At 45.4% G+C, this 288358-nt stretch overlaps 1 protein-coding gene and 1 non-coding gene across 2 annotated transcripts; both read left to right on the forward strand.

The window, feature by feature from the left end:
* Positions 1-9514: 9514 nt before the first annotated feature.
* Positions 9515-9596, forward strand: TRNAS-AGA (transfer RNA serine (anticodon AGA)). The gene has a single exon. It is a non-coding gene; the product is annotated as a tRNA-Ser (tRNA).
* Positions 9597-10181: 585 nt separating this feature from the next.
* On the forward strand, positions 10182-183567 carry CFAP418 (cilia and flagella associated protein 418). Its single transcript, XM_085605224.1, has 6 exons — positions 10182-10347; positions 92939-93035; positions 146325-146383; positions 153976-154041; positions 174409-174504; positions 182183-183567. The coding sequence occupies exons 1-6, from the start codon at positions 10217-10219 to the stop codon at positions 182340-182342; spliced, it is 609 nt and encodes a 202-aa protein (XP_085461350.1). The 5' UTR covers positions 10182-10216; the 3' UTR covers positions 182343-183567.
* Positions 183568-288358: the final 104791 nt, after the last annotated feature.

Consider the following 288358-nt stretch of genomic DNA (forward strand, 5'->3'; position numbering starts at 1 on the left):
CCCTGCTCCCTATTTTTAATCTAACCAATCATCATCTTTCGATATCCGAACAAGCAATACTAAGTAAAGGCTTGTCTTTTGTACCCACTGTTCGCCCCAATTTTCTTGACATTCAAACGGAAATCCTTCGGTTTTTCCGCAAAGTACGATTGAATAGCTACTTTCTCTTGAACCCTACACCCACTATTAACACCAATACCCCACTTAGGCCGCCATCCACTTTTTCACCATCAGCCAATATGGTCCCAGGAGAAATTTTAACGTTTGAAAAATTGGTTCTCAAAGATGTCACTGAAATTGAAAATGGCAGGACTTTCATACCCTATAACATCGCGTTAAATGAGAAAAATGCACTAGCTGCCCTTAAGACAAACACCTCACTTGTCATTAAACCTGCAGACAAGGGGGGTGGGTTTGTTCTGCAAGAAACTGAAAAATAAAAAAATGAAATTCTAAGACAATTGATTAACACCGATCATTATTGTAGACTACCGACTAACCCCACCAAAGAAATACAGAAATTGATCATCCAGGTCACGAATGAAGGCCTTGAAGCTGGCTTTCTCAGTAAAAAAGAACACTTGTTCTTAAATATCAAGTCACCTAGGACACCAGTGATGTATACCTTGCCCAAAATCCACAAAAATTCAGAAACTCCTCCGGGCCGCCTGATAGTCTCAGGTTGTGGATCAATCCTGGAACCATTGGGCCAGTACGTTGATTACTTTATTAAAGACTTCATACCCAATACTGATTGCTACATACGCGATAGTATGGCGATGATAAATTTAATAGAAGAACACCCGTTTGACCCCATATCCGACACGCTTTGCACGTTGGATGTGGAGTCACTCTACACTAACATCCCTCAAGTTGACTCGATGTTGGTCATTGAGAAAGTACTGAACACACGCCCACGGCCACATGCTGTCCCCACTCTTTTCATTTTACAACTTTTAGAGATCTGCCTAACAAAAAACTTCTTTCTCTTTAATGAACAATACTACGGACAAGTGAGAGGTACTTCCATGGGAGCAGTTTTTGCTCCCAATCTAGCCATTCTATACATGGATGACCTTGAAACTGGCCGCATTCTCACTCCTACCAACCCCTTCCACAGTGGCATTGCCCTGTGGAAGCGGTATATAGATTACATATTCATGATCTGGCGTGGATGCCATGAATCCATGATACAATTCCTCCACTGGCTCAATAATAACTGTAGTGGCCTTTCATTCACTCTTTCAAATGATAAAGAAACCATAGCCTTTCTTGACCTTAAAAATACAGCATGACGAGGGTAGATTAATACCTAGCTTGTATCGCAAACCTACCGAACGAAATACACTACTCAGCTATGACAGTCATCACCCCCGCGCCCTCCGGGATTCACTCCCTTACTCTCAATTTCTCCGTATAAGGCGAAATTGTTATCGCAAAGAAGACTACGTCACTGAAGCCAAAATTTTAAGTAACAAACTTTGCAATCGAGGTTACCCTCGCAAACTTGTTAAAAATTCCCTAAAAAGGGCTTGGTACTGCCCTAGAGACACACTTTTGGAACCTAAGCCCAAAAAAACGCAGAACCGGCTGGTCTGTGTTACTACTTTCTCACCAGTCTCACATGCCATAAGAAAGAGTATTATAAAACATTGGCAAGTGATTAATGCAGGGGAATTAAGACTTGAACGACCCCTCTTTGCTTTCAAGAAAGCTAAAAATGTGAAAGATCATCTGGTACGGGCAGCCCTACCAACCACTGAAACCAGAAACACCATCAATGAACTGTGGGGGCTACCACCTCTTACGGGCCATGCAAAATGTGGAGACTATATTACATGTGAAACTACCATTGAAGGAAAATAATTTCTGTACAACCAAGTTAAGTTTGAGAGAAAATATTTTACCAACTGCAATACTTGTAACATTGTGTACGCTATCTTCTGTCCCTGCAATAAAATATATGTTGGACAGACCACGCAGAAAGCCCGCATTAGGATTTGCCAGCACCGCAGCAGGATACGGTGCAGAACCCCTAATGCACCGCTTGTTGACCACTTTATCAAGAACGGACACTCTGAAATGGATTTAAAATGGACAATCATTGCTATGATCAAATTACCATCAAGAGGAGATGACATTCACCAATTGTTGAACAAGCAAGAACTCAGATGGATACTGAAAACTAATAGTATCCACGATGGGTTGAACAGACTTGAGGATTGGACCTCCTTACTGTAATGTAATTATTAATTGTTGCTCTTTGATGAAACATCCTCTGTTAACTATGGGAGGTTTTTGCACTTAAATCTCCGGAACACTTCGCCAATATGTTAATATGTATATATGCTGCTATCCTTGATGTCTCTTAAACTACTCTGTTTATTTCTTTCACACTAAGAAGGCCGCCGTTTTTAACAATTCTATTCTTTATGTCTCTTAAACTACTTTCTCACTCTGTTGACTCCTTTCACACTAAGATGGCCGCCGTTTTCATCCATTTTCTACTTCTCTACACTAAGATGGCCTCCGCTTTCCCTTTATCGACTCGCGGTAGTACTGCCCTTCCCAATATGGCCGCGCACCTCCCTTCCTGTCACATGATACTTATCACAAGCCCTCTTGCCGTAACTATAATTGCATTCACATTTTAGACATGCCAGACCACGAGTACAGTCTCAGGTCCCCGGCGCCGGGTCATCGAACCTTGGACGCTATTCAAAGTAAGTTGTACTGCAACCGCGCTCCTAACGCTACTCCCGCCACGATATCGCTTGGCTCTTATTTTCGTCCCTCCCTTTCAGATAATTTTCGCATTGGCTTCCGCTGGCACGATTAACGATTAATCCAACCGGGTAAGTCATCTCCAAACCTACTAACACCGCCCCCACCAGACTCCCTCCCCTATCTGGTCCCAGTTCTCACTCTAGTATACCTTACTCCCCAGATATCCTTGAGCAGGATCTTCCCTCATTCCGGCGCCCGCCCCGGCCCCCTTGATCCTTTCGGTAAGCCTGAACTCCTCTTCCCTACCTTCAGCGATTTTTCACCTGGCACCGAATTAAAACTGCACTCCCTCTACTTTTAGTTAATCCAGAGCGGCCAGCATCCTTTTTTCATCAATCTGAACCACAGATCATCGAACGGTTGTGCTTACACAGTGACTGATTATTGTAAGCATTTTGCTCTGTTCTTCCGTAAACACAGTCGCCACTTTTGCCATTTCTTGCGACGTGGCCCGTCCTGTCCTCACAACGTAACGGTTTCCTTATACGGAACCATCGTTTAAATCTGTGCACATTTACTTATGATTGTATACATTGCTTTTCACGTTAATGAAGATCTTTTAATTGAATGCTCACCCTTCCTAAAACGGTCCTTCCATCTGCGCACATTGACTGTTTGTTGCAATCCACTCTGTATAAATGTTTTCTTTGTAAGCACAGCCACGTTAGTGGCTTCTTAATATAGTTTATGTCTCTCCCTTGTCCTCCACTGACCCTTTAACTACTCTGTCAATTCCCTGATCATACTATGGTTGACTGTTCTAATTTATCTTTCTATTTTCGATGTTTTAAACATTTTCTCTGGAGAATAATGCCTTCTTTACCATATAATTTCACAGTGTGTGTGGTCTACCCGTTGCCCATAGTAAATGTTTAGTTTTTTTCCTTTTCTCTCCCTTTTATCTCCCCTAATTCCATGGTTTTCGCAATAGGTTCTGAATACACTGTAAATACTCTGGCTAACACTATTTAGTAATTAGCCAACTGTATACAGGCATGTATAAATACTAAGTCCTGATGATGGTCCCGTTACTTTTCTGTTAGGGATCGAAACGCCGTCGACTTTTTTACATTGTATGCATACTAATATACTGTGAAATTTAAAATGTGCAATGTTGTTTACGTTACTTGAATCTGCTACAATTTATATTAAGCAGATGCGTTCCTTTTTGCCTGAACTCTCTTTTTATTTTTGTTCTTTTGATTCTGTTTTTGTATATTAGTTGGACGCCGGATGTGTCCCACTTGTATTTTGTGTATTCTATGTTATATAAATATCCTGAGATTAAAAATCCTGTCCGGCTGGAAAAAGAATATAGCTGCTATTTAGCCTGTATTTATTATTTCCTCATACAATTCTAGACTGTTTAGGGACCCCTGTCTTCTTTTAAAATGGACAGAGGGAGTCATAACAATTTCTCCACCTGAGACTCCAGTTTCACAACCGCTGTTCCGTAATTAAGGCGCAAAATCTGGTCCGGGTCTAAGTGTACATGGATACCCAAATATTTGACAGATTCCGAGCACCATTGCAATGGGAACTCACATTCCCAAGAGGTCGTACTAATAGTTAAAGGAAAAATAATCAATTTGTGCCAATTAATACCTAACCTCAAGTGGCGCCCAAAGCGAAGGATTTCTCGAATAAGGGGGGCAAGGTTCAGTTGTGGTTCTCTGACATAAAGAATAGTATCGTCAGCGTATAATGAGACCAAGAGGGGGCCCGTTTTAAATTGTAATTCGCTATGGAGATGACGTTCCTGAATTGCCGTATCAAAGGGTCCATGGCAAGAATGAACAGAAGTGACGACAGAGGGCATCCCTGTCGTGTACCACGGGTTAGGGTGAAAGGAACAGAAAGAGTGCCGTTTATGCGAAGCCTCACCGTAAGACGACTATACAGTAAGCCTATAGTAGATATAAAACCCGCTGGCATACCCATATGACGCATTATGGATAAAAAGAAGGGCCAATCGAGTGTGTCAAAGGCTTTTTCGGTGTCCAGCAGAATAGCCACAGCCGGAGTTTCGGGATTTATTCTATGCAATACTGTGAACAAGTTCCTCAAATTTAATGAGGTCGAGCGATGGGGGACGAAGCCTGATTGTGCTGGGGAGATAATGAACTCCATTAACTGCGACAGCCTGTTGGCTACAATTTTAGCTAATATTTTATAGTCTATATTTAATAGCGAGAGGGGCCTGTACGATCCCCAAAGGGAGGGGTCTTTACCGGGCTTCGGAAGAAGAAGAATATCTGCTTCGTTTAACGTAGGGGGCAGGATTTGCTTTTCCTGGGCCTCGGCATACACTTCGATCAATTTTGGTGCTAGAAGGTCAGAAAAGGCCTTATAGAACTCCCCAGTAAATCCATCAAGACCTGGGGCGGAGGAGCCCCGCAGTACTTTGATCACCCCGCACACCTCAGTCACCGTGATTGGTTCTGCCATGAATTCCTGCATGTTCTTTTCTAGGTAGACTAAGGCAATTTCCGAGAGATATTCCTCTTGCGCGGACGTGTCATTGCTGTGCCTGGATGTGTATAACGCAGTGTAATGTGATAGGAATTTGTCTTTGATATCTGTGGGAGTCGTGAGTAGTGTCCCGTTGTTGTCACGGATCTCTGTGATGTATGATTTGCTGTAGGGTGGTGTAAGGGTCTGAGCCAGTGTGCGACCTGGGTGATTGCCCTCACCGTATCTACGCGCTGTTTGATATTTACCTAAATAAAGGATCACACGATCCGCTGTTTCTCTGTATTCTGAAAGGAGGGATAGTCTCCTACCTCACAAAGTATCCGGAGCAGCGAGTCATGCCTCGTTGTCCAGCTCTGCCAGGTCACTCTCAAGTCTTGCTAGTGTTGTGCATAGTGCCTTGAGTAACCCCTGTGTGCTTAGAGATGCATACCCCGCGAATGTAGGCTTTGAAACCCTCCCATTGCACGGCCCAGGAGTCCACCGACCCAGTGTTAATAGTGGAATAATCCTCAATCGTTTCTCTGACCTCATGACAGAACAAGTCGTCTAGGAGAGCGCAACCGGGAAAGCGCCATTGCCTTTCAAACCCCTCGGGACGTGGGACACTGAGACAAAGTTGGACCGGAGAGTGATCTGAATACGTTCTAGGAAGCATGTGCAACGCATGAAACCAGTGGGAAACACCCGGGGAAGTCAACCAGAAATCAATCCTGGTAGATGTGTTGTGTTGCACTGAATAATCTGTGTAAATATTAGCGGTAGGATTGCGCCTGCGCCAAATATCCATCAATGAAAACTGGTCACAGAGATCTCTAACTGCGTGCCGCGCTCAAGGTTTTGAATCTGAAGCGGTGGAGGTACTATCCAGGTCCGCATTCATAATGAGATTGAAATCCCCCCAATCATAATCAGAGTTGGTTCTAGTTTAGAAAGTTGGGTGTGCACTGCATGAAAGAATTCCGAGGAGTCAGTATTGGGGGCGTAGACACACATCAAAGTGGCCCCATGTCCCATCAATGACACCACCACAATAATATATCGACCCTCCTTATCGTTGACGACCTGCTGGCAACTAAAGGGGACTCTCTTATGTATCAGAACTGCAGTACCCCTCGCATAATTACTAAAATTAGCGAAATACCAGTGAGCACCCCAACTAGAGGCGAAACGTGCCGCATCTGAAACTGGTAAGTGTGTTTCTTGTAAGAAAGCGACGTCTATATTATGTCTATCCAGGTAATGCACTACCTGCCGTCGCTTACGCTGATTATTAAGCCCTCTGACATTACACAAAAACAGGGACAAATTAAAGGGACCTGTAATTAAACCTGGCTGTTCCATCTGTGATCTTAAAAAAGTATGATGTGTGCGCGTGTCAGCTGGATAACAGCAAACCAGTACCAAAGACAATCAATACGAAAACCAACAAAAAGAAATCTGACCACGCCCTAACCCCCCACCAACCATCCAGCCTTACCACGGAAATGGCAAGGCCTACCCCATCCTGTAAGCAAAAAACTGAGTACCAATTAACTTTACAGTGAAGGAGCTCTACATTGAATAGATACATCAATATCAACCAACACAAACCCATGGTATCCACCCAGGGGGCTGGCAATGCTACGTCAGCCGACCAACCATGCCAAATATTTTAACTCAAAGCTGAATGTGTCCCCTTGTAGTTTAAGAATCAAAAAGGAGGCAGATACACAACAATGTCACCCAGTACCGGAGCCAGAAAATAGTTACAAACTTGCAACGGAGCCACTGTGTGGGGGAGACGGTCCGTCTCTATCATCCTGTGACTGGTCATTGTTATTTTTATATGTGCAACAGAATTCTTGAACCTCATTAGGATTGTCAAAAAAAACGTACCCGGCCCCCGGCTTCAACCCTAAGCCATGTCAGGGTCTCCTCCTTCACTCCGCAAGCAGACGCCGTCTCGGGCCGATTCATGTGCCCCACACCGCTATGATGCTTCATGTTTTACTCCGTGCTGGTTCAGGGGTCCACCGGTGTACTCGCCTCCCTCATAACCGCACTGGATACGGGGAAAAACGCCGTCATCGTCGGTCGGCTGGTGGAGCTTCAACGCCGCGCGGCCATTTCAGTCTGCGGCTTGGCCACGCTCCCATCCTCTAGTTTATACTTAACTTGTTTCTGGAATCATCTCTGAATTTCAGTCTGATCTACAAGGGTAAAGGGGGCGGGAAAAGTGTGTGCCCAACATAATGTATAAGGGAAAATTTGCCAATCCAGTGAGATATTAGTATCGGATGGTGACACGAAACAACAACAAGGCGACAGACAGAAGTTCCTTCCTAAGTAATAGTAGTATTATTGAAGACTGTGAGATATTAATAGTGAATGGCGCAAACATCAAACTAGAATTCGTTAGAAAAAGCAAATGTTGCATTTCCGCATCTTTATTTAGTCCTTTCTTAACTGTATCCATACGGAGGATGTGTTCACTCTCCCTCTGTCTCATGTGCAATTCCCGATTTCCACCTCTCGGTAGTGGTTTCACATGATCTAGTTCGAAAAACGTAAAGTTTTTTTGGTGGGGATGGTATTCCTGGAAATGCTCCATCAGAGGGGGTCCTTTTGTTAATTTTCTGGTAATGTTCCAAAATCCTAATCTTAAAATGTCTAACGGTGCTTCCCACATAAAATGTATTGCATAGACAAACGATGACGTAGATTGCGTACGTTGAGTTGCAGTTAATCCAGTCCTTGATTTTGATGGTATTCTGCAAATTGGGAGAAAATCGAAGTTGTTTGTTCAGTCCCAGTTGAAATTGCAATCATGGCAGGTGTAGAATCGATTGGGTTTGGTCAGGAAGTCGGATTTCTGTTCTTTCTGTTTGTCAATATATTCTGACCTACATAAGATTTTCTTTAGATTTTTTGCTCTCCTAAAACCCATTTGAGGAGTTTTGCCAATTTGATCAGTTAGTGACACATTGCTGGTTAGTGGATACCAATGTTTTTTTAGGATTTTCCGAATGTAGTAGTGTCCATTTTGGAAGTCAGTCACAAATCTGGTAGTGTTTGTTTTTTCTGACTTAGTTGGGTCTTTTGGTTGTAGTAGGGTAGTGCGTGGTATTTTCTCACATTCCTCTGCTGTTTTCCCAAAATGTGATGTGGAATAGCCATGTTGTGCTAGTCTGTTGGTCAGGCTTTCTGCTTTTACTTTGTAAATGATTATATCACTGCAGTTCCTGCGCATTCTTTTGAACTCTCCTTTGGGGATGTTTTGTATTGTTTTGGGAGGATGATAGCTGTCTGCCCTGAGAATTGAGTTTGCAGATGTGAGTTTACGGAAAACCTTGGTCTGTAATTTGCCTTCTTGTACGTAAATGGTAATGTCTAGAAAGTCAAATTCTAACGTAGATGTATTGGACGTTGTTTGGATATTCCATCTGTTCACGTTGATCCCTCATAGGAAATCATTGAGGGTTTCTTGTGGACCCTGCCAGATGCACAGAATGTCGCCAATATAGCGTCCCCTGTATAGTACGTGAGGGGTGTATTCTGAAAAGGTTTCATCCCATAGCCAATATTTTTCTACCTCCCCCATAAGGATACATGCATAGGGTGGCACAAATTTTCCTCCCATAGCACTCCCTTGTAGTTGCAGATACTATTTAGTATTGAAAGAAAACAAATTGTTGGTAAGGCAAAAGAGTTACATTTCAAGAATCATCTGGTTGGATTCCAAAAAGTGTACTGGTATGGTAGCCAGTTTCTTACAGACAGCTTCCATGCCATCTTCGTGCCGGATCGAGGTGTGACTAGGTGTTTGCCTTTCTATTTCACTTAAAAAGTATACAATTAATTATGTTTGTCAGAGTTTGCGGCTCACAGATCATGGGCAGTTTGTATAGGGTCATTCTAAAGTCTCCAAAGCTGTCCCTGTTTCCCCCCTCAAACTTCCCCCCATGAGGGCGGGCACACACACACACGCACTTCGAAATGTAGTGTCTCCTAAAGCCCTTGGAGCCAATGGTATACTTAAATTTAGAGAGCAAATGAAGTGATATTAGACAGCTGAAAATAATCAATAGCGCTCAAAAAAATAATTAAGTGGTAATTAATTGCAAACATTGCATATATGATTAAACAACACTACCCTTGCTATCTCTTATATTTGTAAGCTTTAGCAAAAAGTACTATTTTCTCCAATAGATAACACTGATAGATTAGTGGCTCATTCGTTCTACTACTAGTATCTAGCTCTCTAGAATCAGTTGTAGTCGTGGCCGAGTGGTTAAGGCGATGGACTAGAAATCCATTGGGGTCTCCCCGCGCAGGTTCAAATCCTGCCGACTACGAAAAGTTTTCTTAAAACACTTCGTAAATAAATAGTTATATGTTGAATGTTAGCAAAGTTAAGTTCCTGAGAAATCAGTTATAGTTTCCTCTTCACGCGACAGAGAAGTAATTACTACTGCACATTGAAGAGTATGGCCATTTGTAATATGAACGCAACATTGTCTTATTACCTAACCATGCGAACGGCGTTAGAGGGCTGTAGTACTTTTGCAGGAAATGCACACAAGAAGACGGCCATCTTAGAAGACTACATTAGTATTAACCATTGAAGAAACGGGAACGGAATCAAGATAATTTTTTAGTAAAGGCATTCTTATTACAGCTAAACAATAACTGGGAGCACGTACCGGGTATGACGTGTGTGCACATGTAGCAATTATTCATCTCTAGTATTAATTGACAGCGTTGAAAATATAGAATGAAAACTACTCCGAAATGGTACTGTGCCTAGGAGCCTGTCGCTACAGCACTTACTTCTCGTTAATGCGTCCAATAGGGCTAAAACGGGCCCAAGGTGCTCGTAGTCCTCTGATCTGTATAAGCCTAGGGCCATCTGTACAACCTCGAACGCGGTTTCCAGGCAACACTCGAGTCGTCACTTTTTAGCCCCGCCCATTCCATGTCTCCCTTCCTGCTCAGTATGGCAGACGATCTGGACGAGCTCCTGGACGAAGTAGAGTCTCGGTTCTGCAGCTCTACTAACGATGCTGATACCAGACGAGTGGCGAAGACCAGATCCCAGACCAACAGGTTGTCACTGTGCACCAGTCTTTTTTGGGGTCCTATTAGTATATATTAGGGTAATCGCCCAGTGTAACGTTTCTAGCGCTTCTGTCATGTAATTCGTTTGGGTTCACGGTCTGCCCGCTTTGGGCGTGGGGAATTTGGTTTTAGGACCTAAACTTTGCTTAGACAAATTCGTTTTATTTGTCCTCACCTAACATGGCCGCCACTGGGAGCTTAACTCATTTATATTTAACATCACTTTTGCTAAGGTTGCTATGACTTCTTGGAATAAACTCATATGGCTCAATTTAACGCCATAACGGATTCTGGGTTTCGTAGTGTTGGGGCGCTTAAGTTGTTCCTGTTTCTCAAATTCACCTGAAATTGGCGGCTTGGGAGTTGTAAAAAAAAAGCTTAGAACTGGGGCACTGGCTACTCTGTGACATGAAGCCACCTGGTAACGTGACATGAAGCCATCTGGTAACGTGGCGTTGATTGAATTAAGAATGTCTGATTACAGTGTCGTGTAGTAGTAAGTGACGAGGATGCAGGACCTTTTCCTGTTGTCTCAAAGTTCGCTACATGGACCTACTTCATGGAGCCTTTCTTGGTGCAGCATTACATCCTTGTTGTCCACTCTTCCGTGCCACTGTCTGTATAATTAAAGTTTAACCCTTGCGTACAGGTGTCTAACATTGAATACTAACAGAAAACACTACACTACACCTAATGGATCCCATTATCAAGAGAGACTTTTTAGTGCAACACAGAAATACATAGGGGCAGATTTATGAGGCCCTTGCGCCTCATTTACGCCGCCGTTGCGTCACTTTTGTGAAGCAGCGGCGTTGCAAATCCTGCGCCATGCTGCGGGGTATTAACAACGTGACGCATCTGGGAGATGCGTCACGTTGTAAAGCCCTGCGCCTGCAGTAGGCGTACCTGTGCAGGGGGGGGCGTTCCGTCGCAGGAACGCCTCCTAAAAGTGGCTGAGTGAAATCTACAAGATTTCACTCAGTCACTTTTGAGCCCATGCTGCGTCAAAACCCTGCGCCTGCTTGAAGCAGGCGTAAGGATTGACGCAGCATTGTGAAGATAGGGCCCCCCAGAGCATTGCTGGAGCTGTGTCGCGCTTGCGACGCAACTCCAGCAATGCGCCACTTTTACGGCACAGATGGGTCACGCATCTGTGCCGTTTTTGCCCCATGGTGCGCCGTATTGTAAATGCGGCGCATCCATGGTGGCGGAGCTGTGGCGCACAATAACTGGCGCATCCCTGCTGATATGCAGGGATGCACCAGTTATTATAAATCTGCCCCAAAGGGGCAGATTTATGAGGCCCTTGTGCCTCATTTACGCCGCCGTTGCGTCACCTTTGTGACGCAGCGGCGGCGCAAATCCTGCGCCATGCTGCGGGGTATTTACAACGTGACTCATCTGGGAGATGCGTCACGTTGTAAAGCCCTGCGCCAGCAGTAGTCTTACCTGTGCAGGGGGGGCGTTCCGTCGCAGGAACGTCTCCTAAAAGTGGCTGAGTGAAATCTACAAGATTTCACTCAGTCACTTTTGAGCCCATGCTGCGTCAAAACCCTGCGCCTGCTTGAAGCAGGCGTAAGGATTGACGCAGCATTGTGAAGATAGGGCCCCCCAGAGCATTGCTGGAGCTGCGTCGCGCTTGCGACGCAACTCCAGCAATGGGCCACTTTTACGGCACAGATGCGTGACGCATCTGTGCCGTTTTTGCCCCATGGTGCGCCGCATTGTAAATGCGGCGCATCAATGGTGGCGGAGCTGTGGCGCACAATAACTGGCGCATCCCTGCTGATATGCAGGGATGCGCCAGTTATTATAAATCTGCCCCTAAGTCTGACACGTAGGGCGCGAGTCAAGAAAGATTGAACCTTTGTTTGAGCCGAATGTTTGGCTCTAGCTCGGTCCTTGCCCATAAGAACTTGCTCGTTCAAAGAGATAGGCAGGCATCCCAGCCATTACGTTTTTCCATTCTTTTCAGTGGCGGCTGGTGGAATTTGAAACTGGTGAGGCGTAATCACACTGGTTGTCTCGGTAACCATAAAAATACCCGCACATACAAAACTTTGCAATGCGAGAACTTATGATTCCTATCCGAGATTGCAGTTCATCATAGAGCATAACATCCAGCATAGCAAAACAGCAGTGTGCAGTGCATGCCCACATATCCATCAATACTATATTATAACATAGCCTGACATAATTCAATATACTGTAACATAGCAACACTACATGGCCAAATCTGTGCAGCATAACTGCGTCCACGCACACAGAAACCCCCTCATGGTGTAACTTAATATAAATGCGTGCAATTTTGCAGAACGAATGTCAGCATAACACAACAGGAAAAGGCATAGTTACAAGAGCGCAGCTTAACACGATAGGCGACTGTTCCTTATATTCACACTTACCTACATCTATAACACAGCTAACTAACATAACCTACCTAGCATAGAGTAACATGGCAGCACAAATAGTAGCATTAGATAAGAGTTCACAATAGCGGTACTAGTGGATGCTGCAGCATTGCATAAACGCATAGGGCAACAACAAAGCGCACAGAGGATTAGTAATTTTTAGTCGTGAAAGCAAACTACCAAAAAAGTAACATACGCAACTGAATTATATTTTAGGCGCGTACTGCTCAAGACGAGATTGGGCCCCCCTGCGTCCCAGCTAACTTCTTCTCTACCTCTCTCCTCTCGTCATCTCTCTGCCCTGCACCTCATATTCATCGGCTTCTGTTTGCCTTGCTTCCTCTCCGTGTCCTTCTGTGTCTTTCATCGGCTTCTGTTTGCCTTGCTTCCTCTCCGTGTCCTTCTGTGTCTTTCATCGGCTTCTGTTTGCCTTGCTTCCTCTCCGTGTCCTTCTGTGTCTTTCTAGCAGTGGGGTACCAGAGTGTCACGAGCCCTAATTCAAACAAGGAAAACAAATGTGCTCCCTATCTCCTGGCACGGCAGTAAAAGACAGCCACATTTGGGGTGCAATGTGCCCTTCACACCTCTTGCCCCGGTGCCAGTTTACCTGCTATAAGAATTGTACGTACGTCCCAGCGTTCTACTTCCCCACATCTAGTTGTTTTTATCAACCTAGTTACCTCGTTTTTTCTCTAGCTCACTACCTTTCTCCTTCACTATCTTTTTACTCATTGGCTCTCCCTCACCGTTCTCTGCCTAGCTGCTTCGCTACCTTATTACATGACTCTGGGTCAATAATGCATGCCACAGGCACCTCTGCAGTGCTGGGGTCAGCCCCAGCTCAGGAGATGGCATCGAGAGGAGGCCAGCCTTCGTGAAATGTCATGGACCCCTCGTCAAACCATGCAGCGCAGGCCCACCATTTTGTGACACATGCTGATCTCACTTCCTGTCCAACCCTCAAGCTATTTTATTTACTCCACTGCTTCTTTAACTCGAACAGCTTTCACCTCATCGACCAAGGCCCCTCTGCTCTAAGGCACAGAATACTGTGCAGGTCGCTCTCTTTCTCTCTCAACACAATAAAGTTCCTGGCGCTCGATAAACAATGCAACTGTCGCATGCAGCAGTCTGAAATAATTGGATTAGCTCAAACATATCATCTAAACTGCGACGGCCCCAGGTCAGACATTCACCCACCTGCGAACGAGACCCTTTTGGTGAGTTCTCACCAGCCACTGCACCATGTATTTTCATAATTCCCACAACACATGCTGCCGTATATGGTAGCTAATACATGCCGTGTATGGAAGTTGAGTACCTGTTGACGATAATATAAGCTGCCTGCCAATCAAAGCAAAATCTGTCCTCATACTTATCTTTATGTTTATAAAAGGTATCATTCACGCACTAAATGGTACTCATTTTATCAATTTTAGAAGGATGAAAGTTGGGAGTCACCCTGGCCGATATTGAAACTACAATGTGAAAGGGGCACATATCCCGGCTGCAGTGGGTGTTCAACCAGTATACATTGGGTCGAGGTTTTGTTGGCTGAACTGCCGCATTCACCCTCCTGGCTCTCGGAAATAAATTGTTGGTTGGCTATACAAAACAGGCTCCTCTTTGCAAAGAAAAGACTCAGAGGGAAGATAACTCGTCCGCACACTGGGTGAGCCGCGAGCAGCTTCAACGCCGGGTCTCGTGAAGTTGGAAGGCCTCAAAAATACTGGAGGGAGGACTCACTGGACGCATTTTTATGCAGATCCCTGAGTAATAGCGCCGGACAACCCATCTGAGGCCGTCCCTGCACTCTGGTTTCCAAGAGTGAGGAAACGTGTGTGTGCGATACCTTTGTCAACTAGGCTTGTCCGGACAAAAGGGCCTTGTTACATAGCTAAGTCGCGGGGGGGGGGGGGGGGGTGTTAGAAATAAAGTTAAAAAAAAAACCTTGAAAATTTACCTGACCGCCGGGTCGGTCCGCGCCGCCTCTGCTGTGTGTTCCAGGCCGGTGTCCGCATTAGCGCCTTCGTGAGTGGCTGGTTGGTGGCAACCCCTCTCAGCCAATCCAGATGCTGCTCCAGCAGCGCCAGGATTGGATTGAGCAGGGACTGTCCCCGCTCATTGGAGACCGGGGGCTGCGGTCACTGGCAACCCTCGCCTGCTTTCCTAATGCAGGGACTGCAGTTCGCATGTTCAGGCTGGTCAGAAAAATGATCAGCCCAAACCTGAAGATGCGCACTGGGCCTGCCCTGCTGCTGCTGGCTGCTGTCAGTCAACAACACAAACCCAACCCTGCAGTGCTGCCCCACCCTCTTTCTTCAGCGACGCATCCTGACTGACTCCGGCCGCGGGACGCTGTCATGCTGGTGAAGTTAATCTTCCTCGTTAAGTTAACAAGGAAGAGATTTGTGGCCATGATGATTAGTGGGGCAACGCCGCAAAGCCCCCAATAGACGCACCGCCACTGCCTTTAATGCAGCTTTTAAAATCGGTTTGGGAGGGAGGGGACAAGCCAACACCGAGACCTGTTTTTATGTGTGAAAAAGGCCGCTTTCTAAAAACAGGTGCATATCACAATGTCCAACCTAGGCCATTGCCTTATAAACTTAAACCTCACTAAACATAAAATAACTGATCCTCCATTCCCCCCCCCCCCCTACGATCCCCTCATCAAATCCCCCACCCTGCCGAAAACATAACATTCCATAGAAATCCCATTACCCAGTATTGCAGTTCCAAACTCCTGCCTTCTAATAGAAACCTACACCCCTACGTGTCTTTCTGCAACTGTAACTACCTAACCTCTAGTCTAAAGTTAGCCTACCTGCCTAACCTTATCCTGGCCCTGCCCACAAAACTTCCAACATTTAACTAAAAACTTCTGCCAATCTGGCCAACTTTTTAACAACCCCGCAGCACCTGCTTTAAGTGACAGCATGTACAAGCTTCACCACCCATGCCCTTTCCCCAACAAAGATGGCCAAACCCTAATTGATACCTCTTCAAGCCAATGCCTCCCAAAAAAACCCTAATTAAAGGGTGGGAGGGAGGGACAAAAAACTGCTGCCTGCTACCCTCCCAGCCACCATGTCACCAAACCTAAAATGGTGGCTGTGAGAGGGAGGGCTAACCCCCTTTTGCTTTGGGCTATAAAATGAGTTGGGCTACGTTTGGGCTATTTCCCACGCAGCCCAAACCTTTACAAAAGTGGCTGCTGTGTCTTCCCCTCCACCTCCCAAACTGCCCGGGGGGCAGACCTCACAGGGCTCGGCTGCCACCCAAACCCCCTTGGGAGGGAGGTGACAAGCCAACACAGAGCCCCATTTTTGTGTGTGAAAAATGCTGCTTTATTGAAAACAGGTGCATATCATAATGTCCAACGTAGGCCATTGCCTTACAAACTAAAACCTCACTATACATAAAATAACTGATCCTCCATTCCCCCCCACCCCTACGATCTCCACATAAAATCCCCTACCCTGCCGATAACATTCCATAACAATCCCATTACCCAGTATTGCAGTTCCAAACTCCTGCCCTCTAATAAAAACCTACACCCCTACGTGTCTTTCTGCAACTGTAACTACCTAACCTCTAGTCTAAAGTTAGCCTACCTGCCTAACCTTTCCCTGGCCCTGCCCACAAAACTTCCGACATTTAACTAAAAACTTCTGCCAATCTGGCCAACTTTTTATCAACCCCGCAACCCAGGAAAAAGCGGGAGCCTAGGCGGTGACGCCGCCTCCCCTTTTCTCTGCCTCCCTGCCCTAATAGGAATGTTCCCCTAACGCCTCTGGACATTCAACATCCTAGCCAGCACTTCCCTAAATTCCATAAGATACAAGTCCATACCCAAACGGGACAAACGGACTCCATCTCTTCTAAAAAAAACTCCACTGTGTCAAACTTAATCTCTCTATGCGCAATCCTGGAAAAACCCAACTATCTGCAGTAACACACCATCTCTGTATTCAGTTTTCTCCTGGCCCTGTCCACCGCTCCAGGGTTGAGACCACCTCTCCAAACCTTACGTGGAATAAACTCCGTCCAAATGACAGAGCACCCAGACCACTGGCGCTTCAACAGGGCCAGGTCCCGCTTCATGCTTCTCATAAGGACCAAACACTTCTCCCTGACAATGTCATTTTCCCCCAGGTGAGTCAACAAAATGTCGGGGCACCTACCAGCCACCCAACATACCATTCAATAAACGCAGAAGTTCCTTCCACAGCATGCCCCCGCCCTTTCCACAAAACCTTGAATAAATCTTTATTAAAACCGAAATTTTCTCCGAAATAACTGGCCCGCGCCTGGACCTGGGCTCACTACACAAATTAATGTCCCACTATCCATATGGTCATCTCCCTGGCGAGGGGGTCCGCAACTGAACCCCAACCTCATATTGCCCCCCTTCCCCCGCCCCCTGTTCCTGGCTTCAGACACCGCTCCAATCCTAAAAGATTGTGTCCCAAAGCCCTTGCTGTCCCAAATACCAACCCCTCAACAGCTTCACTACCTGCTCGTCCCAAGCGGACTGCCGATTGATCATCTCCACCACTGCCCTATTGTCAACCCTGAAAGTCACTCTCTTGTGGGCCAGTTGTGCCCCCCACCGGCAATCGATCATGGTGATGTAGAGGTCTCTGTCCTGTCAGCGCCTTACCCAGTCGTCTACAAAAAGTCCTCCCTACTCTTCCTCTCTGCAAGCAAAGTTAGGTGTCCCCACAACACCTGCCTTTCATGAAATGTGACTTCGTCTCTGGCCATCATTGACCCTCGCATCTGCTGCTGTTTATCCACCAGTAAACAAGCCTCCCTCAAGTGGGAATCCTACTCCATGCCCAAAAAAGGAAACTGGGCCCCATTGTTTTTTTCCAGCACCAAAGGCACTCTAAGTTCCCTCATGATCTCTTTGAAGCTGTCCAGTGCTGCTTGGCATTCCGTGGAGTCTGAGGTGCCGAAAAAGAAAAAGTCATCCAGATATTGCGTTACCAACTGGTGACCCGTGTGCCTGGGAAAACAACCACTGGAGAAACGTACTGAAAGAGTAATTCACAAGACATAGAGCAGCCCATCGGTAATGCTTTGTCCACATACCATTCACCGTTGAAACGGATGCCCAGGAGGTCCCAATCCTCCGGGTGGACTGGAAGCAATCTGAAAGCTGACCATATGTCGCATTTTGCCCTGTCCGCTGTTGCGCCCGTGGTTACTTACCAGTGACATGGCCACGTCAACCGACTAATAAGACACAGTGTCCTCTGTGTCATCGATAAAATCATGAACCGAATTGCCTTCTGGCTATAACAAATGCCTGATTAACCTTAATTGCCCCTGTTCCTTCCTGGGAACCACACCAACTGGAAAGCCAATCATATTCTCCCACGGCCACACTGCAAATGGGCCCGCCATGCGAGCCTCACACACTTCTTTGTCCAATTTGTCTTGCACCACCTCCAGGTGTTCCCTTGCTGATTGTAAATTGTCCACCCATCGCCCCACCCTGGGGCCCCTGTAACCTAAACGAAAACAGTCTGTAAACCCGTCCTGTAGCGTTTTTGCAGCCTTCTGGTGGTTCTAACCCTGTAAGGCTGCCCCTAATTTGTCCACCCTAACTGGAGTACAAGCCCTTTGGCCCAGCCCCTCTAGCCCCCGACCCCCCCCACCCCGAAAGGCTGCTGCCCCCTGCTTGTGACCCCCCTTGGTGCCACTGCTGGCCCCCTGACTGCGGCCCCACCCCCCCAAAGAAATTAACCAAGGCGTGTCTGACTCCGCATTTCGAGCAGTCATGCCTGAATCTACAAAATTCCCAGGTGCACGTTCCCATACTGAAATCCCAGCAGGCCTCTCCAGAGCCAGTCTGCCCCCTGCCTGTACCACCCACCCCTCCCAAGGTGGGCTGCCCCTGAAAGGGCCGATAAACGAGTGGTAGCCCGCTGGCTGTTAATACCGTCGTCCCCGCCCTGGAGGACCCCATCGTGTGCTGCCACAGGTCCGTATCCAGCTCCCCCACCTTTAGCTTCAGTGTCCCATGCCGTACGAGCCCTATACTCTTCGTCGTATTGGCCCCAAGCGTATCCCTCCCCCGTGATCTGTGCCTTCCTAATGACGTCCATATACTTAGAGGGCCACACACCGCTCTGGGTATTTTTCGCAATATATGCTGGCATATAGTAGAAAAGCTGCCGTCCAGTTTTCGATACTGAGGGGCACCTTTGGCCGCTTTGCCAATTCGTATTCCTCCTCTTTTGGCCCTTCTTTAACGCGCACTTCCCTGTGCAGCAGCTTGAGCATTTCCACATACTCCCTTTTCCATATGCGCTCTTTAGTGGCCAACATCAGATGCGCACCCAATGGCTTTGTTACCCCTTATAGGGCAGCTTCTTGATTTTCAATTCCTTGCTCTCTAACTTAATGTCCGACTCTGCTGTCCCTGCTGCCCCTGTGTCACCTGCCTCCTTTGACTTCGCGTCATCCCCTACACTTACTGCTGTTTTGCCTGTGTCTTCCGTGCCCACTCCCACATCCAACACATATTTACCTCTGCTTAACCTCCTCCTCCTCCTCCTCCCCCACCCCTTCCCCCCCCCCCCTCAAATCCCCACCGAAACCATCACAGGTTTCACCCTTCCATCCTGCGTTTTACCTGGCTCCAAGGAGGGTGCCCAAACTCGCTGCAGTTCACCTCGCCACAGGAGCAGTTGCTTCCACCCACCCAGCTGTCCGACCCGTGGGCTCCGCCTTGCGTCGTGACATCTGCAAGGTACGAGAAAAAACATTACTCTGGCCCCCCCCCCCGCACCCTCTCCTCGCTCTCCCTCAATTCACCCTCCTCAAGACTATACTCCTCATAGTCTAATTCTTCGGGCTCCAGCTTCCCCCAATTCCTGTCTACAGGACGCGCCAACTGCACTCTCCTCTGACCTCCCAATATGAAAGCCATGCATGGTCCTGCATCCTCAATGTCCCGTCTCAAAACCGAGTAAGTTTGTCACAATAGTCACTTTACAAAATACTCTCCCTTCACAGTTGGAGAAAGAAAAGTAAATACCAATCTCCATGTTAAAAGAATTGGTAGCAATTTTTCAGAAGTCATAACCTGACCTTTGTTCTCTGTAGCACAGCAGTTGTGACAAGATGAAAGCAAAATGTAAATACACCTTTATTGTTCATTCACCTTCTGAATGGTTATTTTGGGTATGCTGCAGCACCCCTGCACTCCTACTTCCAGCCTCTCAGCTTCCAAGTGTCTTATGAAGACTTGTAGTAAGTAGGGGAAAAAACAGTGAGATCTCCAGCACCTATGTGTTTTGTTAAAGTGTGACTGCCTACTGAGCTGCTCTCACTCCTGAAGTTATTCTCTTTATTAAATGAGTGGTACCAAGAGATAATAGCATATTATCAGTCTTGATTTTATCTTTGTACTTCTTTTTAATGATGTGCTGTGTCATTTTGATGAAACATGTGATAGCTGTATTTAATACAGTGTACTATTTTGCTTCTGATAGAATTGAACAACAAACACCGTCCTTTGGTGTTAACCCCTTCAGTGCCACGCCCTTTCCCCCTCCTGTGCCGGGCGTTGCATTAGTGGGTGGGGTTCATGACGAGATAGTCTCGTCATGGGCACAGCGCGACCGTGCTCCATGACGAGACTATCTCGTCATGGGCACAGAAGAGGTTAAACAGCATAGAACAGTAGAATGTCAATCAAGGTGCTGAATTTCTCAATATGTAACCTCGAAATGTGGGTTCAAATCTCGCCTTTCCTGCCTGACCAAATTGTGTGATCATAGATCACTTTATTTCACTGTCTTATTTTCTTTAATCATCACTTTTGAGAACAACTTCAAGTTACTTAGTTCATGATGTGTCCTATACAAAATCATCTCCTGTATATTAACAAGCTAAGATGTTCCATCTCTAACAACAATATTGGCCATATGTAGGGTGCGTGTGGCAACTGACTTGTCTCATTCCTACATTGTTGTCCATTAGGCGGTTGTGAGGAGAGTGCTTTGATTGTTTCAAAAGTTCATGTTTAGAAAAATTCCTACAGCACTGTGAGGTAAGCTAATGTATACAACTGAAAACTTCCCGGTGTTAAATCGAAACATTTCAAGTCTTAAACACACTTAAAAAAAAAAAAAAAGAAATTGTCTTTAAAAAAAATATATTTTTAGTTTTAACTAGCATTATCCTGATCCACCAGGGCAGCAGATAACTTTATATAAACAGCGACTGGCAATAGAAAGTCTCATAATGTGAATAAAGTAGAATACAAGGTATCAGTGATTGATACATCTATCTGTAAGGTATGGTAGAGTTTAGTGCTAATAGGGGATACTGATAATGGAGAAATTATTACGATGGCTCTGAGTCCCCTCGCATAAAATCTAATATAGCAACTCTCTGAGCTCATAAATGTAAGTCCTGGAACAAACAACTAGGATTTATTTGCAACTCCCAGCAATACTTCATTTTTTGACTGATGAGCATTAGATAATATCTGGAAATGCCATTGGAAAAGCAGTTGTTTCTTTAAAGCGACATGAGGGCGTTGTTCTTAATGCTGCAGGGAGAAAGTTCCAAACTTTGTGGGCACCCCTTGAAACTGATTTTTTTTTTCCTGGACGGATAGTATTTAAAGACTTAGAGAATTGCCATTTCAAAGCACACATGTTTTAGTCCCCTTGAGATAATAAGCTTCAGTGCTAGATAGTATGCTGCCACTCCATGCAGGGCATTGTGCAATATACAGACCAACTGAAATACACTCTGGCCTCTATGGAAAGAGCAATCAGAATTGGTGTGATGTGATCAAATCTTTTTTGAGCCAGATACCAGCCGAGTCACAGCTTTGAAGATCGCCTAACTTCAAAGGGCCATAGGGATTCTGTGTATGCTGGGTAGGCAAGGTTTCTGTAGCGGAGTCATGAGAGACCTTGCGAGTTCACTGTTGTTTTGAACTCTGCATTTGGGATAAGGGGCATTATGCACTTGAGTTGGTGTTGGGCACTCCTTGCTAAAGCGTGGAGGTGAGCGTGAAGGTAAGTGTGAAGGTTCAGTCTCTTATCCAGAGTGAAGCCCAGTGCATTTGTGGTTTGAAGAATGGCTAATCTGCAGTCTAGTATGTGTATTACATTAAGCCAGGCTTGTCAAGCCTGCTACTGTCTTGAGGGTATCCTAATAGGAATTCAGTTTCAGGGGTTCAGTTGGTGACGATGAAGTCAAATCATGACTTTTGTTATATGTTTAAACAATCTTTGCTGCATAATTTGCATATCAAATATTTTGATGAATTGACTCGTGCTGTGGCTCTTAAGGCCAAACCAGATCCCTAGCTCAGCTGTCTCTTAATTTGCTGGCTTGTCTACCGCGAATCTGATATTGCAGATAGTGTTTTTGCTATTAATGATGGTCTTCTCTCTTATTGTTTTTTCAACTGCAGATCAGTTTGTTCAAGTTTTTGATTGATGTGATTGCCTGCCCCTGAAATTTGAGTTCCCAGATGAGGAATGGTTCCCCAGGCTGATGGAGAACTCAGCCACATGCCTTTTCCTCCTCTGTGTTCCCCTGCCTATACACTGTGGGTTTACTTGGACACATGTTCTGCTACCTTCAGCTTGCACCTGGCCTGGTTTAAGATGTTACTCAAAGGAACTACATCTCACCAGAGGGTTGGTTCAGAAGCAGGTGATGAAGGTCGACTAATTAGAGTCCATGATTTTATGTAACTGGTAGAGAAAGCGCAAGTCTTTAGCTCTTTAATTTTGGGATTCTGCTGTATTTTACACTTTGGTTTCTTTCTGCACTGTGTACATGACACCTCAAAGCCTGCTTTTTCATGCACAATATGAATGGTGATCGTGATTGTGACATGTGCAGCCGCTTCCATTTTATTATCTGCAATGTTAATGAACTCTTTAATAAATTTGAATGAAGCAGGTCCACAAAACTACTAAGCGGTACATTGCTGACAACCATCTGCACATGATGGATAAAAAAGGCCCCTTTCTGGCTAGATATTTGGTTAAATGTATTCTATGCTAAAGTCTTTCCTGCAGTCTTTGCTAGGAGTTCACATGGAGACATAGTAACCCTCGCGGATGACTACTAGCTATTGTAGGGGTTATATATAGTAGACCCTTTTCTATAATTAATGCCTACCCCTGTTTGCTCCCCTCCCTATTCCATTGGTTGATTTTGCAACTCCCAGCTGGCAAACTGATCATTGGTGTGGTTTTCAGTGGAAAAGCAGATTGGGCGATTGATAAATCGGGGGTCAGAGAAAGAACACCAAAGGGGCTTACATCTCCGGTGAAATTTCAGGCTCTACTGGGCCTGTGCAACACCTGGCTCCAATTCTATCTACACCCTGGTGGATATACCTTGTACTCTGGCTCTTGTGGCACATATTCAAAGGTGAGATGACCTTCTAGTTACGGAGTCAGAAATGAGCGAGGTCATGCAGGTGTAATGTAAGGTGCATTTGTAGAGTGCTGCCTGTCACCCGTTAGGGTATCCAGACCACTCGACTGTAAAATCAACAAGAAGGGATGTGGAGAGTAGCTTCAGGAGTGAGTGGTGCCTATGCATCTGGTAGCTGATGGATTCAAAGTTTAAATTATATGTAGAAGAAGAAACAAAGGGTTACTTCGGACAAAACATTGGCTCTACTGAGTCCAAAATAATTTTGGGGAAAACTCTAAAGCACACATAAGGGGCAGCAGCATTAGCTATAAGGCTGTGCATAACAAAAGACGTTTAAAAGATGTTGCAGCTAGAATCCGCCCCACTATAGTTAATGCATGTTATATGGGTTCGCCAGATCCTCAACTCATCCATAACATAGCACACCACGTAGTGAGACTCAAACAAATCTAGATGGTTCAAGCGTGAGTGGATTGGTTAGCAACCTATAGTAGAATCTGCTCAGGGGGAATAATGTTTCTAAAATATTATATAGGCATTGAGTAAATGGGGACACCATCAGACATATCCGTTCAATAGTTTCACCAGATGCTGTTTCTTGGGGTATAAGGTCAACTACCATAAATCCATATTATACAGCCCAAAACAAGACATGGACTGGCCACCGTTACCCGGAGAGCTGCATATTGCCACGGAGGGCTTCCAATATCTCAGGATCTTTCTTACCCCTAACCCAATGATTTGTCGCACACACAACATAAAGAGGGTACTATCTAACTTCAAACAGGACGCGGACAGATGGAGAGACCTACCACTCACTGTAATGGGGTGGGCAGCCATGTTCAAAATGATTTCCTTGCCCCAATTCCTCTATGCACTACAAAATACATATCCCCTCCCCAGATCGATATTCATGGACATCGAATCTGAACTTCACGGGCTACTCTGGCTGAAAGGACACCCAAGAATTGCCCTAAAATCACTACAACATAATCCTTATAACGTGGGACTAGCGATCCTGGACATTGAGGCATATTATTGGGCAGCCCACCTTGTACCCATCAACGACTGGATACATGCACTAGGGGATCATCCCACCTCTAGACTGGAAAGGGAGGCACTAACACCAAAGACATTTATGCACTACCTATATGGAGGGAAAGGGATTCAAAGGCTGCTCCCTGCAACGAGAGTCCCCATAGAGGTCTGGGACAGAACCACTAGGGTGTTGGGATGGTCCCACAAAATAACCAGAACAACCAATCTGTGGAAGGGAACATGGTTCAGTGAACTGAACAGGCTCCGGGGATTTGAAACATGATACCTGCTCGGGATTTCCACTGTGGGGGATATTACTGCCAGAGGTAAACTTAAACCCTTACCCGCTCTCCAAGCGAAATTCCATCTCCACACTTCCCAATTTCTTAAGTATGCCCAATTGCGACATGCATGGGGTGCAGAAGGTATAGAGGACACTGAATTCCCAGAATATGCACCGCTTGAAGGGAGAAAACTCCAGGAAGAGCTAACGGCCAAGGCAGTTTCTGTCACCTACAGAACAATAAATAACAATATGTCCGATACTTTGGGAAAATTAAGGGGGACATGGAAGGGAGACCTAGGGAAAATGGAAGACATCGACTGGGAGGCTGCCCTGATGCACCCTATAGAGGTCGCGATCAAGGACAGGCTCCACCTTATTCAATTCAAAATCCTTCACGGGGTCTACTACGATCGAGCGAAACTGCATAAAATGCGTTGTGCTGAGTCTACCCAATGCATGCGCTGCCAGGCTGCCTTAGACAAATTCCTTCACATGGTTTGGGCTAGTCCACACATTGGGGCATACTGGCGGGTGATAATTGATGAACTGAATGCAATCCTACCACTTGACTCCAAATTTATCCTCTTGGGGATCCCATGCGACATTGACGTCTTCCGACCCCCAACTACTCCTCATTGCACTGGGCTTGGTTGTGGCCAAAAGGGATATCACACTACACTGGGGCGCGCAGGAAATTCCCACATTACAAGAATGGAAGCGGGGTATGGGTCTCTATATGGCAGCCGAAAGGGTGACATATATAAAAGCAGAGGGTGCCCAAAAAAATTCACAAATATCTGGGGCAGCTGGATGAGATACTATGGCCTAACCTGGAGCGAGGGGGATTCACAAACTGATGCAACAGAGCCATTGGACTAAAAGGTACTGATTGAATCTAGGAGGTATAGGGGGGGGGGGTAGGAGCAAGCTGGGCATCACTGTCCAATTGATCCCTCCCTTCCAATCGCTTTGTACACCACCCTTAATACTGTAAAGCGCTCTGATACCCTCATGGGTCTGGTTCGCTCTCTATAAAACTATAAAAATAAATAAATAATAAATCTTAAAACTACAATAATCAGTACTCGAAGACTACACTTGCAAGTAACCAACAAACAAAGAGGCATACAGGAAACCCACATTATATACTATGGCTAATAATTCGCATTGTATTTAACTCCTAGACTTCCTGATTTTTAAAGCTCCACACATAAAACTTATAGTGGCAAAATAGCACAGTTCAGATTCAAGGCGTAAAAAATGAGACCGACAAATACTATAAGAACTAACACCAAATGAGCGCAAAATGGGCTGTAAATAAAGGATTCTGGGTTGAATATAAAACCTACTAAAACCATAAAATGAACAAGCGTTTGTTTGGCAGCACCATCACAGGGACAGGGTGGTAACCTGTGAAACCATGAACCCTGCTCAGGGTGGGCTACCAGGAAATGGACCGTACCTAATCTAATGCGAGTTAGATAAAATCTGTGTTCAGGTTTAGTGACCCAAAGGAGGTATCGTTCAACCCCCTCTTCTTGTTTAAAGTCTAAATAGTGAGCTACTGTAACTGAGGAACGTTGATTAGAAAATCTCCTCTGAGATCTAAATTGGAAAAAATGCAGTTTGTAACTCCTTTTTAGCGCTGCCATTAATTTCATTTCGAGAAAGAAAAAAGTGGGCAAATCCCAGGTCACCTAAAGTCTTTTTAGCGTAAGTCAACCAAGGGATATGAGATGCATGTTCTAATTGAGCACAGTCTTCCAAAATCTCTTGAGAATGTGGTAAACGGGGAACTCCATACTCTTTACTACAAGAGCAAAGATGCAACCAAGACTAAAACCTCTTGCCCCATATATCCCCTGGGTTACACATTTTGATCTATATAATGCAATTCGCTCTTTTGTAGGATTTGGCCTAATTTCTTGAAAAATCGAAAAATTGGCTCCATTGCACCCTCCACCTTATCGACTCTTTGGGTCAAAAGTTCATTCCATTTTAAATCAGATGACAAAAATATCCCAAGGTAATTAATATTCTTGAACTTTTGTAATAGAAAACCTTGATACATTATGAGGACGAGAGAGCCTTTTTAGGCCCGCAGATCAAGCTGTTGGACTTAGTATGGTTAATGTAAAGATTTAGCTCCCTCAAAAAATCAACATCTTTTAATATCACCTAGTGGCCTTTCGCCATGCGGGCCCAAATGACTGCGTTGTCTGCGTAAAGAAGAGCGGGGACTGCGCAGTTACCGATCCGTGGAAGATCTTTACCCCTGGTCACCAGTTCTCTCTCTAATGCATTAATAGAACAAGCATTTGCAGTGCAATAGGTCTCGCATTTACACAAGTTTGAGCTATTGGCATTGTAAATGAAGTGCCTTTTTATTAATGTTTTGGTTTTTAGAACATAAATGAAAGGCATTGTCATTTACATTGCCAATAGCTTAGGCTTGCGTAAATGTGAAACCTATTGCATTGCAAATGCTTGTTTGGGGGGCGGGGGGCACGGACTAGTCTGCCACACAGGGCGAACTCAGCGAGGGGTCATTTTATGGCACACATGAAGTGCTCGAGTTCCCCATGAGCTGTGTACCAAGGGCAGGGGTGGGGTGCAGGCACCTTTGTGCCTTTCTGCTGGCCGGAGCCCCTCTGGGAGCAGACAATAAGCATTGTGGGCACGGAATGCGCAGCCTGCAACAGCAGCACTCCCCCCGCCTCAAAGGGGACCACTAATTAAAGGCCGAGGGAAGGCGCCCGGGACATCTTCACTTCTCTCTGGGCGTCAATGGGGCAGGAATGTGAAGACACTGGGCGGGGAAGCCGATCACTGAGAGGGGGAACAGTAGGGTGAATGGTAGGGGCGGGATACTGCAGCTGAGGGACATTGTTCCAGCCCAGAAATGCACAGAGTATTTAGTGAGGTGAGCACAGACTTCCACATGTTATTGCCCATTTACTGAGTGACAACTCTCAATAGGAGGTATTTACCGCTTGTGGTAAATACCTCACACTGCATTGCCTGTGTTTCTAGGTGTGGTAAAAGCCTCAACCGGGACACATAGCATCGGGCCATTGCTGACTCCGGCTAGTACATTCCTTGGAGGTCCCTACAAGGGCAGTACTAAAGCACGGTTGAAAAGACAGAGCATGAAATGACAGCAATTACAATATGATAACACGGTGCAAACATTCAAGATTGAGAGGCTACCTCCTTTGATGATTCCTTACCGCTGTTTTCATTTCTGATTGAGGTAACATTTTTTAATTTGGAAACAAAGCCAACAAAAATCTACAGTACAACAACAAAAAACAACGCCACTGTAAAATGTTTTTGTTTCCATTGTATTCAAAGCGCTTAGAAGTATAACAAGTCAATTTTGGGAAGAGGCAAGTTCATAAGTGCGCTCAGAATGCATTGGTTTCGATCGTTGTGTCAACACTGCGGGCCACTTCACCGACCTCCGTCCAGCACAGACAGCAAAGTGCCGGCATTCTGCTCAAACCAGTTGCATGAGAATGTCCGTTCTTGACAATTTATAAACATCTATTGAAATCACTGGCTTTGCGATCGTTAACCCACCCGTTAGGAAAATTATGCAACGTTTTACAGGATGGCAATAAGACACAGGAATCAGAAACATATGGTGGAGTACATTTAAGGGGCGGCAAAATAATGAAATGAACAAGCGTGGTTAGGAAAATTATGCAACGTTTTACAGGGCGGCAGTAAGACACATTAATCAGAAACATATGATATGTTACTTTTAAGGGGCAGAAAAATAATCAAATAAAGAAGCGTGGCCGCTAAAGCTGCAAATAGAAATAAAAAAAATAGTGCTTACCGACTTATTGATGGAGACCGTGTAACGCCACAAGTAAAAGATCCAGTCCTCATGGGAGGTAACCAATAGCGACGGGCGGAAACAAGGAGGGACTAACAAGCCTCATTATCAATCGGAAACCAACATTTACCAAGGACAATGACACCATCCAATAAATCGTATGGGCGGAGAGTAGGCGAGGCTTACACACCATACTCTACTATTGCATGCCTCACAGAGCGAGCAGCGCATGCACACTGCAACGCTAGGCCCGATCTAAAAAGGAATAGAAAAATAACTAAAATACAGCCCTGTCTAACTTCTTTATTTGAAAAGAAAAAAGGGGTTCAATCTCTGACAATATCAAAACGCAACCGTGTCTTTGTCTCCTGATGTAATCTTATTAAATGGTCAATCAAAGCTGGATTAACCCTATCTTTCCTCATCATGGTCCAGAGTTTTTCCTTGTCAACCAAGTCAAAAGTACTGGACTAATCCATAATTACCATATAGATTACCCCGCCCTTAACTTGGACATACTTGCCTGAGAGCATGAGGGGATTCAGTGATTGTGCCGCGGTTCCGACTCCTGGGTGGGACCTGAATTGGACGTCTGACTAAAACTTTGTGTCACTGGCCCATTAATCAAGAAGATGTAGGATTATCCTCCCTAGAATTTTTACCGGTGAATCCAGGAGGGATATGGTTCTATAACGGGCAAGCACATTTCTATTTCCTTTCCTTAAAACTGGAACTATGAATCCTACCAAGTGGTAGGGAAATGACCTAGATCAACACTGCAAAAAGCATTTGTTAAAAGGGGTGCCTAAAAAAGAAATTTTGTTCAAACAAACCCATCTGGCCCTGGAGCTTTACCTGAAGAAAATTTATGAATGGCCGTTTTTGCAGTTGGCCCTGTTTGGCTAAAGTTCCCTTAGCTGCGTGCATGCGCTGCTCTCGCCATGCGAGGGCTTCTTGGAATCAATACGATTTCAGAAGCTCGCTTTCTGCTCCGCCTATATTTTCCATTGGTGTGCGTCATTTTGCGTCACCAATTATGCATAACCGGGTGTCATGATTGTCCCGGAGGCTTTTTAATGCCTCCTGGTTACCACCCTGTCCACTTTTTTCCCCGCCCAGGTGGACTGGATCTTTTACTGGCGGCATGACACTCTCTCCTTCATTTGTCGTTGTAGGCACTTTTTTTTTTTCCATTAAGGAGAAAGCCTTTCCGCAATGGTGACAGCTTGTTGATTTTTGCATCGCGCTTTCACTTACAGTGAAAGCGCGATGCAATTGTAAACAAGCGGTTGCCTTTGCGCAATGTTGACAGCTTGTTTAATTTAACTTGCACTGAATGAGTCAGTGGTTGGATGTATGGATCTACAAGTCCCGTGATGCGTGGGGCCTTAATGTATGTATGCCTACACGCACCACGGACTCGAGACCTATTGGCTTGACCGGTGCTTATTGTTGTATTGTTTTTATACGTCATCGCATAACTCGTGTGCCACTCAATTATTTTGTAGCTTTGTATAATGCTTTGGTGAAAGTGCTTTAAAAGTTAGTGATATTAATGTCCCTTTTGAGTGGCGTCCAGCACGGGACTCGCGTTTAAAGTTCTCCGCACAAAGCGTTGTTGAGCAGCGGCCAAGCTCCCTGCAGACACCGTCCCCTCACCGAGCAGGACTCGGCACTTTGTGTGTGCACAACTGATCCCCCTCGGCACTTCGAGCACTCAGTAAGGGCGGTCACTGAGAGCCCGGGGGCCACCGGCTCTCTGGCAGCCTCTGAACCCTGGCGCGTGGACCGGAACTGACTCTCGCCGCTTCCGGAAATGCCATAGACCTTAACGTTTCAGACTTGTTTAAAATATCTTTCCTACCTTGCCTCGAGCAATCCTTAATACCAATGTAGGCTTTTGTGCAAACTCTAATTTCCTTCTCCGGTGTCAACATTTCAAGATGTATTACTTAGGCAATTGTCGAGTCTACCCGAGGATGGCTGCGTTTCACTCAAGGTTAACACACGTGTTTAATAAGAGATTAAACTACTGAAAATATACTTTAGGAAAATAATATTGTTCTTATTGGAGAAAATGGCAATTACGTACAGCATACCGATTTCTGGGTTTGTTCCAAGCAAAAATAACAGGTTTGGTAATGTTACTACTGCGGCGGAGAGCTTGTTAGAAGATCCGTCCCTCCTCCCCCGTCCACCCCCGCCCAAGTATGCATACAGGAAACTGAAAACAAGAATGCGCATTATATATTAACAAGTCTCCCATGGAACATTTACTTCTTGATAACAACCTTGATTTCTAGCCCAACTCCCGCTGATCCATTGACTTCGACTCGGTTCTCATGCTCTTAACGTCCTGTTAATTGTGAACTGCTGTGGTATTGGACTTTCGTACACTCGTTTTTTGGTAGGCACGGAGAGATTAAGTGATTTGACCAAAATCACAGGATGCTAAGCCGACACCGAGGCTCGAACCTGGCAACGCCCTCCGAGGGCTCCACGGACTCACCCAGCCTCAGTGCTGCTTTGCAACCCTTTATCAGTCGTCCCGATCTCCCCTGCTATTTTTGTGGTCCATTGACCCCATTTCAACCTCAGCTCTTCTCTTAGCCCCTCTGCAGCATTTGGTCTTCTCGGAGCCCCTCTGCTGGCCTCCTGCAGGCAACCCAAGCCCTCCATTAGCTTCTGTGCTCCGTTGTCTCTCCCGCCCCTAGGGCCCATCTACAGCCCGTTTAACACCCGCCACCCCCGCACGTCCTACAGCTACCCTGAGACCCCTACAGAACCAGGGGCATCAAGTTCTTTATACAGCACTTAGTTGCCATCTGGGAAATATTCTATTTTGATCAGGTGCCGCATGTCAACTCTATTTGACATCTCTTTACGCTGCTCCCTGCGATTTTATTTTGTGTTGGGCTGATACTTCTGAATTGCTTTAAGAGTGCACTGGGGCGCTGCCTCTGTGTTACTCTGCACATGCTGCTCCCTATTACTTTTACTGTTTATCCGTGTGTGCTATACCTCTGAATAGAATTACCGTGGACCCTGCTTGCTACCTTACATTGTTATAATCTTCATAATGGTGCAGCAAGAGAATTGTTTGCATGGTACCTGGTCTTCATCTTGCTGCTATCAAGGAATTGTTTTGAATTTGCATTTACTGCGTTACATGTTTCTCACTCTGACTAATATGGATCGCTACAACTAGTGATACTCTTCCTCTGTGAGTTGTGCATTCCGCAGAACAAACTCATGTCCACTCCCAGGATGTACAATGATATTACCCTTCCCACATATAGTCAACTCAGTTGGGGACATCTTTGTCACTTAGGAATGGTCCCTACACATTCATCCAGGTCCCAGCACTACACCTGCAGGCTCTTCTGCTGCCAGCTCCTCAAAGAAATTATTGCTACTGTCTTGAACCTCTATCCAAAGCCCTTTGTTTTACACTGCTTTGCAACCATTCTACATGTTAGACAGTGTCAAATCTTTTAGCATCCTGACTAGCACCTTTATATGTCTTGCCTGAGACAGGTCTCGCTTTTGATTAAGTTAAAGCCATTTGCTTTGCTAATGGTATTGTATTCTAGCTTTGCAATATTTAGTGTATATTTGTGATATGTTGAAGTTGTATGTAGTTAGAATTGTTTTGTTAGCTTTTTAGTAGTTTAAAGCATAGCGTTAGTAGTAAAAGAGAAGTGTTTCAGATTTGGGAGGTGAATGAATAGAAGAATAGTATGTGTTTTAATTTCGTATAGTGAAGATTACAATAGAATGAGGCAAACAAAAGGGGCGAGGGGAGAGCAAATATATGCAAATATATACACATATCACAAATATACACTAAATTATGCAAAGCTTGAATACAATACCATTAGCAAAGCAAATTGCTTTAACTTAATCAAAGGTGAGACCTATTGCATTTTCATTGCTTGTTCCGACATGGTGTTGTCAACTTAGATGCTTTGGGCACTTTGCCACTGCTGATCAGTGTCAAAGTGCAAGTGCTAACTGTATAAAGTGTAATGGTAATTGGTTGTCCATTATTTGGTATGTTTTCCTTACTAGTAAAGTCCCTAGTTAAGTGCACTATATGTGCCAGGGATGGTAATGCAAATGCTACTAGTGGGCCTGCAGCACGAATTGTGCCACCCACACAAGTAGTCCTAAAATAACTCAGGCCTGCCACTTCAGTGCCTGTGCGCAGTTTGTTAAACTGCCTTGTCTGTCCTGACAAGTCCACCCACTTGCCAGGCCTTACCCATCCCTTTTTATGCACATCAGACACCCCTATGGTAGGTCCAGGGTTCCCCCCTGGGCAGGGTGCAGTGTATGTGAAAGGTACGTAAATTACAGATTAAGACAGCCCTACACGGGACTATAATGACAGAATATCTGAGAGCTAACATCGCCCCCAATGGCCTGCTGATTACTCTGGCCCCAAGGATATTTTTGGAAGATCTGACATTCCGCCGTGAATGGTCGAGAATATCCTGGAAATGTACCCGTGATTGGTTGATACTGATAATAAATACAGCTAAACGATTATCAGATAAACTACTTATTCAAATCAATCTGTCTGAGAATAGACTGAAGACTGGGATCTCTATCACAGCATTCAAGTCTAAGCTCTCAGAAATCAATCTTGAAATGAATGAACATAAGGAATATCTGACAAAACAAAAGATTAACCAGCTGCAAAAAGACGTCAAACGGTTCGACAAGGAGAAGATTTATCCTTATACTAAGGACGATTATGTGTTCTCCAACACAGACACCACGTCTGATGATGCTAGCAGCCGCAGCTCAGGAAGGTCAGATTCGACTGGGAGTGAATCCAACTACGACACCAGACAATCAAGACCAAGAGGAGGATATAGACATCAACCTCCCCCACCACCTCTGTTCCACGGGTTCCCTTCCCACCCTTTCCAAACACCCATGTACCAAGGACCATGGATGGGGCCCCAACCTATATGGAATGGTCCTATGGGACAGAATCCTATACCAAACTATCACCAGTATCAGACCCCACCTTTTCTCAACAGAGGGAGGGGCAGAGGAAGAGGCAAAAGAAGAGGAACAACCAAGACCGTCCACTGGCAGGACCCAGAACCAATGACCCTACGCAGCAAAACGACAAGACCTTAGTGGTTAATCTGTCTTCCAGGCCCCTTACTGAAGGTGAAAACAGCATTTTGGAAAAAGGTTTAGGATTTGTGCCGACACCCAAGGAGGATAACTTTATCCTGAACCAAGAACTCCATCAATTTTTTCGCAAAGTCCGCCTAAAAGCCTTCTTCCGAGACAAACATCAGCCTACACCTAAAGGATCAGGCCTTAAGAATAAATCCAAATTCACTCCAACCTCAGCCATGACCTCGATTGAGGTTCTAACATTTGAACAAGCAGTCTTGAAGGAAGTGAATAACATCACTACTGACCGCCCGTTTGACAATCTCTCCAAGGAAGAAAGGTCACTCCTCAAACACCTAACAGAGGACGAAACCATCATCCTGAAACCTGCGGACAAGGGAGGAGCCATTGTCATCCAAGATAAGAACATCTATGATGGTGAATGTGCACGACAATTATCCAACATCAGGTATTACGAACCCATAGAGGAAGACCCCACCGCGCGCCTCTCCACCGTGATACAACACCTCATAACGGAAGCAGAAGCAGAGGAATGGATCTCAAAGGAGGAGGCCCAGTTCCTTCTGAACAAAAATCCACGCACACCATACTTCTACTGCCTCCCGAAAATTCATAAGGGAATTACCCCCCCACCAGGCAAACCCATTGTGTCCGGGATCGATTCCCTGTTAGAACCCTTGAGCAAATTTTGTGATGTGTTCCTACGCCCCCTAGTGATGAAAACTCCGACATATCTGAGAGACACCACAGAGGTACTGAACCTCATTGAACGATTTGAGACACCAGAATCTATCACTCTTTTAGTCACGCTAGACGTGGAATCATTGTACACCAACATTCCCCAAGATGCTACTCTGACGGTCCTGGACAAGGCCCTGCGCAACAGCGACCCATGGCCATCGACTACCCCCATCACTTTCATTTGTGACTGTGCGACGATAGCCTTAAAAGAAAACTACTTTGCCTTTGAGAACAATCTGTATCACCAAATACAGGGCACGAGCATGGGGAGCACCTTTGCGCCGAGCCTGGCATGCCTATACATGGCCAACTTTGAAGAAGAGCACATCCTAACAGATACCAACCCATATACCAACAACATCTTGATATGGCGTAGGTACATAGATGACATCATCATCTTCTGGCAAGGGGATGAAGAAACGTGCCGGACGTTCTTCAGTTGGATAAATACTCTTAATCCATACTTACAATTTGTGGGCACACTGTCATCTGAATCAATCCCATTCCTTGACCTGTTGATATCCTTAAAAGAAGGGTGCCTGATGACCACCAACTATAAGAAGCCCACGGATAGGAACAGCCTCCTCCTATTCCAAAGTCACCATCCGAAATCTTTGAGAAACAATTTACCGGTGGGACAATTCCTCCGTTTATGCCGTAATTGCAATACCATCAAAGAATTTGAGACGGAGGCGGACTCCTTAACAGAAAATCTGATAAGGAGAGAATATCCAAAGAGAATTGTGAAGCAGGCACGCAAAAGAGCAAGAAATAATCGCAGAGGGGCTCTACTGGAAATTAAAGAGAAAAGCACCACAGACATATTAACATGTGTAACATCCTTCACCCCCAACTAGAACAAAGTCCAGAGGATAATCAAGAAACATTGGAAGATCCTCGAGATGGGGGATTTCCAACCAGGACCAAAACCTCTCTTCGCTTTTAAGAGAACACAAAATCTGAGGGACATTTTAGTGCACACGCGTCCCAAGAACATCACAAAAACGCAACCAACATTATGGAACCTTCCCCCGGTTTTGGGTCATTATCCATGCGGGTCCTGCATAGCTTGCCCACTGACAAGCAGTACCAAGGAACTTGATTTAGGGTTATCTAGACCATGGAAACAGTTACGCCACACCAACTGCAACACAAAAAATTGTGTGTATATGATCACCTGCCCCTGCGGTTCTCGATACATTGGGATGACCACAAGAACAATTAAAACACGAATTGGGGAACATAAAAGTACAATCCGGTGCAAGCGCACAGCGACAAGACTACAAAGCCATTTCTTGGAAATGAATCACTCCCCCGATAGCTTACGATGGACCATAATTGAATCCAATCCACATTGGTCACCATCCACACTGTTTAGACAGGAACAACGATGGGTGTTCAAACTGCAAAGCAATAAAAGGGGCCTCAATGAAGATATTCCCTGGATTGAACTTGCCAGATAATTACACACCATGAGGTGGCTTTATGGTAGAATTCACTATCGTGAGCAGAGAGTTTTGTACCCAGAACACAAGTTACAACAACTGCTCAGACCTCCACATGTGTGTCAGAGATACCAGTCATCTACTATATGTCCAATCCTGTATATACATTTAACAATCTATTGAAAGGAAGTCGAGGTTGCTAAGGATCCCTAGTTATACTAACTATGAATTTCTTACAGCCTCTGCGCTATCTCCTAGATGGACTACCTCACCCTTATCCCTGCCTATATCATGTAAATCGGATGTATCAAATAACCATCTTTCCAACCCTTGGGCAGGTGACATGATCACATTTTTGTTTATCCTGTTTTAAATGTTGTGACCTGAGCTCCGATTAGACGGCATAAAACAGCAATGTTGACCACATTGACACATAGACATCACGTCACTTGAGATGCACACCCTACGCCACAGTAGATAGATCCCCTGTGAGGATTTCTTTGCATTTTTAGACATTGGCACAGTATCCGTCCGTCCACCGCGGACCTATCCTTATGTGCCATGTTGTTCCTTTTGTATAAAACTATGTACTGTATAAATACACAACGACCATGATACTATCGATAATGAAGATATTCATTTTCGTAGCATCCTTATTGACTATTAACTCAGTCCCCTGCCCGTGATCACTCTCCCTCTCCCCCCTCCTTCGTGGCCACGGGCACACCACCCTTATTACTCCGATAGACCTTCGGTCCGTTCTCGTTCCCTTCACTCCACTCTAAGATGGCCGCGTGAGCAACACATCAACCGGGCTACTACCGCCCGAGACTTCCGGTCGCATCGACGTCACGTCATCACACAGGGCCCGCTGCATCACCGTTTACGCTACTTAACGAGTCCGCAGCCGCACCAACCGTGTAACCGGCAGTGCAACAGCACGGGTAGGTTTCCCCGAGGCGTAAGGAGCACAGATATGTAAGTACCTCCTTCTTCTCGCCTTTTTCTCGCTTTTTTCTCCCCTTTGACTGAGGACCCTTCAGCAACTCCCCCTTCACCTGTGACTTTAAGCGCTGAGCTATCTCGCATTTGTTTTTCAGCCTTACTCCGCGGCATTGCTGACGGAGCCCATCCCCAAGGAGGAGAGGGTAGGCTGGCGATCCACATATGTAGCTTTGTTCACGATATTTTATCATGCTACAGACTGTTTTTATATCGAGATATGCGTACGGGGTTATCCACGAGTCACCGCATCACCACGGTTTTCTCGAGGTTTGATCACTATAACACTCCGTTCCACCCCGTCTTATTTAGTCACTCACCCCTTCATTTTTCTTGTCAGCACGAGGCATGACTAGCACAGCATCCTCACAATCTATACTGCATAAGGAAGCTCATTCAAGCCACTTCCCAGAGCAGTCACTATCGAGGTAACAACGACCTGTCTCACACCCTGTATACCACCTACACCTGGACTCTGGACAGTTTGGGGCCCATGATCATCACCATGTTAACCCTACCTCGATGGGCACCATCCCAGTTACTTGATGGATCATCTTTACATGATCCCTTTAGACACAACACCGGTTGACGTCCTCTTCATGCATGAGGCATCACAGCACATAGTGTGCACCAGTGTCTCCGTATATGTGAGATATATAGAATATATATCTTTATTAAGTTATTACCCCCCCCCTTTTTTCTCCCCCTTCCCCCTTCTTTTTTTGTCTCCTCCCCCCCCCTTTTTTGTCTCCCTTTTAGGCTGTGAACAGGATTGAAGTATAATAACTGATTCTGGACACTAACTGTAAAGCATACCAGACCTAGGTAATGAGTGGGATTATGGGCAGTCTTTACCCGAAACCCACTTTCTAACACACTTTCCCGGTCCTGACGAAGCGCTTTGGGATCCATTAGGGACCAATTTATAGCGCGAAACATGTTGACCTTTTCATTAAATCACCTTTGTTAACACACCAATCGGGTCGAGAGAAGTGGGACTTTTATTTGGTCTAGATCCCCCTCTCTGAACAGCACTACAGTGCATCTCCATCCCCGAGTATTTTTAGTTTGGACCAGGGGACTCATGATTAAAATATTTTAGTTCCCTGTTTCATTTTTAATTCTACACTCACTAGCACTTTTCTACCCACATACCCTCACTCACAAATGCGGCAACTCCTTAAAAAAACTCCACCAGAGAGCCCCTAACCAAGGGCCCGTGAGGGACTGCAGCACCACCCCCACGAGGAGCAACCGTGCCCAATGATTATGCTATACATCCGCAAGGGTGTGTGAGGGCACACAGTACTACTACTAGGAGTATTCTCTCCTCACTCTGCACACTCACCCTACCTTTGGAGACATTCCCCTCTATCCACAGCTTATCTGCAGGCTGTCACTTCTCTCTTATCATAGGAACTGTAACCATCCATTGGATAAATGTATAACTTTTAGGAGCTATGGTTCAGGACCTTTTTCAATTGCTCCTAGTCCCTCCTCCTTGTTGATATTGTATGTGAAAGGTAGGACATGTACAGAGGTGTTTACCATGTCCTGACAGTGAAATAATCTCCATTTCGTTTTTCACTGTTGCAAAACTATCTTGCCCATAGGACAGAATGGGGAAGGCTGTGTAATATGTTTCCAGCCTATCCCCCATAGGCTTAAGATGGAGAGGTGAAGTTTAGTGTGCCTGAACTCACAATTTAATAACACATCTTTTTGTGACGGGTTTTTGAATTGTGTGTTTAGAAACTACGCTTTTATAAGTGGTTGTTTTTTTTGTTCTAACAATTCTGTGTGTCTCTGCCTGGTTGTGGATTGACTGTCTGGATTTGAATGTGATAGGATCTGGGGAATGTCTTGACCCAGGGGAGTAGGTGAGACCGCAACAGGCTGACCTGCATCTGGAGTGTAGGGGGGAGGAGTAGCCCCTCGAGGGGAAGAGGCCTGGGCTGCTGCCATAAAATATTGGCTCCATCTCCTGCTGAGTGATTGAGGATCTAGACCCCCACTATCAAAGGAAGAAGGTGTCTGGCAGGGAGACACCCAGAACTGGTTTGGACACAAAGACTTCAAAGACATTTAGGGGTATAACTATGAGAGCTGAACCCCCTGAACGTTGGACTGATCAAGACTGTAAAGGATTGAAACTACTTCGTGGTCAAGAGGAACCTCTGCCAAGGAAGAAACAGCTGAAGAGACTGAAGGAAGGGACTGACCCTTGCTGTATGTTCTGGGGCTGGCCTGCAGTTTGCTGATTTAACCAAGGAGAGGCTAAGGGACTGTGCTGTGTTCCCCCTGCTTGAAAGGGCTTTGCTGTGTCTGTGTCCTGAAGTAACTTGTCCCCAATGGCCTGGGGAGAGCTGGCTCCCTGTTGTGGAAACTCTGGTACATAAAAGTTTCCAAGTGTGTCTCAGCGACGCTGCGTGCGTGTGCTTCTTACAGCCTGAGACCTTCGTAAGAACTGCCCTGTGATCGTGTGCACCCGGAGTCCAAGTGAGTCTCAGCGACACTGTGTGCGCGTGCTTCACGCAGCCTGAGACCTTCGTGAGGATTGCCCTGTGATCGTGCACACCCGGAACTCAAGTGAGTCTCAGGGACGCTGTGTGCCCTGTTGCAGCCTGAGACCTTCGGGGGAAATTGCCCAGTGACTGTGTGTCCCGGAGCAGTCTTGTTCTCTGCTTCGATCGACAGCGTGACCAGAAGCGCTGTGATCATCATTTCCATCGGCCCGGACCGGCATCCCCATAGGAGCTGTGAGAATTCACCGCCGTCGGCCCGAGCCTACCTTGCCAAGGAGAGACCTCGAGCCATCACCGTCGGAGTCCGAGTTCCACTGCCCAAGGTCAACGAAGTCGCATCGGTAGCCCAAGCCGCGAGCAGAGGAGAGTGAGATTGCACTCCCCAGATAACGCTCAGCGAGCGTCCGTGTGTCACCGCCTGGGGCAGGGTGCGAGCTCCGAGAGAAACGCTCTCGGCCTTTCCCATCTTTGCAGCACGAGCCTCCGCTCAAGCTCGTATCGTGGCCCGTACTTGCCGAGGAGTGGCAGTACCGGGGCCAGAGTGTGGAACTGCACTTTGTTTTCCATCATACCCGTGTTGGGGCCATATTTCGGCGGTAGCTGACAGCGAGTCAGTAAGAACCTACAAGGGCTTGCTGGCCTAATAACCAGCAAGGTGAAATATTACAAATACGCATATGTTGGATTGTTATCGTGTTGTCTCATCGTATATCTTGTTTTTATAAACATATAATTGCTTTTTTCTGAAACTCGTGTGGAGTCCATTTATGGTGTTATCTCTGGGTTACTGAGCGCGTGGTGGCAAATACTTTGCACATTTGCCTTGGAGATAAGCCTGGCTGCTCGTGCCAAGCTACCGAGGGGGTGAGCAGGGGCTATCTGAGAAGGTGTCCTTCCTTTCCCTGACTTAGAAGCAAGGGTCCCTATTTGGGCTAAGGTACCTACCTCAGCCAACTAGAGACCCCCAGTTCTAACAGTCGTCATTACCATAGCCATGGTAATGGTGTTCCTTAAGGCTAGGACTTCATCTCGGGTTGCACAAACCCCTTGAGTATCTTGAGAAGGGTAAATGTTACCAAAGATTCCTGTTACCAAAGATTCCTGAAAAGTGGTCAATATGTATAAAGCTAAATATTCTGGAGCAATGCGTCAAGATCAAGATCTCAGTGCTGAAAGGTAACCTAGAGTTATGGGGAACTTTTTTAGCCCCTGTATTTTCCTTTCATTTTAAAATGTGCCAAATTCCCAATTCCTATGCTCGGAGTATCGTCTTGCCACTCAAAAAAAGGTAGTTCTTTAATCCTGAGTAAATCTAGAAAAAATTGCTTTGCTTGATACCACTGAAAAGATCTTGGCTATGAACTTCTTGGATCACTTACAAGACTGGGCATTTGAGAATGGTATAATTCCCAGGGAACAATCTGGTTTTAGACCTAGATGCTCTGTTATAGACCACATTGCCCCCCTATAGTTTTCATTGCTAAATATATTGTTTTTTAAAACGCAGATGTGCTATACCATTTGTATCAATTTTTCCACAGCATTCTCCTGTGTTTACAGACCAACGCTATGAAGAAAGCTGTTCGAATTGGGCATTTCTCAAAAGTTTTAAAATTGATAATTGCCCGGTATTAATCAACTTGGTGCAGCGTATTGTTGGTAGGATCTAAAAGATTAGCATCCAAGTTGCATGCTGTAAAGGTTTTAAAACAGGGTTGTCTGTTGGCTCCCTTGCTGTTTTCTTCGTTTCTTTATGATCTTCCACCCCAATGTCCTAAAATTAAATATTTTCCTCTGAAGTTGGGCTCCTATTCCTTACACCTGTTGATGCATGTAGATTACATTTTTTATTTTTGATTTAACTCCAGTTTCTCTGCTGCGAAATTTGTCTGCATTACACAAATATGCTGAAAAACATTTTCTTAAAATAATTATTTATTATTATTTAAGCGATTTGTAGAGCGCCCAAATACCCTTGGGTGTCTCGGCGCTGCAGACTCTGTGGAAGAATGAGCCGGAAGCAGATGGTTATTGATTGAAAAGCAAAGTCTGTACTAGTTTCCTGAAGGCGAGCAAAGTGGGGCAGGATTTAATGTGATGGGGAAGTGTGTTCCACAACTTGGCTGAGCCACTGTGAATCTTCTGTCGCCCCAGGAGACTTTTTTTGTTCGATGGACGTTAAGGAGGTTGGCTCCTGTTGATCGCAGGGGTCTGTTGGGCCTGTAGACACACAGAGCCCTCTTAAGAAACTCAGGTCCAGTGTTATGAATGGCTTTGAGTGCGATGCAGAGTGCTTTAAATTTAATTTGGCTTCTTATCGTAGCCAGTGTAGTTTTCGGATCCCGTTTGAGATTGATTGATTGATATTTAGGGGTGCTGGTTAGCATTCTGGCGGCGGAGTTCTGCACCATCTGTAATCTATTTATGACCTTCTTCTGGGCATTGAGGAGGAGGCCATTACAATAGTCTATTTTTGACATTACCAGGGTGCTGATAAGGGTTTTTCCGGCACTGGGTGGAACGAATGGTAGAAGTTTTTTAATCATCCTAAGGGTATAGAAAGAAATGGAGACCACTGCATTGGCATGAGATGAAAAGGATAACTTGTCGAATAAGACACCTAGATTTCTGACTTTCGAGACAGGAGGGGGTGGAGGTCCCAGATTGGCTGGCCACCAAGTAGGGGACCATGCAGGGGAAAGTTTACCAAAAATCAATACCTCAGTTTTATCGGAGTTCAACTTTAGGCAGTTGTTGGCCATCCAAGTACTAATAGCCAACATTCCGTCTTGGAGGCTGGCTGCAATTGCTCCTCCATTGTTATGGATTGCGAGCACCAATTGTGTCATCTGCGTAAGATGTCACACCCATCCCATGGGCTTTGATGACCCTAGCCAAGTCCGACACGTAGATATTAAATAAGGTCGGACTCAAGGATGATCCTTGTGACACACCGCACGGGAGGGTAAATGGGGAGGACACAAAGTCACCAAGACTTACTAATTGTGTGCAGTTAGAGAGAAACGAGGCTAATAGATCTTTAGCCTTGTGTTTAATGCCAATGGTTGAGACACGGTCAATCAGTGTAGCATGATCGACCGTGTTGAAGGCTGCCGATAGGTCCAACTGCACCAGAACAGCAGCACCACCTTGGTCTAGTACTGTCCTGATTTCGTCTGAGGCTTTAATGAGAGCAGTTTCTGTACCATGGCCTCTTCTGAAGCCGAATTGCATATGGTCCAGAAGGTTGTTATCCTCCATGTATTGGGCCAGCTGTGAGTTCATTAATTCCTCAAAGATTTTTGTTGGAAATGGAAGGTTTGCGATAGGCTGATAGTTTTTTGTTTCTGCTGGGTCAAGGTTCTGCTTCTTCATCAGCGGCTTGATGATAGCCTTTTTCCAAATAGGGGGGTAGATGCCTGTTTGAAACATGGTATTACAGATATCTGTAAGGTTGGGTGCTATATGTTCCGGGATCAGTTTTAGAACTGAAGGCGGGCAGGGGTCAGTGGGGGAGCCTGATTTGATGGTAGCGATTAAATCAGAATTCTGTTTTGGTGAGACTTGATTGAATTTTGGAAAAGAAGGGGAACTTTCTTCATTGTTGAGGGCATCCGTCAAAGGGTTGGCTTTGTGTAGTGCGGTGAATTTGTCGTATATATTGCTGACCTTCGCTTGAAAGAAACTGGCCAGTGAATAGCAAAGATCTTGGGTGGGTGCTATTGGGGAGTTCAACGTGGATCCCGATAGTTTTGTGACTACCTGAAACAGCTGCTTCGTGGAGTCTTGGGCGTATTCTATCTGACTAAGATAGTATTTGCTTTTCTCCCTGATGATAAGCTGTTTGTACTTGGATAGAGCTTCCTTGTAAATAGTTTTTTCAGTGATATTATAGTCTTTGCGCCAGCGTCTCTCTAGGTTCCTGCATTGTTGTTTTTCAAGTCTAAGTGACTCAGAGAACCAAAGTGCCGAATGAACAGCTCTATTTTTAGAAGCATTTTTAAATGGTGCTAGAGTGTTGAAGGTGTTTTGCAGCCATTCGGAGTAGTTTGATGACGCAAGTGTAGGGTCTAATGTAGAGTCATATTTAGTAGATGACAGGTGTGTTGTAAGGAGATGCTGGTCAAAGCAACTCCATGTTTTAAACTGTGATGGTAAGATTGGGCTAATATGCACAGGGTTGGGTTTTTTTTGTCTGAAGGTCAAAGAGGACAGCCCAATGGTCAGTCCAGACTAGAGGCATGATGTTATGCAAAGAGATTTGCTTATTGCTGGTGAAGAGCCCGTCCAGCGTGTGACCGGCTGAGTGTGTGGGGCTGGTCACCAATTGAAAAAGATCTACCGCCTCTAGTTCGGCAATGATGGATGAGGTGTCATTGTCATCAACGCTCTCCAAGTGAAAATTGTAGTCCCCTAGCATAGTGAAGTCCGATTCTACCGCACAGGAGTTCTAGCAAGCTGCCTAAGGTAGAGAGAAATTCCGCCCTAGAGCCTGGTGGACGATAAAGGAGGATTCCTTTGAAGGTCTGTGAGTGACTAAGTGTTATCGAGAAGGTCACAGCTTCACAGACCGTGGAGGGAATTATCTTAGTCCTGATTAAGTATTTGTCACGGTGTATGATTGCCAGTCCTCCTCCTTTTTTTGTAGTTCTGTTGTGTCTAATTACACAATACCCGTCAGGGGTTGCGGTACAGAAATCTGGTCTGGCAGATAGGTCACCCCAGGTTTCTGTAATAAATAGTATGTCTAAATTTTGGTCCTTTACAAAATCCCGTATTTCATAGGAGTGTTTGGGAAGAGAGCAAGAGTTTATAAGAGCTAAGTGAGTATATTCATGATTTATTTGCGAAGGAAACATCTGTGATAGTACAGGTTTATTATAAGTATCGAGATTAAAGAAACCGTTGGGGCTGCTCCAAAAGGAGTTAGTATCTAAAGAGCAAGTGTATAGATAAGGACAGGAGTGAAATTTGGTCACCCGGCGCATCTCTTCCAGCTGGTTTCTAGAGTATTTTATCCTGTTATCAGGTACCGCTGATATGTAAGAGCCTGGGTTCCTGGCCCTGGGCCCGGTCCAGGCGCGGATGGGCGCAGACGGACTTGCCTTAGTCAGTCATGTGATTTTTAAAGGGCAGGTATCGGCTGCTAAACTGCTGACGTGCGGAAGTGACGGATAAATCCTCACTGCCTGTGGTTGCGATGCCTTCCCTTCACACAAACTGAACTTTCAGTGGTGGACCGGGGAATACGCAAATACGCAGTGTGAGAGATGAGCAAGTTTAAAAATAGCAATGTCAAAGTACAATTTCAAAGTGCAGCAAGGATAAAAACAGTGCTTTTAAAAAGGCAGGCAAGACTCGCAAATTAAGATTTCTAAACCAAAGGTGATTGCTTTTCAAGTAATAAAACACTGTAAACCTTTTAGTTGGTGTTAAACTTGAGATGACTTGGTCTTATACCTATCTTAGAAGAACATTTTCACAGGATTTAAAAATTGCACATCATCTTAAACAAATGAGCATTAAGGCCTTGGGTCATGTCGGGGCATTGATTAAGCCATACAGCTCTTTGGGCAAGAGGCACTTTTGCATTTACTCAAAATTCATAAAGTAAACATATTTCTCCAACATTAAGCTACAGTCTTGAATTCATTCAAGTACAGAAATAGTCTCACTTGATTATCCAAGCGGGTAAGATTCTGCATAATTTTAGTACAGACAACTCATCAATTCCCGTCCAGTGTTTTCACCTGTAGTTTGGCTTAGTGAGTTCATATGCAGAAGTAGTTGCAAAAATAATACACTGGGCTCATTGTATATTGCAAGTTTCATAGTGCTCTTTAAGGAAATTGTTGAACTAGGAGATCTTTGAAGTTGCAGAGATAAATGAGACCTTTTTTGTTAATCTCCATTTTGTTTTAGAAAACCTTGAGTGCAAAATTGATCTTCAGGTTTGATCTTGCGAGTATTTACGTAAATGTTTGAAAAATGCTATTCCTAGATTGAGGGGCCAATATAACTTTCGGCGGGAGGCCTGTTTCTCATCCAGAACCTCTGATAAATTGCTCTGTCTCCCTGATGGAGATGCCCCCGCCGAATTTAGAAATGACTGAATCCCTTTGGTCATTTTCAACGCATTGTATGGAACCCCCGTCACAGCGGTTCCGGTCAATGGTTTTCACAGTTCGGAGTAGGGCTCCATCAACATGAGGAGTCTTGCACCAATATGGTTTCTTTTTTATTTTCAAAAAGAAAATCCCGAAGCTGGACTTTCTTTTTGTAAATAAAAAAACATAACTTCTCCGTTGCCATGGAAGTCATCTCCCATGGCGAGAGAGACATTGTTTTTTACTGTCCCTTACTGCCGGGGTTTGCCTGGCGGTGGCAGACAGTAAAAAAAAACTGCTATATGCCCGAACATCCTAAATGGGTGGACGAACATATAGCCAATGCTCAGACGGAACTTTACTCTGTTGGGCCGCCAGAGAAGTTTGACTACGTCGGTGACGGAGTAGTCACTTTTGTAGCCAAATCTATGGTCCGCCTATATATAAATGGCAGGGAGGGAACTCCGTCACTTCTGCAACTGAGTTGCCTCTCTTCCAACAATCAAATCAGCCCTTCAGTTTTAATCTTGATAGTAAAAATTGCTGTAACCATGTAATGTACAAATCTTTTATAAATTTCATTTAAAGCTGTCTCAACAGTACTTGTCCACTATTAACCGGTTTTTCGTTATTGTTAAGATTTGACCGTTTTCCACTGAAAGCATATGTAGAAAAAGGGCACTTCAGACTAATGATCCATTTTTATGTCACTTTTGTCATGGAGGTATTCGAAATTTGAATCATGTACTGTGTATTTGCCCAGCTCTTACACAACCTAGGAAGCGATTTTTAAACCCTTTATATGGTAAATTTGATATAACAAGAAGAGATATTTTATGAAATTTATTTTATCTCCTCTAAATGAATGTTTGCTATAATCTATTTAATTTTTTTAAGCTTGTTCTAAAAATTTTTAGAGGTTCCTTATATTGAAGTATTATTGACTTCTACTCTGTTTTTTGGTTGATTTTATTTTATTGTTGACCTCTGCGAAAGTCTAAATCAATTTGCTTTGCATTAAACTTGCCGTGCATTAAACTTGAAATTTAACACATAGCAATGTACCCATGCGTCTGCTTGACTGTAGAGAAAAAAAACTTCCTGGATGACAGGATAAATGAGTAAGAATTATCGTAGGCACTTAACAATCCACAGGGTGGGGGGGGGTACGGGGGAATGGCTAACTCCTGGCCCTCATTAACTCCAGTCAGTGTTTTTTTGGACACAAGGCCAACATTTCTACTGCAGCTATCAAGGCTATGCTGGATGCAGCCTTGGAAATAGGTGAATTTCCATCTGATTTGTGGATGGCAGAAATAACAATGGTACTGAATCATGACCTGCACTGGATTGGTGTGCTTCATATCTACCGGAGTGGTTAACACAGAGGCCAAAATTCATGCAAAGTTGCCAGCAACATGGTTAGTCGCTGTGATAAATCACTAATCCACTCTGTCCAATGCAGTTATATGCCCCTTAAAACCAACCGGCACAAATGTATGTAAGCTCCACAATACTCTAGCACTTGTAGATCAACCACAGGGCCCTTTGGTGCTCTGATGTTGGAACTCACAAAAGCCTTTACGCAGGCTCTGACAGAAGACTCTCTAGGACTTGAGGTGACCTAAGAAATTGACTAAATGAACCCTATTGTGGGTGGAAAAATATTGTGTGAAACCGCTGCTCTCCAGGGTTTTCAAGGGTGGAACATGATTGGGATTTCTAAATTGGGCAAAGTCATTTTAAGTATCCTTGTGAGTTAATTTACTGACCCCCAATTCTGTTATGATGCACACAAATGCCAGTTCTTTAAACATCTTCAACTCCAGCATGCCCTACACATAAATCTGAAAGACCTAATCGACCTCCCTGACTTGTGATCCAAAAGGCAGTTGTTTTTTGCTATCTGCATTTGGTGTCCAGAGGAAAAAAATATATATATATTTTTTTTAATGAATTAAAATAACTTATTCACCTTATTAATCAGCGTTCGTGGCATGTCTTTGCATTTGTATACGGTTTTTTTCCCCCGGCAACAAGCGCATGTAATTTATCTCTAGATTGTAACTTTACGTTTTGCCTTGTCACCGCCTTTCCTACTATGCACAACAAGCTTTCCCTTCTCCATCTCATCATTTTTAGGTCTCGCCTGGCGTTGCAGCGCAAAGCGCTGCTCGCTGGGCGAGAGATTTTGTAGGAGAGTCGATTTGAGAAGGGGACTTGAAGCCACGCCCCTCATTTTCATTAACTGGCGTCACCGATTATGCTAAACTGTGGCCTGCCATTGGAAATGAGGGTTTTTTGTAGACGCCCTTACGCCTCCGATCCGGACTGGGTCGCCTGGCTTTGCTGCTGTCGCAAAGCACTTTCTTATCTTCATGGGGCCATGTGTTTCTAATTAGAAACACATGGCCCCATAAAGGCAAGAGATCGTTGCTTGTTCACCATGTGGATGGGACTGTCTGTTTGCCGAGCACTATCCGGGGCACTCTACACCCCCCCCCCCTCCCCCCCCCCCATCAAAACGACACAAAGCACTGGAGTATCCGGTGTGCGCCCATGGTGGGGGTTTCACACTAGTATGAACGAAGCCGGAGAGGAGCCTAATCTCTGCAGAGGGCAGCCGGGCGACCTGATCTGACATCCCATTAGACGCCGTGACCGCCCTCCCCCTCCATTATGTGTACATAAATGAGCTGTAAACATGCCCCGCCAGACAGCTGACCGCCACCTCCCAACATGCTGGTCACGGGCACTCTCCTCTCCTCCGCCTTCCTGCCCGGCTCTGCCCTGGCGCTTCCGGTGAGTTTTGGGGTCACGTCCCTCGAGACTGCTCATGCGACACCCCTCTTTCTCCCCTGCTGTTCTAAGCCTGTCACTTCTTTGTTTCGCCGGGGGACTCCTCCATCCCTGGCACTGTGAGTCGCTCCTTTCTTCCCCACGAGGACCCCTCCGGCCCTGGACTGCCCGTTACTACTTTCTTCCCCTCGAGGACACCTCTGTCCTGGCACTGTCCGTCACTTCTTTCTTCCCCGGGGATTGCAGCATCCATGGCACTGCTCGTCACTCCTTTCTTCCCCCAGAGGACATCTCCGTTCCTGGCACTGTCCGTCCATGGCACTGCCTGTCACTCCTTTCGGGCCCCTCGAGGATATCTCCGTTCCTGGTACTGTCTGTCTCAGGCACTGCCTGTCACTCCTTTCGTCCCCTTGAAGACACCCTATCCCTGACACTGTTTGTCATTCTTTTCTTCCCCTCGAGGATACCCCGTCCCTGGCACTATCCGTCACTCCCTTCTTCCTCCTCAAGGACTTCCTGGCACTGTGCATCACTCCTTTCTTCCTCCTCGAGGACACTCCGTCCCTGGCACTGTCCGTCACTTCTTTCTTTACCCAGAGATAATTCCACACCTGCTAGTCTAACACACTCGCTCCTGTCGGTTCCTTTTGCAGATTCCTGCCGGGGGTCTCTCATACACCACAGAGGCTGACAGCCCTGCCGGTAAGTGTATGATCTGGGGGGAAAGGGAGAGAGAGACGGGAGTGAAATAGAAAGAAACTGGGAGCAAGCGAGTGAAAGAACGAGGGGAGGGACAGAGAGGGGGAGAGACGGAGGGTGAAGACGACGTTGGAGGTTCGAGAGTGCTACTGCACAGGGATCTCAGTGAGTGAGTGTTCTCGGCTGAGCAGTGCTGCTGTGAGGGAGCTGCAGGAAGACCTCATGTGCTCACCCACCCCCTGCTCGAAGTGAGGGGACACCTCTCGGTGCTCCCAGGGGCAGAGCGCCTTCCAGCTGGTTGATGCCCGGACAGACACAAGTGATGGAGCTAAACTGGGCAGCCTTCTGAGACCCTCCAGCACCTGGACTCTCCTGTTGTAGCAGCTGCGTGCTTTATAAATTCTGGTCATTCATTTATTCAGAGAGGCGCTGTGGAGGGATGTGCGTCAAGCCGTGAACGGCGGCAGCGGGGATGGTGGGGGCATTCTTCACCTTCTTATTATAAATGTTTCCGTCCCAACACCTGCCTGTCATACTCACCCTCTTGCACACTGCGGCTTACCCTCACACAGGGACGTAGCTATCAGCAGCCAGTGGTGCCGTGGCATTGCCCCCAAGGGTGTGTCGGGCCCACTTGACATCAGTTAACTTATGTTTTTACGACTACCTAACCAGGGGGTGGAGGTCCAGTTTACTTGCTTGAGTAGGACCCATGGTGCCCTAGAAAGGCCACTGCCCACACACCACCGAAGACCGGCTCAGTGCTAAGGGCGGGGTTCAGTGCTCCGGGAGGGGGTGTGGGGGACGGCAGTGCCAGAGATGTGCAAACTTCGGTGTGGTCATCACAAGGTGTTACTTTCCCCTTCAGGAATATGCCTTGAACTGGAGCCGGATGATGACATCCTAGAGGCCAATAAAGTTAAGGGATGGGACAGGGCCGGCGGGGGCTCACCAGACGTGTCTAGAAAGGTTCTGGAATTGTCAGATGTTAGCCTCCATTAACTCCAAATGCTGACAGCAGGCAATTATTGAAGAGTAGTAGGGTGACCAACTGGCATGGGTGCAAATTCAGGACAGGAGGTGTAAAAATTCAGGGCAAAGAGTCAAAATTCAGGACAAAAAATCAGGACAAAACTTCAGGACAAAAGGTAAGATTTACAGACACAACAGAGGAAGTTGTGCGATAGTATAAAAGTAACTAAATAGACAACCACTTAAGTACAAGTCAAAATAAGTTTATATTAGGTTGAGACAATTATGCGCTTCGCGGTTTTTTGGGTATGCGTGCAGCTTTGAGCAACTGTGCAGGTCTTTTTGTGGTATTTCATATGATAATAATCTATTTATATGGCTACTGCACTCGGTTGACCAGTCTGATATTTTGTTTACAACTCCTGGTCCTAAAAAGGCATGTTTGGTGAGAGAAGTGGTCAGAAAGATCTGCTCGGATAGACTTTGTTACTAGCATCTCATATCTGAGTGCAATTGTGAGATGGAAGGCGGCACGCATAGGTGCACTAAAGGGAGGATTGCTGTGATGAGCCCATTATAGGGAACGCATTATGGGAGTTTCAGCAAGAGGAACTTAGATTATGGACTCTGACTTTGCTAATGGGGGCTTCGCAGATAGTTGCACAAACTGATGGAAGTCAGAAAGGTGCTTTTCCCTGCAGCTTTCTTAAAGAAGGCACTGTCAAAACACTATTACATCATTTATTTTTGACGTCTTGCCTATTGCTATAAACACAATATACATCTCAAGCACAGCTCATAGCACTATGAGGCTCTCCCTAAGGCTTTAAACCTAAAACAAAACATGCAAACCTTTCCAATTACTAGTGTAACATTCAATTAGCAGTTGGGTGTCTCTCAAAATGTCATATGCATGATGTTTAGATCCCACACATAAGCACATAGCAAATACAGAATAGTAACACACAGGCAAGGGAGTAGCCAGAAAACTTTAATACCTCCCTCTTTAAACTAAAGCTCCTATGCAACCAAGAAATCAAAGTAAGTCATCACAACCCTCCCCAGAAGAGCACGCTTGTCCAAGGATCCAGCTATTCATCCTTCCATCAAGCCCCTGATATCCACCATTTCAAATTTACATACTTTCATCTAATAATTCTTTCATCCATCATTCAGTCTTTCACCATTCATTCTGTCCTTCCATCTATGTGCCCATCCATATTCAAACCATTTCAACCATTCCAAACATATCCATCATCTATCCTTCCATCCATCGTTTCACTTATCCATCCCTCCATCCACCCTATCACTCATCCATCCATTATCCTTCCACCCTTTCACTCATCCATCCACCATCCTTCCACCCTTTCACCCAATTCATCCTTTCACTCATCCATCCACTCTTCCACCCATTCACTCTACCATCCAACCATTTAGCCTTCTGCCCAAGTCATCCTTTCACTCATCTGTCCACTCTTCCACCCATTCACTCATCGATCCAACCATTTACCCTTTCACCAATCCAGCAATCGTTTCACTTATCAATCCATCCACCCAGTAACTCATCCATCCACCTATTCAACTTTTTACTCATCCATCCTTTCTTCCCCCTCTCCACCCTCCCTTTCACTCATCTATGCATTATTTCACTCATCCATTTTACTTTCTTCTTTTCACTCATCCAGGCACCCATTCGCCCATCCATTCTGCCAATCATTCATCCATGCTTTCACTCATCCATCCATCCATACTCCCTTTCTCTCTCCATTTCACTTTCACTTAGCCACCCATCCTTCCATCCACCATTCACCCATCCAACCACTCATCCATTTACTCATCCACTCATGAATCCATCGACTCGATCACTCATTCATCCTTTCTCTCATCCATCCACCCTTTCACTCATCTATCCATCCTTTTGTCCATCTACCCTCCCTTTCACTCACTCGTCCATCCTTACATCCACCCTTTCAGTCATCCATCCATTCACCCATTAGCTTATAAATTCATCAGTCCATCCATCATTTCTCTCATCCATCCACCTATTCACTCGCCCATCATCCACCCTTTGACTCATCTATCCCTTTACTGATCCATCTACCCTTCCACCCATACATCCATCTATTTACCCTCATCTATTCTTCCACTCACGCATCCATCCATCCATCCCCTCATTATCCATCCACTCACCCTTATTCTCATCCATTCACTAATCCATCTAGCCATTTACCCATGTCTTCACTTATTCACTCACCCACATGTTCACATTAATTATGAGCTGAGCCTTTGTCTACTGAGTTGCAGACAGAAGAGGCCCATGAAGAACTTCACCCTCGACGTAGTTCCTAAAGCAAGGGGTGGGGTGGGGGAGGGTTCACTATGCCCCTGCACATACGCAATCTGAAAACTTGGAGGTCATGAGTCATGCACAGTGCCAGGACGTGAGGTGACTGTGACATGGTGATGTTTCCAGGGCTTTACGTGGGATGAAAAAACTGGGGGTCTCTCCAAGGGGCATGTCTGATGCAACTAAGAGGCGTGGTTTAAAACACCTGAGCTAAAAATATGTGCTGAGCATAATGTGCAGCCCAACTGGTATTTTGCTGTTTGTCAGTGCATCCAGTAACATTAGACCTACAACAAGCCATGACTATTGGCATTGTCAATGGATGTTAGTTGCATAAAATAAATAAAAAAGCAGCAACTATGGATTTGTTGTATATACTATTAAAAATGCTTCGGCTCTGGAATGATGAGACTGTGTAAGAACTATACCCTCTTCTTTTCATGAACTGGCACATAGCTGCATGGGCGTTTTTTGGGCATCTGTTTTGTACATTTATTCCATCGAACCCTAACAGAATGCCATGCCCTAGTCCCTGGCAGGAGGATGCCACCACATGCTGTACCAGACCAGACTGGCTCATTGTCATTCTGTAAGTGGCTATCAGCCGCATACAGAATGACAATGGGCGGGATGGGGCTGCTCTTGAGCACAGATGAGTGCGAGGCGGCCCCATCAGGGAGCTGAGAGGACTCTTGCAGGGGAACAGCTCTGTTCCCTAAATGGGCTAGCATTACAGACAAAAGGCGTCCATAAAAGGGATCCTTATGGACAACAGACATGAGGTCCAAATTGCGGACGGTCCGTGAAATTTACGGACGGTTCGTCACCCTAGAGAACTGTTGTGGAATCACGTGATGACATATTCATACCTCAGGTGGGCCTCCAATAATGAGCAGGTATTGGGACATTATCCCACACAGGGAATCTGCCCTTAATCACATCTGTGTGTGTTCAGGGAAAGACCCAAGATCTGGTGCATGTGTGAATCACGCTTCCTCACACCCAGGGCCCGCCCTATATCCGTTTGACCGAGACAGTGCCCTGGGCGGAAAAAACTTTTGGTGGAGACTTTGAGATGATTCGTCACTGTACACTTTTAATAAGAATCTTAGTATAGCTCTCTGTCTCATTGCATAGTAGCACTTTTAAAATCTAGGACACCAGCACATTTGAAGCATTTTTTTAAAGAATCTGACACCAAGCATAAGCTTCGATCTTGAAGTAGAACATTTTTGCCAATTAAAACATTATGCACAATATGTGACAAGCATTTTCAATGCAACGGTCTCGGCATTGTTAAAGTTAGAGCTATTGGCATTGCTCATGACAATGCCGTTTCTTTAAATGTTTTAAAAACAAAAACATAAACAACAAGCATTGGCATAGCCAATAGTTCTCGCCTTTGGGACCTTAAAAGTGTTTAGCCATGCAATAGTTGCATAACTAAATACTTATAAGGTCCCAAAAGCGAGACCTATTGGCTATGCCAAGCGGCCGCGAAAGTAAAAGTGATCGCGATCAAACATCAAAGTGGCCGTGCGGCCGCTAAAGTGAAAGTAATCGCAGTAAAGCGCTGCGCGCGCGCCCGTGCACATGCACTGTAGCTCTAGGCTGGCCTGGTAGCACTTTTTGGAGCCCTCTCAATAAGTCTCGCCAGACCAGCGCATGCGCTGGGTCAGGCGAGACCTAAAAATAATGTCATGAGCAATGCCAATAGCTCTAACTTTACCAATGCCGAGACCATTGCATTGTAAATGCTTGTTTTCATTAACGTTTGGTTTGGTTCACGTGATGCTGTCGCCATTTGTGGTGGTTGAAATTTTTGTTGCATCCGACACCATTTCCTTTCTTCTGCATTCCGTGCTAGGGGCGCTTGTTACATGCTGTATTATTAGGTGTATGTATCTTTAAGTCAGGTTCTGTGTCGCATGCCACAGCATGCGACATGTGATGTTTTCAGTAGGGTTCCACATTCTAGTCAGAGAGCTGGGTTGGGAGAATAACTGTTGGAGCAGATCTGTTGGTTATCTGTTGCTGCTGGATGTATTTTGAATGTGCTGCCAATAAACTACAATTATTAATCATACTACTTTTGAAGGATTATCATTTCAACATTGGCGACGACGGGAAACCACTGAGCAGCACAGGGTAATTCAGTGGTTGGACCAATTTTCGGCGATTTACAGCGTTTTTAAGAAGATTTTACAGTTTCAAGGCAAAGACAATGGGAGAAGTGTGACATCTACGTTAATACCGGCAAATTTGGATGTACTACGTGTGTTTATCTATCCTTTCTTGGGATTTGGAGGATTTTGATGCAGATCTCGAACATTCAGCGTGTTTCGTTTAAAGAAAGAAGCGTACTGTACATGTGAAGGCTTTGAGCGTACAACGTTTTGCAGCCGTGATCGTTGGAGTGAAGGAGCAGTTGTGCCGCTTAGCCTGACATTACAATTGAAGTTATTTGAGTGTAGTCAGCAAAGAATATTTTCATCGTTGTTTTCGTTCAAAGGAAAAGAAAAGAAAAGAACCTTACTTCGTCATAGCGTCTCCCTCAAACTTCCATTCCTGCCAGGATCGTCACGCACGTAGCGAGGAATGCGCGTTGGTGAGGTCACACGCACAAGTTAGTTGCTAACCAACGCTCACAACAAGGATCGTCACGAACGTAGTGATGAATGCGCGTTGGTGATGTCACACGCATCGAGTTCGGTTGCTAAGCAACGCCCACAACAACCAACGCGTTAATGCGCGGAGGATTAAACGAACGCTTTTAAGCCAGATATCGTGGTGAAAGTAACGCGCGTGTTGGGGGAAGTAAGTACTGTATTTTTTTTTCTGTTCAGGATATTTCTTTTATTGTATATTTATCGTGCTACAAGTAAGGAAGCAATAGCAATAATTAAAATGCAATTTGACCCGCCTGCAAAATTTCTACAAGTTAAAGGAGATCCACCCATGCCATGGCCAAGGTGGAAAGAAGAGTTTTTAAACTACATGAAAGCCATTGATGGTGAAAGGATGGGTTCAGAAAGGAAAAAAAGCATTTTGTTACATTGTTTGGGCTCAGAAGGGCAAGTTATTTTTAGGTCACTCCCGCAGATTAATATTCCAAATGCAAGTGGTGATTCAATGAATGTCTACACAGAAGCGTTGGCACGATTAGAGAAAAGATTCAAACCAACAATTAGCATAGCTCTAAACCGATTTAAATTTTACACCAGGAAACAGAAAGAGGAGGAATCGTTTGATGATTTTCTTACTTCATTAAGGTCATTGAGCATGCATTGTAATTTTGGAAACATGTCAGATGAGATGATACGTGACCAAATAATAGTTCATGTCAAGTGTAAGAAAACTCAAGACAAGTTATGGGTAATGGGTGATCCAAATTTGAATGAAACTATTGCTACAGCTAAAGCGCAAGAACAATCGGATTTATGGATGGACACCATTAAAAAATGCTCTGATAAAAAGACGACAGAAGAGGAAATATGTGCAGTCCGTTATAAAGCTACAAAACAAAACACAACACAAAATTGGGGAAAGCCAAATTTTATTAAAGCCAAGCAATATGTTCCAAGACAATTTGAAGGAGCTGTCAACCAAGGAATGTGTTTCAGATGTGGGAATAAAAACCATTTTGCTTCTTATCCTGGTTGTCCAGCATTGAAGAGAGAGTGTAAAATCTGCAATAGGATTGGACATTTTAGCAATATGTGTAGAGACAGACGTGCACAATTCCAAAAGCAGGTTTCAGTGTCAACAATTTCAGAAGAAGATGACACCTGTATTAACACAGTTCAAGAGCATGGTTTTGTTGTATCTATAATGGGTGTTGTTCCAAAGCACATAAGTCCCCCTAAATGTACTTTTCAGGTTTGCGAGGTAGACATTTTGCTCATGGTAGATTCAGGTTCCCCTTGGACCATCATATCTCATGAGTATTACATGTCATTATTGGTAAATGTTTTGCCGTTAGACACATTGGAAGAGCCAGACATTGTTGCTGAGAGTTTTTGTGGTACAAGGATTGACATGATTGGTTTTTTTTCTGTTTCCTTACATTTCAAACACAGAGTGGCAAATGTCAAATTATATATTTCAAAAAAAGGGGTAAATGTGTTGGGATGGTTGGATCAATGGAAATTTGGTATCATACTGAATGCGAGATCTATAGAACCAGTTTCCTTATGCGAGGATCATCTCATGAATTCTGTGTCAGCAGTCGAGAAAAGTAGAGTAGAAGAAACAAATGTTGTTGTTAAGGATCAAGAAAGCAAACTTATCAGTTGTTTTGGGAAGGTTTTTATGGATAAGTTGGGAAAGCTTAAGAATTTCTCACACAGAATTGTACTTAAAAGTAACCATATTCCTGTTGTGCAAAAACTTAGAAATGTACCAATTAATATCAGGGATGAGCTAAAGGAAATGTTAGATGAATTACTTAGAGAGGGCATCATTGAACCCATAGAGTCATCCGAGTGGGTTTCTCCCATAGTTTTGGTGCGGAAACCCGATAAAAAGCTGAGAGTATGTGTGGACTTGAGAGCGTTAAATGCTAATATTATTGTGGACTGCCACCCTTTGCCAAACATTAATGAGCTTGTATCATTTTTGCATGGTGCTAAAATATTTTCTACCCTCGATCTCAGATCAGCATATCACCAAATCGAACTTTCTGAAGATTCTAGGAAATACACTGCGTTCATTACTCCACAAGGTTTATTTCAGTACACTCGCATGCCTTTTGGTTTGGCGTCCGCAGCTTCCGTATTTCAAAGAATCATGTTCCAAATTTTCAGGGATATTGATTCCTATGTCAAGTGTTTTCAAGACGATATTTTGGTCTTTTCTAAAAGTACACAGGAGCATCAAACTCATTTGCAAGAAGTGTGTAAAAGACTGGAACAAAATGGATTGACTCTTAAAGCACATAAATGCAAGTTATTCAAAGAATCTGTAGAATATTTGGGACATACGCTTTCAGGGGAGGGTGTGGTGCCAAAGAAATCTAATGTTGAAGCCATATCCAAAGCCCCGTCCCCAGAGAATAGAGATCAATTACTCTCTTTCGCAGGAATGTGTGAGTACTACAGTAAGTTTGTTGTTAATTTTGCCACTAAGATGGAACCTTTGAGGAGACTTTTGAGGCAAGGTGTGAAGTATGAGTGGGGTGAGTCTGAACAACGATCATTTGAAGAGATCAAACATGATATTGTCAATGCACCCACACTCAAACCCTTTCGCATCAAATCTGAATGTGTCATCACGGTTGATGCAAGTCTTTATGGTTTAGGGGCAGTGTTGTCACAGAGAGAGAGTAAGGAGGAATGGAATGTGGCATTTGCGTCAAGGACTCTTAATGAGTGTGAACGTAAATATTCTGTTATTGAGAGGGAGTTGTTGGCTGGTGTTTGGGCTATTGAGCATTTCAGGTTATATGTATGGGGTTCTAAGTTTGTTTTAAGAACGGATCATAAGCCACTAGTAAACATCTTATCGGTTGGTGGAGGGTGGAACTCCACGGCCAGAATTGCCAGGCTCATGTCAAAGTTGCAAGAGTACAATTTTAGTACGGTATATGTTCCGGGCAAGAAGAATGTTACTGCTGATTGTTTGTCACGCTTACCGTGTAAACAGAGTGAAATCAATTCTGTATGTGAGTTTGATGTGGTTATGACTATTGGTGATGTACTTCAAGGAGATTTTCAAGATATTTCTGAAATCTGTTGGAAGGATTGTGAGCAGAAGGATGCTAAATGGTCATTGCTTAAGGACTACATCAAACATGGTTGGCCAAGAAAGGATAGAATTAGTCCAGAGCTCATACCATTTTTTAGAGTCATGGAGGAATTGGAATTGGATGGTGATTTTATCTTTAAATCAGGGAAGTGTATTCCACCAGAAGGTATGTATGAAGTGATTTTGGCAATTGCTCATAAGACACACCCGGGCATTTCGTCAATGAAGCGTTTAATTAGATTGTTTTTCTGGTGGCCAGGCATTGACAGATTTATTGATAAGACAGTCAGGGAATGTTCTGAATGTGTATCTAGTGAAAGGTCACTTAAGGTTTATACTCCACCGCTTAAAGTTGTAAAATGGCCGTCTGTACCATGGAAGAAAATAGCTTTTGATATTTCAGGCCCTTTCCACATTCTTCCAGAAGGTGCACGTTATGCTTTAGTGATAGTCGATTATCACTCAAAGTGGCCTGAAGTGAAATTTGTCCCGAAGGCTACCACTAGTGCTGTCATTGGATTTTTCAAAGATGTTTTTGCCAGAGAGGGGTGTCCTTCATGTTTAATTACTGATAATGGAGTTCAGTTAACTTCGGGAGAAATGGGTGAGTTTTTAAAAAAGTGCTATATCACTCATAGATTTACTTCTTTATATGAACCACATGAGAATGGACAGGTAGAACGTTTTAATAGAGTTCTGAAGGGATTTGTCACGGAAGCGGTTACGTTTGGAACAGATTGGATTAGTGCTTTGAGGGAACGTTTATGGACTTATAGAATTACACCACATTCCACTACTGAAGTTAGTCCATTTAAACTTTTTAAAGGAAGAGATCCGGCTTCATTTGTTTTACCTTGGTGGTTAAAAGAAAAGTCTCATTATTTTGACTCTGATAAGGAGAACTTGGAAGTGGTTGCTAGACGTGTGGAAGCTAAACAGAGTGTGACAAAAAGGCGGTATGATGAGAAGTGGAAAGCAAGGCCTCATGAATTTCATGAGGGAGATTGGGTGAGGATATTAAAGCAGGGTTTAATTTGTAAAGGTGACAATAAGTTTGGTGATCCTATTCAAATTAAAAAAGTTTTTGAGAACAGTGTTATGACACAGGATGGTAAAATCTGGAATGTGGGAAAGTTGGCGAAATGCATTAAATCTAGTGTTTCAAAAGATTGTTCATTCAACAAGAGTGATAATCACAACAAGGATGATTCTGTGGCTCACAGAGTCAAAGACTGTAAACGAGTAATTAGATTACCCAGAAGATTTGCAAACTATGTGTAATTATTGTTGTTGTATTATCATGTGTTGTTATGCTGTTTTCATTCTTTTGTTTAATAAGGGAGATATGTTACATGCTGTATTATTAGGTGTATGTATCTTTAAGTCAGGTTCTGTGTCGCATGCCACAGCATGCGACATGTGATGTTTTCAGTAGGGTTCCACATTCTAGTCAGAGAGCTGGGTTGGGAGAATAACTGTTGGAGCAGATCTGTTGGTTATCTGTTGCTGCTGGATGTATTTTGAATGTGCTGCCAATAAACTACAATTATTAATCATACTACTTTTGAAGGATTATCATTTCAACAGCGCTCCTCCTACTGTCCCTCCTGGGGCCTCTTAATTCTGGCATCCCTAATGTGTTGTGTTCTTGGCGCCTGGGAGCAGCGCCTTTCAGGGAGATCTGACAAGAGACAAAAGCTCGGTAATGTGACTCTAAATAGGGATTGCTGAGTAATCACAGGGGCGGATGTCGCCTCCCCTCCGCCCCCCTATCACTCCCCACCCGGTCCCCTCTCACCCCCCCCCACCCCTCCTCTCGTGAAAAGCGCGGGTTTTACTGCAGGTGATGGTTCCAAAATACGCCGTCTCCACTAGTACAGCGCTATCAACTACCGGATTTTGCTTCCGCTCCTGGAAACTCGGACAACATGTGCCCCCCGTCAATCACAAATACCGCAGCCCGTTAAGACCGACTTGTCTCTGGGATTTTGCAGTTGGATAGGGCATTACGATTCCCATGACTAATGAGCCTGCCTCCCTGCGTTTGCACCCCAGGATCAGTACTTAAGCGAGCTTGGTGCGTGTGGTCAAATATGCATGTTGATAGATAATTCACCAATGTACGACCACAGGCAGTGAGTGAATGGCTTTTTGAATTTGACGGTTAGCTTAGTGTTGTAGAACAGTCGCTTGTGCGTTTTCCCTGTTTGGCTCACGCCTGGCCAGGTGTACTCGGTCAGTACTGTCTGTGGGTTGTACGTGTTTGAAGCCTTTTGCCTCACTTGATTTCGACCTTCTCACCCTCCTGGTTAATCCGGTTTGTTATTTTGTAGCCAGGGCGACGAAGTTCTTTTAAAACCTACACAACTCTGAGGAGCCTAAGGTAGGACTTCGTTCTTAAGATTGTTGAACAGATTTAAGAGAGATCCTTTACAGTCACTTTATCAGTAACTGTCTCTGGAATGAGCCTTTGAGAGGAGAGAAGAAAGGAGGGAATGGAAGAAAACGTGTAAAGGGGAGAGAGGGGAGAGCAAGCAGGGCACCACCGCCTTTCTCCGACGCGAAGCAGAAATGCCTCGGAGAAATGCAGTGGCGGTTTTGAATTCGGGGGCGTGTTTTCCTTTACTCTCCTCTTGCCATTGGCTGGAGGAGATAATTAGACTTCTTGAAAAAAACACGCCCCCGAATCCGAAAAGGACGAGGCCTGTTCAGAGTGACTGACCTCTTCTCCAATGGCTGGCCAGCATTCAAGAGGCCAGCCAATGGAGAACAGGGGAGAAGAGGGGCGGGTTCAAGCCCCTCTTCTCCAAGTCATTAAATCTCGGATCGAGACTGCGCAAGCGCAGCCTTCGAGCCGAGACCTAAAAGCATAGAATATGAATCCCCCGAGCGATGCATACACTTTTTACTAGAACACTGGGTCCGGTGCTGTATCCTTTTATTGCGGTTATGAATCTTCCCATTAAAAGTATATACATCCAAATGGAATAATCCAGAAAACACAACAGGAATCTGTGATTTGTGCAATGGAGGAGTGTAAGATCTACCTCATGTATTGTTACTCTGTCCCAATGCGATCCTGGTAGAGGCCTGGCTTCGGTATTTAAAGCCCATTTGTTTTCAATATAATGTCTCTTCTGCACAAGGTCTAATTATGTTATGCAAATCGTCACTTGATGAATTTGTCACAATTTGTACAAAATTTGAGAGAGTTTTTAACGGTGTTTTAAAGCTGTATTATGATAACTGTTTTAAACTTACGTGTTTTGTATTTGTTGACCTCAGTAGAGGTCTAAATAGAATAAAATAAAAAACCTTGAAAGAACATTTGGGGTTTGTTGTGGGGGCGTGGCCGTTCTGGTGAGACGGCAGGGGTGTGAAGAGGATGGAAGGAGGGCAGGGGGTTATGGTGCTAACAATTATGCTGAGGTATATTATTAAGATCTTTATTAACTGAAAATTAAAATCGTTAAGATTAGAGATTTGAAACAATATGCACATTCATTCATACAAATAATTCAAAGAAGGAAGGATATGTAAAATGCCATGAAAATTCCATAAAACTCATAGCCGTTTTGCTACAAATGTTATGATGCTCGGAGGGTGAACATGCCATACTGGGAACATTGTATATACACATCAAAGTAAAGTCTTAAATCAAATTCTATATGATAGCATGCCAATTAGTGCAGTGGTATCGCATGTTCACATCTTTACAATGCAATTTATAGATCTAATAATACATTTAAAAGTCTAATTATAATACACATATTAATGTTCTTAAAATTGCTTCAGATCAAATGATACTTTACAGCACTCTTGCTCAATCTGATGTGAAGTGGGTCCTGAGCTGTAAAGTGCCTACATTATCTATGTGGTACATGCATAAATAAAGTGCCTATATGCGAGTCGTGCTATGGGGGTTCTGAGCCCTGTCTCAGCATGCTATCTATTATGTGAAAAAACGTAACAAATTGGGTGGTTCCGTGAGCTGACTGACTAGAAAGATAACATATTATGGCTTGACAGCAGGTTCTCACCCCCTCGTTAATAAAAGCAGGTTTCAACAGGACTTGCCGCAATTTACAAGAATTGGATTTGTCACTGCGGGACAGGGACAAGGCACCATGACACAATTTCACTAAACATAATTTCACTTAACACCACAGTTCCAGGCCACACAATCCAACTAGAACACATTTCAAATACATACCACATAATTACACACCAAACAACATATTTCAACTCCACAATCCACAACGTACCTCCAATCCACACCATATAGTGTCACCACCTGAGCACCAAACATCATTCACCACCACCATTTTGCATCAGCGCACCACCAAAGCATCACGTCAGTCTGCGCTTGGAATCTGGCATCTGTTGATTCTCCCCTAGTGTCCGTCCGCTGCGTGTGTTCTAATTTAATTACTGTTTTCCAACCTCCACTCTCCTGTTATTTATGTCCCGCCACCCCATAACAAAAAAAATTATAACAAACAAGCATGAGAACAGAATAAGCATTATGATTGGTTGTGTGCTTTTTTGTATATAGATTATAGGGGTAGTTGAATCCCCAAAATCAATTTTTCAACGTCATATGAGCTGAGAAAATAAGCACTCGTCTATGGTATTCAAATAGAATAAAAGAAGTCATGTGCAGAGACAGAAACAGAAGGACAGCCGACACGCGTTTCGCCAGAGGGCTGATATGCCAGGGCTTTCTCAATGCAGGGAAATCATGTCCGGTAAGTGTCGAATATAGAATCCAAGGCGATGTGCGGGAGCAAAGTGCAGACGTGTAATCTCAATGCGGTCTGAATGAACTGAGAATGAGCATGAGAACAGGCAGGAAGAAGTTGCCAGCAGTGCAAGTACAAAAAAACTAGAAGACATTTTTTATGTTAACATCTTTTTTTAATCTGGTTTTTCAGTTCTATATAATGTAGTCTTCGTTTGTATAAAGGTTACAAAAATGCTTAAGACTTTTTATTATAACTTTTCAACAGAATCACAGCAGCCACAATGCTCTACAACATAGCCAAAAGTTCTGGCTAAACACATAAGGTCCCAAAGGTGAGACCTATTGGCTATGCCAATGCTTGTTTTTCTCTTGCGGCCTGCAGTGGGTCTGCTGCGCTCTGAAGCCAGTGTTGAGTACATACCTGTAGGGCCTCTGGAGTACATAGGTCAGGTGGGCTGGTGAACCTTGTCTGCTGCAGGAATGGCACTCTTTGCCTAGCATGCACACATGAACAGAACCACTTCTAGGTGCTCCAGTAGATGGACGACACAAGTCGCCGAAACATGAAGTCCCACTTAAGTAATGATAATTCAAACACACGCACAGGTCCTGGATTAAAAAAATATAATTTATCTATAGAACCCCGCCTGCTCTAATTTTATATATTTGCACCTCGAGACTCGAACACTTATTGCAACAAGCTATTAACTGTTCGTTTCCCTCAGCTGAGTTAGCTGGGGTGGAAGACGCAGTCTGTTCCTAGTACTACCTACAGGGCTAATGTAACAGAACAAGGCTGGTTATTTCTGCTTTCAGGCCTGTTTTGGGGGGAATGCTTTCACTGTGTGTGAATGTAAGAACATGTCGATACTTTCAAGCTCCCTGAAATGTTACAGCAACCTACACTGCATTTGGCCCAAAGGCGTGAAATTACCTTTCTGTTCACATGGATTATATCTTTAGGCATGTGATGAACGAATGAGTGTACGGTTAACGTTTGCTGTCAAGCTGCTCTGCTGTCCCTCTTTTGTGCCTAAAGGCGGCTCAGTCAGCAGTGGGCCCTTTTATAAAATAAATAAAGCACACTCAATTTGTGGCTTCGACACCGCAGTGTCAATCACCAGAGAAGTGGGAAGTGGGCAGGCTTCAGAGGCACAGCGGAGCAGAACTCTCAAAAATCTTAGATCTGTAATTGTCTTTTTCTCGAGGCTTTACTAATTATTGTGTAGACTACAATGCGGTACAACGAACTCTAAAGTTACTGATGGAGGCTGCCACTTCGTGTCTGCAAGCTTCCCTCAGCTGCTCCTACACCACTTCAATCTACCCAACACTGCTCCAAAAGCCTGAGCTTCCACACATTCCCCCACTTCTGCAAGCTTCTCTCGGCTGCCTCTGCACCATTTCAAGCTTCCTGACACTGCCCCAAATGCCCGAGCTTCCACACGTTCCCCACTTCTGCAAGCTTCCCTCAGCTGCTCCTACACCACTTCAAGCTACCTGACACTGCTCCAAATGCCCGAGCTTCCACACGTTCCCCACTTCTCCAAGCTTCTCTCGGCTGCCTCTACACCATTTTAAGCTTCCCGACACTGCTTCAAATGCCCGAGCTTCCATATGTTCCCCACTTCTGCAAGCTTCTCTCGGCTGCAACTACACCATTTCAAACTTCCTGACACTGCCCCAAATGCCTCAGCTTCCACACGTTCCCCACTTCTGCAAGCTTCCCTCAGCTGCTCCTACACCACTTCAAGCTACACAACACTGCTCCAAAAGCCCGAGCTTCCACACATTCCCCACTTCTGCAAGCTTCTCTCGGCTGCCTCTACACCATTCCAAGCTTCCTGACACTTCTCCAAATGCCTGAGCTTCCACATGTTCCCCACTTCTGCAAGCTTCCCTCAGCTGCTCCTACACCACTTCAAGCTACCCAACACTGCTCCAAAAGCCCGAGCCTCCACACGTTCCCCACTTCTGCAAGCTTCTCTCAGCTGCCTCTACACCATTCCAACTTCCTGACACTGCTCCAAATGCCTGAGCTTCCACACGTTCCCCACTTCTGCCAGCTTCTCTCGGCTGCCTCTACCCCATTCCAAGCTTCCTGACACTGCTCCAAATGCTCGAGCTTCCACACGTTCCCCACTTCTCCAAGCTTCTCTTGGCTGCCTCTACACCATTCCAACTTCCTGACACTGCTCCAAATGCCCGAGCTTCCACACGTTCCCCACTTCTGCAAGCTTCTCTCGGCTGCCTCTACACCATTCCAAGCTTCCTAACACTGCTCCAAATGCCCGAGCTTCCACACGTTCCCCACTTCTCCAAGCTTCTCTCGGCTGCCACTACACCATTTCAAGCTTCCTGAGGCTGCTCCCAATGCAGCAAGTCCCTCTGCACTTCCCTGGATAGTGCAAGCATTCCCACACTGCCCCAAACCACACATTTCTCCTCTCTGGCCACCTATACTGGAGGCTTCTCTATGATGTCTGCCTCACAATGCTCCAACCATCTTTGCATTTCCATTCAGTAAGGTGCGCTGGAAGCAGAGGTGCCTAGAAGAAAGGGGGGACAGCAGTGCACTTTTTTTTGAAGATGCCATGCATCATCAGCAAAATGCATTGGCAAACCTAGTAAGTAATCAAGCCAAGACCTATTTGCTTTGCCAATGCTTATTATTCCTTCTAGTATAAATATAGGGTGAACCCAATATACCCTTGGAGGCTTGGGCGAATCAAATAGTAATAGGTAGAAAATGCCTACAAGGGGTTTTATTTAAAGAAAATTAGTAATTAGTTGTTCCGAAATTATTTAACGAGTGAGTCTAGTTAGATCATGCACCCAGTTGTCATCTGACTGCACCAATTGATGGACATAAAAAACACAAAAACACGGGAATATCTTTTGATGAAAATGCAAAGTTATTTATATAGATGAATCAAGTTAAAAGAGGGGGGTACAAATGAACAATAAATTCAGCAATAGATCATGAAAGAGGTACAAACAAAATTAATCCTTCAATTCATGAAAATAACATCTATTCCAATGGAATCAGAAATGACATCTGCTTATGAGAATGATAATCACTTGACTACAAAAATTGTTTCGGAAATAGATGGAGGAGTCGACGTTTCGGTCTTTTAAGGCGTCAGTCCATCAGACCATCTTCAGGACAATGGATATTGCAAGTAAGGAAGGACCCTTTTTATAGTCGGACTCAACACGATTGATCCTAGTCGTGGAGATTAAATCTGTGCCGCTTATATAGATGGCGGGGCTATCACTGATCAATAGATCAAGTTTAGGCCGACTTAATGGCAATAATTTCCAAGACCGTCAAAATCAATGGCGTCAATGTAAGGGGGTGGTCATTCATCCAATGCCAAATTTGTCAATAATATTTCCTTAGGGTGAGGCGTTAACAGAAAGCCTGCGTCAATCCTTGAAAGCACACGACGAACGTTGACTCCTCCATCTATTTCCGAAACAATTTTTGTAGTCCAGTGATTCTCATTAGGAGATGTGTCATTTCTGATTCCATTGGAATAGATGTTATTTTCATGAATTGAAGGATTAATTTGGTTTGTACCTCTTTCATGATCTATTGCTGAATCTATTGTTCATTTAACTTGATTCATCTATATAAATAACTTTGCATTTTCATCAAAAGATATTCCCGTGTTTTTGTGCTTTTTTGTGCTTTTTATGTCCATCAATTGGTGCAGTCAGATGTTATTCCTTCTGTCACAACAAACATGTTATCATAATGGCTGACTGACTGGGAGACAGTTTTGTTAATCAAATATAATTAATGACTGGAATGCAAATATATTGTTTTGGAGATGTTCCATTAAACATGCGCACTCTTATCAATAATTACCCCTACTCTCCCTCCCATTCACCACCCCCACCCACCCTCCTGTTTTCCACCCCCACCAGATTGCCAAAGCCAAATGCTCACCCATAGGCGAGACCAATTGGCTTTGCCAAAGCTTGTTTATTTAAATTCTTAGACCCATCCCACTTACTGATCACAGTTCTCATGGACATTCTGATTATTTTGTCTTGGATGAGTAAAATTGTAGTTCTGTATTGGAGTTGATAAAAAAAGCAGCTGCAGCTTGCCCTTGATGTGGCTACTGATGGGCTTAAGAAGGGGTCTACTTTAATGGCGGTGGCTTTTGATGAGTCCATATTCAGTATTGGTGGAGGTCCTGGAAGAGTAAGGCTTTTCAGAAGTCTTAATTAGCAAGCTTCCCTTTCTTGGTTCGAAATCAAGTGCTCAAAGACGAGGGAGATGGTGAAACAGGCTGCAGAGGACGCCAAGCTCATAATGTCCTCCCCTTCCAGCATCGTTGTGCATGCTAACACAGTTTTCATACTGCTCCACAAGGTTTACTCCTAGGAACTGATTGTCTTATGGCATCAAAGAGTTGTAACGGACCCTACCAGATTTCGATTAGTTGAATCCAGCACAGAGTTTGCTTCCTATAGTGGGAGTCTGTATTCATTCAAATTGGAAGGAACTTGCTTCAGATGCCTCTCTGAATGTCTCTCTGAAATCGGTGACTCCTGATGCTTCGTAAAATCTTCTCTACAGAAAGGGGTCTTGGCTTGTCTACCCAAGAAGACTTTCCTTCTTGTTCTGCGGGTGGGAATGGAGATCCGGTGTTGTAAGAAAATGCCTGTTTTTGTTTGATCAACATCATTGTTGTGGACTGATGCTGTTAGTGATTGGACTCTTTACACTGGGGCTATCCAGGCCACAGTTCATATGCACACACCCCTAAAACCTTGTTGGATTTATTAAAATCTCTGATTGGCACACTGATCTATAAGTCCAGAGTATATCGTACCCCACATGCTGATGGCCTGTAAGTTAAATGTCACTAGTGGACTATTGTGCCACTGCTAATGTGACCATGTAAAACATGACTGTTTGCCTACCACAGCATTATAGCTGGACAGTTTTAAAACTGCTATTTCAATCAGTCAAAATTGGCCTTTTGCCAGGTCTAAACCTTCCTTTTAAATAGTAGTAAGTCTTCCCTCAAGTAGCCCTTACCAACTCTAAGGCAGGATGCATAATATTTAAAGGTAGGATATATGTATTTAATGTTTTTAAATGTCATTGCCATGTTAAAAAAAGGCCCCAAACCAGTTTTTCAGAGCAGTAAGGCTGGCTGTGCTATAGAGACAATAAGGGGCCGATTAAGATGGCGGTCGGATCGCACCCCATGGTCAGACCGACTCACTACAATACATGCGGTCAGAGGCAGCAGGCGAAGGGACCGTCTGACACTTTTGGTGCGTCGAAAACCCTTCATAATCCCTTAATGATGGCGGCTCCACTATTGGGATTATGATCTCGATTTCTGACAGCCATTCGATGTCTGCCTTTCCAACATGGAAAGGCTGTTGGAAAGTGAAATTGGGGGCCCCTAGTAGGGCCCCCTTCCCTCCTAGCCCTCCGCTCTGCGGCCTGGGAAACACCTATGATGCTTCCCTAAACATCCCTACACCTTGAGGTGCCAGCCACACAGTGCAGGGATGTTTGAAAACATCAATTTTTCAATGGAAGCTTGTGCTGTGGCCGTTTCCGCCCGCCGCACAAGCTTCCATTGAAAAATGAATGTTTTCGACTGCCCTGGATGGGTGTGTGAGTGGCTATGTGGGTCTGTGATTGTGTGTGTGTTTGGCAGTGTGGGTCTGTGAGTGTATGTAAGAGTGGCTGAATGAGTGCCAGTGAGTGTGTGTGTTGGTGTAGGTGTGTACACTGAAATAATGGAAATGTCACACATAGCAATCTGAAACCTTGGCAGCTATGTACTTTTTTTTCACTTTGAAGAGACACGGACGTGCAGCATGAGCGTGAGGTTGGCAACACTGCATTACTGATATTAGTGAAAAATTTTGAATTTTCGTGATATAGAGTGAAGTTTACATTTAAAAACATCAAATATCTGTACGGAGACAGTAAGAAACGACTTTCGCTCATTTTTTGATAATACACAGGGATTGATCTGCACTACTAGTAGAGATTGGTCGGATGTAATATATTTTACTTACTACAGAAACAGCACGTTGGCAAGCCCTGAAGAAGTCCCAAGAGGGATGAAAAGCGTTGGCGGCAGAGCAATTGTAGGATGTTTTAAGAAAGCAACTGTTATATAATAAAGGACGAACGATAAACAAACTACAATCAAGTCTCTCATCATTAATGGACATTTGTACTATGGGAAGCTGAATTTATGTGATATTTTGTTCTGTTCTAATCACAATAAGTGACATTACGTTATCTACAGAATAGAATTACATTTCTCGGGTGCAGGGTCACTTTTCAGCAGCTATGTACATTGGGTAGCTTTTATAGGTGCATTGGCACCGGAGTCAGCGGGCCTTAGGGGTCCACTGAACCCTGATTATTGCTTTATTTTATAATAGCCAGCAGGAGTTGGAGGGGGCACTTTTTTCCTTGCACCAGGGCCTATGGCACCCTGGCTACGCTGCTGAACACCTACAACCACACACTTCTCTGTAACTGAAGGTCCTTGGCCTCTAGTTGTGCCCATGTTATTGGTCAGTGTGTATCCAGTGAGGATCCTGGTGTGCCATGACCGGCCTGCATGTCCTGTACTGGAGTCCTTGAACTCATAAAGGGCCTTGCAGTGCTGCCCCTTGTTCCCCTGAACGCTATTCTGTTTTTCACAGAGGAAGGGAATGGCACATGACCCCAAACCCTGAATACCAGAAAGCGCCTCACCGGGAAGTACATTCAGCGCAATGCCTGGAGGTGGAACACCAGTATCTCTTGCACCATGAAGACACACGTCCACCATATTCTTGCACAGCAGGAAGTACATTTGCTTCTTGGAGCTAATTGCACTGAATGTACTGTCCACAGAACATATTTTCGCCAAAAAGGGTGGAGGGCTGACAAGCCAGCAGAGGACTTCATTCGCTGAAGACTGGCTGGAAGTGTCACAGGCGGCTTGTTCTAAAGCTCCCTCTAATCTTTTGTCTTCAGTCCAATTATGATATTCATAGCTGCTTCTTTGCTGCCTCAGGGTGCTTAAAATACATGTTGTTTTGATATGTAACTTGCAGCTGCTTCATGGTGCTTTGCACCAGAAGGATGCTGAATAACGCAGTCTTCATGCTAGGTGAAAGGTGATTTTTTTTTTATTATGACATTATGAAAATGTCTTAGACCTTGGCAACTATGGCCCAAAACAGCCTGCCAAAACTTAATGGGGGGCAGAGGGGGGTTAGGGGGGTGGGGCTGTGCTCTCAGACCAGACCAAAATGTTATTGGGGAAAGAGGACCGAGCAGGGCCCCTTCCCTGGGCTGATTCCGGCCCCAGGAAGGGCCCAGCCATGTCTCCCTGGGTGCCCTGGCCCCACCCAGGTCACCCAGTGTGTATGTTGGAGACCACGGAGGGAGCCTCAAGGCCCCCCGTGGTCCTTCCTGTGGGAGCTGGCATTGCTCCCGCATGCAGGGAGCTGCTACAAATTCAGCTCCTTACGTGCAAGTGCAATGTTTTCATCTTTTTCCCTACCTGCATATCTGCGGAGGCGGTGGTACCTAGGCGTCCATGCTCCCCTCCCCCCTCCCACCCACCCATATGTATATGTAGCCCCGGGGAGGTGGTGGTCCACGGGGCATAAAAATGCCCTTGGAGGGGACCCTATGTGCTCCCCTGCATATTTTTAATTCACGACGAGATTTGCAATAATTGTTGTGAATTAAAAAAAAGAAAAAATGCTTTTTTGCTCTGCCAGGGTTCCAGGGGGAACCCAAGAACAAGGCTAGGGGTTTAGGGTATTCGTACCCTGCACCCTTTTTTCTTTTTGGGGGGGGGGAGGGTGGGGGGGCACACTCGGTTGAAGCTGAGTGCCAGAATGGCTGGCAACACTTCCTGGATGAAGTATTGCCAGCCAATCGGAGCTCTGCAGATCTCTGCTCGAAGTCGTCCTTATTTGTGAATGCTTTGCAACCCTAATTATACTCATTTAGATTTCCTTTAATATCTCAAACTACTCAACAGATTTACACCAAATAACAAAAAGCATGGTTTCTGGACCAAAGCTACCTTTTTGCCAAATTAAGTGTAATTTCGACCTGCGGGTCGAGCTGTAGGCGTGTCTAAAATCTCTATCACCCCAAAACATTCCATGCACAACAAGACCCAACTTGACCCTTTTTTGGAGAATTTCATGCAGATTTGTCAAACTGCGCCAAAGATATAGCCAACTCCAAACATGCTTTTTCTATAATCCTATCTATCTAATCTATCTAATCTATCTAATCTATCTATCTATCTATCTATCTATCTATCGAGTGATGATGGACAGACTAGGGGAGAAATGCCAAAATATTAAAAATGTGTGCTCAACTTGGGCAGACCTATAATCAAACATGTGGAGTTCTACCTACAGGTCTGAACTGGCCTACAATGCAGTCATGTTATTTACCACTAGTGTGGATTGGCCAATGTTAATGCCTGTATTGCCATACATGAAAATGGAGGCCTAAGGGATTAACTCCGGTCTGAAATGGCCTACAACATGACATGGGTGGTGTATGTGCCAACCAATCTATACTAGCCTTTTAGGTAATAGTAATAATTCATCAAAAGGCCTGTACTGCTGTGCTTGGATGTGGGTCTAACATGTATGTCTGAAACTTGCCCGCTCTGCAACAGAATATTGGTAGATTTGCCCATAAACATGGACTGATGTAGAATGTCTGAATGACAGGTAAAATCTAATGTACTTTTTCCAAGCTTGGAAAAAGAATCATATAAAACATTTCACGTGTCCTGGTTGAACAAAATTATTAAGCATTGTTTTATGTGAGCATTACAGGAAACTGCATTTACAAATGTGGAGGAGAATAGCGATTTTCCAATTAACATACAAAGAGACTCTTGATTTAATTAAAGACAACGGAGGCTAACATTATGCAATATCCTTTTATTGCTGCCCCAACATGAAGCCCTTTAAAGAACATCAATACATCATCAAGCATAAAATGTACAAAGAGTATATTCATTCAGTGCACATAGTCTTCATCCACTTAAGGCTGCGACAAAGTGAAAGAACACGAAAGAGCTTGATATCCTTTGAGGAAAACAGGATGTTTCATATCTTCAGTAAACAAATAATCCCTCTTCCTCAGGATAAATTCACAAGTTATTCTCTGAAAAGTAAAATTACCAATTACTTATGCCATCAATATACAATTGTTTAACTTGACATTATAAAGAGACTTATAGCTCTATCTTTAACGCAGTGTCTGAAGTATACTTTACCTTAGCACTTATTTATTACTTATCAATCAATCAATCAATCAATGAAACTTTATTCGGATCATTGAGAATCCATAAAAGTACAAAAGAAACAAATATAAAATCATACAATAAGATACAATACTATTTACACATGGGGAATAGTCCATCTAAACTTTAAGACATTGTAGACCGGGCACGAACCGCAGTTTTTAAAAAGAGCTCACACGAAAGACAAGTTCATCATCGTCCAGGGACAAAATCATTGAAAATGCAAGTTCCAGGCTAATTGGTTTTGATTTTTTAAAATACGGAGTTAAAAACCATTTAATATACTTCATATAAAATTTACAAAAGAATAAAAAATGTAGAGTTGTTTGCCTACTCTGGGAGTCCAGGGGCATGGTTCAACACATTGGTCATTAAAATTCCATAATGGGAAGCTAAGTGCATGTTTAATGGTGCCTGCCCTAAGGCGAAATATAAGGCCTCGCTCCCAATGACTCAACGGAAGAGTTAAATATCTGGGTGTGGGATATATAATAAAATTACAGGCTAAGTAACCAGAAACACTAGATTTCAAGGACTCCCTTGCTACCCTTTCGACATCAAATAACGTATAAAGTGCTTTTTTAAGTTCACATTTAGTGGGGTGCTTAGTAGTGGAAGGTTTTAGGAAAATGTCTTCAAAGTTCACGCTGCGAAAAATGTTATGCACCCCGGATAGCCAGGGAATGATCATGCCCCTGCCGCAGCGGAGACAATCCTCAATGATGTCCCTAGTCAGTTTGGCGGCGGGATTTTTCCAGATCGACAGCCAAAAAAGGGCTGGACGGGCACGAATAAAATCCCCTATAAAATGCAAACCCAATTCCCTATGGCATATAAAATGTGGGGAAGTAATGGGAACACAGAGAAGTTTCCTACAAAATCTATGTCCCTCGGTAGTTATGTCTGAGCAACTGGCAGTACCCCAAACCTCAGCGCCATAAGTAGCGACCGGGACGCATTGAGTTTTGTATATTTTTAGGATAGCAGGCAATGCCCCGGTCAGTTTTGGACGGGGGAGGCTCAAAATTGAATTGATGGACTTTGAGAACTTAGTCCTGGCGTGGGCAATATGCCCACTCCAGGAGTTGTTCGCAGCAAAGACCACTCCCAAATACGGGAAACTGCCAGTTGACCCCAGTCTTTCTGCCCCCACAACTATGCTACCAATATGATGCCTCTTCGGGCCGCAAGACATTACAAAAGACTTTTTAAAATTGGTCTTCAGATCTAGGGAATCCATATGTGCAACAAAGCCATTCACCAATATGCGTAGTGCGTTTGGGGTGCGTCCCATAAGGACCGCGTCGTCTGCATATAGCAGTGCGGGGAGAAGGTTATCTTTTTTGGACGGGACATCACCGGTTAGAGAGACCAAATGTTTGTGTAGGCCGTTAATGTATATTATAAATAAAAGGGGGGCTAGGACACATCCCTGTCTGACCCCTCTATTAACGGTAACAGGCTCGGAAACCTCACCCCCAGTGCCAATCCTGACACAGGCCTTCAAATCCCTATGCAAATAGGCCAGGAAGTGTACCAGCGATTCATCCAGGCCGTAATCCAATAAGGCCTTCCAGAGTAATGACCTATTGACAAGGTCAAAGGCGGTGGATAAATCCATGAAGGCCAGATAAATTGGGCAGTTACGTGCTACGGTGTATTTGCCCAAAATAAGGTTCAGATTAAGGCATTGCTCCGCAGTTCCCACTTTATTGCGGAAACCCAACTGACAACTCTCTAGAATTTGGTTGTTCTCGGCCCATAACAGGATTTTATTATACAGTACTCTCCCTAAAATCTTTAGAGTATTGTCAATAAGGGAGATGGGCCTATAGCATGATGGTTGGGAACGGTCACCCTTCTTGAAAATAGGCACTATGATACTAGATGACCAGGTTGGAGGTGGTAAAGAGGTAAAATTTAAATTCTTAAAAACATTCAATAAGAGTGGGGCCCATAAATCAGGGTGGCCATCTGGGCCAGGGGCTTTATTCCCCGCGCTCTGTGCGATGGCCTCCATTACCTCAGATAGTGATATGTCGGCCCGTGGGGGGCTGTTAAATATTGGGATGGCCGCCGCAGAAGGTGGAACCGCGTAGATCTTAGAAAAGTGGTCCACCCATGCAGCTCCAGGGATGGTACAATCTATTGGGGTCGCGACCTGGCCCGCGCAGCGCAGGTCTTTGACCGCGGCCCAAAAAATATCTCCCCTACCCCGGGCAGCAGTTTGTGCTAGCACTTCCCAGCGCTCCTCAAGAATCTCCTCCTTCCTTCTCCTAATGGCCAATTTATATCGTGACCTAGCGTTTTTTACATCAGTCAGATTCCTCGGGCTAACAGATAAGACTAATCGCAATTCGCGGTTGGCCAGAGAACACTCATGATCAAACCATCCCTGGTCATCCGTCATGGCGCGCAAAGGAATCATGAGCTGTGCACGAAGGGCTGAGCAGATCTTGACAAAATCGTCTACTACCCCAAGGTTAGGACTTAAATCGGACAAACATGAGAGGAAAAGAGGAAAGTTGTCTCTGACCAAGGTCTGTACAGTCGTCATCACATTAATACCCCTCCATTTTAATCTGAGATTGTTTGAGCTTAAGGAAAGGTTCCTAGCGCCGCATTCCTTATTGTAGACCGGTCGATGGATAATCTTTAAACTGATCTTGATAGGATTATGGTCCCCTTGGGACATTGGAATTACCTTGGCCTCACTAATGCGGTCTGTCAGGCCAGGGGATATAAAAATGTAATCAATTATTGAAGAACAATCTCTTCCTCTGAATGTTGGCACTAGGGGGACAGTGGGAAAGCGGTCCATAACATTCTCCAAATTATGTGTACTCAAAAGAATAGTTAATTCCACACCCCTTTGGCACCCCAAACCCGAGTTGCAATCCTTAAAAGTTGGGCAATCTCCATTTAATTTAGCATTAAAATCACCACCCAATACAAGGCCGGAGGTATCATTAAAATCTGCCCTAGCCTCCAGAGTGGTGATAAAATTAAAAAGGTTCCTAATTTATTACTTATTTATTTCTATTATAATCCTCTTTTTTTGTGAGCTAAGGATGAGGAGGGTGGGATAATGTTAGCCTCCATTGCTTTAATGAAATCAAGATTCTCTTAGCATGTTAATTGGAGAATCGCCATTTCATTACAAGAGCGGAGGCTACCATTATACATGTCTTCTCCACATTGATTATGAAGCCCAGGCCCTCTAGTGTTACTACAGTCACTGTTAAGTGCTCTAAGGCAGAGGTCTTCAAACTTTCTGATGCCGAGACCCCCTTGTCAAAATCTTTTAGGCGTAAGGACCCCCTCCTGACACAAATTTCTAGCATTTGAGCCTCCTCATTATTGCTAACTATCAACAACCATAAACGCCTCCAATTCCCACAGCAAATCATTTATACATTGGGGAAATAAATTAAACTGTGTTTAGCAAATCAAAGGTCAGTGGTTGGGGGCGTGGTCAAAGGTGTGGCTAAAAACAAAGGGCCTCATTTATGAGGCACTGGCGTAGGGCAGCGCCGCAAGTCTTCTTGCAGCGCTGTCCTACGCCAATGTGAAAGGCCAGGAATGCAATGCACCTTATTTATGAAATTTCCCCCTATGTTGGCACACAAATTGCTGCCTAGCGCCAACATAAGCCGGATGGTTTTTGTGCAGTAAGGGGCACCTTCCTCCACAAAAACAATCCTGAGAGAGGTTTTCCTCTTTCCATGTGTGCTACAGAATGCAGCACACATGGAAAGAGGAAAAAACGAGGAGAAATGAAAACATTTCCCCTTGTTACGCCTACTGTGGAGAGGCGAAGGTTTGGCACTGTCCCAGGTTCACATGGTTTTGGAAATTCGGGGGCAGCGTCAAAATCCATGGGCATTGTGTGGGAACACCCACCGCAATGCCTATGGAATGCCTACTTGACATAGAGTAAGGCAACGCAGCGACTTGCGCTGTTTTGTCTTACTCCATATCAATGAGGCCATGCAAAGCCACGCAGGGTGACTTTACCTCACCTCATAGATATGATTGAGATGCTTGTGCCGCCGAAGCTCAAAAAATTGCACTTCAGTTGCGCAAGTCTCTCATAAATCAGCCCTAAAATATTTTGTTAATTTTTTGGTATTTCACCATCAGGTAGCTACATATAAAATAATGGGTAGCTTAAATGAAAAATAAATTTAAAAAGTTGTTACTCGGTGGGAAATGCCCTATACAGTACATTATATAACCTCTATTATTTAATGCACTGCATAGGTCTGTGTGTAACCAGAGAGCCACAGAATTAAAATTGGTTGGTGCAGTGGAAAATAGTGACTTGTGTATTTTTAGTGCTTTGAGGTGACAGAAGGCACTGTGAATGTAAGTCATTTTTTTATACTTGCTTCCAAAATGTAGATTAGTGTAATATCAGACTGTAAGTAATGCATTTTTTGTTGTTGTTGCATAACTGTCCCTTCAGCACCTTTTCAGGGGTTCTAATCGCTGTGTAAATACAGTTATCGTTAAAAGCACACACTTCACAGCCTAGTTGCTAACCACCACACAAAAAACACATCTTTGCCATCACAATGCTTGAAGTGATTCGAGCAATTAAAGCCAGAACCACTCCCAAGCATCCTTTACAATTGAAGATTAACTCCTAGGGTACATGTGCACTTCATTCAGGCAGGCAGGAACCCTGGCATGAAGGCTTTGTTTAAGGATTGTTTTACCTGTCTGCTGGGCCGCTTAGTTTTGCAGCACATAACACTCAATTCATGTCATTTTAACGAGCGCGGTTGTGTTTGTCCAAAAGGAAGAGCGCGTTTTGAATTCCAGGCAGCAGTTAGGCCTGGAAAAGCACGACCCCCATCCTAGGACTCCAGGCTCCCACCCTGGGGGTCGCGCCACACAGATTGAAGACCTCTGCTCTAAGGGCTCTATTCTGTCCTCGGACATGAGTACAATGTTGTCCAAATATATTATTGAATGGACGTCTCTTTCCCTTAGGAAGGGTAGTACAGGACATACATAGCACCTTGGTGAAACACAAAAGTGCTGAAGATAGTCCAAAAGAGAGACATAGAAATTGATAGAGGGTACCCCTCCAGGTGAAGCGGAGGAATTTCTGTCTGTGTTCTTAGGGGTTTTGGAATATATGTCTTTGAGGTCTAATTTTACTAACCAATCCTTTGATCAAAGAATGTCCCTTAAGAGATGGACTCCCTCCATCTTGAATTGTCTGTAGACTAAATAGAAATTCAAGTCCCTTAAATTCATTACTGGACGCCATCCCTTGTCCTTTTTCTTCACTAAGAAAACAGAGCTCACAAAACCTCCTGTTCTTGCCAACTGTTGGAGACGGGTCAAAGCTCCTTTTTCGAGTAGCTGTGCTATCTCTATAAGGTTCATTTTTTCTGTATCTAGATTTAGTTCCTTTGGTTGTCTCACCTGTATAGGCTCTTCTACAAATTCTATCTTGAAACGGGTAACAGTTTGTAAACCCCAAGGGTCTTTAGTTATTTTCCTCCAGTTGTGTACAAAGTGTTTTAAAACCTTCCCTCAACCTTTAGTGGGAAAGAACCAAGACAACTCACCTTGGGGGCCTGAGGCCTTGATCTTGATCTCCCTACAAGGCCTTCATGTTCTCGCTCTTTGGGTGTAGATATTTAGGCTGGAGCAATAGCCCCTTCCATACCCTTTACCATATGTATTACGGTAATAGTGCTGAGTCTAAATAAAGCTCGACTGGCAGCCGGTCCCCCCCTGCCAGCCCATCCAAAAATGGCTGTTGAGACAAATACTCTGCACATGTTGTTCTGAGCCTTAATAAAGGCAGTGAAGGTTGAGACATATTTGCCTCGATATTTGACAAAGCTTTCACCAAATAAAAGGCCCTTTGGGTCTCCCACGTCTTCTCTTGTTGCCAAATCTGCCAACTTCAGATTCATCCTTAGCAGTACTGCTTTGCATCTCTCAGTAATATGGTTAGCGTTTGCTTTTCCTACTAAGCAGATGGCCCGTTGTGCCCATCCCCTCAATAGTTCCAAATTTACTCTTCCATCCTTAGATTTGGCTTCTTCAGCCATATTCAAGATCCGGGTGAGGCGACTAAAGACATCAAGCAGCATTTTTCTATTCTCTTCCTTGGATCCTTTCCGGATTTGAAGAAGGTAATTATATCTGGATCTAGGTTTGGAGTGTTGCAGGCCTTATTCTCTGTAGATGGTCTTGGGCATTCCGCCCATAGTAAATTGCGGGTATCTTTGTCTAAGGGTTTCCTCACTTAAAATTTTAGAGGCTCTAAGATGTGGTCCATAAGCCACCATTCCCCGCTACGTGGGTGTTTGAGTGCTGTTGGATTGAACATTGTGGTAAATAATTGTACAGCTTGAAGACCTCTCCAGGTAAGTTTCTGATGCAGTTAATTCGGATATCAACCAAACGAATACCTCACTGGCTGACCAGACCAGTAACTGACAAATCATGGAATGGTCAGATGCACATGCTAGAATAAACGCAGGTATTCTAGAAGGGAAACAAACAGGGAAACCTAAAGGAAAGCTTAACCTGTAAGAAAAACAGAGCTGAGGAATTAAACATGTACAACACATCTTCCTCCTTTACGCAAACAAAATAAAGGAATGAGTGTCAACCTGAAAATGAAAACCATGATAAGAAAAAGTACTCAACAACAATAATCACTTAAATAAGCAGAGGTTTGCGACATCTTATACTTCTGGAACCCAATGCATTGTGGGTGTTCGAAAGATTTTCACCCAAGTCACGAGCATCACCACCACCCACTTCCCTTCGGTTGGCAATAAAGGGATGAGGAACAAAATCATCCACATCAGACAACATGTAACCATTTGAAGTCTGTACAGCTTGACACAAAGTGTCACCAATGTCAGAAGAAAGTGAGAATTTTTTCTTTTGATATAAAGAGACCCTGCGAAAGTTCCACTTTTTACCATTAGTCACAACCACATAGTGGGAAAAAACATTCTTGACAGTAAAAGGCCCTCTGAATTTGGAAAGGCCCTTAGAAACTCTTCCTGGTTTAACCCTAACCAAATCGCCTATAGCAATCTTACGTTTTTCGTCTTCAGGATTAGTGAGATGAGAAGGACCACCTTTGGCAACCCACTCTTTGATCCATGAAGGCGTTAGTTTGGTTCCAGGAAGCCTGCCATGCATGAGCTCAAACTGAGACTTTTCACACTGATTGTGTATGGTGGTACGATATGCCCAAACCATATCTTGGACCATATTGTGAACAAGTTTTCCACTCACACACGCCATCTGGATGATCCCCTTATCAACCCGATTGGCTCTCTCACATAAACCATTTCCTTGCGGGTTGTACAAAGAAGTGCGGTGATGTACCACACCGCACTCTGCAAGGAAAGCTCACCTGTTATGAGAGACGACTTAGTACCGTTGTCGGTAATTAACACTGGAGGAAAGCCTTCCTCATGAAACAATTTTTTTAAAACAACAATGGTGCTGGCAGTGGTGATGTCTCTAACAAAATCTACACTCAACCATTTTGAAAAAACATTGATAACAACAATGGCGAAACGCTGGTTGAGGGGTCAGTAGGTCCTATCAAATCTAGACAAATGCTATGCCAAGCACTACCTGGGTTTGTGATATGACTGGTAGACGATTTAGCACCCACCTTGAGCCTTTTCTCCCCTTCCTTGCTCGCAGAGCATTTCTCAACCCAAGAGGAAACTTGCTCATCCATGCCTGGCCACCACATGTCAGTTTTCAACCTCCGTTGAGTCAAAGTTTGACCTAAATGTCCTTCATGAGCTAAACTGATAAGTTTGGATCTTACTCCAAAATGGGGAACAAATCTATCACCCCTCATCAGAACAGTTGAGCCTCAATCAGACAATTTGTCCAAATTTTTAAGAAAAGGGCGTACAGAGACAAGCACACTGCTTTCGTGTCTAGAACCAAGCTTAACCAGATCCATAACAGCTTAAGAAAATGATCAGCATCCATGGCCCTGCACCATTCATCCACCGAAAAAGTTCCACCACCTACCACGAGCACATCTATAACGGAAGCAACAGCGCCATCATCATCATCATCATCATCATCACCAGCACCAGTAACAAAAGACGGACAGTCTAAACTTTCCCACTTAATAGAAAGTCTGGACAGACAATCTGCTTGGAGATTCTTCCAACCCTGGATGTGAGAAATCTCATATTGATATTCTTGCAATTTTGCAGCTAGCCTGGCCAAACTCATAGAACCTTTACCTGCACCACCAGGGGACAACATTTTCACTAAGGCTTTGTGATCAGTCTTAAGTATGAATTTGGTACCCCAAAGGTAAGTTCGGAAGTAATGAACACCCCACGCTGCCGCCGGTGCTTCCCTCTCAATAACTGAGTAATTTTGTTCCGAGGATGTGAGCGTTCTAGAAGCAAAGGCTATTGTTTTCTCGCAACCAGGATGTTTTTGCTACTGAACTACTCCTAGACCAGTAGCACTTGCAGCAGCCATGAGAATGGATGCACGTTTGATATCAAAATGTTCTAGAACATTAGCGTCCCAAATTTCTCTTTTTATAGAATTAAAACACATTTCTTGTTGTTCGCTCCAAACAAACTTCACCCCTTTCTTAAGTAGCTGTCTTAAAGTATTCTATAAGTCCCATGAAAGACCTTAATTGGTCTTTATCAACTGAACACGGGGCTTACTGAATAGCTGCTAGTAAGTTTTTCTTACGTTTTATACCAGAAGAAGAGATTTCATAACCAAGATATTCTATTGTGTTCCACCAGAAAACAACACTTTTCTTTACGTAGAGTGACGCCTACATCAGCAATTCTTTGAAGAACTGACTTAAGGACTTGGTTGTGGTCACTAACAGAATCTCCAAAAACAAATATATTGCTTTGTCAATACCTTTGAAGATTTAATTGACCATGCGTTGGAATACACTAGCTGCTGATGATAAACCAAAAGTCAGCCGTGTAAATTGGAGAGTACCCTCTGTTGTAATAAAAGCCGCAAGGTGTTTAGAACTATCATGTAACCTTATCTGGTGGTATGCGCTTTTAAGATTGAGTTTTGAAAAACAAATTGCATCTTTTAATGTAGAAACCAACTCTCCTATATTTGGTAATGGGAAAGTATCTGCTACAACGCATTTATTCAAGTCCACACAGAACCTTGTCTTGCCATCAGCTTTTTTGGTAATAACAACTGGGGACACCCAACTAGACGTCTCAACGGGTTCAATAACACCTCCTTGTAACATTTTATCTATAAGAGATTTAACGTCCTCTCTAATTATTAATGGGACTCTTCTGAGTTTGTGCTGTACTGGTAAAGCATTTTTTTAAACAAGATCTTATGAAAATAGGCTTTAAGCTCACCTAACTCATTTCTAAAAACAGTGCTAGCCTCTCGCAGTATTTCCTCAAGGCTCACATCGTCAACCGACATTGTTTGAAGAAAGCCGTTGCACACCTGTTTTTTCTCGATGTACTCCTTTTGTTTGACTATTATTTTGCATAAATATTCCTTGATATGCGTGCGTCTGGGATCGTGCCTTGCCTTGTATCACGTACAATAATCAACAACATGCAGCATAACGATGCTGTATACCCATTCGCACAGCTTCGGAAAATTGCGTCACACACTTTTAAACTTGTTCACAAATTTTATTCAGAAATGTTCAAATGTAATCCAGCTTGACTTGATTAATACACGAAAAAGCTGTTCCAAATATCCCAATGCTTCACGTAAAATAGTTGTGCCCATCCAGGCCTCTTACTACTTCATGTCAGGACATTTGTTTCATAAAATACAGCAACATCATACTCCCAATGCATTTCGGGCATCCTTTCTTGCCCTTCGTCAGGGGAAGCTGTTTAAAAACAATAAAACCTGTGTTACTTCTCCACATCTCTACTCCATGATCTCATAACAAACTTCCTCACTATAATCCCAAATGCAACATAAAATTCCCTTTCAAACTACTCACGTAATCACCCACCCTCGGAACCATGCTAGCTGTGTGCAGTGTTTATTACAACGCAGTTACCTCCCCTACTCCATCCTCGCTGTTAAACCTGCCAGTGTTATACCACGTTGTAAACTAAACACTCGAACCAACCCTGTGTGTTAAATAAAAACCTCTAGATTCACTAGACCCTATTCCCAACTCCAAAACGAAAATTCAATATCTAATGTCTGTTCCTGTGCCCTTACATACAAAGACACATCGTCAACCACCATGACTTGCGAAGGAGCTCTAGGATTTACAGTAATGTGAAGATCGTATTAAAGGATCCACCCTTAGATAGGAGGTCCATCAACAGCAACGTACATTTTTCCTTTTGTTGACCAATTTGAGAACATAATGTCTGCTTCGAAGAAACCTAATAAATCTATAGACTGTCCTTGGTAGCCTGCAGGTGAAATCTCACTATGTAGGAGAGGCTTCACCCCCACCCCCCAACTCTTTCTCAAACAGATTGGGACTTATAGTGTATCTAGAGCCTGTATCAACCATAAGCGAAACCTGCTGCCCATCAAAAAGAAATGACACTTTAGGTCTGTTTTCTCGCTTTTGGTTGACAGGACTGACATCGCTATCAGCAACAACCAGGAGTCTAGCTTTCTCTTTTTTTGTCCTCTGTAGAAACTTCCTGAACTACTGCAACTTTAGATCGAATTTTCGTTTTACACATCTTAGAAAAATGACCAAGGCGACCACATTTCAAACACTCTTTGTTGGAAGCAAAACAGAATTTTGAATCAGATGTGTGTCCATTTCTACCACATCTTGAGCAAAACTTGTTTGGCCCCTTTGTGAAAACATTTTTTTTTTGTTAAACAATCTATCCTTATTCCTTAATAAGGCTACAGAATCTTCATCGCATTGTTCATTTGCTTCTGTCATTTTTAACAGAAACCTCTAATATTTTGTGGTTAACATTGCTTTTCTGTAACTCTTTCATGCAAGACTCGGATTGTTCTATCACTTTGGCTAAATCAATGGGCACTTTCAATGTGGGATTCTTTGCTGCCCACAATTTTTCTTGAATTTTCCTGTTATTACATTGTACTATTAGATGCTCTCTAATCAATTTGTCTGCCATAACTCCAAAATTGCATTTGACCAACAGTTATCTCAGTCTATAGACTCTTCAGTACGTTGTCGATGAGTATAGAATTTGTACAAATTCATCACTAAATTTTCTTCTTTTGCGTGGCTTGCTTCTAGTCTACATATTACTTCCTTGTATTCGTCAGGTAATGGTTGACCATTCGCTTGTAAGGCTTGAGGTAAAAATCTAAACACATGTTGGCCCTCTTTCCCCAAAGAATTTAGAAGTAAGGCTTTTTTCCACTTTGCAGAAAAATCTTGTCCATCTAAAGCATCCAGGTAATTATCAAATATCACAATCCAAACTTCCCAAGGTATCGAAGGAGTGCCAGGATCGCTTAAAAATTGGGGCGGCAAAGCAACATTAATCTGTTGACTTGACATGACAAAGATTACACAATACAAGGTTTAGCTATATGAAATACTCTGTGCACTTGGCTGTGAAAAATGTTTTAGAAAGAAAGGTCTAAAATAACTTAGATGTGCATAAAAATACTCACTGACTGTTAAGTTGCGCAGTGTGACCGTTGAAAGCAAGAACATGAAAATTTCGTACTCGTGCTGAAGGCTAATATTAGTAAGTGCACATGACCAAAACAGCACTACTGAAAATGTGTAATTGGCGCCAACCAGTTAGGTGGACACGTTAGAGGTGTGCGTGTCACCGAGGCACACTGCGTGAAGTAATCCGTGTAGAATACGATCCTCGCTGTGGTTGCTTATGAACTAAAAAGCACACCGTTCATAAGAAGAACGAAACTTGTAATGACAGTCAAACGTCCCGAGATTAGGCAGAAATGTTCAACGCTGAACGCGTCCCACACTTTTAGGTCTCGCCTTGCTATCGCGTAAGCGATTGCAAAGCGAGACTATTGTAAGGGGGTTTTAAAAGTGCTCCCAAAAAGCGGATTGCATGGCTAGCACGCGCACAATCGCACGCATCGTGCCGCCATGCAATCCGTTTGGCATCGCACTTCAAAGGGTCTGCTCCCCCGCCTGGAATGCGCTCCACCGCCCCCAAGCGCGCGCGCCACGCTCCGCCGGCCTTGTCTTGTTTTTAAATGGCCGACTTGCGTTGCGTGGTGATAGAGCCCTGAAGACTGCAACGCTGGCTTTAAAGTCGACTTCTGGAAAATATACTCCTCAAAATGGCTGAACACGTTGAGGTGAAGACAACACAGCTGGCTCAATGGCTGTGTGCGTGCTGTGATGACGTGCACATTTGTAAAATGGAAAAGTGCTAATGAAATTCACGGTTGGACGAGATGACGTCACATCAAGGAAACTCTTCTGTACTTTCCTGGAAATTTTGCCGATACTGCAAATACAATTCTAGCGTGTATCTTTATTGTGGACCACCCACAAAGAGATTATCCGAAGTGTTCGTTGTTGGGCTGCGTGTCTGAGAAGAAGAAATTGATAGATGGAAAGAAATCCGCTTGCCATCAGAGCGTCTGGTCAGCACCAACACCGAAGATAGTCGTCAAAATTGTGTTAAATAATTGGACAGCTTGAAGACTTCTCCAAGTAAGTTTCTGATGGAGTTTATTCGGATATCAACCAAACGAACACCTCACTGGCTGACCAGACCAGTAACTGACAAATCATGGAATGGTCAGATGCACATGCTAGAATACAAGCAGGTATTCTAGAAGGGAAAGAAACGGGGAAACGTAAAGGAAAGCTTAACCTGTAGGAAAAACAGAGCTGAGGAATTAAACCTGTACAACAAACATCTCACAACCTTGTGGGTCTCTTATTCCGGTTGATATGGAGGCCTGATCGATGTCATCTAGACCGTACGTGTCATAATTTTCTTGGGGGTCAAAGATCTATTCTTCCCAAGTGATATCGTCATCATCCATGTTCTCTTGTCTAGAAATAAGATCTTCCCGCTTATCTGTTGGGCCATGAAGGTCACTCTTTCTTTAAATGCCGCTAAGGACAACTCTTCCTTCTGCCCCGTAAAGGTGGCATTTCCTTTCGTGCTGCTAAGAGCACCACACTGAATTGTAGCGCTCAGGCTACCAGCGCTGCAGGCGAGGTCTTGCGCCTTTTCCAAGCGTTTCCTTTTCTGGGAAACCTTTCCCCTCTTTTGGGGTTTGAGGTAGAAGGAGAGTCCCCCTCAGATAATGAGAAATAGTTTATCTGAGTGGGTGTCTCTCTTCCTCTTTGTTAATGCACTGCCCTTTAATTGAGAATCTAAGTTCCTCCTCCACAAATATTTTAAGGATTCCCCAACTCACCCATGCTTTCATTGGGTTCATTTACTCCTTCCATTGCTGAAAGTTTAAGCCAATTATAAGTTCAATCTCTTGTTTTTTCCTTAGTTGTGCCAGTGAGTTCTCTCTCAAACAATGCTTGAATTATATACAAATATATCAGTCTGTTAACAAAATCTTGAAATGGAGATTTCCTTCCGTAGAATGATCATTATCAGCAAGTAACTGCGAGTGCAGGCTGGTTGCTAAGCAACGTGCTGTGAGATCCCCGCGTCACACTTAGCAAAAACGCAGTAATCAATGCAGTTGTGGGTTTTTTTTTGTGTGTATGCAAATGTGATAGATAAAATTTAAATTGACCGCAATCACAAAAGTGGTTTTGCAAGACTGTGGGGGTGGGGGGAAAGAGTCACTCCACCTACCTGTATCTCCTCCTTAACTCTACGGGGCAGCCTGCTTGAGGCGGAGCATTAGCTCGTCCGCCTGGCTGCCGCAATGTTGGTAGGTGTGCCTTGTTTGTACTACAACGCGCTCAGGTGGGCACTCCAAGCTGCGACGGAGGACAAGCGAAACTTGCAAACAAGTGCTAGCCAGTCCGACTGCTTCAAGCCCTCAAACCGCTCACAGAGAGACCGATGGTAAGAATCTATAAAGAGCATAATTTGGAAGCCCTTAAACCCTCGTTATGGACCTAAGACAATAAAGATGGGGTCAACAAGACTACAATAAACAGTCAATAAGACTGAAAATATTCAACCATCCGCAATCTAGTCTAAATCCTGATAAAAGGGTAAAGACACATTCATAAATTGGAAAGGTCCAAATAAGCCTACAACCTGTAGCATTTAAGCGCCAGAAGTCCAATGTAAAAAAATAAATATATATATATATATATATATATATATATATATATATATATATGATCATATATGCAGGAGCGGTTAGTGACATTTGAAAGTGGTGGGGCGAATCAAGTGCAGCAGGTCTCGGGGCTCACGGATAGCTAACAGGGATAACTTAATAATAGCTGTCGCCACTTTCAAATGCCACTAGCCGCGCCTGGCTTGAGGCTTTCAGTGCATGTATTTTTGATGCCTGGTTTTTGGGTATGTATTTGGTGCGTGGTATGCGTGCAGGGTATTTGTGTGGCTGCGGTGTGTAGTATTTGCGAAGGAGGTTGCTGTGATTTATAATACATTGTTTTTTTAACTTCGATCAAATTGTAATTTTGACCTTTCTAAGAGTTGTGTCGCGAGTGATGGCGCAACATTAAACAGCATACACACTACCAAACTACATAAAGGATTTAAAACTCAAGGCAAAATTAAACCGAATGCCCCTACATACAGAGACCATACAAATCACTTCACCTACAAACCATGGGAGAACCAACACCCTAGCACAAACAAAGCACACACAAACCGAGGTGCAGCCGGACACAAACCTCGTAAATGCTTAAGATTCAGACAGGCACTGTTTGGTAAAAAAGAGAGAGACTCGGAATTACACAAAACGCCCTCAGTCGCGGCCGGCAAGCAAGGTGGGGGGAAGGGTCGAGCGGAGGGAGGACAGTAATTCAAATAAAAACGTACCTTCCTCGACCTCTGGATCAGCAGCGCCGCTGCGTCAGCTCCTGCCTACCACTGCTCCTGGCTTCGTTTTGCCTCTGCAGCCTCCCTCCCATCCCCTAAGCCAATCCCAATGCTGCAATGGCAGCATTGTATATTGGTAAGGCGCAGCGGAGAGCACCCCAGCTGGGCCATTTTCCCTCTGTAGGCTGCATGCAGCAGCCTACATAGTGAAAAAGAGGGAGTGCGCATGACTGCTTTGTTCAGCCCTGGCGCCGACCAAACAGTCAGTACACAACAGTGGGCAAAGGCACTCCCCCCCCCCCCCTCCACCCCTCGAACAGGTCCGCCCACCCGCCCACAACCAGGCACTCCAGGCACTTCTGCTTTCTCGCAGTTCAAGAAGCAGAAACATAAAATGGTAGTTTTACCATTCTGTTTCTGCCTTCTCGCGAGAGCAGTGGGGCGACGCCCCTATGGAGGAGCCGCCACTGCATATATGGTACTTATCTGTGAAGGAGCAGCCAGTAAAAAGAGGATGATGACTATGAGCACTGAATGATTGTACTGTTGGAACATTCTATGCTTTATGATGTATTGATGTTCTTTAAAAGGGCTGCATGTTGGGACAGCAATAAAAGGATAATGCATAATGGTAGCCTCCGGTCATGTAATGAAATGTTGGCAGAAGCTTTTTCAATGTACCCGACTCCTCAAGAGCTAAATTGTTTAATTTGTAATGGGGTCCGCAAATAGCTCTGACAAAACACTTCAAATCTCCCTAAAGCACACTCTGCTGTTTCTGTAATTAGAGCTTTGCAATCGCACTTGCCCACCCAAGTACGATTACTGGGATCCACCCACAGGTCAGCCAATGCACTTCGTTCCTTACCTCCCAGAAATATCTGCCAATTCTGTGCTGTACTGGAACCGACACTGAGCTCTGCTCATACCCCTGAATGCTAATCTGTAGCATCAACCTTTATTCCAGGACTGGGACCCACACACAGGTCTGCCATGCACCTTAGACCTGACCTGTAGATTCTACCACTATTTTTAAATATTGTCATTTGGTTAATTACTTTCTTTATTAGGTCATTATTGCACAGTCCTTATAACAACATTCTTAATGGGTGATCACTATACACAGCTGCTGCCAGGGATACACAGTCCACAATGCTTGACATTACAAGAGACTTACTTCAGGTAAGAAATACTTTGAACCAGTTTGTCACACAACGTGCGGCCCACCACAGTGGCTCACGCGGTCGTCAAAATCTCTGTAAAGAAGCCCGTACTGCCTCGCCAAGCTCATCATACGCCACATGCCCACCCACACTTTTATACCTGCAAGTCTCAACCCAAATTTCAATGCACCCTCACCACCACCTTCAAAATAATTTTCCAAACTTCCTGAACACAGTGTTGGTCAGCAGTGTATATTGAGTCGGTGACAATAAGCTGGGAAATGTGTGCCTTTTGGATTGCCACAAGTTTGGGGGACATGGTACAGGTTGAGAGTTATGGGAAAATCCTGCTGTCAAATGCTTTTCTCAGTATCTGAAGAATTTCATGGATGTTCCATGTATTCCCCTGTAGGTGAGGCAGCGGTTATTGAAAGTGGCAGCAGTGTTTCCAGGAGAGAGTGATGAACAAGCAATGTTGGCCTCAAGGGAAGGGGGTATCAGAATGTTTTTTCATCTCTGTTCTGGATGGCTCAAAGACGCTTTAGGACTTGGCAAACTCGATTAATGGAATGGAACATCTAAATGGCTTTTTTGTGCCCTTTACTTTTTCTCGACTGCTTGGGTGTAGCTAGGGGATCAGGGATTAGAGGTCCAGGATATTCTAGTGCATTCCACTGTTTTATGGTATTCAACTTAATTTAAATGCTTAAAGAGAATGATTTACAAATGTGCATTTCAAATGTCTGTAGATAACCGTACAGAATTGTGTTTTGTCCAGCGAATTCCACCTAGTCTTTAACCTTTTCTTCTTTAACTGAAAGCTTTCTGGGATCATCTACTAAAGTAGATGCTTGGCTGCAACAAGAGGGTGTTGGTTCACAGATTCAGAAGGGTCATCCCCGCCAGTGCCAGACCACAGAGAGAGATGGGGCAGGTTCACCTCCAGAGCAAAGACGGTGAATGGCCACTGTGTAGGCCAGACAGCATTATTATGTTATGTTATCATATCTTGTAGAGCGCGACAGCTGCCCCAGCAAGGGGGTGTCCCGGCCCCATTGCTACCGTACAAAGGCGGGTTGCTGCCATTCCAAGTCAAATATTTTGCAGTTTTCAGTGTTTTGCTTGAAGTCTACAACGAGCTCTTAAACAGGTCAAGATTAATGGGCCAAAAGAATCCAGAAGCCTTCTTCAAATCCGATTTAGACATACTTATCAACATAAACCTTACACTACAGTTATCCCACTGCTTTATTATCATTGTTACTCTTGTCACCTTGTGGGGTTGCTACCTTTCATTCAAAGAACTCGTTACAGTTTATCACTGTCAGGTGAGAAGCAAAGTAGAACAAACTGGAATTTAAATAGTGAATGGACCTTTTGCTTCTATCACGTGGTTGGAAATCCTCACCCTGATCTCCAACCACCATTTGAAGTAACATATATGCATATTATATAACGCTCTGACAGCATTGGATGGCCTATCCAGACAGCTGCATTGTCGTGACGTCACCTATGCGGCCGATCAAAACATCCTGAAGCACATTTTCGAGTTTGAATTAGTTGGGGTTTCACCTTGGCCTTCTGCTAAAAGTGCACCCCCTGCTGCTGCTGAAGGAATGCAGTTGGATGGAGTAGTGCTTCAGCAGACCAGCACCGAAGGCGGTGCTGAACGGAGCAAATAAAGGCGGAATGCATCAAATATTTCAAGGACACATCTCCTGCCAGCGGCGGAAATAAGTTACACAAGGAACTATTGTAAACTTACTACTACCAGTTTAATGGCCAAATCCAGTAGATATCTTATACGGTGAGACACAAGTACGAAACCATAGTAGCAGGTTTCATATAGGTTTATGGGATTTGTAACGCGCAGCTACAAAAGAGTGTCCCCGACGGTGAGACACAAGTACGAAACCTTAGTAGCAGGTTTCATATATGTTTATGGGATTTGTAACGCGCAGCTACCAAAAAGAGTGTCCCCGCTCGAGCCTTAGGAGAACAAAGCGGAGAGCACCTCAGAGTACAGAAAAGGGACTAGATTAAAAGGAAGGTCTTAGGCCTCTTCTTAAAGAGCCAAGTACCCTGGATGCTGCATAATTCCAGCGGGAGTTGGTTCCATTCCACAGCAGCTCTATAGGCAAATATATATTTGATATCAGGCTGTGAATTCTTGCCTAAAAATAGTGCAAAAATAGTTTTTTTACCTGAAAACCTAACTCTGTTATGACATATTAACAACAGATTTCTAACGTCCACTGCAGAAAGTGAGAATGGCTTTTTTGTGTTATGAGTGATGTGCCTGTGCCACTGCACCACCGAGTATCTGTCAGTCATCTGTCTGTCCTCTATAATCTACATGGTAATTGTAGGTCCTCCTGCTAGAGAAGGTAATCCTTACTTTCTGTACAAAAATAGTTGGAAACAGGCATAAGTGCTGATGATGCATACTGCTTGGCATGAAAGCCAAGTAGCTCATCATTGTACTTATAAGCGCGTTTGGAACATTCTTTGACATGCGATTAAAATAACTCAAACATGTTGCCCATCGCTTTTGTGTGCAGTTAGATAAAAGTGTTTTAAAAGCATTTAACAGTTGGGGGAAACGCCAACACCATACTGAAAGGCAGGATATTGTGCTCTTTTTGCCTACTTTTCTGTACCCAACCTCCCCCAACACTTTTGTATCCTTTATCATTATAGTCTTTTTTATTTTTTTTTGCTCTTTGCTCTTCGACCTCTTCATTTCCAGAGTACTTCACAAGAAGAGATAGGAGGGGTCTTCTGTGATTCTGGTTCTGGTGTCTACCTTGTGGCCTCGGTTCCCCCTTCTACAGATGATCGTAACCAGACCAGAATGATTGCTTTCTCTGCCTCTGCTTTGGTGGTTGGTTATGTCACTCAGTCACTTGTCCTAGTTCAGTCTGACATGTTTCAGGATGAACTGTTGGAGCTCTTGAAACCTGGTATAGACAGGGAGGTTGTGGTACCTTTACAGTTTTCTTGACGCCCTTTTGTACTTTGTGCATATATGTAACATTGAAGGACTTGTACTTGGTGTGACACTCGCATGCTTTCCCATTTTGCTTCTGACCCTTTTTGTATTTCATGCTTGATGTTTTTCAGTGTGGCCTAGCAACACCTTCTTTACATGTCTATCTGGCACCTACAAGAGCTTATAGAGAGACGGGCGGAGTCTGGTTAGCCTCTCATGAGAGGTATGCTGCTCATCTGATGATTGATTATAGTTTGCCCGTGCTAAGTCCACTCTGACGCCTTTATGGATTCTTCCTCTTGTCCTTTGGGTCTTGTTGAGTGCTTCATTTAAATTGTTTCTGTGGCTCCCTTTTAGGTGGCAATGCTTTTTCAAGGTTGACTTAAATAATCTTTCCACTGAATCTTTAATTGATCTAGTGAGGACCCTTAGCTAGATGCTTCTTTAGTTCGTGCTCCTCTGTAGGGTCCTTGATTTTTCCATCAGCATCCTGATAAATCTGAAGCGTCATGAGGGGGCATACTGTAACATCTGTGCCAGGTACTTACCAGAGGCAGCAGTGTGCAGTTATGAGAAGGCAGTGTATTCCTGTTGTCCACGCTCCGCATGTGGTGAGCCCCCGTGGCTGTAGTTCACGTGTTCAGTGTACAGGAAGTCATATCTCACTTCGCTGCTCACACTGTGTCTGCATTATCTCAGTTGCCCAGAGGGGTTATCCGCAGTTTGTACAGAGCATTGACCTTAAAGAGCGGTGGTTAATGCATGGAAACTCGCTGGGCAAGAAAGATGTCAAACCTAGGATTCTTGTAGTACCGGCTAGATGCCCCATCTCTGAAGATGTAGGTGTGGTTAGCCTTAAATATAATCCTTCATGCTATGGTGGCTATTCCAGTGATTGTTTCCTGAAGTTCACAATCCAAGATGAACCTTATCCATTTCATATTATGTAATTTCCTTATTAGGTCATGTATAATGAGGCACTAATAAAGGGATGGATGGTCACAACTCATTTCTTCTAATATTTTGCTCTCATTTCTTGCAGGGTTCCTATCTGCATTTCTAGTTCTGAAAGGTCTTTGTTGGGCTCCTTCTCCAACCTGGTTCAGGGCAGTTTTGGTGCCTTGTTTTCCAATACTTGCATTAATTCATCATATTGAATCAAGAGCTATCACTATATTCAAGGAGGTGTTTTCTGTCCATTATGACTTCTTCCTCTGAAGGAGACACTTGACACCTTTGTTGTGCATAAAAAAAATCACATACATGAGTATGCTATCCTTAGGTGCGATTGAATAGCCTTTGTACCATGACTAGTGAACTGAGCAGTTAGTTTTGGGTGTTAGAACTCAGTGATTAGGCACTATGGGGTGTGGTGGGGTGTACCCTTAAAGGTTCAGGTGTTGTGGTGTGATATCCTGTAGACTACACAACACAGTCAGGACAGCTTGGCTTTTCCCAGTCACATATTGCAGTCTACGTCAACTGAACATACCATCTGGGGATAAACCATCTATCCACTCAAAGCTCCAACTAGTAGGGCAGCTGCTCAAGGTAGAGTGTCACATTATTTTCTGCGTCTCTGAAAAATTTCTAGGAAGAAAAACGAGTCCATCCCCACTGCAATTCAATTTCTTTTCTCTATACCCCATCTTCCTTCGGTTCTCATTGCTTTTTTTATTTACTTTTTAATCTCCAACATTTGTTAAGATGGACATCCTTTGTATTCCCTATTGTAACCATAACAGATATTGGTGCTATAATGCACTTTTTATTGTAAATAAATAACAACCATGACTGATCTTTATTTTTTCTTTTATTGAAATAAATATTTTGATTTTCCAGAACCTGCAATGCATGTGTGGAGGTTTCTAAACACGATGATATAGATGGCCTCATCAAAGATATTTTTGAAGATGTGAGCTTCGATGACGAGCTGGTGGTGAGTACAATGGATGTGCACTCTGCTTATTGATAGTGCTTGGGTCTGCTCCACAGATTTGCATCGGTAAATGTAGAAAATCTTTTGTGTGTACTTTGACATAGTCTTGCCATTCCAGCTGCTCCGTACTGAAGTAACTTCCAAACAATAGCTTCACAATATTTTCCTGATCAATGATACAATACTTTCCCTTGCACAGGCAAGCAGAATATTTGTATTCATTTGGTTCAAACCTGACTGCCATATCTGGTCTGGAATAAGAAAATATATTTTTTTTAATGCTTGCTGTAGATTTTATGCATCACCACTCTTTAGCTAGCAGAAAACACAAGAATGAATACACAACTACGAGCCTCATGTACCAAGCACTTTTGTGATCACAAACCCAGCAATTCACAAAATCATAGGGCTTGCAACAAACAGCAGAAGTGTTTTTAGGTTTCGCCTAGCGTTGCAGCGCGCAGGCTCTGCTCTGCGAGACATATTGTGGATGAGGAGATTTCAGAAGGGGACTTGAAGCCCCGCCCCTCATTTTCATTGGCTGGCGTCATCGTTTATGTAAAACGGTGGCCTCTGATTGAAACTGAGGCTTTTTGGTTTCAGCCCTTTCCCCTTTTCGTCCGGCCCATCCGGACTGGATCATCTGCTTTGCGGCAGTCGTGAAGCAATTTCTTATCTTTGGGGGGGCGTGTAGTGGCGGATCATGTTTCCGACCGCTTGTTTTTCTCCTGAAGTGGCTCTGCGGGTCACGTGACAGGCTAGCTGATGTGAAAGTTTCTCCCCGACCTCCCGCCCACACACCCTCTCCCTCTGCCAGAGCATGGCTCCGCCGTCAAGCTGACACCTCCACCGTCAAGATGACACCTCCTGGAGCAGGCTTATCGGAAATTAGCATTTTCTTCAACATTTCGCCCAGCCAGCGGAGGCAGGCAGACGTTTCGTAGACAGCCGCTAAAGAGCGCGCCCCGGGAGCACACCAGCCCTCAAGAATGGATCACCCCGGGTGCTGGCCTGCCTGACGCGGATACGTGACAGAGGCCCGCACCGAGGCCCCTTGGAGACTCCGTAGTGTGAACGCACCTGTGCACGGCCACTCTCAACAAGGAGCAAGGGAGCCCTGGGCCCTGATGCAAGGACAGAAACGGCCCAACCTTTGAAAGTGAAAAACACCTAAAATGTGTTTCTGATTCCCGCTTAAGGAAGAACATACTTTCAATGTAACAAATACACAGTAAAGTCCAGAAAGCCAATTTTGATATTCTGTCTTTATTCTTGATGAAAGATACAACAAAAACAGTCAAGCCGGGTAGAGCTGGATCTTCTTCAGGGCAAGAGGACGTTTTTATTCATCACATCAGTTTGAACTGCTAATGCAGTAATTCCTTGACCATATTTGTTTTTGCATGCGTTCACATGCTCCATATATCGAGTCATGTCGAGCACATCTAATGACGCTATTCATGTCGATTTGGTTACAATGGGCCCAGTGGTGTAACACAGGCCCCCCGCAGCCCTCGCTGTGCAGTGGAGGGGGCAAGTACCAGGGGGCCCCCTCAGCATATTATTCTGCCCGCGGAGATCCTTAATGGGTCAGGAGGGGGCCCCTCCGCTTACCTTGCAGGGGAGGGGTCTAGTTCAGGAGTGCACCCTGCTCCCACTAACACCTGTAAGAGGTGCATCTTGCTCACTCAACAGGGGGTTAAAGACATTGTCATTTACAACGCCATTTACTACGCAATAGCTCTAAATTAAGCAAATGCAAGACCATTGCATTTCCAATGCTTGTTCTTTATGTACGAAAAACCTTTAATGAGTCTGAAAATTCTTCCCCACTCATAAAACGGCTTTGGCAACCCTGTCCGATTCGCAAACGGGGACATTCTCCCTCCTATTTACGAACCGGGGAGGAATATATCAATGGTTGGTGACTGCAATTGTGGCCTGGGAGCAGGCACGCAACGCCCATTGGGCTCACAGGGCTTCAGGCTCAGTATATGAGACCCGCCCTACGTTTCCTACTGTATGATGGGGGTAACAAAAATAAATAAATTCAGAAATCGTTTGTAGTCGGTCATTACTGGTCCGTGGTTTGTTATAGAAGTATCCGTGCTATTTCCCTCTTTTGTTCCCATATTTCACAAACTTGTACAACTACAGAGATGATGAGGAAATGCCTCATACCAAAGAAAATCTTAGGCAACCTGTGCATGAAATGTGACTGGTTCAAACCAAATTGGTTGCCTTATTGGGAATCTTTCACCAAATGCAGGTACAAACAGAAACTCTAGAAATGTGTGACGAGTTGGTATGTTCTGCCTTTGTGTCATTAATAAGATTGTGACTTCCAGATACATGGCCTAGGATATTAGACTTTTATAACTGGTCAGAAGGCTTCATCATGCATGTTTTAGACACAATAACCCTCCACCTTTGTCCTCTCCATGGTAATCTTCAATTTGATAAAGCTGTCAAAAATCACGCATTTATTTTAAACGTCCATGTTAGCAAGCAGTCAGTTTTGATGTATTGATACGTCTACAAGACAAGATACAATGTTAATTGACATTAAATCATGCTACGCATTAAAAAAAAAAAACTTGAAAATAGGGCTACCTAACTAAAAAAAAAAACGAATATGAAAATATCTTGCAACACTGTTGTGGCCAAAAAGTCTCTGGAAGCCTTGCAAATAGCCAAATTTCCTCGGAAATATAAAGTTTTGATGTTTGGTTGCTACATTAGTCATTGTACCTTTTAGAAATGGGGCTTCTGGTTGGCTAGCGTATGCCCCTAAGCCAGGCAGACTCCACCACTCTAGTCGGGGAAAGTTAGATACACACCTAGGATAACCTGTGCTGTCCCTAGAGCAGGCAGGCTTATCATTTGAGGCAATTTGTTAAGTATTTGTGCAACAAACGCACAATTACACAATGAATACACCACAAAAAACTCCACACAGGTTTAGAAACTTAGGAGATATTTATTTGAATGAAATAAGACCAAAACTACAAAAATCCAATCAGTAGAGAAAGATATATTATTTATAAATGAGTCTAGGTAAAAGCAGTGCTTTCAAATTTAAGATTCTTTTCAATGTACACATATTACTGCATTCCTAGAAGAGTAAGAGTGTTGTTCTATTAGAATATTGATGATCCCGCTGGGAGTTTGGTCATGCTTTCCACCGTAGAGCGACGGGATTGTAGTGAGTTTATAGAATCCAAATAGCAGAATGAGAAGCGCAACACAGTAACACAGGGACTACTCTGGTCCAGTTGTAGACAGAAGAAAAATATGTGCACTCAGCTGTGAGGAGCGCAGCACAGTACCACAGGGATCTCTCGGATCCAGTTGCAGACAGAAGAAAAGTGCACGCAACTTCGCTGCTGATCCAACGGGTTACCAGCTAGAGATACTCATAAACCACATACTTACCTGGGCCCATTAAACACACATTCAGATGAGCTAGTAAAGTACCGTAGGGGTCAATTTGTTGTACTAATACCTGTAAGATGAATTTACCTTATCATTTCTTCACTAAACCTTTCCGACTGAATGTACTTTCCTCTGGTCAATGGACCTTTGAGTTAACTATTGTAGGCAAAAATTGACATAGAATAAAATCTTTTTAAATAACCACAGACTCGGGAGAGTTTTAAATGTTTATCTAGTTATATTCATTTTCTCCAAGGAAGGAAAGCAAATTTAAGTCAGAAAATTCATTAAACAATATTATTACGATGACAGTACCTGAATAGGGAGAAAAAGAGAGAGCAGTACAATGACATACTACACAGAATTATAGTTACCTAGGATGGTGTGGAAACCAACCCCTTGGCAAAGAAGCTGGAAAGGGTCCCCTGGGACAGATCAGGTGACAAAGGTTCAGGACAGGATTCAGGGACAGGATAGATGGCCTCTTCTAGATCCGACAGCTGCCTCGCACCCCTCTCTGACACTATCTTCCTCCTTGATTCTTCTGCGATGTTCTGCTAGGTCTTTACCTTTCCCTCCTCGATTCTTCCGCGATGTTCTTCTAGGTCTTTACCTTTCCCTCCTCGATTCTGCCGCGATGTTCTTCTAATCAATTAGGGTTTAGGCTCTAAGTCTGAAATTCGAATCCTCTTCAATATTTGCCCAGTTCTCGGACAGCATCCCGGTCTCTGCATCTCAGCAACACGAGCTCTGCAGCATCAGCTACACCATCAGCATCACTCCTTTCTAACCAACTAAACTACATCAATTATACTTTTCTAATGGCATGTACCACCCCTAAATGTTTCAAATTTATGAAACTCCTAATTCTGATTGGGCAGGAAAGGGGGGATGATCATCACACCATGCTAAGTTTTTAAATAATTTTCTTTAGTCTATTGTTCAGCGTTCCCGCCCCTTAATTTATTTTCCCAAGCTTTATTTCCCACCCGCATTTCACATCTTTATCAATAAAAAGAATACAATTTAAAAATGTTCTCATTCATCCTTCAGGATGTCCACTGCTTTCTCAGGACATGTTGCGATCGTGGCCTTGGATGAGATTCAAGAACATCATCATGGTTCCTGGCGGGTTACGAGTGCGCGTGCGTAGGGTATCACATGGTGTATAGACTTTAGTATTGCTCTGAGGCCCAAATATGAACTAAATAAAAAGAGTCAAAGAAACATGTTGGAAATCAAAATAAAATAATTTCACTGTATACTACCTATCTCTACTCTAATCCCATTTACTTGTAAAAATCTTTCGCATTAGCATTTTATTAAAGTTGCATGGTTTAGTTTCAGCAAAAGCATGCGCTTTGACATGTGAATTTCAAGCGGCCATCTTAGAAGCGATTTCGCAGCTGCAAAGATTTCCCTCCAAGCAAGAACTCGTCATTACTACGTAGATGTAGTTGACGCATGCGCAGTACAGAATTCTGCGTTAGCAGCCTCTTTAAGTCACACTCGGGTTACTTGTTAGTACGACACATATGCAAGCTTCCCCTAAGCTTAAGTGTATGAACTGTAATGAATGTTAGTATTTACAAACATAATTATTACGGTATTACAAGTTATCTTTGAGAGGATTGCATCCGAGCAAGTCTCTTTTACACGAGTCCTTGCTCCATCACTGCTAGGAGCGCAGCACAGTAACAAGGACCGCTCAGGTCTGGCCGCACACAGCAAATACTTCGTGAGGCAGCGGGAGAAGTCTTTTACAGCGCCGACCGACGATACGCTGCTCCCACAGTGGTGGTGATGCCTTGGTGAGGCGCTTGGCTGAGTGCAGCTGTGGTGGCGATGATGTCGTCGAGGTCTCCGGTGGCCTCGTTGCCCCAGCAACAGGTATGAGAGGGGCTGCGGTGCTTGGATGCCGGCGCTGGTTTTATCAGCACTCCACCGCCACTCAATTGTAGAGTGCGGCTTCTGGACACAATTCAGCATGGAGCGCAGAACGACCTCCACAGTAGAATGAAAACCACAAGGTAATTCTGAGAAAATTACAGCACTCTGAACCCACGGCAATTGGGCAGCGCTGCAGTTCCAAAAATGCATATCTTTGTTTCCCAAAGTGGAACTTTAGTTGGAGCCAAACAGCCTCTGCAGTGGTAGAATCAAGAAGCAGATGGTAAGGTCTTTGACGTCCCAGAGATCTCGGGGAGAACAGGGGGCAAGCCCTTGCAGTCACTCTGAGGCTTAACCCTTGGTCCTCTAGCAGGGCGGAGTTCAGCAGGCAGCAGGGCAGCAATGCAGCTCTTTAGAACAGTCCTGCACAGCAGAGTGGCAATCCTTCAGCATGGCCGCTTATATTCCAGCAGAGTTTCTTCCAGGCCCAGCAGTGTACTTATTTGACAGGGCTAGAGCCCTGATTCTTATAACCTCGGTCCTAGGCTCTCACTCTCCCCTGCAGCTCCGCTGTGCTCTGCGCTGTCACTGGAAGCCCCTCCCGTAGCACGGTTCAAGACTGCCCTGCGCCTTGTGCCCTCTGGGCTGAATCTGGTATTCCGAGTCTGGTTTTTTGCTCAGCACTTATTGTTGCTCTGTGGTTCTTCTGTTTTTTGTCCTCGTGCCTTTTTTGGTCGAGCCTGTAACAGCGCGCATGCGCTGTTCTGGCGAAGACTTTATGTAGGGGCTTTTGAAACCTGCACACGCTCGTGCGTGTCCTTTTTCTTTTGTCCTACGCTATTGGCCTTTGCGTGCTTCTTTTTAACAAAGACAGCACGCAATTGGCCAAAGGCGGGCGCATTGCGCCGCCCATGGCCTATTGGTGACGGTTACCCGCATGGCCGCCATGTGCTTTCAATTATCGTGCCCAGACACGGGTGCGATAATTAAAACCACATGGCTCGCTGTGGCTCGCCTAGCGTTATTTTTCATCTCCCAGTCAACGTGGAACTTGCTAGCCTCGCTCTCGTGAGCCTTTATTTACTTGTCTTAGGTGTAGGTAAGTTACCAAAATTGCTAAAACTGCTCTGAGTGCATACCCTTTATTCAGCAGTTCATTTCGCTGTGCTTGAGAATGCGGCCTGAAAGACCCCAGTACCATGGCTGAAGAAATGAGACTGGCTAAGTTACACCTCGTGAGCTCTGCCGTTGCAAATGAAGTGTGCTGTGGTCAGGAAATGAAAGCTACGATGGCCCTTGAACAAGAAGTTTATCAGCCGCCGCATCTGTCAAGCAGGGGCTTGTCACATTCATCCTCCACACGTCTGGTGTGACTGAACAGCTTTCATGTTGTCAATTCCAAATGTGTACATTTAACAATGGCTGTAGGAGAATGCTTGCAGTATAAATTGCGTATTTTTTGGTGAGTCTCCACACACAGCATTAATGTATTTTTTATCTTTGCATCACCGTGCGTTAGCTTGAGGTTACTGATTTGCCCAGGTTATTGATAAGCCTATAGTTTATAGGGTGTACCAATGTTTTGTAGAAGAAAGACGTAGAACATTCAAAACATGCATTTATGATCTTGCAGTATGACCGAGCAAGTCTTGTCACAAGAAGTTTTGTAAATTACACATTTTACTCTTGAAGCATCCAGAAAGTTGTTGTAATGTTCATGTAGAGCATACATAATGGCAGGATAATTTCGTAGTCTTTGTCTAGTGCTATTTTTTAAACCCTGCTTTTCGGAAACACTGCTAAATGAAGCACTGTGCTCGACATTAGTGTTTCCTGCTCAGGTTCTGGCGTTTGCTTTGCCCGGAGTGCACATCATAAAAAGAAGAATGCAATACATTAGGAGCATAGATGCATCTAATGCTAGATGACGCGGATGTAATCATCGGGTGTGTTAATTTTTTGTTCATTTTGAAAAGATGTCCTACTGCATCATGGGTTTAAAAAGACCTATTCTAATATGTGTTCAATTGAGAGGTTTACTTTCTATGTGGCTTTTAAATACCTTTAACATACATACATGTATGCCCTTCCTATTCACCTTTAGTTTTATCATTATTCCCCTTTAAGTTTATCAGTGCACCACGTTTTCTGTGAGAGAATGCTAAAACCCTAAACACAAAACTTTATGATCCGTTTGCGTGAAGGCTTTATTTTCTAATGCATGCAAATTCAATTTCTTCTGCATTGTGTTCCATATAGTTCGAGAGAGTGTGGCATGGCTGCGCCTTAGACAGATGCTACCCTTGGTAATTAATCATGTTTGACATTAAGGAATCACAAGGAAGCAGCAAGGCCTCGCTGGTATTTCATGTGTGGGGCCGAATGTGAGTCCTACAGCGAGTTGTTTTTCATAACAAGCCATTTACAGGAGCCCTTTGTATGATCGATAGCAGCATCTTCTGCTGTGAACATGGGCCGCCGTCTTCTGTGTTGACAAATTACACCTCTCCTTATATCAGTGCACTAAAGTTGAAATATTAGTGTCAGTTTGGGAGGTCCAAGCCATGTGCAGCCTTAATCAGAGTTCTGTCAAAATACTTCAGAGGATGTGGTATTTGTCTGTAGGGCTTCTAAACTCTGCAAGACCTTACTTTCTGCAAGGGTTCCCTTAAAGGACAATATGTCCCAAGAAGGATTTTTCAGAAACATCTAATTGTATTAGGCATCCCCCAGTTGCACTGTCAATAAGAAATGCAGTTTAAAACAAATGAGCGGATTTGTTGAAGAGAACGTTTGTTGCCTGTTTGTGTCTTGGGGTGTGTTGGTATTGGTTTTATTTCCTTTGTGGGATGACCAAACCATGTTATTTACATTTTTGCTGTTCTTCGTATTTGTTTTGAATGGTTTTGGAGCTAAGAACACCCCTAATTTAGCTTCCAGCAAGTTGGCATCCAATGGTCCACTGTACATTTTTTGTAGTTTTTATTTTTAACTCTAGGTTTCATAATTTCAAGGTCACCTTGTGGAAATAATAATTTGTCTTTATACTCATCGCTTGGAAACGTAACAAGCATTTGCAATGCAATAGGTCTCGCATTTACGCGAGTTTGAGCTGTTGGAATTGTAAATGACATTGCCTTTTATTTATATTTTGGTTTATAAAACATAAATAAAAGGCATTGTCATTTACAATGCCAATAGCTTAAACTTGCGTAAATGCGAGACCTATTGCATTGCAAATGCTTGTTGTATTGTATTGTTGGGTGTTTGGTTTTCCCTTCGTTCTTCCCGCCGCCGGATCACCCCATGACCCCTACCCCTGACCGCCCGCTCCCGCCTCCCAACTGCACGTCCCTCCCCCCTCCCCTACATAATGGCGGCCGCTGAGGGGGAGCACGAGTGAGACCTCTGACCTCGGTCCTAGGCTTGCACTCTCACCTGCAGCTCCGCTGTGCTCTGCGCTGCCACTGGAAGCCCCTCCCGTTGCATGTTTCCAGACTGCCCTGCGCCTCGCGTCCTTCGGGCTGAATCTGGTATTCTGAGCCTGGTATCAAGGTCTCGCCTGGCGTAAGCAACGCACAGCGCTGCACTTGCCAAGCAAGGGCTTTTTGTAATCAATTCAACATGTGCACGCGTACGGAGGGACAAAGATGGTGTCGGGCTGTCCACTACGTACTTGTGCACATGTTGAATAGATTATTTCTTTTTACTTTGAAACTGAGCGCGGCGCCGCTTCAAGGATACCGCGCTCAGTGTTAAAGTTAAAAAAGAAACCGAGGGCGGAGTCCGTAAAGCGGCGCCACGCTTAGTTTTAGATACTGGGGGGCAAATTTACAAGCCCCTCGCGTCACTTTTGTGTCACTTTTAACATGGGAAAAGTGACGGAAGTGTGGCGCAAGGGGCTTGTAAAATATGCCCCTGTATCTTGTGTGCTGTGTTGTTGGAGTAACCCAGACCAGCTCTTCACAAGGGTCTATTCAGTCATTCTATATGAAATTAAATCGGCAACTAGTTCAAAATGGACAGTAACAGAGCCCGGTAAAATATTGATCCCTTCTGTTTTTAAAATGTAGCGGGTGTACATTACGCATGCGTGGATATTTTCAAAGTTCAGGTGCGCTTTAAACTTTTTTCTAGTTTTTTTCTCTATTGGGATTTTTTATAAATCTATGAATAAACTCCTCAGTATTCCATGAATTTAGGTGGGGCTAGTTTCTTTGAAGACTATTTTAGTCAGAGAATACACTGTTATCTCTTTCCGTGGTACCTACAACAACACTAAGTCAATATTTACAACTATGTTTTAAACGAGGCAGAGTTTACTGTGCATGATATTGTTACAACGGCCAGAAGATGTCATTGTTTGGCCATGCACAGTTTTACTTTGGCCCACTTGGAGACCCTTCAGTTGCCTTGTGCATGATGCCTTTAAAATGGACAGGAGTTTGGTTGCCTTTCTCGGCAGTAGAAATAACAAAACTACAAGTCATTTTTTGCTGGCAACTAAGGAATGTTTGATATCTCTACTGATAATCTGTACGTATTTGTTGAAAGATGTTTCCTGGCTGTTGTGCTTGAGGTTTGTGTTTACATTTTATTTGCAACCGTTTATTTAGTTGACTCGAAAAGATCCATCAGATTATCAGACCTCAGATAACTTTGTAACCTTTAATTAAAAAAAAAAAACAGCACTACTGCAAAGCAGCTTCAACGCCAGAAAGCTTGGCTTGCTCTAATGTTTTAGAACAAGGTAATATTACTCAAATGTTTTCATAAAGTACGACTTTTCTATTTGTACGACTTTTCCATTTGAGAAGGCTTCTTGACGCTAGGCAGACCCGCTATACCTAATTGATGACCCTTTTTAGAGCTCAGAATCGTTTTCATCCATTCCGCAGTAGCTCTGCCCCTTGCCTCCCAGTCTCAAATAATAACTCTGCAGTCTTTACACCCTACCTGCAAGTATTCTGTATCGAGAGCGACAGCACTGCTGTCTTTTCACTGTACCTGTGTGACAGAGCAATAGCTCTGCTGTCATGTCACCATAGTGTATGCCATGAGGGATAGCTCTGCTATCTCTAAACTCTGCCCTGCGTGCAAGACCTTGTGACACGCACAGTAACTTTGTTGTTTTTGCACTCTAACTGCAAGACCAGTGCGACTTGAGCAATAGCTCTTTTGTCCTTAAACTCTACATGCAAAGCGTATGTTGCCTGAGCGATAGCTCTGCTGTCTTTACACCCTAACTGCAAGACCTATGTGATCTGATCAACAGCCATACTGTCTTTAGTCTCTCCCTGCAGGACCTCCGTGGTTCCAGCGATAGCTCTGTTGTCCAGGTACTCTCTCCCTGCAAGACCTCTGTGACCGAGTGAGCGCTCTGCTGCCATGTGACCTGAGCATGAGACCCGAGTAATAGCACAGCGGTCTTTGCGCTCTCCCTGCAGGACCTGTGTGGTTCCAGCGATAGCTCTGTTGTCTTTATACTCTCTTCCTGCAAAACGACCTCTGTGACCTGAGCATGAGACCAGAGTAATAGCTCTGCTGTCTTTGCACTCTGCCTGCAATTCCAGTCTGACCTCAGCGATACATCTGCATGTAGGATCATGCACGACCTCCACCACGGTGTAGTGGTAACGATAATGCACTTCAGCACCCCTCAGTGGGGCCTGAAGCACTATATAAATCTTAGAAATACCACAAATGAGCACAAATCCCCTGTCCCTAAGGGCAGAAAGGAGCTCCAGTGTCTAGCACATTCAATCCTCACAGTCTGCTGACTGAGCAGGCATTTGGAGGTGTCTAGAACAGGAAATGGTTCCTGTTTGGCTACTATTCCTTCCGGGTTAAATGCTTCTTGCTAGAAGTGAGAGCAGAGTTATTAGGAGTTGAGAGTGGGAGTGTGGGGAGAGAGGAAGAGGAGATTTGACTAAATTAACTTGTAGGACATGTATGGAAGCTGTATTTCGTAAGGCTCGCAGATCAGATAAGAGCTGGGCAAACATGGAACAAATGAGAACAACCAATCTATGTCCTGCTTTTGCCCCCCCCCCCCATCCGAAACCGTGGGACCAGTATAACGGAACTTTTTGACACTGCCTCTTTTTTACTTCAAAATATCATTACCTACTCGTAATGAAAGTGGATGTTGCCTAGGAGTAGGACATAATTCTAAAAGGGCTGGAGGATGCCTCCTTATATAAACTGGAGGGAGCCAGGGTCTCTGGGACTTATTGAAGAAGTAGTGGGCTTGCATGGAGGGATGAGGATCAAAGGATCACTCAGGGTTACACGATACGTTCTTATGCTGTCAGGGAACCTACCAAGCGCTTTGCCTTTCGCCCTTGCATGTGCAGGGAACCTGGCCACCTAGCTTTTGGTCATGTCCAGACTAGGACTCACCGTACTGCTGCCCTTCCACCTCTATGAGCTTGAGAGGAGCTGGTGCACCAACCCCTGCTCAGAAGGTTGGCATTCCTCGACCTTACAGGACTAGATGAAATCTGGGCCTTTAACGATTTGTGGTTTCAGCTCTGGTTGCCACCTTGATTGCTCTTCACTTCTCTTTTAGCTCATGAAGTGTACATGTACCTGCATTTAAAAAGATGGTTGGCTATTGCTTCTAATACCAACTCCATTTTCACCCTTTGGCACCATTTTACTCATTTGCCAGCATCTCGGCCTTTAGCATGTCGCCAGTATAATTACTGGGTATTCTCTGATTGCATCCCTTGTTTGGTGTACACACAGACCCCGCACACCCTCTGGTAGGTGGGTGCTGTGAAGCTGCTCATGTGTTTTATTCGACTGCCACCAAAGTGGACGGTCTCTAAGGCAGACCACCAAGGTATATCCCTGCCACTGTTACATGCCTCCTTCCCCTTTTGTCTTCGCCTCTCTCCTCCGTGAATTGCTCATGCACATACTGATGGCAGTATTGGCGCTGCTTCCCAAGACCAGCTGAAAGCACCTCTCTGGTCACTCTCAAACGTCATCAAAATGCTTCCCACATGGGATCACAGCAGTACAACACTCTACCAACCCCCTCCCCCACCCCCAACACTATGTAGCGTGTTACCCGTCCAGTAATGAACTACCCATAATGGGTTATGAAATGCTATATAAATGCGTCCGTACAATAACAAAACTCTGGAACTATCGCTGTTCTCTAGTTTGTGACCTCAAAATGGACCTGGGCTTTAACATGTACTTTTGGTCATGCACTGTAGGCATAATGTGGTCATATTATGTCCAGAATAGAAGTACCATAGTAGTTGATGAGACAAATTACCTCAGAGTGATTTAAGGGTAAGAAGGAACTGCTAAATGGGCTTAAGTAGGCTCCGTTACCAGATGGCAGATTCAGTCCTAGTTCCTATAGTTAAACCGATGACCAAGAGATAGGTCTAATTTATAATACTGTGAAAACATCATCTTTATCATAACGATTTCATTTTATGTTGCAATATTATTTAACAAGCATTGGCATAGCCAATAGGTCTCGCCTTTGGGACCTTATAAGTGTTTAGTTATCCAGCACAATATCCTTGGTGCAACAACATCAAGTGTTGCATGTCTAACCACTTATAAGGTCCCAAAGGCGAGACCTATTGGTTATGCCAATGCTTTCTTGAACAGAGGTGAGTATAAACACTCCAGTCCCATTTCAGAAATACTTTGCACTGGTAGGTACAAGAGCGACTGGTGTTAATGGGCGTAAGGAGTGTCGTCCCCCTATACCCTTGGGGAAGAAACAAAAAGGACTAGAAACTATGAGCAGCTGTGAAAATACGTTTCACTTGCTGATCTGGCTTAGTTAGCTGCCTGAATCTGTGTTTTTGGGTGGGTTACAGCCTGTAAGGTGGCCTCCTGGGCAGTGCACATGAATTGGTCGGACAAGTTCTCCCTTGAGCCGTTTGCCAGGGCAGGGTGTGGTGTGTAATTCATTGCCAGGAATAGGACTCTATTTGGGGCATTATTTGTAAAGGCTGGGGGCAGGATTAGCAGGGCTCATTGAACAAAACAACCTGGGGCTGGGCGAGTGGATGGGGAGAATATTGGAGTAGGCGTGATAGTGACCTGTACCACCCAACTGCTGCTGTTTTCGTTAAGGGGTGGGTCTCGGGGAGGAGTTCCATAGCTTTCTTCCACATTAAGGCAGCTGAGAGCATTGATCTAGTGCATCGACTCGACTCAGGTCAAGGTGTGTAGTAGCGTGCCTTCTCTACTGCCCACATGGAAGAATTTGGAACTGATATAATATACCCAGACCAGAACAGCCCGCCAGTCCTGTGTGTGTGGTGCTGTTTTAATCTCCATGGCTGACCTGTTGCTGCCTGGTCCAGGCCCCAAATTTCCTCTAAGGCCTGTACTTCAATTGCTTGTTCTGTGCCCCTGCCTCGGACTACCTGTGCACTGCGCCCGACCCGAGATTGATACCAGCAGTGAAAACGTATAAGTAAATTAGTGGGAAGAACGGAATGTATGGATACTTTTAGTGATATTATAAAGCTTGTGCTGTGCATGTATTTTGTACTGAGCATTTGAGACATTGCAGAGGCCTTCTTTTTATGATTTGGTATTTTCAGCAGCACCTCTCTCATTAAGTTGTGTGGGTTCATACAGACTTCTTTGCAATTGCTATCTGATCCAAAACACTTATTTATTTTTTGATGACTTTATTCTGCCTGTCAATTCACAAACAACAGCTGCATCAATTACAATGTTTGGAAATGATGCATCTGTTTGATGATGTAGTGGAGCAGCAAAGGGAGCTAATGGAGTTCCATCATCAGAATGGAGGTGATGTGATCATATTCCTTCCTCCCCCGTACTACCATTTAATGTTTATTCCTTGCTGTCTCATTGTGTCCAGTCCGACAAATCACAATAACTTGTATTTCCTCAGTAGATTTCATTTGTAAAGGTATATCAATAAATAAAGAAATCTGTGACAAACTCAGCATTGTTAGCTCAGTCTGTTATGAAGTTCTGTGGTTATACTGAATAAGCAGCTTCCTACATCATTTTCATATTAAATCTCCTTCTTGATGTCATAACTACACTTTTGCAATTGCCTTATTAAGCTTCTTGCTGTCCCGAATTTGCTTAAAAATACACCTTTTGCCCACTCTTTTTTCAAAATGTTCTCGGGGGGTGGGGAGAACTCACCCGATGCCTCCTAATGATGACTGTCGGACTTGTTCGAAACCGGTCACTGATCCCGAACTTTAATACTTTAATCCTCACAACTTTCAAATGTCACCAGCCGCCACTGTGAGAGCATTACTCAGCTGTTTCTTGCTTGTAGCTGAGCGTTTGCTGTGACTTGGCTGTTGCAGTTAAAGCTCCTGCCAAGCCCCAGCAAACAGCTATGTTCAGGGGGTAGCACCCCAGGACATAGCAGGAGCCAGCCCTGAGGGGTGGAGATCCCAATGGCTTTAGGAGGGTGGCCGCATGGCCCCCCTCCATTCATTTAGTAGGGCTTGCCCCGGTGAGGTGGTGGTTCCTGGGGCCGAGAACAGTATACCCTCTCCCATTTTTTTATTTTACTTTGGCCCCGAGGAGGTGGTGGACACCGGGGCCTGGGGTGGTCCACGCACCACCATTACATTTAATTTAGCCACGGGGAGATGGTGGTCCCTGAGCCTGGGAGAGACCGCGCAGCACCCCCAATTTATTTTTGCTATAGGGCCCCAGGGAGGTGGTATTCCCCGGGGCTTGGGGTGGGGTCCAAGGAGCCCCCATCTTTATTTTCACCTAAGCCCATGTGAGGTGGTGGGCCCCGTGGCATTCATAAGCCCCAGGAGGGGGGACCCATGTGCTCCCTCTTTTAATTCCCCCATCCCGAGTCCCAAGATGGCTGCCAACACATCCTGGTTCGAAGTGTTGGCAGCCAATCAGGTCTCAGCACAAGATGGGGATGGATCGCGGAGCCTTCGCGTCCCTATATATACACCATTAGGTTTTTCTCTTAATATCTCAAACTACTGAGCGGATTTACGCCAATTTACAAAAAGGTTGCTTTCTGACCAACAGCTACCACCTTTCTGCCAAATCTAATGTGTGAGTAGCACTATGGAGGATTGAGAGGGTGTGAGTACCGGTATGGGTCTGTGAGCCGTTGGGTGGGTGTGTGAGTGGGAGTACGAGAGGGTGTATGGGGGTGTGATTGGGTGTGTGAGTGGTTCTGTGGATTATGTCATCAGTGATGTCATTTGAGATGTCATCAGTGATGTCACTGATGACATCATGAGTGATGTAATATGTGAGGTCCTAAGCAGTACATAAGTTACAGTTAGCTCAGGTAACTATACCTGCTGAATTCCAATTGTTTTGTACAAGAAAAATCTGAGCCAAACTAGAACGTCCCTGTAGCTTTTGTTTTTGCAGTGAGTTTCTGTGGTTTTTATAATTCCATTTCCTAACTATAATGTCCCTGTAAGCTTTGGTGTTTTCAGTGATTATGCTTATTATTTTTTTTAATCATTTTAATGTATAGATTTTGATTTTATGTTTGCAAATTATAATTGTATTAATATATTTTTATGTTGTAAGTATATTTTTTGAATGTAATATTATTTGTAAAGTAAGTATGTTTTAAAGTTAATATAGTTTGATAGATTTAATTTACTTACCCTTTTTTAGACAATATTCAGGTTTTCAAATTTTTTTTTTTTTGATTTTACATATAAAACATATAAAGTCAATATATGTATTTTTTTTGTTGATATTCCTGTTGCCAATATTTTTGTCTGCAACGTATTACGTCAGGTAACCATGTAGCGGCTTTAATGGCATTTGCCAAGGAATATTAAAACGCATTCACAATAGACCTGATGGAAAATAATGATTATGTACATGTGTGTATCGGCATGTTGGTATTTGTCAAGCACAAGCCTAGCTTGAGAATAATGGAGCACTGAAATGGAGGCGTGGACCCCAGGAAGATACAACCACTGGGAAATTCTCAAGGGTAGATTTTCAGGTGGGTAAGAGGTGCGTCTTCAGCTTTTTTCTTAATTGTAAGAATGTTGGTGCTGATCTGTTGATAGGGCTGTTGCTCCACATCCTGAGAGCATGACTGCAAAAAAGTTGCTTCTGTTTTTTCCTTATTGCAATGTTTTGGCTCCTGTCTGGCAAAATTAACATTTGTATTCTAGCATTGTCGTCTCAGAATGGCTTGTTTGATTTACCAAATGAATTGGTTTGTTGTTGTTCAGGGCTTTTCAAATGATACAGGGGTTTTGAAGATGACCCAGGCTGGACGAAGGAGCCAGTCTATTTTTTGTAACCTGGGGTAATATGCTCACATTTTTTGTGCCCTTGATGAGCCATGCCCCTGCATGTAAAATACCCTTCAGAGGTGGTGTCAGAGAGACTGTGAGAGGAGGGAATTATCTCTGTACCGAGGAGGGAGGAATATGACTCTTATGGCTGTTCTTATCTCAACAACTTCTATTTCTTCAGGAAGGAGAGTTGGAACCAAGCTGTGTTGTCTTCTTTGCTTCAATGAAATATCTGTGTCAAGGGTGAATATCAGATATCTTGTCAGCTGGTTGAGTGTAGGCTGGTAGGTTTAAGTTGTAGAATCTGGCATGAATCTGGAGTTGTTTTGTGCTGTTGGCAATTAGGTGGAATTTAGTCTTAGAGAAGTTTAGCATCAGGAAGTTAGTCGACATCCCATATAGGTTGAGTGAGTTCAGTATCAACTGTATATTGATGGATTGTGGTGCTGTTGTCTGCAGGAATGGATCCAAAGGTTTTAATGTAGAGGTTGAAGATGATATGAGAGAGAGAGTTGAACCCTGGGCTACTCCATAACAGATGGCCCCAGCTTGTGCAGATAGGTTCTTCTCGCACCTATTTGCATTACCTGTCACCCGATGGTGAGGTAGGATATGAACCATTTCAATATAATGCCTCAAAATCCCATGTGTGTTTTCAGGTTGTTGATCAAAGCTAGATGGTTGACTTTGTCCAAGAGTGGAGAGAGATCATGCCAAGATTGAGGGACTATTCTTGTTGGGCGAAAGGCATCATCATTTAATTTGAGTGTGCAGTGAGGTCTGAAGCATGATTGGTCACCCTGCAGAAAATTGTTCCTGCTGATGTACCCCTGTAGCTTAGTTGTGACTGCTTTCTCAATCTTCCAAATAAATGGAAGGTGAATAATAGATTGGAAGTTGGGGAGGTCTGCTGGGGCGTGGGTTGGTTTCTTTAGCAGGGGAAGGTTTAGACCTGCCTTGATGGTCTGGGGATAGTCTTTCGCTTATGGAGACATTGATAATGTGGGGAAGTGGTGTGAGGGCTTCCTTTGAATTGATTTGATGATGGAAGAAGGAAGGGTGTTACCTACATAGGAAGTTGCGTTGAGAGAATACAGGATATTGGAGAGATCCAGGTGCGAGTTTGGATTGAAGGGGGTTTATTTGGTGGTGAGGCAATAGGGGATGGCTAGAAGTGTGGTAATTTTGGCACTTCTGATTATGTCGATCTCAGCAAAAAAGAGGTTGCTGACAATGTATTTGTTGATTGGAGCAGGGACTGTGGGTTCTGGGAGAGTAATAATGCAGTGTTTGTTGGCCTTGAAGAAAGTTTGCTCCTGTTGGTTACCTCACTGATGGGGGTTTTGCTCCTGTTGGTTGCCTCACTGATGGTGGTTTTGGTCTTGTTGGTTGCCTCACTGATGGTGGTTTTGTAGTATGTGGCTTTAGCTGTGATGATGTTGGATGGTTCATATAGTGAGTCTATAGAGAATGTAGTATAATTTGCAGTATTTTTCTTAGCATTTAATATCATTATACCTTAGTATAAAATGGTGCCTTTAAAGAACAGTGAGCCGGGCCCATATTGAATGCATTTTTTTAAGAAAATGTGCGTCAAGCGACCTTTTAAAAAGCACCTACAGTAAGTGCATGTGATAAAAACTAAATTAAACATGAATGCAAATATACATGGGCTTGTGGGCAATGTGTTTTGCTCCAATGTGTGTCAGATGCTAAATATCTAATAGTTGAATAGGATTTAAAGGCAGTTATAAATACTTAGCACATAGTTATCCTTACCCTGATATGGTGTGTAGAAAAGATTGCCCCACTGTCGGTCACCACTGCTCTGACGGCAGGTGGCTCCAGTGTGAGAGACATTTATAAAGAATTCAGTAGGACACACAGACAAGGTGGCCATAGGGTGGGGCCACGGGGATCAGCACTGGGAGCGAGTGTGGTAATGGACCCACTTCCTCTAGTGAAAGTACAAGAGCTAGCGAGGAGGCCATAGTTCTATAGCCTCAGTCGGTGCAGGTAGTTAGTTGCAGGTGGGGGCCACACAATGACAAAGGGGTAAAATCAGGAATGAAAAAAAACACCTGCATGTGTAAGGAAAAGAAGCAAGAAACGGAGTATGGTGAAAGAAAGAAACATGGGAGAGAATCAAACTAGTCAACCATGATATTCAGCAACACTGACATTCAATAGTGAACTTTGGGCCCCTGCACTCATTTATTTTGCAAATTAAGCAACATATGGTTTCCAAGCCACTGACTTTGAGATGGGTGACATATTTTGGTCTGTGCTGGTTACTTTTGATCTCTGTGACTCAAACGTTTTCTCCTTGACATACAGCAGGCTGAACATGATGAAAGCCCTGCTTTTCTGCATCGCGACAGGAGAAAGCAAGTGATCTTCTCCCAGTGCTGCAAATTAAGCAAGCATTGGCATAGCCAATAGGTCTTGCTTTTGGGACCTTATAAGGATTTAGTTATGCAGCACAATATCCTTGGTGCAACAACAACTGTTGCACGGCTAAACACTGATAAGGTCCCAAAGGCGAAACCTATTGGCTATGCCAATGCTTGTTTGCTCAGCCCTTATTTGTTGCTCTGTGGTTCTTCTGTTTTTTGTCATTGTGCCTTATTGTATTGTATTGTTGGGTGTTTTGTTCTCCCTTCGTACATCCCGCCGCCACCTCGCCCCGTGACCCCTCCGAGCTGCACGTCCCTGCCCCCTCCCCTACATAATGGCGGCCGCTGCGGCCAAAGGCAAGCCTGTTTGTGCTCGTCCGTGACCCGACCACGGCCAGCACTCGGAACCCTGGATCTCTGGGACCCCGCTGATACAACTCCGCCGTACTCCACGCACTCAACCCCGGAAGACACAGCGACTGTGAAAGATCCTCTCCCAACACCACCCATGGACAGTCACCGTGCAGACTCTGCCGCTGATCCTTCACCATCGACCAAACCACCTCAACCGCCGAAGGCCCGCCTGATGCACGCACCGCCGAAACCCTGACATGCATTCTCCTCAACGGGCGCTCCCTGCACCGACACACCGTAGAGATCTGGGACCTGATCGACACCCTCTCGCCTGACGTCGCCTTCTTCACGGAAACCTGGACCAACACCACCTCCGGCCCCGATATCGCCACGGCCATCCCCGATGGCTACAAGATCCAGAGAAGGACCGCCCCCACCACCCAGGAGGTGGACGCGCCATTGCACACAAGACCCCCCTCTGACTCTCCACATCCAGCACGAGCGACCCCCACTCCAACACAGAACACCTCAACTTCCAGATATAGACAAGCCCCAGGACCACGCTACGCAGCACCCTCATCTACAGACCGCTGGGACCTCACACCCAGTCCTTAACTACCATCGCCGAGCTCACCGCACCCTACACCATCACCCCTACACCACATTCTACTCGGGGACCTGAATTTCCACCTCGACAACAGCGACGACCCCGACTCTACCACTCTTCTCGACAACCTCGGTCTGAAGCAGCTGGTCATCATGCCCACTCACAAAGCTGGACACACCCTCGACCCAATCTTCGCGGGAGGGACAAATATCTGCTTCAGCCACACCACCCAACCCCCCTGGACAGACCACCACTGTGTCCACTTCACCTTCAACACCCCCACTGCACCCAAGCCCACCCCTGCGCCCGCCACAAAGGATCTAGAGCAAGCTCACAGAGGAACACCTCAACACTACCCTCCTCCAAGACCCCCTCCCCCAGCGCCACGACCGACACCAACTCCGCAGCCATAGAATTTTAACGCTGGATCTCCCGCTGTGCCGACAAACCTGCACCCCTCCGCCACCCCACCAAACAACGCCCTCGGAAGGCCGCCTGGTTCACTACAGAAATACAAGAAGCCAGACGCTCCTGCAAACCCCTAGAGAAAACCTGGCGAAACCAGAAAACCACGGAACTATGGAACAACCACAGGAGCGCCCTGAAGGAATACCACCAGCACATAAGAGACACCAAACGGACCTTCATAAGAGACAAAATCCAGACCAACACTACCAACGCCAAGGAACTGTTCAACGTCATACAGCAGTTCACAAAACTCCCCAGCGAAGTCACGGACGTCACACTTTCCCAGGAACTCTGCAACAAGTTCAGCTCCTACTTCCACCTGAAGATCAAGGTCCTCTACGACTATTTCAGTGAACAGACGCCGGACACCCCCTCCCCCACACTCCACCGATAAGCCACCCATCATGACCTGGAACCCCGCCACCGCCGAACACATCACCGCGACCATGAAGAAAACCCACTCAGGAGCCCCAATGGACCCCTGCCCACCGCACATATTCCACAGGGCCGCCGCCGCCATCTCACCTGAACTAGGATGGACCATCAACGCCTCCTTCTTGTCCGGCATCTTCCCAGACAAGTGGAAGCTGGCGGAGGTTAAACCCCTCCTCAAGAAACCGATGGCAGACCCAACAGACCTGAAAAACTACTGGCCCATCTCTCTCCTCCCCTTCGCTGGCAAACTCACCGAGGGACTCGTAAACGCCCAACTGACCGCCATCATCGAAGAGAACTCCATCCTGGATGCCTCCCAATCTGGATTCCGCAGCAACCACAGCACCAAGACCGCCTTCCTCGCCGCCATTCGCAAGCTACTCGACTAGGGACACATTGCGGCCCTCATCCTTCTGGACCTCTCCGCAGCCTTCGACACCATTTCACATCGCACGCTTGCAGCCAGACTTCACGACATGGTGAAACAAGGAGCCGTCCTCGACTGGATCCAATCCTTTCTCTCCGGCCAAACCCAGAGGATCAGACTCCCTCTCTTGCTCTCCGATTCCACCAGTATCAACTGCGGAGTACCCCAAGGATCATCGCTCAGCCCCACGCTCTTCAACATCTACATGGCCCCCCTCGCCGCCATCATCCGACAGCATGGACTCAGCACTGTATCCTACGCCGACGACACACAGCTCATCCTCTCATGAAGAATCCCGATGACACCAGACTCCAGGAAGGAATGAAGAATGTGGCAGCCTGGATGAAGAACAGCTGTTCGAAGCTCAACTCAGAGAAGACCCAAGTCCTCCTCCTCGGATCCTGTACCTATGCCTGGGACAACACCTGGTGGCCCTCCGCACTCGGTAATCCACCCACCCCTACAGACCACGCACGAAACCTCGGCATTATCCTCGACTCCTCCCTCTCCATGAACCGCCAGATCAACGCCGTCGCCTCCACCAGTTTCAACTGCCTGCACATCCTCCGCAAGACCTTCAATTGGATCCCCCCGACTGCAGAAGGACCGTCACTCTCGCTCTCATAACCAGCAGACTGGACTACGGCAACGCTCTATACGCCGAAATCAACAGAACCCTTCTACACAAACTCCAAACCATCCAGAATGCAGCAACCAGACTCCTCCTCGGGACACCGCGTCACGAATCCATGACCCATCACCTAAGAGACCTCCACTGGCTCCCCGTCGAGAAGAGGGTCACCTGCAAACTCCTCACCCACACCTACAAATCCCTCAACAACATCTTACTCCAATACCTCCAATACCTCAGCGAGAGAATATCCTTCCACATACCCAAGATGAACCTCCGCTCCACCGACCTCGCCCTGGCAGAGGTACCCCGCATCCGCCGAAACAGAACAGGTGTTAGAGCCTTCTCCTACATCGCAGCCAAGACCTGGAACAAGCTCCCTGTGAACATCAGACGCTCCCCGACCCTGCACACGTTCAGGAAGGACCTCAAGACCTGGCTCTTCGACTGATCCGGAGCTGCTTCTCCCCTAGCACCACCAACCCACCCGCGTGACTTGAGACCCTCACGGGTAAGTAGCGCGCTTTATAAATCCCTGATTGATTGTTAATCCAAAGTGCCTTTGATGTAGGGGGTGAGTTCAAAAGAGCCTTCTGAAGTGTACAAGGATCCCTTTCAGCCCAACCCTGGCTCTAGACTACTATTAAGGGGTAAATCAGCCCTCTGTGTGAGGGCAGGACACAACCAATTCAGATGTATGTGTGAACCATTTCTCCCTGCCTAGATAGACTATCAGTATGCAGATAAATTCCCCTGTCACACCCAGCCCTTCCTGTGTTGTGGTTGTCTAGAGAGTATGCACAAAGTGTAGCTGTCACCAGCCCAGATGTGTATTGGAGACAGGCTGCAGACACAGAGCAAAGTTAAGAGCACAGAAATGCGCACTTTCGAAAAGTGGAATTACTAAAATGGTAATATAAAATCCAACTTTAGCACTGAAGAGGATTTATCATCACCATTCCAATGATCTATTAAACGTGAAGTAGCTGCTCCTTTCCAATCAGGATTTACAGCCTAAAACCTATTTTAAAGAATCCCCAATACTAGGTTATGGAAGGAGTAGGCCTCACAGCAGTGAGAAATGCATTTAGCGGTTTGTCACTGCCAGGACGTGCACACATTAAAAGTACTTGTCCTGCCTTTTAGTTACACAGCACCCTGCTCTCAGGGTCAGTTTGGGCCTCCCTTAGGGGTGACTTAAGTGTAATAAAAGGAGATTTTTAAGGCTTGGCAAGTGGTTTTAAAGGCCAAGTCTAAGTGGCAGTAAACGGCGCACACAGGCCCTGCAAATGGCCGGCCTGAGACAGCTTTGAAAGGCTACTTGTGTGGGTGGCACAACCATTGCTACAGGCCCACTAGTAGCATTTAGATTACAGGCCCTGGGTACATGGGGTACCACTTTGGCATGTTTAGTTTACCTGCAAGTCAATTGTAATCAACGGGTATACACTAGTGTCAACACGTTAGGAGAGAAGCACATGCACTTTGAGCACTATGCCACTGCTAACCAGTGCTACTGTACAAAAGCCAACAAAAAGATTCAGCAAAAAATGATAGACTTGTTGGCTACTGTTAGACCTGTTATTCTTTAGGGTGGTCTTTCCCCAACATTTTGCCTGTTGTCTTAGTAGGAGACAGTACATGCCAACATAGCTTCTAAATTGCAAAGAGAAGGTGACAGATGGTCTCCTTTTATACACCTTAGATAATTTGGTATTGCAGGGATTTTTCCAAATATCCCTGTGGAACAAAGGAGTAATAAACCAATTTCATCAACAAGGACTTCAAAAGTTGTAGAAACATATTCCTATGAACAAGTATATTTTGATATTGGAAGAAGGCGCCTTACGAATGCCATATGCACCATATTAAACAAGCATTAGCATAGCCAATAGGTCTCGCCTGTGTGACCTTATAAGTGTTGGCTATTTACACAATGTTTTTTTTTTTTCGTGTCGCATGTTACTCTTGTATAGCGCTTCATCTTAAAGAGCTAACAATAATTGACGGTCAGTAAATAGAAACCTCATAGACGCACCAAGCTACGGTTGAGCGTCACACTATGGAACTCAGATGTTTACTTTACCTGTTCAAGCCACCCCCTTAATTACATAGGCCTGCACATTTTAGAAACTGCCTCCCCCCCCCCCCCCCACCACTTTTTTCAGCACGTAAGCCCCTGCTTGTTAGGTCTGAGGAGATACTGACACGAACCAAAGTGAAATGTAGCATCCTTAGTGAGAATGTCCAGTGGTGGACCGTTAGCATGATGTCAATAACTACTGGGGTGCGCTGGAACTGGATCATACCCCTGGAAAGTTCAGAGGGCCTGCTGAGATATTGCAATAATGTTCACTTAAAGTTACGAGGGCCACAGAATGTGCCAGCAGCGGCCTGCTAAGTACAAAGGTCCCGGCGGTAAGTGCTGGTTCATGCACCTCACTTAGTTTTAGGATTCCTTAAAGGACAAAGTGCAGATATGTAAAGAAGGAAGAAAGATACAATGGAGGGGAGAAGATTGAAAGAGGGGACGTGCCCTGTGAATGTGAGGTGCGCATTGTAAATGCATACTAACAGCGTCCACACCTCGTCAGCTGTAGAGTTCAGAGAGAGAGTTCGGGAGCCTGGAAGCCCCTGGGAGGAAAGGGGCAGTTAGATGCTACATAAACTCTCCAGAAATACCAAATCAGATTACTGGGCCGCGCTCCTTAGGAAGAAGGGGTTGTTATCGGGTGCATTTACAGCAAACCCCACACACGAGAGTCGAGACACGCACTTACCTGAAACTAGAGAAGAGGTCTTCTTCCGCGTACCCAAGCAGATCAAATGGATGATTGACAATGAATGTAGAGAGTGTGGCTTAATAGCTAGGATGTCCGACTTTGAAGCTGGGGAACCAGGTTCGAGTCTGGAGGGAGGCTCGAACATCTTGTGATTTTGGGCAAATCACTTAACCCCCGTGCCTAAAATGAATGCGTTAGTGTGTAGCGCAACTGGTGCTCGTGTAAAATGCGCCGATACGTCGGTCAAGTTCGCGCTTATGTAAAACTGCAAAAAAAAATTGTGGACAGGATCCCAAAGAGGGTGGTACTTTGTCTCATTTATCCCACAGATGCACACTGGCAGGGATGCCGACAAAAGCATGGAAGGCAGAAACGGGCAGTAGGTGGTGTAGGGACGGCAAGCGAGCTGATAGAAAACAAAAAGTAGTGCGCCAAACGTGAACAAGTGGTGAAAAATGAACTGATCCATGTAACTGGGTCGGTCGCCATGGCGGAAGAAAGCAGCCAAAAAGGCAGGACAAAGACAGCAAAGGGACCATAGAAAATAAAGATATTAAGAGGGGCACTACAAGGAGCGAATTTTAAGAGATGGGCATGGCCAAAGTTCACAGAGCGACTACAACAAGCCTCGCAAATCCGCGCATGCTCACTGCTAGCCTCGACCTAAAAAGGCTTGTTTCACCTGGGTGCCTGTCAGTCGTGGATAACCCAGGAAAGGAGAAAGGCCTTAATAATCTGTCTGTTGTTCTTCAGGACATTAAACCTTCGTTTTGAGGCCACATCATCTACATTTCAAAGACAGACACATTTCTAAAATTTAGATTAAAAATGCTTGGGTTCACAACACTAGAATAGAGTGGTGCACCCTGTCTAATTGTTGTGGGCAGATCACTTGATTATATTGTTTGATCATTGTATAGAACTTCCCTTTTGTGGTAGATTTGAATAGAAAGTGGCTGCTGAACTTTGTGCCAGAGTGGATTCACCATGCATGCAGTGCGAAACAGCATATAGGGGAGTATGGTCAGACAGCCCTGTGACACACCATTTTGGAAACCTAAAATCATACATGGCATGAGCGACCATGACTAGGGCCGGATCTGTTTCTGAGCATTACACATTGTATTTGTGTTTAATACTGAATAAGAAGGAAAATAGGGACCATGGTGGAAAATCCACAGCCATTGAGGGTTCCAGTAGAAATCCATCCCACCATTCAATCAGTCAGAATGGTGTTACTAGGATAAGAAATGCTGCCTGCCTTCTGGCCAGGAGACCTAATCAAATTCTTGGGCCAAATGTATAATGCATCAGCTATATAGAACTTTTTAAAAATTTTTAGAAAGTGAATGGTCTTGAAGCAGTACCATGGCGCCCTCCCAGACCCAATAGAGGGGACACGTCACCCTGTAGATCTCTTTCCACCTCAAAGGGTACCTGGGGACACGGACCGCATGACACTTGGGAGTTAAACAGGATAATATCGAGCCCATGGTCTCTGCATAAACCAACTTCCCAAAAACTCACTTGTTTCATAATCATTGGACTTTTTGTGAAAACTAGGAAGTCACAAGACCCAAGTTAATAACCCACTAATCCCATAATTCCCAACATTTTGTTCTTTTCTTTGACTTACAACCCATGTCCAACTTATGGACCCTTTTAATTGATGAAACCCAGTCTAGGAACTTTGGCGGATTAGGGGAGATTCAGTTTAGGCATATTTCCCTTCTTGCCAATAGGATTAGAACAAACCGAAGTGAAGCTTGAGCATTTGACAGTTTGTTGTTAATACTGTCATCAGGAAGAATTCCAAAAATGATTAAAACCAAGCTTACCTTAATTTCTTGGCCAATTACATCTGAGATAGTCTTACCCACTTGCCTCCAGAAGCCATGGATCGGAGGACACTGCATGAACATGTGCTCATCATCCGCACTCCTCAGGGTACATTTCACGCAAGACTTCTCTCCACCTCCAAGTTTGGAAAGCCTCTTCGGGGTCCAATAAGCTCTGTGGAGTGTGAACAGATGATTTCTCCTCAATGGTGCAGCCTTGACAATCCTCCACAAAGTTCACAAAGGTACTTGCCAGTAAGAAGTGACGTCGCTGGAAGGCAGTTCTCTTCTCCAGGGCTCCTCCATGGGCAATGGTGGTGGGTCTTCATTAATAAACAGCCAGTACAATTTAGATACTTTGGTGGCGAGGATGTAAAAACTTATCCTCCAGCTCATTATTTATAACTCCATTTTTGTCCAAATTTGCAGCTCAATGGGAAAGTTGATCAAATTTAAATATAGATAGGTTTTGGTTTGTTTGCGAGATCAATTCATTCCAAGGCAGTAGTTTATTATCTCGGAGTAATTGACCCCATTTCTGAAAGCCATTTTCCCATAAAGGAGCTGATAATCTGTTGTTTAGGCAATTAGGGGTACCTGGCGAATTCCATATAGGAGCGTTTGAACAGTCATATGGAATTCTAAAAAGCTTCCTCACCTGGAACCATAATTCACAGGTCGACCGTAGCACCTTCAGTTTGACCTTTTTAAAGTGTCAGGGATGTCCGAATTTAAAAAGAAATCCGTCTCCCCCCTGGGGGACACTGTTTGACATGGCTACGAGGTAAGGCGGAAAGCAGGAAGAGTCCAGGAGGAAGGATCTCATATTCTTATAATGGAAAGCCCAACTGTAAAAGCCGAAGTCAGAGCTGGCTATTCCCCCGATTGCTTTCTCACATCTTAATTTCTTCCATGCGATCCTGACCCCTTTGTCAGCCCAAAGAAAACTATTTATGTCCGACTGTAGATTTTTTAAAGTAGCAGCGCTAAAAAATAAAGGGATTGTACCAAAAATGAATGTAATTTTAGGCAAAACAGACATCTTAAGAAGGTTGGACCGTCAAGAGTTGATAATGGAAGGTTGCACCAGGATCTTAATAATGATAATAATGATCTGACCTCTTTCCTTTTAACCTCCAGATTAACTTGGGCCAATTTGTCGAAGTCCTGAGTAATTTGAATGCCTAAATATCTTATTTGATTATGAACTAAAGGCGAGCTAGATTGGCAATTCCAAGACATGATTTCGTTTTTTGTGCGTGTTAATTAAATAACCTGATATCTTGTGTATTCTACCTCCCTCCCCCGGGAACCCTCCTAAACCACATTGGGTATGATAAAAAATAACCCCTGTGAGTTCACTATTCATTCACCCCGGCCACTAATACTTATAACAGACTTTCATGCAGAACTATCCCTGAGCTTTAATTTGGTCAATAAAGATCGCTACCTCTTTGGGGTCTCTGAAGTTAGACATTTTGTTTTCCCACATAACCCTAAGTAGAGCAGGAAACCTTAGCTATATAGAGGCACCCATCCATCTTAAAATCGGGATACATTTTCCCAGTTCCCATTGTCTGTCCTGGGTGATTCTTGAAAGGTCTGACCTTATCCGAAATACCCAATCCCCTTTCGTGAAACTGCCGGCTTTTAAGGCTACCGATAGTACACACTCTTTTAGCGCATATGTTTTAAAGTTTATCAGAATTCGCCGAGGATTTTTTCTATTTGGGTTTTTGGAAAAAGGATCCCTGTGAATTCTCTGGATGTCTAACTTCAATTCCTTAGCATCCATCACAGGGATAAATTCTTTTAGCAGACTTATGACGTAGGTTTTAATATCCCCACCCTCTGTACCCTCTGGGATGTTCATAATTTTGATGTATTACGCCTAGCATTATTTTCTAGAGTCTCCAGTTTATCTAGCATGTCCTTTTCTCTCTTTTTAGGTCGAGCTTAGAGCAGCACGCATGCGCTGCTTGCTCAACTTTTAGTAATCGGCTTTAGAAAACTCACCACAAGCTCAGGCGTGTGGTGATGTTTTTCTCCCGTGCTATTGGGCTTTGTGTGCGTCTTTCTAAGAAAGACAGCACGCAATTGGGCAAAGGTGGGTGCATGTCTCACCTTTGCTTCGCCCACGGTCTATTGCTTGCAGTTACCCACACAGGCCACATCTGTTTTCAATTATCGTACCCAGAGACGGGCGCGATAATTGAAAACAGATCGCTCGCTGTGGCGTGCGCACCACTCGCGGGCTTGCTTTTTTTTTTAAAGGTAACTCCCATGGAGTATTACCGCAGGAGCAGGCAATGGAATGCACGCTGCTTGTTTTAACTGTTGTGCCATGTACTGTGAAAGTGTCCCGCTCCCCAAGGCTTCCACTGTCCCATGCAGATAAAGTTGAGCGAAGGCTGTGGACCAGGAGACACCCTTCCCCATCCGTACTGATTGTTGCTTGCAGTCACCTCAGCCAAAAAGGAAACGCTGCGTGGCTTCTAAAGTGCCAGAGTGTACTTCGTATCGCCGAAACTGCAGTAAGAACTGAAATACCCAATTATTCACTTTGTAAACAATGCAGGTATTAGTAATCAAAACATTGCATGTTATTTTGATTTAAAACACACTGACTAACAGCTTCACACGTGACGATCAACAGCTCATCGCTATAAGGTATGAACCTGTGCGAGGGTCAAACGCACGCTTCCACACCGTGGCAGGTGCGCAAAAGTACAATGTGCCTCGGTCTTCATTTACCCCGGAGATAAATCTCCATTGCTATGCTAGACTGACTCCATTTGAGTTCCCGCATGCAATGCTTACAGTCACCCATATTTACCTTCCCATTCGAAGGAGGCTCCTGGATATAAATGTTGCTCACTAAACAGTCACTATCAGTCCTGCTTACAACGGGTCCACAGACAGGGCTATAATAACTGTGTTACACACGTTTACACACTCATCACGCTTCGTTGTTGAAGAGCAGTTTGAACCATTTAACAGGAGGCTGGGTGGGATCCCATGCCATAAAAAAGAGTAGGGTGTTCGAGTCGGCGAATAGTGAACCTTACTCAGCACTTCACAGTTAGCTAAAATCCCATACTGCAGACAATGTGTGTGAGAGAAAGGAGTGGCCACTCTGTCCCCCGAGCTGTACTGTGCAGATGACGCAAAGCACCCCTACAACTGCAATGGTAAGTGCCGGTGCACCACCAAAGCAACCCCGGCTGGCGATCGTGAGCGGCTTTTCCAGGGCTTACAAATTTACTGTTTGGGAGAAGTTTTGAAGTTGTGGAGCAGGCAATGAGCAACACAAATCCTGCAGTAGAATAGCGGAGACGTGTAATGTCTTTACCAGGTAACACATTACTATGTTTGATAAGATGCATTGGGCTACAAGGGTGTTGAGGCTTCTAATATGTTATCAGTATACATGACCATATGGATACCGAGAAATTCGGAAACATGGGTGCTCAGCAATGATCGCTACGGGGTTGGGTTGTAACAGGTTTCATCAATCACTTCCTACAGACCTCCCTGCCCCTATAAGAAGCTGTGTGTTACAGTTACTCTGCTAAAAAATCTACTTGTTGCACTAATAGAGGATGTGGCACTACCGCCAGAGCTGCCAACTTTGGTGCTGGGGAACCGGGTTCAACTCTCAGCTGTGGCTCCAACACCTGTGATTCTGGGAAGTCACTTAATCTCCCCATGACTACCACAAAACAGGCCTTTGCAATGCAATAGGTCTCACGTCTGTGAGAGTTTGAGCCATTGGCATTGTAAATGACAATGCTTTTTTTATGTGTTGGTTTTGAAAACAGATAAATAAAAGGCATTGTCATTTACAATGCCAATATGTTAAACTCTCGCAAATGCGAGACCTATTGCATTGCAAATGCTTGTTTAATGCCAGGATCTCAGTGCAGTTCAGCTCAACTTGTTTATTCAGGGCTTCTATTGAGGATTCCATTACACAAATTCTTTCAGTAATTGCAGACATTTTGGCTTTCCAAGGATTCACAGGACTCTTGTATTTTAGCCTGATTCGTCTCTGAATGGTAAACTTACTCTGAATTTCCGAGGCTAAGGCATCTAACATATGTGCCAGGTTTAGTTGGTCTGGGGTAATTGTTCCTGATGGCATTGCTAAAGAGGCTGACGTGGAGGCTGACGTAGAATTAGAAGGGTCAGAGCCAAAACCAGAGCCAGAGCCAGGACCAGAGACCGTTTCCAAGTCAATTTCGCCTAATACCTCATCCCTGTTAGCAGTTGTAATGTTGGCAAACCCCGCCTCCCCAGAAACCGGGATAGTTTTCAATGTGTCCATTTTCGACTCAAATAACTCTGGAGTCCTAATTGGAGCTGTCTTCCCCTTGTCTTTACTTAAAGCAGACTGAGACTCGTGTCCTGGCAAAACAGCAATTTTTGTTTTTTCCTTTATTTTAAAATATGACCTGAGAGACGGCGTAATCTTAAGTATCGAAGTTTCTTTCAGTTGTCGCGAGGCCGTAAAGACTTGCTGGACCCCCTTTAGATTCTTGCCTGTTTTCTTATTGGGGGGTTTCCCTGATGTGGGGACCAGGGGGTGATGGGAACTTCCACGCACTCTGATTGAGTAAAGATTTTATTACGCAAGGTATATCTGGTATGATGCACTGTTATAACTTTCTCTTCTGGAACCACTTGTGAGTGCCGGCTCTCCAACAACTCGGAGGACTCAGGCGGAGTCGAATTATCAGCGAGACCCTCTTTAACAGTGTTGCCTACTTGGGGAGATCCCAGGGCTGATGACTTTGACTTTGCTTTCGTTTTTCTCTTTGGGGGCTGGTTTGGAGGGGGGGTCGCATTACAGACCCCTTGTTTGAATTTTTAGCTCGTCTGGGGGTCATAGGCTGTATAAAACTGATATGCCTATGGGTTTCAGTCTGCTGGGGCTGAGATTTAGTGAAAGGCACAAGTGATTGAGACGCTATTCTGTGTCCTTGTGCGTTTTGAAAATCAGCCGGGGGATCCACCATGAGATTTTTCAGTAGAAAGACTATTATAGCCATGCACTACCTTATCTTTGTTAATATACCCCTTAAAAGATAACCATTTATATGTTGTAGCCCTACCTGGATCTCCACGCAATTGGATCCTTGCTGCAGCGCGCCTGTCGATGCAAATTGCAAACGCTGCCTGTGTCAGCCGCCCTCCGCCGTGAACGCCAGAGAAGCTCCTGTTCAACCGAGCAGGATCCAGTCCTACGTTGAGGGCCAGCCCTCCAGCCAGCCAGCCAACCTGTCAGCCTGTCGACCTGCCCGGTTAGCTGCAGGCCGTTTGATCGCCTGCACCCGTCAACCAAACACAGCTGTGGAACGCCCGGGACCGTGCCCAACGCAATGCAGCATGCAGCACCACCGCGGACGAGTCGAGCAGCCAGGTCAGACACGGAGGAAGACAAAAATGCCGAAAACCGCAGAGGAGAAAAGACTCGAAGAGAAACCCAGGCAGCCTTTGATGAATCGCTGCGTTTCTCTGAGTACCCTACATGCTGTAAACTCGCTAACGCTCAGGAATTTTTACCTTAGCCGCCAGGAGGTGGAGAGGAGCTCGCGGCGCACACTAACCCGCCGCCATGTTCCCCAGCTATATGTAACTTTTGCTAGCAGTACCCTTGAGGACAAGTGCAAAATTAGATTTCCTATAGTCCAGAGGATCAAAGATAAAACCTGCAACATTGTTATTATGTTGTTATTTATATACCCCCCCCCACCCTCTGGTATTCAATTGGATTGTGACGTTCAATAGAAAACTACAGCTTCTTAGAAAAACAGCTGTCTTCAGCGGCCTTGGTCTGTGAGGTGCTGCTGTGCTGGCAGTCCCTTCCAAATCATATTGGGCTGTGTGGTGTATGCCCAACCACCTGCCCTCACCCTGTGTGTTTTTTTTTTTGGGGGGGGGGGGCAGGAGGTAAGATCTGTTTCCAATTTGATTTCCCTTTCTAACACAGTAGTGAAGTCTTTAAGGTATTTGATTGCTTCATCATGTGTCACCTTGTAGTGTACAGATTTTAAAATCCACCCTTTCCTTCACCCGGGGCCAGTAAATTGGTTTCCGTTCAAAAGAAACATTTTGCTTTTGGTGTGAGATCAACCACTGCTCTTACTCCCAAATTCTGAATTTCTTAAAGTTTGTGTTTTTTCTGTTCTTTTGGGAAGTGCCATTGATTGTTCTGGAAAGTTTCCCTCTGCTGTATGCCTCCTTGAAAAGGTTAAGCTCGTCTATGAAGTTGCCACTGCTGCACTGACTTGGCCATTAAACAACCACCGTTCCTCAAAAAGGTTCACCTAATGTCCTAGGATCTGATGTATGAATACATTTACTGGTCGCAAACCCTGCGATTTGGTAAATGGCAAGTGTTGTGACCAATAAATGTTTTTCAAATGTACTAAACCCATTAAGTGATTCGTTAATAGGTTAATGAATCGCTAAATGAGTTTAGGAACTATGCTGAGTTACTGTTTAGAAGTGGAGTGTTCCTTCCAAATAGCGATCCTCAATGGGATGTATTCATGATTTGCAACCAAAATCTGGTCGCAAAACGCTAATATTTTACCAACACCTCAAAATTGGTGGTAACCCATTTGTAAACAGGAAGGGGTCCCTAGGGACCCCTTCCACTTTGTGAATAGTGACAAATAGTTTTAAGAGTATGCGGTAGACCACTGCCCAGCCCTAAAAGTAAGAGTGAGAGAGATCGTGATTGTGTGTGTGTGTGTGTGTGTGTGTGTCTGTGTGTGTGTGTCCGTGTCCATGTGTGTCCGTGTCCATGTGTGTCCGTGTCCATGTGTGTCCGTGTCCATGTGTGTCCGTGTGTGTGTGTCCGTGTGTGTGTCCGTGTGTGTGTCCGTGTGTGTCCGTGTGTGTCCGTGTGTGTGTCCGTGTGTGTGTCCGTGTGTGTCCGTGTGTGTCCGTGTCTGTGTGTGTGTGTCTGTGTGTGTCTGTTTGTGTGTGTCTGTGTGTGTCTGTGTGTGTCTGTGTGTGTCTGTGTGTGTGTGTGTGTGTGTGTGTGTGTCCGTTCATCCGTTCCCCCCTATATATATATGTCCAGACACTGCACAACACAGTGTGGCGCACACTCGAGTAGGATATATGAAGGTTACTATATTATAGTCCCGTAGCTGAACAAACGCGTTTCGGCCATGACGGCCTTCGTCAATGTCTATATATAATATATATTTTTTCTTTCTTTAAGGGGAAACGGGCTGTATTTTAAAAAAAATTAAGTGGTTGCTTTTTAAATTTTTTTTTTTAAAGCAATCACAGACATGGTGTTCTGCTGACCCCAAATGGCCACTATCACTTTGATGGCAGTAAATCGTAGTGGATTGCAATTTGTCGCCTACCTCATTAATATTCATGAGGTAGGTCGAATAGTGACATAAAAGTCTTTATTTTGCAAACAAACCTATTAGCCCATAGGCATATTCGCAAAATACTATTGAATTACTTTTAGAGCATTCAATGTAACCCTTAGTTCTCACTAAGATGATTATCTCACCAATATGAATGCTCTTGTAGGTGTCGACTTTTTTTGGCACATGAGTAGACCTCTGTTTTCCCTGCCATTAAGGTGAGCCATTGATGGAATTTCAGAAATGTGTGGGATATCGCATTATCCTGATCTCTTCCTAACCCCCTTGTAATTGGAACTTAATTTGAGTATCATTACCATAGTTATGAATTGATGCTCCAATTTTGGTTGGTGTAGTAGCTAGCTGTAGAATCAACGAGAACAAACAAGAGCCCAAACACAACTGCTTTACTGATTATAGTGCGTCACCAATCTTAACTTGGGTACATCGATCACAAAGGGAGGAGGCCAACCACCTACCTTGCAGGAATATACCATATACCTATCTTAGATCTTAGCTGCAGTCGTCTGAACATTAGCTAGTTTGTAATACAAATAAGAAAACTATTTGCAATCAAAAACATTGCACAAATCGCTTACTTCACTAATCCGAATTCATCTTGCTTAATAGTTAGAGAAAAATATCTCAATATAAAGCAGTCAATAGATTATGGGCAGGTGGGGTGGGCAGATCCTGGCCCCTATAGAATTGCTTAAGCATGCACCCTCACTTCTGAGCTTATGCATCTGGGGTCTAGGAGTAATGGTTTGATGGCGAACACTGATCCTGAGGGTGACAGTCTGTCACGCAAAAACTGTGGGCAGGATTATAGATAAGACTGATACTTTGTGCTCTTGGGGAAGTAATCCTCATCTGAGCATTTGGGGGCACGAATCAGTCCGACACTCACACCGTACTACAGGACAACCCAAGGCTTTCTTCTCATTGTCGGACTGCTTAGATGATGACTCTCTAGACCTAGAAATGGATAAGGGTAGTGGCAAATGAATACCAATAACAGAGGAGGGCCCACGAGAGGAGTCTTATGTTAAGCTTCAGAGACGAGGTTGAACGTCTGACTGGATGCCATCTGGTAAAAGCTGGGCTTGAACTGATAGCGGGGACGATGAGCCCGAGGGACAGTTACATGGGGGGCCTCTCAGCAATTGAGCTAGTGGAGGATAATGTTATTCACTATCAGGAGGGCCCTGCCTCTATCCAGGAAATCGGAGAGTAGGTACAGCAACTCCTTCTGCAGGATCCCCTCTCGTTTGCCTCTATCTAGAATTTGCCTGGTGCTCACAGAGAGGAGTACAAAAAGGTCTCTGTCGCACTCAAGGCATCACATTTGAAGACGCAAGCAGTGTTGCAGCGCATGGCCAAACAGCTGAACTCCATGAGCACTAGAGTAAATGAAACTGAACAGAGAATTTCAGAGTTGGAGGATCAGGCTAAGGTAATGGTAGAGCTGCTGGAGGATCAGGAGATTGTTATGAAAGAACTTTCACAGAAGGTTAAGGATTTGGAGAACAGGATGCACCGGAATAATCTGAGGGTCCTTGGCATTCTGGAGAATGCAGAGGGGGATAATCCCCATAGTTTTATCATACAGCTATTTCATCAAGCATTTCCTAGCCTAGCTGAATGGGACCTTGACTGTCAAATCCGGAAAGCTCACTGATTCCCATTCCAGAGACCAAAGCAGGCCAATGCCTCTATCAAGCCAAGGGATATCCTCATCTATGTGGGGGACTTTATCTTCTGCCAGTTTTTGTATACTGGATCATTCCCAAGCAACCCTGTTGAGGCGGGGAATATGATGTTTTTTGTTCGTTCAGATTTTTGCCTGACCACAGTAACTAGCTGTGGGCAGCTCCTGAGTCTGATTCCCAGTTTTCAGACTTTGGGTGCACAGGTGTTCCTGCAGGAGCCTGCTTAGCTCAAGGTTATATATGACGAGGGGTGATACCCCGAAACTGGTCCAGGATGCTTATTTCTGGTCCAGGGAGGACCTGGCCTGGCAGTTCAGGCATGTGGTGAATGTTTAATTTGTTCAGCATTCCGTCCATCATCTGTTCTTTTTGCATTGGTCGCCCTAAATGGGAAGGGTATGCCCAGACGTGGGTCCCATCCTCGCTATGCCACCGGATTCAAGCTAGCTTGGCAGTTGAGGGTTGATAACCCAACACCAGTCCAAGGATGCTTGTTTCCAGTCGAGGTAGGACCTGGCCTGGCAGTTTGGGCTGGACTGTCCCCATGGGGAGCAGGGTCGAGACTGATATGCATATGGCTGGATCCAAACTGGAATGGCCTGGCGAGCAAAAAACTGATGGTTTTAACCCATATCTGTGACTGGTGGTGAATGTTTTATTTGTTCATCATTCCACCCATCATCTGTTCTTTTGGCAAGGTTGTATAGAAGCTGTAGGTTTTCTTCTCCAATACCGAGCTTCATGCCAAAGATCTATTGGAAAAGTGGTCTTGGGCTCCTGATTTAAACTGTACCTCAAATAAGGACTAGAGGAGCATTTAGTCCTGGACAGTAGGGGTGATCGGTTTTCCTGCCTGAAAGTGTGGGGGGGGGGGAGCAAGAAGCCATCTAGGGGGATAGAGGATTCTCGTTTTGAATGTAGGGGGCAATGGCTTGAGAGAGGACACTTATTACGATGATTATTTTAAGAATGCTGGGGGGGAAGTGTGCAGTGACTCACCTGGCTGAGTGGTGTGTTTCAGGATGAGGAGGAGGATGTTTTCTAGGTTTACGAGGGCTAGCACCTCGGTGAGCCGTAGGTCTGAATGGGCTGAGGAGGTAATCGGTCCTTCCAAGGCGGGGGTTAGCGAGTTTGGTGGCAGTGGTGGATTTGGGGGGCAGAGGGTTCTGAATTATTTGTGCCTGTATCATCTGTATGGTGCTCAGAGTGGTTTATGATACTGATACTTTTTTTTACAGAATAGGCAGGTTAATTAAAGTATTTCTTGCACAAGAGGTGAGCATTCTAAGTTGTAATGTCAATGTATACTTTCTTTTTCTAAAATTCAAAAAGTTAGACATGCGCCAACACCAATGCATCAGCTACTGATGGAGCTAACCCTGTGGGAAGACCCAATAATAGTTTGTGGTGATTTTAACATAACCTTATCCCCTGATATCGATGGCTCAAATAGGTTTTGCACGCCGCGGAAGACGTGCATACGAACTGCCTTGCATCACCTGGTGAATACTTATAGGCTGATTGACAGCTGCCGTTACACACATGATCTGCTCCTGGGATGCACATTATTGAATTCCTCATAACAGTAATTTCAGGCTGGGCATGATATTTGTATTGCGTGAATTGGTCAGTAATATCTCCACTTCACTTTTTCCACGCATATTGTCTGATCATAACCCATTGCTGGCCGGGGTCACTCTTACCGAGAAGGGAGACATGGATAGGGGGGAGCTCAAAAGATGGTCGTTTGACCACTCGCTACTAACTGATAGCACTTACTGTGACTATATGAAGGAAACCCTTTCTTTTTTCTTTAAAGAGAATCAAGGCTCCTGTTCCCCAGCTATGGTGTGGGATACCCTAAAGGTCCTGGTGAGTGGCGCCACAGTCAGTTTTGTCTTTCATTGGATAAAAGCCACTCTGGGCAAGAGGAAGCATTTCGTCAGTAACTTCTCCAGCTTGTGTATGCATATGTATATGCAGGTGCCTTAACATTTAGGAAGCCGGAGGCAATAGCCAGGGAGATCTATCAGAGACTTCGGAGTATCAAAACTAGAATACAGATGTTCATCTGGGACAAAGTAGCTATGGCATCTCACACCTTCAGGTTAAATACTTTTGAAAATAGCAAAGCCCAGATTAGCCTTGCAGGTAACAGAGATACTCAATAAGCATGTCATCGATTCTATATGAATTTACTTCTCGACAGGATCTTGAGGGGCTTTCACGCTTACTATGGTGCTTACTCTGCGCTTACTATGTCGTATTATACAGGGAAATCTCTGAACCTGCCCTAGGACCTACCAGTTATTATGTTACTCCAGTTCTACAAGGGTTTGTTTCAGATAATGATTGGATAGCTATCCATTTACCTATTATAGGATCTGATATCTTAAGAGCTGTTAAACAACTTCTGGCGGGTAAAGCAGAAGGACCCGACGCATTACCATCAGAGTTTTAAAAAGTTTTTTTTCTGCAGTTGGTAAAGTACATCGAGGAGACGGGATGTCCCACAATCCTGGTGTGATACCTTTATAACGATATACTTAAAAAGGGAAGGAGGCACAGAACCACTCTACGTATCAGCCAATTTTGTTGATTAACTGTGATGTTAAATTCGCTATTGGTTCTCTCCTGCGATATACGTCTTTATGGTTTAATCCAGATTTTCCCTCCTTTTTGTCGGATCTGTATTCAGCAGATAATCTAGGTCATGGCTCCAATCGGTTGGTCAGTTGTGTGCGGGATCCCAGATTCTATCTTTCTCAGAGATAGTCACTCAATTTGCGGTTCCGAAGACCAGATTTTTATAGTACGTACAGACTTAAAGTTTTTTTCACAATCAAGTTAAAGACTCAGGGCAGCTGAATAAAATACCATACATCGAAAGTTTGTGTAAAGTTTGCTGCAGAGGCAGTACAAGCCAATTTTATAAATTATTAATTTCAGACCATCTTGACAATATATCTGCTATAGCGTCTAAATGAACTCGCAAACTGTTGATACCTGTTGGAGACTACATGATTTTGGAATCTATCTAGTTGAATAATTGATTTGTGAATATAGCTAGGCTGAAAGTAAACCACTTTAACATACTGTAAGATAGCTTTTATAATCCGACTCGATTATTCAACTGGGGTTGTCGCATGAGCCCTGAATGTTTTCGCCACGGTGAGATATCAAGTGTCACCCGAAGCCTTATTTCTCTATCGGCTCAGCTGCTAATCCTTTGCACTTCTGGGAAGTTTCCTCCGAAGTGACGTGTATTAAATTGTTTATGATTTATTAACTGCTAGAATTCTGGTGGCGCAACACTGGCTTGAACCACACCCGCCGTCGTTCATTAGGTGGTACAGGCAGGTCACTGATATACATGGGCTTGGGTTGTCTCTGGTCAAGCGGAACCCAGGACGGGAATATTTAAGTTTAATGTAGTCCCAGGTGGAAATTGATGCGGTGGTTGGTAGATTTCGGGTCTTTAGCGGCTTGCCTCTTTTCCGTTTCTGTGCTTTGATTTTTTGACATGTCTGTTTTTTCCCATTTACTTTTCAATGGTGTTATTTCGATTGTATCACTCTGTTGCATTAACGGTGTATAAGTGTACGGTAAATCAATGCAAATAAAAAAACACAATGGATTATGATAACAGGAAAAGGCACAATAACATCTTGATGCAATAAAACACATAGAACACGTAAAAAAGATCGTAACTGCAGTGCTGACCACAGCAGAGATATGCTCTTGATCTGTTAAACCATGCTCAAGCAAATTTTCCATGTTCACGCTGTGAAAGTACAAAGTAAAGAGGAAGGATTAATAATGATCATTGTAAATAGGCTGATTTTATTATTGACCATGGCTGTTAACTTGGTAGAGCTGCAGAATAGCTGCATATCACTGCTATTAAAGCAGGCCACAACAGTTGAATTACAGCTGCATATGTGGAGTCTTGAGAATGAGTTAGTGTTTCTGAAACCATTTACGAATCAGTGGGAAAAGGCAGGCAAACGCAGGTAACATGTGCCTTTGACTATCATTTATAGTTACAAAACCCACTGCCAAACCCTGGGTCCAGATATTTCCATGGAAGATACAATTTCCCTAGTGGGAATAGCCCGATCCGAGCATAAGATACTCGGCGTTGTAGGAGAGCACAAATGGCACGTGAAGCTATGTGGGTTTATTTTATGGGAAGGGTTTTTTAGATAATTTCACATGTCTTGGAAGAGCTAAATCAAGCAGGTCAGCTTCTTTTGAAAATGTACTTAACTGTTTAGACACCACCTCTTTAAAGGTCAAATGCAGCAGTGGCTGATTCCAGATATTTTTGTGTATAGTGGGGGTTTTACTAGCAGCAATTGAGCAGGCCAACTTGAGTCGCAGTCAGTTGAGTTGATCTGCATTTCCTTGAATATCAGCTTTTTATGCTATCTTCAGTGGCATTCCTAATGCAATGCCAAGTACAAAGTGCAGTAGGATCAGACACAAGTGTATTTCTGGGATACAAAAGTCCAACCTGATCTACTCCTCAGAGGAGAAGCATTTTTGCTTTTATCCAGGTAACTGGACAGAGTCCTTGAGACTGCAAACTGGCCAGTTCCACCTCATAATTGAGGGGTAAAAGGAATGTGACTTTCAGCACATTGAAGAAAGGAAGCATGATAGGCTGGACAGAGTTTTAAGAAGTTTGCATAAAGCAAATGATAAGAACGCTTTTGATTCCAAATCGGAAAGATGATGCATGTCACTACTGTGCTTATGAAGCCAAACACCAAGATATTTGATACGTTTTGGCTCTTTTCACTTACTTACTGCCCACAACCAACCACCTCCAAGTGTTACTTTCTTTCTTAGCCTATTGCTGTTATCCATATTGATGATTTGCAGAAGGAACTGAGAGCAGTTAGTTGGCACTGTACACCCCTAGGAGTTTTGTTCAATAGGACATCATCATCTTCACCCTCTTATTTTAATGCAGGAATGTGGATGCCGCCTAATCTCAATGATAATCTAGTATTTGCAGTCCGTTTAATTTGAACCCAATTTTTGTCATATACTTATCAGGTAGAGCATTCCTTTGATCAATTTTAACACATGCTATCAGTGCAGTTGAAGGCTGACCTGAAATCGGTGAATCCTGCATAAAGGATTTGACCAAATGAACATTCTTGTTAATTAACATGGATAAAACAATGATCTTATCAGTCGTACCACAATTGGCCCTGAAGTCTTTCTGATAGCAGGGCAACAGTTTGTGCTTGTTGTCTCAGATTATACGTCAGCCTTGTGGTGTGATCTTTTGACTCCACATTCAAGAGAGCTATTAATCTATAAATGCAAGGGTTCGTTAAATCTTTTTTTTTTGTTGTATAAAGGATGCAGAATACAACCCTTCTAAGTCAGTGATGGAATTGTGTAAAATACAGAGCTTAAAAAGTAGTCCCTAAAATCCACGCCTGGCTTAAAAATTGCTGAAGGTATGCCACTTGGGGCCCCATATAACTAACTTTAGCACACATGGTATGGTCGCTGGCTGATAAACCCCCGAGGCGCTTCTCCATCCACATATAAAAAAAAGTGTGCTTGATCCAATCAGATGAAGAAACTGCAGAGACTCAAGTTACATTTGTTGGTTGAATACAAGGCACTGATACATTCCCTGAGATCAACTAAACAGCACACCATGCTAGCATCTTATATTCTTTTTGACCACCTTGTTTTTGTGCGTGTCAAAGTAATCATCTTTTGTAAAGACTTAGATGCAAAGATCTCCCTTCACTATATTGTTTAAATGCCTTAGCATGAAACCTTCTGTAGCAATAAAAGGCTTGTATTGTACTGGATACGATAGGCCCTGAGTTACAAAGCATTAAAATAATTAATTACAATAATCATCACAACTGGGTAAGCCACTGAAAATTTATAAAATTGTCCCCAATATTACACACACTTCACATTTCAACTCTGCTTATGCCTGCATTTGCACGTTGTTTATTGAATAAATACTTAAAAGGGAAACACATGCACAGATCATTTTGGTTGTGACAGTATCCAGAAATGCCATGCTAGTATCAACTATGTGCACCTTCAGGATGTCGTTTAAGAACCGACATCTAAAATCCAAGACCTATGGACAGATCCAGATCACTCTTTCGGGCCAAGATTGCATAATTTACAAGAAAGTAAACATTGTTCGTGCTTTTTGATAAACTCATCAAAGATCTAAGCTTAGGATGACAACGTTTCTCTTCTGAAACCCTCTTAGAGACCATTAGTACTGTAAGGTACCTCTGTGGCCTCAATTCTTGATGTCTTATGCTCACCTTGCATTCAATTATATTTCTGTGAAGCCTAAGGCTATCGAAAAGAGATATGCTTAAAGAGGTGAACCGTGTTTGTCTTCTAGATATATACCAACACATTGGCTGAGTTCCAAACCCTGTTGTGAATAGATGCTCGTGTTTATGGCGACTCAAATCCTACTGGTGGGGACAGTAGTGTACAATGGAAGGTCAGGGAGTCGCTTACTTAGAACTTTCATCCAGAGTTTCAAGTGTAATTCACAGCTGCCTTTAGGGACACAAAGGTTTTGTCTCTAACTCTCGTTTTATTTTATCATACGCGTTAACGCAGTCTATGTAGACATTGACTTCATTAAATACATTCCTTCAAGCTCTAGTGTAGTGATGTGGTATCTCTTTAAGTATTTAAACAATTATATCTTTAAGTTGCTGTCCATTTACAAGATTAGTGTACTCTATGTCCAGAGAGATTTGCAGCAACTGGTCGGGATACTTTAGTGTAATCTTGTGATGTACATTGGAATCATGCCTAAATCCTTAAATATAACAGTGTCCACTGTCTGACTTCATTCTCCCTACGGTTTGGCAAAGTAATCGCTCTTAACCATTTCAATATATCCTGCAGCTAAGCTGACAACTTTGAAATCTCAATCACTGAGTTAGCAATATTCTCCAATAGGAAAATGTGTTCTTCCATCTTGGAGGATTGGCAGCTCAGAGCTGTGAGTATGGAGACATTCATAACAGTCATTGAATCAATTCGGGGTACGATAGGGCAAATACTAACTTGTACCTTAATTAATGTAATGTTATCCCAAGTCATTATTCCGTTGATAATTCATAATTCGTAGAAGACCTAGTTCCAAGTGATGCTGTTGACCTCTTTTCTGACAACCGTTTTGTCCATTGAGTGGACAGAGTTGGTCATAAAATAGTTCCTCCCACTCTGATAGTGTTGCTAACCTCTGTAGGATCAAATTCATGAAAGTGAGTCTGATGCAGCGTCCATAGGTGTAGATTTGCTTTGTAAATTCTCCACAGTTCCTTAGCTTTGGGTTACAACCGTCCAGAAAAGCATTATTAAAATCTTGTGAAATCAAGTATTAACCAGTTACCGGTATTGGTTCTGTTTGTACCACATTTTTTTTTTTTTTTTTTTTTTTTGAAACCGTTTATTGCAGTTTATAGAAGTTACAGGTATGGGCCTACAACCACACGGCCGGCCGCTAGAGCATCAAAAGCATATTACATACATACAGCAAAAAGCTTTCTCAGCGGTGCACAGTAGAAAGACAGGAGTGATCAATGGTGCAGGCCTCACAGCTCCATGCCCACAGTACGGTTCCATTTTCTTAACGCAAAACAACGTAAACAAACCACAACCGCAAGGCAACCCAAGATCCAAAGTGACAACACGTGCTCCATAAGTGGGGGATCCAAACCAGCAGCAAAATTCTGAAGAGGGGGACGGGAGTAGATCAGGGACTGGGGGACCGCACGCCCGCGGCCAAGGGAGGGGCGCCATCTAGGGAGACGGAGCCGGCGAGGCCGCCGGTAGCAGCGGCGGCTCACAAATACCCCCGCGGTAGGCGTTCCAGGGGCCCCAGAGTTTCATCCACGCCCCAGGCTTACCCCTCGCCACATACACCACCTTTTCACGAAACATACACCAATCCATATGCTCTTTCCAGGCCGACACCGCAGGGGGCCTCTGGGATCCCCACAATTGGGCAATATCACGCTTGGCTATCATGTATCCCAGAGTCACCCACCGCGCCTGCGGGACCGAGTAGTCATTTGGTTCCCAGACATTCAGCAAGCATCTCCTCGCTTCAGGCAGCAGCGCGACACGCGTAACCATTCGTAGAACCTCATGCACACCACGCCAGAATCGCTCCACCTTCGGGCACTCCCACAGTATATGCATGAAAGTCGCCAACGCACCACAGCCACGCTTACACATTCCATCACCGGCAAAACCCATACGTAAAAGCCTTGGCCCCGTCACGTAGACCCGGTGAAGGATCTTGAGCTGGACGAAACGAAGGCGAGCCGGGATGGCCACCTCTTTCGGAGAGGCCACCACGGAGATCCAATCCTCGTCGTCCAGCTCCAGCCCGTCGGCAACCCAAGCCTCGCGGAGACTAGTCAGCAGACACGATCTATCGTTAATCAATTTTTTGTATATGAGGGAGATCGTGCTGTCCGGGACATGGCCATCTAGCACTCTGTCCTCCAGGGGGGAAGACTCCGGAATGGATGCAACATCCGGGAAGACGGAGCCCAGCGCATGGCGGACCTGTAGGTACCGAAAGTACTCACTGCCCTGCAGCTGAAACTCCGCCTGCAGCGTCTCAAAAGTTTTGAATCCCCCCCTCGTCCAGAGATCTCCCACCGTGCTGATTCCGATCGTGTCCCACTTCTCGAAGCCCTTCGACGTCCACAGGGAGCCCAACCTCTCAGATGCATACAGCGGAGACGCTCGGGTCAAACGGTCCTTCCACCCCATAGCTGCATTAGCCGCGTGCCAGACACGCACCATGACACGCGTCGGTCCCGTCAAACGGGAGTCGGGCGCGCCAGAGTAGAGCGCTCGATTATAATCGCCACCGGGCAGAAGCGTCCTGTCCATCTCAAATGCCGGGTTCAAGGCGGGCCCGTAAAGGCCATGATTAATTGCAGCTAGTTGGGAGGCCCAGTAGTACCGTTTGATGTCCGGGAGGGCGACCCCTCCATCGTACCACGGGAGCGTCAATTTAGCCAGAGCAATACGCGGCCTCCCGTCCCAGAACAGGCGCCGCTGGAGGCCCTCCACCTCGCGAAAGTAGCGTGCCGGGACCAGGTCCATGGTATTCTGGAGGGCGTAGAGGAAGCGCGGCAGGGACATCATTTTAAATAAGGCCGCTCGGCCGAGCGGCGAGAGCGGCAGACGCCGCCAGCGCACCACGTCCTCCCTCAGACGCTGGAGGGGGGGCAGCAAGTTCCGCTCATAGCGGGCCTCCGGGTCAAGAGTGATATATATACCCAGGTACCGGAAACCCTGGGAGGCAATCTGGATCGGACAGTCCCGTGGCAAGACCGGGGCCTCCCCGGAGAGCACATAGACACAGGATTTCGCCCAGTTGATGACCAGGCCTGAGTTGCGACCGAAGGAGCGCAAAACATCAACCAGGACGATCAGTGACTTGCGCGGGGAGGCGAGATACAAAAGGATATCGTCAGCATAGAGGGACACGCGGTCCTCATGCTCGGGGGTCCAGCGGAGACCACGGATAGAAGGGTGCCACCGCAACCACTCCGCCAGGGGCTCCATGGCCAGGGCGAACAGGAGAGGCGACAGGGGACAACCCTGTCGCGTGCCCCGCCCCAGCGCGAATGGGGCAGATACTCGCCCATTCACCACCACCTGCGCCAACGGGCCCGAATATAGCAATTTGACCCAGCTGACGAAACCCGGGCCGAACCCAAACTTCGCCAGCATCGCCCAAATATATGGCCATTCGAGCGTATCAAACGCCATGGTGGCGTCCAGGGACGCCAAGATGGCCGGCTCCCGCACAAATGGGACACGCGCGAGCACCCCGTGTAAGCGCCGCAGATTATGCGCCGTGTTGCGGTGTGGTATAAAGCCCGATTGGTCTTGGTGGACCAAATCGCCCACCACGCCAACCAACCAGTTGGCCAACACCTTGGCGAGGATTTTGGGCTCCGCGTTCAGAAGCGAGATCGGCCTATAGGATGTGACCCGCTCACGGGGCTTCCCCTCCTTATGGATCACCACAATTGTAGCCAGACGCTGGTCCGGCGGGAGGGAGCCCTGCGAGTGGGCCGCAAGGAACATCGCGCGCAGGTGGGGCGCCAACACATCCGGGCGTAGCTTGTATAGCTCAATGGGAATACCATTGGGGCCCATGGCCTTGCCGGATGCAACCGAGCGAATAGCCGAGGCAATTTCGTCCGAGGTGGGCGGGGCATCCAGCGAATCCCTGTCCTCCACCGTAAGGGAGGGCAGTGCGATGTCCCGAAGCAAGGCATGGGAATCTTCCTCCGAGCCGGGAGAAACCGGGGAGTAGACTTCGCGGAAATAATCCGCGAAGCAGGAGACAATGGCTTCCGGCTCAGTGACGCACACGCCATCCACGCTCTCAATCAAAGGCACCACGCGGCTCGCTCTTTCCCTCTTGTCCAACCACGCAATCAATTTGCCAGCCTTGTCACCCACATCATACAATCGCCCCTGCTGCTCTCTACTGAGGCCCCTGGCCGCCTCCGTGACGAGGGCCCGATAGGCCGCCTGCTTTAAGTGCAAAACATGCAACTTGGCGTCTGTTACCCCGCTCCCCAGGTCACCCTCCAGTTCTGCAATCTCGGCCTCAACCCGGGTCACCTCCTCCCGCTCGCGCCGCCGGGCATTGGAAATAAAGGAGAGGGCCTCCCCTCTAAGAACCACCTTGAAAGCCTCCCACAGGGAGATGGCAGACGGGACCGACCCCACATTCTCATCGAAATAGCGCTGTAAGGATTTGATCAAGTCGGCACGAATGGTGGGGTCGCGCAAATACCATGCATTGATCGGGGCCACCCTGCCATCCCCCCTCGGGAAGACATCGAAATGCAACAACAATGGGGAGTGGTCTGAGATACCCCGTGCCAAATGGCGCACCTCCCCCACCCTCCCTGCCTGGGCCGCCGGGACAAGGATGTAATCAAGCCGCGAGAGGCTACCATGGGCCCCCGAGTGGAAGGTGTACTGTTGCAATACGGGATGCTTTAAGCGCCAGCAATCCACCAGGCCCAGCGTGTCTAAAAGGCCGGGCAGCCACGCCTGTGCCCGGGGGAGGTCCCTAGGGGGATGGCGATCCATAGACCCAGAGGCAACCGCGTTAAAGTCCCCTCCAACCACCAACAGGCCACCCGGAAGGTCCAGAAGGAGGCGCCCCAGGTCCGCAAATGTAGTGGCTTGTAACCCAGGCGGGACGTACACTGATATAAAGATAAACACTCTACCCTCCATTCGTCCCACCAGAACAGTGTAACGTCCCCTCTCATCATGGCGCACCTCGTCAATCTCCAACGGGAGCGAGTTCTTGACCATAATACCCACCCCCCGCGAGCCCGAAGTGAAGCCGGAGTGGGCCGCCAAACGATATCCCCGCCGATTCATTGCATGAAAGGAGTTACCTATAAGGTGTGTCTCCTGCAGGAAGACAACATCTGGAGAAATACGTTTTAAATACTGCAGGACCACACCACGCTTAATCCTATCCCCCAGGCCGTTAACATTCCATGACAACACAATCAAATCCCTACCCCCCATCATACGTCAAAACAATCGGTCGCCCCCCACCGAGCATCTTAAAAACAACAAAACAGTTGCGGGTTTGCCTTGCGGTGCTAACAAACAACACACCCCCCCCACCCCCCGGTCCCAACAAAACTCCCCCCTCCCTGCACCCCTGCATGAGCCCAGACAGCCCCCCCAAAGTGCAGTGTGCCTGTCGCCCCGTAGCTAAGTACTAACTAGTCCCCCCGAGGAGGAGGGAAGCCCCCAGCAGACCCCACCCGACCTCCCTGGGAGGGGAACATACGAAAGCAATATATGGTAAAGGAACAATATCCAGAGCAAGGCCTATACAGTCACCCCTCAATTCTGATCCGGCGGGCCCTCCCCGCCAGCCGCGCCCCCCCCACCCCGATCTCCAGGCAAAGTATCTAACCAGTCCCCAGCCACCTCGGGCCGGTCGAAGAAGTGCGTACGGCCATCCACCTCCACCCTCAGCTTAGCCGGAAAGAGCATCGAGAACTTGAGGTTTAGGTCCCTTAGGCGACGTTTAATACCAAGAAAGCTCTGTCGCTGCTTCTGGACCGCCGGAGTAAAGTCTGGGTAGAAGTGTACATCCATGTTGTCCAGCCTGACCGGTCCCTGTTGCCTGGAGGTCTGGAGGATGGCGTCTCTGTCCCGGAAATTAAAAATCCGGGCAATAATAGGCCGCGGCGGTGCACCGGTCTTAGGGCGGCCCCCAGGGACCCGGTGGGCACGCTCCACCGCAAAAAGCTTACTCAGCCCCCGGGGCTGGAGATGGGTCAGGATCAGTTCTTCCACGAAGAGATCTGCCGCCTCCGCCTCTCGGCCCTCCGGCACACCAATAATGCGAACATTGTTCCTCCGGGCCCGACCCTCGGAATCCTCCAGTCGCCGGTCCATCAGGGCGCTCGCCTGGCCAAGCCGGCGCACCTCCTTCTGGAGGGCCACCACGTCCGTAGTGAGGCTCGTTGTGGTGTGGGCCAGGGAGTCAACTCGGTCGCTCGTTTTTGACAAGTCTGCCCTCACAAGGCCCACATCCACCAGGACCGAGTCAATTTTTTGCGCCAAGGTATCGAAACGCTGGTCCACTGAGGCCTTCATCTCTGCGATGGCGCCCATGACGTCCCGGAGGGTCAGATCCACCGGTTGGGCAGGCGCCTCCGTCGGGCCCACCAGGGAGGACCGCGATGTCTCCGGAGAACCCTTCTGGAGCGTATAGCGATCCATACTATTGGCCTGGTGCGCCGTGCCACGGCGGGTTGTCTTCATCTTCGCCCGGTCGCCATCTTGTTTGGTGGACATGCTGGCCCTTCCACCGTCGTGCCAAGATCTCCAAACGGGCCGCCACACCAAATCACGGGTGTCAGGGGGGGGGGGCGGGGGCGACCACCGGGCCGCGGGTCAACCCACCGCCGGCGGGTCAGCCGGGCACCTGGACAAGGCAACACCACCGCACCCCGCTCCGCAGCCCGACCCCGCCAGAGGCAAGGAGGGCGCAAAAGCGAAAGTGAAAGTGCGGGGTACGCGAGTCGCCCAGCCCCGCTCGCCGCTGTTATTCACTTCGTCCCCGGATCGCCCCACTACTCCAATCCGGGGGGCCGGCGAGGAGAAGGCCGCAACCTTCAATCGATGCTCCCACCGGTGTTCGGGGTCCGATTCGAGCCCAAAGAACGGGTGGCGCCTCAGCTCGGGTTCACCGACACAGTCCCCTCAACAAGGACAGGATATCGCCAGGATTAATTCAGGAGGTCGCGGAGGTCCTCGGGAGCCTCGCACCTACGCGGCCATCTTGGTTGCGCGCTAGGCTCCTCCCACCTTGTACCACATTTTGATGCTATATCTATTTTCTTTCGCTCTCATTTTGCCTCCATTTTTGTTGTGCATTTGTCTTACCAAGTGATCTCGAAGTATTTAATATTGTGTATGTAAACCCAAAAAAGTTTTATACGCAATGTACTAATGAGTCTTAAAACTCAGAATAACATGCGCCTTCTTCTGCCAGCCTAGCCTTTTCTCTGAGCCTACTGTAATTAATGCTCACTGGGACTCCTTTGACGCTTTGCTTTGGTTCTTGACTCGATTTATGATTGAAGTTGGCCAGCTAATCAGCAGCAAGGTTTAGCTAGATTCACGGCTTACAGCACCTCAGTCTCCGTTTCTTCCCTATGTCACGCTGCTCCAGTGAAGGATATCACTGCATTTTCCCCGCCAACAAGTGTCCTAACAGGAAGACTGAGGTCTGAAAAGTACACTTAAAGGCTTCGGGTTAAAGTGTGATTGCAGTAGTGTACCTTATAATTCAAGTGTTGTGTATCAAAGTCTATGCGATCATTATGGTTGAGGTGGGGTGGGGTAAGCAGCAGTGAGTCAGTAAGGTTTAGGCAGAGCTGACACTTAAAGACCCCAGGTCTCTAGTTTCTCCCATTACCTTGCTGCTCCTGTCTGAGATATAACCACTTCCTCCCCTTCAACAAGAACCGCAACATTGAGTCAGGGAAAATCAGTTAGTGTGGATGCAATAGTGTAGCTTCTATTAAGAGTGCTGCCCTTTTCTTCAGCCCAAAACTGTGATGGAGTTCTCGATGATTTTGTAGTTGTAGAGTATTAACCTTCTCCAGTATTATTAATAGAAAAGAGATTTTTGGGATATTGACGTAAAGACTTTAGGTTTAGACACATTCAAAAATATTTTTTAGGGCTTCCCATCACAGATGACAGTGGTTTAGCTGCTCTAACCACTGACCATTAAAGATGTTCAAAATGCGGTCAAGATGATAAAGCTGAATCAGTGAAATTACTGCACCACAAGACCTCTCATCCGCTACGCTTTTACTGAGAGTGTTCCGGAATAAAGACAAAGAAGCAGATGACTACCGATTCTGTGAAGCAAGGCATTGGCTGATGCTGCCTGGCAGTTTAATCTGCATTGGACTACCACCCCTGCAATCTCAGAGCAAGTCCCCCAAGCAGCGAGTGAGGGGTCCACACAGACCTCAGCAACAATTCTCGTGAGGAGACGCCAGGGCCCACGTAGAGATGGCAAAGTGCTGCACCTAAAAGGGTGCCATGAGACACTTGGAGTCTCTAGGCCCCATCCCCCGGTTGTGGGAGTGGCATGATCCATGCAGGAAAGGGCCAAAGCCTCATAAGAAAACATGTGAGCGGGTTTGAAAAGGAGGGGTACAATCTAGTAAATCTACCACACATTCCTATAACCTTAGATAGTGGATTGTTGGAACAATAATGAAGGGGCACACCTGAATCCAAGGCTAGAGATCGCAGATAGTCAACTTGAAATGGGTACATCCACAGAGCAGTTCTTTCACACCTTGATTGCACACTTTAGTAATTAAGTTAAGGACCTAAAAGACCAGTGCAAAGGCCTCAAACAAATCGCAAAGGGATAACATATATATTTGTAACTTGATAAGGTAACAACATATAAGCTTGCCTAAATAATCTCTTAAAAATGTATTCTACAAGACCATCAAGAAGCCAAAGTCAGTGTGGTGATAGCCCACAGACTCCGAAGAAGACTTAAGAACTCCACCTCCTGCCCCAGAGACATTGTAGCAAAATTGGCTTACTTTAATGCCAAAGAAGCAGTCATGAAATATGCCAGGCACAATTCAGGGGCTCTAAAATTTTCCACTACCATGACCTTGCAACAGCCACTCTCCAGAAGAGAAAAGAAAAGACCAATAACCAAATTCTTAAGGGAGGAACAAATCAAGAGCTAAAGCTCCTTTCCAGCAGCTCAACACTTCACTTGGAGGTGCAACGAGAAAGTGATCAGTGTTCTAGAAGAGGGTATAGAACTCTTGAGATCAGACAACGAATAAGCACAAAGAAAAAATCAAACGGGAACAAAATTGGGCAGATTCCAGGACACTTCAAGATTGAAACATACAAGTCCACCGAAGAGTCACAGAGACCGATTTGAGAGAGGAGAGAGCGCAATTCCATAGACACTACCCTCGTCCTGAGTTGCATAGGTGAGGCAGTGTCTATGATTAAGAGAATGTCTGGGCTGTAGCCAGGGGGTAGATCATAGATTTGCATTCTGTTCTTGATTAACCGTCTGCCATTTATCAGGATGCAGGAAAAGTAGTTATGGTGGCAACCGATCGATCTGGTGTTCCCTGCTGGCTCTTGTACGGGAAGTCGCTTAGGTTGCTAATGAAGTACTTTGCCGGTTAAAGTATCTAAAGTCTTGAATTGTCAGGGAGTAGTTGGTGGTGCTGGTGATTTGTTTTGGCCTGTATGGCAGCTGATTACTAGAAGCGTGGGTGTACCATGTGGCTCTTGTTGGAGAGGCCAGAAGTTGAGGAAGAAGGTCATAAGGATCCTGATGGTGGAATGACAGACGAAGAGTCAGGCCAGACTGAATAAAGGGGGATGGAGAGGGAAGGAAATGTGTGATTAAGGAAGGAGTTCTAAGGACAAGGTGTGTAACGGTAGGATTGGAGTGGGAAGTAAAGGCTATGGAGGGTATGGAATAAGGTAGGGTACAGTGTCTGACAGGAAAGTGTTGGTGAAAGGATTGAAGTAATTTTATTGGCTCTTCCTGAATTGAGAGAATTGAGGGAATCTGGCCAAAAAGAAATAAATCAACCGGCCAATAAGTTAATATGGCTTGAAGAAAGTTTAACTTTTTGGGGAGAACAGCTCACTCAGGCTCTTGCTTGTTCCACCCAGGGATAAAGAATACATCCTAGTGAGTGCACTCTGGATCCGTAGAAGCAGAACCCACTAAAGGCTGTATGGATTCCAACCACAGTATGCACAATTCACTGATTACTATATCGGGTGCACCCAGGAGCTGAAGAGAACAGCCCACTCGGGGGTACATGTAGTCACCCCAAGAGCAGGAGCAGGATAGCCCACTGATGACTAAATAGTGTCTACTTTAAGCAGGAGAGGGTAGCCACTGAGGGCTGTGAGAAGTTGCCTAAAAGGGCCGATTTGGAACAACCCAGGAGTGCGTAAGGTTATTCCGACTAGTAAACCAGCTTACCCGAAGAAGTGTCCTCGGTCAACTCTGGAACCACAATGCCAAAGCTGTATAGTAGTATTAATGTGCATTTTGGGCCATTAGTCATAAGTAGGAGATTTGGTCCTAAGACATATCTGGCCCTATTTGCTAATAAAAGAAAGACACCCGTAACCCCCCCTGCCCTTTCCTGTGCGCCTTAGTAGGAGGAGTTGAGAAGAATCAGATTGAAGAAGGCATTGCCCAGATGTCTCAAGATGGTACCAGGGAGGTATTGAGAGTAAGGGGTAGCTGTGAGGAGCAGGCGGTTGGAGCCAGTTGGATGATGCATTATAATGCAGCCCTGTTTGACCTATACCCTCGCAGAGTTTGGCATCTGTTTCAGCCCAGCTAAAAAACAAAACAAACGTAACAAGACACAGTGACATGATTGCATGGATTAGTGAAACAGTTGTGGCAAAAGTACACCGTGGAGGAATCCACTCAACTATCAACGTGCAGTACTATCTACTTTCACCATAGGTAGAGATTAAGAACCCTAAGATGAAGTGTACTCCTAGAACAGGTCCGGTGGGCTCACAGGTTACTAGGCAGAGAAATGTTGTTATGAACAAAGCAGTGGCTAGAATGGCAGTCTCCTAGGAAAGGAGCGATTCTAATCTGAGCTGTGCCAGTGCTTTGATCCTAAAACTCCCTTTCTGTTTTTATGATAATTTTAAATGAGTAGATTGCAAGATGAACCTAGCATTTGCAATAGCTTTGTCACGCATGGCTCTTTTTCCTGCATCAATGTAATTTTTCAAGCAATGTTTTTAGACCCTATTTTGTTAAATTATGATGCATTTGGCTGGATGTCAAGAGTTTAATGGGCGCCAAGTAACCTTGAATTCTTCCATATATAATTGATTGTGAATGGAAAGCTTGCTGCAAATGTAAGAAAGCTAATTCAGTATAGAAAAGAACGTGTGTCTTGGTCTTATGATGCATTTTGTAAACTGTGGTCTCCTTGTGTTTGTATTTATTGCCAGAATCCAAGAGCATCGCAGAAGTCATCTGTTGAAAGTTTCACTCAGACTCCTTGTAAAAGGTAAATTTACGGTTGTTTCTTTCCCTCTTAGCAAAATGTTTATCAGTTGCTCATGTTCCATTAGTTGATACTTGGAGGAAGTAGCTCTGTCTCAAAATAATTTGTGTTTATGGATTGTATTTATATATTTTAAACTGCCCTTTCAAATGGTCTTACTAAGCCCTTAGTTGCAAACATGTTACTATACAACTTTTTGGGGTTTGTGGTACTGAACCATGGGGAAGTGGATGGGGAAATGGAGCAGCAGAAGAGAAGGGACGAAGGGGAATGCTTGAAGCTAGAATAGATAGTTTAACTTCCATCAAGTACATTTAGTCGTGGTAAATGTGATTTTAGTTTTATTCCATTCGTACGGTATGGGGGATGCATGCACTGCTACGGTTTGTGAAGGAAGTCTGTACTGCTGTCTGTACTGTTCATGTTTTGTTTGGACTCCAGTAGCATGCCCTCCTCCTTACAGTGACGTTCTTGTTTTGTGTATTAGTGAACTTTTCACTGCTCCCACCCAGGCTGTCCATGCTTTGTATTATTAATGATGAAATATGTTCACTATAAACAAGCCACGTAACTATTGATTTTGTCAGTGCTTGTTATGTTGTGTGGAGAAAGAATTGGGAATGACAGAGATTGAACCATGTTTAAACAGTAAACAGCTCCTCTAGCCCAAACTCCCGTTTTTTATAAGGAATAGCAAGATTTCGCTCTTCGGTGGGCTCTTTTAATTGAATTTAAGCCTTGAGACTGGAGATCAGCCTTGTCAAGCTCTAACTTCAGACCTTGGAATACTAGTCAAAGTGTGCCACTAAGACACACAACCTGCCCAAAGATAGAGGGTGCCCTTTTACTTCTGAGTGTAGGCTTCATGTAACAAGCATTGGCAAAGCCAACAGGTCTCGCCTTTGCAAGAGTTATTGGCTTTGCCAGTGTGTTTTTGCCATGTTGTACACCAGCATGGATAAAAGTTAGTGGCATAAAAGAGTGGAGTATTGTGGAGTGGCGTGGAATGTTGTAGAGTCGAGTGTTGTGGAGTTGCATGGAGTGGCATGGCATAGAGTGTTCTGAAGTTTTACGGAGGAATTAAAGTGTTGTAGAATGGAAGGGCATAGAGTGGACTAGAGTGTCAGAGTGGAGTGACATAGTATCATGGAGTGGCATAGAGTGAAGTGGCACAGAGTGGCATGGAGTGAGTTGCATAGAGTGGAGTGGCACAGAGTAGAGTGGCACAGAGGAGATTGTTTCAGAGCAGAGTGAAGTGGTTTAGAGAAGAGTGGCTTAGAGTGCAGTGGTGCAAAGTAGAGTAGAGTGGCGTGAAGGGGAATGATGTATAGTGTAGTGGCATACAGTGCACTGGCGTAGAGTTCAGTAGAGTGGCGTTGAATGGTGCAGTGGTGCAGCGTAGAGTGTTGTGGAGTGGTGCAGGGTAGATAGTGCAGTGGCGTACAGTGGAGTGCTGCAGAGTAGAGTGTCGTAGATTGCATTGGCATAGAGTGCAGTAGAGTGGTGCGGAGTAGAATGCAGTGGCATGGAATTGAGTGGCAAAGGGCAATGTTGCAAAGTAGAGTGCAGTGATGTATAGTAGATTGGCGGAGAGTGCAGTGTTGCAGAGTGGAGTGCTGCACAGTAGAGTGTAATGGCGTAGAGTGCATTGGCATAGAGTGGTGCTGAGTAGAGTGCAGCACTGTATAGTAGAGTGGTGTGGAGTGCATTGGTATAGAGAGCAGTGGTGCAGAGTAGAATAGAGTGGCTTAGAATGCATTGGTTTTGAGGAAAGTGGTGTAGTGTGCAGTGGTTAAAGAAGAGTGGCACAGAGCACAGTGGAGCAGAATGGTGTAGAGTGGTGCAGTGTAGATTGTAGTGGCATAGAGTGGAATGGCAAAGAGTAGATTATTGTTTCAGAGTAGCGGGAAGTGGCATAGAGTGGAGTGGAGTGGTGTGGGGTAGAGTGCAATGTTGTGGAGTGGCCTACACTGGAGTGGTGTTGAGTGCAGTGGGTCAGAGTATAGTGGCTTAAAGAGCATTCGCATAGAGTAGAGTGAATGGAAGGAAAGTGAAGTGGCATAGAGTGGAGTGCAGTAACATGGAGTGGTGCAGAGTAGAGTGCAGTGGCGTTGAGTGTGCATGGTGTGGTAGCCCACTGCCATTACAGACAACACAACTTCAATTGAAATACCCATTATATTAGCACAGACATAGTTTTACTGATAAAACTATACAGAGCACAAATGAAAATGTGTGGAAATCTCATCACCAATAGTATTGATTTAATTTGTGTTTTCCTAATTCGGATACATGCTTAAATATCTGACCAGTTCATTTACAGACATTTAAATCTTGTTGTGTGCTGGAAAAAATAACACTCTGGAGCCTTCCTACAGCACACCCACAGTAGCCAGCATGATTGTCACATAAATCCTCTCACTTTGAAGTCAGAGAAAGAAAAGTAAACACCAAGCTTTCCAAATGTCCCCAAGATGTCTTTAGCAAACTGTCTGGTTGGCTTCTACCTAAAAAGGAACGCAATATTATTACTGTTGTAATCGCAGAACCCAATCGTACCTCGAAGTGGAAGTTGTTACACTTGGTGAAAATAAATAAATGTTTGTCTTTGGCCCATTCCCAAATTATATAGCTGGACATTTCATATGGCAGCTATTGCCACTTGTGGAATCATTTGAATGACTTATCTTTGAGCTATTTGAAAATTAAATTAACTGTAAGCTCACACATTTCACAACCAATTAATCGAATTGGGTGAATACTTTCCACAGCATCTACATCCTATACTAATTTTCTATAATAACTAATGACCTATTGCTACCTTCGACCGCTTTGCCCTCTACTTCCAATATGTGTCTAAATGTATTTTCCTTTAAAACATACAAAGTTGAGGCTGTCAGGGGACATAAGAACTTGTGGAGCTCCTTCAACCACCTTCCTATTTTTCACTGTATCATGTTCTGGCCTAAAATGTGGCAGCGCACTTTGTTACTGGATATAAGCAATGTGATCACGTTTCTCCCAATCTCAAGGCACTGTGGGCAAATTCACAAAAGCATTGATGAGTACTAAAGCAGTCCCTTTTTTTACATTTCTTTGTGAATCGGTCCCAAAATATCAACTCACATTAATAAAAGTGCAGGCAGGGTACAGTCATTTCTATTTGTACAAACTGCATATGAATATTCCCATTTTAGATCTTTTGGGGCCAATTCACAAAAACATGTAGTAGCACGTAAAAATAGTACAGGAATATCACTTTACCTACTCCAAAGTGCCTTTGCGAAGGTGCTCCAATATTGGCTACCCATTGAAGTTACGTCTACTTACGAAATGGCGTGCGATACACAGAGGCACGCCTCAATATCTGATTAGAAGACGAACATCTCGGACTCCATATTTCTGAGAGATAGCCGGCCAGCTCTCCTTCTCGAACCACCACCATTGAAAAGCAGAGGACTGTGACAATTTTACTCTGGATATGCAGTTAAATGTATAGAGCTCATTATCCTTTTTCTCTGCACTACTGCTTCTCACGTGATGTTTAAGAAAAATCTCATACTGCCTCTCTTTGGTCGTCACTTGTAATCTGGACTACTTAAGTGTCTTGTTGACTGTTTTAAATTGCATTGTTCTAACAGTTTCTTTTTATCAACTGATCGATTTTCTCTAACCTTTGTGTACTTAGCATGACATAGATTGTCTGTTCCTCTGTTTTAGTACAAACCACACTTTTTGTGGCAGTCTACCCTTTTCTCTTCTATATTTAACATGGCTGAAGTAAATCCCATCTAAAACTGATTCTCTTTGCTAAAGATGAGCCAATGAAATTAGGGTTTTGGTTTGCGTATTGTAATTTCATGCCTTCTGTTTCCTTTATATCATATATTCTGTAATTTGCTGTAAACATCCTGCTTGATTTGTATTATAATATTGTAAATTAGTTGCAGTTTTCTAATTTATTCCTTGTACCTTCTAAGCATTGTAAGGCCTCTGTCCATATTCACACTGTATAAAACAACAAAACTAAGTACATTCACAAAGTTGAACTTTTCTGCCACAAAAGGATGACAAGCCAAAATAGGAACCTCTTCTGGGCTCTTTGTCCCGTGTTGCAGTGGATTTAGACATCGGACCTGAAAAACTACCGGCCCATCTCTCTCCTCCCTTTCGCAGCCAAAGTCACCGAGAGACTCGTAAACGCCAAGCTGACCACCTTCATCGAAGAGAACTCCATCCTAGACGCCTCACAATCTGGATTCCGCAGCAACCATAGCACAGAGACTGCCCTCCTCGCCGCCACCGACAACATCCGCATACTACTCGACCAGGGAAACACTGCGGCCCTCATCCTTCTAGACCTCTCCGCAGCCTTTGACACCGTCTCACATCGCACACTCGCAACCAGACTTCACATCACGGGGATACAAGGAACTGCCCTCGACTGGATCCAGACTGGATCCAATCCTTCCTCTCAGGCAGCAGAACCCAGAGGATCAGACTCCCTCCCTTCCTCTCCGAGCCCACCGATATCAACTGCGGAGTACCCCAAGGATCATAACTCAGCCCCACTCTCATCTACATGGCCCCCCTCCCAGACAGCACGGGCTCAGCATAGTATCCAACGCCGACGACACCCAGCTCATCCTCTCGCTCACGAAGTATCCCGAAGACACCAGACTCTGCTTCCATGAAGGAATGAAGAACGTCACAGCTTGGATGAAAGACTGCTGCTTGAAGCTCAACTCAAAACCGAGATCCTCCTCCTCGGACCCTGCACCTCCGCCTGGGACAACACCTGGTGGCCCTCCACCCTCGGGAAGCCACCAACCCCTACAGACCACGCAGGAAACCTCGGCATCATCCTCGACTCCTCCCTCTCCATGAACCGCCAGATCAACGCCGTAGATTCCACCAGTTTCAACTGCCTACGCATCCTCCGTAAGACCTTCAAATGGATCCCCACCCGATTGTCGCAGCCATACTCGTCCTCGGGATACCACGTCACAAGCACATGACCCAACACCTACGAGACCTCCACTGGCTATCCGTCGAGAAGAGGGTCACCTTCAAACTCCTCATCCACACCTACAAATCCCTCAACAACATCGGAACAAAATACCTCAACGAGAGAGTCTCCTTCCACGTACCCAAGAGGAACCTCCGCTCCGCTGACCTCGCCCTGGCAGAGGTCATCCGCAGAAACAGAGCAGGCAGGAGAGCCTTCTCCTACATCACAGCCAAGACCTGGAACGAGCTCCCTGTGAACATCAGATGCTCCCAGACCATGCACATGTTCAGGAGGAACCGCAAGACCTGACCCTTCGACTGATCCATGAATTCGACAGGCTGAGCATAATTTGGTTACAGTTATCCCGGTTAGCTGAGCCCACTCTACAATGGCTTTGTTCTTCGCAAAGAGAGAGCCTCTGGACATGTTTATCTGCATCAACACATTTGTAGGTGAGGTACACAAGGATCCCGGTACCACTATCCTGTTGAATAAGAAACATTATGCACCCCCAACAACCATGGATTTGGCAAATTCTTCAAATACCTCATGTTCTCTTCGAGTATATGTCACCCATTACTTGGGTTCAACTTAATTTTACTTCATCTCCCCTGTGCACCCTTGCAAACTTACTTCAGCTCAACTTCATTAAATTCTTAAATCAGTCATAAAGTCATACACTGCGCATAGTTACCTGTTGACATATTTAGAATTGTATTTATATCAAGTTTACCTTCTGAATCATACATGTACTGGTAATACTTGCATAACTAAAAATAACAGGATCAGAAAAAGCATCAAAAGCATCACAAAGACGTATACATATAAAAGTGTCCGTTGTATACATCAATTATTTACACATAAACATAGAAAAGTGTCCAACATCTCGGTCCTTATATCAAATCTTCAATTCCCTTTTTCTCAAAAAGTCAATAGTTTGGAGCAATAGCTTTCAAACATGCCCCATCTAAATGTTAGGTGATCAAAGCTATTTCTCTGAGTTGGCTTTCTACCATTATGGGACTGGTCTCCCTCAACCCACTTGTATTCTCTGAAGCGTTTCGACCTTCTGGATGGGGCTGCTTTTTTGGCGAAGGTCTTCCTCAAGGCAAAGAATTTTGATGTAGGACACTACAGTAGGAACAGGAAAACCAGTCAGTGTCAAAACAATGGTTCTTCAGAAGTATGTGTAAAGGATTGAGGAAAGTCCATACATACATTGGTTGTCTTCTTCTTTTTTTTTAAAATTCATAAATATGTTGCTGAATAGAGACATGGGGTCCAGTGCAATTGTACCTATTAGATAAAAGGGCCGAATGGTAAGTTTTCAAACTTCCAACAAGAAAATACTGATTATAACTTTTTGGTTTACCTTCATATGGTAGTTATATTGTTATGCTGCTGTCTTAGGGACTCCCTCACAGCTGTAACATGGGGCCTGAGAAACGAGCATAGATAGTGATCGGCGTATTATCCTCTGAGAGGGGCATCAGGAACGGTTGTCAATGCTGTCCTTGCCTTTTTGGCTTTAGGCCTCCTTTGTTCCTCCTTGCTGGATTACTCCTCTCCCTCGGCTTGAAACAATTCTTCACACGCTGTTTGAAGTATTCAATCCTCCTTCATGCTAGAAATGTGCACCCCTCCCTCATCGAATGCAGCGGATCTCCATCTCATGGGCCTGGCTCTTCTTTAGTATGTTTCCAGATTTGGGATTGCTCTGGATCATGTGACTTCAGTAATCATAGGATTTGTAGTTAGTCAAGTCCTTGTGTATGGGGAAAGAGTACTTGGTTAACATGCTACGCTGCTCAATTTGCGAAATTGCTGCACAGCAGGTCCCTCTTATTCCTGGACTGAATATATCCTGATGATAACACTTTTTGATTACTCCAATAAACATATTCCTAACGTTCAGATAATTGTAGATAATTCTGTTTGGATTTTTGCAGAATTGTGCTCCAATCAATGAATATTCTAATCGTAGTGGCTTTGAAAATCTCCATCGCGTGTTGGGCGAAGTCTTGCACCTTGGAGTACAGCTGTGTTTGAATGATCCTTTTATCCCTTCATTCATTCCATCACAGTTAAGGCAATGGGTTAACCTCCTATTCTTTTGCAGCAAGTACACTTTGGATATCAGTCCAAGAGCAGATGCTCCAGTTTGGCAGGCCATCGTGAGAAATAATTATTCTTGAATATTTTGTTACTGCTTCACTTTCTTCTCCCATACATTGTGCCTTTATGTCTTGGAAATGTTTTCATTAGTCTAGATGTGCGGGCATAGTATGCAGGAGGCATTCCAATGAATTCAACATGGTGAGTCTACCATTCTTAGCCCTCCAATCCACTTTCCCCACTCTGTAGGCCATGTTAACATCATAGGAGTAATCACGAAAAGGGAAATTAACCCGAGACAAAAGCACAGAGGTTTGTGAGGGAATGACCAAGGCACTTGCCCATGCTTGCGCTTGGGAGAACATCCCCTCAGTGTAATGGATAGGGCTGTATGAAAGTAGTTGAAAGTAGCCACAGTGTGGCCTTCTGGGACTGCCTCTGTTAAATCTGTCTTGTTGAATCATTTCAGATGTTGCCCCGTATACCTTGGCGGAAGCTCTGTACCTTTTGGTCTTGGAACAAATATTTCACAGAGGTATGAAATCTGAAGTATAAATAATATTGTTCATTTTATGGCATGCACCTTTCTACTAGAACAAATGCCTACGTTGTAACTCTTTACCCTTGTTTTACCCAGGACAAGGATAACTGCTAATTTGCATAAAACAATTACAGAAGGTGAAACTGAAGTTGTGAACACTGCACTCTTTTTGCATTGCTTTTGCATCTGGGGGACACACAAAAGATATTAAACGTGTGGAAAAAAAACCTGGGCGAGTCTTTTTTCACAGTGTTGCAACTTTTATAATACGAAATGGGGCAAATTTTGATGAAGTTTGTATTGCGCAAAGATTTTTCTTTCACAGCAAACATTGAAAACTAGTATTTTATACGAATTGCACTGTTTATAATTCGTTTTAATTGTGTAAGAGATTTTAACAAGGATGTCATAGCCCTTGAACAATGTAGGTAATTTAGTTTGTCTAATGTTTTTTTTAATTGTAGTGTGAAAGCCTTGGTCAAGCCTTAGTGCCCAATGAACCATAACCATAAAGCCTCTCTGCTTTCCTTGTACTTATCCCCAAGGTACATATGTGCATACCTGCTTTACATATTACCTGCTGTACATATTTTTTTCTAATGAAGTCTTGCAGACAAACCAATCCGATAGTTCACTGAGATAGGTATCTACCCTGAGAATTCCAGGCTTGAATCCCAACTGGGCCAAATTAGCCTTTTATTCTTTTGGCATTGGCAAGGTGAGTGTCGTTGAGTTGATTAACCACAATTATTCCCATCTATAAGGAGAAGTCAGTTTATGACTTGTATTTGCTGATGAGGCAGGTAAGTAAGCCAAGCATTAGCTGCTGCGATATGTGTGTGTTGGGCCGGAAACATCCCCTGCAAGACGACGGACATGCATGCCTTACCTAAGTGCCCCAGCTGCATGGAAATCTGGATCCTTTGGTTATGTACAAACACGGGTCACACATGTGCGTCATGACCTAGGCCTGGCTTCTGGTAATGCAGTCTTGTTAGACTGGGAAGGGCCCACTAAACACTACCCTCGTAATGGTAAAGAGCTACTGTCCTTACTGGGAGTTAAGACACATGGGCATAGTGGTGGCAGCATACCCTTTTTCTGTTCAGTATAAATCAGTAGCGTGTTTAGTAGGCCTTTTAACCTGTGTCACTGGAGTGGTGCCTACTGTCCCAATTAAAGTTCCATGGCTGTGTACTTAATTCACCCACGGCCTGGCTGGATTGTGTGTAGTGACGAACAACACATGGTACGTGTTTGCCTGTCAGTGGTACATGACATGGAGCTCTGTGGGTTCCATTTTGGAAACAGAGGGTCTGGAAAGGCTAGTGGAGGTGAGAACGGCAAACCCCAGACAGGAAATGTGAGGTGGGAACACGCACACACTGAAGGAAGGAGAGCAGGGCATCCTGTGTCAATATGAAAAGTCTCTGATTCCTGGAAGTTACCGGTAAGAGAGGCTTGGGCTCATTGTCAGGGAGAAGGTGAACCTGGTAAGGTTGGCACTGTGGACCATGGAATCTTGATATGGCCTTTGAACCTATATGATACATATTTCAGTAAAAGCTAACAGCCAGGTGTGACACCCCCTCCCCTCCCCCCACCCCAGGTACTCCTTTGGTCTGTGCTGTGGGTCATGCAAAACTGGAGCCACTCCTGCTGTGGCAGACTGTCCCTTTAAGGGCAGTGCAGAGGAGAGAGCTGTTCAAAGGACCGGACACCCATGACCTGAAGTTTAAAGGATCACACACTAAATCACATTTGTGTCTGGATCTCGCCTGTAAAGGTGGAAACATGAGTCCCTCACTTTGCTCAATAGCTTTTACAGAGGCGAAGACCACCAAGACTTCTACCTACTGGAATCAGGATTAGGGACTAAGCTCTGCAAGTCTCCCTGCTGGGTGAGGTACCATCACTGAGGATCAAGACCACTTGCCCGGAGCCTGGAGCACCAACCTTCTGCCTGCCTGCCAAGATCAGTGGACCTGGGGAGAAGGAGAGTGTATGACAGGGGTGAGGCCCAGCAGAATCCTGCAGAGTGGATCCTGGTATGCAAAGTGTGATGCCCAGCCTGGTCGGCACCGTTGCTGTAGCACAAGTCTGCGACCCTTGTATGGCAGTTGGGGGCCACAGTGAATTAAGGGCTGTTGCCATTTTGAGACACCATTCCAGTGACCCCACTGTGACCACAAGCAGGACTGTTTGTCCCGGCTGCTGTGAGGAACACCTATTGATTGCGAGGAACCATGGGGGAGGACGTATGACACCAAAGCAAGCCACCAAGAGACTGAAGGATGCCCGACACATCATCAGGAAACAACAGCGAGAGTTAATGGACTCTCCGCATTAGGGGACCGAAGCACGGTGAGAGGCACACCAGTCCTCCTGCACTTGCCAGCTGCCATCATGTCTGGTAAGTCTGTTTGACCAGTATGCCTGTTTGGGACTAGTACAAACTTAGCATTAAAGATGACACTTAATGCAAATGTAGTTTTTGTCTCATGGAGACTAGCGTGGGCCTCTTCTGGGAGTCTCTTCCAGACCCACGCTACCACTGAGTCAAGTGGCGAAAAGGGGTAGTACTTGGCCCAGTTACTCAGGTTTTATAGTAGTTGGGGCGCCGGGAGATCCGTAGCAAAGGGTCTCAACACCCATGGTTGGGCCCAGTAACTCCTGCTTGCCCTATAATCCTCTGAAATGGTTTTGACAATGTGGAACTTAGGAAATATCACAGGTATTATAAGTATGTTTCGTAGGAGTATTCCATTAATTTTACCAGCCATCTGCATTACCTTCGTGAGGCTAGAACCACACGCCATATAATGATAATCCTCACCTTCGGTGGTCAAGCATAGATCCCCTCTTGAGGGGACTCAGCTTTGTGTTGCCTTCTGCTGTAATAGGAGACATATAGCTAGAAACATTTGCAGATTCACAAACAAGCAAACTTTCTCCAAGACGTTCTGTGATCAGTCACTGGACAATAAGTCTGTGGGTAAATGTGCCTTGTAGCACAAATCTTAATCCTTGATGAGGATTCATCACCAAATATTCTACAAAGTCTACGAAAGCCACGGACATTTTACAGATCGGGTGGCAGAGATGTTGAATACCTATTCTAGTCAGATTGATGCTATGATACCCACTTACTATATTTTAGGAAAAGAAAAACTTTACCAATGTTGCCAGCGTTCCATTATACCAATGTCTCGTTATTTGCCATTCTGTGCAATTCATTAATACCCATGACATGCTATTAATATGTTGGTTATATGGATGCTAATATCATTACAGGCTACAGTTTCCCAGCAATAGCATAAATATTATGTCAACAGGTTGGCAATGCTCTTCCAGCATCAAAATTAGTATAGGTTTAGACCAAGGAATCAATGGGCCCGCAACGCGGAACCCAGGGTGGGGGAAGGGGGAGGACTCCACTGTTGAACCAATCACCATTGGCCTCATGTGTATAACAGTTCGTTTGGACAGTTCCCCATATGAGAGATCCCATTTTGAGACGGTTACTGCCGTTCTACTGTATGTAATAAAAGCCCCTCATTCCGTTTTTCAAGTTCCATTTTTGTTGAGATCTATTGACTCCTAGAATGCAGATAACACCCGTTCCCAGCTATGATCGTGTTCCCGCTTGCCTAATCCTTTTCAGTTTTCTCCACGGGGAGTTTCCAGCTCCATCTCGGCCCAGTGTATGACTAGCCCAACCCATTTCTGTCTACTCGGGCCCCTGGGGGACCTCCAGGCTGTTGTAATGTTCTCTTTGCTATAACTAGGGCCATAATGAAGAATCTATTGCCCATTTTCCTATTTTTGGGGTGCGGTTATAGACCAGCAAACAACTCTTCGGGTTAAGCAGGACTAATCGGCCTGTTTGTACCAAACTCTATACAACTTTGTTCCATCAAGGCATAACCAGCTGGCAGTACCACATCACATGATAAGACCCGGCCTCTACTGAACGTCATCTGGTGCATTGACTATTCACAAGTTGGTATATCACTCCCAGGCTCCGAGAGGTTCGGTAAGCTCTATTTAGAACAACAACAAAGACTTATAAAGCGCGACCGCTGCGCCAAAGAGTCTCCCAGCGTTAGGAGGTGGAATTGCAGTCGTTTGAAGCTAGCATTTTTGCAAACCAGAGTTGGGTGTTCCAGTGTGTTTTCCCAATCCTTGTCACAGAGACCCTGTCCCAGATCCTCTGCTCACCTGATTCTTAGTTTATTACGTTCGCCATTGAAATCAGAATGCAAAGCCCAATATAAATGGGTAATAGGTTTCCTTCCTTTGGTCAATGTCAGTATTGCAAGTGGCAACTGGTTGCGAACTACCTCTGCTGAGTCTCACAGTCCACTAACGTTGCTTTTCCTCTCAATCAAGAGAGCACTTCTAAATTCTATTGATCCATATTCAAGATACCTGGCACATGCCAAATTATGTGGGAACAGGGTCTGAATGCAGGATATTGGTGTCTGTAGCCAACACAGTTTAAATAAATTCATACTGTCTGAGCAGCAAAGATCTTGGATCCAGCTGTTCTGGGTAACAGTGGGTGAGCCTATTTGGAAGGGAGCTCTTCATGTGAATTTAAATTCTGAACCTTGTAAATTGCCGAGATCAACTGTCCAGAGAAAGTGACTATTGTTTACTCTGATTTTTAGATTCTGTATATCCAGAAGATGAGTCTTCAGCTAAAAATGCTTGTGTTTTTTGAGAAACACCTGCACTTAAAGACAAAGTAAAGATCAATAAAATAGGCACTATAGAAGAAAGTGGTTAAACTAAAAGCAATAATATATACGTGCCAATTCCATACAACATTGGCCATGGCACATTCTTTGTTGATATTTAAGGTTGTGACAACAACCAAATAGGATGTTTTTGTTCACAACAGCTGTGAAAGCTAATGCAAGGGGTTATTTTAGGGGCCAATAACAATGCTGCAACATCAAAATGAATGGATACAGGGATCCCAAATCCGCTTTAAGGAAGGAACTTATTTCACATTGCTCCAGTCCTTCCTTGGAAGCCTGAAACATGCCAAATATGCATTCTGTTACACAATCTATTAGGAAGGAGCTGAAGACACATATCTAAAGAAAAAAACATGATGAAACAATTTCAATCCACTCTGGCTTTTTAAAAGTCAGCTTTCATTCCATTCACATGTTTGCTGTATCTGATAGAGCGTTCTACCTGCAGATACCTTACCTTAGAATTATCCCCAGGTGTCAGACTGGATCGGAATTTTTTTTATGAGCAGTACCCCTGAAAGCCGGTAGGTGGTGTTGATCGCCTCCACGTGGCGTTGTTTGCGCCTAAAGTGAGGAACGCCATCCCTATATAGGTGCTACCCCAGCATGCTGACCTCAGTTATTTTCTTTCCACACCAGTCAGCTACCCCTAGTGACTTTTTTAATGACTTTTTAAAAAAAAATGTTATACTCTTGTCAAAGATTTTTGAGATTTTTTCTTTTGGTGTCGCAGGGATGGCCACAAGGAAGGCTAGTTTCAAGCCCTGTGTTGCAGATCACCGGCAAATGTTGGTGACTGTTCCACAACTTGTCTGCGTTTGGTGCCTTAAGCACAACCAGGACGCCAATACCTGTGTCAGTTGTCTCACCATGCACCCCAAGGCCTTGAGGAAGCGGTTCCTCAAGCTCCCTGCTGCTCAACATGCGATGCTGCGATGGTCTCGATCCCAGTTGACCGTAAGTACCTGGGATCGGTCGCAGTGCCACTCCAAGCGCTCATCGTCGCTATCAGCGTCTTCTGGGCGTTCGTGTTCCACAAACAGAAGAAGAGCAAGTAGTCGAAGAGGTCTTCGACTCCAACCCTCAGGTGGGGGAGGCGAGGTGAAGCACATCCCCGGGCTCTCGCCATCTTGAAGATGGGGAGCCCTGCCCAATCAGGATTAGGCTACTGCCTCCTCACACAGGAGAGTGACCGGATAGGGGGCGTACCCACCCAGGGACGGGACCCATTGGTCCCTGCCCTTTACCTACCTGTAACGCCCCTAAATTTAGTATTTAGGGGCACCCTGAACTTTCCTTCCTCGGATCCAGATTCTGAAACAAGAAAGAAGAACAAGGAACAAGAAGACCTGCCGTGCAGCTGCTAACAAGAGGAAGACACCAATTGATTTGGCCCCAGCCCTACCGACCTGTCGATCCTCGAACCTGCTCCTGCTAAACCCCGGCATCCCAGTGGTCAGCAACTTCAAAAACCCCGGAGGACCTGACTGCCTTGTGACTCTAACTACCTGGGACTCCCACGAGCAGTGGTACTGCTCAAAGCAAATAACTGACCCCTGGCATCAGCCAGGAACCGCGAACCCTGCACACTCTGCACCCGCCAAGCCTGGCCAGTGCTGGAGTGAACAAAGACCGCGAGGACATCCCCCCCTGGCGACTGTGATCCCGAATCCAGCACCTAAGGACCCACCTCGACGCTCCTGACGATGCCTGCTGTCTCAGAACCAGGGACCCCTCCAACCGCGACCAGCAGTGGGTAAGATTTCCCGACACCAAAAGGCACCCCGGCGCCCTGCGGCCCCCTGTGCCCAACTCCTGGGTGCCTACCTATCCTCCAACTACCCAACTTACCTCTTGAAGTGGTGGTCGCACCTGAAGAATCTCCGTCCACAAGCTTGCAGCCTTTGTTCGTTCTTGAGCTTCTCCATTGAAATCCATTGAACGCCCGACGGCTCAAAAGCACCCTGCACCCAGCCGCCCGAGTGCCCCTGGCAGTGCAACTTCTACTCTAATCTACTTCCCCATTTGCCCTGAGCAAGTGACCAGGAGCCCTGCTCCCACAGCCGCGTGGCCTGCTAGCCAGCAGCCACCAACCAAAGGCCCCCTGCCTCCCATAGGATAACATTGGGCCTAACTCACTGCACCCGGCTGCCCCTGTGCCGCTGCGGGTGTAACTGTACCTACCTGACCCTGGGAGACCCCCGAGTCTATGCCCAGAACCTTAACTCTGCCAGTCGAGTACTTACCCAAAAGCCGATAACTCACTTTTCTTCCATAGGGTAACATTAACTGGTTTCACTTGGAAATTCTTCTAAGTGTTGACTTTTGAAACTTTAAAATATTCATCTAAAATCAGCCGAATTACTCACCTGTTATCAGGAGAGATCCCAGTGCTGGATCTTGGTGCCCAGCACTGACCCTGAAAAGTAATTACAACCGTACTTACCTTCAACTTGATTTTCCTCCATAGGATGACATTGCCTGGTTTTCACCAGAAATTCTTCGAAGTGTCGATTTTGCAAACTTACCAATATTCGTTAAAAATCGCCTGTATAAAAAAAACATATTCTTTCAACTGTTTACAGGAGATGCCCCAGTGCTGAATCCAGGATCCAACACTGAGTTAGAAAAAGTAACAATAACCCCAATTACCTGCTAAGTGAATTTCCTCCCATAGGATAACATTGGTGACTCTATGTGAAAACGTTTTTAAGTGTCAACTTTTAAAATACATTAATATTCCTTAAAAATCATAACTGTAACCAAAACGCTTTTACTCAACTGTTTACAGGAGATGTCCCAGGACTGAATCTAGGATCCAGTCCTGTGGTAAGAAAAGTAATCCAAAAAGTAATCAATTTCATTTAACTAGAAATTCCCATTGAGCTCAATGTTATAATGTGTTTGAAATTGTGTTGCCTATTGCAACAACTGTAACTATTGCATTCAAAAGCCTATTGCCTATCGAAAAGTATTTATCTAAAGCACCTCATTCTGAGAAAGTATATTTTGATACCTATTGTTGGTTCTAAAATAAAACAACCATATATTTTTATATACAAACCATTGGCCTAGAGTTCAGTTCTGGAGTGTGTGCAACAAATGCTTTACACTGTCCTCTGATAGTGCCTTACTGCTCGACCGAGCTACCACTTTAGAGAGTAAGGTTATATCTAACTTTAGCCTCGGCCAAACCTCTGGGGACTGTGGACTCTGTGCACACTGTACCTATTTGGGAACAGTATATACAGAGCCACTTTCTTACACAGACCACCCACGTCGGAGCCTGTGCCCAAGTCCTTTGGGCTAGCATTTAGGGATGACTGGGAGGGGCCACTGACCCTGGATGAATACCTGCCCCTAGATGTAACAGAGGACTCTTGGTGTGACGATCTGGCTGATGCCAGTGGGCTGGATAACTCCCCAGATACTGGCTTGGTTTCTCCTCCTACCGTGGCTACAGAGGAAGGAGCCTCATTCGCTATGGTGGTGAGGAGGGCGGCTGAGGACCCAGACCTTCAGCTACCCACTGTGGCTGTAAAGATGAGTGTCTCAACGGAGGAACTTCAGCTCGGAGTCATCACATCTGAACAGCTTCTCCCATTTAATGAAGCCCTCACGGAGGTACTACTAAGGCCTTGTCCAAGCCCTGCAGAGGAGCTCCCATGAATAGGTTGATTGCCTGCCGCCATTGCCCCGCCCAAGGGGACCCCAGTTCCTCACAACACACCCTCCCCGGAGAGCTTGATGGTCCAAGCCTCCACTTCCAAAGTAAATCCTAGCGCATTCACTACTACTCGCCCGGACAGGGAATCCAAGAGGCCGGTTACATTGGGAAAGATTTTCTCTTCCGCAAGCCTGGCACTGCGGTCTGTGAACTCGCTTGCCTTTTGGGCCAATATTCCCACTCGCTCTGGGACTCTATTGCGCAGGTGCTGCCTTTGGTCTTGGAGGAGGCCCGAGCCATACTCCCTCAAGCTATTGATGACAGGAGAGACTCAGCTAAGTTCGCTATGTGCTGGATACGACCGACTCACTAGTAAAAGCGGTTTTATTACGGCACCACGCCTGGCTGAGGATGACTTGCTTTTCTGCAGCTGTCCAGGCCTTGCTCAAGGACATGCCCTTTGATGGCTCCCGTCTCTTCAGAGACAAGGTGGACTGTGTGCTGGAGCAGAGCTGCAGCCAGGTCCTTGGGACTTTCTATTGCCTCTAGCCTACCACTGTCTACCTTCTGCTCCTTTTGTTGCCATGGAAGGGCTTTCCAGACACGTCTCCAGCTTCCCATCCTCCACGGTCAGCAGACTTCTCAGTCTTTATGTGGCTGAGGATGTGGCACCCACAAGCCTCGTGGATCAGGTAGCCAAAGGTCGGTCCAGTCCACCTCTCCCTCTCCCAGCCTCCCACCCCCAGCAGTCATAGCCTCCAAGTTCTTTTAGTTTGCCCTCTGCCCATCATAGGCACCCAGTGTGGGACAGGATATGCCATCACCTGCACCACTGGAGGTCAATAACATCTGACAGCTGGGTTCTGCAGATTGTCCAAAGGGGCTAATCCCTTCCCTTTATGACTACCCCTCCACCCATGCCACCTACATACGATCGACTAATGGAGGACCTCATCTTATTGCTCCACCAGAAAGTGCAGTCTCTCTTCGCCAAGGCAGCCATAGAGAGGGTGTTGACACCCAAATGAGGTTGTGGTTGTTAGTCCCACTATTTTCTGGTGCCGCAAAAGGACAGAGGCCTTAATCCTATTCAAGACTTGAGCCCTCTCAATTTCTTCCTGAAAAAAGAGAAATTCAAATGCTCACCCTCGCTCCAGTCCTGTCTGCCCGGGTCCCGGGAAACTGGATGGTAGCATTGGAATTTCACGATCTATACTTCCACATTCCCATCCTGCATGCCCACAGATGTTACCTGAAGTTCACTGTGGGCCACAAGCACTTTCTATTTGTCGTGCTCACTTTTGGCCTTACCAGCACCCCTCAGATGTTCACCAAGGCGATGGCGGTCGTTGCAGCTCATCTGCAGAGATCAGGGGTGCCAGTCTTCCCCTGTCTGGACGACTGACTATTGAAGACAGGCTCCCCCCAGCCATTCCTCTCCCACCTTCAGACCACGGCAGACCTCCTGCACTTGCTAGGGTTCACCATCAATACACTGAAGTTGCACCTGATCTATTCTCAGACGTTCCCTTTCATCAGAGCTGTTCTGAATACAGTGCATTTTCAAGATTATCCTCCTGAACAGCGAGTGCCGGACATTCAAGGTATGATACTGATGTTTCAGCCTCTATCCTGGATTTGGGTTAGACTCACTCTGAGACTGCTGGGCCTCATGACTTCCGTCATCCTGCTTGTGACGCAGGCCCACTGGCATATGTGGACTCTGCAGTGGGACCTGAAGTTCCAGTGGGCACAGAATCAGGGAAATCTCTCCCACATGGTTCAGATCTGCACTGGTGGCTGACAACCGCGATTGGGTCAGCAGCTGACCCCTCGCCCTTCCCCAACCAGATCCGACAGTAGTGACAGACACGTCAATCCTGGGCTGGGGAAACCATCTGGGAGAGGTGGAGATCAGAGGACTCTGGTCTCCGGTGAAATCCGGACTCCACATCAACCTGTTTGAGCTCTGTTCAATCTTGTTGGCATTGAAAGCCTTTCTACCTTCCATCAAGGGAATGCTAGTGCAGGTGTTCACTGACACCACCACCACCATGGGGTACTGCAACAAACCAGGCAGGATGGGGTTGTGAACCCTCTGTCAAGAGACACTACGTCTCTGGACATGGCTGGAACATTGGGGCATTTCCTTGGTGGTTCAACACCTGACTGGTGCCCTGAGCGCCAGAGTGGACAAGCTCATCTGAAGCAGATCACAGTGGTCTCTTTCTGCAGTGGAGAGAGCCTTGGTTAGATCTGTTTGCCACTGCAGACAAGGCGCAGTGTCATCAGTTCTGCACGCCTGAGTTTCCAAGGCAGTTCTTGCTCTGAGATGCTTTTCGTCTCAAGTGGAGCTGTACACCTTTCCGCCAATACCACTCCTGCCTAGAGTTCTCAAGAAGATCAGGAACGACTGGGCCCAAGTCCTCCTTGTCGCTCTGGACTGGGCTTGAAAGGTCTGTCCATTGGTTCTCAGATCAGGCTGCCCCTTCGGGAGGATCTCCTGTTGCAGTAGCAGGGGAGGGTTCTCCACCCGAACTGGTCAACGCTCCGCCTTCATGCATGGAGAATGAGCAGCAACAGTTGACAGCTTTTGAACTTCCACCTGAAGTCTGTAATGTTATTTTGGCAGCTCGACATCTCTCCACCAAGGCGGTATATGCCTCCCATTGGAGCAAGTTTGTGGCATGGTGTACAGACAAACGGGATGACCCTTTATCTGCACCCCTTTCCTATGTTTATCCCTACCCTGGCCAAACAGGGCTCTGCATTTTTTTTTTTTTTTTTTTTTTTTTTTTTTTAAAAACCTTTATTTTCAAAAGTCTGGACACAGCTATTCAGCCGACAACCCGGAGGTTCGGCAGCTTCGGTAAAGAGGAACAGAGATGCGTCCACAGTACAGTGAAGGAGGAGTGCAAAGATTCCATTTTTTAAATAAACACAAAACACACAACAACCCCCAGCAAGGCAAGAACACTGAATGCCCATGGTGATAGCCCCCCAGGGGAGGCAGGACCCCAATCATCTACCATTTACAGTACCGTGAAAAGAGGAAGAAGGGGGACAGCAGAGGCCAAAGAAGTCCATTAACCATACTGAGCTGGAAAGAAGGTTAGGAGGAAAGCTGTTCCTCGGGGGGGATCCAGATCAGGGGCGAGACAAATTCCCCCCCTGTATTGGTTCCACCGCCCCCAGATGGCGTGCCACTTCCGAGGGCGGCCTCTAGCGCAATATACCGTCTTCTCCCTTAGCATACTCCAGTCCATATTTTCTTTCCACGCGGTCAATGTGGGGGGGCCCACGGATCCCCACAATCGCGCTATATCTCTCTTAGCGACCATGTTACCCAGAGTCACCCATTGGGTCTGCGCCGCATTGTGATCAGTGGGCCCCCAGACATTCAGGAGACAACACCGCGCTTCCGGCTGCATAGCAATGCCCGTCACCTCCCCCATCACTGCATGGACTCTCCGCCAGAATTCCGTGATGACACCACATTCCCAAATGATATGCAGGAAAGTCCCCACCATACCACATCCCCTCCTGCATAGGCCGTCCTCCGAGAATCCCATGTGAACCAGCCTTGGCCCCGTCACGTACACTCGATGCAGTATTTTAAGCTGCACCAGCCTCAGACGCGACGGGATCGCAACCTCCTTAGGAGAGGAAACAGCAGACTGCCAATCCTCGTCATCCAACTCGAGGCCATCCCTAGACCACTGGTCCCTCAACCCCAGAAGCATATCCGCCCGGACGTTGATCAGTTTCTTATAGATGAGCGAGATCGTGCTCTCGGGCATATGACCATCAAGGACCCGGTCCTCCAAAGGAGAGGACTCAGGCACCTTCTCACCCTCTATGAGGACTGATCGGAGGGCGTGACGCACCTGAATATAGCGGAAAAACTCAGATGGCCCCAGCTCATACTCCTTCTGCAACTCTTCAAAGGACTTCACCCTCCCCTTAATCAGGACATCTCCGACCCTGGAGATGCCGATCAAGTCCCATTTGTCAAAGCCTTTTGTGTGCCAAAGCCTACCCAATCTCTCAGATTCAAACAGCGGGGTAGCGAGGGTGAGCCTATCCTTCCAGCCCAGCGAGTCAGTTGCCATCTTCCACACACGCACCGCCACACCAGTGGGCCCCGTGAGGGACGAGTCCAGGGACCGCGAATACAACGCCCTGTAATAGTTACCACCCCGCAGCAGCCACCTGTCCATGGCATACCCAGGGCTGAGGGCCGGGCCATAAAACCCATGATTAATCGCACTCAGCTGGGTGGCCCAATAGTACCGTCGGATGTCTGGAAGCGCAATACCCCCGTCGTACCATGGGAGCGTCAACTTTGCAATAGCTATTCGCGGCCGCCCGTCCCACAGCAACGCTCGTTGGAGGCCTTCGACCTCCCGAAAGTAGTTGGCCGGTACCCAATCCAAAGTATTCTGCAGTGCGTAGAGGAACCGGGGAAGAGACATCATTTTGAACAGGGCCGCACGCCCAACGAGGGAGAGCGGCAGCCTCCGCCAGCCCTCCACATCCCGCCTCAGGCGCGCTAGGGGGGGGAGCAGGTTCCTCTCATATCGCACGTCAGAATCTATGGAGATAAAGATCCCCAGATACACGAAGCCCTGCTGAGCAACCTGGATCGAACAAGTTCGAGGGATCGGTGGAACCTCGCCACTAAGAACATATAAATACGATTTACTCCAGTTGATAACGAGACCCGAGTTCCTACCGAAAGATGTGAGTACGTCACAGACCACTATAAGTGATTTCTTGGGTGAGGCAAGATACAACAGGATGTCATCAGCATAGAGCGATATACGGTCCTCGTGCTCAGGCGACCATCTAAGTCCCCGTATATCCGGGTGCCAGCGTATCCACGCAGCCAGCGGCTCAAGGGCAAGGGCGAACAACAATGGCGACAGGGGACAACCTTGCCGAGTACCCCTCCCAAGCTGAAACGGAGTCGACACCCGGCCATTTACCACCACACTCGCAAGAGGACCCTCATACAGCAACCTCACCCAGCTCACAAAACCGTGGCCAAAGCCGAACTTGGTCAACACGGCCCACAAATATGCCCATTCCACCGTGTCAAAGGCCATCGTGGCATCGAGAGACGCCACAATAGCTGGTTCACGCAGCGTGCCCGCCCTGGCGATTACACCATGAAGGCGCCGAAGATTTAACGCTGTGTTACGGTGCGGGATGAATCCGGATTGATCCGGATGGACCAAGTCCCCGAGTACCCTAATCAACCGGGCCGCCAGGATTTTAGCCAGAATTTTCGGCTCTGCGTTAAGGAGTGAGATAGGCCTATATGAGGCGCACTTATCTCGGGGTTTGCCCTCTTTGTGTATAACCACAATCGTCTCCAGTCGCTGATCCAACGGGAGGGCCCCACTCCCCCGCGCCTCCACGAACATGGCGCGCAGGTGAGGGGCAACCCTATCCGGAAATAGCTTGTACAGGTCGACCGGCAAGCCGTTCGGACCCGAGGCCTTGCCCGAGTTCAACGCGCGGATAGCCCCCGCCACCTCATCGACCGTTATGTCACCATCTAGATCGTCCCTATCTATATCAGAGAGACAGGGCAATGCAATATCACGCAGGAGGTCACGCGAGTCCTCGGGCGGCCTGTCCGACACTGAAGCATAAACCATACGGAAATAGTCCGAGAAACACTGCACAATCCTCTCAGGTTCCACAATCACCTCTCCCCCCTCTCCCGTCAACTCCGGCACTACTCTATTGACCCGTTCTTTTTTGTCCAGCCAAGCCAGGAGTTTCCCTACCGAGGGTCTTAGCGGCATTCGTCACCAGGTCCTTGTACTCGGATTGCTTCAAGCACAGCTCATGCAGTGAGGCCTCTGTAACCTCCTCCTCCAGCGCTCCCTCCAAAGCCGCGATCTCCTCCTCAACCTGCAAAACCTCGCCATCTCTCCGCCGCTTGGCAGCCACTACAAGGGAGAGGGCTTCCCCTCGCAGCACGGTCTTAAATGCTTCCCACAGCGACACTGCCGAGTCCACGGATCCCTGATTGTCCTTGAAAAAATTATCTACTGTCTTTACCAGCGCGCTGCGCATCTTGGGGTCTCGGAAATACCAAGGGTTGATAGGGGCCACCCTTCCCCCTCCCTCTCGACCCAGATCCAGCCTGACCCACACCGGCGAATGGTCAGATATACCACGCGCCATGTGCCTGGCCTCAGACACCAATGAGGCATGCGCAGCCAGAGTGAGTAGGTAGTCAATCCTAGAAAGGCTACCATGCGCCCCGGAGTGGAAAGTGTATTGGCTCTGTGTGGGGTGCCGGAGCCTCCAGCAGTCTATCAGGCCAAGCGTATCTAGAAAGTCTGGAAGCCACTTCTGAGCCCCCCCCCCGTGTCTCTGGGCGGGTATCTATCCAGCAGGCCGGAGCCAACAGCGTTGAAATCACCTCCCACTACAAGCATACCCCCCGGGAGATCCAGCAGGGCCCTACCCAGATCTGTGAAAGTGGAGGCCTGCAGGGCCGGCGGGACATAAACCGAAACTAAAACCAAAGTTCTTCCTTCCCACCGCCCCGCCACCGCCACAAACCTCCCCCTATCATCAACAATGGTGGAGTCCACCTCAAATGGTAGCGAGGCTCTGACTAGGATGCCCACACCCCTGGACCCAGAGGAGAACCCCGAATGAGCTATGAATTTATAACCCTTCCTATTCAGGGCATAGCACGTATTACCTATAAGATGCGTCTCCTGCAGCAGGGCGACATCCGGCAATGACCGTTTCAAGAATTGCTAAACAATCCCACGCTTAATGCGATCCCCCAAACCATTCACATTCCAGCTTATAACACTTAAACCCCTACCCCCCATCCCCAAACGTAAAGAGGCCCACCCCACACCCGAAGAGCCCCCATGGAACAGTCCTGGAAATAATCACTATGCCTTGCTGAAACAAACCCCCCAACAACAACCCCAAAATCCCGGAAACCCCCCCCCCACCCTGCACCCCTGCTGCAGCTTACAAAGCCCCCCCAACTTGCAGTGTGCCTGTCGCCCTACCAAACCCAAAATCTACAAAAAGTACCCTAAGGGAGGAAAGAGCTCCCCTCGTCCTCCCACAACCTCCGTGTTTACTGCAAGTCATTATCTAAAGTCAGTCCGAGTCAGTCCGGTTCCGAATACATCAACCTTGTTCATCCCGGCCACTGTCCCCGTCTACGGCAGTGTCCTCTTCCGTGCGCCGTCGAGGCAGAGCGTCCAGCCATTCATCCGCCATGGCAGGCGACTCAAAGAAGAATGTTCGGTCTTCAAACACCACACGTAGTCTGGCAGGGAAGAGCATGGCGTATTTCAGATCCCTCTCCCGAAGCCTCCTCTTCACCCCCAGGAAGCCCTGCCGCTGCCTCTGTACCTGCTGGGTGAAGTCAGGATAGAAATTCACCGACGCGTTCTGGAAGGGGACCGGGCCCGTTACCCTCGAGGCCTGCAGGATAGCGTCCCGGTCTCGAAAATGAAAGAGCCGGGCGACGATCGGCCTCGGTGTGGCTCCCACCTTGGGCCGCCCACCAGGCACTCTATGGGCCCGCTCGACTGCGAAGAACTTCCCTAGACCCTTAGGCTGCAGATGATTGAGCACCAAGTCCTCCACGAGCAGGTCCACTGAAATCTCGTCCGAGGACTCCGGGACCCCGATAACGCGCACGTTGTTGCGCCTGGCCCGGCTCTCGAAGTCCTCCAGCCGACGGGCTGCAAGATCATGCTCGGTCCGCAACTTACGGACCTCGGTCTGCAGGTCCGAGACATCATCGGCGAGGCCCGTGGTCTTGATGTCCAGGGATTTGACCCGTTCATTTGTTTTGCCCAAATCCGCGCGGATCAGATTCACATCCACCAAGATGGTATCCACTTTGTGCGCCAGGGCATCAAACTGTCTCCCAATCGAAGTCTGCAGCCCGTCAAGTGCACCCATGACATCCTGCAGTGAGAGCTCCGGGGCCAAGGGCGAAGCAGTCTTCTGTGTATCCGGGGACTGGCTCGGTGCACCCGGTGACCCCTTCTGCTGGGCATAGCGGTCCATGTTATTGGCTTGAGTGTAGGCCCCCCGCCTGGTGGCCTTGGGCTTCGGCCGATCCACCTCTGCTTTGCCCGACATGGTGGGCTCGAGCAAGTCGGGTCAAACAGGACTGCCCTCTCTCAGCGAGAGAGAGCAGGAGTGCTCCGTCTTACGATGGGTCGCCAATGGGGCATGCAGAGCGTCCAAATGATAATAAAGCAGACGCGAGCACTCCCTGGGCTGGGCAGACCAAGGGCGAGAAAGTGAAAGGATAGGGACCTCCGTCCGGCAGTTCACACCTCGCCTGGCCGCTGTTGTTCAATTAGAGGTCGGGCATCCTGCCAACTCGAGCCCCTGGCATCCCTCGGAGATGGGCCTCAATCTTCCGCCATGCATAACTCCGGTTCCCGGTGGGCGATTCGACCTCGGGTGGCATCGATCGCCTCCCTGACAAGTCATCTACACGATGCCATGCATACAAACAGGATTATATACAGGATAGATGACGGAGGGCACGAGGGTCTCGGGAGCTCAAAGCTCACGCGGCCATCTTGGTCAAGCGCTAGGCTCCTCCCCATGGCTCTGCATTTTGCACAATGAAAGGTTATTTATCTGCTATCTCAGCCTTTCTGCGGTTGCCAGATCAGCCCTCCCTTTTCAAGTCCCCTCTTGTAAAAAGGTTCCTTTAGCACATTTCCTCCATCTCCCTTTGTTATACCTCAATAGAACCTCAATTTGGTTCTTACTTTTCTAATGTGCATGCCCTTTGAGCTGCTTCATAACTGCCCTTTTAGGCTCCTCACCATCAAAACTGCCTTTCTGGTGGCATTTACATGTATCCAGAGTTTCAGTGAACTGCAGGTGCTGTCATTTCAGCCTCCGTACATCTCTATTTGCCCAGACTGGTCCTTCGGATGAAGATAGTCACCCCGTTCCACATGGACCAGTCCATCACCTTGCCTACCTTTAACACTCTGCCTCATCACTCTAAGGAAAAGTAGAGACTCCACCGGTTGAACCCAAAATTAGCCTTGTCGTTGTACCTTGACCGCAAACGACTTTCCAGGTGGACGATCAACTCTTTGTGGGGTATGTCGGAGCCAAGAACGGAAAGGCTGTGAATAAACTAACCATCTCCTGATGGATTGCTCAGATCTGCTATGCACTGGCCAAGAAGCAACGCTCGGAGGGTTTGCGTGCTCATTTCACCAGTGCAAAGGCTGCAACCACTGCGTTAGCACGCTGAGTTTCGGTCCTAGACATCTGTCGGCTGCAACGTGTGCTTCACTGCACACATTCACTGAGCACTACTGCCTGGACAGTCAGGTCTGTCGAGATGGGCACTTTGCCCATTCGGTCCTGCAGGATTTTCTAGTCCAAATCTGGTTCAGATACCCTCCTCTGGGGAGGTATTGCTTGGGTATCTATTCTAAGGTAAGGAATCTGCGGCTAGAAGTCTCTAACAAGGTACTTACCTTCGGAAACGGCTTTATCTGGTAGAGACTCTATCTAGCCGCAGATTCCTTGCTGATCCTCCCTTCTCTGCAAACAGATTTTTAGGTACAGAGCTGTTCCTTTTTCACTCCACTCCAGTGGTCCGCGTTATTCATGGCTCCGTGCTCCTGTCTTGAAAAATCGTGAAAACAAACTGATATCCGTGCGCTGGGCGCCTATATTGGCATCACGGACGTCTCTTCCGGCACGGGCAATGCCAATGACGCCACATTGATCTGAACACCTACCAGTGCTCAGGGGTACTGCTCACAAAAATAATTTCAGATCCAGTCTGATACATGATTCTAAGGTAAGTAATCTGCAGCTAGATAGTCTCTACCAGATAAGGCGTTACAGAAGGTAAGTAAGTTGTTAGTCGTAGCCTTTGAATCAGAATAGTACTCTGCTGTATTTTGGCTGCGTTTACACTAAATAAATACCATCATCATATGCACCACTGTAAATGGAAAAGCTAAAGTTTTAATATGGAGTTACGGTTAAGGGAGTATTACTAGGGTTCAGAGCAACAACTAAAAAGACAAGAACGTAACCAGTTAAAGTAGTAACTTAACTTTATCTCCCACCCCTCCCTACTCTCAGCTTGATCGTCCCACCCCACCCCGCCATGGCATGTGTAAGGTTGGCAGGAAATGCGAATTGAAGGCAGATTATTTACGAACAGGAGTGTGTAAGAGGGTCTGTGTGACTAAGTAGATGCACTCACAGGGAATTGAACTACTGATTGTGTAATAATTTGTTTACATGGAAACGTATTGTTATTTGGTGGAATTGCTGGGCATTGAGGGCACAACTGGTTGTTTAATGGGTAGGAGATGTTATCATATGTTATACCATCCTACATATATGGTAGTGCTTTGTGTATTGTATCATGTTGACGGTTTTAGATCTCAAATGTTTATTATATGTGTGTGTAATGATTATAAATATAATTCTGTTATGACATTGTGAAAGTGTTATTGTAAGTCTGCTAGTCTCTTTCTTGCTGAAAAGAGCTTATGGCAGGGGGTTTCACATAAGGTTATGGCCCTCCTATAGATTATTTATTTCATTTGTGCTGAAGGCTATATAAGCGCTCATGTCAACCTTCGCTCCATCTTTATTTTCTCCGAGAATTGTGTGTGTGCGCGGGGGAGGGGGTTGGGGTGGTCAATAGCTGTATGGGTCTTGTTATGGTAGAAACGAAGATTGGCTATTGTCGCGGGCCTATTTCTTCCTAAGCCTTTTAGATATGAAAGAAGTTGGGGATCAACTTACAGCTAGACCAGGGTCCTAACCAATTTTTGAGCAGGGCTGTGGGTGGCAGCCACCAGACCTGTGTACCTGGGGAGTGTGGCATTTGGTGTCTGAATCTCCCCTTCTTGCCCAAGGGCTGAGGGGTAGATTTGTTTCGCATCTTCACCTTTCCCAAGGGCGGGGGTTTGTGTATTATTCTCCCCGATACGATTCTCCCCACCCCCCTCCCCTCTTCAGAGGAAGGGAGGGAATGATTGGAGTTGTTTAAATCCTACAAGTTTCCCATGAGTAAGGGAGAGTGGATTTTTTCCCAACTTGTGAACAAGCACCAGCTGAGAAATGCAGAAGAGTGATGGAATGCTTGAATGAATCCCAGTCGGTGGTAATTGCTCTAGAACCGTTCCGGTCCAACGTGTAAAGAATGCACCAAGGCAGCAGTTGTGCTATCTGCAATAGTGAGTTAATGCAATAATGCGATGCATGTCATGGATACTGAACCTTGCATATGTGAACACGTCTTATTACATTTAATAATAATCTAGCAGTTTAATATACAGTCCCTGAAAGCAAAACTGATAAAGGTAGTAGTTTGCAATGCTGAACCATCTAATAAAGAAATGCTATTTTATGTATATTGCTATTTATATTTAAATTGTTTTGTTCGCCCCCAGTGTGATACATGCACTCCGAAAATAGCTCTGTGGGCCGTTGTCTGTATGTAATTTATAGAAAGCAAATATTCCATGTTGCTTGCTTCTTTTGATTACCAGTCCTTGTACCAAGTTATGCTATTACGTTATGAGGTCAGGGGCGTAACACAGGCCCCTGCTGCCCCTGTAAAGTAGGGGCCCCCACCCTTCAGAGAGTCCCCTCTCAACCCGAGGCTATGCGTGTCTGGGAGAAATGGAAGTCTCAAAGACCCCCTCTCCATATTTTGCAGTGGGACCCATCATGTTTCATTATGCCGCGCCCTGACTGAGGTATAATCTTTGGTCAGTTGATCCGAGTCAGATTTTGTAGTGCAATCGTATTTACTATTAACCTATATTAATTTGATTACTTGAATCACGTAATAAAAAAATTACATTTGAAAGCTGGACAGTAAATGACCTTTTCTTTCACCTTATCCAGAACATGTAGCCGTCTACGTTGCACCGCTTGCGATTTCTCAGTTGCAGCCTACGATGACTATCAGTGGGACAAATCATGTGATTATCTGTTCTTCAGGTATGTTGCAAAAAGTCTTGCATTGAACTGTATTGCAAAAGACATCCTTGTTTGCTGTATCATCAAGCATAAATGAAGAGACCTTCTGCATCTGAATGCTGATTTATTATTGGATACAGATAGTCAGAGAGGCTCAGATAGAAAAAACCTGCAGTTGTCGCCCCTATGTCGACTTGCAGATGGGACGGTCCTTCCTCCACATGGGAAAGCTCACTGTGGTAAAGAGAATCTCCTGTTTCTCCCAATGACAGCCTTGAGAGGCACTGGCGGTGCAAGGAGGAGATTTGGGAACTATGGAGGAAACTCCACTGTTGCTTGGCTATAGATTTAAAGTTGATGATAACCTACCTAACCACCGCACTGCGATTTCTCCCTTGCGTACCTCCTTCCATGTGACGTAGTGAATGAGCTATACAGAACTTTAAAGAAAGTTAACGTATATTATGAATTTAAGTGTTCGCATGTTTGCCACTGATTCTAAGGGGTTTTTAGAAATACAACATAGATGGGAGATTCAATCATTCTGTACATAATTCTGTTGTCATAGGCCCTTATTTTATGGATGTGTTTGCAGAGCTTCTATTCTGCACAGAGCAGTTGAACATGGGCTTCATTGTAGCGACTACCTTGGAGTTTGGAAGTTCAGAGATTTCATCGTGTTGCCACTCATTATTAATGTGAAGAGTTGTCCTCCGTTTATTTGCAGAAAACCAGGCTGCAGCATTTTGGATCCTTTGCAGCTGTGCTATAAGTCTCTTTGAAATACCAAAGAGGTGCTCTTGTGCACGGTTTTAGAGAGACAGCAGGATTCTTGGGTGCACCACAAAGAGCACCTATTTTTTGTGAATTGCCTAAAATGTGTCATTCCACATAATGAGAACTGTCACATTGGCAAATGACCTACTCCAGAGGTGTCTTACCAAAAATTCAACAACTTTCCTGTCACCTGTTCTCCATTTATGCAATTGTTTTTTTGTCGGTTGCCTTTTATTTTATTGAGTCCTGGCTTCCAAAGAGAACTGCATTTTTTTTATTTTGAGTATTTTCCATAAAATAATTTTGCAGGAGGAACAGACTATTGTCCAAACTTCACCATCTTGTTATCCTGTGCTGTAATACAGCATCTGTGTTTGGCCTGTGGTCTTTAGCATGATTACATGTAATGCTGTTGTCCTGTTCCCATACTGAATGCATCCTTATGACATGATCAGTCACTCTTTGTCTTGCATTCAAATACAGAGTGCCCGAATCGCATCGCAAAAATCTCAGAAGAAAAGCTACTTTTTTCCACCTGTAAATGTATACCTACTTTTTGCGATAGACTTTTTAAAAAAATTCTGTAAGAATTCTGGGAGTCCTAATATTCTGTAACTGTTGCAGAGTCCCTGAAGTATTAGCGTGTGTAACAATTTCCACACAGATAATTGTAATGGGTGCACTTTTCCTAATATGCAAATCTGACGCAAAGGTGCACTTGCAATATGCCACTTACCGTACATAGAAAATATGAGAAATGAGCTTTAGAAAATACCTTTGCAGATATGACAGAAAAACATAATATATTAAATATCTATGACAATAGCATGGCAACATTGTAGAAGTAAAATAAATGAGTAAATGAATATAAAAAACAAGGTTATCAAGACGGTATTGTTAATGGTCTGTGTAATATTAAGATAAGTAGTCCAGCCTTGGTAGTTTTCATGTAGGTTTATTAAGTATCAGGTTGTATAATGGATGAGCTCCACCAGGAGCAGTCTGTATGCTGCTCAGCCCTTTCAGCAACTGACAAACCATACCACCGTTCTAACCTTCAGCATTCTAAAATACACACATCCTGGCTGAGCAGCATACTACATCTTCTCCCTTCTTTGCAATGAGAAGAGAGAACCTCAAAGAGGCGCAGCAATAGATTACAAGCAAAATTCAAAATGAAAATATCTTGAAGAAATGGAATGAAGAATTCATTTTGAAACAAGTAATGAAAGGGTGAAGAATTTCGAAACATGTAAATGAGTGAATGATAAATTTTGAGACATGTAATGAAAAGGAAAGCACTGAAGTATGAGAAATGAAGACAAAGCATGGATACGAAGGAACCCAACCCTTCTTCCCCCTTTTACGGAGAAAACAGATTTGATTGAGATGCAAATGTTGCATGGTAAAGGGAAGAGTGATGTAAAGAAAAGCAAGCGTAGAAATGAGAGATGAAATGTGTGCAGCAATGGTGGCGCAACACATGAAGAGTAGAGAATTGACATTCTACGGTGTTACATTATACTGTGTGGCATTATATGCCAAATGCCACACCTACTTAAATATTGCAGTTTTAAAAAATTTCATTTACAATAAATTCCTGTTTCTGTAGCGTACATATACACCCAGTTTTACAGTTTGCATATAATGCTTTGTACCGTGTAGTTTGTCCACCACACCTAAATATACACTTATGTATTTTACTCAGTACTGGTGTCTATGCATTGCATTTGATAGTGTAGTAGTTTTGGTCATGTGGCTTGCACCCACATCTATTACGTACACATTTTTGTCATGTGGCTTGCACCCACATCTAGGATGTACTAATTTTGTTATTTGGTTTGCACCCACATCTATTATGTACATTTTGCTTTGTTCAGTGTGCCATGTTCACACTCCATAGGTACTTTACACCACATCTGCGCATTTTACACATTGTTTCGTGTGGAACAACCACATCTGCGCATTTTACACATTGTTTCATGTGGTACAACCACATCTGCGCATTTTACACATTGTTTCATGTGGTACAAGTTGTTTAACTGTTCTACTTTCTGTGGATTCATCACTTACAATGTTTTCTACTATTTACAAGTAGTTTGACCGTCCCACCTTCCGTGGATTCGTCATTTAGAATATATTCCACAATTTACAAGTAGTTTGACCGTTCCACCTTCAGTGGATTCGTCACTTACAATGTATTCTACTATTTACAAGTAGTTTGACCGTTCCACCCATCCGTGGATTCGTCACTTACAATGACCGTTCCATTCTCTTGTGGATTCGTCATTTACTCTTCAGTGTTTTGCTGTTTTACTATTTTTCTTACTATTGCTGTACATTACTTCATTTAGCTTTTTCTGTCTACACCTGTCCTCCACTCTTTCACTGCTCCCTGTACTTCTTTCATCATATCACTTCTTCAACTGATTGCCTCAACCCTGTACTTTACTCTTGTTAGCCTGGCCAGCTTTCATTATGTTTGTACTTGGATGGTTGTTTTATTTGATTGTGTGAGGAGTGGGTGCTTATCTTTTGTGAGAAAGATGCACGTGTTATTTGTATTTTCTTTCCTGCTTTTCTCCTTTTATATTCATAAACAATAATTATCATTTCATGTAATTTCTTTTCCAATGCTCTTTTCTGTTCTCTGCATTGCCTGTGTTTTCTTGTTGCATTTTATAATATTCTACTTTGTCATTGATTGCTAATAATGCTCCTTTCTTTTTGTCAAAAGAAGGGGGGTGATGTTGTGGTGGCAAATTGTCTTTATTCCTTTAAGGACAATTTTTTTATGTCGCGCGCCTGTTCTCGGGCGCTGTTGTTATTTGCATATGCCATTCATTCTGGAGTTCTCATGCTTCTGCGAGTTTGACAGTTGCAGCGGGAACACTAGGATGAGCGGTTGTGGGTTTTTCTTTCTCCATGCTTAAAACCTAATAAAGGTCTTCTAAATAAACTTCCGCATAAGGATCATCATTTCAACACAAGAACCCACTTTCAAAGTATAGCGATGACTGGACAAGAAGAAAGAAAGAATAAACCCACCGACCGGCTCCAACGCTTTCATTTTACCACCTGCCACCTTACGAACTACCTACTCGAACACTCAAAGAAAACGAATTACCATACTTTAAGAAACGCCAAACAAGCCATTGGAGAACTTTTTACTCAAGCCTGCCTAAAGATTTCGTCCTGTCAGACGTAGTGTATGCAGATTACAAAACATTTTTGAGAGAGCCTGGTGGAAATCAAACTACAACAATGTAAAAGTGCGGGTTATCATCATTTTCAGTGATTCATTATTCCCACCAAATGCCTAATTGTCTAGTCGAAGGCTACAGCTCATCAAAGAACCAGATACAAAGATACTTCATATATATGGATTGCCACTGTAGACCTATAGGACAAAGCATTGCTGAAAAACAGTTTGTAAGTCCTTCTTCCACATATTCTCTTTACTCTGGGACTAATCTGAAACATCTGCATCTAATTTGTGTACTATTAAGCTGGTAATTAATTATGGGTCTAGTTGGCATAAATTACAACATCGTACACATAGGCTGCAATTTTTGCATGTGCCAAATTTAAATGAATTCCTGTACTATCTTGGTCATTCCTGATAGTTGTCAGTGGCTGGTAAATAACTAGGAACTGTAGGACTAGAAGACATCCCTGTCTTGTCCCTTGTTCTAATCGGAATCAGAAGGATAGGGTTCTGTTTTGAATGTGGCTTCTCACCAATAAGCCACACCCAATCCCTGCACTCCCACCTGGGAGGCAAATATACCACTGCACCTTTGAATAATATACACTTTTGAGCAAGTCTTACCACCCCTGGCACAGCAAGACTTCAACACAAAACAAACAGCACCTTTTGAAAAGGGGTTTTATTTAACAAAATGCAAAGACTCTATCACTTTTAGAATAAGGCTTGGGGTTTATTACATAATACTCTCTAAACAAAGGCTATCTCAGATACCAAATGCATAAGATTCAAGTATATGTAGCAAACTTGTAATCTAAAAATGTATATATATATATACATATATATATATACACACACAGTAGAGGATCACTCTGGATGTGCACCTCCCACACAGCAAAGAAAACACCTTAAACGATCGCAGCCACTGGCTCACATCACAATGGCAATAACTACAAAACTCAATACATCACCTGATGCATACACTGCCCACTTCTGGCCGGGGGAAGTCTTCACACAGCCGGGGATCAGAGCTCAGCAATCGGGGTTCAATCCGAGATAGACACGTCTGCCCTCGCTCGGAATCCAAACTCCCAGTTTCTCAGCCTGAAACCCTCCGCTTTAAACACACTAGAATATTCGTGAAAGACCTCCTCCCACCGCCAGAGGAATTTTACTAGAACTGGCCAAGTTCCAAGCAAGCATCCTCATGGCAGTAAGGAGCTCTCAAGTCTCTTTCTCCATTCACACTTCTTCCAGCCTCTGTCTTGACGAAGCTCTCACAAGGTCTTCCACAGTACACTAAACAAAAACAATCGCTCAGGAAAACAGCAAGACCTTGAATGTGAATAACCCAAACAACTTGCAAGCACTGCTGTGCACGTAGCAGCAAGGCAGAGTCAGACATGAGGCCCTGTCAAAGGCAATAGTCAGCACCTATAATACTCATCCACACAACTTACAAGCACCACTGTGCACACAGAAAAGTTTGAAGCAAGGTAAAGTCAGAAAGCTGGATGACATAAAGCCATGTCGAAGAAAGACAGTAAGATTACAGGATAGAAGAGAAGCAGATATATGCAGGCCCATCCTACATTAAGGCTAAGGTAATATAACACACTAAAGTCAGTTAAACTGGTGGCAGTCAGGGGTCATCATAGGGTGCCAAACCACAAGAGTGGCTCTTTCACTACAGGTTCCATTGACTCTGGCAGATGGATAAGTATATAAAGCCAGAATAATTTGGATAAGAAAGTCCTTCAGAGAAAATGCAGAAGTGAACACAGAAAAGCCCACATTATTGTGTCAAATGCCTTTTCTGCATTGCTTAACAGTGTTCTACATCTTTGCAGTATCACATGGGATGACAGTGTCTCACAGATGCCTCTTAAGAGGCTACCAAATAACACAAAAAATTCATAAATTCGAATAGCAATGTAGAAAACTTGTGGGCTGGCCGTGGAGCTCCTTTCTTTAATTCCTTGTACAAAATGATTAAACATTCCACCAAGTTCCTAATCTACGGTTTCAATAATGGGAACAATTGTAGTCACCAATCACGGTGACTTGGATGCAGGGAAGTGAGAGTTAACCAACAGTCGTAGCCTTTCAGTCGTGCTGGGAGAGCTTCTCTCAAGATGACATCCACTCTGCTTTTTTTCATCATAATCCTAATGAAGTTAAGAAGATATAATGACTTGGCAGTGCACCATTACCTTATATTAAATCAAGAGGGAGGGGGAGCAAGGGATTGTGATCCATTCAGCTTCCTTGCATTATTACTCAAAATCAAAAGGGAATGGATCACTTGACCTGAGTAACCAGGTTCTGCAATATTTGTCTGGATTGTCAATAAAAAAAAAAAACATTCACGTGCTCCAATCGTGAGGCGGTATATCTTGGTTCTCTGCCCTGCATTGTCGACAGGTCAAGTGATCCATTCCCTTTTAATTTTGAGTGCATCATTACCTGCAGCTCCTAGGTGAAGTTGTGAATCGTCAAACTTTCCCCCCATCACATCACCAAATGAATACTTTTAGTTTCAGGGACCTCATTCTGATAGAGGAGTGGTGCTCAGCCTCCACAAACTCCACAGAGGCTGTAACAATGCCCCAAACGCTCTAGGTATTTGTCCTGCACTCGCCAGTGTTGCGGCTTGGGACTTCAATGTTAAATTGAATCAAAGAGATTGGAAAGAGGCGCTCTGGAGTCTACTCACTGCGCTAGGTATGTCAGTATGAGATACATCTGGGCACAGTAAGGCTTCTGAACAAAGATGGGTACCCAAATTGCTGCTTAGATTATTGCTATGCTGTAACAAATTGATTATTCCAGTTTCAAATGCTAGGATTATCTCTCACACACTATACAAGTTGTATGTAATTATATGTAATGTCAGAGATCTCCTCGTGCCGTATTTTTCCTGAATAGCCTACAGGTAGCTATCACCACTAGCTGCTGAATCAGTGAAATCACTCCCTTAGCCTTTGCTATATATATCTGATCATAGATAGGACCTCTTACTACAGATGCTGTGTTAAGGGAGAAGGCTGTATAACTTGGTTGTCTCAGTTATTATTACTCAGATGCTGGTGCACTGATTCTCTGAAGCACTTTTGGAAATCTACAATGTGCTGTTGACTCGAATCAAACCTCTATTTCGGTAAATACAGAAATCTGACCAGTGGCCTGAGAGGCCTACTCGATCTATTCAGGTTATTTAAAACTCCAGCAGGTCCAACTATTGGACTATCTACACCTGCTACATCTCCACTGCTGGTTGAGAGGTACTCAACACCGTGGAAGTATCTTCCATTAACCTACTTCATCATGGTAGAGTCTAAAAATGCCATATGATTAATTGATTTTATAAGGTGCACTGCTAGCAAAGGGTGTCCTGGGATGGGATTTTAGTAAACAGCATCAACGTTTGCCACTGGACCCACCTTGAAATACTTGTCTGTTAGATGTTCTATGTGAGCAGATCACGTTTGCGATTTCCTTACCTTGATTTAACTATTCTTATTGTTACAGTTTCCTGTATCTCCCTTATTGCTGTCTTATTTTATTAAAGTTTCTTTATCTATTTCACCAGCTTTCAATCTGTTGAATTGGAAACCCACTTCTCTCGTAGATTTTTGTGGAAAGCTAATCTTGTAATGTTTTAGTAATAGTCCCATTTTAGCGACTTGCTAACATTTTTATTTCTCTTTGTAGGAACAGCATGCCTGAGCTTGAGAAATTACAAAGCAAAATGATAAGAAAAAGAGGATCCCGTGCATATGCTTGTCAATGTAGCTGGAGGTCCATTCAGCAGCTAACTGACCTCCAACTAGATCAGCAGCTTCGCTGGGTGTGTGGCAAACATGCCGAGTGAAGTAATTTACATAGTGGACTTTTACCTTGAATTATTACCAGAATCCATACAGCAGTATATGTCAGAAGAAAACCAATTAAATATGCAGTGTACCAGAATTAAGGTGCTACATTAATTGCAAATATAAATTAATGTGCAAATGGTAATGGCAAAATTTATCTGTAATATCCATCTAATTGTGTTCTAACAATTGTCATGGTTGGATGACTGTACCTTGCTTGAAAACATGGGAAACGCATCGAGCTAAGCTGATATTTCTATACGACACATGGTGTAAGTACTATAATTGTCGAAGACTATCTGTTAGCCACATTTCGAAGGGTTCTCTGTGGATATCTTCTTTATTACACATACAAAGAATACCAGAGATATACCCCAGCAAGTCCCAAATCTGAAAACTAACAACGCCTAGCTGCTACAATATAAATATCAAGACATTGCATGTCCTTTACTGCCGAGAATTTCTAAACTAGACTCCATTACTTTGCTTCATTTGTCTTTGGTTGAGTGCTTCTTTAAAGGAAACATTATCTTAAAAATATCAAAGGAAAAGCTTGACATGTAGAATTCTTTTTCAGGTTTTTTCATCAGTGTTGTATCATCATCTAGAACAATGACCTATATCCAACAGGATCTGAGTGTGCTAAAAATGTACCTTATTATATTGTATAATTTATTCTACATAGACTTTTATAGATTTTTTAAATACTTTTAATTGTTAGATTTTCAGTTTATTATACTCATTTCCTTCAAGTCATGTAGAAACAACACTGTTGTGAAGATACGTTTTTACAAGTTTCTTGTTTTGCTAATGTGATGACGCACACTATGCTCCTTTACTGTAAGGATTATTTCTTTCTTGTTAAATGAACAAAGTTCTCCAAATGATGGAGCTAACCGAATTTGGGACCAGAGAAGAATGTGATTTACATATGTGTTTTTGTTTGCTAATTTAGAAATGTAATTAGAATTAATTGCAAGTGTATTAGGCCTATGTTATGTCTATTAGCGGATATTTCATGAGGAGGTTTTTACAAGTTCTTGCACTGCATTTGCATATATTTCTTGTCTTGTAGTTCTTTGTAAATGAAAGTGCATGCATGTTGCATGTTGTTTTGAGTCCGACTGAAAATTACCTTTGACTTAGAAAACGCAAAGTGTATCCTTCATATACAAACATGCACATATTTCATATTGTATATTAAAGTATGTTTTATATCTGCAATGAAGTGGGCTTCTTTACTTTTATTTACAGGTTCTGCAATAAGTATGAAGTCAAATGATTCTGTAGGTTCCAACAGTTTGAACGTTTCACTTGCTAAATTGTTGCATATCATTAAAATGTAAATCAAAAATGTTTTTATACTTCTTCGTGATATGTACAGTAGCTAGCCTCAAAGTTTTAACAGTTAAGCAGTTGGGATTGTTCAGTGTTACTGAAGAGCAATATCTAATACAAGGTCTGGGCTTACCATTTCACCAAACATTAGAGAGAGATGTAGGTTAAGATGTTTGAATTATCTTAAATTAATTTTGAAACCATGTCTACTCTGCTTTACACGTAGATTAGACTGGCTATGATCGCATTTGCTTTTAATAGTGCTTTCAATTGTGCTCACCTTTCTTTTCCCTCCAGACTTGCTATTACAGACATCTGTGTGTCAGGTGCTCCAATACTAGCACAGAAACAACATAATCTACGTAGACAGTATGTGGTTCTGATAGTAAGATTTTATTATTTTCAAGTACAATCTTTGTATTTTTGGGATATATTGAAAATATTGATATGAATAACTATTATTAATATTTCTATAATCAAATTGGAGTTCTATAAATATTTTCATAATCAGACAAGTATTTTATTCGTGTTTCATGAGGTATTAAAATTCTAGTTCTGATCATTCCTGACCAAAATGGGTCAGGATTCTAATTATCTTACTTAGAAGTATTAATTGACCGAGATTTAAGCCAGACCCCACTGCAATGAGTTGAACTGAGGTCCTTCCAATGAGTAAGTGGCTTTTGCGTTTTACAGATTCTACACTGTGAATTAAATTATTTATTATGTGACCATTATTTGGGTAGACCTGGCCACCAAGAGGCAGCATTGGCCTGGATCTAGGAGGCAGGACAGTGGTACTGAAGCCTTATGATCAGGATCTCACGTCTTGACATCCACACCAACCTTTTTAGGTACTCTAGTTCTCCTGGAAAATGTGCTCCCAGGGACTGGCTCAGAAGTGCTTAAGGATAAGGAAGCCTGTCTTTTTGGTGACTGCTTACACACATTTATATGTGTATTTGTATTTATGTACTTAAGGCAGGTACAGTTCAACTGTTTCTTCTTTTTTTCTTGAAAAGGATAGGACTAACCCTGTATTCAAGGAAGCCCACAAAACAGGTTGCAATGAAAACAAAAGTTTCTCCAAGGGTACAAATATTTCCCTCTGAAGAATTTTAAAGACAGTTAAACTATGCTTGGTCAGCCAATGCTTGCATAAACGTATACCTGGCAAATGTGCAAATGCAAAGATGCTTTGAATGGGAGTAAACATGAATTCACAAAAAAGAATCTGAATTACTCCTGGTAAATTACAACTGAAGCAGCTTTTCTGAAGTATCTGTGGAATAATCTGTGTATTGCAAAGAAGTCAGACCTATACTATAAAAAGTGTAAATTCAAGATCTGTGATTAAATAATTCGAATATATACTATGGAATTAAGGTAACACACCTATGTTCATCGTAACTGTGCACATTTCCTCTGTGAATCCAGCCCTCCTTCTTAGATCTGCGTCTCTACCCTGGGACTCGCATAACCTGCCCATATGAGCAAATTTGTTCACTCGTAATACTAAAATTTGATCACTACATATTACTTATGAGCAAACAGAATTGCTTGTGTAAATTAACGCAAATACAAAATGTGACTTTACACTATTAAGGTTTTTGGGCACAATAGTTCAAATTATGGTATATGGGGAGAGAATTTGTTCACTAAGATTTTGCAAAAACCCGGTGTCTGCATATAACAGGGTTCTGGCTATTATCTGAATAAATGTACACTTTGTTTATGGAACTATTGGATATTTACAGTGGTATGCAAGAACTTTTACACAATTCATATATTTCTGTTGGTGTCGTTGCTGGGTAGACAATCAAAAGTGGAAGTTCTATTGGTGTGCATTAGCACCTTGAAATTATTTTTTCAGGTAGAGAAAACATTATTACTCTGCCCTCTTTAAATACAGAGGTACTGCATTGATTTTCTCACCCTGGAAAATCACTTACTATTTGTAAGAGGAGATTGCCATGTATTTCTAGGGTGAGAATAGTTAAGAATCTGTTTGTACCATTTTGTGCTTGTTGCATGCGAATTGCATTGCCATCTCCCTGACACTTTGATATTGCATGCCATTTTCATTAGCCAATGTGAATCATAAGCGTTTTGCAAAATTCTTGGCATGAAGATCTGAAAACATTTATAGTCCCTAATCACACCTGCTAAAACTGAGTTGTCAAAGTGAAGCATATCATCCCTATCACCAGGCTGGCATGTAAAATTGTCTCACTTCAAATGTTGTTCTCCTTACCAATATACCTATTGTACATGCTTCCCATCCCTGGTGAAGTCTTCAGATCGCTAACAATAACTCTTAAATAAACCAGAGTATCTGCAAGAAAAATTCAAGAAATAAAAGCATTGGTTATTTCTCAGATTTTAGGGAATAAACTCCTTTTAGAATGCACCATTTGGGATACAGGTTTGAGTCACAAATAGAGGAGCACAACCTATATGGGTATAGATTAAAGAGCTTTACTTACACCCTACTCACTCTTGCCCTTCTTATTGATGTGCAGTCTTTGATCAATAAACTTGTATTTTCAAACTGAGTGCTAAGCTTATTGAACATGATTATAAAACCTCATCTCACATCTCTTAGGCATAATACAAAAATCACAATTAATGGGAGGAAAACCTAACTTGGAAACAATGGCTGCACCGTCACAATTGATGCATAGTTTAAAGAACAAGAAATAAAATGTTCTCAATACTAAAAGATCAAAATATAATTTCACCCCTACCTGCAGAATACATTAGAAAAAAATATATCTGAAAGAAACCGTTAGTTATAGATTCCGCTCTTAGAATTACCCCAAGGCGTCAGACTGGATCCTGAAAGTTTTTCGTCAGCAGTACCCCTGCTCGTTGGAAGGTGGCGTCGGTCGACTCTGCGTTCGTCGTCTGCATCGTGGTCGCCGGGATGACATCGCGGTAGCTACACAGACGCCGCTCTCGTGCGCTGGCGTCAATTCTTTTTTTTTTCCATGCCAGCTAACGCAGATCCGGAGAGAGCGGTACCTCCAGTCACTTTTTGACTGACTTTTTGTCAACATAGTTTTTGAGTCCACCGACTCCTGGTGCACGAGGGATGCCAGGCTTCAAGGCTTGCGGTTCCTGTAACCGACTGACGTGTGCCTCTTCTGCCTAGGGTGCGACCACATCCCCAAGTTGTGCCCCGACTGCCGGACCATGAATCTGTAGTCTTTGCGGGAGCGGTCCCGCCTCTGATGCTTGCTCAGGTCCTGTCTGCCCTGGAGACTGAATGGTAGTGTTTAACTTGCAGTACGCCTACTTTCATATCCCCGTCCTGCCGGCCCACCGGTGTTACCTACGGTTCACGGTAGGCCACGAGCACTTTCAGTTTACTGTGCTCCCCTTAGGCCTTACCAGCGCCCCTCGGGTGTTCACGGAAGTGATGGCGGTGGTCGCAGCTCATATGCGCAGATCAGGGGGTTCCAGTCTTTCCCTATCTCGACGACTGGCTGTTTAAGGCGGGTTCGCCCCAGGCTGTCGTCTTCTTCCACCTCCAGACTACTGCCGACCTACTGCATTTGCTGGGGTTCTCCATCAACGTGCCGAAGTCACACCTGACTCCCTCTCAGAAGCTCCTCTTCATCGGAGCAGTTCTGGACATGAGAGTTTCGGGTCTATCCTCCCGAACAGCGAGTCTGGGATATTCGGGCTTTGATTTCGATCTTTCAGCATCTATCCCGGGTTTCGGTCAGGATGACCCTGAGGCTGCTGGACCTCATGGCCTCCTTCATCCTGCTGGTAGATCATGCCAGGTGGCATATGCGGGCTCTGCAGTGGGACCTGAAGTTCCAGTGGGCGCAGCATCAGGGGAATCTGTCTGATTGCGTCCAGATCTCGGAGGGCACTGCACAACAATTGCAGTGGTGGCTAACGAACCAGGATTGGGTCAACGGGCAAATCCTCTCCCTTCCCCAACCAGAACACACAATGGTGACAGACTCATCCCTTATGGGATGGGGCGGCCACATGGGAGAGGCGGAGATCGGAGGCCTCTGGTCTCTAGCGGAGTCCGGGCTCCATATCAACCTTCTGGAGCTTCGGGCGATCTGTCTTGCACTCAAAGCATTCCTTCCCTCTGTCCTGGTAAGAGTAGTGCAGGTGTTCACGGACACCACCACAGCCATGTGGTACTGCAACAAACAGGGCAGGGTGGGGTCGTGGACCCTATGTCAAGAGGCCCTCCGCCTCTGGACATGGCTCGAACATCAGGGCATATCCCTGGTGGTTCAACACCTGGCAGATTCACTGAACGCCAGGGCGGACAAACTCCGATGCAGGTGCATGATGGATCGCGAATGGCGTCATCATTCGGAGGTGGTGCAAGGTCTCTTTCAGCAGTGGGGAGAGCCTTGGTTTGATCTATTTGCCACTGAAGAGAACGCGCAATGTAAGCTACACATGGCCATCAATCCTCCGGTCAGACTGCCTCTTCGGGAGGAACATCTGTCGCAGCAGCATGGGACGGTCCTCCACCCGAATCTGTACAGCCTCCACCTCCTTGTGTGGAGATTGAGCAGCGGCAGTTGACGTTGTTTGACCTGCCTCCTGAAGTCTGTGAGGTAATCTTGGCAGACAGGCGTCCCTCCACTAAGACGGTATATGCCTGCAGATGGAACATATTTGTTGCATGGTGCACAGCAAAGGCTGTGGATCCCCTTTCCGCCCCTCTTTCTGAGGTTCTCTTGTTCCTTCTTTCTTTGGCCCAGAAGGGCTCTGCTCTGGGCACTCTAAAGGGCTATCTCTCAGCCATTTCAGCCTTCCTTAGGCTTCCTGATCAGCCTTCTCTTTTCAAGTCCCCTGTTGTAAATTGTTTCCTTAAGGGCATTACGCATCTTTTTCCTCCTGTTCCCTTCGTAATGCCTCAGTGGGACTTGAACTTGGTTCTTACCTATCTTATGTGCACTCCCTTTGAGCCGCTACATAACTGTCCTCTCAGGCTTTTAACCTTGAAAACTTCCTTTCTCGTGGCAATCACCTCTGCGTGCAGGGTGAGTGAGCTACAAGCTTTCTTCCAAGCCTCCCTTTCTGGCTGTTCATTCGGAAAAGGTTGTCCTCAGAACTAGACCTTCCTTTCTTCCCAAGGTGATTACTTCTTTCCACATTGGCCAAAACATCACTTTGCTCCACCATCTGCATCCAAAACGTGTGCTTTCCTTCTACTTGGATCGCACCAAACAGTTCCGGGTGGACGACCAGCTCTTTGTTGGTTGCGTGGGCGCTAAGAAGGGTCGGGCCGTGCATAAACGGACCATCTTCAGGTGGGTCGTGCTGTGCATCAAAGCTTACTATTCTTTGACAAAGAAGGAGCCTCCAGTGGGGGTGCGCGCCCATTCCACAAGGGCGACGGCAGCTACTACTGCTTTGGGACAGGGAGTCCCTCTTAATGACATCTTTCAGGCAACTATGTGGGCATCGCTGCACACGTTCACCAAACACTACTGCCTGGACAGCCAAGTCTGGAGAGACTGCTTCTTTGGCCGTTCTGTTCTCCAGGACTTTCTGGTGTGAACTTAGTTCGCAAATCCACCTCCGGGATTGGTATTGCTGGGGTATCTATTCTAAGGTAAGGAATCTATAACTAACTGTTTCTTTCAGATAAACAAGTTACTTACCTTCGGTAACGATATATCTGTAGGAAACAAAGGTTAGTTATAGATTCCTTACCACCACACCCATCCTCCCCGTTCTGCGAACTGACTTCTGGGGTGAAGGTCTTCCTTTCAGGGCCCTAGTTTTGTGTTCCAGTGGTCAGTGTCCTGCATGGCTCTGCGCTTCTGGCATGTAAAGTTGTGTACAGAACTGACGTCAGCGCGCGAGGGAGGCGTCTATGTAGCTACTGCGACGTCATCCAGCGACCACAACGTCATCCAGCGACGACGCCGCCGATGATGAACGCGGGGTCGACTGACGCCACCTTCTGACGCACAGGGGTACTGCTGACGAAAAACTTTCCGGATCCAGTCTTAAGTTTGTTTCTGTGCCCTTCTTCCCTCAGCAGTTTAGATCGTAAGGCCGTAACATAGCCAGACCAATAATTGATTGTAGCCATGTAATGTATATACGCCGATCTGCCTTCTCATCTGCTCTTCCAGTCCTCTATTTTTGCTGCATTATATAAGGTTCATTTGATCCCTTTTACCAGTTTTTCCTCAGCTCTTTTTGTGCAGTCATTGGCTGTTAATTGTTCCCTGAGTTTTCCGTGTTGGTTAAAGTCTCACTAAGCATTGCATGGTCACTTTCTTCGTGCCGAGTCATCCTAAAGCCTGTCGGTGTCTTTTTTTAAGGTTTGAGTTTAGGAAGATGTAGTCAATCATTGTACTACTGTTATAAGAATATGTACGAGGAGCACTTTGCTGAGCTTTTCTTTCTATCTCTGCGGATGTAAGCTTGTGCGTATAGAGGAAGTTGTTAAATCTTTTCCCTGCCGAGTTACTACTACTGTTGTTTATGGCATCCTCTCCAAGGTTGTATAGATTGAAATCACCTGTTATGACTACGTCGAACACTGGATATTCACACATTAGGTCTACCTAGTGGGCTACCAAATTTTCTGTTTCAGTTTTCTTCGGGCCGTGCACATTGAGGTACACATTTATTAAGAGAAGTGCGGTGTTGTCTCCATCACCCAAGTAGCCTGTCACAAGGCCGGCCTGCAGCAGGTCTGTGTCCACCCTGATTTCTTTGATAGTTAATTGTGTTGAATGATTAATGCACACTCCTATTCCTCCTGATGGTCTTCCCCAAAAATGTATTTTTCTGGCTGTTTGTGCAATTCCGAGAATCCCTCGAGATGGGTTGGAAGCAAACAATGTCTGCTTCCTGCAGCTTTTTGATTGTTGATTTGCTATTTAAAACTATCGTCAGTGCCGCAACGTTCCAAGATATACATGTAGTATTGTTGTTTTGGTATTAATGGTGGACACAGTGGGGGGATTCTTGCTGCATCTGTCCTGGTGGACGGCTTTTATACTAGGTATATCTTGTTTCTCTGCCCTCAAAGTTTGTCGCTGGGCAGTTCTATCGTCTTCATGCTCATCGGCCTTTACCGTCGGTCCAACTATCCTTGTTTGAGTTGTTCCCTCATGCAGTTGGTAATATATCCTTCGGTTACTGTAATTGGACACTCTGGGCTACCAATAGCAGGCCTTTCCTTACCTCTCTATAGTTGGGGTTACGAGTTTGGGGGTCTGTCTTGGGAGTTCAGCACATATGGGTATTTCTCTTCGTTCTTTTCCCTCACCAAGTCCGCAAATCTTTCCCCCTCTAATAAGACCCTTCTCGACAGGGCTGCATTTTTCCATGTTATTGTGTGTTCCTGTCTATTGTTCTTGCCACTTGCTTCAAACTGGATGCTGAGAATGTCCTCACTAGTTATTTCAGATGGTGAAGGGATATTTTGCATTAGACTACAAGTGTTTGCCGATTGAGCATGTCTTGCCTGCCCCTTGAGATGTATTGAGGCAGGAACATTTTTTGTAATGTTGTGTCCCCTTCTACCCTGCCATTCTCCAGTTTGTTATCCCTTGCTGGGATGTGTAATGAACGGTGATCCCCTGATTTAGTTATTGTCTGTTAGACCGGGCTCTGCTCATTGCTTCCTGTTTTGGCTCTCTTACGACACTCTTTTTACTGTATTGTTCCTCAGAGTGATGTAGGTCCGCTCTCCTGGGTCCTGAGTAGTCCTAGTCAGTCTCCTCCTGTTGTAGGGCTTGTGCATATGTCTGTATGGTTATATTTTCCTGGGTGGCTTGTTCTCTGTGCTCGGCATGCTCCTGGCCTCGAATCTTATTTGTGTGGAATATCGAATAGAGGTAATTGTTCGATTTTTCTTTGTTTCGTTATTCGTAGAACCATAAAAGTACATTAAAAACATATAATGTATAAAACATGAATATTTTAAAAGCATAGTTCAGTGCGATATAAGTGATTTAAAAGAAAAAAATTAAAACACATTTCATCCATCATAATTTAAGAGCAAAACAGTACAACCAGTAGGGCCAATAAACCTCTAGCAGTAACAGCACTGGCTGGACACAGACTAGTCAAGTCAAGTCAAGTCAGAGGTACTTATATCGCGCACATATCACTCTTGTGAGTCTCAGACTACGGTTGTGTCAAACTCAGCAGCTATTTGGTTGAACAGGCGGGATACAATCACAAAAACCCTTTTTTCTTATGGACCAAATTGAGAATAAATATCTGGAGACAAGAGAAGACAGTAGGTTGGTGAGTATTCAATTTCAAAGTGCCTCCATACAATGCGTTGCCCCCAAAGTCCTACACAGTGTGACTAAGCATTTGGACCTAGCTGACTTGTAAGCTGGACAAAAGAAAAGAGCATGGGCCTCCTTTTCCTCGGCAATGCAACAGGGTGGACTGTTCTGCTCCAGTTCATGGTCCCATGCGTTAACTGCACACAGAGCTTCCTTGCTAATGCAGGTTGGATTTCGTCCAAGAATCCTTCCAATTTATTGGTGTCCTTTTGTCCTATAAATCGAAGGGTCAAAGATCCCAGAGAAGAATTCATTAGGAGGGATGCCATCTTATGATCCTTGTAGCATTTGGCGAGTTCTACTTCAGAGACAGTGGAACAAGCCTCAACGAGATTGTCCCACAGACTGGGCTCTATCAGTGCTTCTTAGAGTTTCCCTAAGTGACAAAACCACGGCAATCTACCAGCTCCCATCAACACTAGGATCTCCTCCAGGGCTGATCTATAAGTATTTAATTTGGGAGTTGTTCAAATTCTTCTCCAAAAGAGGTGAGGCCTAAGGTAGATTCCCTCTGAGATTGACCTAATCCCCAGAACAATTCTGAGGGAAACCAACTGAGTACTGTGGGGAAGACTCAACAAATGCCTAAGGAAACTATTCTCTGTCTGCGTAATAGCACTAACGGGCTTGTGGCCCCATAACTCACCCCTATACATAGAGGCCCCACAGCTTGAAGCCTATAGATCTCAATAGTAGGGTTGATTGGCTTATGAAAGGACCCCTATACACCTGTGTAAGCCTACTAGTATGTTGTGCCAGTTTGAGTCTTTGCTTGGCAATATGAAACAACTAATCCATTTGTTCACTGAGCGTGATCCCATGGTAGTAAAAATGTCAACCCTCTCTAACAGAGTCCCACTCAAACTTGGGTTTGGACGAGTGGATTGGCATGGATTGAAGACCATATTTTAGTTTTGCTGATATTTATTTCTAGGCCCATGACTTACAAAATATATTAAAATTGTCCAGTACCCTCTGGATGCCTATTGATGTCTTAGAAAGGAGAAGAGTGTTATCAGTAAACATTAACGTGTGCACCTTTTCAGATGCCAGCCTTGGTGCATCGTTGTTAATGGTATTGAGGGAATCGACAAGGTCGTTAATATACAAGGTAAATAATGTTGGCACCAATGCACAGCTTTGCCTGACACCCTTTTTAACGGGTAAAGGTTCAGTGACTTTCTCCAATTTACCACAGCGCACCTGCGCAAAGTTCCTCTCATGAAACCTTTGTATGGTATAACACAAATACTATGGGATTCCCATAACAGCCAGGACGTGCCATAGTAAATTCCCAGGGACCAGGTCAAAGACTGACTTTAAGTCCACAAAGATAGAACCACTGATTTCCAATAGAGGAATGGAGTCTAAAAACGTAATCTACCATGGAGGTGCGTTTCTGAAAACCTACTTGAAGGGTGTTTAGAACCTTGTTTTCCTTAATCCATTCCTGGATTCTTTCTAATATGACTCTAGAGAACACTTTTTGCATCGAGTCAATCCAACTAATAGGCCTGTAATTTGCAGGTAGTGGGGAACCTTTTTTATAAATAGGGATGATTTCCACCGTTGCCCATGAATATGGAATGGGCATCTCCTCCATGATGGTATTAAACTTATCAAGAGGTAAGGGCCCCAAACATCTGGTTCAAAAAGATAAAGATCCCCTGGTATTTTGTCGATGCCAAGGGCATTATGAGGGGCAGTCTTATATATAGCCCTATTGACGTCATCAAGGGTGATTGCTGGATATTCCTTTGGAGCATGAGTAGACTCCCTTCCTGGCCCAGCATTAGTAGTAGTGCCATCAGGGACTTCGCTAGGTCCCTACAGCTCGCCATACAGACTCTGATAGTGCTCATTCCACATGTTAACTGTAATATTGTGCTCCATACTAACAATGCCCTCAGAATACCCTGTTGATACTATGCTCCAGAAAGCCTTGTGATCATTGCACTTGGTAGCACAGAGTAGAGATTCCCATTTGGCTATATCCCACTCTCTTTTAGCAGAGTTGGAAGTATGTTTGTATATGCTTCTTGCAGTTTGGATCAGGTTTCTGTCTTTGGATTTAATTGCCTCTAAAAGGGCTGCTTTAGCAGATCTACACTGTTTGCCAAAATATAAGGACTAATTTCTTCCATTCCTCTTAGACCTAACTTCTACGTAAAAGTTCTCCAGCTAGCGTTGAATGGATCTCTGCAACCCTTTCCTATTGGCCAAGATTACTTTGCTCAGTTCTGTCAAAGATTTACCCACCGCTCTATAGAGTGTTTGAATTAAGTCAGAGGACTGCTCCACCACACTTCATCTGATTCTACGCTTATTGGAAACCAAATGGAGTCTTCCATCCAAGTTGTCTATTCGTGAGGCATTACCTTTCTAGTTGGAAGAGCTAAGTCAAGGGAAAAGGCATTGTGATTGCTGTCATGTCTTGGTAAGACTTGCAGGTCGACCACAAAGGGCCATAGCCTTGCATCAACAAGGATGTAATGTATCAGAGTTCAACATTCTGCTCTATTAAACGTATGCGACCCCAGGCTATCTGACTTCGTTTGCCCATTACAGGCATGTATGGAGTGATTTAGTGTAAGTGCATTCATTTGTAATGCCATGGGAGACCATTTCTTAATGGGGGGGGGGGTTTGGACAAAGCTGTAATGGATCGCAATCTATCCTCATTACTTAATGTATTGTCTAGATTAGCTTCAAGGGGCTCGAATTGACAAATAAAGCCTCCACCCACCACCTTGAAAACACCCTTCAGTAGTGTAGTCAAGAGGGTAGCTAGTTGCTCCGTGATGGAAGATTCTTGTCCCATACTAACTGGTCTTGAATAGATGTTAAAAAAAATACACATTTACGTTAGGGGGCAAGATAAAGAGACGTAAAATATCATCTGAAGTGGTCTCAACAACCCTAACTGCACAGCCCAAGTGTGTGGCTATCTAGGTGGACAGCCCTCTAGAGTGTCTACCCCTTCTCCCCTCCCCAAATTGCTGTCTTAGAATAATCTTCAAAACCTGTACGTTGAGCTCCCTTGATCTGTCAGGTTTATTGTAATAAACAGATATTACACTGGTCTATAAATGATCCCCAATCAGCACAATCAAGTCTGGCCTTCAGGCCAGCAACATTCCAAGACACCTCTTTAATTATATTTGTGGTTTGTGGAGTACCCATTATTGCCCTGGTACCATCTGATTCATTGAGCACCTCCAAATGGGTATCAGCCTGCTCCGACCCCCTACTTTATGGTTCCTTAGACAATTATAAAAACATTCAAGACCTGAATCCACACCCATCACATAATCGCCCGATGAATCCGGAATACTGGCTTGATTGTGGGACTCTTAACTAGGGAACTGTGAGATTATAAAGTAGGGCCAGCCATCGTAGACAAACCACCTACTTTGTCAGGGGGTGGGCTGCCATATGGACTCCACCACACGTACTATTGGCTGGATAAAGGTTCCTTACAAAAGGTGATATACTCAGGCCTGTAGTATAGGCGGGAATTACCCCTTGCCCTGTTCCTCCCACCATCCGGAGATCCAGGAACAACCTAGTTAATTTTGGAGTCAAATCCCCCCTCTAATGCATCAAATCTGTTGGATGTAGGTATCTTATATACCAAAGTGTATAACTCCAGGGAGTTGGAATGCCCCTGTCTAGGAGCCGGTCTCAAAGACATTGGGGCCAAAAGATTGCTTTTTACATAGGACAGGGGTATATAAAAGAAACCCAAGGGTAAGAGTGATATGGCAGAGCCTAGCTCCTGTGAATATGATTTGCCTGCCAGGAGTTTATGGGCAAACAGCAGGCTTCTAAAATTAATAATGATTGTATCGCCAGGTCGATCGATGTGGCCTTGCCCTATCCAACTCACATTTTGAGTAAGAATTATATTGCCAGCCATAACAGAGGGAAATTCCTATTTCTCGTAAGCCAATGCAAACACTTAATGGTCAGTTCTTCCTCTGTCCTATTTTTAACTCTGTTACGCCTGATAGAATCAAAACATTAGGACAGGATGCAGGTGGTAAAATAGTAATTGGAGGCTTTAAATTATGGGCAATATTTGCCTCAGACAGAACTCCCACTTAGCTATCCAGAGGCTGAAACGACTCCGGCTGGCTCCTCCCAACATTTGTGATCAATAAGCCCCTATGATTTGGGCCAGCAGGGCCAGGGTAGGTGCCCTGTGGTAGCTTCCTGCCAGCTGAGCATGGATCGCTAGCCACGGACGGTACTGGAGAGGTCACAGGGTCTGTCTGGAGTCCTATTTCCAATATGTCCTTTACACCCAATGAGGCTGAACACATTTTATGAAAATCCTTACACGTTTGTTTCACCGCTGACAGACGAGCTTCCAACGTTGAGAGTTCAGCATGCAAGATGGATTTGACTTGGACTACAATGTCCCTCACCAGAGGCGTTACCCAGGTCGGCTGATCATACTTCCCAGTTGCTAACTCAGAAACTAATTTGTCCGTGGGACGCAGTGGCAAAAGTCCTTCTCCTCCTCCTCTAGTATTCTTGTCTGTACAAGGAGCCTTCCGTCTCTTCTTTATTAACTGATAGGGTGTGCACACCTTTCCTCTGTCATAGAATGACCATTATCTGAGTCCAGCCATGAAATGGCTATTCCAGACTGAGCAATGTCTGTAGAGGCCCCATTAACAATACAATCCGGACTACTGTGGGGGGGACTGCATATCCATTGTGAAGCAGTGAGCATCGGTGGTCAAAGATAAACGTCTCTCCGTTAATTCCATTTCAGTGGCCATCATAGCCCTCTGTAACATTCTGTCAATCGATGTAGCCTTTGGGGCATTTCCTCTTACCCATTACCAACAAGTACGTGGTCAGGAAACAAAATGACACTACTGACAGCAAAAAAACAGCCCAGAGGGTTCTCAATGTAGAATTGCCGTGCAACAAACACAGTAGTCCTCCAAGATAAGGGGCTGTGATGAAAGCAATTCAAAAATGGGAGCCACTCACCCCCTACGTCACCAGGCTTGCTGAACAAAAGGCAAAAGATATAGGGCCTAACCCAGCCTCGTCCGGCCACAGACGGGCCTGCTCTTGGCCCGGCCCACGTACATCTCACGCACCGGGAAGAGAACAGGTGCTTTATAGCGCTACTTCCAGACACAGGTTCAGGGACTTGCAGGGATGCCACCTGGGGCCCTGTGCAGGGTGGGAGATTGAGTCCCCAGAAGTCCAAGAAGCAAAGCAGTGATTCAGTGTGTTTCTGTTTTGGCAGACCTGTTCCTCCTAGTGTGTCTTGATGAAGCTGTCCTCTGCTCCTTCTCACTTGAGCATTTTTTTGAGTCTTTTGCCATTTCTTTAATCGCTTTTTTGCACGCCTTGTTAATGGTTTCATTCCTAAGTTTGCTAACCCATCCTCGCTTTCTGTGGGATTCTCCAATTCTTTCTGTATCAACTTAGTTTGATTTTCCATGCTATGAACTTTTTTATTTATTTTTTATTGTCTTGTGCTTTCTGTGTTTCTGGTTCCTTATTTTCCATCTTTGATGGAGATTGTGGGGCTAGTATCGCTGTTTGCTTTTCAAAAAGATCCTCTCTACCCTATTTGCCCCCTTTGTTTCTGCAGTTCTGGCTCTTGACCAATTGAACGTTTTTTCAATCTGTTACCATTGTTGTGAGTACTTCTGGTAGAGTAGATAATTTCTGCACAATTTCCGAAAAGTGTCATTCATTAGACGTAATCCTTTTATCGATGTGATCTAATTTCTTAGCCATGTTTGCGATGCTGAGGGCTATTGTTTGTGTTGTGATCACACATACACGTACACGTTTAAAGGCAAACCTCATACGCCTCCAGCCACTTGGCGATGTCATCCCCCACAGTGTAACTCGCGATCACATCTTTGGGTATATAAAACTTGGGCTCATGTAGAGCCTTCGGTACGCTGCCACCATTAGCATTTCCTGACGCACCTAACTGTAGTGCTCGCAGCTCCAACTCTTTAAGTTGAAGCTCGTGCGCCAGCTTCTTTTCCTCCATCGCAAATCTTCTACCTTCCCTTTCTCTCTCCCTTTCTCTTTCGTGGTCCAGCTTGGCCAGCTCCCACTTCAATTGCCTCTCCTCCCTCCTGTCCTCATACTCTTCTGGCGACGCACTCCTCCTTGACCCTCCACTACTGCTTGCCCCAGAACGTCTCCCTGGTAGCAAGTTTTCAGTGACATCAATCTGCAGTAGGTCTAGCTCCTCCTGTGCGCCCGCCTCCTGCGGTGCGCCCTGCCCCTCCTGTCCCCCATCCCCTCTCCCCTCTGGGTGGGCCTCTACCCATGCCCTCAAGGCTGCACGAAGCTCCTCTCCTTTGGCTCACCGCACACCAGGCACTCCCATCTCCTGCCCGAATTCTCTCAGCTGCCTCACTGTATACCCTTCAAGGTTGGCTAACTGGAACTCCATTTTTACAGGTGGGGACCCAGACATCAAAGGAAAAGGACACTAGGACGTAGGTAACAGTACCGGGCTAACCAGGACTCCGCACACTCAGTTTAGTCAGTGGGGGTCAATTGATGCAGAAATAAAATACACAATAGGCGTCCAATTGCGGCGCCCACCGGCCCACTGGAGGGTGCTGTATAGTCACAGATCCTGATCCCACCGCTGCCACCAATGTAGGAACGGGGAACAACCTTTACAACGCAACTTTTACAACGCACTACCTTTACAACGCATTTTTTACAACGCATAATCCATTACAACGCATGACATTACAACGCATGACACTACAACGCATTTTTAAAAAATACCTTTACAACGCATTCCATTACAACGCATACTACCATTACAACGCATACCATTACAACGCATAATATTACACTACACTATCCAACACTTATCCTACTGTTGCACCCCCTGGAGTTAGAATAGTAATTTTTACCCCTATACTATCCAACACTTACCCTACTGATGCACCCCCTGGAGTTAGAATAGTAATTTTTACCCCTATACTATCCAACACTTACCCCACTGTTGCACCCCCTGGAGTTAGAATAGTAATTTTTACCCCTATACTATCCAACACTTACCCTACTGTTGCACCCCCTGGAGTTAGAATAGTAATTTTTACCCCTATACTATCCAACACTTACCCTACTGTTGCACCCCCTGGAGTTAGAATAGTAATTTTTACCCCTATTCTATCCAACACTTACCCTACTGTTGCACCCCCTGGAGTTAGAATAGTAATTTTTACCCCTATACTATCCAACACTTACCCTACTGTTGCACCCCCTGGAGTTAGAATAGTAATGTTTACCCCTATACTATCCAACACTTACCCTACTGTTGCACCCCCTGGAGTTAGAATAGTAATTTTTACCCCTATACTATCCAACACTTACCCTACTGTTGCACCCCCTGGAGTTAGAATAGTAATTTTTACCCCTATACTATCCAACACTTACCCTACTGTTGCACCCCCTGGAGTTAGAAAAGTAACTTTTACCCCTATACTATCTAATACTTACCTTAAATGTAATTTAATATTATGCGTTGTAATGGTATGCGTTGTAAAGGTAGTATGCGTTGTAATGGAAATGCGTTGTAAAGGTATTTTTTTAAAAATGCGTTGTAGTGTCATGCGTTGTAATGTCATGCGTTGTAATGGATTATGCGTTGTAAAAAATGCGTTGTAAGTGCATGCGTTGTAAAAGTGTTAGTTGTAACGTCATACATCCGTAGGAACTGGGGTCACCAGTCCCTAAGCTTGGCGCGAGCAGGTAGGCATCCAAGGCTTAAGTGTAAAGTGACCATACAGCACACACATCCACTGAGACAGGAAACGCACGCAATGATTGACACCCCACCAGTGAGGTTGAGTAAAAACCAATTAGCTTTATCTAGATCAAAGTCAGGGTCTCAAAGCATTTCATTAGACCGTTCCATTAGAACATTTCATTAAAACACTAGACTGGGCATTTCAATAAAGCATTTCACTGAAGCGCTCAACATAACATTTCCTTAGGGGCCTAACTATGGCAAGTAAGCAAAGCGCTACACATGGCCTGTAATCAAAGCGCTAAATATGCCAAGAAATCAAAGAGCTACACATGGCAAGCAGTCAAATAGGGCAAGAGATCAAAGCGCTAAACCCAGCAAGCAAATGAAGCGCTAGTCATGGCACACAATCAAAGCGCTAAACATGGCAGTGACACAGGGCATTACACGGGGCATTGCATTAGAGCAGTATCCAGAGCATTGAATCGGAGTAGTAAATCAGAGCATTGGATCAGAGCATTCCATTATGGCATTAACCATGGTCTTTGAGGCAGGTGTTCCACAGTTAAGTCGGCATGAGGCCTTCTGCCTGGTGGGGGTACACAGTCTCCCCTTATGCCCCAAAATACTCCTTGGGATAGGCTTACACTTAGCCCCTCACAGGGCGAGTGATACTGAGGCCATCGGCCGGTGTTGGGCCCCGTTCCAGGCAGTAGGGGGCCAAAAAAAGGCCCAACGATAGATCACCCCGGGGGAGGGGCGAGCTCCGGGACTCTCTCGGGCCTCCCGCCCTCCTCCCCAGGGGGGTTACCTTGGTCTTCGGCCTTCCGTAGGCCCTTGCGGCGGTTCTACGGGGCAGCAGCCGGCGCGCGGTGTGCGGGACCTCCGGCGGGCCTCCGGGCCGGCCGGTAGGCCCCGTGCGGTCTGGAGCAGACCCCACCCTTATTCTAGAATGTCCCAGCAGATTCCAGGAGCTTCCCTACTCCAGCTATGGGAGAAAAAGGCGGGCTGGTGTCACAACAATGTTGTAGAGTCCCAGCCAGCTCCTGGCAACTAGGGTGCTATTAAAAAGACCACTCCGCAGTAGCAGGGGCCTGTGGCAGCCATATTGGGAGAAGAGAACACCTGCACCTTAGCATTGATTAGCAATGGTAAGCCGCTCGGAGACCTAAGGCCAACTAAAAAGAGGGTGGAAAAAGTGAGGCTAGGGCAAAAACACAGGGAAAGACCACCCTAGGGCCGACAGGTGTAACACTAATACACTTTGCACACAATATAATTTTGCTAAATATCAATTTGAAATTAGGATGTGGAAAAATCTAGTATAGATGTCACTGAGTTATTCCAACAGGTGCACGCTGCTTTTATTGGTTTAATGGTGAGCGTATCACCAAGTAATTCCACTGGTAATCAAACTTTAAATTTTCAACAACAAACTCCCGTAGATGAATACTTCTATTAATTAAGAGGTGAGTGTATCACCGATAAAAGCAAACACAAGGAGATCATGGATGGAGCGCTGAAACTTTTCAGACACTCACCCCATTCACAGATCTGGGTTGAATCTATCATCATTCTTTAGCTCACTTCACCACCTCAGTTCAGACCCAGCTATATGCAAATCAGTCTTGACCCTGTGCCTCATGGGAACAGTCCAGCCTGAACTGCCAAGCCAGGTCTTCCCTGAACAGGAAACAAGCATCCTGGAACCGGTTTCTGGGTAACACCTTTCATCAGCCAGGCTAGCTTGAGTCCAGTGGCAAAGTGAGAAGGGGACCCACGTCTGGGCATACCCTGCCAACTTAGGGCGAACAAAGCAAACACAAGGAGATGATGGACGGAGCGCTGAAACTTTTCAGACACTCACCCCCAGATCTGGGTTGAATCCATCATCATTCTTTAGCTCACTTCGCCACCTCAGTTCAGACTCAGCTCCGTCCATCATCTTCTTGTGTTTGCTTTGTATCACCGATGAAGCATGATGTACACAGCTTGCCAATATTACATTTTTAAAATGGTGAGCGTGCCACGATAATTCCAACAAGATTGTTTTAAATGATGAGCGTATCACCGATGTCTGCTAAACTCTCTCCCCAATTCCACGAAGAGTTAATGTCTTCTCCTTGGCTATAGTCATGATAGCATGTGACTACATTCAGCCAATAATATAAACAGCCCTCCGGCTTCTCTTACAGTAGCTTTCACTGCCGGAGGTGCCGCTTTGCACAATTCTCCTTGTGCTCACGCTGCTTCCACTTTACAGCTCAAAAGATCGCCACCGAGAACACGCAGCTGCCGAACACAACGGCTCACAGCCTTACAAGCGGCTGTTGCGCGGGTATCATCAGACACTTCTAGGCTGCTCCATCCCATCCTCGTCGCCAAAAACATGTTGTGATCACACATACACGTGCACGTTTAAAGGTAAAAGAATAGATTTATTCTTATTCTTCAAAAGCAGCCAAATGCTTTTGACATTGCACTTTACCCAAGCATCTCCTCCGAACTCCCAGCTCCCGAGCCGTGGAACCCACCCACAGTTCCATCCTCGAGCTTGTGAGAGAAACTCACAATACAACCGTTTGCATTGAGAATTTTTGAATTTCAGGTTTATGCCTTGTAAGTACATTTAATGGAGCAGTCAAGGTGGAATTTATAGAAGTACTTAGTCCTAGTTTGTTGTGAAATTGCAGTTCAATAAGTTGCTGCTGTCGTGCAGAGTTTTATGTTGAGTGTCATTTGATTGCCCCTTTTTAGATTGTACTTGGTCATGGCTGTCCACCTTCTTTAGCAATGGGATTCCCAGTAATCTTTCTTGTTGACAATGCAGTATTTCTACGAATTATTTTTCTATTGCTGTTTGCCCCAGAAGCTCTGTATGCCCCTGCACTATTGTCACCCCCTCTATAACACGGGGTCCTTCTATGTGCTTGAAAGCATCTTTCTCAGGCCCTTCTTGGGTCTGTTTCTGATGATTTACGTATCCTGTACACTCCATTGAGGTTGAGGAAAGCTCAATGATTGTAATCAATTCCCCATCTTTGCACATAATTGAGTTCTCCTTCTCCTATTCTCAGTTTGGGGGCTAATTTGAGAGTAGATTATGTTAGTTAAATTAGGTGTATCCATTATTGAAATGATGGATGAGCTTGATGCAAAGTCAATAGTATCCATGGATTGATTTCCTTTGGCTGCTCTGGGGAAATACTAGGTCATGATTTTGCTTCTCTGTTTACTCCCCTGTTTGTTGGTCACTGACCATAGTAATTTCCCCTGTTATTCTGCCTTTGGAACTAGTAGCGGCTGGCCCGCCAACCCTACCCCTCTTCCCCTCTGAGATTTCGCTGTCTCCTTCTAATTGCCCAATCGTCATCATCTTTTTTCGCTCTCCCATTTTTCCTTGTGCGCGCAGTAGGTTTGATTATCGCTGATGTTCTTCTCTGGGTAAACCCTCTGTGTACAATTTCCCAACTAGCAGCTGTCTTAATCTAATGATATGGAAGCTTCTGTTGGCGGGCCCCCAGTTCTTCAATGTTTTAAATCAGCCTCTTGAGGTCCATGGTCTGCACGGTTGGATGCGGGACACGCACGCCGCACCGAGGCCTAGCTCATTGAGGTGTTGTCATTGTAGTTCTGAGATCCAAGATCTGAAAAGAGCTCCTGTGCCGTTCAGGAGCTAATTCATAAATGGTAAGCTCGGTGCTTGGGCTGCAAACGAGTTCTTCTAGGGGGCCGGTACAGCTAGCCAGCCCAAGCTCCGGTGCCCCAAGTTCCAAACTCCTAGTGTTGCCCCCTCTGTATTTTGGCAACCCGGGGGCAAGGGGGAGAGGGTTTGTAGGGTTTGGTTAGCGTAGAGAGCCGTCCGGGCTCTCCTCTACAATGTAACACTGGCATGCGCTCCTCGGGGCGGGCTTGTCCCAAGGAGATGAATAAACGCCGGAAGACCGCTCACACAGCAACACGAGTGGAGTGTTATCATTTCAGCGCTGCGCAATGCCAAACTGCTCTAGGCCGTGCCGCGCTACACTGGCGACGAGGCCTGTCGAACTCCGGTGCCTCATCCGCCTCATCTGCGAGGCCAGCGGCGGTGCTCCACGCCGTCTGAGAAGGCTCTGCTGCCCGGTGTGCTGTGGTGTCTGCTCGCGTGCCCACTGAGACAGCCCTGCATCTGCCTTTCGTCAGCCCTGACACGGATCCTCCGAGCTACACCCTCGCTGCAGCTGTGGTGTGATCGCGGTCGCTCGTGTGCTGGAGCCAGCTCGTAGGAGGAAGATTGCAGCTCAGCCACGCCCCCATCAGCAGCGATGCCTGGTGTGCTCCCCGCACCCTGCTCTGAATGGAGACACGCCCCCTGAAGCCACGTGGGAGCACGCTACGACTGCCGGTCTGCTGCTGCGCCTGATTGGCGGCTGAGGGTGAGTCTGGAAAAAAAAATCCATTGGCCCGGGAAGACCCTGCTGTTCCTGCATCACCCGTGTGCTGGCTGAGTTCTTGACTGTGGGCAGGTGCTGCTGGTAGAGCCACGCCACCAGTCACCAAAGGAAAAGGAAAGCAGCGAGAACTGCCTCACCCCACTTCCAAAAGAGAAGAACTTGTCTAGCTCACTCTCCCCTCACACAGCTGGTACGGTCTGAGAGACCCACTGAGGGGCACATTCTGGAACTAAGAGGCTGGGGAGGGACCATATTCAACCCCTGAAGAATAGCACCCCACTGCTCACGAAGTCTGGTGCAATGAGCACGCCACCCCAGGCAGGCTCCGTGGGTCCGCAGGCAGATGCAGGTGGACCAAAGAGAGGGGTCACTACTCCGCCGCAGGTGCACAGTCATGCTGCCATCTCCCCCACTGCCTCCCTTCAATGAAACCGCTGACCACAGCTGCCCCACGCTGGAAGGCGTGGATAGGGCGTCTAAACCACTATTTCAAAGGGATCAGAGAAACTGATGGTACCGTGAAAAGGTCGCTGCTCATATACTATGGCGCAGAAATGTATGGACTCTCCGAAACGTTGCCTGATGTGGGGGGGACGACGACTATCAGGCATCGGTAGAGGCGCTCAACAGGCATTTTGACCCCAACTCAACCCCAATTTTGGGTGATTCAAATTCAGGCAGGCAAAGCAGACAGACTCTGAGTCGGTGGATATATTCTATGCACGGCTTCGCAAACTGGCAAGCACATGTACCTTCACTGATCAGAGGGAGGCGATACGAGGTCAAGTGATCCAGGGTTGCCACTCGGTGCTGCTGTGGGAACTGATTCTCCGACAACCAGGTATCTACCTAGACGAGATTCTCGTCCTGGTCCGGTCCCACGATCTCTCAGATGCCCGGGCTGAGGAAATGGAGGCTGCCCTGCACAGAAGCTCTTCCGCATCTCACGCTCCCAGGTTTGTGCCCGTCAAAGAGGAGGCCATTCATCGGCGCCCCAACACCTTCCGCCCCATGCCACCCTCCCCACCGAGGGGTCCGTGTGGCAACTGCGGCATGGAACACCCACTAACAGGAGTGTGCGGAGCTAAAGGGAAGACCTGCTCCCGATGCGGGAAGCCCAACCACTTTGCCAAAGTGTCTTGGAGTAACAGATCCAGGCAAGCCTATGCCAGGCGCAGGGGCCCTATGCAACAGTTATGCCAGTTGTCCCTCGACAGCCCACAGACCGAGGAGGACAGCTCGCAGCGAGGACGCAGTTTTGCCCTGGAAGACGACGACGATGACGTGTTCATCATATCTTTTGTCAGCCGACCAGACAAGCACAGGCGGCCACCACCGATGTGCTCAGTGGAAATAGAGGAATCCACTGTGAGGGCCCTGATCGACACACAGGGGCGTCCGTGAATGTTATGAACTTGAACCAGTATGAGTGTCTGTCTCCGCGGCCCCCACTTGCACCCACGAGAGCGAGGATATACACATATGGAGGGGTGCGACCCCTGCTCCTCAGAGGGGCCATTGAAGCTACCATCAAGAGCAGGAAACACTTGGCGATGGCACACTTTCACATCACGTAAGGAAACAATGGTACCCTTATCAGCTGTCACACGGCAGAGGATTTGGGTCTAGTCTTCTTCGACATTCAGATACATGATTCTCATGCTGAGGCCATCATGCGAGACTTTCCCAACCTGTTCACGGGGCTTGGCAAGATGAATGGGAAGCGAGTCAAACTCCACATCGACACCACGGTCAGACCAACCGCCCTGAGACATCGCAGAGTGCCATTCAATCTCCGTCCTCATGTGGAGGTGGAACTGAAGAAACTCAAGGATCTCGACGTCATAGAGAAAGTGTCCGGCCACACCCCGTGGGTATCTCCGCTGGTCATGGCCCCAAAACCAAAACAGCCGGGAGCCATTCGACTATGCGTGGACATGAGACTACCGAACCAAGCGGTCAAGAGGGAGCGCCACCTCACGCCCACCATAGATGATATAGTGGCGGACATGAATGGCGCCATGTGGTTTTCAAAACTGGACTTGAACGATGGATAACACCAGCTAGAGCCGGAGAGTAGGTACATCACCACATTCTCTACACACGTGGGACTCCGGAGATGCAAGAGACTGAGCTTTGGGGTGTCGGCGGCGGCGGACCTCTTCCAAAATGCTATCAGGGAAGCCCTTTCCGGCCTGTAATGTTATAGAGAACAGTGGTCCCTATTCAGGAGGAATACAGTGTGATAGATAACCATACACTTAGAATAGAATGTATGTCTTTTGTCCAGCCGGACAAGAATTTATTTTCATAGTATTTTTCAAAAGTAGTATCAAATAAAACATTCAAATGACAAGTGGGCACAGCCGTGACCAACAGAACACAAGACAGAACAATGAACACAGAATTGGCCAAAAGGCAAGCCAAAATGGGTCTGTACAGTTGTTCTCAGTATAGACAGACACAAATTAATCATTTAACACCGTTGCACAATGTGTTATAGCTTGAGTCTAGTGCATAGGGTGTTTGGGTGTCGACGACGTTTCGATGCCACATTAAATACAGGGCATCATCTTCAGGACAAACAAATAATGCACTGCTGTCTTGATAATATATCACAACTTTTTTACAATTCTAAGGTGGCAGAGAGTCAACGGTTCATTATAGGCGCAGGAGCGCTCAACATCTGGGCTCCGAAGCAGATGAGGCGATACTGCCCACGCTCACTGAAGTAATGCGATCGTGCATTCTCCAACAGCTGGCAGACAGCACCCAACAGGACTTTCTGCCATAAAGCAAACAGAATTGATCCCGCTGGTGTCAGCAACCCCCAAAGCCCAGATGTTGAGCGCTCCTGTGCCAGGGCGCAAAACAGGGCCCTATAGAGACCTGTTTCGAGGCCCCCTTTAAAAAACTGCAGATGCTCAGCACCGGTGAGACCCGGCCCACTTAAAGCCCTGCTTGGAGGTCAACTGCCATAGAAGCCTAAAGCTTTTGGAATATTTCAATTCAGTGCAGGAATCTGTATTTCCCCAATTGTTATGTCAACACAGTTTATTTTTTTTTAGTTATTGCAGATTTATGTAGCGCGAACACAACCTGCAGGTATTGGAGAGCTGAACATGAGCACTCAGAGTCGTAAAGGCCCCTCGTTGCTTGTATTCAGTGGTCGAAGTGGGGGAAAAAAGTAGGGGAACTGTGGGCGGAGAATCAGAGGGCGGGAATAACCCAAGGATTGGATCAGTGGGCGGAGCCGAAGGTGTGGCCAGAATGTGCAAACATCCCAATTTTTTGTATTTTGGCATTTCACTGACCAGTTTAATCAACCAATGGATACACATGATTATTTAAGGTTATAATGAGTTATTGACATTAAAACACAGTCCCAAAGTGGGATATGCTTCTAATTACAGAATGTCCCAAATACGATAAAAAGCTATTTGTCGCCGAGCCATGGAGTTTGTCATCAGCACTTCTCCCATTTTCCACAACAGCAGTTCAAACATGTATGGCAAAATATCCTAGTTTGCAAATGTTTTCTATATAATTATGGCTCTGCCATATTTGCCTCATAATGCAAGATCTGCTGCATGATCTGACCATTTAAACTAATAAATTGTTTATAGCTCAAACGTATCAAACGTTAATAAAAAATGTGACTTGTTTTGCTGCGGTGTAGATGGCTTATTACAAAGGTTGACTGATCACCATTCTCACTGTTGCATTTGTATGTTACACTGGTAGTAATAAGGCAAAATCTTTCCAGAGACTGTTAGCATGTGTACACATGTCAAAATAATAAAATATCAGAAAATATACTGCATTACTCTGCAGCCTTTTTTTAATGCATAATTTAGTCAACACTGCGACATAATTTTGTCCTCCTTTGCTGCATAATTAATTCCAGTGACCCCACAGCAAGCAGCACATGTTAAAAGTGCTTGTGAATGAAGCAGAGATACTTTGAAGTTTGCAAACTTAATTTGGTGTGCGTGCAAATACTGCATTGTCAATCCCTGGTGAGTTGCAGCTACTACCTCTGAAACAAGGCCAATGGAGCTAACTATGGGTGAGGCAGACTGGCCTCAAGGGCAGGTCCGACCTTAGCACTGGTGGTGCCCTGTGCATTAATGTTTGTTATTGCCCCCTAATGACCACCTCTGCCATGGATTCCCTCACTACCACCCTTTAACAGTGCCCCTCAAGTCTCCATAACCACACTCTCTCTGATGCATTTAATTTGATTTACAGCGCCGCTCATACCAGTGTAGGGTGTAAGAGCACTTTACATCCCACACATTACTCCGAGACAATCAATATGTGTGTAAATCACTGTATAGAAAATGTTACATAAGGCTAAGGACTACAAGGTGTAGGAGTCACATGACAACCCTACTAGTAGGCCATATAGGTTAATAGTGATTGGTCTGGAGAAACACAGACTCAGAATTTAAAACGTAATACCGTGGTTGGGGGTTCTCTTTAATAATCAGAATTGATTTCTGTCCAAAAGAACACTTTTTGCAATATTAGGATAAACAAAGCCTGGGGGAAAAAACACAATGCTCTAATTTATATCTTGCAGTTTGTATGCAGCTCTTAGATGACAGTTAATAGCACACTGTTCTATGTTAGGATTTTAACTTATAAACTGCAAGCAACAAAAGGATTTCTCTGACAAAAGCAGCAGCCCATTGACCTATTTACATTATGTGCACTTTGTGATCTGCATGGTGCATGTTCTTTGCAGCAGGCACATTAACCCTATGTGCTACCTTTCCATGAGTCAAAACTTCCACTAGACAAAACTCCGATCTCTCTTTAGGAAGAACATTAAACACCAGAGTCATCATGACATTTTTATTGTTGCTGAAAATTGCCGGAGGCCAGGAAGGAGGCAGCAAGCGCTTTCAAAACCTTAATATACTTGCAAACATAATGCCTCCACCCAAAGTCAGAGCCCGGTCACACCGGTTGCACTGCCCGAGAGCTGGCCCTTCTCAAGGGTCCTGTGACCTCAGTGACAGAGTCACTGTTGTTCTTGGCTGTGCTGCTTCATAGGCCTGCTAGCAAGACTGGAGGTGAACTTCAGTATGGATTGTGGTGGACAAACCTTGAAGGTTAACCCAGACTTGCCAGTGCTAGGGTCCACCTGCTGGTGCTAAGACACCAGCGCTTCTAAGGTCTTGTGAAGCCTTCTAAGGTCTAGCATGGGATTGTGCTCTCTCAGGAGAGTCGTCTGGTGGACTGGTTATTAAGGCTGAACCTGGTTCCCCAGTTCCATATTCAGCAGCTCTGGCCATAGTGCCACATCCTCTCCCCCACTGAACACCATACTGCCCCACTGAGAAAAACTCACACTGCCTTCAACTACAACCCAATTGCTGCCGGCTATAAAAACCTGGATGAGGCTCAATTTAAATGACGCAATAGACAAGAGCAATATGAGGCCTACAAAAAAAAGTAACATCATCCTGGAAAAAGCAAACACTCATACGGGGATGCAAAATTTAGCAAACCATGTGAAATGTAAGCAGGAACAACATGGTTCCCTTAACGCTTTTACACTCACTATTCAGAAATCAGTGAGTGCTTTTGCCTGAAAAGTTAAGGACAGGACTACAGGGCCTTGAATGGACCCATTTCAATGTCCATTGCTTATATCCTTACAAAACGTAAGCAGTATGGTCAAAAGACCACATCCCTGGACGCAGAGCCGCAGTACACATTTTGTTTTCCAATCCACACTTTGCAGTACCTCCAGGATTCGTGCACTAGTTGCAAGCCCAGGGAAAACAAAGACAAGAAAACAAAAATAGCGCTTCACTCGCAAACTCTGTAAAAGTGGCGCTAATGTGTTTGGGTGTGAATAAAATCAATCTGGTCAGTTTGCTACCACTCTGTCTTACTTTATTTAGTTATTTTTCATATTTTTAACCTTTTATTACAGATGCTGCACTTTGGAATTAAATACATTTCCAGCAAAAATTACTTTCTTTTTTGGATCCATTTCACATGGGAGCAAATAAAAGAAAGGAGAGGAAAGAGAGTGAGAACCCCATTTTGAATTCACGGTTTTCAGGAAGAGAAGAAATGCTAGGCAGAAAGAGAGGGAAGAATTAAAGAGTGGGGGGGCAGCTGAAGCGGCATAGCAGAAGGGGACACTGTATTTTTCTTCTCTGAGCAAGAAGGAAAAGACAGAGTCCTGTTACTTCTCTGCCGCCCGTCCTCGAACGCCAGGAACGCCCAGCTTTATTTAAAGGCGATGGTGATTTCTTGCGTCCCGGGATGCATTTTCAAAATAAACAAGCACTGGCATAACCAATAGGTCTCACCTTTGGGACCTTATAAGTTTTTAGCCATGCAACAGTTGATGTTGTTGCACCAAGGATATTGTGCTGCATAACTAAATACTTATAAGGTCCCAAAGGCGAGACGTATTGGCTATGCCAATGCTTGTTGCATTTGTCACCCAGAGTGGGACAGGTATGCCCAGAGGTGGATTCCGTGCTCGCCATGCCACTGGAGTCAAGCTATCCTGGCTGATGAGGGGTGATGACCCGAAACTAGTTCTAGGATGCTTGTTTCCAGTACAGGGAGGACCTGGCCTGGTAGTTCGGGCTGGACTGTTACCACGGGGAACAGGGTCAAGACTGAATTGCATATGGCTGGGTCTGAACTGGAAAGGCATGGGGAGCAAAAAAACAATGGATTTAGGCCCAGATCTCTGTACTGGGGTGAATGTATGACATTGTTCTGCATTCTGTCCATCAGTTGTTCTTTTTGCATTAAATATACAGCCAACACAGCATAATGTAAAAGAGCCGGAGAGCTGCTGAAACACATCTGCTCCTTTTCTTGTCCAGCCGCAGCCAGTCTCACCACCCTCTAACTGCTGGATCACACTTCAGAAACTATGCCTACACTAAACAGTAATGCTTTCTATAATAAACCAGTAGTAAGTTAGACATTTAGCTTTCGACGTGACATTATTTATTGTAGCTGGTTTTGATAGTGTACCTTATTTTTAACGGTATTGTATTGTTTTTTGGAGCCATGAAACGTAGATATCTGTTTTGTAGTATTCCAGTTTGTTGGTCCTCCCATTAACAGTGCCATGGGTCACCGATAAAGTCGTAAAGGCAAAACAAACACTGAGACGTGATGTGAATGCAATTAGGTTGAATGATGCACTGTAAATGTGTGATTTGAGCATGTGTGTATTGAAATACAGCATAAAACGATAAGCAACATGAAACGCAATGTGCAACACTACGTGAGACACATTATAACATAAATCACACAACATAAAAGGCAAGGGAAAGTGATTGTTTCACTAAAAGTTTGTTTTGGCCAATATCTTTCCTCAAAAGTTAAGTTTAATTGTATAATATCGAATCAAACTGTAGCTGTGTTATACTTGCAGGAATGTACCCCATCGCCACAACGTTAGAGCATGGGTAACGGACTTCCGTTGCGAAAGTGACAACTGCCCCAAAATGCATGTGTGCAGGTGTTAGATTAGATTCAACAGAAAACGGAAACACGTTTCTTTCTCGAGCTCATTTATTTCAATTTAAGCGAGTCATTCCAGGAAGTAAAGTTAAACAAGTATTAGTGGAGAGGCTATGGCGCTGCTGACTCGAGAGCAGAATATACTACTACTACATAAACAAGAGAGGGTCAGTAGAGTGTTGACGAGGGAGAAGAGAAGTGGGGTTTTAAGTGAACTTTACGTTAGGGCTACAAAGGGACAATGGAGGAATGAGGCAAGTATGCGAGGGAGGAGAGAAGTGGGATAAGGGAGGGGGTGGCACTTCCAAATCCCCCGTTTACTAAAGCTCTCGCCAGAGCAGCGCTAAAGCTCTGGCTCAGGCTAGACCTAAAAAGTAGGGGAAGGGAATCCTTGGAATTGAAGAAGTAGGGGCACGCCGTGCCCTTCCGATCCCGCCCACTTCGACCACTGCTTGTATTCCACTGATATCATGGCTTTGCTGAGGGAAAGAAAAGGCCAGGTAGAAGGTGAGGTGCTTTGAATAGTCGGCACCTGATTGATGAACCAGTTGCTGCCATATCTGCCCAGTTAATTGTCTTTCAAATGCCCTCATTAAACAACCAGAGGAGGAACTCTGGCGGGAGGCCTGACGGGGCTTCAGTGCCATCCACCCACTCATTACCCAGTGTGAGTGAGGCCTGGCTGCCTCCCCAAACCATGGCCTGAGTCTGAGGGGGACTCTTCTTCTCAGTGTTTGCACTGGGGGGTATTGATATGCCACTGCTCCGTTAGGTCCTGGTGTCTCCAAAACTGGTGGGGGGACAGATATGATACTCCGGAGCTGTTGTACCTTTTCTTGCTTTGGTGCTGCATCAAGGTCGTCATGGAGCATCAAGTGGACAAACCAGTGCAGGGGAGTGATACCTTCACTCTAAGGGAACTTTTTGGTGAATTCTTGAAGGCTGGAAGTGCTTTTAGTCCTTTCAGGTTCAGGATGACACAGTATTCAGTGATTGTCGAGTCCTTGGAGTAGAAAGCAGGGTTTGGCACCTTTTTCTTCTGCAGCAGGGCTTCATTTCTTGTGTAGTGGGTCTTCTTTGTCCTGGTTTTCTCTTGTCCGTTGAATCTGATGTTCTGGTCTCGGGGTGCCACCTAAATACTGAATTTAGGGGCATTACATGGGGAGACAGGCATTAGCAAATGGGCTACAGGTAGTAGCCAATGGGCTACCTACCTTTACGGTGTCTATACCCTCTAGTGGCCACTTGCTGTGGGAAAAGTCACTAACCAAGCCTTGATAGGCTGTTTTTCCACCATCCTAAGATGGTGGTTTTTTAGGAGAGGGATTCACACTGCCTGCCCCGCCCTAGGGGTGGTGTAGGCTATGTGGGGACCTTCCTCCTAATCTAAATAATTTTCCTGACTTTCCTCCCACCAAAAGTGGAGCAGGAAAGGGGGCTTGACTTCCCCCCTGCAGTAGGGGTGACTTACCTATATCTTATGTAGTATATGAGTGGCATGGCACACTAGGTGGTTAGCCATGTCGACTCTTCTGATTTCTCTGCACCAAGACATGCAGCCTGCAATGGCAGAGTGCATAGTCTTGGTGAGGGGTCTCTGGGGTGGCACAACCAGTGCTGCAGCCCCATAGGTCCCTCTTCAGTACACATGCCCTAGGTACCAGGGGTACCAATTACTAGGGACTTACATAGGTAGCTGAAGTTGTGCCAATCATAGTACAGTGTTAGGGAAAGAGATTTGGCACTGGGAACATGTTTAGCAGGGACCCACTGCACTTACAGTTCGAAATCACATCAGTCAAAAAGTGGGGGCTAGCCATGCCAAAAGAGGCACTCTTGATATGTTCTAAGATACTTCAATCTCCATTGCAGAGACAGAGTGGTTATGCCCTGTGGTCCTTACCACAGTGTCACCCAGAGTAACTGCTCTGCCTGTGCAATGGGACAAAGAATACTCCACACTCCTCCAAAAACTCCTGGGGTCAGTTAAACTCTCCTTACAACATGGATAGCAACCATACTTTAAAAGCATATTGCCTGTGGCGGCTGGTAAGGAATGGTGGTGGGAGAGCAGGGGTGAGGGATAGAAAAAATCGAAGGAAGACTTAACTGTGGGTCACCTGTCCTCCGTACCGCTGTATCCTGCCTCCCAGAAGCATCCAGGCTCCCAGACTCCCCTAACCAATCACAAAGCTGCCTTACAGCAGCCTTGTGATTAGTCTGAGTGCCGAGGAACTGAGGAGCCTGTGCATTTTCTTCGCTCAGGCTGTACAATACAGCCGGTGAAGAACATGCAAAGTGCTCATGACGGTTTTACCAGCCCAAGGTGGCCGGCCAAACGGTCATGTGCACTTATGGTGCAGCAACCACTCCTCCTCCCTGTACATCACACTATCCCAGCCTGCCCCACCCCGCCCCAATATGGAGCTTGCAGCTAGACTGAAAAAAAAATAATAATAATGTTATGTTATTATAATTTTATTTTAAGTTTGCTCTGCTCTTACAGCAGTGGGGCGACACTCTTCTGCCTTAGTGAAGGAGCCGCCCCTGCCTATTGCCTCTTCTTGACTTCACGTAATTGGATTGCATGGTTGATTTAATTATTGTTGGTTCTGTAAAAAAAATGTGTCAATGTTTGTTTACTGTATTGATTTTTTTGTTCTTTGTTATCCTGCCTACTAAGTGAAAGAAAAAAAGTGTTGTTATTTTGGCTAGTCGGTTAGTAATTTAAAAAGTTGAGATGCTCTGTTTAATTCACATTTTTCAAGGTTTATTATTTTTTTAGTTATCTTGTTTTCCTTTAAAAAAAAGTTGCTAGTTGTGCTTGGAAAAGTGATGTGTTGTGTTTTTTACCTAGAGATTGCTCGATTGTGGCTTTTGGAAGTAAGGAACTGCTAGGTGGTCTGTGATCTTTCAAGTGGATCATCTCTTTATGGTGGACATTTCGTTAACTTCGTCATCTGTTTTGAGAAAGAAAGCTGAAATTTGTGACTTGTTGTTTCTATTTTTGGAATTGTGATGAACTAAATGTTGTTGTTTTTTTCATTGCTTACATCTGAAATACTGATTTTTGTATTGAATTTGTACTGTCATTTGAAGAATATTTGCTCTTTTTGGATGGTAGATTTATCTGTTTGAAAAAAAAATAAGAGTTATTTCTTCCCCACTTTTTAGTATTTTTGTTTTGCTCTAACCCAGTCACTGTACAGTACCTGCCCTGAGTTATGCACCCAGCGGAGTTAGAATAGTAATTTCCCCCCAAACACTGTCCAGCACCTGCCACCCTGCGTTATACCCCCCGATGGAGTTAGATTAGTAACTTTGCCCCAGCCACTGTCCAGCACCTGCCTTGAGGTATAACCCCGGCAACGTTAGAATAGTAATTTATCCCCCCAGTCACTGTACAGCACCTGCCATGAGTTATGCCCCCAGCGGAGTTCGAATTGTAATTCTGCCCCAAGTCAGTGTCAAGCACCTGCCCTGAGGTATGACCCCGGCAACGTTAGAATAGTAATTTTGCCCCCCAATCACTGTCCAGCAAATGCTGCCCTACGTTATACCCCAGACGGAATTAGATTAATAACTTTGACTCAGCCACTGTCCAGCACCTGCCTTGAGGTATGCCCACAGCAAAGTTAGAATAGTAATTTAGCCCTTCAGTCACTGTCCAGCACCTGCCTTGAGTTATTCCCCGAGCGGAGTTAGAATAGTAATTCTGCCCCAAGTCAGTGTCCAGCACCTGCCCTGAGTAATGGCCCTGGCTGAGTTAAAATAGTAATTTCGCCCCCCAGTCGCAGTCCAGCACCTCCCCGAGGTATGCCCCCAGCTTAGTTGGAATACTAATTTTTCCACCGCGTCACTCTCCAGCACCTGTCCTGAAAAAAGTAGTTTGTTAAAAACCATGTTTGACATAGTTATTTTTTTAGGATTAAAATAAAATGTTTTTAAAAAGGTCGTGTCATTATCTTAATTACAATGCTGTACAATTGTTTTATCTGCTGACTTATATTAATAGGATTCCAGTTAATGTACATGGGAAACATTATGGAGATAATCTCGAATAAACCTGTGATTTAAAAAAAAAATAAAACACTAATATTTGATTATGGGATTTATTTGGTGCATAGTATTGGTGATTTGTGTTAACATTGTACTTACTTGTACTGATAGATGGCAGTCTCTTAACAGCAAAGTGTCATTGGTCTTAAACTCTCACTGAAGCCTGTGTTCACAAGCTATGTCAGTGAAGCACCGATAACAAAATGGTGGACGGCCCAATTTATACATTTCTTGAGTGCAAATCCTTTATTCAATCAAAATGATGTTTTGGACTGTATTTTTTAACTTGGTTTGGAAACTGACAGAATGTATATTTATTTTGTTCGATGTAAAATGTTGTTTTCTTCGCAGTTCTGACAGAACGTCAACCATTTGATTTTGGGAGAAGATGCATTGTTAGGCTTAAAATAAAGGATAAAATGGGATTCTTGAAAACACTTTCATTTAAGTACTAGCTGTATTACAACTTAATTTTCAGTTAATGTTTATGTGTGAAATATGTTTTCAGTTATATGACTCAGTTTTTTTCCTCTGAGTTTTTAAAAAAAATAAAATACATTTCATGTCTTTTTCTTAAGTGAAAAGAAATATTAAAATGTATTTCTATATGTGCGTTGTAATGGTATGCGTGGTAGTGGTATGCGTGGTAATGACATGCGTGGTAATGGCATGCTTGCTTAAGGAACTTATTATGTACCTCTATGGAAATGCATGGTACTGGTAGTCGTGGTTAAGAAGTGTATTGTAACAGTAGGTTCTTTGTTAAGACTGTATTGTAAGGGGATGCGTGGTAAAGGCAGTCATTGTTCCGTCATACATCCGGGCTGCAGCATTCATTGTGCCACACAATAAAGTAGCCCTATAAAGCATGTTTTCAGGCCTGCCATTGCATCCTGGGCATGCAGTTTTAATAATGTCATTTCAACCTGGCATCCCAAAACTTTTTCCAGGCTTAAGCCTTCCTTTTTAATATTTAAAAAGTACCATTAAGGTAGGCCCTAAATGCCCACAGAGGCACAGTGCGTGTTATTTAAAAAGTACAATGTGTATATTTAAAGTTTTACATGTCCTAGAAGAGAAAAACCTCCTGAGTCCTTTTTCATGGTGGCAAGGCTGGCTCTCCCATAGGATATCACTGGTTTATACTATTGCATGTAGTAAGTGCTAAATTCAGTTTTGAAACAGACAGCTAGAAAAATTGTTTCGATTACTGAGTACTGTAGGGAACCTCCCCCTACAGTAGCTCGACTATGCCTAGTGCCTTGTTGTTCTGCCTTTGGGTCTGGCCCTTTAAATTCAGGCTGTGGATGCTGGCCTATCGGGATCGTTTTCCTCCATTGAAAATGTCAGGTCATGGCCAGCAATGTGAACAGAGGGCCCTCAGAGCTGTCACATAGGGCAGCACCATAAGCACTGTTCTGCTCCTTTTAGAGACTAGCTCAGCACTTTAAATACCAACTAACTGAAAACCTACAGGAAGTTCCATTTTCTTATGCACACACAGTTAACCAGTCAGACAATAGCACTTCTCTGCCACCCTGTCAGGCAAAAATGCAATAATTTATTGGCTTTGATGTCATCATCCTTCCTTGCAGGAGGAGATGCTTTGATAGCATCCTCTAACTCAAGGGCCAGATGCTGCCCTCGAGCTCACACATGCACACTTTAGCAAAAGTGGACTTACAGAAAGGAGACCCCAATAAATGGACAAACAACACTGTATCTCAAAGGCGCCCAATCTCGCAAACGTCTGATACACTTGCCCATTACGCTATCCAGTAAAGCAAGTTAATTTTATTTTATTTTATTTTCAAAATCTAAAGGTCATTGAACATTTATTAAAGAAAGACTGAAAAACGTATTTATTTTAAAACATATAAAATGTCTATTTAAATGGAGTGGCAATTAGTCACAATAGGCTCCAGAACATCTCTGCTGAGAATCTTAATCATCTAACTTGTAAGCCAGTGAAACTAATCCCCACTTCTTTGAGGAATCAATCATGAGAAGGAGAAAAGAAGGGAGTTAACATCCAGCCTCTAGCAAGGTGCACATTTTCAACAACAAGCCAAAATGGGTGATTTAAGCAACTCCAGCAACTCCTGAAGTGGAGGTTTAAGCTTAATGGCAAGGATACCCCCCTGCACAAGCACCATTGAATTTCACAGATGTAATTCCCACCACCAAACCCCAAGTATTACGAAAAACGTAGGGGTAAGATTTGAACCTACATACCAAGCCACAACTCCCATTTCATTTAAAACTATAACCTAAGCATTTGGCGTTGTATATGGCCCAACAGCTGGACCACAATAAAAGGATAATCTCTATGAATGAGAGAAGCGACAGGGATAAAACCAGCTTGACAGGACCCTTGCTGCCCTTGACACAGATCAAAGTATATTAAGCTGGTCCAAAACCCCACATCAGAATAGCACAAACGAAGGGCATAGAAAACATTACATAGACCAGCACATCTCTCAGAAGAACCTGTCCCGATGACCACTATTGACACAGGGAATTTATTAAATAGATAGAGTAACAAGGTCATTCAGCAAAGGAGATCATGTATCTGGGCATGTTCACTGACAGACATTCAATTGTCCCTTTTCAAGAATTAGATCTATTATTAAACCACTTTCCATTTAGAACCATAACAATTCATTGCCTACTAGGTGCACTGTGAACCACCTTGGGTGGGACCCGGCTATGTGTTTTACAGTGAGCAAGCAGAGAGGATACCCCTCATCCAGGATATGACCATGAATTGTTGGTTCTATCCCAATAAGCAAAGAATAGAGACAAACAAAGAGTAGGGTTACACAGTAAAATAAAGTACCAAAACATACTCATCAGACCTACCCGACCATGCATTAGTTATGCACAGAACACTCCTAGCTGCAGTACTTACTTACTTACTTACTTGTGCTTACTACCCCTCCTGGGGTATAGACCATCAACCAGAACTCTCAGGTAATCTCTGTCCTAGGTTTTCTTTCAATCTGACTCCATGCATAACACATCTCCTTGCAGCCAGCCTCGAGGCCTCCGCGCCAGGTGTTTCTTGGACTTCCTCTTTTCCTTTTCCCTTGAGGATTCAAGGGCTTGTCTGGTGGTGTTTGAGGCTTGCGGAAGGTGTGACCTATCCAGTTACAGAGTCTTTTCATGATTTCTTCAGGAGCAGGGAGCTGGAAAGTCTGCTGCCATAGGTGGTTGTTGCTGATGGTGTTTGGCCAGAGGATCATTGGATTCTCCTCAGACAGGTGTTAATGAAGGTCTGGACTTTGTTGGTGGAGGTTGCTGTTGTCCTCCAAGACTTTGTTCCACACAGATGGCCCGATGTTACGTTGGTGTTCAAAAGCCTGATCTTAGTGTGCAGTGTTAGGTCCTTGGAGCTCCCGATCTTCTTTAGCTGAATGAAGGCAGTCCTTGCTTTGTCGATTCATGCCTTGACGTCAGTGTCTGTGCTACCCTGCTTGTCTATGACACTACGTAGTTAGTTGAAGACCTCAACCTCTTTCAGTGCATTTCCTGCAAGACTGACTGAAGTTGTGCTGGCTGTATTAGCCCGCAGGATCTTGGTTTTTCTCCCGTGCATGTTGAGACCAAGTTGCGCTTATGTGGCTGCCACATTGTTGGTCTTCTCTTGCATCTGCAGATGGGTACGGAAGAGAAGGGCCCTACTCTCCCATGTCTCCAGAGGGAAGCAGAAAAACTGACTAAACATTAACATAGTATTTTACATTGATATTGTAACTATACAATGACAAATATTTAATCACAGATCATGAAAACAATTCATAAATGTATTCAGTCACATACAAAGTTCAGTTGCTCCTGCCTTTAATACCAGAGCATTCAAATTCCGAGAGGACAAGCCAGATGTAGAGATGCCAATTCACATGATGCCTTAGTGTGTCACACGGAATTAGCAATCTGGATTTGGCAGTCTTCCCTGCTATGCAGTTTTCATTTTCAGGGCTCACATTTGCTACTGCACAGCATATTAACACAGCTTGGTGGAGTGGACATGCTGCCACAAATGTTTCCCCCAGATGCTTCCACAATGTAGAAGTGAGTAATGTAGCAGTGGTTAGGGGGAAGTAACCTGACCAATTTCTAAATTGGGAGACCCAGCCCTTACCGATGTGGCTGCTACAACTAAGTGTGTTGGTAGCTGGACTACCAAGCCATAAATGAGGCCCTTAGCAGTGCAGCAGGGAAAGACATAAGTGGAGCAAAACAGTAAACTAATTCAAATGATAAACATGCACATTTAGTATTTTACATGCCTTCTAGACAAGAAGTGATTGAACAGTGGTCGATATCGGGGTGCCTCAAATTAGGGTGAAAACAATGCTTGGTACCTCTAGCCAGTATCTCTTTTGGAAGCACATTTTCTCTGATTTGCATATGCATGTGAACAATGAATGATCAGGTATAGTCTTGTCAGTGCCGGCAGAATTCTAATGTTTTTTTTAGTTCCTTTTCAGCTCAGGTTGGGCTTTAAGGGTAGCATGTGGAATAGAGTTCAGTTAATTGCACCACTGGTTCAATTTATTTATAGTTATCTTCAGTACTTAATATGTAAAAAACGTAAGTGCCAGGGCCCTTGTCAAGAGACCACTGCAGCTTGCACCACCCATTGCCAATTTCAGCGCTACCATTGACAATTCATACATTTTATAATAAAAGTTGCTAATACCTGCCACCCAGGCTATTCTTTTATGCTTTGGTTGGCAAGCATTAGTCATTTTTAATGTATATAGAATTATTAAACAACTTAACTTAGGCAAACAGCACCACCATGTGGTTGGCTGTCATAAGTGCCAGTGTGGACAATTAAGTGCTGGTTCTAAGCACCGGAAACCACAGGCGCAAATTAAACACTGATTATCTTAACCCGTTTGGTGCATGCGTCAGCCAGAGGCCGACGCAAGCACTACCTCCCTGATGCGGTGTACGTCCATTGGCAGTCACCAGCGAGGGCCCCCTTTCAACCTCCGGTGCAACTCCATGACCTTCTTTCATCTTTCGAAACAAATGGAGCACGGACCACAATATCAGCGATTTAAAGTTTTATTTTAACCGACAAAAAAGCACAGCAGCCATAACATGTTTCAGCCCCGGAGGGCCTTGATCACATGACGCGCTCGTGATGGACCAAATGATTTTTAAATCGTTTTTTTCCTCCTCATATAAAGTGACAGTGCTGTTACATTAAAAAGCCCAAGCAAAGATGAATATATCTGAGTAGATTTGTATATCCGATTGCTCTGAACACCAGTTGTCTAATTTCATTCGTTTGACAATAACTAAACATTTTGTGTGCAAAGTAGCAATAGACAGTGCAAATGTTATATATCGGTATAAATACCTGCAGATTGTACTGTGCAAATTTGGCAAGTGCAATTACTTAATGTTTTATCATGGCATGAATGCCCATTAAGAACCTGATTCTAAAAACATCGTAAAATCGGTTAACTTAAAAAATGCCAAGGCTATAAATACTCATTACGCAATTTAAAAAAAAAAATTGATTATCAAAAATGTGCAAATTGAGCAATAGGTCATTGGTTAGAAATGTATGATGTTAATATTGTCAAAACCATGTAGACTTTGTGTTGTTCCTGTGTTGGAATGAGCTGGTGTTAGTATCCGAGCAGTTATGATGTTTAGGGCTTTTCTTTAGAAAGTGCAGTGTTAATAAAAAGTGCAAGTGCCAAGTTGTCCGCATCATGTGTGTAAAAGTGTTAAAAAAAGGTTAAAAACATAGTCAATGGGAATAATAAACCTAATGGTTTTCGTTGTAGTGATCTTGAGGCTTGCTGCTTATGTCTTGGGTAGTGTGACAGTTGTTCAGATGTCATTGATGGTAAAATACCCTTTGGTGGCTGGTTCATTATTCCTCTTGTCTCCTGTATGTTAGAGGCATGTGTGAAGATCTTCAGTCATATTGAGCCCCCCAGATGCTTGGAGTCTAGCTCCAAAATATGTTTGGTTTCCATCCGACGCAAAGCTTTTTCCCTGTCGCCACCCCTTTTGGTGTTAGGTATTGCATCAATCAGATAATATTTTAGGTGTTTAGGGTCTGATTGATGTTTCTCCCTGAAATGGCGGGCCTCTGGGTATGTCTGATCTGCATTTTTTATGGACCGGATGTGTTGCAATATTGTTTTGTGCCCCTGTAGTTTGGTACTTCTCACGTATTTCAAACCACAGGGGCACTCGAGAGCATATACTACATGGTCCGTCTTACAGGTTAAAGCTTTGTCAATGATTATTTCTTCTGTGCTGAAAGGCGTAGTATATGAAGTTTTACTGATACCGACTTGGCATGCCTTACATGTTTTGCATTTTATAAAGCCATTTCTGCTTAAGAGCCAATTCCCCTGTAGCTTGTCAATCGAATTGTTTTGCACAAGTTCATCCTTCATTGAAGGTGCTCTGCTGTAAGTTAATGTTGGTTTTCTGAGCAGCAAATGGCCTATCACAGGATCATTAATTAAGATAGGCCAATTTCTTTTAATGATTTGGTATATCCCTTTTTACTGTTTGCTGTATACCAGAATTATCCTAAAGGTGTCACTTTATTTGTTGATGCTTTGTGTCTCAGTGTTTGTATTTGAGGTGGCAGCTGACGGTGGCTTTACTGTTAATAGCTCCGCCCTAGTGAATTTCATACTCTTTTTGATTGCCATCTCAATGCATTTTTTGGAGTAGCCCCGCTGTAGAAACCTGTCTTTACTCTCCTGCTGTGCTGTGTGTAAGTCTTGAGAGTTACTACAAATTCTAATTAACCTTATCATTTCCCCAAAGGGGATACTCTGAATAAGGTGTTGAGGGTGGGCACTAGAGGCGTGTAGAACGGAGTTTTCCGCAGTTGGTTTTCACTGTGCTTTGGTTTCCATTACCCCTTCTTTAATATATACCTCAACATCTAAGAATGTTACTTTTTCAGGACAGATATGCGCAGTGAACTCCAAATTAAGATCATTTGCATTTAAATTGTTTACAAACTCTTTTGCTTCATCCACAGTTCCATGCCAAATTACAAACAGGTCGTCAATATATCTCGACCAAAGTTTTACATTTTTCTGTAGAATATGTCCATAATTCTTCTGTAGGACCAGCTCCTCCCACCAGCCCATTTGGAGACAGGCGTAGCTGGGGGGGAAACTGGCCCCATAGCTACCCCGCGTAGTTGTTGAAACAATGCGCTTTGAAATAAAAAAAATTTGTTTAAGCAATATTCAATCATATTTATCAACATTTTACTTTGTTGTTCTTGTTCTATGGGTCTTCTGTTAAGGTAATGTTGAACAGCTCTCATCCCGATGCTGGTATATAATGCTGTAATGTCCATTGTCATTAACAAAAAATCCTCATGCCAGATAAAATCCTTAATTTTCAAAAGAAAATCGCTAGTATCTTTAAGATAGGAAGGCAATCTTTGAATGTGTTCCTGCAGAAAATAGTCAATGTATTGCGATGTTCTTTTTGTCAAGCTGTTGCGTGCAGAAATTATAGGTCTGCCAGGGGATTTGAGGGGGTCCTTGTTCAGCTTGGGAATAAAATATATGACTGAAGTTGTAGGAGTGTCATTTTTAAGGAATTTCTATTCGTCCATGGATATTAAACCCGCACTTTTCCAGGCCAAAAGCCTGGTGTAGTATATGTTTTGTGCGTTGATTTTAAGGATAAAATATCACTTCTGCCATAACAGTTGTGGTCTGATAGCTGTCTCATGGCTTCTTCAACATATTGTGCCTTTTCCCAAATTACAAGGTTACCCCCTTTGTCAACGTTTCTTATGATTATCTGTGGATTTTTCTTAAGTTTCTCCATGAGTTGGTGGTACTGTATGTCTTGTTTATTGATTTTGTTTTTAGCTGAATTTCTTACTTTGTAGTTGAGTAATTTTATTCCAGCAGTGACTTGTTCATGGAAAATGTCAATCGAATCTCTGATTGCTATCGGGGTAAATGTTGATTTGAGTTTAAATAGTATGCTCGTGTCTGTTTTTTTGTCAGGTCTGGTATCATTTTCACTGGTTGTAGTGGCAAGGGCTGCATCATTTTCCAGATTTTCTTGGAGTACTTCTTCAAGATCTCTCAAGATAGGGATGTCAGTTCCAGTGAGGTTGAATGGAGGCGATATTGATTGGCAGACGGTTGTATCCTCCTTCTGCATAGTTTGTTTAGGTCTTTTGTTTAGCAAATGGAATTTCTTCAACTTGAGTGTTCATATTCCTTTGAAAATGTCAGTTTTTATTGAGGCATAGTTAAATCTGTTCTTTGGACAATACGATAAATCAAGGGAAAGTATCTTGTTTTCTAAGTCAGTCAGCTTGATGTTAGATAAGTTGATGACAGTATTGATTTTTTAAATTAGGTTTTTTGTTTGTGCTTCCATTTCCTTGCATTTGGCCTTTTTTGCTCTCTGTTTGTTTGCATGTCTCCTCTCCCTTCTTCTGATTGAACTGGTCTTCCTTGTTGTAGTTGCTGCTGGGTTCTTGGACGGAGTGTTTGTCGACGCTCTTCGCATAAAAAACCTACTTCTCGTTCAAGTGATAATCTAGCTGGTACCTGCAGTCCTCTGAAATTTCTGTTCTCTTGTTCCGTTTCAATCTCCATGGCGGAACTTAGCTCGAAGGTAGAGGGATCATCATGTGCTGCTCTGTTGGAGCCCAAGTTGGCTTTGGATCTTACTGCATGTATTCCAGTCCCTTTGGAAATCTTTAGAGAGTCGTACTTCCGGGCAAATGTAAAAATGCGTCCGCATTCATAATCGGCCTTATCTCGATGGAACTTGAATGTTTTTCGTTCCCTTATTTTTTCCTCTTCTTTCCGTAGACGTTTCATTATTTCATCTCTTAATTCTGTTTCCTCTTGACTTTGATTTAGATTGTTTATTTCCTCACTTATATGTTCAATCTGTTCTTGTAATTTTAAACGGTCGACTTCCGAGTACTTGACTAAGATCATTACTAATCTTCTCGAGGAATCTAGGTTAGTCTCTGCCCACTCCTTCATCATTTTGGGGTCTGGGGTCTCATAGCTAGGAGCTATTAATATTCTTAGATGCCGTGGAATCCTCCCAACATCTAAATATCTTTGGAGGGATTTCCCCTCCCACCACTTGCTTTGTTCACTTTTCATTAATTTCTCCAAAATGCGCATTTTGTCTTTCAGGCAATTTTGATGTCTCCTCAATACATTTTGGGCCCTCGCCTGTTGCAGGTACTTGGACCTCCCACACGAGTGAGGCACCATTTGTATCGGGAGACCTGGGGGAACGCTGGGTGGTAGGACATTTGTGTCAGCCCGGTGATCCCACAAACTTCCCACACAAAAATGTGTGGAAAAGGGGATTTTTTTCAAATAAATTTGAGGTTTGCAGGGGATTCTGGGTAAGAAAACGTTGGGGGATCCACGCAAGCCATACCACCCTGGAATCCCCCGGGTGTCTAGTTTTTAGAAATGTGTGGGTTTGGTTGGTTTCCATAGCTGGCCACCGAGCACGGGTCCAAAGATCCAGGTGACCCCCCTTGCAAAACCAGGTCGTTTTGTGATAGGCAATTTTGATGTCTCCTCAATACGTTTTGGGACCTTGCCTGTCGCGGGTACTTGGGCCTCCCACACGAGTGAGGCTTCATTTTTATTGGGAGACCTGGGGTAATGGTGGGTGGTAGGAAATTTGTGTCAGCCCGGTGATACCACAACTTTTCCACACAAAAATGTGTGCAAAAAGTGATTTTTTCAGCTATATTTGAGGTTTGCAGGGGATTTTGGGTAAGAAAACTTTGGGGATCCACGCAATCCATACCTCCCTGGAATTCCCCGGGTGTCTAGTTTTCAGAAATGTGTGGGTTTGGTAGGTTTCCCTAGCTGGCCGCCGAGAACGGGGCCAAAAACCCAAGTGACCCCCCTTGCAAAACCAGGTTGCCTTGTGATAGGCAATTTTGATGTCTCCTCAATACGTTTTGGGCCCTTGCCTGTCGCGGGTACTTGGGCCTCCTACACAAGTGAGGCACCATTTTTATTGAGAGACCTGGGGGAACGCTGGGAGGTAGCAAATTTTGTCAGCCCATTGATCCCACAACTTTCCCACACAAAAATGTGTGGAAAAAGTGATTTTCCCAGCTACATTTGAGGTTCGCAGGGGATTCTGGGTAAGAAAACATTGGGGGATCAACGCAAGACATACCTCCCTGGAATTCCCCGGGTGTCTAGTTTTCAGAAATGTGTGGGTTTGGTAGGTTTCCCTAGATGGCCGCCGAGCACGGGCCAAAAACCCAGGTGACCCCCTTGCAAAACTAGGTCGTTTTGTGATTGGCAATTTTGATGTCTCCTTAATGCGTTTTGGGCCCTTGCCTGTTGCGGGTACTTGACCCACCCAGACAAGTGAGGTACCATTTGTCTCGGAAGATTTTGGGGAATGCGGGGTGGGTGGAATTTTGTGGATCCACCCAGATTCCAGAACTTTCCACCACAGAAATGTGCGGAAAGTTTCTTTTTTTTTTTTTTACAGATTTTGAGGTTTGCAAGGGATTCTGGGTACCAGAACCTGGTGAGAGCCAGTCAAGTCACCCCATCCTGGATTTCCCTGGGTGTCTAGTTTTCAAAAACGTATAGGTTTTCTAGGTTTTCCTAGGTGCCAGCAGAATTAGGGTTCAAAATCTACAGCTAGACACTTTGCAAAAAAAGGGTCAGTTTTCACTGTGAAAACGTGGTGTGTCCACATTGCATTTTGGGCCGTTTCCTGTTGCGGGCACTAGGCCTACCCACACAAATGAGGCACCATTTTTCTCATAAGACTTTTGGGAACGCGGGGTGGGTGTAATTTTGTGGAGCCACGCAGATTCCAAAACTTTCCACCACAGAAAATTGAGGAAATCTGTTTTTTTGGACAAATATTTAGGTTTGCATGGGATTCTGGGTAACAGAACCTTGTGATAACCAGTCAAGTCACCCCATCCTGGATTTCCCTGGGTGTCTAGTTTTCAAACATGTATAGGCTTGCTAGGTTTCCCTAGGTGCCGGCAGAGCTAGGGTTCAAAATCTACAGCTAGGCACTTTGCAAAAAAAGGGTCAGTTTTCACTGTGAAAATGTGGTCTGTGCACGTTGCGTTTTGGGCCCTTTCCTGTCACGGGGTGCTAGACCAACCTTCACAAGTAAGGCACCATTTGTTCTCGGAAGACTTTGGGGAACGTGGGGTGGGTGGAATTTTGTGGATCGACGCAGATTCCAGAACTTTCCACCACAGAAATGTGAGGAAAATGTGTTTTTTTAAACAAATATTTAAGTTTGCAAGGAATTCTGGGTAACAGAACCTGGTGAGAGCCAGTCATGTCACCCCATCCTGGATTCCCTGGGTGTCTAGTTTTCAAACATGTATAGGTTTGCTAGGTTTCCCTAAGGTGCCGGCAGAGCTAGGGTTCAAAATCTACAGCTAGGCACTTTGCAAAAAAAGGGTCAGTTTTCACTGTGGAAATGTCATGTATCCACGTTGCGTTTTGGGCCGTTTCCTGCTGCGGGCACTAGGCCTACCCACACAAGTGAGGTACCATTTTCTCTGAAGACTTTAGGGAATGCTGGGTGGGTGGAATTGTGCGGATCCACGCAGATCCAGACTTTCCACCACAGAAATGTGAGGAAAATTTGTTTTTTTGGACAAAGTTTTAGGTTTGCAAGGGATTCTGGGTGCCAGAACCTGGTGAGAGCCAGTCAAGTTATCCTATCCTGGATTCCCCTGGGTGTTTACTTCTCAAAAATGTATGGGTTTACTAGGTTTCTCTAGGTGCCGGCAGAGCTAGAGTTCAAAATCTACAGCTAGGCACTTTGCAAAAAAAGGGTCAGTTTTCACTGTAAAAATAAAGTGTGTCCACGTTGCGTTTTGAGCCGTTTCCTGTCGCGACCACTAGACCTACCCACACAAGTGAGGTACCATTTTTATCGGGAGACTTAGGGTAACACAGACTTGTAAAGCAACTGTTATTACCTATGGACTTCTGATGCATTTCTGGCTTCCAAATGAAAGACAATGTGTTAAAAAGAAGTCATTTTGAAAAATGACCTATAAGTCTTTAATATAATAATTTTGGGTACTCACAATTTCGGAAATGTGCAAATATCTACTGTTTCTAAACTCTATATTTTGTTCCAATTTCAGAAATACATAGGTGTCTTTCATTCTGATTTTTCCATGTATATATTTTCCCAAATGAATTGCTATATAACCGATACATAATGAAAAACTATTGCAAGACGCTGCTCAGTTATTGGCTCTGGGGTCGTGGGGTTCTTGGTGAACCCGCAAGCCCTATATATCCCCACAACCAGAAAGGTCCAGCGGATGTAATGGTATATTGCTTTCAAACAGCTGTCACAATTAGAAGAAGTTACAGGTGAAAACGTTGGCACAAGTGGCTGTTTTTTTCTACTAATTTTCAATTTTTCCTACATTCAACTGTTAGTTTCTAAAAGAAACCTTGAAAAATGTACACCAATGACCCCTTGCTGAATTCAGAATGCTCTCTACTTTTTTGAAATGTATAGCATTCCAGGATCCATTATTGCTTTCATACCCATTTGTACCATTAACTGGAAGAAGGTTGAAAGCACAACAAATAGCAAAAATAGGCTATATCCCAGTAAGATGCCAAAACTGTGTAAAAAATGTTGGTTTTGTGACAAAAGTCTGTCAGTCCCTAAAAGTTGGGGAAATGGTGATTTCAGCCCCACAAACCCTTTGTTGATACCATTTGCAGGGAAAAAAACAGACGCTTTCATTTGCAGCGCTTTGTTCCCATTTTTGCAAAAAAGAACAAAACTTTGCTGTATTTTGGCTAATTTCTGGGTCCCCTCCATGGGAATCCCCAAACCCTGGGTACCTTTAGAATCCCCATAATGTTGGAAGAAAAGGACGCAAATTTGACATGGATACCTTATCTGCAAAATCGGCCATGTAACAAAATCGCCCGAAAACCGTACCTAGCAAAGAGCTCCGTGGCACCCCCAACCCCCGGGAAGAGGGGTGGGGGGGGGGCTGCCGAGCACTTTGCCAGGTCCGGTTTTGGTTCCCAGTCCGGCCCTGGGAGAGGCCCAGCAGTTAAGGGGTGAAGGCCAAACCCACCAAATAGCCTCTGAGCGCAGTGGCTTTCATGATATATTGTAGGAATGTTTAGTAAGTTAGAAATGGAAAGTATCTTAGAATCACACCTCAGGTGCATATTAGGTCTTATTGCAATAATTTAGTGGGCTTTTTAGGCACCGTATTCTTTCATCATTCGCGAAGGTGTGGCAGATGCATGCATGTTTCAGTCATGAGGTACGCTTCTATTTGCTCGTTTTGAATGTGGCTTCTTTTCTTGTGTCTCTTGTGTCTTCCAACCTTTCTGACAAATTTAAAAGGGGAGGTTATTTATCATTTAAGATTAGGTAAACAATTTTACTAGCCGGAGCTTTACCTGCTTGCCTGCAGCATTTTTTTTTATTATTACTAGTTTTACAAGACTATATATGTGTGGCCAACTGAAGATGGCCTTACTATCTGTTATGATTGTGGACATGATTTAACGTGCTCTGGAGTCCAAATACTGAATGCTAAATGTACCTCCTTTTTGTGGCTCACAGTAAAACCATCCGAAAGTTTTTATTGCATTTCTATTTGAGCATTTCTATTATGAACCCTGGATGCAATTTATAAAGGCATATTTGTTTGCTATCGATAATATTTAGTTTATTGTTTCATATGCGCAGCTCGAACAAGTTTAAATTAGCAAGAGCTATAAATTACCGACAAAGTCAAGGCTTACTAATTTAATTGACAGTGTTACCTCTAAAACAATGGATGCTTCATCTGAGTACAACCTAAGCCAGGAGACTTAGCTTGAAATATACCTAAATCTTTGGCCTCTTCCATTTCTAGGAAGGATTCTGGAGAAACTGGTTCCACAAATCATAAAAGAGCTCAAAAGGAGCTACAATCCCGGATATAATTTTCTGGTTTTAGATTGGGAGCATGACTTGATCAAAGAACTGAGACCGCTGACAGTAGGAACTAACATCAAACTGACGATAACTTGTCTGTGCTAGACAAATTAATGACACCCGGGATATAGTTTACAAGTGTGTGTATTGGTATTTATATAGCCAAAGCGTAGCCACAGAGCACTCTGCATTACTTGGGCGAATGGGAGACAATCTACAAGATGGTGTACATCAAGTGGGGATTACACAACGGCAATTCATACCTTGCATTTCACATTTTTTAAAGCACAGATAGATTGTCATTTGCCCAGAATCACTCAATGTGGAGTCAAGGACCAAGACTAGCATTTAATACTAAGTCCCCAGGTCCAGCGTCCACAGCTCTTTCTCTAGGCCAATTTAAGAAGCATGCAGAGGATTTGGAACACATCCATCATAGGAATAATAATGGTTTATAAGTGGCTGATAACCTTTTTTTTTTTTTAGTTTTTCTTAAAATGTCTATACTAATATCGTTAGGTCTTCTAGGCTGACAACCTTTTTTCAGTTTTTTTAAAAGGTCTATACCAATATTGCTATGGCTTCTAGATCTATCAGACCTGCATGGTCAGACAGCTCATTGACCAGGTTATGTTTGTGAAAAGTGGCAAGCCCAGAGGTATTGGATAACTCAAAATGTGGTCAATAATAACAATGTAATTGCTTTTCTTCTTCATGTTTTCTTTATCGTGATTAGCTGTATGCCTATGACCACCGGCTTGCCGATGACCACTGAAGTACAGTGAAGACAGTGGAAGACCAAGAGGGCCCCTGGCTAGAGGGACAAGAACAGACAATAAACTAAGATAACATTACAAAATAAGAAAGACAAGCTGTGCATTCACCTGTAGAGAATAAAACAGGAATAAATCACTCTGCTGTCAGTCAGAAACAGATGTCAGAAACATTTTGTTGGGATCAGCTGCCCATTAATCTGTCTATATGTTGTGAACCCAATATAAAAACAAAGGTAAGACAATAATAAATGTGATGAAACATTTGCAGCCTTGTACCCGTCCTTGCATCTCATTACAATACAACATTATGCCTGAGTGACCGCTGCGCCTCTCACAAGGCCGGGTCACCCCCTTGCTTCCTCCGCCTCCTGCTCCTGCACACGCCAGCCAGCCTCCTTGCCAGCCTCCTTGCCGCCGCCACCGTCGCCACCCCAGCCCCCCGAGCGGCCCAGCCACTACTGAGCCGCCCGCTAGCCACTTTTTCCCGCCGCGGGCCCCCTGCGGCCCCGCCCACCGCATTGGCCGCCCCGCTCGCCCAGCCCAGCTGACCCGCCCTCCCGTCCCCCTTCTTAAGGGGACAGCCAGGTGCACTCGGGAGTGACCGCTGCGCCTCTCACAAGGCCGGGTCACCCCCTTGCTCCCACCGCCTCCTGCTCCTGCACATGCCAGCCAGCCTCCTTGCCAGCCTCCTTGCCGCCGCCACCATCGCCACCCCAGCCCCCCGAGCGGCCCAGCCACTGCTGAGCCGCCCGCTAGCAACTTTTTCCCGCCGCGGGCCCCCTGCGGCCCCGCCCACCAGCGGCCCATTGGCCGCCCCGCTCGCCCAGCCCAGCTGACCCGCCCTCCCGTCCCCCTTCTTATGACGCCCCCAGAGCGACCGCGCAGCGGACGCGCGCAGCGGGAGCACCGATTGAGCGCCGAAGGTGCGCCAAAGGTAAGCCCGTCTGCGCCCGTCCGCGCCTGGACCGCGCCCCGCGCCAGGACCCCTGGCCCCCGCAGACCCCAGCCCACCCGCCGGACGTACGACGCCACCACCCTCAACGCACTCAACGCCGGCCGACTCCCAGGATGCTACCAAGCCACCCCGAGACGCACCCACGGACCCTTCTGCTGCAACTCCTGCAAGTTCACCTGCATCCGGACCTGCACTACTCCAGCACCAACCAAGACCAAGACGAGCAACAGCAGCAGCCACCTGAAATGCATCCTGCTCAACACCCGCTCCGTCCACAGACACGCCATCGAGCTCTGGAACCTGCTCGACACCACAGCCCCAGACGTCGCCTTCCTCACGGAAACCTGGATGAACGCCTCCTCAACGCCCGACATTGCCATCGCCATCCCAGACGGCTACAAGATCATCCGAAGGGACCGCACTAACCACACCGGAGGAGGCATCGCCATCATCCACAGGAACACCATCCGCATCACGACCAACACCGACGACACCCTCGCACCCGCCGAGCACCTGCACTTCCAGGTCCACATCAACCCCAAGACCACCCTCAGAGGCACCCTCATCTACAGACCCCCGGGACCACGCACACAATTCAGCGAAGACATCGCCGACTTCATCAGCCCGCACGCCCTCCCCTCCGCTGACTACATCCTCCTCGGGGACCTCAACTTCCACCTGGAGAACAACAACGACCGCAACACCACCACCCTGCTGGACAACATCGCCAACCTCGGACTCAAGCAGCTGGTCACCACCCCCACCCACTACGCCGGACACACACTCGACCCCGTCTTCTCATCCAGCAAGGACATCGCCTTCAGCCACGCCACCGGACTCCACTGGACGGACCACAGCTGCGTCCACTTCAGCTTCAGAAGGACCACGATCCACCACCACCAGCAACAGGTTGCACGCAGAAGCTGGAACAAGATCACAGCCGACCAGCTCGCGACCGCCCTGAGCAAGAACCCACCCACCAGCGCAACGAACCCAAGCCAAGCGGCCACCAACCTCACGAAGTGGATCAGCGACTGCGCAGACGACCTCGCCCCTCTGAAGACCCCGCCTAGCAGACCCGCTAGCAAGAAAGCCCCATGGTTCACCGACTAACTCAAGAGCTCCAAGAAGAACTGCAGAGCCCTCGAGAGAACCTGGCGCAGAGACCCAACACCAGACAACATGACTGCCCTCAAGCTCGCCACCCGAAAACACCACCAACTCATCCACGCCACCAAGAAAACCGCATTCAAGGAACGACTGGACAACAACGCACACAACAGCAAGGAACTCTTCAACATCGTCAAAGAGCTCTCCAACCCCAACGCCGGAAACAACGACATCACCCCTTCGCAAGACCTCTGCAACTCCCTCGCCTCCTACTTCCACAACAAGATCGCGGACATACACAACAGCTTCAGCACTCAACCGACACACGCCACGACCGAACCACCGCCCCCCACCACCACCCTCCGCGCCTGGACCCCGATCAGCACCGAAGACACCGTCCGCACGATGAACTCCATCCACTCCGGATCTCCTACCGACCCCTGCCCTCACCACGTCTTCAACAAGGCCGACGCTGTCATCGCACCCCACCTGCGGGACATCATCAACACCTCCTTCGACACCGCTACCTTCCCGGAGAGCTGGAAGCACGCCGAACTCAGCGCTCTACTAAAGAAGCCATCAGCCGACCCCACTGACCTCAAGAACTACCGCCCCATCTCGCTGCTCCCGTTTCCTGCAAAAGTCATCGAGAAGATCGTCAACAAGCAGCTGGCCGCCTTCCTCGAGACGAACGGATCCCTCGATCTCTCGCAGTCTGGCTTCCGGGCCAACCACAGCACCGAGACCGCCCTGATCGCGGCCACCGATGACATCCGAGCTCTGCTTGACAACGGAGAAACAGCGGCCCTCATCCTCCTAGACCTCTCCGCGGCCTTCGACACTGTCTGCCACCGTACACTAGTGCAGCGACTCAGCAACGTCGGAATCCAGGAGAAGGCACTGGAGTGGATCATCTCCTTCCTCGCCGGAAGGACACAGAGAGTCCGCCTCCCCCCGTTCAGGTCTGAAGCCACCGAAGTCATCTGCGGCGTTCCTCAAGGCTCCTCGCTCAGTCTAACCCTCTTCAACGTGTACATGAGCCCCCTCGCAGACATCGCACGCCAGCACAACCTCAACATCTTCTCCTACGCCGACGACACCCAGCTGATTCTCTCCCTCACCAACGACCCCGCCACCGCCAGAGCCAACCTCCACGAAGGGATGAAAGAGGTAGTCGAATGGATGAAGAACAGCCGCCTGAAACTGAACTCGGACAAGACGGAAGTCCTCATCCTGGGATCCTCACCCTCCGCCTGGGACGACTCCTGGTGGCCCCCCGCCCTAGGCAGCGCACCCAAACCAACAGACCATGCACGCAACCTGGGCTTCATCCTGGACTCCACCCTCTCCATGACCAGACAAGTCAACGCCGTCTCCTCGTCGTGCTTCAACATCCTGCGCATGCTACGAAAGATCTTCCGGTGGATCCCCACCGAGACCAGGAAGACGGTCACCCAGGCCCTCGTCACCAGCCGTCTAGACTACGGCAACTCCCTCTACGCCGGAACCACCGCCAAACTCCAGAAAAGACTTCAGCGGATCCAGAACGCCTCAGCACGACTCATCCTGGACATCCCCCGTCGCAGCCACATCTCCGGACACCTGAGAGACCTGCACTGGCTCCCGGTCACCAAGAGAATCACCTTCCGTCTCCTCACCCACGCACACAAAGCCCTACACAACCAAGGCCCAGGATACCTCAACAGCCGCCTCAACTTCTACGCTCCCAAACGCCAGCTTCGATCGACCGGCCACGCCCTCGCCACCGTCCCCCGCATCCGAAGAGCCACCACAGGGGGACGGTCCTTCTCCTTCCTCGCCGCCAGGACGTGGAACTCCCTCCCGACCCACCTCCGCCTGACCCAGGACCACCTCGCCTTCAGGAAGCAACTCAAGACCTGGCTGTTCGAGCAGTAGCGGACCCCCCTCCCCCAGCGCCTTGAGACCCTCTGGGTGAGTAGTGCGCTATATAAATGCTTGATTGATTGATTGATTATGGAGACAAGCTCAAGTTGTTCATGCAGTCTTGCTTCCCAGTAGGCAGGAATGTATGTATCGTTAGATCTTGCTGCAGTGCACATTGTATTTGGTAAATCTTCAATATCAATAATACCCACACACATAGCAAGGCATTCCCCAGCAATACAACATATAGTGGCATTCGCCACAAACTAGTTCTAATTCAAATACAATGATAGTTTAACGATAGACGGCCAGTTTAGCCTAAGACCAAACACAGGTTAATACATAGTGTTAATGCAATGTTCAGACAAGTGCATAATGTTGCAAAGTCATCCTTGTGCCCTGGTCACCCGCCATTTTTTTGCTGACTGGTACTGGTGAGGTGATGACTGACTCTGACTGTCCCTGGGCTCTGCCTAACCAGGCCCTGGGCCAGTGCTATGCTAAGAAGACACATTAAATACAGGGAAAACACTGACATACACTAAGGTACACTATAGGTTAGGGTACACCTGTGATTGGCATGACTACCCCTATAACGCCCTAGTACATAATAGGGAAGGGATATTAAGACTACCTTTAAGACCCTAGCATATAATAGGGCATGGTAGTTTAAAGGCCAGCAGCTTTTCTGCATTTACATGTGTGCACTGCTGAGGCCTGAGGTCAGTTTAAAAGCAGCGCTGTGTTGCAGAACTGCTTTTCAAATGCAAATTGTGCCCAAACCCGACTTTAGTGTTTGGGGCACTTAACAATTAATAAACTACAATGTTTGGGAACATTAGGTACCCCGGATCTCCCCAAGTGTCCCAGAGGTGGGGGTCAGGTATTTATAAGGAGGACCCTTATAAAATGAGTTTTATATGCCCTGGGTTTCGTGAAATTGCACATTTCAATCCCCACATTGTAGTAAAGTACTTCCTAAAATCGACTTTTGTGCTAGGAGCACTGTGGAGTAAAGATCTGCAATATTTGTACATATTCAGAACCCCTAAAGTCTCCCCGAGGTGTTCCAGGTGTGGGGGGTCCGGTAGATGTAGGAAGGGTTCTTATAAAATATGTTTTATAAGTCCTGGTGGTGGAGAAATTGACCAGTTCAAATTTCCCCATTGCATATCCCCAGTCACATAGGTTAACAAGGCAAGAAGTTATTTATTAATAACTAAAGATAGGGGTGCCCTAAAAATATAATTCAAGGGCTCAGTAGAATGGTATTGATAAATCCAGCAATATGCTATTGTTGAATTTATCCTAAATTGTATAGACAAGAAGTTATAAGACATTCTTGTCTGTAAGCCAAGATTCAGCCTTTTAATGCTCTGACCTGACTGGCTAGAGTTATGTGGATTAGCCAGGCTGCTTTGAAGCTGTGATAAATGAACCCTGTGATTAGGGAGCCATTCTGAGAGGAGGAGGGGCTGGGCATATGAATGCCAGAGCCAGTGGGAGGGGTAGTAAATAATGTTCTTCAACGAAGGAGAGAACAGGCTGGAGAAACCAGTTTCATTTACACATTTACCGTCTGCCCCCAGCCAGATGGCAGGCTTAAAGAAGGAATTAACAGATGCAAAAGGGAGGGAGACTATGTAGATGAGACATCCTGTAGGCTGGTTTAGTTAGCTCTTCTCTCTCTGCTGGAAAATCAGCCATGGTGAATTTTGCTCTCTGGGAGAGAAGATAGTGCCACACTTTGGAGGATGTGGTCAAATCCTGGGGTTGTGCCCTGCACCTCATTGGACAGGAGTGCCCTCCATCTTGACCCAGAGAACTTGGAATAATTATCTGAGTGGGGCAGAGCCTCTCAGAACTGCTGCTTGAAACTTACGGAAGAAGAAGGGTCCATGCTGGAAGTTTGATTTGCACCAACCAGGTCCTGCACTCTGACTGACTGCGCCTGCTGCACAATCTGGAACTACAGCCCGGTGGCTCAAACCTGCTTCAAAAGGACTAAAGAGTGGACTCCCTGCAAGCTACAGGTTAACATAGCTCACCTGGACCATCACCACCAAGAATCCCCAGCCATGAGTACTACCAGTGGATTTGCAAGGGTTTTGTTCAAGTGGATTGTGTGAACTTTCAAGGACCATCTTGGAGCTCCCAGACCCTTGGAGTAAGGTTTGGACACTTTGGGACCCTCAAAGACTCTTCAGGAAGAAGTTCCAGAAGTTTGGAGCAACTTTGGGAAAAAGCTCCGTAAGTGGACCGACTCAACCTGGCCAGCCAAGCCGGCGACCCTCAACCGGGAGCTGGCCTGTCGTTCAGGTTTGTCCCGCTGAAAAGCTCCAGAGGTCCGACTTGCAGAGTTTGACCGGGAGATGGCTGAAACCCAAGCCAGCGAATGCTCACGGCATTAGGCCTGGTGAAGAGCATTGAGGAACCCCGCAAAAAAATGCTCTGTAAAAGTTTCTAAGTCCGAATGTAGAAAAGGTTACCAGGACTAACCGCGACAGTCAAGCCGCCCACCTTCAACTGCGAGCCGGCCTGGAGCTATGGTTTGTCCTGCTGGAAAGCTCCAGAGGTCAGACTTCCACAACTTTAACTGGGAGCTCAAAGCAAGGTAAGTTTTCAAACCCTCAACTAATCCGGACTGACTGAGAGCTTTGAGGGACCCCAGGAAGATAAGGTCCAGAAAAGTTTTTAAGTCAGAAGGTAAAAACTTTGACCAAGACCTACTGCGAGGGGTAGCCTTGCAGGGCTCCTTCGCGGTCGGCCTGAAACATTGACTTTGTTCCGGTTTAGTCCCAATAGGCGCTATAGGTTTCTATGAAATATATAGTTATATCTTAAAAAATGTATTACTCCGGTTTCCCTACATTGGATCTTTTTAATTTTGGTGTCATTTTAAAGATACAAATATTTCCTATTTTTATAAATTGGTGTTGGATTTTTTTTGTGCGTTGTGTCTTAGTTATTTATTGAATTTGTGTTTTTAAATGCTTTTCATACCAGTCTTTGAAGTTAAACCTGCCTGCTCGCAGCCAAGCTACCAAGTGTTGAGCATAGGAATAATTTTCTAAGACCTATACTTGGCCCTATATTGTGTTAGTGGTCTTATTGCCGGTGGTGAACATATAGTTACCACTACTAATAACCCACTTTCCAACACATACATACAGGCATACAGGCCCGTAAGTTAGGAACACACAGATGGCAGAGTTAGGGATTGTCATGTCCATATATAGTTTCAGCACATTAGTGATTAGCCATAGTCCTATGTACATCCAAAGTCTCATACATAATACAGTTTGAGCATAGACTGAACACCGATCAATGGTAGAGTCCTGCCTTGCAAATGATTCTTTAGGAAGGCCAGGAACAGACTGTATACAGCCACGTGGAAATCGTCAGCCACAAGGGGAATTGCCTGCCTCCTCTGGTGATGCCTTTCAATGTGACGCGCACTTGCACGATCACAGCCATGCAGTCTGCTTGGGCACACTTCAACAGTGCCATGGTGCAGCTGCTTCAGAGTCACAGTGGCATATTCTGCTTCAGGACAGTGCCACAGTGCAGGTCGCTTTCAGGGTTACAGTAGCCCAGTCTGGTTGGGAACACTTTGGCAGTGCAACGGTGCAGCTGCTTCAAGCAAGAGAGGTGACACTCAGATTCAACAGCCCATCGGACACTCTTTCCCAGTTCTCTCTGAGCAGAAGAACTCGGAGCTCTGACATCGGCTGCTACTGTTCTCCTCGGTAGTCAACACCAAGAACTGCATATTTTCTGTCTGTACTCTCAGAAACAGTTCGCGTTGGTTCTTCTTTCACTTGTTCTTTCCAGGCTATTTTCCAGGCATAGCCTTTGTGTGATGCTCCTCATAGGATAGTTGGCTCCAGTTTGGAACACCCGCAACAGAGGCACAAAGAGGTGTGAGCTTTCTGCACCTGGCTATCAACAGCCACTCTGAACAGTGATCAGGCAAATAGTCTAATCCTTCACCCCACCATCTTCCAAATGGCAGTGCTCAGGAAGACTAATCAGCAGCTCCTTACTCAAAACGACTCAAATCTGTAAACGAAGCCCAGTGTCCTTTTTCCCAATTCAGTGTCTAGGTGTCCTCCCTCCAGTTTCAGGACCGTCAGCAATACACTTTCATTGTGTAGGAAAACAACCTGACCTCCTTCTTGTGCAAAGGAACAGGCCAGGGGTTTCAAAAATTGAACCCTCAGGGCCTCCATTAGTCTAGCTCATTTATACACACAAAGTCTGCACCACACAGGGCACACATGCAAACATGCACTGGGATGTTAGCACTAGGACCTGGATTTGTGAGTAGCAGCAGAACTTTACATGACTGGGCCAGTAGACCTACACTTCTGTGACACACATGAAATGGTCTGATCATAACTACTGATTCACAAAACACGATATTCTGCCATGGTCAAACAAATGAGGGCGCACTTCGTGCACCTCACCAGGTTCAGGACATGTCCATGGCCTCACATGTGTCATGGCACAGGCTTAGGCTGTCCTAGGCTAGGTTTGTCTTAACCACACCATTCATCTTTGTAGCTGTCCCTTTCTGTAATTCATTACTACTAAAACGCCTCTGATTGGTGATGTCTCAGGGTCATAATCACTACAGTTTAATTAGTTGGTGTCACTGCTTTTCAAGCTATCACCCAGGCATCTACTTCTTTGGTTTGATCTTCTTGCAATAAAGGGGCCATCACATTGATTGTAGCCACAGTTTATGTAAATGCATGCGCCCTATAAGTCAATCCATTTGCACAGGGAGGCATGAGATTGCTTATGAAATATTTATTTTCTTGTTGTGTGACTCACACAAACTTATTTTTCACTCAAAAGAGGAACTAGACAGGAATGTCCTGTGATTCGATTATCGTTTATTTTATTTGGGGAAATTAAATATTCCTCTTATGCAGATGATACATTGCAAAATGTTTTTAAACCAGAATCTACCTTACCTGCTTTCTTCGAAGAGGTCAATTTGTTTCCTAAAGTTTCTGGTTGTAAGCTGAACATAAAAACCCTATTAGCCTACCATTAAATACCTATTGTCTTCTTCAATGAATACAGACTTATGGGGAATACATTAAAGAGTAAGAATTTGTTTTTCTAGTTCAATGAAAGAAATGGTGAATTTTCACACCAGATTTTATTTAAAAAAATACGTTAATTAAAAAAGTTCCTTTTCTGAAGTATTCAACTTTAGTTACTATCATATTCTTTGAACTAGCCATGTTATTATCACTCCACTCTCACATTTCTGGCTGGTATCTTGATGGCTGGGCATTAAGAAAATATTAAGCCTCTTGTTAAACGCCTCGCTTCAATGTATTATTGCGCATGTATGAAATGTCCTACAAGTTTTTCAATTTCTTTTTATTCAGTCACTCTAGAAGTACAGTGTTTTCTATCCTTTTACCTTTTGAGTCGTTAATGTCTTCAAAATGTTCACTTACTACAAATCTATTTGACTCCCATGTTTCCATATTTGAAAATTTGTCATGGAATGTCTATCCAGGTCAGAAGACATGTTTTATGCTTCAAAAACTCCGCAGTTTTTTCACCACATTGGAAACCAACATCAAAGGGCCTGTTCACATCAGGAAATCTATGTGTGGAGATCTTCACGTACAAGGATTTCTTCCTGTGCGTGGATGGAAATTTCAACATGAGGATTTCGAGGAACAATGTATACCAATGTCAACTCCAATCCCTCCTCTGTAGTCTCGCCAGTGCTAGCAGAGTACAGTCTCCACTAAGGACTTCACAGAGAAAAGAGGAAGAGAGGCAGTGAGAGAACTCCTGGCTCTGTCTGACCTCTCAGATGGGTGGGCTTGTTGTGGCCAGTAAGGGAGTAGCCAGAAAAATAAAATAAAATACCCACCAGTTTGACCCAAATATAGTAATAAATGTGCAAGTAAAGTAAGTGAAACTAACTCTTCCTATCAAGTGCTATGGGAATTGTACCTTTGGGGAAAATGTATACAAATTGATGGAAAATTACGAATCTTACAGAAAGATTTTAAAGGAATTTGGCTAATAACCACACTTTTCCCAGTACTGACTTGTTTTTCTCATTCAATCTTCTTTCTTTCCTTTTATGCTTCTTTCCTTCCTTCCATCATCTGTCTTTTGTTTTTATGCATATTTCATTCTTCCTTTCATCTTTCTTTTCTTCTGTCTCTTCTTTTCTTATTCCATATGACCTTTTTCTGGTTTTCCATCGTTCTCAAAATCCTTTTATTCTTATCGTGCTCATGTTGCTCCTTCACACCTTCTTTGCATCTTTTCTTTTTGTATTCCTTCCATTTATTAATTCTTTTATCTCTTCTTTCCTTAAGTAGCCCATTCTTTTGTCTCACATTTGTTTTTTATTTCAATATATTTTACTACTTTCATTTGTTCTCAACTCTAATTTTTCTTATTGTAGCTTCCTTTCTTCTTTCCACCCGTCATTTTTTGCCTTTTTCATTCATTTTTTCTTCTTGTATATCTTTTTTCTTATTTCCCATGTACTTTTGTACTCACTTTCCTGCATGCTTCTTTTACCTTCCTTCGTTCATTTTTTGCATTTTACTTTCTTTTCTTTATGCTGTCTCACTTCATTTGCCTTCATCTTATTTTTTCTTTGCCGTTTTAATATTTTTCTTTCTCTCTATCACCCTTTCTCCTTCTGACTTACTTTGACCTACGAACCCGAGATAAAAGTTAGGAAGGGTCATAAAACAATAGCATCTGCTTCTGTAGCAGCCCTGCATAAGCTGATATAGCTGGTGGTTAACTACGCCCTTGGTGGCAAGGCTCTTCCTCAGTTATGTAGAGTGGGTAGCACCAGGCATCGACCCACGGCAGCATGGTAGATCCCCAGAGGACCCAGGTGAGGAAAGATCCTGTGGCCAAAGAGTGTAGAGCAGCCACAATTTTGACATGTGCACGGATGACCTGGGAGGGGGCTGTAGGTGGAGTGAGCTCCTATGCACAGTCTGCAGCCATGTCAAGGATCATCAGCATCATCAACCAACTTTATTTCGCACACTTCATAAAATGCATAAAAGTACACAAACAAAAACTTAGGCTAAAAGGGTACATTAAAATTAAGCGTCAGAGTTCAAGATTAAGGGCAGTAACAAGCCCACAATAATACCCTTTACATAAAAAGTTGAATCAGAAAAGACATACATAGATCTAAAAAAAGACAAATACAGCAATAAAAGAAGTTATCTCAAAGTGCATTAGGTGGGGTGCTGAAAGCCTTACGAGTTCTCATTGCTGCCAGTAAAAAGGAGGCCAATGCATAACAGACCAATGGAGTATCTAATGAGTAAAATGAAGAAAGAGCTGAGGCCACAGTACTCGTTGAAAATTTTCTTAAGAATGGAACAATAAAAACCTTCCTCTCAGCTGTGTATAATGAACAAAAAAGGAGGAGATGGAAAGTCGATTGGGCTGTCTTATTGTCACAGGGACAAGGTGGTAAATTGCTTAGAGAAAATTGGTTATTTGGGTAACCCAGCATTAACGGGATGAGGTTCAATCTGAATATAGTCAGGATGAAACGATGCTGGTTATTCTCAACAATCCGTAAGTATGAGTGTGAATGATTTAATATCTGTGGTATGGTTTCATAAAACTTTAGGGTTTGTTTCCCTTTATGGCTATTCCATCTGTCATGGGTAACTTGGTTTATAAAAATGGCCTTTAGTCTTGATTTAAGGAAATGTTCACAGAGAATTGAGGAATCATACAAAAAGGCAAGACAAGACATACGATAGCCAGAGAATTCTGTGGGCGTAATCCAAATTCAGGGTATCTTTGAGGATTTTTTGGTTTAGACCCACAGAGCCCCTTTTCCATATGGATAGCCAGAGGGAAAGTGGCGCTAGTCTTATGGCATTCGTAATAAAGGGCATGCTGGCTTCTTTATGAACTATAAAATTGTTACTCAATTGTGGGATTGACAGCAGACTTTTAATGAATTTGTCTTCTTGAACTTGAAGTGGTGTTACGTCACTGATACCCCAAATTGCTGCCCCGTATGTGGCCATTGGGAGTGTTTTGCCAGATAAATTGTAAACATTTCTAGTATCGGCTCATGGCCTAGTTTTTTAGAAAATCTGAATAAGGCAACGATACTTTGAATCATTAGATTAACTCGACTTTGCAACATCTCCTTTCAAGTTTGTTTATTGTCAAAAACAACCCCTAGATAGTTAAAATAAGGGACCTGCTCTATTGTTTCCCCATCTAGTTTATATCTCATTCTCTTCTTTTTATCGCTACCCATTGCCACAATGGATCTGTCATTCTGTAATAAGATTTTGTGGTGCCATGGGTGTCCTTACCAATAAGACAGTGTCATCTGCGTAGAGGAGACTAGGAAGGGGAGTCGACGAAACTAACAGAGTATCTTTCACAGTCTCAGTTAGGAATTTTTTTGTTTAATTGCATAGAGAGCAAACAGAAAGGGGGCCAGGACACAGCTTGCCTAATACCCCTTTCGATTTTAAATGGTTTGGTACATTCATCATTTCTCCCTTAATGTACCATAACGGTAGCTTCCAAATATAACTCTCTATTAAAGTTAGTGACAGAATCGTCCACTCCCATCTCCTTCAACATGATCCATAGTTTGCCATGGACCACACAGTCGAAGGCCTTAGACAAGTCCATGAAGGCCAGATGGATTTGGACGTTTTTAGCTCTAGTGTATTTCTCAATTGTAAGAGTCAAATTGAGACACTGGTTCTCCTACCCTGTCTAAACCCGTATTGAACTTCCGTGAGGATGTCCCTTTCCTGGGCCCACATTTCAAATTTATTTAGCAATAATCATACCATTCGTTTGGCCGAGCTATCGAGCAAAGAAATGGGACGATAATAGGCAGGGATGGAAGCATCCCCTTTCTCAAGGATCACATCTGAATACAAATGGCATCTTGCCACCACTGCTTCCCTGAACATACCAAAGATGATGATCATTTTCCCTGTTTAACCTCTCTCTCCTCCTCAAGTAATTGTAACAAAGGACAGTTTGACAAAGACATTCACTAACCGGGCAGGCGCAGCCAGCACAGGTAAGAGCAGTGGGGCAGGGTGAGGGGGGAAGTAGACAGACAACGGGATAGGTAAAATTAAATTTAAAAAATAATAAAACCACTTAATTTGCGTTCCCCGCATAGCCGACTTGGTGATGCGGCATACGCAAGGTACGTGGTTATATTTAATTTTACCTATCCTGTCGTCTGCGGACTTCCCCCCAATCCACCCTGCCCCACCGCTCTCCTGTGCCGGCCGCGCCTGTAACCTGGTGAACTATTGGTTTGGTTGTGGCCCGCTTTCGTATGTAGAAAGGCTGCATTTGTTTGGTTGATGTGCTGGGTTTCACCTGCTCATGAGGGTGGTGGAATATGATGGGTGTTGTGGAGTCATGATGATTGAATCACCAAATGTCTTGCATTAGCAGGTGTGTTGAATGGAAATGTAGACTTGTAGCCATATGTGTTCTCTAGTATGAAGTAAATATGTGTTTCTGTACATTTAGAAATATATTTCTAAAAATATATTGTAGTAATATGTCTTTTTGGATATAAATGTTTCCTGTATGAATAATTTCATTTATCATGTTACAATAATGAACAATATCACAAATCAAATATGATTGTGGGGTGGAAGTTAAGGTTGAGTGAGTACAGAGTGTGTGAACCAAAGTTAAATACCTACCTTAAATCCCACCAACATCACTTGAAATATAATTTGAATTAGCGAATACACAGTTTATGGATGAGTGTGTTTTCATTATGGATTTAATTTTTGATATTATAGATTATATAATATGGTATTGCAAGTTTGGAAATAGGTTTCATGTTGTAAACAGTGCAATGCAGGGGTGGGGTTGGCCTTTGAGTTTTTGCTGCCATAGGCGAAAACGACTAAGCATGCACCATCACGTTCCCCTTCCCAGCATGTGCACACACACATCTGCACAGCTGTGCGAATCTATCATAATTCTCACATACTTGAACTCGTCTGTATGCCTTACACACTTTGAAGAATAACTGAGGTTAGAACTCACCTAAAGTGAAAAACGTTTTTCTGTTGCAAGAGTGAGGGTTGACGCATAAATACTAACAGCACAATGTATTTACTTATTGAAGGCACGCTGACGGAATATTTTTGTCACAGCAGCTGCCTTTATAGATGTCATTTGAGAAACAACCTCCCTGGCAATAAACCAATGAAGCTAACATTTGCTGGCTTCCTTGGGTGAAAGGATTTTACCTTACTGTATGAGTGTGGACGGAGGGAATTATATTTATGGTATAAAGCACCAAGATTTCTGCTGTAGCCACTATTACATTTTATCAGCCAGAACTCTCCTTGAACTCTAGTTTATGTCATTGCAATATATTGTTCTAATAGATAGGGTCTAGACTGCCTGTCCAGATCGTAACTGTAAAAGATTGCCCAACGGTGGCGATTGTGATTCTTTAATGTGTCCAGTAGATGGCAGCACATGACTGCGTAGGGCGCTTTAACCTTCATTTTCAGCCAACTTTCAATGTGTAGTTTTCGAAGCAAAGAAATGAAATGTAATTGGAGCCAAAGTGATTACAAGTTTGTGTTTTTTGTCAATAGCTCCCACAAGTTTATAGCAGTGGTGCTGGAACAATTTTCAGCGTGGGGGTACCACTACCATTAATGTTATATCACTGCAGTCATAAGGATTGTGGAAAATACAGGCGTCCCACAAATAACAAGTACAGCAAATATGGAGCACTGGTGTGGTAGCTCACTGTTATTTACAGACAGCACAGTTTCTGATGAAATGGCCACAAAATTTACATAGAAAAAAGGAAAAAGTTGGAAGGTGCCCCACAGTCTGCCGCACCTATTCACCGCTGCCACGCAGGTTCAACTCCTCCATCTCTCTGTTTCAACACCGATAATTGTGTTTTCCTTTTCTGCACACTTGCTATCATTTCAAGAGCGCTTAGTTTTATATTCATTTCTATCTGGGCTTGGATCCCTGTGCTACTGAGCAGTCCCTGCCCTCACCTCAGGTGCTCCAACCATTAACTCTGACTCTGTGGCACCTTCCTACTTTTTCCTTTTCTCTCTTTGGTAAATTAATTAATGAATTCAGTTTCTTTTCATATCTGAATGGCTAAAAGCTGAAATAGGAACTGTGGGGGATATTCTCAAGAACGTTTGATATTCATCGCAAAATTAGCTCAACACAACTTTGCACATCGCAGTCTATCGCGGGAAAATAACACCGTGGTAACGTGGCATTCTCAAGCTGGCGGTACCATGCGATAGGCTCACGATCGCGTTAAATGTCCGCGATAAAGGCAACGTGATGCCGCAAAAATGCGAAACACAAACGCAAAAAAAGCTGCGATGAGGCCAACAGCGGTACAAAAACCAGCGAAAACCAGCGACAGGCCTGCAATTCCCACACGTCATGCGGGAAAAAGCACTATAAAAGCAACAAAAAAAAGAAAGGGAGAAAAAAAGAAACTGCGTAGCACCATGGATGCACCCGGACCGAGTGCAGAGGCCAACGCGAACCCCACAAGCCCCACAGACCACCAGCAAGGAACCTCGTTGTCAGGGAAGGCAAAGAGAAGAGGAAGAGGCAGACGGGGTTCAGTCCGCAGGAAAACCAGATCAGCGTCGCGGAGGTGACAGAACACTACCATCCACTGAACGTCAACATGACAAACGTGAATGCAGTCGGAGTGTCGAGGAGGTCTATGGAGGAGGACAAGAGGCGCTGGCATGATGTTAAAAGCCAAACCAAGCACAAACCCACTGTCAACAGGAAGTCAGCGACAGCAACTGGAGGTGCGAGTCCTGCGCCACAGGAGGAGCTGGAGGAATCTAAGGCCACAGTCACAGGGTGGAGACGGCGCAAGGATTTGGGAGTCCGGACACAGCTCAATAGGACCTGACACAACAGGATGATTAACGACCAGGGACTGAGGGGGAGGGAGATGGGCACAATGGCACACATGCACAACAATGTGTAGCACAATGCACACCCACGATGACCCTGGATCATGTCCCTGATCCCCGTGGCACACTGCAGCACACACACATATCAATAACAGGACATCCGACGACAGAATAGAGGGCACAACTGGGTCCGCCCATGCGCAGAAACAGGCCAATCACATCTAACATAGCAGGAAACTGTGAGAACGAAATGCACGTGTACATCTACACAGCCGTCATGTAGTCCAAATGTCCACTGTCCCACATCAAATATACCGCACCACCCAAACAGTCACAATGAACATTGTCATACAGTCTGCATGTAAACTGGAACAATGCACCAACATACATGTCAACACAATGTCAACATGCATCTCCCCTTCACATTGCAGAGGGACAAACAACACCTCCAGCAGAGCAGACCAGACTACTCACCAGTGATGCCGGAGATGACCACCACACCTTTGACACCGACGCCCAACAACAGCCCATGGACATCTCAGGCAACCCACCTCCAGGAGCAGGGCAGCCAAGCTACATAGAGGAGACCACAGCCCCTGCACAGCCCACACAGCAGGAAGCATCCGCCACCACGTCTGGCACCCAACACTTCACCTAGGCACACATCACATTCCAATGCCAGGTGTCAGAAAGCCAAAAGGAGGTGTCCGAACAGGTGCGGGTGGGCTCAGATCTCATGGAAGCCGAAGTAGACCACATACGTGGGTGTACAAGTCCCATCAGGGACCACCTACACACCACAAAGGAGACCCACACCGCGACAGAGGCACATGCATTTGCACATTTCCTGCAATGAACCACGCCCAGAGCCCCGGAATCAGCATTCACATCCCCACGCTGGACCTCCGTATGATGGCCCAGTCTACTCCTCTTATGTATTGAGAGTGTGAAGACAGAGCTACATGTCCAAGGTCTAACCCGCTGCCAGCAGTGATATGGTTGCGTCCACTGTCCAATACACTTTATACACCAATGGTGTATGTCGACATGGATATGGGTGTGGTCTGCATACTGCAGTCTGTCCAGCACATCTCCGCCAAACTTGCCATTGTGTACATACTCATTCACTTGCCTCCTTCGCACATGCCTGGTGCCCACCTCTCCACACAATCTGCTATGGTGTGGCTGATGTGCCATGCCGTTGAAGGCTCATGTACATGGCTAGGCCAGGTTGCCACAGTAAGTTGTGCTGTTGTGTCTGGTGGGTGGGCATGTTGTATGTGAGTTTGTAACGTGTGCATTCCCAGTGTTGTGAGTTGCATGGTTGTAGAGTTGAGGTGTGTGATGTGTTCATTTGGTACTTACTGACGAGCAGTGCATTTCCATGGGTGCCATCCGGGTAGAGCTGGTTGATGATGGACTGTCGGTAGGAGTGGTATCATACACACTGCCTGGGTAGTTGGTGACGACGTAGGTGGCGAATCCCCGGTGGTCAACTGTTGCCTGCACATTGATGGAATGCGTGTGCGTTCTGGTGCGGTAATTGTATGCAGTGTCACCAGGGGGCACAAGTAGCACATGTGTGCAGTCAATTACCACCTAACACATGCAGGAAGGCAGCTATGGCATAGATGCCTTGCTTGTTCTCCAGCTGTTCCTGCGCATTGGGGAGGGAATAGGTACTGAGGTAACAAGCTGATGATGGCATCCATGACAGTTGTGATGAACTTTGATGGGGCTGGCTGTGAGACTCCTCTGACTCTGGTGGTTGTTGTTTGGAAGGTCCCTGAGGCCAACGTGCGGCACAGCCAGCAGCTTTGTCTGCGGAGGGATGTTGGTTGTCCGCTGTGTTGGTACCATCAGCCTGTGGGCAATGGTGGTCAGGATGCGTAGGATGGTTGTCCTATTGTGCCTGTCGTGGGCTATATCATTCTCTGCTGTTAGGTCTGTGAGGTTGTTGCTTTATCTGATGGTCCGCTGTCTTGGTCTGCGCTGCCTCTGTGGTGGGCCGGGGGGGTGTGGGCAGGGGGATACGGGGGTGGCTGTCCTGAGTGTGGTGTTGGGGGGTGTTGTGTCCCTGTTGAGGCTCCGCGCTGCATGATCAGTGGCTCCATGGCATCTGTTGGACTTCAGGTGTGGCTGTGGTCTGTGCTCCCTTTTCTGTTGCCGGTTGTCGTCCGACTTTGCACCAGGTCAGAGCAGGTGTTAATTTCCTGCTGCTAACGCGCCTTGTTGCCTGTTTTGAGATCTTATCGCCGAATGGGCTGGTCGTTGTGAATGTTGAGGTGTGGTGTTGTCGCTGCTTTTTGCTCGAGAACGCCTACTCTGTATCTCATTAGTGTTAGTTGCCGGGGTCATCCGTGTCGATGTCTTTTGCGGCTGCTATCGCAGGTAAACAGGTGTTATCAGCTGCTAGCACCAGCTTGTGAATGGTGCAGTATATTTATCGCGACTTTGGCTGCTCTAAAGTGTCGGTAACTCGGTGATGGGTCCTTGAGAACATGCTCCTGTCTGCATAACTTGACTATGCAGTAATGCTGAAATGGGAGCTCCACATTGACATAACTGTAATGTATGTACTATACTCTGGGATCCGACTATGTTGTATTCATTACTCCTCCTCTTTCTTCCCCTTTCCCTGTCAATTATTTTAGATTCAGCTTGCTCACCTATTATATGTCCTGAAGATGATCTCGAATAATATAATTGAGATCGAAACGCCGTCGACCCCCTACAACATAAACTCCTCTCACTCTGTACATTTTTTATGAGGAGCTTCTATTATTGTTGTCAATGCGATGTCTTTATTTTAATATCACCATCACTTTTCACGTCACGCTTATTGTCACTTATTGTGTGTGCACCTGAATACTATTGTTTTGGAAATAAATATCTGTGATATATTGACCTACATGTCCCTCAGTATATTGCTCAGTTAAAGAATTAAGCTCTTACTCTCAAACATAGTGCCCCCCACAGGGTCACTTTTTGAGTGGACCTTTTGGCCATACCAGAACCATCATCTCTCTATAGCACCTTTCTGACAAACATTTCATTTTTTTAAAGTGCTAGTCACTCAGTTCTGTGATCTGCATGGTACACGTTCTTTGTAGCAGGCACATTAACCCTCTGCGCTGTGTGGGTGGCAGGAGTGCCCATGTGAGTGCATGGTGAGCGATGCAATAGTGTGAGAGTAGGGTAAGAGGAGTGACTGCAGGTTGAGTGAGGTGACCATATGAATTTGGGTGCAGATGTAAGTGCAGAGTGGGACAAATGAATGCATGGTTAGTGATGGGCTCGTTTGAGTGAGATTGCTGATTGAGAAGTGAGGGGGACAGGTGAGTGAAGAGTCACAAGAGTGCAGGGTGAGTAGTGTGCTCATGTGACTGCAGGGTGAGGTACAGGGTGAACAGCGCAAGAGCATTGTGAGTGCAGGGTGAGCGGGTGAATGGTGTGAGTGCGTGGTGATCAGTGTGAGTGCATTGCGATCGCTGTAAGTGCAGGGTGAGAATGAAAGTGAAGGGCGAAAATGAGGAGTGAGTTATCTGAAGGCATGGTGCAATCCCAGACACTTGAAGTAAGTCAGCATGTTATTGACGGCAGCATAGGGTTTTAAATATAAGTTAAACTATTGCTATTATGGCTTAATCAGGGATCGGGATGGAAGAATTAAATAATGTGCTGATCCTCCAGCAAACTTTGAGTCTTATGATTAGGGTAGCCAGGTCATTATTTTGATGTCCAGACGGTACAAAAATAAACAGTCACCGAAAGCCATATTTTCAGCACTTATCTGTACATACTTTGAACAGCAAATATAAATAGAAAGCACTTTTAATTGTGTTCTAGGGCTGCCTGAATGATCCACGACTGATAATTAAAGGGGACAAAGACAGAAAAGTCACATTACAAATGAATACATACTATTTGATTTATAACCCTATTTAGTATCAAGACAAGGCCTTTGCAGGCTCTTTAAACAACACATGGCAGGCATTTTTCTTTTGGCAACCCTACTTTATATGCATTTTCACACTGCGGCAAAGGAATAGGCAGAGTGGGGGCCCAGGGGGTACTAGAACCAGAAAAAATATATAAGCCTCGGTAACCAGTTTACAAATGTATGTAAATATGCAAATGGTCTTTAACCCCTTCCATGCTGCGCAGATTCCGCCGCTGTGCTGACGGAATCTTGCGCGGGCGTGGTCATGACGGAACGGTTCCGTCATGAGCACAGCTCAACCGTGGCTCATGACGGAACCGTTCCGTCATGAGCACCAAAGGGGTTAAAGACCTGTGAAAAACTTGGGCGTGCCGGAGATAAGACTCCAGGCACAGCCTAGCCGAGCCCACAACACACTCTGCTCCTCTCTATTAACAAATGAAATGCAGCATGTCTACAAGCACAACGTGTCATGCTTGTAGACTTGCTGCCTTTCATTTGTTGATAGAGCACAGCTGCAAGGCAGATTGTGTGCTTTTGTTAAAGTAATCATGTTAATTGCAGCGCATGACGGGCGCTGCGATTAACAATTTTACATTTAAAAAGGCACACAATCTGACCGTTTTTGCGTCGCACACATTTTAAAAGCAGTGGCGCGACAATTCTCAGCTGCCTGTGCGCGCTTTAAATTTTACAATGTGCGCTTCAGGAGACATAGGTGTGCACGCGCCTTACAGGGAACAGTGTGCAGCACCCCCACTTCCAGCGCCTACTGTTTATAGGTTTAGATAACTCCACACCACTCCTCTGCAGACAAGTTCTGGGGCTGGTTCAAACATTTTTGACTGGATTTGGTTCATACAGTTAGTGGAAGGTTAAAGCAGTTCTTGATACACCTTTTGCCACCGTATTATGAAAAGAGGATTCTGGAGGTCACATGATGAGTTACAATAGCATTTCTGCATATTTGTTGCATGGCATTTTGCTGTGGTGGTGATATGTTATGTTGGTTTTGTGCTGTTGTGTATTTGTGCTGCATTGTTGCAATGTGATTTAGTTGTGTTGTACTGTGGTTGTTGTGTTGCATTCTGTTTTAACTGTTTTATTGTAATGGTTCCTGTTATGTTTTAATTGTGTTGTTATGTTTTAATTGTGTTTGCTATTGTGTTATGTTCTGCTGTTTACTTTAGCTAAATCATTAACCCCTTCGACGCTCATGACGGAACGGTTCCGTCATGAGCGTCGGTTGAGCTGTGCTCATGACGGAACCGTTCCGTCATGAGCCCGCCCGCGCAAGCAGCAGTCAGCACCGCGGGGGAATCCGCCCCGCATGGAAGGGGTTAAATGCTGCTGTATTTTCAGTCAAAAGCACCACTTACTTAAAAGTTCCCACGCCAAGTAGCCATTTATCATTCTAAGGTTGTAAAATAGTGCTGCTGACCCTGTGGTGCAGCAGGGACCACCCACCCACCAGGGGACCACGTTCAGCTCAAGGGCCACACATTTATGGGAGATATGGGAGTCTAAGAGCGCCTGTCTGCATTTTGCTGGCGGTCTCCATCATTTTCTGTTCATCCACACCTTCTCTTCAACTACTTAAGGAACCAGTGCGCCCAAACGGTGACAAAGGCCCACAGACCCCTGCAGCCTCTTCAAGGACTCCAACCATCCAGGGGTCCCCAACTATTGAGGTGGACCCAATTCAGCCAAATGCCAATGAATATCTGTGAAATATGGAACACTCGGGCCACTCATCACGTTCTGCAGGGGGCCCCCTCATTTTGCAGTACGCGACTGAGAGGTTGCGTCTAAACTTAGCGTTCATAGTGCTCACAGTATGCGATGCATCCGCTGGAGTTTTTCTAACCACAAAGTGTACAGCCTTTCCAGCTTAAATCATGTACCCGTGGGCCATTTAGGAGCCACGACTTCAAAATTACAGTAATAACGGGAACCACTTTGACTAAGGTAATAGTTAAGGCTGTACACAGGGCTCTGTAAAATGTATTTTTTACTAAGCAAGAAAAGCGGTTTCACAGTGCACGACAAATTTTCCTCACAGCATAAAAGACAATTGCTGTCAAACCCACTAGGTTTGTCTCTGCGTTACATCTTAAACACTTATGCATGCTAAAAATTGAAAATGTTTTTTAATATAAAATTGTGATTGCGTAAGGCAGTTATTTATGTATAATGAACAGTATTGTTCAAGTAATTTGTATGTAATCGAGACGTTAATAGTTGTAATAAGAAACATGTAACGAACACTACGGGGGCATATTATCAAGGACTGCGTTAAAATTATCGCCGGTTTAGCGGCAGAAAACTGCCACTAAAGCGGCGATAATGGGCTTGATAATATGCCCTGGAGAATTCCAATAGAAGCCCATGTTCACACCAGAATATGGACTTCTATTGGAATTCTCCAGGGCATATTATCAAGCCCATTATCGCCGCTTTAGCGGCAGCTTTCTGCCGCTAAACCGGCGATAATTTTTAACGCCGTCCTTGATAATATGCCCCTATGATTTTTAGTGACAGCCCCTGCGTGCATAGTACAAGAGCAAAGGCAGAAGCGGAGAGTACGTAACATCTGTGGCACTGCAGCAGGCATGGAATCACTGAGAATACCTCAGCCCGAGATTTCCTGCCTGATCAGAAAAAGATAACAAGAAAGGGTTTGGCCCTTAATCAGTAAGGCCGGACCAATATACAAGGAAAAAAACACAAAATATGCCAATACTGATTCTAATTCAAGAGATCCATTCATACCGAGACCAAAAGGACCTAAACAATCTGATCTGAAAATATTTTTTATTTTGATTTCTTTTCATTAATTTCTATCTTTACGTCATATTTTTAGGACGAAGATTCTTTTTTTAATTTTCAACATAAACAAATACAAAATATATCATACAGTGAAGACACAGAAACATTCAACATAAAATTACACACAAATGTGAAGAATGTACAAAAAAGTTCATAACACATTTATAAACAAAAACAATACATTTCTCGATATGGTTCTGTCAAATTTCTAAACCACAATTTTATAAATAAACAAAGCCTCTGGTTATTTTTCTGTTAATACTCTTTTAATTAAGAGGCCAAGGACCAAATGGTAGACCTACTCAGCTCACTGCGTGTTCAGAGCAGTCAGCACACAAAGGGGTCTATTAGGATGGCGGTCGGAAAATCACTCCGACCGCCATGGTAGCAGGAAAAGACCACCCGCAAGGACCGCGGCATAACCGCCGGCCCAATTAGGATGCTCCGCAGTCAAAATCCGACTGTGGGGGTCGGATTCTGGCGATTAACATTGCGGCGGTTGCTGCTGCCAGCAGCACCGCCGCAGTGTGAAAAGGAGCATGTTATGCATGTTACTGCATTGCGTGGCAGGCACTGCACAGTGCCTGCCACCTGGTACAGGGAAATGTAGGGCGGTTCCATGGGTACCCCCCAGTGCACCCACACCCCCCCAACGCATTGGGGGCCTGCAATGTGCCCCCGGAGACATTCTCCGCATGCCTTTCCATGGCGGTTCCACCGCCGCGGAAAGGCTAGCTACCGCCAGCATCATAATCATACCGGTGGAGACTGGCCCTGCACAGGCATCATTGTAGCAGTCCAGTTCCACCCGCTAGGCATGCGTGCGGACTGGTACCGGTGGAAAAGTGGCGGGCGGAGATTATCACCGCCGGGGTCATCACCACCATGCTAATGGGACCGGCGGGTTTCAGGGTTGCGATCGCGGGCAGATGTCTGCCGCCGGTCCGGCGGTTGCCATCGCAGGCCCGGCGGGGGCCATCCGTCCGCCATCCTAATAGACCACAAAGTCTTTGGTGAGCGGAAAGTGGTCACCCATCCATGTGGGCACCTATTTGGATAAAGATAAAACCAGCCCACGCGTTTCAAACCCACTGTAATTAATTGTCGGGTTCTCCTCAGGACACAGAACAACACGAGCTACAAACAAAAAGACAAAGAATATACTGTCATTTCCAAGTTCCGAAAATCACATTCGAACCACTCTCAGCCCAACCAATCTTTTTTACCTCAATCTCTTTGTATCAGGCTTCAATCTCCTTGTTCACCATCCGGTGATACTAGCCACTGTGGCCAACACTAGAACAACAGTATTCAGAAACCTATTATTACAGAGATTTTTTTCATCAATCATCTATTGGAAAAAGCCAAAAGGTCAATTGGTTATTTTAAGGCATAAAACGAAAACATGAGTGAGTTCAAACGCTCAAGCTGCAGATTACATAGCAATGGATGTCCTTCATAATGTGTTAATCAATCCATTAGCCTACGGAAGCGCCACTAAAATGTTTATTAAGGGCTCTAATTGAAAGCTTTTCCCTAGGAACGGGCTCGTATGTTGAAGGAACATGAGACGTAACAAAATTGATGATACCATACAAGATTCGAATTGGTAAGGCGCCCGGTCTCCTTATGTGACACTCAAATATTTGGGTGGGCTTTTGTGAAGCAAAAATTGCCGTGATCCGAAGTTACCTTCAGAGGAATAAAAACCGCTATCAGCTTACTTGTTTTCGCTGAGTTTGTTCTCGTGGTGTGGCTCCAGCCGATTTCAGGCTGCAAATAGCATCCGGTTCAACCCGTGCATTTTAACGCCTGCTTCCGGGTCGCGTAGTCCCTTTTCTATTTTCGATTTTTCAAACGAGGGACAACTTTATTAACAAATCCCATTTCTTATAGGTGTCGTGATAAAAAATGTTTTTTGTATTGACACATGCCGTTTTTTTTATACATTTTTTTTTATACATTTTGCGCAGTCAATATGTAGAACGTGAGCATGAAAAAATTTGTTTCAAATGTAAATGGACATCTCCAACTAACCGGGTCGCGTAATCTTTTTTCTATTTTAGATTTTTCAGAAAAGGAGCAACTTTAATAACAAATCCCATTTCTTATAAGCGTGTGTTGTAAAATGTGTTTTTTATTGACAAAAGCCGTTTTCCTATATACATTTTGCACGGTCACATAAAGCCTAATAGTGGCATTGATAGGGTCATAAGACCATTGAATCCTGCAATCACCCTTTTTTCTATTTTAAACATCCACCATCTCTCCATATTAAAGGGATACCTGGAGTGTGTGGTGGTTTTTTAGGTCTCGCCTAGCGTTGCAGCGCATGCTGTGCTCGCTGGCAAGAGATATTGTGGATGAGGGCTTTCAGACGGGGGCTCAAAGCCCGTCCCTTATTTCCATTGGTTGGTTTCACCGTTTACGCTAAACGGTGGGCTGCCATTGGAAATGGGGTTTTGTAGCCGCTGCCCTTTCTCCTTTTCGTCTGGCCGATCCGGACACGGTTGTCTGCTTTGCGGCTGCCGCAAAGCATTTTCTTATCTTTTTGGGGGCCATCTGTTTTCACTCAGCCGCGTGAAAACAGATGGCTCCCTGCCTTCCCGCAATGGTGAGCGCTGTTTTTTCTTGCCTTCGCTGGATCGTTGTGCGTTTTTTTCTGTTTTTCTTCCGCTCTGTTACTGCTGTCGCCTCGCTGGCACGGGCATTGACTCTTTTTGTGTTAAATGGAGCTGCCAAGCTAATGAAGTGTGCCCTTGATGCGGGCTACAACCGGACATAGCATTTGTGTGTAAAACGAGCCTAGTGCCCTTGCCCAGCCTGTGTGTGCGCCACTTGCAGTTAGGAAGGGGTTAAAGAGCCGGCGCGAGGGTAAATGCTTCCAAGTGTCCTCTCCCCCAGCTGGCAGACCCCCGCAGTAACAGCCGTGTGCTTTGCATTCTCGTCCCAGACATCTCGAGGCACCGCCGCCGCTGCCGCTGCCGCATGAAGTGAGAGGAAAGGACCCGGGAGCAGCAGCAGGCGAGCCCGGGGATGCGAGCTGCGCTGCACCGTGCCGCCGCCACGATGGGCTGGCTGGAGGAGCCCAGCTGGCAGCTCCATGTGTCCCTGCTGATGCTACTGTCCCTTCACACCAAGGGTAAGAGAACCGTTACTATCTCTACACCGGCTCCTTGTGACAAGTTGCGCTGCCGCCTCCGTACATCTTGCCTCTTTTCTTCCAATAAGGGAGGCGCACAGTGGACTCGTCCGGCCCGGGAGTTGCTGAAGTCAGAGCCCACTGGAAGTCCGCATGAAACCGGCAGTTCAGAAAGTTGCTTTTAATTCGGATGCAAGCACTGTCTCCTGCCGAAAAGTTGATACACTCCAATCCCTGGCAGTGGTTTGTTTCAGTGATGCGGATTTTAGTTTTTGCATTTGATTACAAGCACAGTTCGAATGCAGCTTTTCAGAGTTTACAGTAGCAAAGAATCTGGCGCAACTCTGTAAACTTAGGTGGCATTTGTTAGTTTTAACTAAGCATAAACCTAAATTGTGTGATTATTGTTATTTCTGTTTTTGTACAACTGTTTATCTCATGCAGTTTGGTAGATGGTCCGATTTATATTCTGTAGGCCGTGTTCTCCCAATAGACAGCCTGGTATAATTTAATATAACTTGGTTCCCACCTCACGTTTCTGCTTTAAACTGAGCAAGCAGGGTCTTCACACATTTGCATATACTTGCGGAGAACACTGGCGCGTGCATTTTTCTGGTGTACATGGGCACGAGAGGGCTGCAAGTAATAGTGCTCGAGGAAATGTCAAGGAGGGAAAATACGGTGGTGTGAGCGAGCAGCACAAGCCGCACTCCACAGGCAGCGGTCTGCAGGTGACAAAATGTAGGACAGCAGTTAACATTGGCATCCATGAACTGGTTAACAAGCAACTGTTGTAGACACACCTTGCTGTAAACATTTAGATACCTAGCTACAAGGTTATGACTTGGGCTTCAGTCGAGAGATGTAGTAAATAAATACATCCTGCTGGAATCATGTCTTGTGTGGTGGGCATGGTGTGGTTGGGTCGCCTATAGTGGTGGTGTAACTTGATATTAGTTTGTAAGGTGCTGCTAATGTTGTAAGCGCTCTAACACCTTCGGTTAATGTCGGCACTATACAAAACTGCATAAATAAATAAGCTAGTGGGAAGGGTACGTGCTCGGGCTGTTGAGGGGGTGGGGGCTGTCTGGCTTCAGACGCATGTTTCTGTAAGGCTGTCCAGGGAGAATATGCCTGGGAAGTGGCGGCGCTGGGGCTGTAGGAAGGTGTGTGTGTGGTCGGGGGGTGCTAGCTTGGGTGGTACCCAGGTTGGGGAGGGTCAAGATTCAGGGTGCTTCTGGGGCTGCACGAGTCCAGGATGCATAACCACATGATCTGTGCATTTAGATGACCCGATTGTATTACAGGGTTGCTTTGTGAAATGATAAGGGGGGCAGCCTCTCCTTAACTCCACGACCTGCCCAGTATGAGTTGCAGCAAAGACAGCACAATGGTGACCGCTGTGGTGATCGTGGCAGACACTGCCAGGATCATGTCCCCTTCGGAGTCTCCCTTCTGTTCCACCCCCTGCATGATCCTTCTCTCCACACTAGTGTAAATGCAATGCAATAGGTTTCACATTTACAAACATTTTAGCTATTGCCATTTTAAATCACAATGCATTTTATTTATGTTTTACAAAAGAAAAACAAAAAAAAAAACAATGTCATTTACAATATCATAAGCTTAAAATAATGTCATTGCGAGACCTATTGCATTGTAAATTCTTGTAATCTTTACCCCCCTGCCATTTCTCATAAGAGCTCCCTGAGATATGGTTGAGCCCACCCTGGCCTTTAGGAGTCAGGGTGAACCCGATGAAGAAGCATGACACTATTAGAGTGTGTGAGGGTTACTATACAAAGAGGTGTTGCTCCCAATAGTGGTAGAAGCAACTGACCATCCCTCGGATTGAGAACTGTGCCTACACATTAGACTCTAGCTCCTTTTTTTGGGTTGGATACTTATTGATTGTGTGTGATCATCAATTTTGTTACGTCTCGTGTTCCTCCAACATACTAGCCCGTTCCTAGGGAAAAGCTTTCCATTAGAGCCCTTACTACAGTTTTTTGTGCCACTTCCATAGGCTTATGGATTGATTAACACAATATGAAGGACATCCAGTGCTATGTAATCTGCAGCTTGGGCGTTTCAACTCGCTCATGTTTTCGTTTCTCGCCTTAAAATAACCAATTGGCCTTTTGGCTTTTTCCAATAGATGGTTGATGAAAAAAAATCTCTTTAAACACGACAAGGCGAACTTGAGGTTGCAATTCCCAGCACATTAGTAAGCATTCATTTACTTCATATTTGACAGTTGTATATTTATTTTCACTGACATGACGTGACACTTTTATTTAATAATAGTTTTCTGAATTCTGTTTTTCTAGTTTTGCCCAGGGTGGCTAGTATCACCGGATGGTGAACAAGGAGATTGAAGCCTGATACAAAGAGATTGAGGTAAAAAAGATTGGTTGGGCTGAGAGTGGTTTGAATGTGATTTTCGGAACTTGGAAATTACAGTATATTCTTTGTCTTTTTGTTTGTAACTCGTGTTGTTCTGCTTCCTGAGGAGAACCCGACAATTAATTACAGTGGGTTTGAAACGCGTCGACTGGTTTTATCTTTAACCAAATAGGTGCCCACATGGATGGGTGACCACTTTCCACTCACCAAAGACTTTGGGGCATATTCTCAAGGAGCTATCGCCGAGTTAACAGCACTTTATCAAAGCCAAAGTCGCGATAAATTTATCACCCCATTCACAAGCTGGTGCTAACAGCTCATAGCACCAGTTTACCTGCAATAGCAGCCGCAAAAAAAATAGCCACAGAGGACCCCGGCAACAATCGCTAATGAGATGCAGAGTAGGCGTTCCCGAGCAAAAAGCTGCGACAACGCCACTCCACAACATTCTCCACGACCAGCCTGATTGGCGAAAAGACCATAAAACATGTGATAAGGCGCGTTAGCTGCAGGAAACTAACACCTGCTGTGACCTGGTGTAAAGTCGGACGGCAGACTGCACCACAAAAGGGAGCCCAGCCCACAGCCACACTGCCATGGAGCCACTGATCATGTGGGCCAGACACCCAAGAGGGCCACAACACCCACCGCCACAACCCCCAGGACCAATCCCACTGCCCCCCCGGACCAACACTGAGTCAGCGCAGACAAAGACAGCGACCCTCCGAAAATGCACCAACCTCACTGACCCAACACCAGAGAATGTCATTGCCCACTACATGCTCAAAGTGACAACCCTCCTCCGCATCTTGACCACCATTGCCCACAGGCTGACGGTACCAACACAGCGGACAACCAACATCCCACCCCAGACAAAGCTGCTGGCCGTGCTGCACGTGTTGGCCTCTGGTATCCTCCAACCAACATCCGCCTGAGACGGAGGAGTCACACAGCCAGGCCAATCCAAGTCCCTCACAACGGCCATGGATGACACCATCAGCTTGGTACCCCACTATCTATACTTCCCACACACTGCGCAGGAACAGCCGCAGACCAAGGAAGGCGTGTACGCCACAGCTGGCTTCCCGCACGTGTCAGGGGGTAATTGACTGCACACATGTCCCACTAGTGGGCCCTGGCAACACTGCACACAACAAGCGCAACAGAAAGCGCACTTATCCCACCAATGTGCAGGCAATAGTGGACCACCCGGGAATCTCCGCCAATGCCGCCGCAAACCACCCAGGCAGTGTGCATGATTGCTACACCTTCCGACAGTCCATCATCAACCTGTGCCACCAGGATGGCACCTACGGAAATGCACTGCACGCTGGCCAATACCAAATGCACACACCAGACACCTCAACTCCACAATCATGCAACACACGACACCAGAAATGCACACGTACAACATGCACACCCACCATACATTGGCATGTGTCTCTAAGGCAGTGTGGGTCTCCTTAGTGGGGTGTAGGTGGCCCCTGGAGGGTAACAGACACCCACAAATGTGATCTGGTTCGCCTTCCATGGGTTCGGACCACACCCGCACCTGTTCGGCCACCTCCTTTTGGCGTTCTGACACCTGGCATTGGGGTGCCATGTGTGGGTCGGTGAAGTGTTGTGAGCCTGCCGTGCTTGCGGGTGCTTCATGCTGTGTTGTCTGTTGCAGGGGCTGGGTTCTTCTCTAAGTAGCTTGGCTACCCTGGTCCTGGTGATGTGTTGCATGGGATCTCCATGGGCTGTTGTAGGGAGTTGGTAAAAAAAGGTGTGGTGGTCCTCTCCGGCATCACTAATGTGTGGTCTTCTGTGCTCTGCTGGTGGTGTTGTGTGTCCCTCTGCAATGTGAAGAGGAGATGCATGTTGACATTGTGTTGACATGTATGTTGGCGCATTGTTCTTGTTTACATGCATTCTGTATGACAATGTACATTGTGACTGTTTAGGAGGTGCAGGATTGAGATGCGGGACAGTGTACATTTGGACTACATGACGGATGTGAGGTTGTACGCGTACATTTCTATTTCACAGTTTCCAGCTCTGTCAGATGTAGTAGGCCTGTTTCTGCATGTGTGCGGAGCCAGTTGTGTCCTCTGTTCTGCAGTGTCGGGGTTGCACATTGTACCACATTGTCGTCAATGTGCATGTGCTGTTATTGCAATGTGTGTGTGCTGCAGTGTGCCACGGGGATGAGGGACATGTTCTAGGGTCATTGTGGGTGTGCAGTGTGCTACACATCATTGTGCATGTGTGCCATTGTGCCCATCTCCCCCCATCCCCCCAGTCCCTGGTCTTTACTCACCCTTTTGATGTTGTGTCAGGTCCTCCTGAGCTGTATCCGCATTCCAGACTCCTTGCACCGTCTCCACACTGTTGACTGTGGCCTCCGTTTCCTCCAGCTCCTTCTGTGGCGCAGGACTCCCACCTTCTGTCGCCGTTGCTGCCTTCCTGTTGGCAGCGGCTTTGTGCCTGGTTTAGATTTTCACATCATGCCAGCGCCTCCTGTCCTCCTCCATTGGCCTCCTCGACACTCCAACTGCATTCTCGGTCGTCTAGATGTGGGTCAGTTGATGGTTGTGTTCTGTCACCTCCGTGACGCTGGTCTTCTTTTCCTGTGGACTGCACCCCGTCTTCCTCTCCCTTTCCTCCTTGGCCTTCCCCGACCCCATTGTTCCTTGCTGGTGGTCTGTGGGGGTTGTGGTGTTCACGTTGGCCTCTGCGCTTGGTCAGGTTGCATCCATGTTGCTACGCACTTTGGATTCCTTCAGGTGTATTGTTTTTGTTGCTTTCATAGTGCATTTTTCCACCAGATGCGTGGGATTTGCGGGCCTGCTGCTGGTTTTCGCTGCTTTTTGTGTCGCGATCAGCCTCATCGCAGTTTTTTTTGCCTTCGTGTTGCACATATTTGCGGCCTGGCGTTGATTTTATCGCGGCCTTTTGACGCGTTGTCAGGTGACTATCGCATGGTACTGCCGTGTTGTGAATACTTAGTTAACACAGAGTAATTATCCCGCGATAGGCTGAGATGTTGAGAGTTGCGTTGAGCAACTCTTGCGGTAGTTATCACACGTTCTTGAGAATATACCCCTTTGTGTGCTAACTGCTCTAAACACGCAGTGAGCTGAGTAGGTCCACCATTTGGTCCTTGGCCTCTTAATTGAAAGAGTATTATCAGAAAAATAACCAGAGGCTTTGTTTATTTATGAAATTGTGGTTTAGAAATTTGACAGAACCAGAGCGAGAAATGTATTGTTTTTGTCTATAAATGTGTTATGAACTTTTTTGTACATTCTTCACATTTGCGTGTGATTTTATGTTGAATGTTTCTGTGTCTTCAGTGTATGATATATTTTGTATTTGTTTATGTTGAAAATTCAAAAAGGAATCTTCGTCCTAAAAATATGACGTAAAGATAGAAATTAATTAAAAGAAATCAAAATAAAAAATATTTTCAGATCAGATTGTTTAGGTCCTTTTGGTCTCGGTATGAATAGATCTCTCGAATGAGAATCAGTATTGGCATATTTTGTGGTTTTTTTCCTTGATCAGAAAAAGATAGCAGACACAGGTCCTTTTGCATCTCAGTAGAGGCATTGCATACAAAATGTAATGTGCTGTGCCTAGGTGCCAGAACTGAATGGCAGACCCAGCCTCATTGGTTAGGAACAGCAAATCTATGCATGGGTAGAGCCATATTCTAGGGAAGGGTCACATGCCTAGGTCCTACTATCACATGCCAAACCAGCAGAAATCCTGAATCTGCAACTCACTATGGTGATAACCCTGAACTTCAGAAGGTGGTAGAAGTACAACCAACAATGAGAAAACATTCAAACTAACCCAGCAAGCATGACCAACTAGAGGTCTAGCTTACCCCGGCCTTATCTGCTGAATTACTCGAAATAATACATAAATGCAACCATTTACTGAAGATAATAAACTTCTGGTTGCAGCACAAGCCGAATCGATGTCTGCAGCTATCCTCAATGATCGGATGTGAGGGAGATGGTAACATTGTTGGAGCACTCATGTTACTCGATCTTGAAGTGGCCCAAAGGGCCAATCCAGACCAGTCTTGGTTGTGCTTCAGTAGGAACAGTCTGATCCAAACTTCCAGGCGAAGTCCCTTGTGAACTGGAACACAAGCAACCAGTCGTTTTTCCCTGCAAACTGACAATATTTCCTCACGAGTGATGCTAAAAAAAGGAATATGCTGTTTTCTCACAAATTAAATTTAAAACATTTTCTGTGCAACCTCAAAACGGCATAAAAGTTGGTAATTTTTTTTTCTCCGAACAACTTTAAAAAGGTGTGAAAATCCAGGCATAAAAATAAAACCAAAGAATACAAAGAAGTGATGGATGGAATGCTTGAATTAATCTCACCCACTGGTGATTACCCAGACCACATCCCAACCCATCGTTATTTTGCACACCATGTTGCCTCAGTTTGGACACAGTTATATGCAAATTAGTCTTGATCCTGCTCCAATTGTAACATTCCAGTCTGAACTGCCAATACAGGTCCTCCCTGAACCAGAAAACAAGCAACCTGGGACCACTTTCACCTTAGTTATGGGCTCATAAGCAGAGTACAGCTTGGTTTCACTGACACAGTGTGCAAAGGACCCACGACCGGTCATACCCGTCCCAATTGGGGCGACACACTAAAGTATTCAAAAAAAGTGATGAATGGAATGCTTGAATTCATCTCAGCCACTGGCAATTACTTGGGCGCATCCCTATCCATCTTTATTCTGCACACCTTGGGGCATATTTACATGCAGGCGATAAAAAATTATCGCCGCTTTTGCGGCCATTTTCGGCTGAAAAGCGGCGATAATTTTATCGCCTAATTAGCAAGGCCACGCTAACGCGTGAAACCTTGCTTTAGCATGGGGATTCTTTACGCCCACCTTTGCATCTCTAATGAGATGCAAAGTGGGCGTTCCTGACCTAACATGACAGGAGAAATGTCGCTAAGCGACATTTCTCCTATCATCAAGCCCCACGCTATGAAGCACAGCGTCAGGAAAAGTAGCGATAACCCCTGTTATCGCTACTTTCCTTACGCCTGCTTCAGGACTGACTTAGCCAAGATATCCTATGGAGGGTGGATATCATGGCTAAGTTTGTGAGTCCCTATCAGCAAGCTAACGCCATATTGCGTGAGATTATCGCTGGGTTTCCAGCGATAATCTTACGTTAGGCAGTTAGCGTGAGGATTTTTATCGCTGAGGAGATTAGCGTTGCTAATAGCACGCTATCTCAGCGATAAAAATCCACGTTACTCGGCGATAATTATCCTCACGCTAAGAGCGCTGAGCGATAATTATCGCCGGATGTTGCTGATATGCCCCCTGGTCACTTCAGTTTGGACCCAGCTATATGCAAATCCGTCTTACCCCACCTCCAATCGGAACAGCCCAGCCCAAACTTGCAACCTAGGGCCTCCCTGATCCAGAACACAAGCAACCCAGGACAGGTTTTCCTTAAGTTATGGGCTCATCAGCCGGGTACAGCCTGGTTCCAGTGGCAAAGTGTGCATTGGACCCAACCCTGGGCATGCCCCTCCCCATTAATGGTGACAAACTAAAGTATACAAAAAAGTGATGGATGGAATGTTTGAATTAATCTAAGCCACTCGTAATTACTTTAATCCATCATTATTTTACACATCATGTTACCTCAGTTTGGACCCAGCAATATATGCAAAACAGTCTTGACCCAGCTCCAATCGGAACAGTGCAACCCAAATTGCATAAACATAAAAACCTGCAAAGCAAAAACTTTTTGAACTGCAAGTAGTAGTTATAGAATTCTTCAGAACTATGTGGCATATCTACAAGGCGGCGATATGAAATTATTGCCGCTTTTGCGGCCGTTTTCGAACGAAAAACAGCGATAATTTTATCGCTATATTAGCAAGGTCACGCTATCGCGTGAAACCTTGCCTTAGCCCCTGAATTCCTAACGCCCATTTTTGCATCTCTAATGAGATGCAAAGTGTACGATCCTCCCCAGGATAACGGGAGAAATGTCGCTAAGCGACATTTCTCCTATTATCAAGCCTCACGCAAAGCAGCATAGCGACAAGAAAAGTAGCGATAACCTCTGTTATCGCTACTTTCCTTACGCCTGCTTTGAAACTGACTTAGCCATGGTATCCTATGTAAGGTGGATATCATGGCTAAGTATGTGAGGCCCTATCAGCAAGCTATCGCCAAACTTCGTGGGATTATCGCTGGGTTTCCAGCGATAATCTCACGTTTGGCAGTTAGCGCTAGGATTTTTATCGCTTTTGAGATAAGCGTTGCTAATAGCACGCTATCTCAGCGATAAAAATCCACGCTATCCGGCAATAATTATCCTAGCGCTAAGTGCGCTTAGCGATAATTATCGCCGGTTGTTGCTGATATGCCCCTGTGGGAGGTTAACGAGACAAAATCTTTGCACTGTTACATACCCCAACCTTAATCTCTCTTATCACAGTCAAAAACCTGTGCAAACTAAACATTTTACTTTTTATTTCTTTTTCTGGCACAAGCAGCCAGTCCAATTCTATCAAAAAGAGAGAGACTTCAACATGTTTCAGTAATTCCAAGATTAGACATGCATAATTTCTAATCTTTCCACTTGAAGTGCATTGGTGTTATCCAACTTGAAATTCAACAAAGCATCTGACAACTGCTTGTGATGTTTAATTGGGATTATAAGGGGAGTGCCTCGAAGCCATATCAAGATTCACATGCCTTACGAACTCAGGCTGTTTGCTTTCTTTTTAAAGGGTTATCATGCCAAATAAATAAGGGGCAGCAACACGTGTACTTGGGGCATCGACTGCTGTCGAGGTCCCTGTAGAATAAGCTGTGTTTTACCCCCATTTACATCTGCTGTGATGCACCCAGCCTGCTACAGAATGCGGTGTTAAGGATGCTGTGGTGAGCTGTCCTGGGGACCCGTGACACACACAGAGAACTGCGTTTCATTAGCAAAGGAATTGAACTGGTGTCCTGGGGCTCAGGACGTTTCCTTAAAAAGAATCATGAAGACATTGAATGAGAGGGAGTAGTCAGGAAACCATCTGAGTTGATATATTCCCAGAAGACAGAGGAGACTATAAAAAGACAAAAACAAAGTTAAGGACAGCTACCAAGACAGAGGAGGATATAAAAGGACAGAAACCAAGTTAAGGACAGCTACCAAGACAGAGGAGGATATAAAAAGACAGAAACCAAGTTAAAGTCAGCTACCAAGACAGAGGAGGATATAAAAGGGCAGAAACCCATACCCTAAGACATGTTCTAGCAGAAGGGTAGACCAAAGGCTGCGGATACACCCTATGGGATAAAGAGGAAGATCTCTCCTTCATCTACCTCTGCCAGAATAACCCCAGGATAACCCCTGCCCCGTGCCAAGACTGAAGCCCTGGCTAAAGAAAATGTAACATGCCCTTTTCATCAATACATTTTTGCAGCTGGTCCGTCTTCCTTTTGTCCAGGAGGGCCAAGGCATGCCTGCAATAGGACTATAATTACTCAAGATGATTAGATCAAGAAATTGATTCTACACTGAAGGTGTTAGTACAGAGACTTAAGGGGTATAGAACTGCTCTAGTATTAGGCGAGAGATTGACCAGTATGGTGCTGGTCAAAGTGCCACCTTTGAACTATTTTGCTACTCATTTTGTGTGACTGCAGTGGAAAGGCTAGACAGTGCAGTTGTCTGAAAGATGTAATGTTACCAATTCTATAAAATATTCATAAAGTTGTTTTGGTTTCACCCCGAAGAGTATTACTTTCTCGCCACATTTTAGTGGCTGTTTGGTACATCATCACGCCTCTAGGAAGTGCTTCCGTTAGAAAGCTTATGAGACTATTTCTAAAAAAAGTGCACTGAAGCATCGCTTTGCTTGTCATGCTCAATTCCTTAAATCCTACGTATTTTCTATACTGAAACTAATCCTTTTTGTCAAAGCCAGTAGGTCAGGCTTTAATGGGATGAACAGCATTTGTGCCTGTGACACATGTAAACAGCATTTGGAAAGTCTGTGTTTACATGTATTAGTATATTAAAATCTGACCTATTGGTTTTGCCAATGATTGTTTATTATAGCACTTCATGACACACTTTTGTGGTATTAAGCACTGCAATAAAAATATTGCTATTTTGCAATTTAATACTGCTTTACCAAACAAGGAATGATTGAAGGTGAAGCTGGCATTCCTGGGATTCAGACTTGTTACCCGTACATTATTAAAGCAGATGTCAGCGTCAAGTGTTTGGCTCGGTGACCCATCCTGCCATATGAGTGTTGGATATATAAGGTGTTCATATAGATGAAATTGTATTTTCCACTCACTAAGGTGAAGTGATGAACTGTTGCTCCACCTTAATTGTCTGTTTCTGGTACCTAGCATGGCTAGTTTCATGTGTTGGATCCTCTATAGAAGGAAACAGTGAAAGAATTTGCATAGGTCTGTTGTCTGGTTAGGGCTGGGCCCTGTGGACCTATAATGTCACTTACTTCGCTGCTGATCTTATTATTTATCTGTGCAGATTCACACCTCTGGTGTAATGGTGCACATTCTATTTTGTATTTGTACTTTTGTGGCAGTATAACATAAATTGAGCACTGGAAACACTAATATAGGATACAACTTCTACCACAGGTTATGCTGACTGGTCTCTTAAATACGTGAATAGCTGGAGCAGTGCCATTTTATGACTTTAGACAGTGGTAAATTATTGTTTGTCACTAGAACTTAAAAGGAATGTGCTTTGCTGCAAATATCGCTGTACTTGCTGGTATTTCCAAGGTAATTACAGAGAACAGCAGAACGCAACACAATAGCATAACACAGAACAAAATAACAACACAGCAAAAACATAACCTAGTACAACATAACTAAAAAGTTACAACTCAGTACTACATGACAACCATCGTACAAAGTGTAAGGAGAAAACACACACAATAAACAATACAATTAGGCCAAAGGTACAGTACTAGTGAGGGTAATAAGGGGAAAGGTACAAAAACAGCCAAAAGGGTGTATTGAGAATCAGAATGTATTAAATATCTTTGATGGATGTTGAGCAGATGTAGTAATACATAGAAATCCAACTACAGTGTAACTTAATGCAAAAAAGGGCCACAGAGAATGCTTATTTGTGTTGTACAAAATTAGAAAACATCTGATGTGGAACCGTAAGGTGTGGATCCGAAGATATATGCGTTGTGAAGGCACGCATATAATAAAGGGTTAACCAACAAATGTTTTGCTCAAGACGGAACCATATTTTTGGCACGAATGGAGAGTTGAAATATGTAAGTAGTAAACATCCATGATGAACCAGAGAGCAGTTCTAGTTTATTCCATATAGTTCCAAGTATTGTTGTGAAGATGTTCCAGGAAATGGGCAGGGTGAACAGTGAACTGCAGCTGTCTAGCCAGTACCTTTTTTTTTTTTTTTTTTTTTTTTTTTAATCTTTATTCGGATAAAAGACAAGATATCCATAAAAGATACAATTCATACAACAATATTAGACTCCAATAAAAATGATATGGGTCAATTATATACATTTCCAGTAAAATAAATAATATAAAATCCCTATATAAAAACAAGTTAAAAACGAACAATCCAATGCAGAAATCCTTTAAATGCGACAATCTTACATGAAAGGGGGTAAAATATATCTGTGTGTATCAAATCATTCCCAGACAAATTGTCCATTATCTGCTTCATTGGGCCTCTCCTTTGGTCAATCTTAATTTTACTGCAAGTCTCAAAAAGTGCACAGTGCTAAATAAGACAAAAGGGTCAGTCGACATTTTAAGGAACAAGAGGGCCACTTTGGCCTGTCTAATTTTAGCTCGTTTTAAGACTGTTTTTAAAAACCGGGACCTTGGTAGTGCATAAAAGGGACAAAGAAGGACGAAGTGTAGGGTGTCCTGCGGAGATCGGAGATCGCAGCCGCAGCACCCTTTTGTCCTAACATCGCTTACAAAGCCAGCGGGGACTGACAAAATGTGATGCACAAGATTTAACCTAAATCTAGTCATCAGGAATCTATCCTGTTTGTTGTATGTGTTAGACAGGTAGGCTTCCATCCCCACGGAGGTTTTTGTGAGCTGATAGTCACGGACACTATGTTTTCGGCCTTCTATTTCCTCTCTTGCCCTGACTATATGTCGTAGGTGGTCAGCCTTGGTGAGAACCAGATCATTCTTGGCCAGTGTGGAAGGTTTGTTGAAAAAGGGTGCATGGCCCAATGTATCTAGTGCCTCCCTGACGTACTTGAGCCAAGGTATTAGCAGGCCCTTGTCCCCCCTCATGCAATCCTCCAAGATTTGTCTAGTTAACAGTGCCTCGGGGTTTGTCCAGATCTTGATCCAGCAAATTAACGGGTTGAGCTGTATCCTGTCACCGAGGTGAGGAATGCCCAATTCCTCGTGGGCGATGTATGAGGGGATACATTGGGGCACTTGCAATAATCTCCTTAGGAACTTGTTTTCTTCCACTTGAATTTTGCTTGGGTCTATAAAACCCCACAACTCGCTCCCATACAAAGTCTTAGCACAGCAAACTGACCTATATAGCGTTACTATTTCTTTGGGCGACCACCGACCCAGTCTACTTGCATAATTCATGATTGACCCCGCTGCACTCGGGTGTTGACTACATTTGTACTTTGCAAGGGGTTTAAAAGAGAGGTCCTTATCGAACATGATCCCCAAGTAGTTAAAGGTTTTTACCTTCTCAAGTTTATGGGTGCCTATAGAGAAGGTGTAATTCCTTAGAGGCGTTTTGCCCGCTTCCATGACATAAGACTTTGATAGGTTGGGAACTAAGTCTAAATCTGCCATCAAACGTACAAAACCGCTGATGAGGGTCTGCAGGCTCCTTCCTGTGCGTGCCAGGAGTACCGCGTCATCTGCATAAAGGAGGACTGGTATACTTCTCCTCCCAATGCAGGGACAATCGGCCTCCAGCTCTCTGAGTGCTTTGTCAAGTCCATTAATATAGAGCGTGAACAAAAAAGGGGCGAGGATGCACCCCTGTCTCACCCCTCCACTGCACCCAAAGTCCTCTGTCACTTCCCCTCTCTCACCAAATCTGACTCGTGCCGTGGTGTTTAAATGGAGTGTTTGTAGGATATGAACCAGGCCAGGTTCGACACCCATCGCAACCAGGATCTCCCACAGTCGTCTTCTGTTCACGCAGTCGAATGCTGCTGAGAGATCCATAAAAGCCAGGTAAACGGTGCCTTCCCTGGCCACAGTGTACTTCGCTGTCAGGAGGTACAGATTAAGGCACTGATCAGTAGTAGAACGCCCGTTTCTAAACCCGTATTGCACATCCGTGATGATGTTATTTTCATCGGCCCAAGTCAACAGACGATTTAAAACAGCTCTTCCTAAAATTTTTGCCGAGACATCAATAAGGGAAATTGGGCGATAACACTGTGGATCGTTTTTGTTGCCCTTTTTAAATATGGGTACGATCGTAGCAGTGGACCAGGATCTGGGCATGCCTACTTCAGTGGCTGTATTCAACACCCTAGTCAATACCGGGGCCCAGAGATCTACCTGGCTTTTAAAGAGGTCGGGGGGTATCCCATCTGGGCCTGGGGCCTTCCTCATCACCAAGCACTCAATTCCCAGTGTGACCTCCTCGACCGTGAAGTGAGACCAATCGTCACCGAGTGATTCTATGCCGATATTTGGCAACTCCTCCGACTCACCACGGTTGTATAGGCCACTAAAATGCGCCATCCAATCATCTGGCAAAATATGGGAAGCCACCTGGGGCTTATTTGGGGGTTGAAAACATGGGGCGTTTATAATCCTCCAGAAACTGGTCATGTCATGGAGCTCTGCAGCCTCTTTCAGGGATTCCCATGCCTCTGTTTGTAAGGATATTTTTCGCAACTTCGTTGCCTTTTTGTACCGGGCCCTACACACTGCAATCTCTCCTCTATTCCTAGGGGCGGATGATAATGCCATTTTTAGGTCCCTGTGGGTTCTAGAGCAGTTCTTATCGAACCATCTAGGGCAGCAATCTGCCTGGGACCTTGGTTTACTTCTTAAGAGGGTGTCTATATGCTGTGCGGTGCCCTCAAACGCTGCAATCAAATCCATCCCCTCAAAAGTGGGATCTAAACATCTCCACAGGTGATTCTCGGCATTGGCAAGGAGGGCTTTATGGAGTTGTTCTCCATCGATGTTTTCCCATTTGATTCTTCTTCCTTGGTCCTTTGCCTTGAATACACCCGTGGTGGTCCTTCTGTCTATTTTGGTGCCTGGGAGGATGTCCACTAGAAGCATGACCAAGGGGTTATGATCGCTAAACACGCTGGGTACTATCATAAACTTGCCTATTCTGTGTATTAAGACAGTGGGAATGAAGATGTAGTCTATTATTGAATTACAGCCTCTTCCTTTAAAGGAAGGGGCTATATCATCAGAATTCCCCCGATCAATCAAGTCCATTGTGTGGGTTAGGGCGAACTCACTCAATATTGTACTCAGGGAAAAACCCTCTCTGGAATGCTCCAAGTGCCAACCCTTAATAGAGGGGCAATTATCCCAAGTGCCGCCCTCCCATTTCAAGTGTGGGCACTGGTGGCAGTTAAAGTCACCCATAAGAATTAGTTGATAGCCCTCGTCCCCTGAGTTCTGAAGGGTGGCCAGTCTTTCCTCTAATTCCATCAAGTTTGTTAATGATTGTCCCGCATTATAGAAATTTATAAAAATCAGCTTTTGACCCACCAATGAGTATTTTATGCCCTGGAGGCAGGCAGAGTCCCACCCCAGATCTTGCCATTTCCCCTGCAATGACAATGCTACATACGTGATTAAACCGCCTTTGGCTCTTCCCATGTTAGATTTCAGGGCTGGTACAAAAAACATTTTATATCCTTCCAGGAATGGGACAGTTTTGTTGGTTTCCCATGTTTCCTGTAGGCAAATGAGTTGAAAGTTTGTTATAAATGCTAACCATTCAGTGTTATGGATCTTGGTGGCGAGTCCTGAAATATTCCAGGAAATAATCCCCAAATCCCTGGGGTTTGGAACTATACCCCTAGTCTTGCTAAGCATCGTTCTTAGGGAGGGGTTCTTGTCCAGACCGTGTGGTGTTAGGGGCCTGTCTTCCGTTTCCGTCCCTTGCTCTACACCAGGGGCGGCTACTACCACTTGCTCCGGGATCCCTTTGGCATCTACAATATTGACCAAGGTAGGATTTACCTGCTCAGGCACCCTACTCCCTAATTCCAACAGTCAGTCCTGTTCGTCCAGTGCGGAGGGACAAGAGAGCGGTGCAAATCTATTTGTGTCAAATACAGGTGCCACCTCCCTCCGGTTTTTGGGACGCCATGGCCCCCGCCATCCTTGCCCAATGTCTGGTATGTTATTCCTATAAAAAAAAGTGCAGGGGTAGCATCGATATAGATGACTCTAAGCCCCCGTACATGTGTCGGTTGTCAAGTAATTCTCTCACCATCTCGGGGTGTCTAAAATTAACTATGATGCAGTCACCTGTGAAACTTTTCGCGCTATTCCCGATCCAGGCCACCCTCCTAGCCATTAAGATGTGCCTGTGTTCGAGCCTCATCCCATGTGGTTTGTTACGCGCCCAGTGTACGGTCTTATTTATCAGGGTGCTAGTTGATTCCTCAACATCTTTATTAAGGCCTGGGACACCTACTAACACTAACGTGTAGGGACTGGATGCAGGGGGTAAATCAAGAATCGGGAGGCCTGGGGTATTCTGTGCGCAAGCAGTGTTGTTACTAGTGTTGGGCCGGACTACATTCTCATTTAGACCACAGGTAGCGGTGTTTGGGTCGGGGGGGGTGCGTGTATTACCCTTAGATTTTTGTCCCGGGTGCTTATTGCCAGTATGTGCTTGTACTAAGGTGGCTTCCCTACAGTTACTGGGTTCAGGTTCGTTATTAAAGGTAACCGTTTTGTCGCAGGCAACCCTGTGTGATTCTTCTTCATTCCCTCCACCCTCTTGCCTCCTCTGTGGGAAAATCCCATCTGGCTTTTCAGAGACTGATTCCACCAGCCTCCTTGTTGTGCGTTCCAAACTGGAAAGTGCTAATAATACCGGGCCTAGATGTTGGACTAATAGCTGTTCCAATTTTCCTTCCAGTGCTGTAGTGGCTTCATTTAGCCCTGTCGACCCATTTATGGTTTTACAAGTTGGGCATTTAGAGCACTCAGGGTTCTTGGTGGTCTTGGTTGGTCCTCTGCGACTAGGCTTACTCGCGGGATTAGGGGTGTGCATCCCTCCTATGGGTACTGGGCCTGGCTGTAATTGAGATCTTTTCGATCGAGTTACCACTTCCCTGGTGGGTGATTGTTTGGATTCAGTAACTTCTGCTGGCGAGAGTGCATTTGCCCCCCCCCTTTCTGCTTCTCCTGAGACAGTGTCAGGGTGTTGAGAGCCAGCAGCTTGCGGCACCCTGGGAGTCGGGGAAATAATTATGGCAGACGGGCTTTCTAGATCTAGGGACCCCCGTGGACTAGGGTCCGCCACCTGCAAGGGGTCAGGGAGAGTTCCTCCCGGCGTTACACTGAGGGCTAGGTTTCCCAGCGAGGAACGTTTCTTGGCTATTAAAGCGTCCAGGGAAAGCCGCTTTTCCGTCAATAAGATTTCATGGGCAAGTAGGGACTCTGCTCTTACGATGAAGGCGTCCAGGGTCCCCTTAACCCCTCCCTCCGCCCTAGGCTGAGGGTTCTTACTCTTTACCATGGCGATAGAATAAGGGACGGGACGGGCCAACTATAAATTTAATGGGCACCGAAGGGGTAGTGCAGGACACAACATAGATCTCTCACCACTGCCTCGAACCAATATATGAGGCGGGATAAATGCAGGACTTTTGACAGCAAAGAGCGGGAATAGTCAGCGGTCAACAAAATACAATGGATACACCCAGTGAATCGACATCCGCAGCAACAGTCTCAGTGTCCCAAATCCCGTAGCAGCGGTTTTGTACTTGCCTTGCAGGACAGTGTCTGGTAGGGGAGGGAGCGAGATGAGCGATTTGACCCGGCCCGGCCTCTTCCGGCCCCGGACGGCCACAGACGGCCCGCCCTCTGCCCGGGCTCTGCCCGGCGCTGCCCGCGCGCGTCCCGCGACGCGGGGAATCCTCGCGGCTTTTGAGCGCCTCCGGGCGCGCTGTGGGCGGAAGTGCCCCTCTCGGGATTCTGGTAGATGTGGTTCCGGCCTCGCGCTGCTCGTCACGCAAAGTGCTGCTGTGCAGGGCCACCAGGCACCTCGCGACCTCACGCCGTTCAGAGATAAGAATGCGGATCAGCCCCCACTCCAAAGGGGAATCCTCGCGGCTTTTGAGCGCCTCCGGGCGCGCTGTGGGCAGAAGTGCCCCTCTCGGGATTCTGGTAGATGTGGTTCCGGCCTCGCGCTGCTCGTCACGCAAAGTGCTGCTGTGCAGGGCCACCAGGCACCTCGCGACCTCACGCCGTTCAGAGATAAGAATGCGGATCAGCCCCCAGTACCTAATCAACAACAAATGGGCACAGTGTTGCTCCGAAAGTGACCAGCCAATCTTAATTAAACTGTTTTCTTGGGGTTTGCTACCGTGTTTTTCATATAGTTTTACTCTGTTATTCAAAGACACAACACAACACCACCACAACAAAATGAAACACAACATGTATGTATGACCACAAATATTTTTTGTCACACATTACCACCTCCACAAATCTGCTTTCATAATACAGTGATAAAAGGTGTTTGCACAAACCACTCTCTTTGTTCCCATCAAGGGAATATATGACGTTACAATGCATGCAATTACAAAGCATGCTTTTACAACGCAGTCTTTACATCGCAACTACCAATACATTGCATGATTTTACAACGCATGCCATTACAACGCATGTTTAAAAACTACCATTACAACGCATTCCATTACAAAGCATACCATTACAATGCATAATACTTTTAGGGCAACAGTAGGGTAAGTGTTGGATAGTATAGGGGTAAAAATTACTATTCCTACTCCATTGAGTGCAACAGTAGGGTAAGTGTTGGATAGTGTATGGGTAAAAATTACTAAGTGTTGGATAGTGTAGGGGGAAAAATTACTATTCCCACTCCAGTGAGTGCAACCGTAGGGAAAGTGTTGGATAGTGTAGGGGGGAAATTACTATTCTTATGTACCCCAAAACCCATACCCACCCTAATACTAAAAAAATCTCTATTACTTACCTTATAATGCGTTGTAATGGCATGCGTTGTAATGGTATGCGTTGTAATGGCATGCGTTGTAGTGACGTGCTGTAATGGCATGCGATGTAAAGGCAGTTGCGTTGTAACAGTTGCGTTGTAAAGGTAGTTTGTAATGACTGCGTTGTAATGGATGTTTCCCCATCGAGGATATGTAATGGCACAATTGAAATATGTTTTGTGGTCTTGCCGCTACCATGGAGCAGAGAAGTGTTTTTAGGTCTCGCCTGCCAACAGCGCATGGGCTGTCACTGTGTGGGGGGGTATTCTTTGCTTTAAAGGACTTGAAGCCCGCCAATTGCTTACCATTTGACTGCATCATTGTCACTCTTCTGTGCTGCCTCCTAATTGGCTAGCATGTGCCTCAGATAATTTCCTTTTATTCCTGTGGTGCATGGACCAAGCACAGATTGATTAATCTTAATTTGTGTCTGCCCACTGGTCGTGCTGTGATTGAGCTACTATTTCTTCTTCCCCTCCCAACCCCATTGTCCGAGGTGCTTCATCCCCTTCCCACCCACCCCTTCTCTGTGTAGCTTCTTCTCCTCGCACCCACCCTCCCCGCCAACATCTCAGAGAGTCGTCATAGAGCTCCTTGAATTTCAACTCTGGAATATATTTGGTTTAAACCTCCAACAGTCTGTTCTGTTAGCCTCTTCTCACAACAAGATGATTGTTGCTCACTATATAATTCTCTATCATGATTGAGTACTTCGCACATCTGCTACTTAACAGTTGTAGCTCCACAACACTGGCGCCACCTGACTCAATCTCCTTTATCCCCAATCTGTGTGATATATGTTGCTCCCTCACCCACTGGCCCCTCCCGGTATAAAACACATTTATTTGTAAACATACCAGTTCTCGCAGAAGCACTGTACATACTAAGAAGTTCGAAAGGCAACAGATGTTTTACATAGATCACAGGTTGAGATAATTGGTAACGTAGTGTTTTTAATTGCATTTATATAGTACGAGGCTTTGAAGCGCAATAGTGCAATTCAGTGGCAATTCCGGCAACTTTCCATATCGCACAATACCACTCCACTCCACTCCACACAACGCCACTGCACTCTATGCCACAGAATGCCACTCCACTCAATGCCACTTCACCCCACTCAATGGCACTCCTGTCAATTGTAATTTAATTGATATAGTCCTCACTATCCTCCATGAGGAGTTGAAGAACTTTGCAACATACCAGTCCACTCCACGCCACACAATGCCACATCACCCCACTCCACACAATGCTGCTCCAAGCCACATAATATCACTTTACTCCACACAATGTCATTACAGGCCTCACAATGCCACTCCAGGCGGCACACTGCCACTCCATACCACACAAGGCCACTCCACTCCAACAAAGTCAATAGATCTCACATAGGTGAGACCAGGGCCGGCCTTGGGCATGGGTGAGCTGGGAACAACAACACCAACTGAAGTAGGGTCCAAGGGACGTGTTTTAAAGACCAGCAGAGAGGGTGTCCCCTATTTACGACATATTATTAACACATATCCTCACTGGGTCTAAAACTCGCAAAAGTGTGTATAAAATTGCGACCTACGAGGGGTATTGAATCTCAATGTAAAAGTTAAAGACACATAAAGAGAAATCCCTTAAGGGCGATTACCCTCACTCACCAAAGGTGACATGCTTCATCATTTTTCCCAAATCGTCCTTAATGGATTTCTCTTTATGTGTCTTTAACTTTTACATTGAGATCCAATACCCTTCGTAGTTCACTATTTTATACACACTTTTGCGAGTTTTAGACCCAGTGAGGATATGTGTTAATAACATGGGTGAGCTGGGCCCAGGCCTAGGCGCCAGTATTCGGAGGGGCTCAGAGGGAGCTGCCTGATTGAATGTCATACAAACAGCAGCTCCTCTATCCCTTTTGGTCTCAATCGGGTCCCATTAAAGAATTTGTAATCAGCCCTTAATGTACCTCAGCGTAATTGTTAGCACCCCGTCAACCCTCCTCCTATCTTCCTCACACCTTCTGCTGTCACACTCCAGAGACACTCCCTGCCCCTACAACAAACACCACATTTTCTTCCCATGGCGCTGTCCTGGTCAACCTGGTTTAGGGCCCTGGATGAGACCTATCGGCTTTGCTGATGCCCGTTCTTTCCATCTGTGCTATCAGGGAGCAAAGGTGTATGCCCAATTATAGATAAGCTCAGCACACCTGCTGCAACCTGATGATGGTTCGAACTTCGCGCTCAGGCATTAGATTGAGCTGTGCCGCCTTCATGCAATCCAGTCCGACAGGCATCAACTGGCCTAAAATTACCATCTCACGACCAGTTTGGCGCCGATTCCCATGAACAAGGTTTTCTTGCCAAATCGAGTTAACAGTTGCCAACAAACGGCCGGTGTCACTTTAGGCGTCTTTAGTCAGTGCTATGGTTTATAGCCACAACTATTTTCTATTATTGGACTCGCATTTTCGCTTTTTTGTACATCTTGAGTCAAACAATCCCACCTTGCAAAACGCTTTAAAAAAAACTCAGAACTGGATTTGGGAACCACTTGGACCATAAGTGCCTGTTCTCCTCTGAGTATTTGAGAGAACTAGCTTCGTTTCTAAATGAATAACAAGTCGGGACCAACTTGCGTGCCTTCAAGTTAGCGGCTAACCCTTTCTCGCGTTGGCTTGTTTATCTGAAACGCGGCGGTTCACCAGGAACTTCTTGCTTTTCTCATTAACTTTAAATGTGGGCAGGTCCCAGCACGCTCCTTGTGTGCGCGCGTGAGTGTGTGTGTTGGCGGAAGGAGCGGGTTGAGGGAGGGGCCGGGGCGCGTGACCAGGGCGGCAGGAATGTACATAAGTGCGCTTCATTGCTGACGCTGCACCTTGCAGGTAATGATGATGAGGGCTGATATGTGCGAGCAGACGGGTGGCTGCCAGCAGAGCTTAGTGCGTTTTTCCGACCCAAGGTAGTTATGGTAACAACAAAAAATCATAAACTTCCAAAGATTCGAGAAAGAATCGCCACTTTGTTTTGCAGTTTGATATTCAGCCCAGGGGCGTTTGCGCTTTTCACAAGCCTCAGATTACATTTTGGTTTTTTAAAGGGTGGGGGAAGTGGGGGCGGGGGAGGGGGGCCATTGGGAGATTAAGCGATTTGTCCAAAAATTACAAAGGGTCGATTGTGACCTCTAGCCTGATTTTGCCTCCCATTAATTGGAGTCCTCTTGCTGTAAGCAAGGTGTATCCATGGATGCTCGCTCCAATGCCTCTGTCTCTACCGCCATTTCTTACAAAGACTCAAAATCGTTACTGACAATACAGGTATATTCTTTTGCATCTGTCAGCCGGACAAGGGGGCGCCTTTCCTAGTTCTTCAGAGGGTCTTAAAATACTGTTTGTTTCAACAGATTACTTTGTGTCCGAACCCTCAGTTCTCAGGTGCTCATGTTGGGCACCACGTTTTGTCCCCAAAATTATTGGGGTCAGACCTGGTTTTCCTTAGCCCCAAAAGGAAACTGCAACTGTAATAATCTCATATGGTATTTTATTTTACCTTAGGTTATTATACTACAAAGGGTGAGTGGAGTACAGCACCTTATCACCTCACGGGACTCCAGCACCTCTATATATTGTGCTCCTCATTTACTGCTAAGAAATGTCGGGGAGCTAAGCACTTGCTGCTGAGCTCTGCCTACAACTTGCAAGTCACAGATCTAAACCTCGCACAATGAATCCGGGGCATGGCGAACGAAGCCTAGGTTTCAAAAGTCAAAATGTGTTCCAGCTGCCCCTAAAGTGCTGTTTCGCTGAGAGGCTGTAGAGCCCTGTTGGTTCTTCTGCAAATGTCCTTCTCAGGCTCCCTGCCTTTGTGTAAAGTGATGCTTCTCACAGCAGGTGGCTCTGGGGCTAGCTCCAAGGAAGAGTACCCACAATATGGACAGAAAAAGTGTGTACATTGATGTTATTAAGCTTTCGGAAGCAACAATTAGGGACAGACAAAAGACAGGTCTGGCCTAGAAAACGTCCTCAACTTAAATAACTGAAACTGCAGTTCCACACCTACCGTTTACAGAGCAGCAGTGCTGAGGAGGAACTAATCAGCACACTATTCCAACAAGGCTCATGAAATTGCTAAAAATAGCTCTGTCTACATCCCTTTCACTTTATTGTCTGAGTCTCCACCCTCCAGCTACAGGAATACAGACAATGCGCTTCCACAGTCTGGGGAAGCTAAACTCACCCGATCTTGTTTCGTGCCATTGCCAAGGGCATCCCAAATTGTTCCCACTTTCATTTTAAATGTGATACTCTGAACGGACAACGTATTTATTGTTGCATCATTGTCAGAATTTTTTAAATATGTTTTTAAACTCCGAAAATCGATGGATGGATCAATTTCAACTGTTCTTATAGAAAATTTGTGCCTCGCCCTTGTTATAACTACTGTGTATTGAGCCATTTTAAATGTACATTTCTTTTATTTGTTGCTTTTATGGTTATTGATTTTTAACCGAATAAAGTACTTTTTGAATTTGAATTTGAATTGATACTCTGAACGAAAGATTAACAGTGAACATCAGAAGACATCCACTACAGCATTTGCAGAATCTCCAGTTTGCATTATTTACCCCATTTACTCCCCTCAGGTTTCTATGATCACGAGGATACTTCTGCCTTTGAGCACAACGCAAAGCTCTTGATGTTTCCTTATATATGTGTCCAGCCATTACTTATGTTTCCAAATCTTGAGCTGCTCAGGTGTTCGTGCTGAAGAATATAGCATGTCACAACGCATGCTATTACATTGCGTTCCATTACAACGCGGTTGTTACAATGACCGCGTTGTTAGAATGTGATACCTTTACAACGCAAGTCATTAGATCGACTTGCTCTAGATGGCGCTCCAACCTCAGGAATAGTATAATTTACTATTCCAACTCCATCCTGCGCAACAGTAGGGAAGGTGTTGGAATAGTAAAATATACTATTCCTTAGGTTGGAGCGCCATCTAGAGCAAGTTGATCTAATGACTTGCGATATACAGGCATCGCGTTGTAACAAAGTGGTCGTTGTAATGCCCGCGTTGTAAAGGCTGTTTCCCATGCTGAAACGGTGGGCTAGTTTTAGCTTTCAGGGGATAGGCTATTTGCCTGATGCTAGTGCTTATCAAAAGTACCGAACATAGCACGTTTTCACATGCAAATAATGCTGTTTTTCTCTACAATTTTGAATCCTCAGAATCTCAAAATGGTCTCCTCTGTATTTCAATGAAAATTGACCTTGCCTTAAAACTTCCAACTGCTGCCTCTCATTTCTTTCAAGTGAACATCTCTTAACTTTCCATCCTATGCATGCCTCCTCTCTCTGAGTACAACCTACTTTCAGTCACATACATGTTTGCCTTCATCCATAATATTGCATTTCTCCAAATTGCCCACATCTTATTTCAAAGAACACAACCTGTCCACTAAAAGTCAGAACCGAGCAACCTAACATTAATTAATCTCCTAATTCTCATCTTTTACCACCAACCATTTACATGAATTTACATATCCACTCCCCCACCAAAGATGACATCTATCTCCCATCAGTTTAATCTTGTCAAGAATTCCTGTCATGCGAGGGGAGGAAAACGGTAACCAGCGTAAACGGACTACATCTCCCAGGATGCTTAGCGGTTGAGAGGTTATGTAAACAGGAGAGCTGTTACATAACTCAAGGAAAACACGCCCTTATGTAAACAGGAGAGCTGTTACATAACTCAAGGGAAAACACGCCCTTATGTAAACAGGAGAGCTGTTACATAACTCAAGGAAAACACGCCCTATAAAGGGAGGAACCGGGAGGTACAAGGCTGTCGGATATTGTGTTTACACCGACGTACCTGCTTCGTGAAGAGCAGTGTTCCGGAGTGGTGCTCCAGTAAGGCAAGAACGGAGGTAGGTCGAGTCGTTACTCCCTGGGCCGTGTCTTGCCCCATCATCACCTGTGAAGGACCCGGAAGCTCTACCGGTCAACCATTGAGCTTCGCTTTTTGACTCGGCTGAGTCAAAGCGCAGTGGCGCTTTTGCTGGTTGGAGTCGTAACTCCCAGCCCGACCAGAGATACAGGGACTGCCAGCTGTAACGCACACCAGGAGGTGTTTGCCGCGTTACAGACTCGGAAGTCCACAGGATCGATCGAGCGGCTGCTCTCGGTTCAGTCTTCTTGCTTTTGATTGGGGTATCGGTGACGCATCACCAGGAGGTGACTCGCGTCCCGGTGCAGTCTGAGGAAGAGGTTGAGCGGCTGCTCCCTTCAGGTAGAGACCCCGGCTGGGTGTTTCCCTGACTCCTCGATTCTCCCCAACACTCGTCGTGCCCCTCACAGCCTACCGATTGGCATTGTCGGCCATTTCATTTCTGCCCTCTGTTGGCATACGCCGGGATCGGCGTATATGCAGAGGACGGTTAGGACCATCCGTGCTGTGGGCTGGTAACGTACTTAGCCTGGAGGATTCCAGTGACTATAACTTTTGTTTATTCGTTGTATTGTTTTTGCCTTCATTAAAATAACTAACCCTTCACAAGTGGTTGCGTCCTCATTATCGTGTCTGTTAAACGATCCTGAGACGTTCAGGGCGTTACAAAATATCCGACCGTAATAACACTAACTGTCTCCCGGTCGATAACAGACATGGCAACACTTGATGATGTGCTGGCTGCTTTAGCGACCGTGCAAGTTGAAGTGGCTGCCTCTAGGCAAGAAACAGCCGATGTAAAAGCCAGACTGGATGCTATCCAATTGGACCCGCTCACGCCCAGCACCTCCCTCACGAACCAGACCCCTGCGGTAGTAGTGGAAATGCCGGTAGCCATCCCCTTGGCAACACAAGAGAGGTACAGTGGGGATCCTAACACAGTGCAGGTATTCCTCACACAAGTGGCGCTACATTTATCGTGCAAACCAAAGGCGTTCCCCACGAGTCAGGCTCGTGTGGCTTTCCTTATTTCCTATTTGGCTGGAAACGCGGCACAATGGGCCGTACCTCTGGTGAGCAGGGACGACCCCATCTTATGTGATTGGGGTGCTTTTCACGAGGAATTCCTGAAGGTATTCGACAGAAGGGCTGACTCGTACACGGCGGACCGTGAAATGCTTGAGTTGAGACAGGGATCCAACGACCTGGTGCAGTATCTCAACGCGTTCCGACGGCTAGTTGCGGAAACCAAGTGGCCTGTTGCTAAACAGACGGCGCTCTTCCATCACGGGCTGTGCGATGAGCTCAAAGACGCCGTGGCTCATATTGACCCTCAACCCAAGACATGTGAGGGCCTTATCAACCTGGTATTACGGCTGGAACATAGGCTGAGTGAAAGAAAAGGGGATCATGGGAGAAAAGGAAAATCCCTTCCATCCTATGTGACGGTGGGAAGTCCTGAAACTTCCACCGCATCCAAGGGAGAACCCATGGACATCGGCGCAATACGAGCGAGCCTCACAGGCACGGAGAAAGAGTCACGCCGTAAACAAGGATTGTGCCTATATTGTGGCAAAAAAGGCCACTACGTACGTGAATGCCCTGCCAAACCGAAGACGTCACGTTCTTGGGCCAACCGGTCGGTAACAGCTGTGGTGGACATACCGGCGGAAAACTAGAGGACTCCCAGACCAAAGAAGGGGCATCTCGGAGTCACTCATCCATCCCTTCACTCTCCAACTCGGTCACTAAGGGACACTGACACCTGTTTCTCACGGTGCACGTGGGAGTGCATGACCAGTGGATACCCGTTGTGGCCATGGTGGATTCAGGGGCCACTGGCATGTTTATGGACCACAACGAGGCATGCAGGCTAGGGCTAGTGCTTCTTCCCAAAGCTGTACCCGAAGACGTCTATGCTGTAGACGGAAGGCGATTGGTGACGGGGCCCATCGGGCAGCACACGGGGGTCCTTCCGATGAGATATGGGAGGAACCATTTGGAACAAATCGATTTTAACATCATCCGAGCGCCCCAATATGGCATCATATTGGGATTGCCGTGGCTACAGAAACACAACCCCTCTGTGGATTGGCCAACACATCGCGTCGAAATGACGTCACCGTATTGCATCCTGCATTGTGGAATAAGAACGGAATCCCTTGACGCAGATGAGAGCGGGAGTCAGACGGTGGCTACAGCGGCAGAAAAAGATGTGGCTCTCCCCCAGGCTTATCACAGTTTTGAGGATGTATTTGATGAGGTGAAGGCGGAAGTGCTACCACCACATAGACAGTTTGACTGCCAGATCGACCTGGTGCCAGGGGCCAGCGTTCCCAGCGGCAGGCTGTATGCCCTGACGGAGCCTGAAAACGTGCATCTCCGGGGGTACCTGGATAAACTCCTCAAGCTAGGATTCATCCGCCCGTCCAAGTCTCCGGCCGCCTCGCCACTCTTCTTCATCCCGAAAGCTAATGGGGAGCTGAGAGCCTGTGTGGACTTTAGGGCATTGAATGCGATAACCATAAAGAATCGGTACCCCTTGCCTCTCATCAGTGTACTGCTGGAACAGGTCAAGAAAGCTCGTATCTACACCAAGTTGGATTTGAAAGGGGCATACCATCTGGTGCGCATGAGGGACGGAGACGAGTGGAAGACCGCCTTTAAGACCAGGTTCGGCCTTTTTGAGTACCTCGTCATGCCGTTCGGTCTGTGCAACGCCCCGGCAGCCTTTCAGTACTTTTTGAATGAGGTATTCAGAGAGGAGTTGGATATCTACGTGGTCGTATATATCGACGACATCCTCATCTACTCGTCCAGTGTGGAGGAGCACGTACACCACGTCAAAGCTGTGCTCCAAAAGCTGAGGGAAAACAAGCTGTTTTGTAAACTCAGCAAGTGTGACTTCCACGTCACGTCCGTGGAATTCCTCGGAGTGATGCTGAGTCCAGAGGGACAGGAGATGGCAGAACGAAAGATCAAGGCGGTGAAAGAATGGCCGGTGCCCCAAAGCGTGAAGGACGTCCAAAGTTTCATTGGCTTCGCCAACTTTTACAGGCGGTTTATAGATGGATTTTCAGGATTGGTGGCCCCAATCACACAGCTACTGAGGAAGTCCAAGGAGTTTGTCTGGTCCCCTGAAGCGAACACAGCCTTTGAGGCCCTGAAAAGCGCCTTTGGTAAGGCGCCGGTGTTGGCTCACCCCGATCCGGATCTCCCCTACGTGGTGGAAGCGGACGCTTCGGATGTGGCGCTGGGGGCTATCTTGTCCCAACGCAACCACGACACAGGGGTGCTTCATCCCGTTGCGTACATGTCCCGCAAACTCAACGACGCCGAACGCAACTACCATATTGCGGAGAAGGAGCTTCTCGCAATCAAGGACGCCTTCACCGAATGGAGGCATTGGTTGATGGGGGCAAGACATGTGGTATCGGTGTACACGGACCATCGGAATCTACAGTTCATGACGGCCACAAGACACCTTTCTCCCAGGCAGCTGCGGTGGATGATCTTCTTTGCGGGGTTCAACTTCCGCATCACATATCGGCCGGGGACGGAAAACCGGAAGGCGGACGCCCTGTCCCGTCAATCTGCAGTTAAGGAACCATTGCCTGCGACCGAGCGTTCCATCATTTCCCCGAGGATGGTATTGGGGGTTATCCAACCGGATACTTTCCTGAGGGGAATAAAGAGAGGGATCAGGTCATTCGCATGGCGGAGGTGGCTCCTCAGTCACAGAGAATGGCAGCTGAAGGACGGGATACCCCTGAAGGGCAGGTGCCTGTTGATACCCACGCCTAGGCTAAGGAAACAAGCATTCATCTGGTGCCATGACTCTCCATGCGCAGGTCATTTGGGCTTTGAAAAAACGGTGGCTAGCATGGGACGGCATTTCTGGTGGCCAACCATGAGAGTGGATGTCAGGAGGTGGGGACAGGAGTGTCCTACGTGTGCTACCATGAAGGCCGACCATGGCCGAACCCAAGGGCTCTTACATCCACTTCCGACCCCGGATAGACCATGGGATAGCATATCACTGGACTTCGTGGTGGGCCTACCGGTAGACCAGGGGATGACGGCAATACTGGTGGTGGTGGATTACTTGACGAAAATGGGGCACTTCATCCCCTGCAAGAGAGTCCCTACGGCCGGGGAATTGGCGTCACTACTCCTAAAGAATGTGGTACGACTGCATGGATTACCTGGGGTGATCGTGTCGGACCGGGGGTCGCAGTTTACTGTGCAATTCTGGAAGACTTGGTGCACTGCGCTGCATGTTAAGACCGCCCTGTCCACCAGCTACCACCCTCAAACGGACGGCCAAACCGAGCGCCTGAACCAAACGCTCAAACAGTATCTGCGATGTTTTGTGGACCAGGGCAGGGAAGAATGGGTCGACTTGCTATGGGTTGCAGAGATAGCCTATAACAACGCCACTCACAGCTCCACACAGTCATCTCCGTTCTATAGCAACTATGGCCAACATCCCAGGTTCTTGCCATTTCTACATCCGTTCAGAGAGGACAGGATTCCCGCCACAGCGGACAGGGTGGCACACATAAAAGACACGTTGATGCGCTCAAGGGCTGTCCTAATAGAGGCCAAGAGACGATACAAGGCTGCGGCCGACAGGAAGAGAAGGCCCGGGCCACTGTACCGCACTGGAGACTACGTCTGGATATCCACAAGAAACATGAGGTTTCGAAAGAACAGTGTGTTCCATCCCAAGTACATGGGCCCATATCGCATTACCAAGTGTATGGGTCCCGTGAACGTGAAGGTGTGCTTGCCCCAGTCATTGCGGATACACCCTGTCTTTCATGTATCATTGCTCAAACCAGCACCCTCCAAGCCGTCTGGGACACCTAGGCCGGTATGCGTGGAGTCGGAGGTGGAGTATGAAGTGTCGGGCATACGGGCGTCCAAATGGCGCAGGGGGAAGCTGTGGTACCTGGTTGCGTGGAAAGGCTATGGCCCGGAGGAGCAATCATGGGAACCGGCTGAAGGGGTTCATGCTCCGCGCTTGGTCTCCTTGTTCCATCGGCGTTTTCCTGCCAGCGCTGGACCCGAGGGGAGCCGCTGAGAGGGAGGATGTACTGTCAAGAATTCCTGTCATGCGAGGGGAGGAAAACGGTAACCAGCGTAAACGGACTACATCTCCCAGGATGCTTAGCGGTTGAGAGGTTATGTAAACAGGAGAGCTGTTACATAACTCAAGGAAAACACGCCCTTATGTAAACAGGAGAGCTGTTACATAACTCAAGGGAAAACACGCCCTTATGTAAACAGGAGAGCTGTTACATAACTCAAGGAAAACACGCCCTATAAAGGGAGGAACCGGGAGGTACAAGGCTGTCGGATATTGTGTTTACACCGACGTACCTGCTTCGTGAAGAGCAGTGTTCCGGAGTGGTGCTCCAGTAAGGCAAGAACGGAGGTAGGTCGAGTCGTTACTCCCTGGGCCGTGTCTTGCCCCATCATCACCTGTGAAGGACCCGGAAGCTCTACCGGTCAACCATTGAGCTTCGCTTTTTGACTCGGCTGAGTCAAAGCGCAGTGGCGCTTTTGCTGGTTGGAGTCGTAACTCCCAGCCCGACCAGAGATACAGGGACTGCCAGCTGTAACGCACACCAGGAGGTGTTTGCCGCGTTACAGACTCGGAAGTCCACAGGATCGATCGAGCGGCTGCTCTCGGTTCAGTCTTCTTGCTTTTGATTGGGGTATCGGTGACGCATCACCAGGAGGTGACTCCGCGTCCCGGTGCAGTCTGAGGAAGAGGTTGAGCGGCTGCTCCCTTCAGGTAGAGACCCCGGCTGGGTGTTTCCCTGACTCCTCGATTCTCCCCAACACTCGTCGTGCCCCTCACAGCCTACCGATTGGCATTGTCGGCCATTTCATTTCTGCCCTCTGTTGGCATACGCCGGGATCGGCGTATATGCAGAGGACGGTTAGGACCATCCGTGCTGTGGGCTGGTAACGTACTTAGCCTGGAGGATTCCAGTGACTATAACTTTTGTTTATTCGTTGTATTGTTTTTGCCTTCATTAAAATAACTAACCCTTCACAAGTGGTTGCGTCCTCATTATCGTGTCTGTTAAACGATCCTGAGACGTTCAGGGCGTTACAAATCTATCACATAGAACTGGAGTAAATGCATGGAATGTTTTCCCTAAGAGTACAAGACAAAGCCCAAGAATTAACAAGAACCACTGGAAAAAACTCTAACATCAGGTTCTGGAGCAGCATACTGCCCTGTATAAAGTGCTTCAACGCCTCCTCAAGGGTAGTAAGCAGTATATAAATGCAATTAAAAACAATAGACTACAGAAGTCTCTTAGACCAAACTAATACTACTTCCATAATGCTCCACTGTCAGGCAGTCAATTGTAGTTCATACAAGCTGCATAATAATTCCTGTATGCTGCTTGACACTCTTACACTCACATATGGGTCATGTCCCTCATTACCCAGCAGTGTACCAGTGCACAGCAATAAACCACCCAACACCAATTGAATTGGCTTGGAATAATTGAAGAGATCTGCTCCATGCCGCTGGCCAACAGAGGACTTTAATTCTCTCAACAACTGTCCAAACTAGGGGGCAGATTTACAAGCCCCTTGCATCACTTTTGCGTCACTTTTAACATGGGATAAGTGATGCAAAAGTGGCACAAGGGGCTTGTAAATCTGCCCCTTGGTACACACTATGACCCATTCTTGATATCTCACAATTACAATACTTGAGATGTTATTAACGAAGGGTGTTCCACCAGATATCCCTTTTATCTCTCCCTCCAACCTAGATCATAAACTTTTTACAAAACATCTTAGAGTGATCAAACCAGTGAAGCAACCAGCTAAGTGGGTGTGGAGAATCAGTCGAAGAGCCAGGTCTTGAGGTCCTTCCTGAATTGGGTCAAAAACGCGGATTGCCTGAGGTGAAGAAGCAGGGTGTTCCAGGTCTTGGCTGCAAGGTGGGAGAAGGATCTCCCTCTAGTTCTGGTTCTGGTCTTGTGGATCTGTGGGACGGAGGCCATGGTGAGTTGGTCAGAGCGGAGTTGGCAGGAGGGTGTGTGGAATGTGAGGCGGGGTTCAGGTATTCTGGTCCTGCATCATGAAGAGCTTTGTAGGCATGTGTGAGGAGATTAAAGGTGATTCTCTTGTTGATTGGGAGCCAGTGGAGTTGTCGGAGGTGTTGTGTTATGTAGCTGCGGCAGGGGATGTCACATATACCATTGATTTAAAGACAGAGGTCAATGTCAGGCTGCTTTATTTTTTTAACGTGGGGATTGGAGTTTACTTTTCTTTCTCAGACTGCAAAGGGAGAGTAGTTTTTAAAAGGAATT

Source organism: Triturus cristatus, chromosome 5_1 (genome assembly GCF_964204655.1).
Source record: "Triturus cristatus chromosome 5_1, aTriCri1.1, whole genome shotgun sequence".
Taxonomy (NCBI): domain Eukaryota; kingdom Metazoa; phylum Chordata; class Amphibia; order Caudata; family Salamandridae; genus Triturus; species Triturus cristatus.

Coding starts and splice junctions, on each gene's coding strand:
- CFAP418 (XM_085605224.1), top strand. CDS start 10,217: ATGTCTCCCTTCCTGCTCAGTATGGCAGACGATCTGGACGAGCTCCTG. Junction 93,036..146,324: donor GCTTCGATGACGAGCTGGTG/GTGAGTACAATG, acceptor ATTTATTGCCAG/AATCCAAGAGCATCGCAGAA. Junction 154,042..174,408: donor GGAACAAATATTTCACAGAG/GTATGAAATCTG, acceptor CACCTTATCCAG/AACATGTAGCCGTCTACGTT.